Here is a 288,358-nt window from a genome sequence, read left to right on the forward strand (position 1 = left end):
GGGAAAAGTGTGGGGAAAAGTACTGGTAATTCCATGACTGCCACTTTTACCGCACCGTAAAACTACAGGTTTGTCGGTGGAGGTCACTGATTTACTTGATCAGCCAAGAGCTGGGGTAAATCAGGCTCCCAACTGCAAAAAGCGCAGGTATTACCAGAAATATTGGTGTGATAACACCGGCAATCCCCTGCATAGAGTCATATAGCACTCCCTGGAATGGGGATTTACTGCCCTTGATGCCACCTGTAATATCCTAGAAATTCCAGGTATCAGGCGGCGGAAACGGTAGGTCAGTTTGTTGGTATCCCACTGGAAGTACCAGCGGGATACTGGCAAACCTCTAATGTGGCCCATTGTATAAGAAAACTGGTGGTAAAAAAAAAGTGCAAATACATTGCTATGTGTTAAGCTAAATCTAATATAGTGCAGCCAAGGGATTTCCATTGAGCCATATTGATTTATAAGCTCTGTGATTATAAAGAGTAAAAATACTAAAAAGGTTTTAAAAAACCAACAGCAATGCTGTCCATGCACCCCCACACCATCCTTCACTGTCTCAATAGGTGCAGCATCAATGATGACTGGCTGAAAACACATGCACAGTTCAAAGCAGGCCCTACTAGTGACTTGTGTGGGTGCATAGGTACTGATGCAGGGACAGCAGATGAGGGTGTCTGATTGATTGATTGATTGATTGATTGATTGATTGATTGTTTATTTGTATAGAGCCTATACATAATGTGTTTCAAAGCGCTTCAAGGAGGGAGGGAACATGAGAGAATACAATTACATTCTTACAAGTCCTTGAAACAAATTAGAATGTGAGAAAATAACTATCATAATCAGCCTGACTACATTTCAAACAGTGCAAGTGCTTGGAAAAATTAGGGGGAAGTGGGGAGGGGAAATGAGATAAACCAGCAGTAACAATACTATGCCTGACAACAATTTTGATGTAGTGCATGAGTATACAGGAGGAGGGAAGGAGGGGAAACAGACAAGCTGCTGTCAAGGGTCACTGGACAGATGATAGGAGTAAGTGCTAAGGGACAAAAAAGGGGGGAGTGGAGGCAGAGTGTGCAGGTGTCTGCAATAGGCAAGCAGCTATGATTACTAGGCCTGGCGGCATTTGGGGTAGTGCCAGACTAGAACAAAACAGGGGAGGGAAAAAGAAGTGGAGAGGGCAGGTGGAAGGAGAGACATGCAGCAGGGATTACTATGCCTAACGGCAATTGGGAAGGCAAGAGGGGGTGGGAGGGGATACGGTGGGAGGGGGATAGGGGCAGGAGGGGGACCCAAAGGTACTCAATGGGGCAAGGGGGGACACAGGGGTAGTCACGGGGCATGAGGAGAACACAGAGGTACTCACAGGGCCAAGGGGGGACACAGGGGTACTTAAGGGAGCAAGTGGGGACACATGGGTCCTCAAGGGGGAAATGGGGACACAGGGGTCCTCATGGGGGCAAGGGGGGACACAGGAGTACTCACTATGGCAAGGGGGACACAGAGGTAATCACAGGGGCAAGGGGAGACACAGAGGTGCACACGGGGGCAAGGGGGACACACGGATACTCACAGGGGTGAGGGGGGACACAGAGGTACTCATGTGGGTGAGGGGGGCACCGAGGTACACAAAGGGGTGAGGGGGACACAGGGGTACTCACAGGGGTGAGAGGGGACACAGGGGTGCTCACAGGTGCAAAGGGGACACAGGGGTCCTAACTGGGATAAAGGGGGACAACGGAGGTGTACACGGGGTGGCAAAGGGGGGATGCAGGGCTACTCACGGTGGCAAGGGGGGACACAGAGGTACTCACAGTGGTAAGGGGGGACACAGGGGTACTCACAGGGGCAAGGGGGACACAGGGGTTCTCACGGAAGTAAGGGGGGAAACAGGGGTACTCACGGGTGCAAGGAAGGACACCAGAGTACTCACAGGGACAAGGGGTGACACAGGGGTACACAGGGGTACTCACAGTGGTGGCTAGTGGCATACCGTGGTGGACAGGGGTAGACAGGGCCTTGTTGCGGGACTTCAATGGTGTGTCCGGCTCCCTTCTTACTTCACTTTCGCTTGTCTGCTTACTTCACTTTCCCTGTATATACCCATATTTGTATGTGTTATTGTGTCTTTGTGTTTTGTCTGTAATAATGCAATTATATTATACGTGGTTTTTTTTAGCTACTTATTACGTATTTCACAGTACACAAAACTCTAATAAGAAAACAGTTACCATTTCATTATTCAACATATCAAAATTATGAATATTATACCTTCATGTATGCTGCACACAATGCCTATGTTTCTGCATGAGTACCTTAGTATATTGGATAGAACTTCATAATATAATGCAATTTATATCAACTCATCGCTTAATGCACTAATTAGCTCTTGAAATTTATTCCAATAATCTTTGACACTTTTTTCTCAATATTATAATAAGAATCCCTTGTACAGACATTGCATGAAAAGTAAATGCACATGTGATGTCATCAGTGATGTCATCAATGACATTTGTGATGTCCTCTTTGATGTCGTGGGTGTTAGTCTTAGCAGTGCACAGTGGTGGCGCCAGTTATGGTTGCTTAGCTTACCATAACTGGCGAATTTCAGGGGGTTTCGGTTTTACTTGGAACCGTAACGTCCCTTTAACAAAGTTTTTTCACTGAATTTCATAGCACAACTTAACCATAACGTCTCTTTAACAAAGTTTTTTCACTGAATATATATATATATATATATATATATATATATATATATATATATATATATATATATATATATATATATATATATATATATATTTTACATGGCCACAGTAGTGGCCATGTAGTTATGGTTAAGTTGCTGTTTCCATAGGAAGAGCACTTTTTGGGTGGCTTATAACTTCGCTCTCCCTGGACGGATCCTCACCAAACTTTGCAAAAAAAAGTATTTGGGTCACTCTGAATTGTTTTGCAAAGTTTGGTGAGGATTCGTCCAGGGGGGGCAAAGTTATAGGGGGGGGTCCCAAAACCTTTTTTCTTCCCCATAGACTGAATGGGAAAAAATGTTTGCTCGTGCCTACAACCCAAACCGCTGGATGGATTTCCACCAAATTTAGACCAGGAGCAGCGGCTTGGTCCCGAAAGCGTGCTTTTGCAAATTTGGTGAAAATCCGTCCAGTAGTTTTTTTTAAAATGACCAAAAAGTAGGTAAAAAAAAATTAGTGATATCTGTGTTCGGTTCGCGGACACACTTCCCTGTTCGCTACGCGGACAGTGTCCTGATTGGCCAATCGTCATGCGTGATGTTCGCGGACATGCATCGTGTTCGCTGATTGGACGGCGTGGAGCGTGAAGCGCGTCAGATTTTTCGGTAGCGCCCGCCATCTTGGATTCGCGGACGTCCGCGGACAGCGCGGTGAAACTTTGTTCAAAATGTGTATTTTGTAGAGTATGTTGGTGTGTAGGAGTGTTTGGGGAGGGTGGGAGTGTATGAGATAGGATGAAAGTTGTGTTTTTTATGTGTTCGATGTTCTTTTTGTGTTCGATTTGTTTGCGGACATCACAGGTGTTCTGAAATGTTCTAAATAAACTGACTAGGCGGTGTTCTAAGGACTAAATATGTGTCTGTTTTGTTCGCAAGCAAAGTGAAACTGTTCTAAGAACACTCGCCGTGTCCGGGGAGTGTTCGTAGGGGGTGTCCTGAGGACGCTGTCTTTATTGTTCTCTGTCAAGTTGAATGTGTTCTAAGAACACCCGCGGTGTCCTGAAATGTTCGCAAAAATAACCAAAATGGGGGTGTTCTGAAGACGTTTTTGAGAACACTCCCGGTGTCCTGAAATGTTCGTAGGGGGTGTCCTGAGGACGCTGTCCGTATTATTCTCTGTCAAGTTGAATGTGTTCTAAGAACACCCGCGGTGTCCTGAAATGTTCGCAAATAAACAAAATGGGGGTGTTCTGAAGACGCTTCTAAGAACACTCGCGGTGTCCGGGGAGTGTTCGTAGTGGGTGTCCTGAGGACGCTGTCCGTATTGTTCTCTGTCAAGTTGAATGTGTCCTAAGAACACTCGCGGTGTCCTGAAATGTTCGCAAATAAACAAAATGGGGGTGTTCTGAAGACGCTTCTAAGAACACTCGCGGTGTCCGGGGAGTGTTCATAGGGGGTGTCCTGAGGACGCTGTCTGTATTGTTCTCTGTCAAGTTGAATGTGTCCTAAGAACACTCGCGGTGTCCTGAAATGTTCGCAAATAAACAAGATGGTGGTGTTCTGAAGACGCTTCTAAGAACACTCGCGGTGTCCGGGGAGTGTTCGTAGGGGGTGTCCTGAGGACGCTGTCCATATTGTTCTCTGTCAAGTTGAATGTGTCCTAAGAACACTCGCGGTGTCCTGAAATGTTCGCAAATAAACAAGATGGTGGTGTTCTGAAGACGCTTCTAAGAACACTCCCGGTGTCCTGGAATGTTCGTAGGGGGTGTCCTGAGGACGCTGTCCGTATTGTTCTCTGTCAAGTTGAATGTGTCCTAAGAACACTCGCGGTGTCCTGAAATGTTCGCAAATAAACAAGATGGTGGTGTTCTGAAGAAGCTTCTAAGAACACTCCCGGTGTCCTGGAATGTTCGTAGGGGGTGTCCTGAGGACGCTGTCCGTATTGTTCTCTGTCAAGTTGAATGTGTCCTAAGAACACTGGCGGTGTCCTGAAATGTTCGCAAATAAACAAGATGGTGGTGTTCTGAAGACGCTTCTAAGAACACTCGCGGTTTCCGGGGAGTGTTCGTAGAGGGTGTCCTGAGGACGCTGTCCGTATTGTTCTCTGTGAAGTTGAATGTGTTCTAAGAACACCCGCGGTGTCCTGAAATGTTCGCAAAGAAACAAAATGGGGGTGTTCTGAAGACCTTTTTGAGAAAATTCCCGGTGTCCTGGAATGTTCGTAGGGGGTGTCCTTAGGACGCTGTCCGTATTGTTCGTTGTTAAGTTGAAAGTGTTCTAAGAACTATCGCATGGTTCTGAAATGTCCGTAGGGGGTGTCCTGAAAACGGTTCCGTATTGTTTGCTGGCAAGTTCAAAGTGTTCTAAGAACACTCACATTGTTCGCGGACATTAAAAGTTTCCCATAGATCATAGTTGAAATGTTTGACTCTATTGACTCTATGGATGTGATATGCTGCGGTGGTTGTTGCCAGGGCATAGAGTCTTGGGTGCATGGCCCCTTGGCATCCGCTGCCTTCAAGAGGCGCCGGGCCTTGTTCAGGGTCCTGGACCTGAAGTCCTCCCAGCGCTTCTTGACATGTTGTAAGTCGCGGACTGCCACCCCCTCCGCGTTGATGGCAGTCACGATGTCAGTCCAGATCCGAGTCCGTCCTTCCTTATCGGCGCGGGAACTTCCGAAGAGGGCATCATACTGCCCCAGGACTTGCTCCACCAGGACACCAACTTCCCTGGCACTGAAGCTGGTGCCCCTCTGCCTCTCTGGCCGGGGGTTGTCAGTGGTCTCAGATGGTGTTTGCCCCGACATGACAACCCCAGAGGCAGGAGTGGGTGGGCAACTGGGTCCTGGGGCTGGGCTGTGGAGCGATGGAATCCCAGTCGGGAGTCTTCGGTTCCAGCAGGGGTGGTCACAGCAATAGCACCCCTGGCTGATGTGCAGGCAGCAAATGGCAGGGCACGTGGGCAGCAGGCAGTCAGGCAGCAGCAGATGGCAGGTGGGAGCGTGCTCGGGGCTCTGGGGGGCAGTAGTTCGGCCTTCTGGGCAGGAGCGTGGTCTTCTGTGTGCTTAGGCGTGGCCAGCTTGATATGGAGTGATTTGGCACGTGAAAAATCTGCACGTCAGCGTGTAATTCGAGGAAAGGCCCTTAGCGCGTATGCACGGCAGCACGCATATGCGATTTCATTGGACCAAAGGCCCTTAGCGCGTGAGCGCGTCTGTGACGTGACGCGCGCGGGTGTTTCCCTCATTGCACGTGATGACAGAACACACGTGGATTTCCACCAATCGCGTGTGAAAGTTCCCGCGCACCCCAGAACACACGTACCCAGGCTAATCACTTGTGGAACTTCCCGCGCACCCCGAAACACACGTACCCAGGCCAATCGCGTGTATGCTCACTCCCCTCTGATCACACGCGATGACACTCGGACGTACAGTCTTACCACATATCCGAATACGGGAAACCCGCGCACGGCAAAAGACGTGCACAGGCGTCAACGCATCCGCCCACACGAAGGCAGGCGGAAGCGTCCCCGCGCACAGCATAAAAGTGCGCGCAAACAACAAACTCGTATATACAGCTACGATGAATGCCCCATTTGTCGCTGCACTGATCGTGGGACACCGCAGGAGGAGGAGAATAGCCAGGGCACGCATTTTCGCACCACGGACAAGCCTTTTTGGGATGCCTGACGACCAGGTCTATGGCAGGTATAGGTTTCCACCCCATATCATCCTTGACCTGGTCAGGGAGTGGGAAGATGACCTTACATCCCCCACCCTTTGCTCCCAAGCATTGAGCCCCTTGGAGAAGCTGCTCAATGTCCTGCATTTTTTGGCCACTGGGTCATTTCAGCGGACCACTGCCATAGTGGGGGGGTCTCACAGGCCACGCAGTCACGCTGCCTACACCAGGAACTGGCAATCATGACAGCGCGCCCCTCAGTCCGCAGGCACATATCCATGCCCAGAACACCCGCAGAAAGGCAGGCTGTTGTCCTGGATTTTTTCAGAGTGGCACACTTCCCCAAAGTGCTCGGTGCCATAGATTGCACCCATGTGGCCCTACGTCCACCTAGGGCCACTGAGCACATCTACCGAAACCGCAAGCACTGGCATTCCATCAATGTACAGGTGGTATGCGATGCAAAGGGAATCATCACCTCTGTCTATGCAAACTACCCTGGCTCCACCCATGACAGTTTCATATACAGAATGTCCTCCCTGAGCCGGGCCCTGGAAGCTGGGCAGCATGGCGACACATGGCTCCTAGGTCAGTACAAATGCCCTTGCACATGCATGCAAGTCACACACAGACAAATATCCAAACCCTAATAATCTCAACTATTATCACCTCCCCAGGGGACAGTGCCTACCCTCTGAGCAACCACATGATGACGCCAATCCGGAACCCCACCACACCACCCCAGGTAAGATACAACGCCGCCCATATTGCAACCAGGGGCATAGTGGAGCGCACATTCGGAGTGCTCAAGTCACGTTTCCGCTCCCTTGACCGCTCTGGTGGGCAACTACTCTATGCACCACCAGTAGTGTGCAGGATCATTGTGGCAGCATGTGTCCTGCACAATGTTGCAACACGGCAGGGCGTCCCGGTGGACATGGTGGTGCCCCCACATCCCCAACCACAGGCACAGGCGCTGCCCATGGGAGGGGACAGCGCACGTGGCGAGGAAGCCCAGACCCAGCTTGTGGCCACATTTTTCACCTAAACTCCCACTCCTGCGGAGTCCACACAGGCCTGGCACATACCAGGTGACAATCGATGATGACAAAGAGACAGTCAACTGTCACAACCCTACCACCCTGAGATAGTTGCCATGGAAGTGCCACATCGTCTGCATCCCTAGCTACTTAAACACAAGCTATCCTGTGTGACCAAAAGGCACACATGACATATGACATGATATGGCCCGTACACAAGTATTTCAAGGCGCGATGAGGCAGGGAGGGGGGAACAAGGGAAGACAGACAACGGTACTACTAGGCCAGGTGTCATTGAGATCGTGCAAGTGCAGGGGTAGGGGGAAGGGAAAAGTGCAAGGGGAAGGGTGGGGGGGAGTCCAGTACAGGGGAAGTAGCCCAAAAGAATAATACATAGGTTGGCTGGTGGCAACTGCAAAGGTAAGTGCAGACAAGTGCTGGGAAAGGAGGGCTGTAGGGATAGAGAGACAGTACTGCAGTGCAGGGGTTGCCAGGGAGGCAGTGCAAGTGGAGAGTGGCTGGGCCAGAGACCGAGGTCGGTGAGAGTGGCCCAGTTGCAGCTCCTGTGCAGTTCCAGTGAAGAATTCTGCAAGGAAGAGGCAGAGAGTAAGCAGAAGCAAAGAGGAAGGTCTTGAGGTGCTTCCAGAACTGGAGATGGTTCCCCTCAGGTTCAAGTCAGGCAGGAAGTCTGTTCCAGGGGGAGGGCCCTGCCGTGGAGAGAAATCTACCCCCAGCTAGTTGCTCTGAGAAGCGGATGACCCTGACATGCAAGGTGTGCATCACACACACCTGCAAAACAGGCCATGGCCATCACTGTCATGTCACTCAAACCCTCCCAAACCACAACATGACATGGCAAGCAATACCCATACACCAACACAGTAACGATAAGGTACACATTGCCATGTCCTAAATGTACAGTGGCATCAGACAATGATGCCTGACCCGGAATCAGATGAAATGACAGACCAACAAAATCTCCCACCCAAAATAAGTCATTTCCAAATGCATTACAACAGTCGTAGACGTAACATAACAATGAATGCCTGTCTACATGCACATTATGCATTGCAAAATCAACACTGCAGCTCATGTGTGCAGTGTCCTACTCCTGTAACACACTGCTCAGCGCACAGCACAGTGAACAGCCATTGTGTGTGATGCACACCCTGAGCATCACATCTAAGTGACAGACCACATCAAACATCAAATTAGGCATGTACTGGATCCATAATCGGTCACAGAACATGTGCTGCAGGGACACAGTGGGCACCAGAAGGCAAACAGTGTACACGTGGATATGCAAGGGTGGGAGTACATGTAGTGCATCAGAGTGCAAGTGTGTGGTTCTGCAAGGACATGCACTCCACATATGCATGTGCACTCAAGTGACCATCAGTGTTCCCTACACATCACATGTGAACATTCACCATGTGCACACCCCAGCATGTCAAACCACAACTATCCCCTCGCACCTGAAAGGAAAACACAACACATGAACAGGCATTGATCAGCAGAACACAACATGTACATAGGATACCACCATTACAATGTCAGGGTTCCCATCACACTGCAGGGTAAGGCAACTATCAACAACAACCCCCCCTCCCTCACAAATGACCATGACCCACTGAACAACTGCACCTGGGTCATGGAGCTTCCAACCCTCAATTCCACCTGGCCACAGGATCACCTTTACCCTTCGTCACCATCTCCCACCTTGTGTGTAAAAAGATGCCTGAACCCTCAGAATCCACACTCATTTCCAAAATCACAAAATCCAAGGCATAAAAACGAACCCGAACACCCTCCAGTAGATGACTTGACGTAGCAGTACCTCACAAAGGCCAAGTACTACCACAATGATGCAACAACCAAGGTAGCACAGTAAAACAATGTCACAACAGGATGTGAACCATGTGTGGTACATAACATAGGATGATGCATCATGAACGGATGTGTATTGTCACAGGTCCCGTGTACAGGCGCGGGAGTGTCACGGAACAACCACCCCCACCGTGTCCCGGGTGCCTGCAAGGTCAAACTCACACAGGCCCCTGAGACCCTGGTGGGGAAGGAGGTTCAGGGATATGCAGTCGGGACAGGTGTTGGCACACTGGATAACTGGAATGAGTGGCAGGAGAGGGGAGGAGCAATGACACATGAAAGTAGGGAATGCACGAAAATGTACTACCTGCATGAACACATACACAATCCAAACAAACTTGGACATCATTGTTATGGCCTTCTGTAGTCCAGGCTTAGGAGTGGTACGAACCAACCACCCCCTCTAGGGTTTTGGCGCCTGCAAGTTCGGGGCTTACACAGGCATCCGCAACCCCAGCGGGGAAAGAGTGTTAGGGAACGTTGCTTGGATAGGTACGGGAAGCAGGAACACCGGGTAGAGGGTACAGGGTTCAAAATTGCATAGGATTCCGGGTGATTAGGGGGAAAAAAACATACCAAATTGAATCACACATACATCCATGCATTAGTGCACCCCCCCAGCAAGCCTATGCAGAGCAGTTTGAAAGAAAAAAAACAAGACACTTAGCTCTGGTTTTGAGTGCTGGCCTCCTGCTGCGCACTCTCAGATCCGGTTACAGGAGCACTGCAATGCTGCAAAGAGAGCCACAGTCAACAACCAGTATGTGCCAATTACACAAAAACACACCACCAAACATGCCCCATAGCAACAAAGTACTCTACAAACAGACAATCTGGTGTAGATGCTTCGTACCCATATATATCAGTACCCCTGTGACGGGTCATACACAGTCAATGCAGTAAGTCAGCCGCCGGTGGGTGCGTGGCAAATGGAACACCAATGTGTCACAATTCACACAACATGCAATGTTCCTTGGGTAAGCAGACAGACCCATATAGCAAGCCATGACTTCAGTGCAAGTTGCGTACCACCATGACCGAAACAAAGTTGGCAGTGCATTTATCATAAAGTACATGGAAATGAAATGCACTGCACCTGCGTCCCGGACAACCCTACTATCAACAGCCATCAGTCCACAAACACATCTGAGCTGCATTGTGTGCTTCAACACCAATATTCGTCTAAGCTCACCCTCAGTGCTGTGACTAAGCCTGCATGTGCAACTCACCTGGTGCAAGCTTTGCTGTGTCGTGGCCCCCCTGCGATGCTCACCTTGCCTGGAGTTCCTTGGAACATGTCATCAGTTCTAGGATGTGGGTCTGCAATCACTGTGCCTCTGCTTGTGCACACATGTGCATGTGGGCACCAACAAACGGGTCCAGATTTCCGTCGTCCAATGGGCCATGTCTGCTGGCAAAGGTGCTCTGGAGGCTCATCCCCCTGCAGAAAGGGCATGAAACACATGATTAATGCTTCAAAGTCATCTGTGTGTGTCTCATCAGGCATCTCATTACTTGACCATGTCAGAGAGTCACATCACAAATCACACCATAAGTCCGTCTTTCACATCCAAAGTGTGGTACACTATCTACAGCATGAATTGCAACAAGCACGTGTACAGGAAAGATATGAAACATACTACACAATGCATAGCAATCAATGTACACATTATTCATGACACACCCCATCTAGCAAAAGCCGAACAGTGGACGATGACACCAAAATCATCCCCATTAGGGGTGTCAACACAAGTCACACAGCACCAGACATGCCACAGATATGACAGTCCAAAGCCCTTGTGTAATATTCTGTAATACCGAACCATCCTTGCGAGCCCATGGATAAGGGAGGCAGGAGTGGCATATGTGAGTCAAGGACCCCAAGCAGCAAACACATACACAAGACAACCATGAAGGGCCCAGCTGGAACAGACAGTGGATACCTTCAAAAGCCACAAAGCACCGCACCGTCACATGAAAGCACAATAGACTAGCAATTTTAAACTAAATCAACTATTAACTAATTGCACTAACAATGGAAAACCTACATTACCTATTTAAACTAACTATCAAACAGAAACTTAACTAACTAAACTAAAAGAAAAATCAAAAATGGCCACATACGACCCGGGGGGGAGGGGAGGCACCCAGGAGGGGGGAGGTACAGGGTGCTGCTCAACATCCACATGCGATGATGCTGAGCCTCAACATCCACATGCGATGATGCTGAGCCAAAAAAAAAACCTCCATGGGCTCAACGCCTGCACAGCCCGACCTATGTGGGAGATAGATGGTCGTCCGAGTCTGGCTCATCCTGGAAAGGAGGACGTGGCACAGTAGCCTGGCCACGCCTAGCCGCAGCTTGCCCCTCGTCGGCAGCAAGTCTGCCGGACGGGTGAGCCTGGTTCTGTGTGACGATGTGACATAGGTCTGCATGCAGAACCTCACGTGATACACGTGCTTCCTCTTGAAGGTAGCACGTGTAACACAGAGTTCCTCCTGCAAGGCCTGGCTGAACAACCGCTGCACCTCCCGGCAAGCCTGTAGCTCAGCCGAGATGGTACGCTCAAGCTGTGCAAACCTCTCCTCTGTCTGCTGCCTCTGGGACATCATAAGGACACCCAGAGTGGATCTGAGGGAAGCATACTCCTCCCTCAGGGCATCCATGTGCGCCTCTGCGTGAGCAGCAATTGCTTGACGCAGAGACGACATTTCAGCCTGGTGTGCCCTGTCTGAGGCCGCCATGCCCAGCCTGAGCGAGCGGGCCGTGGACCGTGCCGCCTGCTGCTGGAGAAGCACCTGCCTAGCAGGGGGGAGCACAGATCGGGCCACACGCTCCATGCTTTCAGCGATGTTCTCCATTGCTGCCCCCTGCCGTTCTGAATTGGCAGTCATGTCTTGCTCCCCCTCAGTATACAGCGGTTGCGCGCGGCGACCGCGTTGCCGGGCTTGACCCCTGCGGGACCCAAGGACCGGGGGTCCTCGCTGTGTTGGCACCGCCTGCGGCTGCACGACTACATGCCCCCGTCGACGTGATGTCCCAGGCACATCAGTGACTGGTGTGGAGGGTGACCCTGCGTCCCGATCCACCACGGGCGGAGGAACCAAGACTGTCTGATCCCTCAGTGCAGGTGTCACAGACAGAGGAGTGTCCACATCAGAATCACTCACCCCTGACACATGGACTTGATGCTCATCCAACTCAACATGGACGTCAGAGTCGTCATCAAGGCTGGACTCATAGGCAGCCAGAGACAAGATGGACTGCAGCACTTGGGGGTTTTCGTGGCCTACCACCCCACGACCCCCACTAGTGCCGGGTTGATGTGGTGTTACCAACCCTGTGTCTGGCATGACAACACCATCCTCCGCCTCCATTGAGTCATCACCTGAAAAATAGAGAGAAAAAAGGTCACTACACATGTCAGAAGCACACGACACACACACACACCGACAGCAAAGGCATCCGGCAGACATGTGACACACAACATATGACCTTGCATGCATGCTGGGTCTACTTTGAATAGCTATCTGTGATCAGACCTGTTGAAAGGTGGCAGTTTCCATGGAAGTGGGTCTATGCAGTGCAGAAAATGTGTACGCCACTCACTACCTACATGTACAAGCACTCCATGGTGTGTGCCAGGAAATGTGAAGGCAGTGCAATGTCAAATTCACACATCACGTGCATTGTGCATTCAATGTGTACCATGTCTAGAAGCCAAGCACCCCTCCACCCCAGTACCAAAGCAGGGATGCCTAGCATGGTATCAAAAGGCTGATCATACACCTGTGTATTGACAGGCAGTGTTGACTGGCATCAACAGCTTAATGTGATTCAAATTACAACACTGCAAATGATGCTGGAACAGTGGGCAGGACACATGATGAAAACTCCGGAGGCCGCCCACGTGTGAAGAAGACACAACAAGAGTTGGACAGAGTCATTGGCCATTGAACAGGCTGAGGCCTGTGAGCCACACAGATTGTCAGAGCCTAAACATGTGTGCAACGCAGGACTGAGCCACAGTTGACATGGGGAGGCCGATGAGATGGCAGGCAATGTATGTAACCAAGGACTCATATTACAGTGATCATCCAGTCAAGGACACATAGGGGCATGCGTGCAATGCACATGGAGCATGAATGGGCACTCATGTCCCTGCGGGACATCTGACCCATGCACAGTACAAGTGAGATACCCTGCATCGAGTACTAAGGCTGTACCACACGGCATATGTCTGGCAGTTTCTACGCTGGAAGTTAGCATCTACACAGGACACATGAACAAGAAACTACACATTGGCAAGATTGAAGAAGACCAGTGCAAAGGTGGAACTGGGGTGCAGAGTGGCGGAGGAGGGGCAAGGGAGCATGCCCACGTGGAGTCCCGCATGCAGGCAGAGGAGACATGCATGACGGAAGCATTGCATTACTTACACATCAGAACCATGTACACGTCACATGTAGCAGCAATCATGCACAACACATCCCACAAGTGAAACACACACGTCCTCAACAAACACGCATCAACACTCACTGGACTGGGCATCAAAGTCCAGCATCTCTCCCACTCCTTCGACCAATTCAGGTGGTATGAACTCTGCAACGAGAGCCTCATGCGGAGTGAGTTCTTCCTCCTCTGGTGCAGGCCCACCGCCAGTCACCAGAGTCAAGTTGTAATTTGAGGCACGCTTAGCCTTAGTGCTGCGCTTGATGTCATTCCAACGCTTTTTGCACTCCTGCGCCGTGCGCACCTCATGGCCGAATGAACTGACATGTTCCGCAACATGCTTCCAGTGGGTGTCACGTTGGGCAGCCGTAGTCTGACTATTGGCACCCACTAGCATGTCACGGCTGTGGCCCCGCACGTAGTCCACGAGGAAGTCCAGTTCCTGCTTACAGAAAGGCTTCTTCCTCGACGTGCAGGAGGTCGTGGCTGTGTGTGGGGTCCCAGCCTGTGCTGCAGGTGCAACCTTCCTCCTCTTGGACTGTGGCGCAGACCCTGGCTGGATAATGCCGCCCTGACCAGTATGGCCAGTGGGTTCGGTGGATTGAGCCAAGGGAGTGGCAGGTGGAGGGATGACCAAAGGCCTGACTTGTGTCAGTGGCAGCTGGGTGCCCACTAATGGACCCTGCGCAGCAACATCAGCTGTGGCAGGGTCATTGACCGCAACGGTCCTGGTTGGCAGACTCACAACCGGGGTGCTGTTGGGTGCATCTGCCCCTGCACTTGCCAACACCCGGCTGTTCGGGGCAGCAGATGACATGACTGCCCCAGGGACACGTGTCTTGGTCTGAGCAGCCCGGCCTGCCCCTATGGTTTCCCCCCTGGCCTGTTGGAGATCTACCAAGGGCTCTTCAAGTGCCAACGCAGCCTGCGCTGGCAGACCCTGAGCCTGGGTGGCGGTGTCCACAGCTGCACCTGCAGCTACCACTACCCTTGGGCCCGTGGCAGTCGATGGAACGGACTGCCGGGTCGTACGGGTGCCAGTGCCAGATGCAGGAGCTGCATCCCCCGGAACCACAGGGGGTGGTGGCATGGCTGCACCCACACTTGGCACAACATTGTGCTCAAGTGGCGCACCCCTGCCTCTTCCCCCTCTGTGGCTGCCCTGGACACCCTGGAGTCCCCCTACTCCCTGGTCACCACGGCCACATCCCCGACCACGCCCGCCACGAGGAGGACACCCAGCTGAGGCGCCCCTCACCTTTGGTGCCCTCCCAACCATGGCACAGATGTAGTAGTGCTGGCACAGATGGAGTGGTGCCAATGGGAGGTGTACACCACAATTGACCTGGGCAATTGGGGTGACGGGGGTGGGAAGCAAGATGTTAAAAGCCCCCCTGCACCTGCAAGGCTGTATGTGACCCCGGTGATGTGGTGACGGGTCACGCAACGCTCAGGCACCCCAAAACTGCAGTAAAACCGTGCACGCAACCCTGCAGCCTACGTGCGTGGATTCAACCTCCCGCAGTACGCGGTGGCACCCAGTAACACGAATAACGAGTACGCCTGGGACACGCAGGCTACTATGACATCGAAAATGGGTGCGATACACAGGGGCACCCGCAGTGGGAAAAAGAGAAAAAGAGCGTGTGCGACTCACCGTCTGACTAGCGCGATGCAGAAAAACACGCATAGCCAATACCCCTGCCAAAAGAAGAGATACGTCCTTGATAGCTGTGAAGTTGTGATGGCGCGTGAAACAACAGGAAGCAGCAACACACGTCGGTCTCCACGAAAGGCACGTACAGCGAACTGCTGAGCCCGCTCACCTTTAACCCGTGCTGAGGGAAACGCACGCGCGCATCACGTCACTTACGCGCATGGGCCCTTTCCTCGTATTACACGAGGACGTGCAGTTTTCCACGCGCGCTTACGCGCATGGGCCCTTTCCTCGTATTGCACATGGACGTGCAGTTTTTCACGTGCGCTTACGCGCATGGGCCCTTTCCTCATATTGCACGCGGACGTGCAGTTTTTCACGCGCGCTTACGCGCATGGGCCCTTTCCTCGTATTACACGCGGACGTGCAGTTTATCACGCACGCTGAAATGCCCATGCACGTCTGTACGCGTCACGTCACAGGGGCGCTTGCGCTTGAGGGGCCTTCTGTCCAATGAAAATGCATATGCGTGCAGACGCGCTTACGCGCTAAGGGCCTTTCCTCGAATTACACGCTGACGTGCAGATTTTTCACGTGCCAAATCACTCCGTATCAAGCTGGCCACGCGTAAGCACACGGAAGACCACGCTCCTGCCCAGAAGGCCGAACTACTGCCCCCCAGAGCCCCGAGCACGCTCCCACCTGCCATCTGCTGCTGCCTGACTGCCTGCTGCCCACGTGCCCTGCCATTTGCTGCCTGCACATCAGCCAGGGGTGCTGTTGCTGTGACCACCCCTGCTGGAACCGAAGACTCCCGACTGGGATTCCATCGCTCCACAGCCCAGCCCCAGGACCCAGTTGCCCACCCACTTCTGCCTCTGGGGTTGTCATGTCGGGGCAAACACCATCTGAGACCACTGACAACCCCCAGCCAGAGAGGCAGAGGGGCACCAGCTTCAGTGCCACCGAAATTGGTGTCCTGGTGGAGCAAGTCCTGGGGCAGTATGATGCCCTCTTCGGAAGTTCCCGCGCCGACAAGGAAGGATAGACTCGGATCTGGACTGACATCGTGACTGCCATCAACGCGGAGGGGGTGGCAGTCCGCGACTTACAACATGTCAAGAAGCGCTGGGAGGACTTCAGGTCCAGGACCTTGAACAAGGCCCGGCGCCTCTTGAAGGCAGCGGATGCCAAGGGGCACTGGGGCCACTTGTCGGAAGAACAGATGAGGGTCCTGGAACGCATATCCCCAGCGCTCCACATCCAGGTCCTTGAGAGGCAGACCCGTCTGGAGTCGAGCGGTAAGTGTACATGCATCCTGATTGTGAGCAGTGCGTGTGGTGATTTTTCAGTAGTGTGCAGGTTGCACATCTGTTTGTATGGGGTCGAGTATGGGTGGGGGTGTACAGGGCCGTGGGGCTAACACATGCGAGGGCTGGAATGTGTGAGACATGGATGGTGCTTGTGTGTGTAGGCTTGCATGCCAAATGCAGTTGTGTGGGCACACATGTTTGGATGAATGTGTATGTAAGTAGACATGTCCGTGATGTCACGCATGTATGTTGTTTTCGGCTGCATGTATCAGCACTGTGTACATGTGCATGTGTGTGTATTTGACAAGGGTGCAACAGTGATGCAACATGGATGCATGTGACAGCGGTATGTTGAAGCCTGATTGGCAGATGTGAAATGGTGCAGTGCAGGGCCAGGGACAGGAGGCAGCACAGGCCGCTGCGGAGGTGCCTGTGTGCAATCAAGTCCCTGATCCTGTCCCTGCATCATCTTGCACCAGCAGGGATGCCTACGTCCAGACCCGTTTTCAGGCAGGGGATGAGCTCACGTCAACTGGCCTTCCTCTGCCTGCGGACGTGGCTATCCGGGTCTGGGTTGAGCCTGACTGGTGTGGCGTTGCGTCAACGGGCCATGCGAGGTGACCTGCAGTCTTTTCATGAGGAGACTGCACGTCATCTCGAATGGCTCGTTGACCACGTCAGCCTGCTGGGACAGGTCACCCAGGCCGGATTCCTCCGTATGATGGGGCTTGCTACGACCCCCTCCTCAACTGGACCCCCTACGCGCCAGTCGTCCTCCATGCCATCTTCCCACCCATCAGTCACCTGGGTGCCCTTTGGAGCTGCCTCTGACGGTGCGGCCAGGCTGGTGGAGGAGGCATCCCTGCCACAGTCGGGAGTCGGACGTCCAGCAGGGGTGGCCACATCTACGACTGCACCCCAGCCGGCGGAGGATGTGCAGGCAGCAGGATGCAGTGCATGGGCAGAGGCACAGCAGCAGCAGCAACGTGGTGGGAGCCATGAAGGCTCCGGCCTTCAACATCGGAGGGGCAGGCATCGGCCGGTGGGCAGGAGGACCCAGGACAGAGAGTGTCTTCCGTGTGGCAGCGGTTGGGCCACGCCATAGATGCGGAGCGGCAGTGGGCGGAAGAGGCACGGCTCACAATGGTCAGGGCGGAGAACTCCATGCGGAGGGCCCTGAGGTGGGCCGAGTGCCTTGAGGCAATCCGCAGGGGTTTGGAGGGGGACACGGCGACGGCCCTGCGGACCCTCGGGGCCATGGAGGAGGACCACCTCTGGGACATTGAGCAGGAGTTCGATGATGCCCTGGCCCGGGACATCCACAAGTGAGCTGTCAAACTAGCCCGCTGCCCTTGTACATAGTTATGTAGGTAGTGTTAGGTTTCATTTTTGTTTTGATTTTATTTGGACCTTTCGGACATTGGCCACATTTTTGTATATAGTTCATTTTATTAGTTAGTGTAGTTCGATAGGTTTCCTTTCTTTTGTTGGGATAATGGACCCTGGCTTTTTCCCATGTACATAGTTCACTGTTGGATTGTATTTTTGTTTCACATTTTAACCATGGAGCAATGGCTTTCTTTTTTATTTCCCATTGGATTTTGTTTTGTGCACATTGACTTTGGACACCATTATTTTGGAATTTTATTTTTGGTTTTGCTTTTTTTCACGGACATGCTTCTTTTGATTTTTGTACATTCACATTTCTGTTTCTTTATTTTTGATTCTATTTATGTTTCCTTTAATACATATTTTTTTGGTGAACTTCAATGTGTGGTATCTCATTGATTTCATGCATTTCATGATATGGGTTTTGAGATTCACTGACACCCATTGGGTGTATGTGAGGGAGATGTGTTTGTTTTGGAATTTGCAATTGGTGTTCTGTGATGTAATTGCAATTTATGAGTGGGTGGATGCAATACTTGGGTGGGTGTTTTGCATTTGGAGGCTGAGCATAGGGACCAGGGATCTAGATTGTGATGACATGTTGGCTGGGGAACATGAGTTTCACATGGGTGGGGGCCTGCTGGCAGGTGCCCCACAGTGCTGGGAGGTGGGGGTGGTGGGAGACATGGGTGGGGGCCTGGTGGAGGCTGCCCCTGGTGGCTGGGGTGGTGGGAGACATGGGTGGGTGCCTGGTGGAGGGTGCCCCTGCACTGCTGGGGGGTGGGGGTGGTGGGAGACATGGGTGGGGGCCTGCTGGCAGGTGCCCCACAGTGCTGGGGGGTGGGGGGGAGGGAGACATGGGTGGGGGCCTGGTGGAGGGTGCCCCACAGGCTGGGGCACCCTCCACCAGGGCCCCACCCATGTCTCCCACCACCCCCACCCCCCCGCCACCAGGGGCAGCCTCCACCAGGCCCCCACCCATGTCTCCCACCACCCCCACAGTGCTGGGGGGTGGGGGTGGTAGGAGACATGGGTGGGGGCCTGGTGGAGGGTGCCCCTGGTGGCTGGGGGGTGGGGGTGGTGGGAGACATGGGTGGGGCCTGGTGGAGGCTGCCCCTGGTGGCTGGGGGTGGGGGTGCTGGGAGACATGGGTGGGGGCCTGCTGGCAGGTGCCCCACAGTGCTGGGGGGTGGGGGGTGGGAGACATGAGTTGCACATGGGTGGGGGCCTGCTGGCAGGTGCCCCACAGTGCTGGGGGGTGGGGGTGGTGGGAGACATGAGTTGCACATGGGTGGGGGCCTGCTGGCAGGTGCCCCACAGTGCTGGGGGGTGGGGGTGGTGGGAGACATGGGTGGGGGCCTGGTGGAGGGTGCCCCACAGTGCTGGGGGGTGGGGGTGGTGGGAGACATGAGTTGCACATGGGTGGGGGCCTGCTGGCAGGTGCCCCACAGTGCTGGGGGGTGGGGGTGGTGGAAGACATGGGTGGGGGCCTGGTGGAGGCTGCCCTGGTGGCTGGGGGGTGAGGGTGGTGGGAGACATGGGTTTGGGCCTGGTGGAGGGTGCCCCTGCACTGCTGGGGGGTGGGGGTGGTGGGAGACATGGGTGGGGGCCTGCTGGCAGGTGCCCCACAGTGCTGGGGGGTGTGGGTGGTGGGAGACATGGGTGGGGGCCTGGTGGAGGGTGCCCCTGGTGGCAGGGGGGTGGGGGTGGTGGGAGACATGGGTGGGGGCCTGGTTGAGGGTGCCCCTGCACTGCTGGGGGGTGGGGGTGGTGGGAGACATGGGTGGGGGCCTGCTGGCAGGTGCCCCACAGTGCTGAGGGGTGGGGGGGTGGGAGACATGTGTGGGGGCCTACTGGCAGGTGCCCCACAGTGCTGGGGGGTGGGGGGGTGGGAGACATGGGTGGGGGCCTGGTGGAGGGTGCCCCACAGTGCTGGGTGGTGGGGGTGGTGGGAGACATGGATGGGGGCCTGGTGGAGGGTGCCCCTGGTGGCTGGGGGATGGGGGTGGTGGGAGACATGGGTGTCGGCCTGGTGGAGGCTGCCCCTGGTGGCTGGGGGGTGGGGGTGCTGGGAGACATGGGTGGGGGCCTGGTGGAAGGTGCCCCTGCACTGCTGGGAGGTGGGGGTGGTGGGAGACATGGGTGGGGGCCTGCTGGCAGGTGCCCCACAGTGCTGGGGGTTGGGGGTGGGTGGGAGACATGGGTGGGGGCCTGCTGGCAGGTGCCCCACAGTGCTGGGGGGTGGGGGTGGTGGGAGACATGGGTGGGGGCCTACTGCCAGGTGCCCCACAGTGCTGGGGGGTGGGGGTGGTGGGAGATATGAGTTGGACATGGGTGGGGGCCTGCTGGCAGGTGCCCCACAGTGCTGGGGGTGGGGGTGGTGGGGAACATGAGTTGGACATGGGTGGGGGCCTGCTGGCAGGTGCCCCACAGTGCTGGGGGGTGGGGGGGTGGGAGACATGGGTGGGGGCCTGGTGGAGGGTGCCCCTGCACTGCTGGGGGGTGGGGGTGGTGGGAGACATGGGTGGGGGCCTGCTGGCAGGTGCCCCACAGTGCTGGGGGGTGGGGGTGGTGGGGAACATGAGTTGGACATGGGTGTGGGCCTGTTGGCAGGTGCCCCACAGTGCTGGGGGGTGGGGGTGGTGGGGAACATGAGTTGGACATGGGTTGGGGCCTGCTGGCAGGTGCCCCACAGTGCTGGGGGGTGGGGGTGGTGGGGAACATGAGTTGGACATGGGTGGGGGCCTGCTGGCAGGTGCCCCACAGTGCTGGGGGGTGGGGGTGGTGGGGAACATGAGTTGGACATGGGTGGGGGCCTGCTGGCAGGTGCCCCACAGTGCTGGGAGGGTGGGGAACATGAGTTGGACATGGGTGGGGGCCTGCTGGCAGGTGCCCCACAGTGCTGTGGGGTGGGAGTGGTGGGAGACATGGGTGGGGGCCTGGTGGAGGGTGCCCCAAAGTGCTGGGGGTGGGGGTGGTGGGAGACATGGGTGGGGGCCTGGTGGAGGGTGCCCCTGGTGGCTGGGGGGTGGGGGTGGTGGGAGACATGGGTGGGGGCCTGGTGGAGGCTGCCCCTGGTGGCTGGGGGGTGGGGGTGCTGGGAGACATGGGTGGGGGCCTGGTGGAGGGTGCCCCTGCACTGCTGGGGGGTGGGGGTGCTGGGAAACATAGGTGGGGGCCTGTTGGAGGCTGCCCCACAGTGCTGGGGGGTGGGGGTGGTGGGAGTCATATGTTCGACATGGGCGGGGGCCTGCCGGCAGGTGCCCCACAGTGCTGGGGGGTGGGGGGGTGGGAGACATGAGTTGGACATGGGTGAGGGCCTGCTGGCAGGTGCCCCACAGTGCTGGGGGGTGGGGGTGGTGGGAGACATGAGTTGCACATGGGTGGGGGCCTGCTGGCAGGTGCCCCACAGTGCTGGGGGGTGGGGGTGGTGGGAGACATGGGTGGGGGCCTGGTGGAGGCTGCCCCTGGTGGCTGGGGGGTGGGGGTGGTGGGAGACATGGGTGGGGGCCTGGTGGAGGGTGCCCCTGCACTGCTGGGGGGTGGGGGGGTGGGAGACATGGGTGGGGGCCTGCTGGCAGGTGCCCCACAGTGCTGGGGGGTGGGGGTGGTAGGAGACATGGGTGGGGGCCTGGTGGAGGGTGCCCCTGGTGGCTGGGGGGTGGGGGTGGTGGGAGACATGGGTGGGGGCCTGGTGGAGGGTGCCCCTGCACTGCTGGGGGGTGGGGGTGATGGGAGACATGGGTGGGGGCCTGCTGGCAGGTGCTCCACAGTGCTGGGGGTGGGGGGGTGGGAGACATGGGTGGGGGCCTGCTGGCAGGTGCCCCACAGTGCTGGGGGTTGGGGGGGTGGGAGACATGGGTGGGGGCCTGGTGGAGGGTGCCCCATGCTGGGGGTGGGGGGTGGTGGGAGACATGGGTGGGGGCCTGGTGGGGGTGCCCCTGGTGGCTGGGGGGTGGGGGGTGGTGGGAGACATGGGTGGGGGCCCTGGTGGAGGCTGCCCCTGGTGGCTGGGGGGTGGGGGTGCTGGGAGACATGGGTGGGGGCCTGGTGGAGGGTGCCCCTGCACTGCTGGGGGGTGGGGGGAGGTGGGAGACATGGGTGGGGGCCTGCTGGCAGGTGCCCCACAGTGCGGGCGGGTGGGGGGGTGGGAGACATGGGTGGGGGCCTGCTGGCAGGTGCCCCACAGTGCTGGGGGGTGGGGGTGGTGGGAGATATGAGTTGGACATGGGTGGGGGCCTGCTGGCAGGTGCTCCACAGTGCTAGGGGGTGGGGGTGGTGGGGAACATGAGTTGGACTTGGGTGGGGGCCTGCTGGCAGGTGCCCCACAGTGCTGGGGGGTGGAGGGGGTGGGAGACATGGGTGGGGGCCTGGTGGAGGGTGCCCCTGCACTGCTGGGGGGTGGGGGTGTGGCCGACATGGGTGGGGGCCTGCTGGCAGGTGCCCCACAGTGCTGGGGGGTGGGGGTGGTGGGGAACATGAGTTGGACATGGGTGTGGGCCTGCTGGCAGGTGCCCCACAGTGCTGGGGGGTGGGGGTGCTGGGGAACATGAGTTGGACATGGGTGGGGGCCTGCTGGCAGGTGCCCCACAGTGCTGGGGGGTGGAGGTGGTGGGGAACATGAGTTGGACATGGGTGGGGGCCTGCTGGCAGGTGTGCCACAGTGCTGGGGGGTGGGGGTGGTGGGGAACATGAGTTGGACATGGGTGGGGGCCTGTTGGCAGGTGCCCCACAGTGCTGGGGGTGGGGATGGTGGGAGACATGGGTGGGGGCCTGGTGGAGGGTGCCCCTGGTGGCTGGGGGGTGGGGGTGCTGGGAGACATGGGTGGGGGCCTGGTGGAGGCTGCCCCTGCACTGCTGGGGAGTGGGGGTGGTGGGAGACATGGGTGGGGGCCTGGTGGAGGCTGCCCCTGGTGGCTGGGGGGTGGGGGTGGTGGGAGACATGGGTTGGGGCCTGGTGGAGGCTGCCCCTGGTGGCTGGGGGGTGGGGGTGCTGGGAGACATGGGTGGGGCCTGGTGGAGGGTGCCTCTGCACTGCTGGGGGGTGGGGGAGCTGGGAGACATGGGTGGGGGCCTGGTGGAGGCTGCCCCACAGTGCTGGGGGGTAGGGGTGGTGGGAGACATGAGTTGGACATGGGTGGGGGCCTGCTGGCAGGTGCCCCACAGTGCTGGGGGGTGGGGGTGGTGGGAGACATAAGTTGGACATGGGTGGGGGCCTGCTGGCAGGTGCCCCACAGTGCTCGGGGGTGGGGGTGGTGGGAGACATGAGTTGCACATGGGTGGGGGCCTGCTGGCAGGTGCCCCACAGTGCTGGGGGGTGGAGGTGGTGGGGAACATGAGTTGGACATGGGTGGGGGCCTGCTGGCAGGTGTGCCACAGTGCTGGGGGGTGGGGGTGGTGGGGAACATGAGTTGGACATGGGTGGGGGCCTGTTGGCAGGTGCCCCACAGTGCTGGGGGTGGGGATGGTGGGAGACATGGGTGGGGGCCTGGTGGAGGGTGCCCCTGGTGGCTGGGGGGTGGGGGTGCTGGGAGACATGGGTGGGGGCCTGGTGGAGGCTGCCCCTGCACTGCTGGGGAGTGGGGGTGGTGGGAGACATGGGTGGGGGCCTGGTGGAGGCTGCCCCTGGTGGCTGGGGGGTGGGGGTGGTGGGAGACATGGGTTGGGGCCTGGTGGAGGCTGCCCCTGGTGGCTGGGGGGTGGGGGTGCTGGGAGACATGGGTGGGGCCTGGTGGAGGGTGCCTCTGCACTGCTGGGGGGTGGGGGAGCTGGGAGACATGGGTGGGGGCCTGGTGGAGGCTGCCCCACAGTGCTGGGGGGTAGGGGTGGTGGGAGACATGAGTTGGACATGGGTGGGGGCCTGCTGGCAGGTGCCCCACAGTGCTGGGGGGTGGGGGTGGTGGGAGACATAAGTTGGACATGGGTGGGGGCCTGCTGGCAGGTGCCCCACAGTGCTCGGGGGTGGGGGTGGTGGGAGACATGAGTTGCACATGGGTGGGGGCCTGCTGGCAGGTGCCCCACAGTGCTGGGGGGTGGGGGTGGTGGGAGACATGAGTTGGACATGGGTGGGGGCCTGCTGGCAGGTGCCCCCGAGCACGAGACATGGGTGGGGGCCTGGTGGAGGGTGCCCCACAGTGCTGGGGGGTGGGGGTGGTGGGAGACATCGGTGGGGGCCTGGTGGAGGGTGCCCCTGCACTGCTGGGGGGTGGGGGTGGTGGGAGACATGGGTGGGGGCCTGGTGGAGGGTGCCCCTGGTGGCTGGCGGTGCAGGGGGACATGCGTTGGTGGGCAGTAGTGCAAGTTGACATGTGGGTTGGCTGGAGGTCCTGGCCATGGTGGATGGTGTGCCTGCAGGACATGTGCAGGGTAGGCCCCTGTGGTGTGAGCCACCAGCAGGGGCCATGGAGGGTGTAGAGGGAACACCTGGGAGGACCAACACGTGCAATTCACGTGTGGTGCTCCCCGTGCACCCCTGTAATACACGTACCCTGATGGAATCGCGTGTGGAACTTCCCGCGCTGGGAGACATGGGTGGGGGCCTGGTGGAGGCTGCCCCACAGTGCTGGGGGGTAGGGGTGGTGGGAGACATGAGTTGGACATGGGTGGGGGCCTGCTGGCAGGTGCCCCACAGTGCTGGGGGGTGGGGGTGGTGGGAGACATAAGTTGGACATGGGTGGGGGCCTGCTGGCAGGTGCCCCACAGTGCTGGGGGGTGGGGGGGTGGGAGACATGAGTTGGACATGGGTGAGGGCCTGCTGGCAGGTGCCCCACAGTGCTGGGGGGTGGGGGTGGTGGGAGACATGAGTTGCACATGGGTGGGGGCCTGCTGGCAGGTGCCCCACAGTGCTGGGGGGTGGGGGTGGTGGGAGACATGGGTGGGGGCCTGGTGGAGGCTGCCCCTGGTGGCTGGGGGGTGGGGGTGGTGGGAGACATGGGTGGGGGCCTGGTGGAGGGTGCCCCTGCACTGCTGGGGGGTGGGGGGGTGGGAGACATGGGTGGGGGCCTGCTGGCAGGTGCCCCACAGTGCTGGGGGGTGGGGGTGGTAGGAGACATGGGTGGGGGCCTGGTGGAGGGTGCCCCTGGTGGCTGGGGGGTGGGGGTGGTGGGAGACATGGGTGGGGGCCTGGTGGAGGGTGCCCCTGCACTGCTGGGGGGTGGGGGTGATGGGAGACATGGGTGGGGGCCTGCTGGCAGGTGCTCCACAGTGCTGGGGGTGGGGGGGTGGGAGACATGGGTGGGGGCCTGCTGGCAGGTGCCCCACAGTGCTGGGGGTTGGGGGGGTGGGAGACATGGGTGGGGGCCTGGTGGAGGGTGCCCCAAAGTGCTGGGGGTGGGGGTGGTGGGAGACATGGGTGGGGGCCTGGTGGAGGGTGCCCCTGGTGGCTGGGGGGTGGGGGTGGTGGGAGACATGGGTGGGGGCCTGGTGGAGGCTGCCCCTGGTGGCTGGGGGGTGGGGGTGCTGGGAGACATGGGTGGGGCCTGGTGGAGGGTGCCTCTGCACTGCTGGGGGGTGGGGGAGCTGGGAGACATGGGTGGGGGCCTGGTGGAGGCTGCCCCTGGTGGCTGGGGGGTGGGGGTGGTGGGAGACATGGGTTGGGGCCTGGTGGAGGCTGCCCCTGGTGGCTGGGGGGTGGGGGTGCTGGGAGACATGGGTGGGGCCTGGTGGAGGGTGCCTCTGCACTGCTGGGGGGTGGGGGAGCTGGGAGACATGGGTGGGGGCCTGGTGGAGGCTGCCCCACAGTGCTGGGGGGTAGGGGTGGTGGGAGACATGAGTTGGACATGGGTGGGGGCCTGCTGGCAGGTGCCCCACAGTGCTGGGGGGTGGGGGTGGTGGGAGACATAAGTTGGACATGGGTGGGGGCCTGCTGGCAGGTGCCCCACAGTGCTCGGGGGTGGGGGTGGTGGGAGACATGAGTTGCACATGGGTGGGGGCCTGCTGGCAGGTGCCCCACAGTGCTGGGGGGTGGGGGTGGTGGGAGACATGAATTGGACATGGGTGGGGGCCTGCTGGCAGGTGCCCCCGAGCACGAGACATGGGTGGGGGCCTGGTGGAGGGTGCCCCACAGTGCTGGGGGGTGGGGGTGGTGGGAGACATCGGTGGGGGCCTGGTGGAGGGTGCCCCTGCACTGCTGGGGGGTGGGGGTGGTGGGAGACATGGGTGGGGGCCTGGTGGAGGGTGCCCCTGGTGGCTGGCGGTGCAGGGGGACATGCGTTGGTGGGCAGTAGTGCAAGTTGACATGTGGGTTGGCTGGAGGTCCTGGCCATGGTGGATGGTGTGCCTGCAGGACATGTGCAGGGTAGGCCCCTGTGGTGTGAGCCACCAGCAGGGGCCATGGAGGGTGTAGAGGGAACACCTGGGAGGACCAACACGTGCAATTCACGTGTGGTGCTCCCCGTGCACCCCTGTAATACACGTACCCTGATGGAATCGCGTGTGGAACTTCCCGCGCACCCCTGAAATGCGCGTGCCCTTCTCGCACAGGCCCAATCGCGTGTGGAACTTCCTGCGCACCCCTGAAATACACGTACCCTGATGGAATCGCGTGTGGAACTTCCCGCGCACCCGTGGAATACACATACCCTGCTGATGTCGCGTGTGAAACTTCCCCCGCACCACGAAATACACGTACCCTGATGAAATCGCGTGTGGAACTTCCCGCGCACCCCTGAGATACGCGTACCCTGCTCGCACTTGCCCAATCGCGTGTGGAAATTCCAGCGCACCCCTGAAATACACGTACCCTGCTGAAATCGCATGTGAAACTTGCCCCGCACCCCGAAATACACGTACCCTGCTGAAATCGCATGTGGCACTTCCCGCGCACCCCTTGAGATACGCGTACCCTGCGGAAATCGCGTGTGGAACTTCCCGCGCACCCCTGAAATACACGTACCCTGCTCGCACGGGGCCAATCGCGTAAGGTACTTCCCGCGCACCCCAGTGATACACGTAGCCCGCTTGCCGTGCTGGTACAGGGTTAGCGCAGCCCTTTGCGCTGGATTGGGTATATTGATGGCTTTTCCCTGCGCGAGAGGCGTTCTTGGGGGCGTAACTGGCGCTGCTGCAGGGTCGCTGCGCCACTGTGCGCCACGGCTGGTTTTGGTGGCTGGAATCCATGAATACACTGTGCGCGGAAATGGATTTTAGCGCACGCGGCTGGCGCAGGGATTCGCACGCGCACACTGTGCACCAGCCGCGTGCGCCACTTGTGCGCTGAATTCTATGAATTACCCTTTATATGTGTTGTCAAGATTGTTTGCTGTATTTCTGTGAAGTACTAACATTTGCAAACACAATGGGTCTGTACTGTGTAAGTAAATGTTGCCAACAATTGGTGGTAATTGAAATAGAATATTCATTGCTACATTTGCATAGCAACTTACACCAACTATATTTGAGAATTTAAATGGTCCAGGTAGTTCTTTATCTAACTGCTTTTTTTGGAGTTTGTCTTCCTTCTTTAAAGAAGTACCTGGTTTACTTTCTCTAATTGATTCTTTTTTGTTTGTGGTACTTGATGAAGTATTAGTTTCTTTTACTCTCTTTGGAGGATTTGCAGTGACGTCCTGTTGCATTTCTGTTTGATTTAGTTTTCTTTTACAACGTTTTAGTTTTTATGGAACAGAATATGTGTTTAGATGGGGAGTGTATAGTGAGCGAAGTCTATTATATTCTAAAATGCAAGGAATATCAGCGTTTACTTTACTTGCATCAAAGTTGATTAGAAATAGACCGTCAAGTGTACGTAAGCGTGATAGTGCTACCTAGCTCATGCCTTCTTTAAAGACTGTGTTACCAATATCTATCATTGCTTTGTCTAGGGTAAGACCTTGTGATTTATGAATCGTGACTGCATATGCAAGAGTTAGAGAAAATTGTTCTCTGTGTACATACATATCTTTGAAGAGAAGGAATCTAGCTGTTGAGCGTCCTATCCGTTTTACTTCTGAAAGTTTGTCAAAGAGTATATTGACAAACTGAATTTTGTTGTCACGTGGGTATGTTTGAAAGCCAACAACTGTACCCAGTGCTCCATTAACTAGTCCTTGGTCCACGTCAAGGTTACGTTTAAGCATTACTCTGCAATTTAAGGATAATTTTAACATCTTTTCTAAGCCTGCTGTGTTTGAGATTGATTTTTCTAAATTATTTAGTCTTGTTGTGGCTTGGTCACACATGTGTAATGTCATACAATGTACATCTAATTTGTCTGTGGCGCTAATTTCCATTATTGGTTGTATTTCTTTACTTAACATTATTTTATTGAATTTGAGACAGCTTGCAAGAGTTGGCATTAAGGCCATACAATTGACATTTTTGTGGGCTAATTTTTCCATAACATCTGTAGCACATGCATTATCGCCATAAAGTGCATTAATGTGCCGGGTTTTCAATGTTGCTTCTGCTTCTTTAGAAAGTATACCAACTCTCAAACATTTTAAAATGTTGGCATAAGTTAGATCTGCAGATTGGCGCATGTTTTCTGTTAATTCTCTGTATTGGAAATGTTGCCAAAGGTTGACATTTCCAATGCTGCCAACAGTTTTACGGCAGAGTTTGTGCCCTAATGTTTTAAAAATAGGTTCACCTTTTACTGGTGTTAATTGAAGCAGATCTCCAAAAACAATAATGTGTTTTCCTGCAAAGAGCTCTTCATAGTCTGTTTTGAGTACTTCTTGTAATCTGAGGTGAATCAAAGCAAGCATCAGGTTGGAGACCATGCTCACTTCATCTATTAGTAGCATTTTCATTTGTTTCAATACTCTGCGTAATTCCATTGCAGCTTCTGCAGAACGTTTGAAATAGTCTAATTAGTTCTGGTGTTCTACTGGTAATAGTAGTAATCGGTGTAATGTTACACCACCTATGTTGTAGGCAGCTAAACCTGTGGGGCAGTGACAACAGCTGACAGTTTGTTGTTTGTCAATTGTTGAAGGAACTTACTAATGATTTTGATTAGGAATGTTTTGCCAGAACCAGCTTCACCACTGACATACAGTAGTATAGGTTTATAATTATGGCAGGAACATTCTTTATTTTCATGTTTTACACCATGTGCAATTTGTTTTGTTACTTCTTGAAAAATGCTACTTTGGTCATTGTTTAGCTTTGATTGTAGTATAGTTAAGTCTTCCTTATCTTCATACTGACACATGGTGTTTTCTACTTCTATCATAGCTAATTCTGCCCCATTTGTTGTTCGTGGTTCTCCCAGTGGTTCTTGGCTTCCTGTTACAGAAGGTTGACTACTGTCAGGAGTATCCTTATCTAGTTGGGCTTGGAGTTCTTCTTCATGTTGCTGTTCATTGTGCAACATTGTTTTGTACTGTGTAAAGTTTACATCAGTTATAGTGCTTTCATTTGCTTTGAAAGCATCCTTATATGAGTTATAGTTATCTAGTAATTGTTCTTCTTTTCTCCATGGTTTGAAGAGTTGTAGCAGGGACATGTAATATACTTCTTTATGTTGAGGAGTCTTCAATGATAATTTGATATGATTAATTAAATTTGGTTTAGTGAGTTTAACTAAGCTGCCTTCACAGTCTGTCACTCTATATTTACCTTTTTTTCATCAGATTTCATATTATTTTTGTATGTGTAGTTTTGGGCTATTTGGTATAGACACATGTTTTCCAAAGTATTACTTCTGTTTGGGTAGTATGTGTCCAATAAATTGTTTTTTAAAATGTCTTGGCTGTTGGGATCATGTTTGGCTATTGTTTCTATATCTTCATATGATTTTAGAACTCTTTTTCTAGATTTAGCTGGACCAAGACTTAGCCATACTATATTTTCAGATCTACCATACAATGAAGTACCAGTTAAACGATCAGCTGCTTCATAAGATCCACATTCTCTATGGGTGAGCATTTTTATGCCCAAGCTGTATAATTTCTGAGATACTGTTTTATCTGATGACAGGTCATTCCAGAGGTCTTGGAGCTCTGTCTTTTCTGCTTTAGTTAAGTATGCTGTGACATATTGTGCAACTGCAGTAGAATTGTCTGCAATGTACTGCACATCTATGTTTGCATTCCATAAGTGGGCAATGATTGCATTATAATCATTGATATATTTTTCTTCTTCTTTTCTTTTTATGTAATATGAATTTTTAGGTGACTTACCTTTAACACTATGTCTAATCGGCATTTGGTGTAGTATTTGCCTTTGTTTTTGTATTTGCGACGACAATATTTTCCACATTTGTGTCTTTGAAATTATAAAATATGTGCACAAAGATCACTATTTGTGGCTTCTGATGGAATTTCACAAGTGACATATTTTTCAATAAACTGTAAAACAGTGGCATCACTGTCTTGACCAAATTTAGGAGCATCTTTAATCCATAAAAGCATGTGGATATGTGGTGCTCCTCTCGCTTGGTATTTTTTTCTCCAAAAGAAGTGTTGCACTTCTCCAAGGGGAGGTCAAGTTTTATTACAAATAAAATGTAGCATAGCAATGAAGCAATGGTGAAAATATCTTGAAACATTAACAGGATCCAAAGAACAAAGTTCTCCAGGTGTTAGAATATCTATGTTTGTTTTGTTTTTATTTGATATGCATAGGAAATCATGTAAATCTTCGCATGCATATTCTGCACAACTTAATGTAACAAACCAAGTGGGTGGGCCAAGGTTTCTGATCATACAACGTACATCTCCATGACGTTGAAACCAGTACTCTTTAGTACCACGCATATTTGCTAATAGATTTGTAATATTTGATTGTAAAACCTCATCCTTTTGTTGCACTTTCTCTAATAATTGTGTAGCTGTCATATTTTGAAAGTGTGATCCTGATTTTAATATGTGTGCAACTCCGTAACATAAAGTTGCTAGTTCACTTTCAAAGAGTAGGTGGAATATGTATTCCACATTTTGTCTAAATCTGGGATCTTCAGAATACATCCGTAAAGAGCGGTATTCTGAAGCTGATATTTGAATAGGTCTATCATCATACCTTCCTCCTTTGCCAGTAGGAAAGAGTAGAGGAAAAGCACGTGCTTCTATACTCTTTTCCCATATACTGATTGGCGATCCTTTTGTTTGACGCATTTGGTAAGTTTCCAGTACATCTTGTATGGTGTCATTACAGTGCAAAGGATGAATTGTATAATGGTCTAAAGTATTTGATAGTGTAGCAGGATCTAGTAGCTCAAATTGACCAGCTTCTTGTGTTCCTTGAATTATTTCAGTTGTATCTTTCAAGTTTTCTTCAATATTAATTTCTTTGTAATATTCATTATTCTCTTTAAGATATTGGAAGGCTTGTCTAACTTTATATAAATCTACCAGCTGTTGCCATATTTTTTTGTCTTTTGTAGGTACTCCATTTACTAATATAATTAAAGATTGCTGCTTTGGACGTTGCACTCCTAGAGTATGCACATTTTCTTTTAGATTTAATGGTAAATAAACTACTTTTCCACGAATGCATTTTACCAATTCAGAGGGAGGTAATTTTGCTGTTTTTGATTGAAGGCGTATTATTGCTTGAAATGGGTGTACTGTTTGAATTATGATGCTCTCATATAAATTAAGTTGTTGATGAGGTTTTGGTACTGGGTATAATTCCAAATTATTTGTGATAGAACGTGAAGGAGTTTGGTTGTTGTCAAGTTTTGTAGTGCAATAACTGCAAAGTATTAAGTGCTCAGTTATTTCATATTTGTTTTCTGCTACAGGGTAGAGAGCTAATTCAAACCATTTAGAATCTTCATTGTCTTCTATTTTGTATGATAGGTCCACAGTTTTTGTGTTACTTTTATAAAAAATTCTACGGCAACATACACATACATGGTATGGTACTTCAGCTGATGTACTTTTACATTTTAGTATTTCTTTTTTGTATGTGTTTAGCAAAAGGTTGCCATGTGTAGAATTGTTGCTTAATTGGTTTAAAGCTATTTCATTCTGTAAATGGCTTTCACTTCCAAAATATTTTTTCTGGATATAGTGAATTTCTTCAAGTAGGTCTTTTGCTGTCCCATGTAGAAGGATGTTATTTAACTTTGCTAGTGCTAAAACAGGACTTTTAGCCTAGTACAGTTTATAGACTAGATTTCTTATAGTTGAATGATGTGTTGATATCATTTTGATATAATGGAAGGTGGTTTTGCAATTAGTTCCAGAAATGCAGGCCAATGAATGTCCCTATAGTCCTGTGTACTTGCGCACTGGACAGGTATCTATATTTTGCAGTAATTTAATTTTGATTTTGTCTTTGCTTTTTACATATTTATTGAGGAATTGGCGTAAAGATTTGAAACATTGTTTGGGAATGTTACACATTGACGTGCATGGCCATTTGTACACTAGACGTTCTGATTCAGTTGAATGGAGGGGTAATTCTAAGTTTTCAGGGCATATTTTTGTAAGAAGTACTTCTTGTTCCATTATGGTATTATTCACTTTTTCATAACCTCGACCACTGCTATGTATGGCAATTGTATTAGTTTGCTTTTGGTTGTACGCTTCTTCATTAAAATATGGTTCTCTGCTTGTAGTGTGATTCCATTCACCTGCGCTGATACTTAAGAAGTTTTTTCTGTTGATATTTCGCATATTGAGAAGTCTTTTTTGTAATTTAGTTATTAGTTTTGTTAGTGGTTTCATTTTGTTTAACAGTAAAATAAATACATTTCTTTTGAGAAGAATTGCACTGTCCATCAATGCTTCTAAGATTAATTTCCTACGATAGGTTTTAAGCTTTGAACCTGATTTCTCTCCTGTTTTTATAAGATTTTGAAGGACTTTGTGACGGTATGTTTTGGCTAAAATACTTTTCTTGGTATGCTTACTTTGCACTATATTAAAATTTGAAGAAGTAGTTTTATCTGTACTGATAGCTGATTTTCTGTTAATTGTTTATTGGTTTGTTTTACATTTTGATAGAGGAAGCAAAGTTGTTGTACTTGAAACTTCTTGTGTTTCACTAAATGATTGTATTAGCTGTTTTGTTTCAACTTTTTTTACAAATTCTGCTAGAGATGGATGCTTATGTTGGACACCTTTATTTTAATTTGCTCTACTTTTGCGTTGCTTTCTACGGACTTGACTTTTGGTAGGCATTCTTTAGGGTCTGTTGAAAAAAATAAAGAAGATATGGGTTGGGGTGTTCTGGAATGTATGTGTGCTGTGTGCATGAGTGTTTGAGTAAGATGATAAAGATGTATGTAATGGTGTGTGATTGTGCATTGGGAACTAAAACTAGTAGGGATAGGTATTCTTGAATTTATGTGTTACTAAACTGGGGTTCAGATGACAAAAAAAAAGTAAGCTAGTGGTGTGGAAAAGTACAAATAGTAAATCTAATGTATACAATTAAAACAGTTGTTTGTTCTATAATATGAAAATTGTAGTGGTTCAGTTGGGTAATTTGTGTAATTTGTGTGTCCAAAAATGGAAATTTGTGGGCCATTCTGGCTGTAAATCGCTGTTTAACCGAAATAGCTCGTATTAATGTTATAGTATATTTGATTAATAATACAAATATTATGGTGATATTTTACTTACTTTTTTTTAAAATTAACAGGTAACTTCTTAGTTTTTATTTCTTCTTCGAATTCGGCTGCTTCTTTTCAGGAAACTGGTCTTCACTGCAATTGTAAAAGCTTCAAATTAGTAACTTTGTTTGTATATAGCACTGTTTTTAATTTAGATATTGATTTTTTTAATTGAAATCCTCAGTGCCTTCTGTAAAACCATTAAACTAATTTATTTACATAAGATACATTGAATCAGTTCAGTACATATGATATATTCTTAATGAACAAATTGTATTGAATGACTAACAGTAGCAAAAAAAAAATATCTTTACTATGTCTTGTGAAATTTATAATATATTAGTGAATACCACTATTTCTGTAAGTAAACTGTTCTAGGTAATAGCGCCTCAATGTCATGTCTAATTTAAAGTAATTAAGTAAATAAATAAATAAAAACAAAAAATATGAAATTGTATAAGTATTTTTATAAAGGTTTAAACATAGATTGTGTTTCCATGCGATTTTGTTTGCATATATGTAGTCTATATATTTCATTTTAAAAATGTTAGTTTAACATGATTTGAGTGTGTGTGTATAAAGAAAGTAAAAAGTATAAAGGTTTATAAGTGATAGTTGATTTTAGGAAATTGAAAAAAGTACAGTAAATTCATTTTACAGATTTTACAAGGTAAAAGTCTGTTTGAAAATGTGTTCATCTACTATACAGAAAATATGCATACCTGAAGTTTGTGTTCATGCATATGGATATGCATGGAGCTGCAAGTAGAAATCTTGAAGACTTGTACAGTATTTCTGGTAGATGCTGCTTGCCAATGATATGACACTTGTACTCAGAGAGATTCAGAGTACATTTGCAGTGCTGATCTATGATGATGCAGTTAGATGTAGAGGTCTTGAATGTGATTGGTGCATGGTCATGTGATTTTTGAGGTACATCCAATGAGGGAATGGCAGAGAGAGTGTAGTGGAAATGGTAGAAGGGCTGCTCATGTTACGATATGTCCGCGGACATGGCGGTAGTTCGCAGACATCGGGAGTTACATCCGGGGATTTTTGGGTTCAGAAGTCATGCAAATGAGAATAAGCACTGAAAGGGATTGGTCAGGAAAGTTTGGTGGGTGTGTTGTGCCAGGAGAGATTTTCTCAGATACTCTTTTTGCTGAGAGAACAAAAGATAGCTATGGCTGTGTGTTTCAGAAATCAGATTGTTTGGATTTTAGGAGATTCGTGGATACATTGGTTGAAGGTGCATGCAGAAAGCTGTGGAGTAGCTGTAGATCTTGGATTCCCACATGTGGAAGTACACTGGCATGGAGTACGTGGAATGAAGTGGTTGGACTTGCTACCTCTCTGTGCTACTTTGGAGACAGAGCAACATCCAGACATAATTGTAATTCATTGTGGAGGGAACAGTTTAGGACATGTGACTGGAATTTTTTTGCAATTTGCTATGACAGAATGACTTAGGAAGGTTATGGACATGTTTCCTAATTCTCAAGTGATATTTTCACAGATTGCGCAGAGACAAATGTGGCTTCGTTCTTCTTCATTTGGTCCACAAATGGAAAAAGCAAGGCGCAATGTTAATAAGGCTGTTTGTGGCTTTCTAAGAGATTTTGGCATGTCTTCTTTTCACAATAAAAATATTATGTTTTGTAGTACATACATTTTTCGCAGAGATGGAGTCCATCTTACTTATGCTGGCAATCAGATTTTTCTGAGAAATGCATTGCGACCTTTTTTGGAATTACAACAACGATTTTGAAGTAGATGTTAAGCATTTACAATTTTTGACTTACAAACACCACCCAAAGGCTCTTTTCAGAGCCAGCACTTCTTTCCAGAGAAAATTACAATGTTTGTTATGGAGTAGCAACCCAATTTTTTTAATGTTCACAAACTGTCCGCGGTCTTCTAAAAAATACAAAGAGCCCTGCTTCATTTATTTTCACTTCTATTTTTTAACTGGGAAAGGCGGCTCTGAAAAGAGCCTTATTTTTTTTTGATTTTTGTAATTTTGTATTTTTTTTGGTTTTTCAGACATGACACACTAGGAGAGGAGGGTAAATGAGGGTAAACGGGGGGACACCAACCACAGGGATAAGAAAGGGCGAGCTGAGAGAGGAAGATGTAGAGTGGGTTTTATTTGGGTAGTGAGCAGGTCTTCTCGTGCTCTGAAACGATAGTCTCAAAAGCACTCCGAAGTCGCTCCCCCGTGCAGAGTACTATGTCACAGTACATACATACAACTGTAACCTTTGAAAGGTAAGGGTCATCAGCATTCTGTATGGCCTGTGGGGCAGCTTGAGAAAGACGCTGTCCCACAGAGGTGGTCCTTGTGGTGACAGGATCAGAAACAGAGGATGAAGTAGAGGAAATCAACCTGCTACGTTCTTCGCAAGGTACAACCCTGCGAATAGCCCCAGAGTGAAGTGACCTCAGGTGTCGCTTCATAGTAGTGGTCCCAAAGCTGTACTTACCGTGCTTCCCGCTACTGAGTATCATTTTGCACTCATTGCAGGTTACACGGTTCGCACGAGCCTTAGGACCATTCCCATGAATGGTAAATAACCGCCACACCCAAGACTCACACCTAGTGCGGGTAGTAGGGATTTCCTCTACTTCATTCTCATCATCCTCTTCTTCCTCCTCCGCATCCTCACTCCTGTTCCCCTCTTCAGGCCCTTGGGGAGGTGGTGGTGGTGGAGGGGGTGGGGGTGGTGCTGAAGCAGGTGCAGCACCAAGTGGCAGTTCAGCAGCCAAGGATGCCATCTCGATGTTGGTGTAGTCTGCAGGTGGCAGCAAAAATCACTGTGTTCTGAAGAATAGACCGAAACACAATGGGAATAAGCTCTTGGCGTGGTCTTTTATAGGGGTGCTTGTGCGCGGTCGGCGGACAGATCGAACACAAAAAAAGGATCGGAAAGTTTCAAAAGGTATATAGAAACTCAAGATTGCTATGTGGGACTTGTGCCATGGTGACATTTTATTGAAAAATATTATGGATTAACTGAAAATGTACTTTTAAATTGTTCGGGGACACGAACAGTGTCCGCATTTCAGGACACACGATGAGCGTGGGCGCTGTTATATGATCCGTTTGCGAACCAGTCCGCGAAGGAAGCGCCTGTCCGCAGAACACCAAGTGCACAGAGATTGGTTAGCGCATGCGCATTGATGTCCTACGGACACTGTTCGGGTTCTGAAGTAATTAAAAGTGCGTCACACGTGAAACAAACATTTCAGGACACCGCGTGTGTTCTTAGAACAGTTTAAACTTGGTAGCGAACAGTAAGGACAGATATAGTGTTCTTCAGGACACGTGTAATTTAGTTTATGTACGAACATTTCAGGACACCAATTGTGTTCTTAGAACAGTTTCAATTGGGTAGCGAACACTACGAAAAGGTATAGTGTTCTTCAGGACACCTCCATTTTCATTTACGTACGAACATTTCAGGACACCAATAGCGTTCTTAGAACAGTTTGAACTTGCTAGCGAACAGTACCGGACAGGTATAGTGTTCTTTAGGACACTTTAATTTTTGTTTGTTTACGAACAATTCAGGACACCGCGTGTGTTCTTAGTACAGTTTCATGTTGCTAGCGAACACTACGAACAGTTGTACTGTTGTTCAGGACACATCATTTTCGTTTATTTACGAACATTTCAGGACACCAATTGTGTTCCTAGGACAGTTTTAAGTTGATAGCGAACATTACGGACAGATATCGTGTCCTTTAGAACACTTTAATTTTTGTTCTTTACGATCATTTCAAGACACCACGTGTGTTCTTAGAACAGTTTCAACTTGCTAGCGAACAGTACAAACAGATGTGGTGTTCTTCAGGACACCTCCATTTTCGTTTATGTACGAACATTTCAGAACACTCGCACTGTCCGCTGACAGTTTTATTGTTTTTTTTAAAAAAAAAACGGAAACGATTCACAATACAATATAAAAATTAAACTTTATTTAACATATATTAATAATTTATGACAGAGAAGGTGAGGCAGAAACAGAAACAAAAACAGGAGAATTTGGGGTTTCAACATGATTGGTATTAGGTGAAAAAGGGGTGGAAATCTCATCAAAACAGTTTTGGATTATGGAGAGGGTTTGGGGATAATTGACTGGGATATGGTGAGGAGGGACAAGTACATGTGGGGCAATGGTACAAGGTTTTTGGTTTGAAATGATTTTCTACAAAAGTTTTTAAATTATTAAAATTAGCCAACAATACATCCATTTTTTCTTCTATATTGTGAAGACTGTTATCCATAACAGGGTTTTCTGAAGTTTTTTCTATTCTGGTATGCTCTGTACAAAGAAATAATATACATGTTAAATGTATATAAAAAAAATAATAAATAAATGGTTTATATTATAAAGTGTTTACCATTAGTTTCACTATCTTGTGACATTTCTTCATGTGGGAAATTGTCCTCTAGCCATTCCAGAGTACTAGACATTTCTGTGAGAAAAAAAAAAAAGATAATATATTTTTTAATCTACTACAGAAAGTTTATAAATATATGAGTAAAATGAAGTACACTTACTATTTCTGGTAAGATAAGTCCTATGTATTCAGTGGGTCTGGTCTTGTTCTCAGTTCTGTTGTGTCTGTGAGGTAATTATGTTGGAAGCCAATTTATCTTCTTGTGGTATATTCCATTTCAGAACATATTGTATTTAAATGAATGGCTAGTGTGTTACATATATGGGTTACATTTCTTATGTATTACTATATATAATGTGTTTGTGTGCTGCTTTTTGAATTTGTTAAATGTTCCTATATTATGATATAACAATCAAACATACCCCACCACCCACCCCCACAGTTTTTAGGTAGTGGTACTGTTCTCCGAACATGTCCGCGAACATTAAATAAGTTCGCGGACATCAAGTTCATAACAAGAGATCTAGTCAGTTCCATATGACATGTATATAAAGTCAAAGTCATTATTGTTAAGTTGTGCTACTAAAAAACTATGAAATTCAGTGAAAAAACTGTGTTAAAGGGACGTTATGATTAAGTTGCGCTACTAAAAACCTATGAAATTCAGTGAATAAAACGTTGTTAAAGGGACGTTATGGTTAAGTTGCGCTACTAAAAACCTATGAAATTCAGTGAAAAAACTTTGTTAAAGGGACATTATGGTTCCAAGTAAAACCGAAAAACCCTTGAAATTCGCCAGTTATGGTAAGCTAAGCAACCATAACTCGCGCCACCACCGTGCACTGCTAAGACTAACACCCAGGCCATCAAAGATGACATCACAAATGAAACTTGGTGGAAAAATACTATTTAGAAGAGTGTGTTGGTGTGTAAGACTGTTTGGGGAGGGTGGGGGAGTAAGAGATGGGTTAAATGTATTTATTTAGGTGGTAGACTGCCCCTGTTGTGTTCGCTTTGACCGCGGACAACACGGATGTCATGAAATGTTCTAAATAAACGAAATGGGGGTTCTCCTGAGGACACTACGCCTGTACGTATGGTTCGTAGGCAAGTTGAAACTGTTCTAAGAACACGCGCAGTGTCCTGAAATGTTCAAAAATAAATTAAATGGGTGTGTCCTGAGGACGGTATGCCTGTCCGTTTTGTTCGCAGGCAAGTTGAAACTGTTCTAAGAACATATCATGTGTCCTGGGATGTTCGTCAATAAACAAAATGGGGGTGTCCTGAGGATGGTGGATGTTCATCAATAAACAAAATGGGGGTGTCCTTAGGACGGTATGCCTGTCCGTACTGTTCGCAAGCAAGTTGAAATTGTTCTAAGAACACATGAAGTGTCCTGGGATGTTTGTAAATAAACAAAATGGGGGTGTTCTGAGGACGCTACATCTGTCCGTATAGTTTGCAAGCAATCTGAAACTGTTCTACGAACACTCGCGGTGTCCTGCAATATTCGTAAATAAACTAAATGGGTGTGTCCTGAGGACGCTGTCTGTATTGTTCGCTGGCAAGTTGAAATTGTTCTAATAACACATCATGTGTCCTGGGATGTTTGTAAATAAACAAAATGGGGGTGTCATAAGTACGCTATATCTGTCCATACTGTTCGTAGGCAAGTTGAAATTGTTCTAAGAACACATCAAGTGTCCTGAGATGTTCGTAAATAAACAAAATGGGAGTGTTTTGAGGACGCTAGCCCTGTCCGAATTGTTCTCAAGCAAGCTGAAACTGTCCTAAGAACACACGCGGTGTCCCGAAATGTTCGAAAATAAACAAAATGGGTGTGTCCTGAGGATGGTATGGCTGTCCGTTTTGGGTATTATAATATACTTACTGTTTGGTTTAGTAACTGGAGTACGTGTATTTCTTGTTCATTTATGTGATAAAAGAAAAGATCATGTTAGTATTGGTATTTTGTAATGACTTATAACATTGAATAATCAACATTTTTTTTTAACCCTCATATTTAGTAGATTACAAACCAGTATACTGTGCAATTTGCTCAGTTTCTGTGTTTGTTGCTAAAATCATTGGGTCTGTGGGAGAAAAAAAAATCCATGTTGGATAAAAAAACCCTTTTTTTGTTATGCTACAGTCTGTTTGTTTGTTTTCAGTGTTCACATGTTGTTTCTGGCTAATGCTCTACATATTGGCTTGTTGCAGATTTTTGGAGCAGTTAGATACCTGTTGACATATTGTAACTGTGTATTTTTTGTTATAATGAAGTGGTATTGATTTATCTGTTTGGATATTGTAAAAGTTTGGGACAGTTAGATACCAGTTGGCATATTCTAACTGTCTTTCTTTTGTTATAATGTAGTGGTATTGATTTATCTGTTTGGTTATTGAAAATCTTGGGGCAGTTAGATACCAGTTGGCGTCTTATAACTGTTTATTGTTTGATATAATTTAGTAGTATTCATTTATCTGTTTAGTTGTTGTTGAATCTTGGGGCAGTTAGATACATGTTGGCATATTCTAACAGTCTATTTTTTGTTTTAATGAAGTGGTATTCATTTATCTGTTTAGTTGTTGTAGAATCTTGGGGCAGTTAGATACCTGTTGGCATATTCTAACTGTTTATAGTTTTTTATAATGAAGTGGTATTGATTTATCTGTTTGGTTATTGTAAAATCTTGGGGCAGTTAGATACCAGTTGGCGTATTCTAACTATCTATTTTTTATATAATTTAGTACTATTCATTTATCTGTTTAGTTGTTGTAGAATCTTGGGGCAGTTATATAGCTGTTGGCATATTGTTACAGTTTATAGTTTTTTAATAGAAGTTTAGTTAATGTTTAAGTACAGTTTAGTTAATACATTTTGGTTTTAAGAAGATTAAATAAGCGTTTGTGAAGATTTGCAGGTAATCTCTGCTTTAGAGTAATGGTACTATCATTACATTCGAACCATCCACATTTCTTTTTATATATGCAGTATAGTGACCTGCATTGGTTGTGGCTCCTGTGTGGTAGATTAGACCTATTGTTGTGAAGGTTTTATTGCCAAGTGATACTTGACCATGTGTGAATCCAGTCAGCTTGCAGTTGTTTTTGCTACCATCTGCATTGTAAAGTAGAAGCATTAGTATTACGTATTTACTATGTGTTTGTATTAGTACGGTGGAGCGATTATCCAAATTGCAGGTAGTATATAATGTACCATGGTTTGCATTTTGTACAAGTTGCTGAAATGGAACGGATTCACAATTAGGTATTGATACATACACAAAGCACTCATTGGGGATTTGTTCTTGTGTCACATTGCTGCAGAGAGTGCATGTATGTTTCCACATGTCTGAAATCTGGAAGATTTCATTTATATGTATGTTTTTGTTTTCCAGTACTTGTAGTATGTACATTAGAAATTCTTGTGGATCTTCCTGTGAGTTTATAGTGAATTTCACCATTCCAGCACAGTAGTCCAATTGTTGTCTTATTCCACCAACACTATACGTGTTGTCAGGATTGTTTGTTGCATTTCTATGAAGTACTAACATTTGAAAACACAATTGGTCTGTACTGTATAAGTAAATGTTGTCAACAATTGGTGGTCATTGAAATAGAATATTCATTGCTAAATTTGCGTAGCAACTTACACCAATTACATTTGAAAGTTTACATGGACCAGGTAGTTCTGTATCTGAGTGCTTTTTTTTTAGTTTGTCTTCCTTTTTTGAAGAAGTACCTGGTTTACTTTCCCTAATAGTTTCTTTTTTGTTTGTGGTACTTGATGAAGTATTTGTTTTTTTAATTCTCTTTGGAGGATTTGCAGTTACATCCTGTTGCATTTCTGTTTGATTTAGTTTTCTTTTAGAACATTTTACTTTTTGTGGAACAGGATATGTTTTTAGATGGGGTGTATAGTGAACAAAGTATATTGTATTCTAAAATGTAAGGAATATCAGCCTTTACTTTCCTTGTATCAAAGTTGATTATAAATAGGCCATCAAGTGTACGTAACCGTGATAGTGCTACGTAGCTCATGCTTTCTTTAAAGACTGTGTTACCAATGTCTATCAATGCTTTGTCTAGTGTAAGACCTTGTGATTTATGAATGGTGACTGTGTATGCAAGAGTTAGAGAAAATTGTTCTCTGCGTACATACATGTCTTTGAAGAGAAGGAATCGAGCTGTTGAGCGTCCTATCCTTTTCAATTCTGAAAGTTTGTCATAAAGAATATTGACAAACTGAATGTTGTTGTCACGTGGGTATGTTTGAAAGCCAACAACTGTACCCAGTGCTCCATTAACTAGTCCTGATCCACGTCAAGGTTACGTTTAAGCATTACTCTGCAATTTAAAGATAATTTTAATATTTTTTTCAATCCAGCTGTGTTGGAGATTGAATTTTTTTTAGTCTCATTGTGGCTTGTTCACACATGGGTAGAGTCATACCATGTATCTCTAGTTTGTCTGTGGTGCTAATTTCAATTATTGGTTGCATTTCTTTTTTTAACATTGTTTCATTGAATTTGAAACAGCTTGCAAGAGTTGGCATTAAGGCCATACAATTGACATTTTTGTGGGCTAATTGTTCCATAACATCCGTAGCACATGCATTATTGCCATAAAGTGCATGAATGTACCGGGTTTTCAATATTGCTTGTGCTTCTTGAGATAGTATACCAACTCTAATACTTTTTAAGATGTTGGCATAAGTGGTATATGCAGATTGGTGCATGTTTTCTGTTAATTCTCTGTATTGGAAACGTTGCCAAAGGTTGACGTTTCCAATGTTGCCAACAGTTTTACGGCAGAGTTTGTGTCCGAAGGTTTTAAAAATAGGCTCACCTTTCACTGGTGTCAATTGAAGAAGATCTCCGAAAACAATAATGTGTTTTCCTCCAAAGAGCTCTTCGTAGTTTGTTTTGAGTACTTCTTGTAATCTGAGGTGAATCAAATCCAACATTAGGTTAGAGACCATGCTCACTTCATCTATTAGTAGCATTTGCATTTGTTTTAATACTCTGTGTCGTTCCATTGCAGCTTCTGTAGAAAGTTTGTAATAGTCTGATTTATTTTGGTGTTCTACTGGCAGTAGTAGTAATCGGTGTAAAGTGACACCACCTATGTTGTAGGCAGCTAAACCTGTGGGGGCAGTAACAAGAGCTGACAGTTTGTTGTTTGTCAATTGTTGAAGGAATTTACTGATGATTTTGATTTAGAATGTTTTGCCATAACCAGCTTCACCACTGACGTACAGTAGTATAGGTTTGCAATTTTGGCAGGTGCATTCTTTGTTTTCATGTTGTACACCATGTGCAATTTCTTTTGTTACTTCTTGAAAAATGCTACATTGCTCATTGTTTAGTTGTGATTGTAGTATAGTTAAGTCTTCTTTATCTTCATACTGACAAATGGTGTTTTCTACTTCCGTCATAGCTAATTCTGCCTCATTTGTTATTAGTGGCTCTCCCAGTGGTTCTTGGCTTCCTGTTACAGAAGGTTGACTACTGTCAGGAGTGTCGTTATCTAGTTGGGCCTGGAGTTCTTCTTTGTGTTGCTGTTCATTGTGCAACATTGTTTTGTACTGTGTAAAGTTTACATCGGTTATAGTGCTTTCATTTGCTTTGAAAGCGTCTTCATAGGAGTCATAGTTATCTAGTATGTCTTCTTCTTTTCTCCATGGTTTAAAGAGTTCTAGCAGGGACATGTAATATAGTTCTTTATGTTGAGGAGTCTTTAATGACAATTTGATATGATTAATTAAATTTGGTTTGGTGGGTTTTACGAAGCTGCTTCACAATTTGACACTCTGTATTTACCTTTTTTATCATCAGGTTTATGTTATTTTTGTATGTGAAGTTTTGGGCTATGTGGTATAGACACATGGTTTCCAAAATAGTACTTCTGTTTGGGTAGTATGTGTCTAGTAAATTGTTTTTTAAAATGTCTTGGCTGTTGGGATCATGTTTGGCTATTGTTTCTCTATTGTCGTATGATTTTAGAACTCTTTTTCTAGATTTAGCAGGACCAAGACTTAGCCATACTATATTTTCAGATTTTCCATATACATCAGTACCGGGTTAAACAATCTGCATCTTAATAGCAGCCACATCCTCTATGAGAGAGCATTTTTATGCCTAAGCTGTACAATTTCTGAGACAGTGATTTGTCCGATAACAGGTCATCCCAGAGGTCTTGAAGCTCTGTTTTTTCTGCTTTGGTTAAGTAGGCTGTAACTTATCGTGCAACTGAGTGGAATTGTCTGCAATGTACTGCACATCTATGTTTGCTTTCCATAAGAGGGAATGATTGCATTGTAATCATTGATATATTTTGCTTCTTCTGTTCTTTTTATGTAATATGTGTTCTTAGGTGATTTACCTTTAATACTATGGGGGTCATTACGACCCAGGCGCTAATTGCGCCAACATTACCACCATTACACCATGGTGGATGGCGGATTTACCGCCCCATTCCAAGGTGAGTGGGGCGGTAAATCCCCATTTCCCATTTTCCATTCCCCATTCCCATTTTTGCCCCATAGGGCATAATGGGAGTGGGGAAGGCGCTAATTACGCCACCGTAAATTACGGTGGCGTAATTAGCATCATGGCAGGTTAGCGCCATGGATTTTAACGGCTGCTAAAAGCAGCCGTTAAAATCAGAATAGGCGTTAAGGGTTAACGGCAGCGTTAACCCTTAACGCCTGGGTCGTAATGAGACCCTATGTCTAACTGAAGACATGAAGTTGTTCATTTCACCTGTTTCTGTAACTGGTCAAGGGAAACTAAAGTGGCATTTGGTGTAGTATTTACCTTTGTTTTTGTATTTGCAACGACAATATTTCCCACATTTGTGTCTTTGAAATTGTACAATTTGTGCATGAAGATCACTATTTGTTGCTTCTGATGGAATTTCACAAGTGACATATTTTTCGATAAAGTGTAAAACATGAACAAGACTTAGCCATACTATATTTTCAGATTTTCCATACAAAGCAGTACCAGTTAAACGATCTGCTGCTTCCTAGGAGCCCAATTCTCTATGGGAGAACATTTTTATGCCCAAGCTGTATAATTTCTGAGACAGTGTTTTGTCTGATGACAGGTCATTCCAGAGGTCTTGGAGCTCTGTTTTTTCTGCTTTGGTTAAGTATGCTGTAACATATCGTGCAACTGCAGTGGAATTGTCTGCAATATACTGCACATCTATGTTTGCATTCCATAAGTGGACAATGATTGCATTGTAATCATTGATATATTTTTCTTCTTCTGTTCTTTTTATGTAATATGTATTTTTAGATGATTTACCTTTAACACTATGTCTAACTGAAGACATGAAGTTGTTTACTTGACCTGTTTTTGTAACCGGTCTAGGGAAACCAAAGCGGCATTTGGTGTAGTATTTCCCTTTGTTTTTGTATTTGCGACGACAATATTTGCCACATTTGTGTTTTTGAAATTGTATAATTTGTGCAGGAAGGTCACTATTTGTTGCTTCTGATGGAATTTCACAAGTGACATATTGTTCAATAAATTGTAACAAAGTGGCGTCATTGTCTTGACCAAATTTAGGAGCATCTTTAATCCATAAAAGCATGTGGATATGTGGTGCTCCTCTGGCTTGGTATTCTTTTCTCCAGAAGAAGTGTTGCACTTCTCCAAGGGGAGGAACAGTTTTATTACAAATAAAGTATAGCATAGCAATGAAGCGATGGTGAAAATATCTTGAAACATTAACAGGATCTAGAGAACAAAGTTCTCCAGGTTATAGTATATCTATGTTTGTTTTGTTTTTGTTTGATATGCGTAGGAAATCATGTAAATCTTCTGATGCATATTCTGCACAACTTAATGTAACAAACCAAGTGTTGGGCCAAGGTTTCTTATCATACAACGTATATCTCCATGACGTTGAAACCATTACTCTTTAGTACCACACATGTTTGCTAATAGATTTGTAATACTTGATTGTAAAACCTCATCTTTTTGTTGCACTTTTTGTAATAATTGTGTAGCTGACATATTTTGAAAGTGAGATCCTTATTTTAATGTGTGTGCAACTCCGTAACATAAAGTTGTTAGTTCACTTTCAAAGAGTAGGTGGAATATGTATTCCACATTTTGTCTAAATCTGGGATCTTCAGAATACATCCTTAACGAGCGGTATTCTGATGCTGTCATTTGAATAGGTCTATCATCGTATCTTCCTCCTTTGCCAGTAGGAAAGAGTAGAGGAAAAGCACCTGGTTCTATACTTTTTTCCCATATGCTGATTGGTGATCCTTTTGTTTGTCGCATTTGGTACGTTTCTAGTGCATCTTCTACAGTGTCATTAGAGTGCAATGGCTGAATTGTATATTGTTCTAAGGTATTTGGATACTGTAGCAAGATCTATAAGCTCAAATTGACCAGCTTCTGGTGACTCTTGAATTATTTCAGTGGTTTCCTTCAAGTTTTCTTCAATATTAATTTCTTTGTAGTATTCATTAATGTCTTTTAGATATTTCAAGGCTTGTCTAACTTTATGTAAATCTACCAGTTGTTGCCAAATTATTTTGTCTTTTGTATGTACACCATTTACTAAGATAATTAAAGATTGCTCCATTGGACATTGCACTCCCACGGTGTGCACATTTTGTTTTAGATCTAATGGTAAATACATGACTTTTCCACGAATACCTTTCACTAATTCAGAGGGAGATAATTTTGCTGTTTTTGGTTGAAGGCATATTATTGCTTGAAAGTGGTGCACTGTTTGAATTATGATGCTCTCATATAAATTGAGTTGTTGTAGGGGTTTTGGTAGTGGAAATAATTCCAAATTATTTGTAATAGCACGTGAAGGAGTTTGGTTGTCGTCAAGTTTTGTAGCGCAGTAACTGCAAAGTATTAAGGGGTCAGTTATTTCGTATTTGTTTTCTGCGATAAGGTAGAGAGCTAATTCAAACCATTTAGAATCTTCATTGTCTTCTATTTTGTATGTTAGGTAGTTTTTGTGTTACTTTTATAAAAAGTTCTGCGGCAACATACACACACATGGTTTGGTACTTCAGCAGATCTACTTTTAATTTTCTTTTTTGTATGTGTGTAGTAGAAGGTTGCCATGCATAGAATTGTTGCTAATTTGTTTTAAAGCTATTTCATTCTGTAAGTGGCTTTCACTTCCAAAATATTTTTTCTGGATATAGTCGATTTCATCAAGTAAGTCTTTTGTTGTACCATGTAGAAGAATGTTATGTAAATTGGCTAGTGCTGAAACAGGACTTTTAGCCTAGTACAGTTTATAGACTAGATTTCTTATAGTTGAATGATGTGTTGATATCATTTTGATATAATGGAAGGTGGTTTTGCAATTAGTTCCAGAAATGCAGGCCAATGAATGTCCCTATAGTCCTGTGTACTTGCGCACTGGACAGGTATCCATATTTTGCAGTAGTTTAATTTTGATTTTGTCTTTGCCTTTCACATATTGATTGAGGAATTGGTGTAAAGACTTGAAAGATTTTTTGGGAATGTTACACATTGACGTGCATGGCCATTTGAATACTAGACATTCTTATTCAGTTGAATGGAGAGGTAATTGTACATTTTCTGGTGATATTTTTGTAAGCAGTATTTCTTTTTCCATTATGGTATTACTAACTTTTTCATAACCTCGTCCACTGCTATGTATGACAATTGTATTTGTTTGCTTTTGTTTGTATGCTTCTTCATTAAAATATGGTTCTGTGCTTGTAGTGTGACTCCCCTCACCTCCACAGATATTTCAGAATTTATTTCTGTTGACATTTCTTTTATTGAGAAGTCTTTTTTGTATTTTAGTCATTAGTTTTGTTAGTGGTTTCATTTTGTTAAACACTAAAATAAATAACTTCCTTTTGAGAAGGATTGCACTGCCTATCAAAGCTTCTAAGATTAATTTCCTACGATAGGTTTTAAGGGTTGTGCCTGATTTCTCTCCTGTTATTATAAGATTTTGCAGGACTCTGTGACGGAACATTTTTGCTAAAATACTTTTTTTGGTATGCTTACTTAGCACTATATCAAGATTTATAGGAGCAGTTTTATCAGTAGTGGTAGCTGAATTTTTGTTAACTGTTTTCTGTTTTGTTTTACATTTTCATAGAGGAGGCAACGTTTCTGTACTTGAAGCTTGTTTTGCTTCTCTAAATTACTGTATTAGCTGTTCTGTATTAGCTGTTTTGTTAGAACTTTTTTTACAAATTCTGCTAGAGATGGATGCTTATTTTGGACACTTCTATTTTCATTTGCTCTACTTCTGCGTTGCTTTCTACGGACTTGATTTTTGGTAGGCATTATTTAGGGTCTGTTGACAAAAATAAAGAAGGTATGGGTTGGGGTGTTTTGCAATGTATGTCTGCTGTGTGCATGAGTGTCTGAGTATGATGATGAAGATGTATGTGATGGTTTGTGATTGTGCACTGGGCAACTACAAATAGTTGGGATGGGTATTCTTGAATTTATGTGCTACTAAACTGGGGTTCAGATGACAGTAGAAAGTAAGCTAGTGGTGTGGAGAAGTACACATAGTAAATCTAATGGTATACAATTAAAACAGTTGTTTGTTCAATAATATCAAAATTCTAGGGGCTGAGTTGGGTCATTTGTGCGCCGAAAAATGGGAATTTGTGCACCATTCTGCCTGTAAATCTCTGTTTAAGAAATGGGGATTTGTGGACAGAATGGTGCACAATCTCTATTTTTAGGCACAGAAATAGCATGAATTAACCTTACAGTGTGTTTGAGTAATAGTACAAATATTATGGTGGTATCTAATTTACTTTTTTCTGGAATGAGCAGGTTTCTTCTTAGGTGTTCTTTGTACTTCAAATTCGCTGCTTCTTTTAAGGAGAGTGGTCTTCACTGCAATTGTAAAGGAAACAAATTAGTAATGTTGTTTGTATATAGCACTGATTTTAATTTAGACATTGATTTTTATGTTTTTGTACAAGTATTGTTGTTTGATATTTGAACATAGTGTGTGCATGCAATTGTGTTTGAGTATGTTAACTCTTTACATTGTACTTAAAATATGTTAGTTCAACATGTTTTGCAAATGTGTGTGTAAAAAGAAATTAAATAGCAGATAGATTTGGAAGTGACAGTTGATTATAGGAGAAGGGAAAAATGACAGTAAGTTCATTTAATAGGTTATACAAGCTAAAAGTCAGTTAATTTGTTTATATGAATTTATAAGAATTGTACATGTACTATACGGAAAATATGTATACCTGTAGTTTGTGTTCATGCATATGGATATGCATGCAGCTGCAATTAGAAATCTTGGAGACTTGTACAGTAATTCTTGTAGAAGGTGCTTTCCAATGATATGATACTTGTACACAGAGAGATTAACAGTACATTTGAAGTGCTGATCTATGATGATGCAGTTAGATGTAGAGTTCTTGGATGTGATTTGTGGATGGTTGTGTGATTGCTTAGCTATATCCAATGAAGGAATGGCACAGAAAGTGAAATGGAAATAATAGAAGGACTGTCCATGTTACTATATGTCCGCGGACATGGCGGTTGTCCGCAGACTTCGCGTGTTACATCCAGGGATTTTGGGGTGGGGAGGCATGCAAATGAGAATGAGCAGAGCAATGGGTTGGTCAGTAAAGTTTAGTGGGTGTGTTATGCCAGGAGAGAGTTATTCAGATACTCTTTTTGCTGAGAGAAGGACAGATAGCTATGGCTGTGTGTTTCAGAAAACCGATTGTTTGGATTTTGGGAGACTCGTGGATACATTGGTTGAAGGTGCATGCAGAAAGCTGTGGAGTAGCTGTAGATCTTGGATTCCCACATGTGGAAGTGCACTGGCATGGAGTACGTGGAATGAAGTGGTTGGACTTGCTACTCTCTGTGCTACTTTGGAGACAGAGCAACATACAGACATAATTGTAATTCATTGTGGAGGGAACAGTTTAGGACATGTATCTGGAATTTCTTTGCAATTTGCAATGCAAGAAGGACTTGGGGAGGTCATGGACATGTTTCCAAATTCTCAAGTAATTTTTTCACGGATTGCGCAGAGACAAATGTGGCTTCGTTCTTCTTTATTTGGTCCACAAATGGAGAAAGCAAGGCGCAATGTCAATAAGGCTGTTTGTGCCTTTCTAAGAGATTTTGGCAAATCCTCTTTTCAGAATGAAAATATTATGTTTCATAGCACATACATTTTTCACAGAGATGGATTCCATCTTATTTATGCTGGCAATCAGATTTTTCTGAGAAATGTAAAAAAATGCATTGCCACCTTTTTTGGAATTACAGCATCCGTTTTGTAGTAGATGTTGAGCATTTCAAATTTTTCAAACACAAACAAACACCACCAAAAGGCTCTTTTCAGAGCCACCACTTCCTCCCAAACAAAACTGCAATGGTTATGATAGGGCAGCACCCCAAAATTTTAGATGTTCGCGGACTGTCCATGGAGTTCTAAAAAATACACAAGGCCCTGCTTCATTTATTTTCACTTCTATTTTTAAACTGTGAAAGCTGGCTCTGAAAAGAGCCCTTTTTTTATTTTTGTTGTTTTATATTTTTTTGTTTTTTTATACACGACACACTAGGAGAGGAGGGAAAAGGAGGGTAAGAGGGGGACACCAACCACGGGGATAAGAAAGTGCGGGTGGAGAGAGGAAGATGTAGAGTGGGTTTTACTTGGGTAGTGAGCAGATCTTCTCGTGCTCTGAGACCAGAGTCTCAAAATCACTTTGAAGTCTCTCCCCCCTGCAGAGTACTGCGTCGCAGTACATACGCACAACTGTGACCCTCGAAAGGTAAGGGTCATCAGCATTGCGTATGGCCTGCGAGGCAGCTTGAGGAATACGCTGTCCCACAGGAGTGTTCCTTGTGGTGACAGGATCAGAAACGGAGGATGTAGTAGAGGAAGTCAACCTACTACGCTCCTCGCAAGGTACAACCTTGCGAATGGCCCCAGTGAGGAATGACCTTAGGTGTCGCTTCATAGTAGTTGTCCCAAAGCTGTATGAACCAAGCCTCCCGCGACTGAGTACCATTTTGCACTCGTTGCAGGTGACTTGGTTCGCACGCGCCTTAGGTACATTACTACGAACGGTAAATAACCACCACACCCAAGACTCACGCCGAGATTTGTGATGTGATCTTTGATGTCCTGGGTGTTAGTCTTAGCAGTGCACGGTGGTGGCGCAAGTTATGGTTGCTTAGCTTACCATAACTGGTGAATTTCAGTTTTTTTTGGTTTTACTTGGAACCATAACGTCCCTTTAACCCTTTAACTGCCATGGGTATTTCCCCCCAGTGCCAGAGCCTTTTTTGGTGATTTCGGTATGTGGCCATTCAATGGCTTGTAACTTTTTTGTTACATGAGGTATCTCGGCCAAATTTGGCTCCTTTTTTTCTCTCATGTAGGCGGTTGTAACCCTACCCAGGAATCCTAGGTTACTGTAGGGGTGTGAGAGAAAATAAGCAAAAAGGGCAAACATTTTGGGTTTTTTAAAAAAATGCCAATAAAATGATGTACAAAGAAGCCTGTGGTTTATTCCATATAAGAACTAGGAACAAATGGTTTGCTGTGCTGAGGAGTTCCCCAATTTCCTGCCTTTCAAGAACAGGTTGAGTGGAAACGAAAAAAAAAATATTTTGATTTGGCTATCAACCGTTTTGTGAGAGGTAGGTGATTTTGGCCATTTTTGCCAATTGGACATGCATGGAAGGAATGGAAGAAAAGGGTAGGAAAGCCGAATTGGAGGACAGAAAGGCATATATTTCTGAAAAGTAGACAGAATTCCAAGTTTAGGAAGGGGTGACTTGCGTAGGTCAGGCAGCAACTAGGTAGGGGAAACTGCCATAGATTGGGGGAAAAGCAGGCAAATGACTGAAAAAAAAAGGTATGTGTTGGACATGGTTGGCTTGTTACAGCAATGGCTTCTATGAATTTTGAGAAACACAATGCTCTGCTACATTCCCCCGACTCTTGCAGCTAGGAGAGCACACATTTTTTGTAGTGTTTTACAAAACAAGCAATACCACAAGCCAAACACTGAGCCATGGTACACAGGAGTTTTACGCTCACGGCCTGAACAGACGCACTTAGCATGTGTAATTCGGAAAAATCAATGTGGTGAGGAACGGCAAGCATACATTTTTTGAAAGAGCACAGGCAGACCTTTTTAAGGGTAGGTGACTTGTGCAGGTTTCAAAAGAGCATGGTGCCTAAAGCAGCAACTAAATGTAGGTCACATTTGGGAAATGAAAGGATTGTGTGACAAAGGGCACCAGCAAATGGTTCAAAACGTTATGAAAACCACACAAACACAACACATGGCCTACCGTCCCACGTTCCCACAGGTATCCCGATGAAAACGGTACCTCACATGTGTGGGTGCACCTACCTGGCCTCCAAGGGGAAAGCCTAAAACACAAGTAACCCCAAGTCTGTTTTCAGACCGGAATTTGAGACGCTCTGCCGACCGGCACAACATACAGATATGGGCCTCGGGTGTCCAATCCACCAAGGAAAACAGGGAACCCCATGCATTTCTGAAAAGAGGACACCCATGGGAATCCGCAGAGGTATGATATGCCCAAATCGCCCCAGAATGTATTACCCAGACACCCCCGCAAATTCCGAAATGGGGGGAAAAAAACGTATTTTCCGCACATTTCGCTCGGCTCACCCATCGAAACACGCCCCCAACAACAAATGGCCTACCTTCCCGCGTCCGCACAAGTTTCCCGATGAGAACGGTACATCACATGTGTGGGTGCACATACCGGGGCGCAGAAAGAAAAGTGTAACCCACTGGTAACCCCAAGCCTTTCGCCACTGACCCTTTTGTTCATGTGGGCAACCTACAGATTTGGGTCTAGGGTGTCGAAGCCAGCAAGGAAAACAGGGAACCCCATGCATTTCCCAAAAGAGGAAATCCCTGGGAATCCAGAGAGGTCTGCCTAACACAAATTTCCCCAGTTTTTATTAGCCACAATCCCCGACAAAGTGTGATATTTGGTGGGGAAACAATACAATGTTCACTTTGTCTGGGGTTCTGGGTAATAAATTCTGGGCCGCTTCGCGCAAGTCAGACCTCTGTGCATTCCCACGGTGTCCTCTTTTGGGAAATGCATGGGGTTCCCCGTTTTCCTTGCTGGCTTCGACACCCTAAGCCCAAATCTGTAGGTTGCCCACATGAACAAATTGTGCTGTGGCGAAAGGCTTGGGGTTACCAGTGGGTTACCCTTTTCCTTTTGCGCCCCCGATAGGTGCACCCACACATGCAAGGTAGCTTTTTCGTCGGGACACCTGTGGGAACGCGCGAAGGTATGACATGTGCTGTTGGCGATGTGTTTCGGTGAGTGGACACAGGGAACTGTCTCTGAAATTGCCCAGAAATGCAGACAATTCTCTGACATTTCGCTCTGGCCACCCACCGAAACACACCGCCAACAACTCATGGCCTACCTCCCCGCGTCCCCACACGTGTCCCAATAAAAACGGTACCTCACATGTGTGGGTGCACCTACGGGGGGCACAAAAGTAAAAGGGTAACCCACTGGTAACCCCAAGCCTTTCGCCACTGACCATTTTGTTCATGTGGGCAACCTACAGATTTGGGCCTAGGGTGTCGAAGCCAGCAAGGTAAACAGGGAACCCCATGCATTTCCCAAAAGAGGACACCCGTGGGAATCCACAGAGGTCTGCCTTGCGCAAATTGCCCCAGTTTTTATTAGCCACAATCCCCGACAAAGTGTGATATTTGGTGGGGAAAAAACACAATGTTCACTTTGTCGGGGGTTCTGGGTAATAAATTCTAGGCCGCTTCGCGCAAGTCAGACCTCTGTGCATTCCCACGGGTGTCCTCTTTTGGGAAATGTATGGGGTTCCCTGTTTTCATTGTTGGCTTCGACACCCTAGGCCTAAATATGTAGGTTGCCCACATTAACAAAATGTGCTGTAGCGAAAGGCTTGGGGTTACAAGTGGGTTACCCTTTTCCGTTTGCACCCCCAGTAGGTGCACCCACAGATGTGAGGTACATTTTTTGTCGGGACACCTGTGGCAACGCGAGAAGGTATGACATCTGTTGTTGGCGACGTGTTTCGGTGAGTGGACACAGGGAAATGTCTCTGAAATTGGCTGGAAATGAAGAAAATTCTCAGACATTTCGCTCTGGCCACCCACCGAAACACACCGCCAACAACACATGGCCTACCTTCCCGCGTCCCCACACGTGTCCCGATGAAATGGTACCTCACATGTGTGGGGGCGCAAAAGGAAAAGGGTAACCCACTGGTAACCCCAAGCCTTTCGCCACGGACCATTTTGTTCATGTGGGAAACCTACAGATTTGGGCCTAGGGTGTCGAAGCCAGCAAGGAAAACAGGGAACCCCATGCATTTCCCAAAAGAGGACACCCGTGGGAATCCACAGAGGTCTGACTTGTGCGAAGCGGCCTAGAATGTATTACCCAGAACCCCATTATTTTTAAGAATACATCTCTGTATTCATTATTATTGTGTTCCATTTCAGTAAACCTCATTTATTTATACATTTTACTGTGGGTGTTGTTCATGCCTGTGTATAGTCCAAATATTTAATGACACAAGCAAGTTTCATGTAACGGTCTTATAAAATTAAAATAGATACTAATGTGCCAGGCCAACATTTTGAGGAAAACACATTTCTGAAAAACAAAACATTAACGAAAAACATGTTTGACCATTAAGTAACTACTCTGTGAAACAACACATATTTATGTATTATACTTACAGCCAATAAAATGGGTTTGTATATACAACATGCATACAAAGTCACACGATAAATACGTAAAACATTAAAACATTAAAAAAGGCAACATTTCTGCTTCACGTAATTTTACCTGCTACACTAATAAAATCCCTTGCGATAGATCTACTAAATTTCCATGCACACAGAGTACAATTTAACCATATGATATATAAAATTAACATCTTTGCCCTCTAACAACATGATCCACATCATTGTAACCTCATCACAATCTGTTTTCTTACAGTAGGCTTTCATGTGTGTATTCCTGCTGGCATTTATGCTAACTCAGTAACACATCGCATGTTCGCCAGAATCAATTATCATTTCGCCACAAAGTCGGCACAAGCGCTCTGACATTGGTATGCCCCCTTTTTTCCCTCTAATTCCAAGACCTGAGTTCTGTTACATTTAATCAAAAGGTACTGCCTAATTATAGCACTATTTGGAAAGGCATCAATGTATTTGGCACCTCACTTCGTTCCTGCAAATACTGAATAAATGGCTCACTATTAAACATTGATTCTAGATGTACAAAGTCAGCTTCGGACCGACAAACCTGAAGGTGTCACACTCACCAGTCCATGGAGATCTGTCATTCAGGTGGCCAGGACACGGCCATCGCTATTGGATCCAGTTCCTAGGGGTGGACCAGTGTGAAAGGATCACCTGGATGAGGGGTCTTCATCGAGTGGAAGTGGGATACTGACAGGCGAGACGCGGTACCCCTTTCCTTGTGACACTTTTTCCCCATCCAACCTGAAGCATATCTAGAAGCTCTACCCCCCACCGCCACCCCCTTTTGCAACACAAACACTTTCCGACACAATGACAAACAACAGACTTACACATGAGCCATTTACCTGACATGTCCCAACACAAGGATCAGCCATAGTGAGGCAATTGACAACAACTACACACACCTGATGGCCCTTTCCCTTCCCCACAGGGATAAAAGGCGGAGCACGATAGCACACTACAAGCAAGGCTGAATGCACGAGGAAGCAGCTATACCGGAAAGGCATTTCCAAAGGAGAAGAAAGATGGTGAGATCCGAATGGACAACAAGGAGGGAAGTGACATTGCTCTTTAAAACTCAGACCTGCAAAGTCTCCATAAAAGGAATTGTAAAACCGGGATATACAGCTGGTGTGCGACAGAGCAGAAGTTAATGGTGTACAGTGGCCTCCCGCACTGGTAGCCCAGACGGGGAGGCATGCTGGCTACTGAGGCACTGTCCTTTACTTCAGAGAAAAGAAACGCCAGGGAGTTCAACCCAGCTGTTGAGTCGGAGAGAGAGCTGATGATAAGCCAGGCTGTGTTTAGCTGAAGGTTGCAATCAGCAACATATTGTGAACGCAAGGACTTGTGAACAAAGGACTTGTTTGTGTTTAGACCTTTGGGAAGCCCAGTGAAGGGCCAGATGCAGAATGGTCATGTCGTGCAGGAGTGCACTTTCAAAGCACTCTGACTGGCCCCTTTTGTTGGAACTACAAGTACCAGGAGGCCCTAGGAGAGGCCAAAGTGAGGTGTCAGAGTGGTCCTACAAGGATCATGTCAAATCACTTGTACAAACGAAAGTCTCTGCCCTGTTGCCAAGAGAAAGCTAGATGAAGGGACTCCCACCCCCACTTTCTGACAAGATTGTGAATATTGTGAATAAGGCAAGTGTGAACCCTATAAGGGATGCATAAAGAAAGCTAGGAGAAGGGAAGACCAGCTTTCTGATGAGAGGTGTAAATAATGAACTCTGTTAGAAAATGATGAACTGTTTTCAAAATGGCTATGTGAACCCGACGGAGGGATGCCAAGGGGAAAGCTAAGAAGAGTGAATTCTGCATTGTTATAAGGCATGAGAAAGCTAGGGGAAGGGAAACTCCCTCTTTCTGATGCGATTGTGAACATTGCGTTAGAGCGGCTATGTGAACCCGACAGACGGATGCCAAGGGGAGAGCTAACAAGAGTGAATCCTGTGCTCTGATAAAGCAAGTTGAACATTGTGATGACAAGAGTAAACCTGGCCGAGGGATGTCCACAGTGAATGATTGCTGAACTGGCGATTGAAAGGCTGTAGTGAACCCGACAGAGGGAGGCCAACCCTGAGAAAAGGATCGAAGCCCGACAGAGGAGAATCCTAAGGCGAAAGGTAATTGCCCCACGTGAAAGATTTACAGAAGGAAATGTTTGTTTGTTTGAACACTTCAGGTCCTCTGAAGCAACAGACTTTGTTGAACATAGACTTGGCCACAGAAGCCCCTGATGTTTTCAAACTGAACTGTAACCGATTGCTAGCAAGGCCCAGGAGTGTGCTGTGCTCGGAAGTCCTGCCTTCTCCCGTGCTTGAAAACGTCAGGAAGGGAGACCCCAGCCATACCATCCTAAATTTTCATTTTTTTAACACTTCTTTCTTTTCTGGTGAACATTCCCCCCCACTATTTTTTGTAGCTTAGCGGTAAGGAATTGGAATAAGTTTTTTAGTACAGGCCGTTTTTATTTGACAATACGCAACTAGGACTGCCTTATTATAAGTTGATGGTCGTAGCTCGCTCCATTGTTAGATTTAGGTTTAGATTAGGCATTTTTCTCACCAATTCATACAATTTAATAAACAACCTTGAACTGTGATCACTTGTATATGTCTTTACTGTTGCCACCATGAGTTCCTTACAAGACCCATACAGGTGTGTTTTTTCTTCTACCCATCTTTTTAACCCATTACTTGTTGGTCTCTCAGTCTGGCATTCATATCCTACTTTCCAACTTTTATGTTTGGCCAACAAACTTCAAAGCGTGCCAAATCTCTTGTGATCGTGCAGTCTTCTATAGGCCTGAATCACCTCTACCAAAATATTGCCATTATCTAATGTTAATAGATTTTTCATAGATCAGGGTTAATTTGCTATTTATTACTGTGGATATCTTGAGATTAAATTGTAGGAGTACATATTCATTAGGAAGCGACTTTGGCATTCTAAGTAGTATGCACAGCATTTTACTTTCAAATTTGACTAGCTCTGCCATTAGATCTGTCCCCCATACTTCAAAACCATACAACAAGCAAGGTATACATTTAGTTGGATATAAAAGTATTATTGTTTTGATAGAACATCCACCCTGTCTACTGATAAACAGACTCAAGGATTGTGTTATTCACATACAATTGGCCTTATGTTTCTCCCACTGGGATATCCATTTGAGTTTGTTATCAATGAGCACACCTAGTCATTTGTAGCTGCCCACACTCCCAACTACTTTCTGATCGAGCCTCTAAACTAATTCTCGACTAATTTTGTTTGTTGTTTTCCCCCCTAAATGCACATATTTAGAGCACATGAAGGGAATAAAGCTGGGTAAAATGTCCAAAGAGTGAAAAGGCAAACATTTGTGAGAGTGGGACATAGAGCCAAACGTTACATTTTCTGTGAATACTGTTGGGACTTTTTTGTGGTTGCAATCCAGCCCTTCTGTGACTCCTAAAACATCTATAAGAGTTCACTCATTCTCCCACTGTTCCTCACAGCCTTCACGTTGCAGCATCCCAGACATATTCTATTTTAAGTACAATAGCAAGCACGATTTATGGATTCATTGGAAAAATCTGGCAAGACCTGGGTGATTTTGTGAATAATCAAACATGTTCTCCCTGGACTAGCAGGTATAACAGACTATGCCATACCAACTAATGATGCATCATAGTTTCCCGGGGTCAGGGGCACCTAAGAATGTTGTCTTTTGTCATGTCCTACAATTTTCAAATAAGGTTTGCATGTGTATTGTAAAATGATGTATAAAACATTTACAAAGTATTGTGAAAATATGTTTTCACCATGAGCACAGATCTAACATACATAAACAGGACAATGACATTTTCAAATGTCAGACTAACGTGCAATGTTCTGCTTTCTTCGAGGAAGATAATGAGTTTGGCAGCTTCACAGCTTTATCTGGTAGCACATCTTTGAAATAATCCAGTTGTTGATGAGACAAAACAAGCAAGTGTTTGTAATTTAACAAGCTTAAATAATAATAAAATGAGATAATATAGATAGAGGAGTAATGATTTAATTAGACCATCAATAGTGTTGATTTCAGAATGTTGCAAACATATTTCTTAACACGTGTTTTTCTGCGCAAAACAAACATGTGTTCCGCATGCAAATATTGTCATTAGTATTACAAAGGATATAGCTAGCCAGTTTGGGTTTAAATGTGTTCTTGGAAAAGAAATCAAATTGCATCAGATACAGGAAATCAATCTACCAGTTAGATATGATTCTAGCAGCTGAAAAATTATACACAGCCAATCAAATGGTTGGAAATGCGGGCAGAAACTGCAGGTGTCTGGCAACATTCTCTCTGCCTCCTTCAAGCCACCTCACCACCAGAATCCACATGACATCCTGCACCTCCCCACCCACTTCCCCCCACAAATGTTTCTGTTGCAGATGCTTCCTGCTTTTTCTGACGGACTGCCTCCCCTTCTGTGCCAGGTCGCCATAGAGAATAACAGCCCGATTCCTAGAGTGCTGCAAAGGCACTTTGCACAGAAAAAGTGCAATTTGCGGCACGCAACCTCATGTTGCCGATTTATGGATTGGACTTTGTGTGGGTCCTTCCCTACTTTGCGAGATGCTAAGCGCTTTGCGTGACACACTGTGCAAAGCGTGGGAAGGGCCAGTGCAAAGACACAAATGGCTGATCATGCATTTTTACCATTGCCTGCACGAAATGAGGAAGAACAAGGAATAATGCTGGTGTGTTGTGGGACATACCACGTAACAAAATAACACTCCCAGTCAAGCACAAACATAGCCCAATTCATGGATTACTAACTGCAACTTCCCAGAGCGAAACGGCACACGCTAACCTTGTGATCTCACTGCCGCGTGATACATGATGCAACATACAAAGTGCAAAGGGGATGTATATTAGCACGCAGTGCACACCATTTCAAAGTTGCACTGCTGTAGTGGCAGTGATCGTACATGTTCATGGAAGAAGGAGTAGGAGGAGGATGGTGAGGGACATGATTTTCCATCCTCCCACAATGCCTTTTGGGGTGCCAGATGACGAGGTGCATGCAAGGTACAGATTCCCACCCCATGTTATCATAGACCTTGTCAGGGAGTGGGAGGAAGAGCTTGCAACACCCACCATCTGCTCCCATGCACTAATACCCCTGGAGAAAGAGCGGAAAGCACTATATTGTTTTACTACAGGCTCATTCCAACACACCTCTGCCATTGTTGGGGGCATATCGCAGCCCACACAATCCCAGTGCTTACACAAGGAACAACACATGTGTCTAGGCACATATACAAGACATGCACACTGCAGCAAGGCAAAGAGTGTGCCAGGAGTTGTATGCCAGAGCACACTTCCCCCTTTATTGGGAGCTATTGATGGCATGCATGTTGCGCTACTTCACCCCGAGTGACCAAGCACATGTACTGCAACCACAAGCATTGGAATTCAATCAATGTACAGGTAATCTGAGATTCAATGCAAGGGCGCCATCATGTATGTGAATGCCATTTTCCCTGGAAGCAGACATGATAGCTTGCTTTACTGCAGGTCACCATTACACCGGGCCCTGGCATTGGGAACCTTTGCTATCATGCTCATGAAAGCAGTTACATGACACACAGAATAACAGACAATGTCAATCAATGCTAACAACAACCATTTCCACACTTGCAGGGGACAATGCCAACCTGCTCTCCCCATTCACGAATCTTGCCACCCGAGCTGAGGTAAGGTATAATGCAGCACACATAGCTACCAGAGGCATAGTGGAGTGCAAGATCATCATGATGGCATCTTGTGTCCTGCACAATGTTGCCACATGGCGTGGCATGCCAGTAGAGCTGCAGGAAGGACATAGCCCTCAGCCACAGAATCTACCCATCCCCTTGGCAGGTTAAATGCAGAGGGACAGGATGCACAAAAGCAACTTGTGCAAACTTAGTTCACATGAATAGAAGCCCATGTGGAGCACACAGAGTGAAGCCACATCGCTGGTGCCATTCAATGATGAAACAGGGCTAATAAACCTTGCCCATAACAGCACCCTGAGAATGTTTGTGTGGGAGAGGCAAACTGTTTGTGAGCCCATGGCTTTTAAATCAATTGCACAAACCACTGACACATTCATAGCAAGTGGAAACATCAGTATCCCTGTTGCTCACACAAAACCAGTCAACATAATTAATGAAACCTGTAATCACTTCCACATGCTCACTGCCAACAATTGTGCACACATACACCCAACAACCCACAGGAGAACACAAACAGAAAAACATAGCATATAATGTAAGGAGGAACAAACACTTGCAAGGACTGCTCTGGCCACCCTAGGGACACCTCTCACCTCAATATACAGGTGGAGTGGCTACTCCATTCCCTACCAACAATGCAGCTGATAAAAAATATCTACCTAGAAATAGTCATACAGACTGAGAAAAGTGCAAGTTCAGTTCAAGAATGATGCTCATCTCACTTCAACTATTTTGCCTTGAGAATCTGCTCCAGCTGTCCCCATGCATTCAGCAATGTAGGTCTTCAAACAAACTTGCACTGCTGTGGCGTGGCATGCAGGCATTCAGCATCCCTGTGTTCTTGCATAGCAACAACCATCTCTGCCAGCAGAATGCCTCAGAAGAAAGGAAAACACAAGGTCAGAGCAGGCAACACATCCCTGCACCAAATGAAACTCTACCATGGGCCCCCCTGAGTGCTATCCAACAGCTGCAAGTAATGAATCTCCATGTCTACCTGCTCATGACCTGCTCATTTCTGGCCAACACACTGAAAAACACTATTCATAGTGACAGCATCACCAGCGACAACACCACCACTGTGTGCCACCCTGAGCATCAAGCAACAGCTGCAAACAATGACTCACCATCCTCCCATCTTCATTTCTCCCCCGCACCCATGCAGCTTGATCTGCTCAACTCAGGCCAATGCACTGAAAAACACCCCACACAGTGACAGCATCACTGCTCACAACACCACCACTGTGTGCCGCCCTGAGTGGCATGCAACAACTGCGAGCAATGACTTGCCAGTGTCCCATCTGCATGTCTACCTCTGCACCCGTGTAGCTGGACCTGCCACCATCACACCAAAACAGATAAATACACCCCACACAGTGAACACATCCCTGCTGCCAATTTCACCATACTCTATGCTCCCCTGAGTGCAATGAACAAACCTACACAAAGTACACATCTGACTCCCATCAACAGCATTTCACCCTAAATCACCTTCTCAGCTGGCACAGACACGCAATGCGTGAAAGTAAACCAACTGGACAGCCTTCAGGTGTCCATATGGAACAAGGTAACTTGACAGCTGTGGTCTACCCAGTGGCACCAAAGGGTGGGTTATCACACCTGGCCATCCGGGGACCTGCCTTCAATGCCTTTGAGTTTTGCCCTCCAGAGTGGGCTGTGTCCTCTGTGAAGAACTCTGCAGAGTAACGCTGCTGAAACACTGTATCAGGAGCAGGTACACAATGGCTGGTTTAGCACCCCTGGATGGCCAGCGCACTGGATTGGACACCTATGCGCCATGCCATCTGGAAAGACCTGGGCATGACCTGTCAATCCTCCTTGCCTGCTTTCCTAGGCATCATTGCAGAATAAAATAAGTACTGTGTCAATGAATCCTGCTTTCAACTCTGAAACTTGACAACCATGGTATACCAAGCACTGCCCTCTGCATGCCTGGGATGTATCCCTGGCCCTGCAAAGCCTCAATGTGTTTAGCAGCTGCCTGCCCTGCCAAGGTACCCACAGCTACTGCTCTGCACCTTAAACCACCTGGGTGTTCACTCCTGGGGCCACACAGATGGGGCACTTCTGTTCCAGGGTCAGGTGCTGTGCCAGTTCATTGGAAGAGCTATCTTGTGTCCTGGCCTGAGCTCCATGATGGTTGGGTGTGCCATCGCCTCCCCATAGAACCTGCCTCGAATGTGGGTCGTCCGTTTGCCTGGTCATCAGCGACCTGGGGCTCCTTCTGGGTTCCTTGTGCCTCTCTGGAGGGAAATCCACAAATGCACCCAGAAGGTCCTGCTGTCCCTTGACCAGGGGTCAACATTGACCTTCCTTTACAGGACCATTGGAATGCATTGCACTTCCAGATGACTGGCCTCCTTTGGAAGTCCAGATGGCTGACAATTGAAAAATCCAATTTCAATGTGCTCCAGAAGGAGGCCGGACGCTCATGGTCAGAACTCCCCCTCTGCACCCAGGGTACACATGATACAAGAAAGTTCAATCAACTTCCTCTGGATTACTGTACACAGTGTGCCATGGAACTATCTGTGCCCCACTTGGTTCTTGCTGCCCCATATCTTCCTTTGTGGTGAAAACACCATGCCGATGGAGGCTACCAGCCTAACACCATCCATATGGTGTACTCCGAACTGAAGGACTGGCCCTGCCTGATTGGTGCTGTGGCATTGGTTTCTGCACACCACATTCCCTGCACATGCCCCATGTGCTGTTACTGAGGGAATCCTGGTCAGTTACTTCAACCACGCTTAACGAGATAGTCACATTCCCCGTCTACTCTATATGTTCTGTGGCCATAGTGAGTGAGCGGAAACTCAAGTGGCTGTGCTTGATCTGGGCCCTGTTGTGGTGTTGCCCCAGCATGGCACCTCTTGCGTTGTCAAGTGTGTGCTGTCCTGATCTGCAACAAACACTACCTGGGGAATGCTTGCCTGAGGGATCTGGTTGTGAGGCCTGTGCTCCACATCCATCACATTCTGGCAGCTGTGGAACACCACAGACAGTCACATGGGGCACAACAAGCTGTCCTTGGGTAAGGGAATGTGTGTTGGGGGTTTCTGGCCACCACCGCCAGGTGCATACTGTGAGTTTGCCTCACCTCGCCCCATGAGGAGTGAAACTGTGAGGCCAGTTGTCCCTAAAAACAAGTAACTGGAATGGTTCATGGATCCAGTGACAGTGCTGATCTGGGTCTGAGCTTAGGGGGACAAAGGCAACAGGGACCCTGTGGCAGGGACAGTTGCACACAGGGAGGTGCCCTGGGACAGTTGATATCCAAGGTGAGATTGAAGTGATGATGATCAATGTGTTATACAGATCACATATACAAATTGCAGCTAGCTCCATCTTTTCATAGATGCTGTCATGATCCCAAGCATGACCCCCAAGACAAAGACATGGTGTGTGGACAGAGACTGGATACTAAGCGTTGCTGGCTGGCACAAGTGCAAGTTGCAGTCTGTTCACACCAACAACTGCCACCTCCAAAAGGGCCCACCGAGCAGGATGTCATTTAGGAACCAAGATGGCCCCTGGCAATCCTTATCCGATCTATCCTTGCTGGTCTAGTGGTGCTGGGTGCAGCCCAAGGCTATATAAGCCCTGCCTTGGGCCACACCCAGTGCTTAGCAATTCCTCCAGCTGAAGACTGCAGGCAGCGTAACGCTTGCTGTCCACGGCAGACTCCATGTATTACACTGCTTTTTTCTGCAACACTGTGCAGCACCGTCGCTTACCTGATCCAGCTCCAGAAGCCACTCTCATCAGAATACTTACTGTGGGAGTCTCCAGTTCCACAGAAGGGCTTCCTTCCAGCGCTGTGGTTCGTTTCACCTAGGAGATTGGAAAAAAACAAGAAACAACACTTGGTAAGCTAGTATCTGCATCTGGAGCTTACCCAGCACGCCTCCCGCATTCCTGCTTACCTCCAAGCAAAGGACAGCAGCTCACGTCAGCTGATTCCAGTAACAGGGGTGTGCCTGTACACAAACCGAAAGCAACAAGCTCAATACAGCCTGAAAAGGAAAGGAAAACACGTTAGCAATGCGCAACAAAACAATCGGACATTAAACAAACTGCAAGCCAACATAAAAGGACACTTTACCAATGTGCATCACGCACCAGCAACGCTCCTAGGTCAGGACAATATTTGAGCAGAAGCAAGAGAGGACATTAATACTGCACGCATGGACATTACTGAATAATGCACACAGCAGAACACTTACTTTTTGGAATCCCGTGTGCCGCAGCTGGACTGGGCCTCCCCTCTCAGTGAAGTAACTGGGAGTCAGAAGTCAACCTGAAGTCCTGCCCATCACTTAAATACAAAGGTGAGCACATCCCCTGAATTGCCTACCAGTCAGCTTATCCTTGGGAAGGTTGGGGAGGTGGGGGAAGGCAGGAAACACAGTGGTTTACCATTTTTATTTAATATGCCCACCTGTAGACCCACTCAGAGGGCCCTGCACCAAATCACCACATCCAGGATCTCCAACCCACTCCCAACTGACCCGAATACTGGGCACTTAGTCTTTTCAGAAGAACAGTGGGAAGGGAGTGGTTTGGGTGAGCAGCATAGCACTGAGAGGCACACAGTTGGCGATCCGGAGCAGGCACTCTTGCAGGACACCAGAGGTAAGCGTTACAGATGTGTGAGTTGAGCAATTGACCAACAAGAGTCACAGAGAACCTACATCCATCCAGAGGTTGGCCAGAACCTGCTGGTGCAGGAAAATCTGGGGGAAGGCAGCACCAGCTGTCCTAACTGAATGGCGAGAAAGACACATGCCCTTTTCAGCATCCACACTTGATCGTCCAATAAGAACATTGTGTAACACAACAAACGTGTTCACGGTGCATTGACCTCTAGGTCTGCTTGATGGTCTCTGTGGGAACATCACGGGCATTCACATGGTGATAGTGGCCAGGGCTGGGAGAGGCATTTGTGTGCCTTGTGCAAGGCCTTGATGCCCCATCACAAGATACAGTGGAGCAACTGTAACATATGCATGTGGAACTGGACTCACCATGCTGCTGCCACTAGACTTGCCCCCCACTGATTCCCTGGTAAAGGATGGGAACTGAACACATTCCATTCACAGGAAATTGAAAGAATCCTGTGACATCGATTTAAAGTCACTACCTCCACAAATTGGGATTGGCAAATTAGCATGCCTGATGGCTTCCTTGGATGTGGTGGCTGTTTGTCAGGCTCACTCACTTGAACTGAAACTTGATTCATCCTTATTTGTGAGCATCATTGTAGGCACAGGAAGTTGACTTGCCAGACATCACTATGTATGTTTGCCGTCACAGGAAGGAACAAACTGACCAAGTGTAGCTACAGTCAATGAAGCGGCCATGATATGCCAAATTGTCCTAAATCTGTTTAATGCACGTATCCCAGAACGTCAGCATCCGCTGGCATTTATTTGCTGTACATCCACCATGGAAATCAACGTAAGTGAGACAGGCATCAAATGGGACATGACTAATTCAATGAGCCCTTTACATTGTCACTGTGCTAGCCATGTGTACAAGCATGTGTATGGCTCATTGAGATCATAATTAGTTATTCGCTCTTTCCCGGAGACCAGTCGAGATCAACCTGAGATCAATTGAGATGTATGTGACTGATAGAAGGTATTTAAAGTTTTGTAATGCCTGCAGTAAGAGACACATGTTAGAACATTTGACAGTTTCTGTGTAATAGCTTCTGTTCGATCATTTTGTTGGTCACTCATTAAACTGCAGCATAACAGTGCAAAAGTCATATATTTAAGCCCATTTTGTTTCATTCTTATGATTTATTTTTGTATATTTTATCATGAATTATGTGTTTTTATGTTTAATTGTAAGTATAGAATGCAAGAAATTCACAAGTTTAAAAACTGTTCTCGGGGTAGAGATAATTGATAATTGATTAACCAATAGTGACATAAGGTAAATTTAAGTGTCACCAGCCGCAGATATTTGGGCAGAGAGATGGGTAATCAGTTTTCCATTTATATTTTTGAATTTGACTGTCTTCCCAATCAAAAGCTGATCCCCCATAAACAAACAAAAAGGGAAAGAATCCAACGTGATAGTATTATGGCTCAATTATTGAGACAAGCGCATGCCAATAGCTGGATACTCACAGTAGCTGCACCTGCCTGAGCATAGTAATGCAGTGCCTTCCATTCGCTTCTCGCTGATCTGCATGCACTCAGGGACTTCTGTGGGACAGAAGAGAGCATGCAAAGATCCAACACTTGGGGGGTGGAAAGGTCAACCACACATGCACCAGCAGGCCAGCCTGCACTGAGGGTGGTGGTGGAAGTGGAGAGAATGGCCTCAGGGACAATTGAAAGTGGGAGGGGTCATGCCACGCACCCCCACCAGTATGGTGACAGGGTGGATTGGCATCCTACAGTATGGTTATTCTGAACTGCTGTACATATGTGCTCAGTGGCGAAGGCTGAACAGCATGGCTGAGAGTGCCCACACTGGGGCAAATAAAACCCAACACACTCCACTATGAACTGGCCAGCAGTGAGCTTCCAGGATGCTCAGCCTCTGCCCTGCCTGTAGGGGTAAGACATATTTGTAAGAAAGTGAACCCAAGGGGGCATACCCATTAAACAGTTTCAAAGTGTGTGGAATCCATTTCCTATAAACTGCAGCCATGAATGTGTGAGGCACAATAGAATCGGGAAGGATGTGTGGGTGCCTGCAAGCAGAGCCACTGTTCTGGACCAGGGATCAACCAACAGTGTTCGTTCCATGCACAGATGGACTGGGTACCCCCTATATCAACAACTGGAAGGTCACATCAAAAAGTGTGGACACCAGTGAATACACACAAATAGGAACTCAGGAACAGAGTAATCACTGGCAGTGAAGTAAACCAATTGCCACCAGAGTATGTTATGCACTGTGGACACAGGGGTTAGTCTATCCTGGGATGTAAGCACAAGGCGGTACATAGATGGTAGGCACACAAGTTGGGCACACCCGCTGGCAGATTGCCAGGTGCCTGTGCGATACCCTTGGATGCAGGGGAGGGAAAGGGACACCAAGGGAGGAGCGGATGTGTTGGGGAGTGAAAGTACAAGTGGGGGAGTTGATAGGAAGGATTAAAAAGGGCAAGAGGGACTGGGGAGAGCGGAGACAGAGTGAAAAATGAGCAGTTGGGGAGCATAGAGAGAGAATGGGAGTAGGGAGCAAAGAGGAGTTCTGCTGGTTTGGAGATGAGGGAAGAGAAGGGGGCTGTTAGAGTGGGTGAGGGTTGAGAGAATGTGGAAAGAGAGTTAGACAGAGACAGAAGTTGAGAAAAAGCAGGAGCAGAGAGGCTGTGAAGCACACTGATGGATAAATAGCATAGGTTGGGGGTGAAGGAAGACAATGGGGGAGAGGGTGAAGGGCAGACTGGGTTAGAAAGGCCACCTGCTAAAGGGGACTCCACAGCTTCACATCCCCCAATCCAACTCGCCACAGCATGTAACCCAGAAAGTGACTGAGGTCCCAAATCGCCATGCATACAAGGCTGTGGCAGCCTCACTCCAGACGCTGCCCCAACCACCTACCACCCATGTTGAACACAATAGTTCATGGACAGGTAATCACTCCCCAGCTTTTGCTTCTCCCTCCATCAGAGCCCACACCCAGGATGATCCATTCCAAGAAAGGGGGTGGGGATCATATGGTGCAGCCACAATACCTGCAGGGACAACAGATGAACAGAAGCTGTGGGGAGTGCAGTGACTCACAGAGCAAGATTTGAACAGCACATTTAAAAAGAAGTCATGCAATACATTGAAGATGAGAGAACATACAGAAAACCAACAGTAAACAACAAGTGACTTGTATGTGGAACACAGGTAAAGGCTGTCAGTGGTCCACATGTGCCAAGCAGTACACATCTCAATTGTCCTAGTGTGCCAAACCGTTTCTGTGTATTGCAGGGAGACATATGGGCAGGCTGCCCTGCCATCTGTGTGCAAGTGAGCTGATGTACATGTTTTGGCCTGGTACCCTGCTGGCCGAAACAAGCCAGACTCCTGAAAACACTGCCATGAGCCAGTAGGGTGCCCCCAGCAGGGCAGTCTGGGATGGGACACTGCATGGGGTATGGCCTTTGTCAGGCTTGGGGAAGGAAAGAGCCAGGATTTGAGTGCCTTACTGAAGAAAAGGTGGTCCACTACTTAGTGGATTCTGAGTGGGAGGGAGTTTCAGAGTGTGGGAGCCTTGACAGTGAAAGAGGTACCACAAGTCGAGTTGAATTGTGGGAAGGAATCACAAGGTGAGTGCAGAGCCTGATGTGAGGTTTCTGTAGTGTCATTTGCCTGTGAGCCATTGTTTGAGGTAGTCAAAGCACATCTCATGGAGGGCACAGCTGGTGTTGCAAATGGCCCTGAAGGTGTTGTGTTGGACAATACCCGGAGTACAGGAGTCATGTGTTCCCTGTGGGTGAGTGCAAGAATGAGGCAGGCTGCATTTTTATGGATCTGTTGTAGCTTTCTGAGTTGATAGCCATGGGCACCCAGATAAATGGAATAAGAGCAGTGTAGGCGGGAGAGGATGATTGTCATGATGCCTGCTCCCGAGGAGCCAGGTCAGGCCCAGCGTCACCGGAAGCAGACTTCATACTCACCAAGCAGGACCCAGCAAACCCCTATAGGGGCTCTTTGGACCTTGTCCTGGCGCCTTTGGCACCAGGCTCATCATGGCAGAACATATGGTAATGCTTGGGTGAACTCAACTGAGGCAGACCATACTGCATACTCACCCGAGGCAGACCATGCTGTCTGAAGCTCCAAGCCAACTAAGGCTGGGGAGGAACTATTTTCTTTCAGGAACTCTTTTCTTACTCGGGTGGGGCCAGTGGAAGAACACTCACCTGAAGCTCTTCCAAGGCTATTTAAACCACGCCCGGATGGCCACAAGTGCTTCGCGTTATTCTGCATCTGCAGCAGGACGCTCACCGAGTCGGCTCCTGCATCCTGGCTCCTGCCACGCCCACCAGCACCTGGAACACCTGCAAGGAGAGAAAGGCAAGCATTAGGACATTACCTACCTTCATCCAGCATCCGGATTCTTCACTCCGTCGATCCTGCAAAAGAAAGTCAAGGGTTAGAAACGCATCTCATCGCTCGCTGCAGCGCCGCTTCCACTTACCTTCACGTGGCGCTGTCTAGCTCTTCAGCCGTCATAGGCGACATCGGCCACATCCCAGCACCTACAGAAAAGAAAGACAATAGTTAGAAGCGCTCCGCTTCTCACGCTGCCGCGCCGCTTCCACTTACCTTCACGTGGCGCCAGCAACCTTTTCAGCGCCCATAGGCGACATCTGTCGCATTCAAGACCTACGGAGAAAAAGGACAAAACAAGGAGAGCAACGGACTAATTGCAATAGGACAGATTACTCACCTTAAGTCTTACCTGAATTTTGTTGGGACCTCAGTTCCCTTTTCGGGTCGGAGCGGCTTTTCTGGCTTTTCCATACCCCGGCCCCTATGGGGAAATAAGACACACTCATTAAGGTGTCGGAGCAAACCACTACGGCACACCTTCATTAAAAGTACTCAACTGAGCTTACCTCGGCGAATCCATTCCTCCACACGGATTCCTCACCTAGACCCTAAACAAAGGCCAAGGGACAAATAAGACTTGATCTTTTGAACTATATACTTAAGGCAGCATTTTGGTAAAGGCAAGCAGACATCGAACCCTCGCCAAATCCGAGATCCAGTGAAGTAACTGGAAATCTACGCGCCCCTGCGTCAGAAGCAGGATGGAGAGCTCGTCCATACAGAAATTAAGGTGAGAGTCTGCGGAAGGCACAGCTAGGGTTCGAGGAGGGTGAGAAGTGGAAAAAGGGGGAATCTCACACACAATCTAGCAGACAGTTAACTCCCTTTTCCCATCTACAGAAGGATTATTCTATGGGCCAGACAGTCGAGGTTTGGGGGTCCAGTCCAGTCCATCTTCAAAGCACTATGCTTTACCGTGGAAGAAGTTGTAGCAGTCCAGAACGGGTCGGCGCCTCCGTGGGAATCAGGTGAGCGTTACAGAACGCGAAGCCTACCAATAACTTCCTACCCAGGCGCCATGGAAACTTCAGAGACAGACCAGCTGGCCCAGCTATTAGGGGAATTACGGGCCGAAGTTCATTCTGCTCGCCAGGAGACGAATGCCCTCAGGAGGGAGTTAATTGTGTCAAAGGAACGAACTGATGATCTTGCCCGCCAGCTGTTGCAGAGTCAAGCTGGACAAACTCCTCTACCAATTTCAGGGGGTAGTTTCACCCCCGTGGCGTCAACTAATCCAGTGCAAATCAATCTACCTGGAAACGTGCCACTGGCCTCACCTGAACGTTTTGCTGGAGATCCCAAAAGATTCGCAGTATTTATGAATCAATGCCGATTGCATTTCCTCTGCAGACCTGGGGCCTTCCCGAATGACCAAACCAAGGTAGCCTTTGTACTTTCTTATCTCAGCGGCAGCGCAGCTGATTGGTCAATCCCATTGGTTACTCAAGACGACCCGATCCTTCAGAACTTTCAAGCCTTCCAGACAAGTATGGAAAGACTTTTTGCGAGGCATTCTCAGGGACAGGCCCTGAGCAACAAACTCCTATCTCTACGAGAGGGTAATCTGGACCTTTTAGCTTACATTGCGACCTTCAATAGGTTAGTTGTGGAAACAAGATGGCCCGAGGATAAGAGAATTACGCTATTCCATCGAGGTCTACGTGGAGAACTTAAAGATGTCTTGGCCCAGGTCGTAAATCCACCCCAGGACTGCTCGGACTATATTGACTTAGTGGTCCAACTGGATCACAGACTTCAAAACAGAAAAGCAGATCGGTCCAGGTTTGAAACCCGGGTTTTTGCCAAAGCCCAGGTTCACCCCAAGGGTGTCGATGCTACTGAACCTATGCAGATTGGAGTAGTCAAGGGACCTTTGACCCAAAGGGAGCGTGAAAGAAGACAGCAAATGCAATTGTGCCTCTACTGTGGAACTTCAGGACACTTCTTACGAGACTGCCCTGTAAAACCGCCCAAAAAGGCGGTAGGAGCCACGGATAAAGATCTTGTAGAATCTGAGCCGGGAAACGACCACGCCCGACAAGCGTAGAGGTCCGCTTGCCGAGCTTAAAAACCAACTCTTTGACCTCGCACTTCACCATGCCAATGGTCCTCGTAAATCCAAAGCAGCCTGAACGGTTGCATGCAATTAAGGCATACATCGATAGTGGGGCTATAGGAAACTACGTGGATCGTGAATTGGCTTCTAGGATGAACCTCCCTCTTTGCCCTAAAACCAATAAATATGTCATCACCACTGTGGATGGAACCGAAATCGCCTCTGGGCCGGTAACTCACTCCACCACGGAAGTGACATTGCTGGGTCAAGACGGGCATCGGGAGGCAATGGTGTTTGACGTAATCAAGGCTCCGCAATTTCAAGTAATTCTAGGAATCCCTTGGTTGGAAACACACAATCCTCAAATTGATTGGCGAGCAAAGAGGATAACCTTTCCAGAGTGTGTACAAACCTGCTATCCACGAAATACAAGCATTGGCCTAGCTACCGTAACTCCTGTCAGTTTGCAAATACCGCCAGAGTACCAAGAGTTTCAAGACGTCTTCCAAAAGGAACAGACCAATACTCTACCGCCCCACAGGTCATACGATTGCCAGATAGATCTACTACCCGGTGCAACACCCCCTTGCAGCAGGATCTATGCCCTTATTGAGCCCGAGAATCTTCATTTACGACAATATCTGGACCAGTACTTAGCCAATGCTTTTATTCGCCCGTCTAAGTCTCCTGCATCCTCGGCTTTATTCTTCGTACCAAAAAAAGAAGGCAATCTCAGAACTTGTATAGACTACCGCGCACTGAACCAGATAACTGTAAAAAACAGATACCCTTTGCCTTTGATCCCTGAACTCTTTGACCAAGTGAAAGATGCCTGCATATACACCAAGCTAGATCTCCGGGGGGCTTACCATCTAGTGCGAATCAAAGAAGGCGATGAATGGAAAACTGCCTTCCGCACTAAATATGGGTTGTTCGAGTACCAAGTTATGCCTTTTGGACTGTGCAATGCACCGGCTGCCTTCCAATATTTCATGAACGATGTCCTCAGGGAACTCATCGATGTTTGTGTTATCGTATACATCGATGACATTCTTGTATACTCCTCTTCAGAATCTGATCATCGAAACCATGTCAGGGCAGTCCTCGAGAAATTGCGTCAACACAAACTATTTGCTAAACTTGAAAAATGTGTTTTCCATGTCACGGAAGTCGAATTTCTAGGTTTTATCCTGACACCTAAAGGAGTCCACATGGACTCACGAAAAGTGGATGCTATCCTCAAATGGCCATCACCCAGCTCTGTAAAAGGTGTTCAAAGCATGCTTGGCTTTGCCAATTTTTATCGGAGGTTCATTCCGGAGTTTTCACGGGTGGTTCAACCCATCACTGCACTGTTAAAAAAAAATAAACGTTTTGAATGGTCTAAAGAAGCTGAGCAAGCCTTTCAAGAACTAAAAGCTAAATTTACTTCTGCACCCGTATTGAAACACACGCGCCCGGATCTCCCTTAAATCGTCGAAACCGACGCATCCAGTCTAGCTATGGGAGCTGTCCTTTCTCAAAGGGACCCAGAGACTAACCAACTGCATCCCGTTGCGTTCTGGTCCAGAAAATTCTCGGCTCCCGAGATTAACTACGCCATCACGGACAAAGAACTGTTAGCGATTAAATCTGCTTTTAAGGCCTGGTGACATTATCTCCTTGGCGCAAGACATACCATCACGGTGATCACCGACCATCGAATTTACAGTACTTGAAAACCGCCAAGGCTCAGTCATCTCGACAGCTCCGTTGGGCTCTGTTTTTTGCTGAATTTGATTTCATAATCACCTACCGTCCTGGCTGTAAGAATGGCAAAGCGGATGCTCTATTCCGAATTGGAATGGGGGACACAGTCACTAACTCAGAGCCTGTGCCGATAATTCCCGAACAGAGGATCTTAGGTATGACTTCTTCACAATCGCTAGAAAATATCCAAACTAGAGTTAAACAACTCCTGGACCCAACAGACTTGCAGGACAGGGTTCAAAAGGGATCTGATTTTACTATAGATAATGATTTACCTTATTTCCGAGGACGATTATTTCTTCCACACACGGATTTACAAAAGCTAGTTGTTTCTTGTTATCACGATACACTAATAGAGGGACACCCCGGCATTGCCAAAACTGAGGAAAAGGTGAAAAGACAATTCTGGTGGCCATCTTGGCGAAAAGATGTAAAATCATTTGTGATGTCCTGTGGTGTGTGCGCCCAAAATAAAGGCCAAAAGAAAAGACCAGCCGGTCTTCTTCAACCGTTAGACATTCCACAATCACCCTGGCACACCCTGTCATTGGATTTTATTACGGACTTACCCCCCTGTTCAGGATATAACACTATTCTTGTTATTGTGGATTTATTCTCCAAGATGGCACACTTCATTCCATTAAAAGGTTTACCTTCAGCTTCGGTTCTAGCTAAAGAATTCCTTAAAAATGTTGTCCGGTTACACGGATTTCCGTCTGTGCTGATTTCAGATCGAGGAAGCCAATTTATTTCCCACTTTTGGCGTAGATGTTGTCAATTGGCACAAATCGATGTAAGACTATCAACCAGTCATCACCCCCAGACCGATGGTCAAACAGAAAGAACGAACCAGACTCTCGAACAATATTTAGTTGTATGCTGCAACAATCTGAAAGTAACTGGAAAGACATTCTTTGAATAGCTGAATATGCATATAATAATTCTGTGCACTCTGGAACTGGGCAACGTCCTTTTTACACTTTACATGGGCTTCACCCTCGAACCTCTGACCTGGATCCACCTCATGATCTCGGAACACCCGCAGTGGACCAGCTGCATACCGCAATTACCAAAGCCTTCAAAGAAGCAACTGAACATTTACAACAAGCCATAAAAGATACAAGAAAAGTGCTGATCGGCATCGAAGTGAGGCACCTCAGTACCAGATTGGGGACCAAGTCTGGCTGGCTACCAGACACTTATCACTCAAAGGACCTTGAACTTTTAATCCCAAATACCTGGGACCATATTCCATTACGGCCATAATCAATCCTGTGGCCGTTAAACTGGATTTACCAGCTCATATGCAAATACATCCTGTTTTTCATGTGTCACTTTTTTTGCAACCTGTGCAACCTGGAACCAGACTAATCAAGCCTCCAGAACCCATTCAATTGGAGGGAGAACCTGAGTTTGAGGTGAAGAACATTTTAGATTCTAAAATGATAAGATCAAGGCTTTTCTATCTAATCGATTGGAAGGGTTACGGGCCTCAAGAGAGGTCATGGGAACCCCATGACCATGTACATGCTCCTCGGTTATTTAAAAAATTTCACCGGACCTTCCCAGCCAAACCAAAACCCCCGGGGAAAACAACCTTGGGAGGGGCCTTGGGGGGGAAGGCTGTCATGATGCCTGCTCCCGAGGAGCCAGGTCAGGCCCAACGTCCCCGGAAGCAGACTTCATACTCACCAAGCAGGACCCAGCAAACCCCTATAGGGGCTCATTGGACCTTGTCCTGGCGCCTTTGGCACCAGGCTCATAAGGGGCATCTGTCCTGGCGCCATAGGCTCCAGGCTCATCATGGCAGAACATATGGTAATGCTTGGGTGAACTCACCTGAGGCAGACCATGCTGCATACTCACCCGAGGCAGACCATGCTGTCTGAAGCTCCAAGCCAACTAAGGCTGGGGAGGTACTATTTTCTTTCAGGAACTCTTTTCTTACTCGGGTGGGGCCAGTGGAAGAACACTCACCTGAAGCTCTTCCAAGGCTATTTAAACCACGCCCAGATGGCCACAAGTGCTTCGCGTTATTCTGCATCTGCAGCAGGACGCTCACCGAGTCGGCTCCTGCATCCTGGCTCCTGCCACGCCCGCCAGCACCTGGAACACCTGCAAGGAGAGAAAGGCAAGCATTAGGACATTACCTACCTTCATTCAGCATCCGGATTCTTCACTCCGTCGATCCTGCAAAAGAAAGTCAAGGGTTAGAAACGCATCTCATCGCTCGCTGCAGCGCCGCTTCCACTTACCTTCACGTGGCGCTGTCTAGCTCTTCAGCGGTCATAGGCGACATCGGCCGTATCCCAGCACCTACGGAAAAGAAAGACAATAGTTAGAAGCGCTCCGCTTCTCACGCTGCCGCGCCACTTCCACTTACCTTCACGTGGCGCCGGCAACCTTTTCAGCGCCCATAGGCGACATCTGTCGCATTCAAGACCTACGGAGAAAAAGGACAAACAAGGTGAGCAACGAACTAATTGCAAAAGGACAGATTACTCACCTTAAGTCTTACCTGAATTTTGTTGGGACCTCAGTTCCCTTTTCGGGTCGGAGCGGCATTTCTGGCTTTTCCGTACCCCGGCCCCTATGGGGAAATAAGACACACTCATTAAGGTGTCAGAGCAAACCACTACGGCACACCTTCATTAAAAGTACTCACCTGAGCTTACCTCGGCGAATCCATTCCTCCACACGGATTCCTCACCTAGTCCCTAAACAAAGGCCAAGGGACAAATAAGACTTGATCTTTTGAACTATATACTTACGGCAGCATTTTGGTAAAGGCAAGCAGACATCGAACCCTCGCCAAATCCGAGATCCAGTGAAGTAACTGGAAAGCTATGCCCACCTGCATCAGAAGCAGGATGGAGAGCTCGTCCATACAGAAATTAAGGTGAGAGTCTGCGGAAGGCACAGCTAGGGTTCGAGGAGGGTGAGAAGGGGAAAAAGGGGGAATCTCACACACAATCTAACAGACAGTTTACTCCCTTTTCCCATCTACAGAAGGATTATTCTACGGGCCAGACAGATGAGGTTTGGGGGTCCAGTCCAGTCCATCGTCCAAGCACTACGCTTTACCAGGGAAGAAGTTGTAGCAGTCCAGAACGGGTCAGCGCCTCTGTGGGAATCAGGTGAGCGTTACAATGATTGCCAAAATTGCTGTGACTCTGTCTGGGTAGGATAGTCAAGGGAAGGATCATCTAAGGATGTGGAGATGAAGATGATGGGAATTACAAGCAGCGTTCATGTGGTGATAGAGTGTTCTGTCCTAATCCATGGTGCATCCCAGGTTTTTTACTGAGCTGGATGCTATGGGAGTGTGGTCTAGGGAACAGTGCCAGGTTTGTGGGATGGTGGAAGAGTGCTGTATTACTACAAATAATGATTCTGATTCAACCAGGATTTCACAGGAGGTGTTTAGTTGCAAGGCAGTGTCTGTGTGGCCCCAGCTGAGGTCACGATGGGGAGCAGCTGAGTTCTCTGGGATCTTGGAAAGGATGTGGGTGTAATCTGTGTAGCAGTATAGTTTATATGAGTGGATAAGGGTGGGGAGCAGGCTCAGGCACATGTTGAAGAGTATGGTGGATAGGAAGTCAACTTCCTGTGACCCTGTTGAGAACAGGGTGGGGGAAGAGAGGAGAAGGGTGATACGAAGAAGATTTGTGAACAGTCAGTGAGCTAAGAGGTGAGCAATCTAAATGCACAATCTATGATGCCTAGAGAGTGAAGTCGGTCGATGAGGATGCTGTTGTTGATAGTGTCAAAGACTGTCATTGGCTCAAGGAGGATAAGTCAATGAGTCTGCTGTCCTTTGTGGAAGTGCAATCAGAAACACATAAACATGCATGGATGATCAAGAGGACATGCACACACACAGACATGTGGCCCAACTCACAACTTCAGTGACTGTCACCATCACAAAATCGCAAGACCATGCAAGACAATGCAAACCCTATGTGTGCCACTGCATGCCAATATTGGGTTTTTAACGTCAACAGCCATGAACATGATGGACAGTGCTCAACCTTACCTGCTGGCAGTGCTGTTCTGCTGTGATTCCCTCACCATCTCCACCTAACAGTATGCCTCAGCATTGGGGATGGAGGGCCAGTGTCGGTTCTAGGGTGGGAAAAGAGTGCTGTGTGTACCTCTCAGGGAGTGCAGGTATTGTATGAGGCAAGATACCTGTAACGACATAGAACATTGGAATGGACCAGCAAAAGCAGCCATTCACGCAGACTGCTCATGTGTACATCAATGTAGAGTGTAATCTGTACCTGTATATGCAAGGCAGTTGCATTCAAGTTAACCATGTCAGTTGACTCCAAAGCACATGGCTGCATGTCCAGTCATCCACTCAAGAAGTCCTCGAAAGCATATCGCTCCAGGTAAAAAGAAATAACAATAAATCAAAGAAAACGTGTCCATCTTGGGCAGGGGTTACAAAACACATGTCTACACTGCGGGGGGGGCACTAGGGGTGAGGGAGGGATGTGTCCACATATGTATACTGAAAAGATTCATGTCATGATGCCTACCCCCGTGGACCCAGACCAAGTCCAGCAACCCCGGAAGCAGGCATCAAGTTACCCCAAGCAAGCCCAATAACCCCTGCTAAAGGGCTATTTGGGTGCAGTCCTGGTGCTTATGGCACCAGGCTCATATGAAGAGTCAGTCCTGGCGCCATAGGCTCATAGATTAAAACTTACCTGATGCAGACCATGTTGCAAACTTACCTGATGCAGAACATGCTGCAAGAGCTCCAAGCCAAAAGAGGCTTGGAAGGGATTATTTTACCTAGGGACTATTTTTTTACTCGGGTGGGGCTGGGGAGGAATACTTACTTGGGACTACTTTGGGGGCTATTTAAACCACGCCCGAAGTGCAGCACACGCTTTGCGTTATTCTGCATTCAGCAGCGTAACGCTCACTGTGCCTGCAAGTCTGCATCCAGTTTTCTGCCACGCCCGCCTCGAGTTTGGAGCTCCTAGAAAAAGGGAGAAAGAAGGAGAAAAGGTTAGAACAAGAGCAATACCTTTGATCCTTACCTGAATTCCCGATCCATCGCGCCTTCGAGCTGGAAGAAAGAAGTTATTTTATGCGTGTCGCCTAGCCTGTTGCAGCGCAGCGCTGAACTCACCGGCCTTCGCAGCATCTTCACATTCCACTGCATCCTCCTGCTGTTCCCGCCGCACTCCAGCACCTAAGGAGATGACAATAACAGCAAGGTGAGCCAAGGTAATACACAGAGGAATACCCCCCATAGACTTACCTGATTTTACCACCAGGGGTACTATTCCTCTTCACGGGTCGGCGCAGCTCCCACTGCATCCTAGCCGCACCCCGGCCCCTAAGGGGAAACAAAAGGACAGCAAGGTGAAACAAAGGGACTAACAAGGGAACCCTCCGCACCACAAAAGACTTACCTGATTTTACCACCGGAGGCAGTATTCCCCGAGACTTCATACTTTCTCTCAGCGCCTGAATAAGGGAGAAAGCAACAGGTTACATATGGACATTATTTTATCAAACTGTGTTGGATAATACAAATCCTTACCAGAATATTACTGGTTGCCACGAAGAACTCTTTAATAGGGTCAAGCTGCAACCTTCAAGGAATCGGACAAGAGTGAAAGTCAGGCATTTGAACTCTTACGATATACATACTTACGGCGTCTTGCTGGGAATATCGGAGTCAATATTGTTCTGGAACTCACCAATTCCTTCGAGCAAGTGAAGCAACTGGTTATCTACGCGCCCCTGCGCTCAATGCGGGATGGAGAGCTCATCTTTTCAAACCTTCAGGTGAGACTATAAGACGGGACAGCAAAGGTGATCAGTGGGAGAACAGCGGGGTGGGGAGATTTACGCTCAACTCCAAGGGTGGTTAATTCCCTTTCTCCATTTGCAGAAGAATATTCCTACGGGACAAGCAAACGAAGCTAGGTGGGCCAGTCCAGTCCGTCATCTCGGCCCTACCCGTCACATTGGTGGAGACCGCAGCTGTCCAGTCCAGATCGATGCCTCTGTGGGAGCCAGGTGAGCGTAATAATTCAACAGAAAAACATAAAACTCATACCCTCTTGATGGGCTCATGGACATCAGAGCACAGGTGGTTGAGGTTGCATGGGTGGTCTGGGACTGGTATCCTATGGTGGTTCATCAGGTGGTGGTAGGATTGGTGGCAGAGCACCCTGTCCATGCAGTGCCAAAGCCTTGTCTGCATTGGCTTGTGAGACTGATGCATGCATGAGTAACCCAATGGCAGATATGTCACAATGGACTTCCTCCCGAGTGGCCACAGAGTCTGCATGTGCGCTCACTTGTGATGCATCAGACTGCTCTGCTGTCAGAGAGTGTGCCTCAATGCGCCCCTCTCCTGGTGGAGGTGGCCCCTTGTAGCCAAAGTTCATCATGCATTGAAGCCCTCAAGCTCTGTATCTCACAGCAATGGGAGTCTCGAGACACCAGCATCGCCTGCTGCAGGCTTTTTCTCTGTGTTCCAAAATATCAATACAGGGAACCCTGCAGGGATGCCAGATCAGCCTTCTAGCTTTTGATGTTGCCCTAGTTAGTGGAAGAGCCTTGAGGACTGCATATAAGCATGCAATGTCCTTGTCAGGCTGCCCATCAACCACTGCTGATGGCCCTGAGAGGCCAGGTGCTATGCATCCCATTCAGCTGGTGAGAAGATGTTCTCAGCCTGGCTAAGGATGTCCCCGGCCATCTCCTGCATGACCTCACCATGTCTGATGGTCACACACAGCATCTGCTGCTCCCATTCCGACTGTCTGTCATGCTCATGTATTCTACATTTGTGGGGCTGAAAGCAGTGGGATTCCAGGGTCCAGTCTTGCTGCAGTGGGAACCCTGTCCTTGGCTGCAGGTTTGCAATCCTTCCTTGGACATCAGCCCGAGCTGCTGATTCCAACACTGGTGAAGGGGATCTTGCAGCCGTAACCATGGTAGGTATGGGGCTTCCGACTGACCCGACCTGTGACTCCTTGCTCACCTCCTCGGACTCAGCAGCCCCATCTGGACTGTCCATTGGAGCACCCCCCATGTCCCTCAGTGTGTTCCACATGTGATGCATGGATTTGAAGAGTATGAAGAGTCCAAAGAGTCAACAACACTACTGAGGATTGTCTCCAGCAGCTGGGGATTCTCATGGTGCACAACACCCCAGTCTGCAATGGTGGTCTGTCATGCAACCGCCTCCTCTTACTCCTCTGCCACTTCATCTGCTGCATCATCACCTGTACAACAACAGACAACAACCCATTTCTGAGGCACGAGTCCCTGGCAGAACAGGTATATGTGCATTACAATGCACACAGACACAAAATGGCTGGACACACATACATCACATATTGTGACTGAGCTCACTGTGACCTGTATGGCACAGATGAATGGCATTCAGTGACATGTAGAATCATGTCTGGTCATGTCAGGTAGTGCAACATGGCATGTTTTGTGGGATCAAGTGCACACACTGACACACTGAGATGATTGGCAGTAATTCACATCAGTGAAATGATGGAGGTCTGTGCATCATCAGAGAGCCCACTCTCTACTCCAAATTTGTATTGTTGCAACTATGGAACTGTGACCTGTACATCTGTGAAACCAATATGTAATGCAGGCATATGTGTTGCCATGATCTCCCCAGCCACCATTGCAACATAGCCCCACACAAGATATGCCGTTAGTCATAATCACATGCCCCGCAACCATGTGTTAGGAGACTGCAACATGGAATTGAGCATGGCACGCTTGCAGGGCCACTGCTCCATTGACACCTCAAATGTGAAACTACTACACTGAAACAACTATTGGCCATCAACATCTTGTCCCATCTGGAAGAAGGCCTCATGTGTCTATGCTCAGACATTGATGATTATCAATGTCCACCTTCAGCCAGGGCCAGTGAATGGATGATGGTCACATCATGCACACATTGCTGTGAATCTACATGAGTCACGATTACCTCCCAGAATAGACAATACACATACATGACTCTGTGAATGTGTACAATGATGTGTGTGTTGCATGCCATTGCCACACATGCATGCAATGGCACAGCAGTGAACTGCAGCCAACTGTACTCCAACAAATATAAGAGCATGTCATGCAAAATTGTCAAAACATACGATACACACAAATGCTGCTCACCAGTTGTGTCAACATAGGCGTTCATGCCTCCCATGCCTTGCACCTGCTCATTGCTGATCAGTCCAGATGTGACCTATTTGAATGGAGTCAGCTCTTCCTTCTCTGGTGGCCTGGGCAGAGGCCAGGTTGACACTGGACATATCCTTAGACCTTTGAAGGAGGTCATCCATCCACTTATGAGATATGTGACCTCCTGCCACATCCTCATTCACTGTGCAGGAGTATGAGTGCTGCCAGCCAAGTGCTAGAGGTCCCACCCGTGGTCCAGCACATGTGCAGTGGTTGTAAGCTCCTCATTGGTGAAGCGCTTCTTCCTCGTTGGCCCCTTCTCCTTCACCTTTGCCTGATCACGTGATCATGTGGTGAGGCCTCTTCCTGCTCTGCAGAGTATGCCCTATTGGACGTAGTTGCGCTTGGTGGTGTTTGGTCATGTGTAGGCCTCCAACCATGTGCTGGGTCACCTGTGGGATGAGGCTCACCACATCCTCCTCCTAGGGCTGAGGTGCATGTCCCTTCACCATGTCCCTGTCCCTGTCATCTCCCTGATGGTGCCTTCTCACTCATGGTGCAGGCAAACTGAAGAGCATCCCCAAAAACAGATCACACCACAAAAACACCCAAAAATACAGACTATGTGATGACAATGTCAATGAGAGGCCGTGCAAGGCTCCAAGGGACCTCAAAGACAAAAAATGCAGAACACAATGCGTAGAGACACCCCAAACAAAAAAATACATATGCAATACCCTACAGGCACCCCAAAGCCAAAAAAATGCAGCACGCGATGCATAAAAGCACACCAAACAAAAATAATATGTACACATACTATATAGGCACCCCAAATCCCATAAATGTGGTACAAGATGCGCAGATGCACCACACACACATAAAATACATATACAATACCGTATAGGGAGCCCAAAACCACATAGTGTGGTTAGCGATGCACAGAGGCACACCAAACAAAGAAATGTGTATGAGAAAGGCATTAGAACAAAAACATCTCCCCAACCTTGTGCACCCAGTTCAGTTGATGTTATCAAAGAACTCTTAAACTCTGGTCATTGTATTTAGATATTTATTAATTCAAGGTTTGCTGTGTCTTCTCATTGACACTTGTGTGTCAGTGACATTGTGCCAACATTAACTCACTGGTGCACGTTCAATAGTTTTGCCAAAAGGCGCCTTTATCTCTGCTAGACCCATGATTTCCAATCTGAAAATATCCTAATTTACAAATAGTAAAACATGTCTTAGTTTAATTCACAATCCACTTGTAAGAGAACATCCGAAAGAAGAAAGAGAAAACATCCATTACGTCAAATGTAAGTAATTGGTGTATATATAGTATGTATTAACTTGGCCACTGGGGTTATAACCACCCATACTAGCAGTACTGGTGCATCCCATCTTGAAAAAAACATGCCAGTGGGATAGAATAATGATACCACCACACCGTGCAACCTCAGTTTCTACAAACCCCTCAGGTTCACTGTGTGCCAATACAATTAATAAACACCATAGAGTTGTAGATCCTTCTACTTCTCCTTTAAGTTATTCTAGATTGAATACATTGTTGGTTATATTACCTCTCAGTATCAATTGAGGTCAGTATAAGTACAAGACTTTGGTCATAATAGTCCATCACTTAAATATCTGGGACTTGCTTCCGGTATTGTCATGACCTGCAGAGCTGTGAAATTAAATATATGTGTCAGAGTATCCATTAAGTGTAACCAACACCTGTTAACTGTTACTTAATTAAAAGGGTATCTAGATCTGATAACCCTGTCAAAACACCAGTCTGGTTTATCAGCAAACTATTTAAATTCACCACCTATTTGGGATATAGATATTAGTGCTATATTTAAATATCATAATTAAAGTTACTGATGTAACAGACAACTGATGTGAAGAACCTCGCCTATAAGTGGGTTGCGTAGTCACACTGCCCTTCTGATGAAAATGCTAATTATTTCATTGTTGCACCTACAAGACAAATATACCTGACGGCTAGGATTGCCCTATATAATCTTGACTTTGTGGCTGAAAGACCCTAATATTATTTTGCCCGGCTCCTTACAAGAAAAATGTGATCCCTTTTATTTTAGATTGATGTCGGCATTAATCGTGTGTGCATGTTGCAGCCACTTTGACATCTTTATTTACTACGGGTAGGTCATCTCCACGTTGGCGTGATGATGTCATGAATCCGTGATGCTATTGAGTTACAATCATCATTATCAACTTGCATTGTTTAATGTGGAAACAACCGTCGTTGACAGTACAATGATCATAGCTGTGCGAGTATTGGAAAGCAGGCCCATTACCTATCCATTGTTCATTTATTTAAATATCGTCTGGCCTAAACTTGATACGTTTTTATCAATCACTGTTTTTCAAGAATAGGTCCTAATGAATATTGATAACTCCAAAGTAGGGAAGACTTCATTACATTGCAATAATGATTATCGACTCAAATTGTATTAAGTACAAATCACCAGTATGCATATTTTACTGACTGAGCTAAATTTGATTCAAGTATGTATCAAGCAATATTTTTCAAAAGTGAGTCTTTAAAAAATATTGGTGACTCCTAAGCATGAAAAGAAGGTTAGCCTGTAATTCATAGTGACCACATGTTTTCATTATGTAAAATTAACACATGTTGTGAAAGCAAAGGTAGGTTGCGCACTAGGTTGTGACTCAACTTGCGCTTCAGTCTGGGTTTCCTTGGGTTTGTGCAGTTTAAGTTGAGCTGTGTGGTTGCCGGTTGTTGAGGTTTTCCCCAAACCTCGTGTTTTATCTAATGTTTGTTTCTGCCCGGTTACCTTGTGCTTGAGATCATTCAAGAGTCTTGATATTATGGTTCATATTGTTTTGTTTGATCTTTAATATTAGTATTACTGTGGTCAGCCGACACGTGTTTCGGCACCTCCGGGTCTTTATCAATGCTAGTATTCTTTTGCATGTTCCTGTGGATGCAGATTTCAGGGGCTCCGTTTCCTATCGTTACCCATGGATAGGCCCTCGGTAGGGTCAGTCTGGTCATTCGAATTGGGTGATCTCCTTTCGAAGTTCTGTCTTGATAAAGCCCCGGAGGGGTCAAAACACGTATTAGCTGGCCATGAAAGTGTTGTAAAAAAGATGTTTGGAAAGTAGATCATATGATGGATATTAGCCAGACTGAAGTTAAATTGGGAATGTTTACCCAACAATTTGCAGTGTGTATTTGCATCTCAGCATCATAGCACCATTACAATGTGGCAATATACCCTTAAATCTAGATTTGCCTGTTGCCAATACGAAATAGTGTGTGTTCCGAATTCTTCATTTTATAGGAGTCACATGATGGAGTATGGAATGTCGATCTCACATTCTAAGGATATTAAGGTTGGATGTGTGGGTTATTCCATACATTATAACATAATTATGCAAATGATCTGAATTTAGGAAACTGGTGTGCACAGCGTAGAGTGAGTCATCACAGCCTCCCACTTAACCTAGCATCATATCAATTCATGAATCTTTCAGGTACTTTGATCTTGGTGTCTGTTGCCCCTTGAAAAGGGAGGAAAAGACAAGGTTATACAAATAGACAGCCCAAATACCATCATAGGTAGGGCAAAGGGTTTCAGTTAAATACAACCAGCAATTCTTCTCTTCAGGCCTGGGCCAAAGTCAATGGTTCAGAGTCTTTTGTATAGGATAGCACAGTTCTGGTATATAGCGGTTAAGTCTTTGCCAAAGATTTTTAAAGGATTTGGCTAGGCGAAAAGTTTGACGAATGTTAAGGCAAGGACAAGCCTTCGAAGTTGAGAAAAGTTTCACGGACTTTCTCGATGGCCGAAAATATTTCCGGACCGCGTTTGCACAGTACCTTTTTAAATGAAGAAAGCTGTAGCTGAGGCAGTTGTTCCTGGCAGTTCGAGCAGATCTCGCTGTTCCTATGCTTCAGTCGTGGGGACAAGAAGGAGGACATCGGGAGGTTCCTTCACTGCCCAGAGAAGAGGCCAAAAGCTGTAGCAAGACGTCGGTTTAAGGTTTGAGTGCCTTAAAGTCCCCCCGGTTTCCTTCCCTCTGGCAATCCGTTTTTCAACAGCACTCTGAAGAAAATTCAACCAGAATAGGACTGTGTCCAGGTGGCTTACGAGTTGGTTGTTCCCACCAAACTCAAGGGAAGAAGTTAACCTTGAAGGGCTTCTCTGTCGTCGAAGTTTCAGGCAATTTGGACCTGCAGCAGGGCTTCAGCGGATGTCCAGGAGTTGCAGCAGTCCTCTTCCTTCCTCTCCTCTTCAGTTCTTTCGTTCCAGTGGTCGACTCTGCTTTCCAAGTTCCAGTGACCCACTTTTAAACAGTTTTCCTCCATTCATTCAGCCTTGCCGTCAATCACACAGCAGGGTGGCTGTCCTTGCCGGACAGTCAGCCAACCAATCACACAAGAGTGCATTCAGATCTCCTTGGAGACTAAGCACAGGAAGTTTCGAGCACCTCCCTCCCATCCTGTCCACCCCAGACACTCTGGCACCAGAGGAGGGCTTCAGCACAGAAGCCCACCAAAGGGCACAAACAAAGGGACCAAACCTGGTTTGGCGTGCAGAGTTACACTTTTCCTTAAAGAAATGACGAAAAAAGACGACCAGAGTCTGTTCTTACAATTAGGTCTGGGGCGCCATATTGAAAAACATGGCTACCCCTGATTTTGAGCTACCGTTGTTAACGGTCGCGAAAAATCACGGTAGTTGATCTAAACCACTGCCACCAGCCATTTAAAATAGGAAAAGGTAACATTTGACTGTTACATGAGTGTTTAGACTCTGGGGAAGCTATACAACCCCTACAGCACTCTATAGTAAGATAGGGTGTGCTGGGTCAGTACATTTAAAGAGACTAGTAAAGTCAATTTAACTTTATATGTCCTGAGAGATGGTAATCATTCTTAGGGAAGATATTTAAACCTTTGAGGATTCTGAAAAGACACCCCTGTGTCACTGCACTGAAAGTGCTGTGTGACACATAGAAAAAGATGATGCCACTGGAGTTGTTTTAAAACTCCATAACCAAAGAACACAAAAGTAAAACACACACCAAATACATGGAAGAGTGGGGGTAAAGATGCTCACACTCTTCCCAGGTAAAAATCCAGCAAAGTTGCGGGGGATCTCAAAAGGTATGGGAAATTAGCACATTTGGAGAATTCTCTTTAACAGGGACTACAACCAAAAGGTTATAGCTAGCCCCGAATCCCGCCAGTCTCGACATTAGGTTAGCCCCTGATCTTTTCCAGACCTAGCAACACCCCTGTGTAAAGGTGATCTTTTTTCAGAAACCATAGACATATTAAGATGATCTCTGATTCTGAGTTCACATATCATTGATCCCACATACAATTTATTACATATACAAACAATTATGTATATGAAGAGTTTTGTCTTGCTATTAATCAAATCCAAGAGTAAAATTAAACTCTCCTGGAGACTCGCGCCATATCAGGTAGTTTGTAAAATTGTTTAATAGGCACAGTTAAACAATTGCCTTTCGTAAAGTCAAATTGTTATTTCATCACAATTGCCCAATTGCCCTTTATGATGACACGTGTTTCGGCTAAATTAGCCTTTCTCAAATCAGGGCAAGCACATTTTCTTAGAAGCATGTACTAAAATTACATACATGTTGATCAAAACACAGGTTTAACAATGCCAATTATTCAAATGCAAGCGTGTCCAGAAATGATTTCATCATTAAGTTGTGATAAATATGCATATTGTGATAATAATCATGTTGCCAAGCATTAACAATCGACAGAAAACAGGGTTGGGGGTCAGGGGATGATTGTTAAGGAAGCGGAAAGAGACATAAAGTAAAGTAGGAGAGATAATAGGCAAAAATAGGATTAGTCTACAGTCTTGTGATGCATTGGAGCTTAGTCAACTAGATGCACGCCAAGCCGCCTTAGTATTGCGAAACTTACCGTCCAACATTCGGTGCCAAATATTATTCTGTTCTAAATTTCTTGTGTTAAATCCCTGTATCTGCTTATTATCTCTCCTAGTTTATTTTATGTGCCAGGTGGGTCATAGATTTTAACTACCAGCATGTTCTTATGTACCCCCCTCCCTGGGGACAGATACTTCTACAGCCAATATGTTGCCTCCCGGCTGACCCTGGTAAAACATTTTTGATTGAGGCTATTTTTAGCTCCAATCAATAGGCCACCAGCAGGCCACCCACACTCACCCTTTTTGCTTGGGTCTGGAATATTACATACCCGTCTAACTCCAACTCAAAGGTGGCCCATGTCTGCTGAAGAGCAAACTTTTTGTAAGTGAGTCCAGAGACCCACCCTGGCAAAGCCAATGTTTAAAATCTCTGGCATTCCAGCTTAGAATAATGTTATTTCACTCTGCAGTCTCTTTTGGGGAATCATTCTCATTAGTCATTCCCATCCTTGGTCTCTATTGTACTTTACTGATGCCTGTGAGCTCTTTTGAATAGATGTAGGTTTTTTTGCGGCAACTCGAGAACAGCTGAACTCAGAGCAACCCGTAGGCCTCTCCTCTATGAGCAGCTGAACATCCAATAGATAACCCAGATGAACCAGGGAAGACTGATGCTGTCGTATGAGTGCCTCTGTCTCAGGTAGGCAACAGTGTATCTACGTTGTTTTTTGCAGTAGGTTACGCAGGGGATCAATGAAGTCAAAGTCTGCCGAGTTCAAAATCCTTAGTGAAGGAATGTTACTGAACAGTTCCATGAGTGTGGAACGATTTAATTTGCAGCAGACTTTGGATGTATCCTATGGGATTATGGTACGTTTTTTCTCATCCAAGGTAGCAATTGGAACTTTCCTGGGACATTTGTCTTGGCCCAGGTCTTGTGAGTCTGAATGTGATATATTAACTTCCTTGTGCCCGTTATTTGGGGGTGGGTCGATGTTTACATTGTTAGATGAAATTTGCTCCTCTTGCCAAGTTTGTTCTTTTTCAGGTGCCTCCACTACAAGCCAACTTGTTAAGCTTCCTACAGTCCGTGCAGACCTTCTCTTGCATCCTGCTACTCTCTTTCATTGTTACTTTGACGTGAAGGTTTTACCAGGCCGCAATGTGGACTGTGGCTAAGATTAGGTATTTATCTCATTTTAATTGGTTAATAATTTCCAAAGCCTGCATTGTGTCTCTCACATAGGATGGTAATGTAGCCCCTTTGGGTCTCAAAATCACATCTATGAAGATTGATATATTTTCTGTAAGCCATTCCATCCCACTAACAATTGGGCGTACCTCTGGCAAAATTTCATAGGCCTTGTTTCTCCTAAAGAGGAAGTAGATGGTCAATATTTTGGGGTGTTCTGAAATGAGAAAGGCTGTTTCCTCATCTGTTAGGAGTTATGTTTGGTACCATCTGACTATGAGGTAGCTATATTCTGTGATTGTACTCATCACAAATGCCTGACTGGCCTTTGTGTAACAATTAGGTAGGGATAAATGTTATATTCCCATGGTAATATAATCCTGTTTGTCTAGAATGACAACATTGCCCCCCTTGTCTGCTTCCTTGATTACAATATCTTCATATGTTTGGAGTCTCAGGAGTGCCTTATATTCTTCATGGTTCAGATTATAGAATCTTTTGTTTCTCTTTTTGTGTTTGGTATCTATTAATGTGTGCATGTCTTTAGTTACTGCATGATGGAAGGTGTCAAAGAAGTTACTGGGGGTCATTCTGAGTTGGGCGGTAAGGGTTACCGGGCACCGGTAAGGAGACCGGTGCCGGTAAACCCTTACCACCCAATTCCGAGGTCCCTTAGCAGGAACTGCAAAGAACTTGTGGTCTGACCACACGTCCTTTAGGGTCCCGCTAAGGGACCAGGGCGATAATTACGGGCCTGCTATTCACAGGCCCGTAATTAGCGCCTTCCCCATTCCCATTGAGCCCTATGTGGGCTCAAATGGGAATGGGGAATGGTTAGTTGAATGGGGACTTACCGGGTCCGCACAGGTCGGAATGTCCCAGTAAGTCCCCATTCAACCAGACCGGACATGGACCCAGTATTGGAGGCATCCATGGTGCTAATAGCACCATGGCTACCTCCGATCTCGGAATGAGACCCACTCTGTTGTAGAGGCGGAATAAAAGTAGATGTTGGTTTGCGATTGGTATCCATTATGACAGTACTTTCAATTCCTAGTTCTTGTATGACCTGCTGGGTTGTCATCTGGATTTCCACTTCTAGACCATTAGCAGTTGTTTATTATAAATATCTCTTATCGTGAGTTCCCCCATTTCCAGATGGAATCTGGAGTTAGTTCGTCTACAGCTGGTATTTTGAAATGTTTCTTCAATTTAAGTTTCCTCATGAATGTATATGTATACATTTGTATATTAGTCATGTCACAGTCTATGGTTGGTGCAAAGGAAAGGCTTTTTTGAGGACTAGTATCTCCTGTTCATCAACATTTCTTTTAGACAGATTCTTGACTAAGTTCACCTCCTGTCCAGCCTGGTGAATTGCCTCTCTTCTGTGGAATCTGATCTTTTTCTCATCATTCCTGTTCTCCCTTCTTCTACTCCTATTGTGTCTTCCCTTCCCTCTCTTTCCTGAATAGTGCTTCTTTGTATTTCCATATCTGTGTTATAAGTGCCGCCCCCAAAAATTGTGGTAAACGTAAACTGAAGGCAACAGCTTGTGAAGCACCCCCAAAAACGTGTCAGCGATAGCAAATCCTCCATCTCCCCTTTGTATGCACAACTGGTAATGCACATCACACCTCTCAAATATTCCTGTCACTGTTGTGTCCTGCGTAAAGCTCCTTACTCTGTTATCCACACTGCCTCATGATTGGATGCGACACAACCTTGCCTCTGTTAAGCTTTCTTTTCTTCCTCCTGCCCTATATTGCCTCTCACCTCACCATCTGCTGCTTTCTGGTTGAGTGTAAGATCCTGTTGCCCACCAGTACTGTTTTGGAGTGCCAGCTCTTTCATAATTGCCTGTTCTCCTGTGTCTGCCCTGTGACCACATCATCTGGCATCTTAGGACTTCCACCTCTCTGTCCCACCACAGCTCCACAGCACATTGCCAGGACCCAGATAGCCCACACCTGCCTCAGGATTTGCCAAGTCTGCACCATCATCCTCCTCAGCATCAAGTGATGTCACCAGATCTGGGTATTGATTATGGCTGCCATCAACGCAGAGGTTGTGGCAGTGCATTCCCTGAAGACCATCAGAAAGTGCTGGGAGGACCTCAAGACCTGAAGCAATACAAAGGCAGTGGCAGTCCTCGAGGTACGTCCCACCATGGAGGTGCACTGTGTGGGCTGCCACAGCACGTCATCGGTCCAGCTTCAGGTCCTCGAGAGTTTCTACCCGGCACTCCAAACCCAGATCTGTGAGTGGCAAGGACGTCTGGAATATGCTGTTGAGTACCCAGGTGGTGCATTGTATGTGTTTTGTGCATGGGCATGGATGATTACAGGTGCTCCCTTCTGTATACAGCATGTGTGTTGCAGTGATCCACAATGGCATGCAGCCTTCTGCTAACACTGGCCATATGTTATGGCACACATCTGTTGATTGTACATGCACTGGTATGGGCACTGTTGGTTGTTGGTTGTTGGTGGCTTGGTGCACTCGTGCACATGCAAAGTGAGTTGATGAGGACAAGTGCTCTGACAGTACCGATGCCAGATTACAATGTAGTAGCCATGTGAGGGACATGTATGCAGCACACCTCTATGGGATGCACATTTGCAAGTGAAGCTATCCACACCCATCAGCTGAGTGTGATACATGTGTATGGATGTCTGTAAATGGCATGTTGGTGCATTGACCTCTCTGGGACGGGGATGTGATCTGTCAGCCCCCTGCATGTGAAGCCAGAGTTGACATGTGATCATGCCATATTTTTGTTGTGCTGGGGACAACCGCATAAGAGCTTGTAACCCAGCAATGTGTGCTTGTACGTGTTGCATGCTTACAGGTCAAGCTATCAGGGATGCATGTTGCTGCATGTAATTGGGTGCACAGGTGCCCAAGCAAGTGTTGTGACACCTCTCCACCCACTCGTATGGCCATGCTGTGCATAGTCAAATCATGACTGGCTTGCAGGATCCTGCATACAACTGGGTGTCTTGACACCAATGTGTTCCAAGCAGTACCTCAGATCAACTATGCTTTTATGCATTCAGGGGTTGACCACCCTACCAAAGGACTCACTGCCCACCCCTGCTCTGCTTCCCGGGGCCCTGCTGCAGGGGATTGGGCTTTGCCAGGGGGCCTGGTCCATGGTCTGCATGTGCCCATCGATCCTTCAGAATGCCCGGTCATGTGATGGTGGACCTAGGTATGCCGGGTAGGCCCAGAGGGCAGGCTGACCACGGATGTACAGATGGACTACAATGTTGTTTGTACTCCTGTTGTGCATATGAAGATGCATGACAATTTTTGACAGTCATCCTCTTCTGTCACCCATGGAACACCGTTTACAAGTCGGCATAGTGGCCTTACTCTGCCCTACTGTTGACAGTGTGTAACAGTCCTGTCCTCCCTCCACTTTGTACTCAATGACACCCCCAGGTTCAGCACATCCCCAGGACGGACAAGGGCCATAAACCACACAATGTGCACACAGAGCTTTGCCTGCTGGTGTCACTCTTCAGAGAGTGCAAGCACATTTGCAGCCAAGCAGGGTTCCTGGCTTTCAAAGGACCCTCAGTGACTTGCACCGTAACAGCAGGGCAGGCTGACTGTCTGGCTCCCTGCATTTCACATGTTGATTTTGTGCACTTGGTTTATCCCGGTTTGGACTGTTTCACCAGCCATGGCCATTGAGACAGGCATTTACATGCCACCATCATAGATACGGTGTTGACTTAAGGGCATGCACACTCTGGCAGTGCACTCTTACATGGGTGTCTCTCCCCTCCAAGGGTACAGAGGCAGAGCAGGTCAGCAGTTCCCCATTGCTCATATGAGAGTACAAGGATGGTGGGCTGACCACAGGGCTGGGCAAAACACAGTGGGTGTGGGCCCACATGAGCCTTGCCCATGCACTTTTCTACAGGGCTCAGTTTCCAAATGCAGTCCAGGGCAATGACATTTCCGTGGGTGCCAGCCCACCCTTCCCCACACCACTGGTATGTGCATAGGCAATATCTGCACCATTCTTGCAAGATTATTGCCTGGGCCCAGGCTTGTCCTACTACCCATCCAGCTGGTCCATTAGTGCATGTGTGACCAACAGGGACCACCACCCTGCAGTTTTGGGCCCTCCACTGACAGTGAGGACATAAGGACTGGCTGAGGGCATGATGCTCATCCCAGTGCACACACCTATGCTCCTGTCACCTGTCTACATACTCATATCAAAGGTGGCGGACTGCTACATTAGGGCATGCTGTTTGAGAAGAGCATTGTTGCATGCCCATAAGTCCCTCAGTCACATCGAGTGATGTGGGAAGTCCAAAGTGCCCAGTGCCATTTCCTCAACAGGCAGTGGACATGAGGCATGTGCCATTGTGTGTACATCTTCCCAGCAGCGCTCAGTGAGCACACATGATTTTGATGTAACTCAACCCACAAAATGTGTTATTTCACAAGCAGCCCACAGCACAGTGTTGGTGGATGAAGGCCACACCCTGGTTGGGGCCCTTATGGCTAACACTGCCTCATGGCCAGACATCCATCGGTTCCTTCAGCCAGTACCTTCCGCCAAGTCCAACTGCCTATGTGGCAGCGCCAGGCACCAGGGGTGGACTGGGAACTAAAAGAGGCCCTGGAAATAATTACTGGGGACCAAAAGACGCCCTGGAAATAAAGTTCAAAGTGGCCCTAAATGACACATTTTCAGTAAGCCCAATGATTTTCCAATGAGAACATTTGGAAATACCACACAAAAGAGGCCCAGGGTGCAGAGGCCCACCGGGAAATCTCCAGAGTTCCCTATAGGCCAGTCCACCCCTGCCAGGAACTCAAGATGGCCTGAGTCAAAGCTGGCCCAGATCTGTCCCTCATTGGTCTGGATCCGTGCTCCATGGACCCCACTTGGGGCATGCATTGCAGTCTGTGGTTGGTGTATTCCTGTGTGACAGACATGTGGCATGTGAGCTTGAGAGGCTCCTCTGTGCTGGTACCATGGGTGACTCCTCGTGGCCGTCCTCTTTTGTAGCTTTTCCCACGCTGCCTGTCTATGTGAGCAAACAAGGTGATTATACAAGGCATGCACTGGTGTTTGTGAGAAATGTGCCCAGCTGCACTTCCCATATCCCTTGCTGCAGGTTACACTTGTGTCACTTTGTCATTGGTATAGCTCCATGTCATGATTTCTTGAAATATGTGTGTGGCCACACGACAATGTGCTAGGTTGACATGTGTGTCATGATTGTGAGTCATCATTCTCCCGACACTCATGTGTCAGTATTCATGCGGATTGCATGAGTGTGTTTGTTTGTGTGGGGTAGTTGGTGGTTGAACCGTACTGACCTAATTGTACAGTTTATATTGTATATGCCACACATGCATTGTCACTGTTGACTGACATCAATGTTCTTTGTCCGCGTTTCCACAGTTTCTGCACCTAACAAAGAGGGCCAAAGCAGTGCTGTGGGGCAGAGGAGCAGGGACCGGGCCTCCAGACCCAAGCGCAGACTCCAGCCCATGTCAACATTACCATCTCCACTTCTGAGAGCAAATTGGCTGGTGGGAGAGCCAGTACCATTGGGCGAGGCTGCTAACAGTAAGGCCCAGGAGGGGATTGTGGTGGGGGACACCTCAGCAGCTATGGGACAGGGTGCTGAGACATACAGGCCATCAAGGGCAGAAGACTCTCTGGAATCATCATGGATAATGGAGGTGGAGGATGAGGCCATTGCAGCCCAGACGATGGGGTCAGGTAGAGATCTCATGGAGGGTGTTCAGGCTGCAGCCCTGGCTCAGAGACATGAGGATGTGCAGTACACCGCGGAGGGTTCTTCACAACCGCCTTTCCCTGGGCCATCTGCTGCCTCAGTGACCACCTTCCTGGATGCCTCCAACCAGACTGATGCCCCGCTTGCGGCCATGTGTCCTTCTGAGTTTGTGTGCTCCCCTGCTGCCTGCGCTCACGAGGCAGACCACATCGATTTGTGATGCTGTTCAAACTTCTCGTCAGGAGCTTGTACAGCATCACATGAAATGTGCCTCTTCCTGGATCAACTGGCAACCACACTGCTCTAGGGTGGCTTCTCTGGGCTGTCCGATCCAATGGCCACCTCCTCCACTTCCTCCTCTGTGTTCCAGCAGTCTTCCAGGGAGCCTTCAGTGCCACATAGCACCACAGCCTCCTTTGCACCAGTTCCTCCACCACCGCCCAGTCTGGTTGTGCCTGTGTCCCTGCCCAAGGTGGAAGTCCCAAGAACCCCAAATGAGGTGGTCACTGTGCCTGCCCAGGCACCTACACATGAACAGGCAGTGGAGGGACAGCTGGCACTTCAGGGCAATGCAGGTGCCATACACCTCCGACGAATGTCATCTGGTCAGAGGGCGTACCTCTGGAGCTTGCCCTCCGCCTGTCAGCAGCAGATGGTGACTGTAAGGAGGCAGATTTTCAAGGCACTTGGCACACATGCGGCAGGAGGAACAGAGGGGAGCCGTACAGGCCATGTGCTCTGTGTTTGGTCACTACCGGAGGCAGCTGATAGCGAAGAGGCAACAAGCAAGGGTGGCTGCAGTGAGGGTGGCCAGGGCTGAAGTGGAGCAAAGGTGGGCGAGGAGGTGGGCTGCCATCCTGGGGGATGCTTGCAGGCTGGCAGAGGCACATGGTAGTGGCCCTGCAAGCCCTCCAGGCAACAACAGAGGCCGGCCTACAGGCAGAGGACCTGGATTGTGACTCAGCCAGCATCAAGGCAATGTCAGCGATTGGAGAGGAGTAGCCTTCTGCCAATGGATATAGTTACTTAGAATTAGGTTTCATTTTGGACTTTTTCTTATTGTTTATCCCTGGACAGTTTTAGCCTTCCCATCATTTTATTTTACATAGGTCATTTTGTTTACAACATTTAATTCTGTAAATTCCAAGCTTCTTGCAGTTTGTTTGTCTATGTGCACATTTACTTTTTTCATGTTCTCCCAGTTCTTATGTTCTGTGTCAGTCATGTGGATTGGGGCCTCACTGTGTGTCATGTTGGTACTGTGACTTTTGTTAGGGGATGTTTGCATATGCTACACAGGTGTGGTAGTTGTGGCATCCATGCACGATGACCATGGGTGAGGATTTGTAGGTGTGGGCAGGTGATGTCATTTTGGATTCTCATTTTATGAAGCTTAGTCATGCACATGTGTTGGTTGCCTACATGCTTTGCAATACAAGACTATTGTTGAATTGTGTACATGCTGTGGATGTGTTTGTGAGATTTGTATGCTGTGACTGAGTCCGTACTCCATGGCTTGATGCAGCCCTACAGTTAAGGGGTGCATTGGCCACTTTCACTCCCTAAAAATTGGCGAATACTCCCAAAAAATAAAAGTAGGGCGTAAAAATACTCCCAACAAAAAATGGGAAAATGACATTTAGAATAACTTGACTCCCAACTTAAAAAAATAGGGTGCAAAATACTCCCACTTCCAAATTTTATCTGGAACACTGGCTGGATGTGTTCTTGTGTGTTTGTTCCATTCTTTGGATTGACTTGGACATGTGCACATGTGTTTCACGAGTAGCAGTGGGGCCATCAGATGGCTGTAGTGGAACAGGGGCACTGCATACTTGTGGTCAGTGTGTTGGTGGAGTGACATTTTCTGTGTGTGTGTAATGGTGGCCAATCATGGTGATCTGTGAGATGGTTGATGATGCTGTTTGGTGTGTATGCTTGGGGATGTGTGCTCACTCATTCATGTGTATTTCAAAATGTTCAAAACATTTTACATGCTTGGTGTATGTGATGACAGCTCATTCACCTCTGTTCGTTTGCTACTGTGGGTTGATGTTTTTATACATTGAGTTCCTTCTGGCTCTACTGATGTTCAGATATTCCTTTGGCACTTGCTTGTCACTGCGTGAGTACCCACGCTTCATTCACTGGTATGGGCGTTTGGCATTGTGGGTGTTGAGTGAGATATGGCCTCTCTGTAGATGTGTGGGCTAAACATATCACATGGGCACTAGATGGTAGATTGCTGTGTCACTCCCACATTATGGATACCCACTCACACCCATCTGCAATCACCCAGTACCTGCTCTCATATCATGCATCACAATCACGTCTGCCACTGCAATGCAGCTGAGTCCCGTTGATTGATGGTTCAGTCTAGCAGCACACATTTTCTATCTCCTTGAGTCACACACTCTCCGATGGGCTTCACATAACCCAAACACAGACATGTTCTGGTTTGGTCACTGTCATGGACTTTGCCACCCCTACCTGCCTACTTTAGCACAGGTTGAATGCATTCAGGCATTCTTTGTGATTAGGTCCAATCTTTAATTCCTTGGACGTCTGTCCTACAAGGGCATTCGCTTACAGTGCTTTGGGGCCATTGCAGTGGGACAAAGGCACTATGACATATGCCACATTGCATTACATTACCATGGCACATGTACATGGAGCAGTCACAGCGTAGGTGGGGCAACAATGTGTTGTCCTGTTGATGTGCAGCAGAGTGCGATCTCCCAGGGAGTACTGGAGCAATGGAAGATGCTTCAGTCCCGGAATCAACAGCAGTGATCCCAGCTGATCGTGTTGGAGGAAGATATTTGGTGGGTATTCTACATGATGAAGGCAGGCCAGTTAACTTCCGGTAAAGTTGTAGATCCACATTAGATTGGTAGGGGTGCAGAATAGCAGGGGCTGTCTGGGGATTGGGGTGGAGCTAATTAGGGGCAATGGGAGGTGTGAGGACTTGAGGGGGCTGCTTGGGTGTTGGGACGGAGGTGAGTGGGAGTATTGGGAGGTGTGAGGCTAGCAGGGGGATGCCTAGGGGTCGGGAGGAGGTGAGTGTGGGTGGTGGGAGTAGTGCGAACAAGAAGGGATCTGCCAGGGGTGATGGGTGAAGGAGGGTGGGGGTGGTGGGAGTAGTGCTGACTAGCAGGGGGATGCCAGGGGACTGGGCAAAGGTGAGTGGGGGTGGTGGGGGTAGGCTAGACTAGCAGGGGCTACTTGTGGGTGGGGCGCAGGTGAGTGGGGATGGTTGGTGTAGTGCAGACTAGCAGGGGGCTGCCTAAAGTTAGTGGCAATGTATTTCAGTAGCCAAAGGCAAATCAAGATCTGATATCCCGATTTATAAATGTTGTATGTCATTTAGTAGCTGGTGCATATGTTCAGATACCCTCTATTCTCAGTTAAAAGTGCTTTTGTTTTGGCTTGGTAAAGTAAAGTAGTCTTGTAAAGCTCCCTTATGATGTTTTTAGCAACCTCTCGTCACATGGTTCTGGAATAAAGGCGGAGCAGGGGTTAGTGGAGTCGGGGAGAAAGAGGCAGGTGTGAAATTTGAGATACTGATTGGTGTGACCTGGTTGCTTAGGCAACGAGTTCAAACAACAGCAGTGCAGACGCGCTGCTCTCACTCCAAACTTACAGGGGACACAGCAAATAGTAAAGAGCCAGTAAGAGCTAGGTGCCGAGGCAGCTCTTTGTTAAAAAGTGTGAGGAGACTCATTGAAAGCAGTATATTTGTATAAAACAAATGGCAAGGAATTATGAGTTTTCCTAACACACCGCTGATTGTTTGCAGCAATGGTCCAGACAACCAATTCCAGTGCAACATCACGCTAAGAAAGAAGTGCTGTATAATTCAGGTAGTAGCGAAAGAGACCTGATCACGAAGTACAAATTTAGTTTGGTTACCAGCCACCATGACGTAGTCTTTGCATATAAGTGAGAGGTTGGCAACAAAGGTAAGGTTAGAGTGTTGCATTTCTTTCTAGATTACAAGCAGCAAGACAATAATGGAGGCTTAACTACATAATAAGAAGGGAAAGATAGCATTTGAGAAACAAGTAAGTTTTGATATCGAACCTTAATGAGTCACAACCAGATGTGTAATTGGTATTGAGACTGATATGTAACTGTTTATAGGTGTAGTTGCCATCCGTGTTCAATATTGGCAGACAATATGAAGAAAATAAAAGTAAGCACAGGGGAAGAGTTGAATAGCCCAACAGGTTAATACAAAGCAGCTGCTAACCCATGTTTTATATGATTGGTCCAGAGAGAGTCACGGGAAGCAACAAGCAAGAAGCTGGATGTTGAACTATTTTGCAAGGCTCACCGAGAAAGCCAAGGCAAGTCAAACATTGAACTAAATTAAGTTGACTTGTCAGTTGGTAGAAATATGCAAGGTTAACACATACCCTTAGCAGGTATAAGTAAAAGAGGACACACCACCCAGAATCTTGTAAAGGGGTACAGACATAAGGTTGTATGGCTCCTAGCAGCATAGAGGTCAGAATCTCTTGCCACAGAATAGAGACAAGATATCGGTAATGTTTCACCCCAGTAGAGAGCAAAGTACAAAAGGGTTTAGTAAGGTTTAGAGTCCCTGAAGAAGTTCTAAAGATTTATCTCAATTGCAAAGAAACAAAACATGTTGGGCATATGATGGGCAGATAGATCTAAAAAGCGAATCTATTGAATAATTGCATGTTTTGCTCAGTGGGCAAGTGTGTTTCACAGTTGTTAATATACAACACAGTGTCACTTCAGCACATTGCACTTTAGATTGGTTTTATTATATGTGTTTTATTATTATACATATATATGTATAATTGTCTCAGTTTTATGAAACTAAACCTTCAAGCCAAACCAAAGGGTGAATGTATAGATGTTTTTATGGATTGATTATTACATTTGTCTAATGAAAAAGAATTCTAAAATTAATGTAATTGGTTTACTCTTCCTATACTAGCGGTCCCGGTAGGTTTCAATTTGTGATGAGTCTTACGTACCAGGGATAACCTGCCTGCTTCTATAACAAAGCCCCTGGAATCTCCCACAGTTTTAGAAAGTGTACATCAGAAGTGCCCGGATACTCTGTGTAGATATGATTATACGTGGTTTGTGGCGGTAGCATTAGTAAATCAATTTTGAATAATACATCTGAAAGGATATCTACCAATCAGAAACAAATTAAAACAGAACGAGTTGTCCCAGTATTTCTGCATTTTCATTTTTTGGTTTAAATTACAGTGCAGAAGAGAGATCATCCTCTAGACTCTACACCTGGCAAAGTTCACTGCAGCCTATAATTGAGATGTGTTATGCCAAGTCCTGGCAGAAAATGAGGGTGTGCACATTTCTGAGGAAACTCCATATTTTGCCTTCACAGTTTTGAAGCAACGGTTTAGGATAATGTGTACCTGAAGTTTTAATTATTTACAATCATAAGTCAGAGACAGTCTTACCTTAAATAGTTATTCTATAAAGACTATTATTGCATAACACTTCCATGTTTGGCAACTACTATGTGAAAATTGTATCCCTTCCACTGAACCTACACATTTGCGAACGTTCTCTTCTTGCTCCTAACCAATATCCTGTTTGCAATGATCGCAGTGTAGGCACCATGACACTGCAGCTGCTAGATGCTGCCCATTGCATACAAATACTGGAATACGCCCACTTGTTCCTGATATTGAACCTCTCATCTGCATTTGACATATCAGCTGTGATGCTCCGTTTGACATCTTTCCTTTCTAGATGCTTGTTTTTTTATATGTAAAAGTGAGCTGGAAAGCTTTGCTTGGTCTTCAGGGACTTGGAAATGTAATCTGATTACCTGTACTAGTCAGTCTGTACATGAGTCCATTGGGGGGACTCGAAAATAAAGTTCCTTCAATGGTTTTTCATTTGATATAGTGCTAACATTGTTCTGGGCATATTACGACATTGTGGCATGCTGCAACTCTAGGGAAAAGGTAAGGCTTAGCCAGTTGCAATAAACAGTGGGAGCACTAGTTCGCCTCAGGCTCTGTGCCATGTGCTGTACTCTTGACAACCTTTCCACAATGTCCTTTTCTTTGTGGTGCTCCATCGCTGGTGTGAAGTATGAGGACTTTCTAATAATCATCTGTAGATACCACTCCTTCCCATACCCCTTCCCTGTGGCGCAGCTGCCACCTTGCACTGAAAGAGGACGGATGTTGAATGTGTGCTTAAGGAACTACATCACAATTATTAGGAAGCACCAGATCTGAAATCTACTGAAAGAATCCTATCCCAAGGATCTAAGTAGGTCCCAAATATGCTGGCGGCTGAGGAGACACAAGTACCTTTTTGGAAGGACTCCTCCATGTGTGTCCATGTGCTTCTCTGCACAATTGACACTTAGCTATAATGGCTTCGGTCACATGTTTCAGACATTGTACCTCTGATGAATGGCTTCAAGTTGAAGATACGCAGGCATTTCTGAAAACTATTCACAAAACTGAGTTTTATTGTTCTCTGAGTGGTGCTTTGGTGTAGAGAATGTGCAACTGGTGGCACAAGAAAGAATGATGTGAAAAGGAAAAAAAAGGGTAAAAGAAAAGGATGTCTTCAAACAATTTGGCATCAAAAGCTAGTAATACACTAAATGTGCATTTAAAAGGCATTTAGCTATTAGCGGCATGGCTACCCCCTTACCGGGTACCAGTTCTGGGTTCCCTGAATGGGAAAGTACCGGGCCATTCCAACCTTGGAGGGCCCGGTATTTCCCCATTCAGGGAACCTGGACCCGGTACATCCCCATTCCCATTTGAGCCCCCATAGGGCTCAATGGGAATGGAGAGCATGCTAACAACGGGCAACGTTAACAATGGGCCCATTGTTAGCATGCTGGTGTGCTCGCGGGACCCGCTAAGGCCGCCTGGTAAAACCAGGTGTCCTTACCGGGTGCCACGAGCAAACCTCGTAATGCAGTGGTAGGGGTTTAACGGGGAGGCAGCTCTACCGGCCCCGTTTAACTGCTACCGCCAACCTTGTAATGACCCCCATTGTATGAATACAAATGTTGGAACAAAGCTTTTCTGATCTACTTTAACCATTGCATGCTTGATATTGTCTAAGCATTTGCCCACAAAACGTATAGAAGGTTTTCTGGTCCAAACTGAAATGTAAGTTTACATTTATTGGAGGTCATTACGACCCAGGCGGTAAGTACACCAACTTTACCACTATGGTGTAAACTACGTTTACACCATGGTGGATGGCGGATTTACCGCCCCATTCCAAGGTGAGTGGGGCGGTAAATCCCTATTTCCCATTTACCCTTCCCCATTCCCATTTTTGCCCCATAGGGCATAATGGGAGTGGGGAAGGCGCTAATTACGGCACCGTAAATTACGGTGCCGTAATTAGCACCAAGGCGGTTTAGCGCCATGGATTTTAACGCCTGCTAAAAGTAGCCGTTAAAATTGGAATCAGGCGTTAAGGGTTAACGACGGCGTTAACCCTTAATGCCTGCGTCGTAATGACCTCCATTGTATGCACTTTAATATAGTTGCTGTTTTGTTGGATCCTCTATACAGTGATTTATGTTTTCCAGAATTACAATAGGGAGATAAAACAAAAGATGTCTGTTTTATGGTAGTTATTTCATAACTTAGGATACCCCTGGGTCAGGTGCGCTATATAAGTAAAATAAACAAACAAATTAACATTTCTATCTGTTACTATCCATGTACCATTGTAGTCATTTGTAGCTGTATTTATCCACATTTTTCTATCCTCTTTAAAAATAAATAAGTTGCAACAAGTGCTTGCTTGCATCTATTTAAAGTAAAAATCATAGAGCTGGATTCTTGCACTGCATTATTCCAACACATTTCACTAGTTGCAATGCCTGTGTATTCAGTGAAGGACATCACAAGATGGCATTATTCAGTATATCTTTAATAGACACTCCAACAGCAAATCACAATAAATAAAAGTAGAAACCACAATGCAGTTTAGCCACAAATCAGTGCAGAACAGTTTGAATCTTTCTCAATCCGAGTACAAGGGGAAAATGGGCTCAGGCAACCCCACTTACATGGACACAAAACGAAGATGAAATAGCAAGCCAATGAAAAAAAACCCTTAGATCAAGGAACCAAAAATGCATATAAAAGACAGGCTGTTTCCAAATAGAATAGCCAGCTGAACCAGTTTATTGAAACAACAAAATGCCGGGCGGGGAGGCGTGGAGTCCAGACACACTCCAAGTACAAGGACAAACACATTGAGGTATAAGTGAGACCAGGCACTCCCAAATATAAGAAAACAAATATATATATTTTTTTAAATACAATGGGCCTCATTACAAGGCCAGTGGTAACACTGCCAGTGCTACCGGCGGGTTGCCGCCGGACTTGCAATATTTACCGGCATGTGGCTTGCCGGTAACACTGGAGGATTAAAACGCCGGCGCTCCGGGAAGTCCCATAGGACTCAAAAGCAATGGAGACCAGGGAAGCACTGGCCTGTTAATAACGGTGCAGGTGCTTCCGTGAAACTCTGCGGGCGGGTGTTGTTCCGCCCGTCTGGCCTGACCCTGGTGGGTGGGATGGCACTCGCCCGCAGAGTCATACTGTGCCGTTCCGGTAACAACAGTGCCTGTAGGCTTACCGGCACCATTGCTACCAAGCCGAACAGTCGTAAAGCAGCCCAATAGGAAATATAGGAACTAAATAAATATAAGCATTGAGTTTTAGAATAAATCAGCCACCTCAATATTCTCCTAGTGTAGTGCAGACATGCACTGGCAAACCACATTTACAGTGCCAAGGAGGATGTAACACAAAAAGGCACTTAACCGAGGTGCAGCTCTGCTCAATAGCCTTATAATGGTAATGGCTACAACCCAAGAGAAGGAAGCAGAGCAACATGCTGCAAATTAATCAAACCAGGTTGGAAGGGAGGAGTCAAGGCAAACTCAAAGTACAAGGAAAGAAAAAATAAGTTGAAAACAGGACCGGGCAATACCAAATACAAGGAAATCAATACAAGTAAAACAAAAAATGATGATACATTGAAATAATTAGCCACATTGTCAAACTGAATAAGGAAAAACAAATTAAAAATGACAATAAAGCAGCTGGCTGCAGACTTCCATTGTGCACAGTAAAGTGATACAATAGGAAGAAAATGGAGTCGGGCAACCTCCACGTACAAGGAGACCAATAAGTGAATCCAGTTAGAGCATTTGCAGACACTCATTCAATGGACAGTTAGAGGGTAGATCAGACACCTTAAGGTATAAACTACATTAATTCTCAATTGACCACCATCTTAGAATGGCAACTGCTGCAAGCCAAAAGTAGGAAAACAGGGCATAATAAAACACACAGGAAGTAGGAGGAGCAGTTCATGAAAAAGACAAGTCTTAGGAAACAAACATTGCCAAAGAACTGGGTTTGCCTATCTATTACATGGCCACGGTAGTGGCCATGTAGTTATGGTTAAGTTGCTGTTTCCATAGGAAGAACGCTTTTTGGGTGGCTTATAACTTCGCTCCCCCTGGACGAATCCTCACCGAACCTTGCTAAAAATGAATATGGCCCAATTCTGAATTGTTTTACAAAGTTTGGTGATGTTTGGTGCTGGGGCAAAAAAGTTATCGGGGGGGTCCCAAAACGTCTTTTTTTCCCATAGACTGAATGGGGGAAAAACTTTGGCCAGAAAGGGTGCTTTTGTAAAGTTGGTGCCCTTCCATGCAATACCTTTCTTTAAAAAATAGCTGCCAGAACATTAATGATATCTATTTCCGCTTCACGGTCACACTTCCCTGTTCGCTTCGTGTAGGAGGTTTCAATTGGCTAATCCGTGGCTGCTGCATGCAAACAAGTTGCGCTTTCACCGATTGGTTCTGCCACAGTGTGCAGAGCATCTCATTCTTTCGATACGCCCGCCATGTTCATTTCGTTTTGTGTTGTACGAAGACATCGGCGCAAACAAAATCTTTTGGGACACTGTGTCGAAAGGTGAGTTTTATTCACATGTGGCAGTAGCAAGTCAAACAGTAGGTTATTCTTGTTGCCACAGTCATACCGTAAAGTGGAACTTGGTAATCAATGTGCAACAAGGTCTTACAGCGTCTATGTAACAGGACATAAACAACAGTCCTGCGGTCAGACTGCTGACCTACCGTTTCCATTCTGAGGCAGCCACCTGCACTGTTTCGTAAACAAAGTGCTTCTGCTCGTGTATGGGAGTAACGTTTCTCATGAATGCCTGATCATATGTTGTTGCAAAAAAGAGCGTGTATTTCCATTCTGAGTGAAGGTCACTATGTTTCATTTTTGCAGTACACACTCCGTATGGCCGCTGATGTCTCAAAAACCATGAAGGTCCGTTGTTTTTTGACCTTGCGGTACAGAGAAGCAACAGAAAGAATGCAGGACGTCACAGTTTGAGCCACATACCCTTTGATAATGTTATCCTTCTAAAACCTTTGCACGACACATGAAATATCAATTGCCGAAGAAGGTTTCCAGCAAACAACCTACTCTCTGCCTGTAGCGGATGCAATGGAGCCTGTACACATAATGTAAGTTTCTTTTTGACGCCTGTACTGCAAACTGCCTTTACCTTGTTAATTTCCCACAAAAGATCCTGTGCTCTTACTAATGAAATACAAGGTTTCTGTGCCGCTCCAATTTTTGTTCCCATTATGCAGATTGCACATTCTCGCCGTTTGAAAAATGGCTCGCCCTTTCCAACCTATCATTTTTATGTACTTCAAATGTTATTTTTTACAACTTTGATTTCTGCAGAGGTCACCTACTGCTACCTTTTGTATTTTCCCTTTGTCGCTTAGCTACTACCATACAACAATTTTTATATTACTATTGGCATACCTCCCTTATGCAGATTGCATATTGGCACTGTCTGTAGGATGTCACTACATTTCCTTCCATTGAAATAGGACATTTCAGTGCCATTGCATTTTTTTTACCCATTATGCAGATTGCACATTGTCACCCTTGGTATGTTCGTTCTACAATTCCCCATCGAACATTACTATTTAGTACAAATGTTATGTGTTGCACCTTTCCTTTTTGCAAAGGTTTCGTATTGATATATTTTTTTTCCTTTCTCCTTCAGCTATTTCCTTCCCTATTGTCATTGTCACGGCTTCCAATGTCCCAGTGATGGTTTTTTTAACCGTCAAATGCAACTTTTCGTTACCGGTTGTCTGTCCATTATTGAATGGGATGACCGCATTGGACCTCTATGCTCGTACGCAGCTGTCGCAATAAGAAGTAACATTCCATCCTTTCTGGTGTCGTAGATCACAGTGATTGACTTTGTCCTGCAAATTAATGTGTGAGGAAATGACTACTGTGCCAACAACGCACAGTTTCCGTCTGGGTAAACAACACGTGCCCAGTAACATTAACATTTTTAATAACCTATCATCCTTTCTGATGCAGTACATCACAGCGATTCATTTCGTAATGCCAATGAATGTGAGAGGAAAAGAACTACAGTGCCGACAACGCATTCTTTCTGTGTTCCAAACCAACAACGACTCCATCACCATTACCAATTTCATTGTCCAGCACAGACACAAACTTTCAATTTCTATGCAAATGAGAATAAAGAGACCATTTCGCACAGTTTATTATGAAAAAAAACTACGATACTAATTCTTACATGTTAGTGTTTTTTTTTTTTTAATGTGCTCTTCTACTTCAAAATGTGTCATGCTACCTTGTAGATCCCAGCATATTCATTACACATTTCCATACGCTGGCACGGTACACTACCGCGAACGGTATTGCATACCACTTGGTTTGGGTATGCAACGGTCAGACCCATCTAATATGCTTTTGTGCCGTCACGCCAATTTCTGTTACCCAGATACCCCAATGACCAAGATTAGTTCAGGCTTCACACGCTATGTTGTCACATTTGCTATCTTTCTAAAAGAGGAACAATTAGATAAGGTGCACTACAAATGTTTGCTGTACAAAAATGTTTGTAAAATAATACATGCTTACACCCTCCCACTGGACACATATTCAAACCTTTCGACCTGTGACACTTAAAAAATTATGTGTCTAAAGGTCAGTGGTAATGGTCTTCTTTCACTATTTCTGACGTAATTGCACTTCACTTCAAAAACCTTGTTAGTATTTTGTCCAGACGTAAGAAGCCTACTGCTTTGCCTTCTCTACACACATTTTTATACACAATATGTACTGCCAGCTATAATGGTAAGCGAAAAAGCGTTTCTATGCAACACCCGCCTTCCCTTTCCATGGTGGCCATCTTGGAAAAGGATTTGTTTTCTTCAATGATATTTGTGATGTCATCTTTTATATCCTGGGTGTAAGTGTTAGCAATGCACGTAGATGGTGCGAGTTATGGTTGCTTAGCTTACCATAACGGGCGAATATCAGGGGTTTTTCGCTTTTACTTGTAACCATACCGTCCTTTTAACGTTTTTTTTACTGAATTGCATAGGTCTGTATTAGTGCAACTTAACCATAACGTCCCTTAAACAAAGTTTTTTTGTAGTGTCTATATATATAAAAGTTAAATTTGTGGATTTGTGGGTTTGTGGCAAAGCGTTTGTTCCCTATACAATTCCACAGTGTTTCACCAATCTGTCCTAAATTTTACACAGTCACCTGGTAGGACCATCTGGATATTATTGGCTACATGCCATCTGGACACCCTCCCCCTTTCCCCAGATTACATCAAAAGTGAACATTTGGGTGTGGGTTTGTGGGTTTGAGCCTTGGTTAATGTTCCCTGAACAATTCAACACTGTTTCACTAATTTGCACCATATTTTTCCCAGTCACCTGTTAGGACCCTCAGGAGATTACTGAATGCATGACATTTGGACACCCCAGCTTTTTCCCTGGATTTCAGCAAAAGTCTATGGGTTTGTTTCTTTGTGGCTTTGCATATGTGCTCTATATAATTCCATGCCGTTTCACCAATCTGCACCAAATATTGCACAATCACCTGTTAGGACCCTCCGGACAATAATGGCTTCATGACATATGAACATCCCACCCCTTTCCCTAGATTTCAGCAAAAGTCAAAATGTGTTTGTGGGTTTGTGGTTTGGCAAAGTGTTGTTCCTTACACAATTTCATACTGTTTCGCCAATCTGCATAAAATGTTGCACAGTTACTTGTACCTATGAGGGAATGAAAGCCCACACAAAGCTGGGCATATCAGCTAGTTTCAAATACAAGTAAAAAATGCATGCTAAATAACAGATACGAAATTCAATTACATTAACTAGAAAAACAAGCCAATAAAAGAAATGCCTACTGAAAACATAGGAACTGAAAACATTGAAAGTTGGGAAGAATACAAATAATTGAGCTGCATTGTTGAGTGCACAGCAGAGCACAAAAAATACATATGAGGAAGTCACAGAAGCATGATAACAGAATAAAGCACTAAGTGAACCATGAGAATTCTCAGCAACCCTCCATCTTAGTATGGAAAAGGATGTTGCCAAAGAGAAAAAGTGAATCATACATGTTGGGGAGTAAGGAGTCCAGACAACATGGCATCTTCTCCTTTATGATTGGAGGACCTGCAACACCTCAAGGTTTTCATGACAAATGGGCAAGTCAACCAGCACAAGGTCTATGGTATCAGAGGCTCCTACAAAATAACCTGTGCTAAAGGTCAAAAATGTCAGACGACAACTACGGAAGCATAATAAGCAAGTAGACACAAGTTAATAGCAGATAAGTAACTACATGCTGAACCTGTAGCCCCTTTAAGCGAGGTAGCGCTCTATGGGATAGATTGGGATGCAGATTTTACTCTTGCACCAATAATAAGATCGACTCAGGAAGTTGGCAAAACATAACTGCTTTAATTGCAATTGTCTAAAATAGGGAGCACAACGGATGTCAACACACATTCCAACTCACTCTCATAGCATTTCATAAAAAATGTCATTTATATAGTAAAAACTTGTTATCATTGACCTCATATTACGTGGCAAAATAAGAAAACCTATGTGAGATTGTGGTTGTTCTACAGGGAACACATAGGTATGCATTATATGGGGGATAAGATTGTGATTGGGTCTCTAAGGTCAAGTGGACATCTCTGCCCACCCCTAGTGCAAGTCATCTTCGCTGTCATGAAATACACGTCTCATTGGCTTTAAATTATAGGGCTGTTTAGAATGTGGTCCTCTATGATTGGTTGGCACAATTGTACCCTTCTGGAATATTCCACTCGCTAGCAGCACGGAAGCTGGTACCCTAGGTGCTGGAGGGCTGGACTTGACCATGCCTCCCCACCAATTAGCCCAACATCCATCTTCACTCATGCTGTCTGCCATTTGAACTAGTCTTTGAACTTGGCCTTGCAAAGTATCACTGCGCCTGAGAATAGTAGGGCGTGTGAGCATGGTCTTATCTACAAGTCTCTGTGTGGCTTGCCCAAAGCCTATTTTCATCTTGACCATGTGAAAGGAGACCATGTTTTGAGCTCCTTCTTCGCATTTAACACTACTAATGTCAGGGTGCAGGCCCTGGGACTATGTGTAAAGAGGCCTGCTGTGGGCCTCAGTAGAGACCAACAACAAACAACAAGAGAAAGAAAACCACAAAGAAAGGAATCCAGCCTTACACAAGGCTTTTATGCCCTTTCTGCAGGAAAAGGAGCCTGCATACTACCTTTCCCAGCAACCAAAGGGTATCAGCACGAGGGGCCACGCCCCAGACAACCTTCCTCCAGGCTCCTCGCCTATCTAGGCTAAGTAGCGCCAGCACTGGGGAGCCCAAGAAAGCGCAGGGAAGCTGCGTGCAATGCAGCAAGGCAGCATTGAGGAGTGAATGCGCAGAATGATTACAACGCGGCCAGGGGCACAAGCAGGGGGCATCGCCCACATTCTCGAGTCCCCCCTGCTCCAGAGAAGCTAAGTTGGCTATGCCACAGCGTTCATAGCAACCAACCAATATTGCGCGGGGGCATTCCAGGGCATTTCAACTTCTTGAGCAGTGTATGTGTTTTGCATATATAATTAGCCATGCATACTTCACGGAGAAGCTGCGACAGGCATTGGGCGGCTCGCAAGGAAGCCGCAACCAGCCACGTGTGACAGACAACACACTATGATTCCCTACAACCACGTGTGGTAGTTAACACGGGGCACACCCATTGAAGCAGAGCCACGTGCGCCCATATTTCCGCATGAACAGTGTTCAGCCAGTTACAGCTGCATGCAAACTAATACAGAGACAGCCGGAAGGGAGTGGGCTTGCATGGGGAGGTGTCACTAATCAGCTGCATGAGCATTGCCTTGTGTGTGTGAAAAAACACGCGCAGTATAATAACTCACGCTCTCTTTGCAGCATTGAACTGCTCCTGACACCAGACCTGAGAGTGCGCAGGCAGGAGGCCAGGACTCACCCCAGAAATCAGTCTCTCTTTGGCTTTTAAGCCTGGTTGTGCTATGTGTATTATGTGCATGTAAATCATGATTCACAGACTGAGTGTGTATTATTAATTGTCTTGCTCATCCTGTGTCCCCTTACCTATCCACCTCCCCTCTCCTTACCCTCTTCCCGGTTACCCTCAGTACCAGTTCCTGTCCAACCAACGATTCCTTAACCCTCTTTCCCCGCCGGGGTCTCGGAGGCCTGTGTAAGCTTTGCCTTGCAGGCACCAAGACCGTGGAGGGGGTGGTTGGTTCGTGCCACTCCTGCGCCTGGAGACCGGAGCTGTGACAGAAGCACACGCCCAAGTGTAGCAGGCGCCGAGTGGTACGGCCACCCATGGAGGAACTTACTAGAGTCTTACATGATCTACAGGCTGAGCTCACTGCCACTTGGCAAGATTTTGCAGTTTTAGCAACCCAAGTGCATAGTTTGGCTACACAGGCATCCCCCCGGAGAGGCTTCTGTACCCACTCCTGTTCAGGTACAAGTAACGCCAGTACCCGTAGTGCCATTAGCCCCACCTGAAAGGTATGCGGGCGACCACCAGAAATTCCAAACTTTCCTAACCCAATGCAAACTTCACTTCCTTACCAAACCAGCGGCTTTTAAAACCCCCCAAGCTAGAACAGCTTTTGTAATCTTTTACCTCACTGGGGATGCAGCAGCATGGGCAAACCCCTTGGTACACAGGGATGATGGGGTGTTGTACGACTGGGAGGAATTCCAGTCAGAATTTGGAAAAATCTTCAATCGTAGAGCGGCAGCCATGTGCAAGGACAGAGAACTGCTGAGTTTATGACAAGGCAACAAAGAGTTAGTGACGTATGTCACGCAGTTCAATTGGCTGGTAGCAGAAGCCGAGTGGCCTCGCGAGAAGAGGATGTCCTTATTCTATCAAGGGTTACGTGAAGACCAGAAGGACCTTATAGCCCAAGTAGACCCTCAACCACGGGACTGCCCCACGATGATTGATCTAGCGTTATGGTTGGATCATCGACAGGCAGAATGTTGTGGGGACAAAAAACATGTGGACTCACCGCCGATAGCCAGGCTGGATTGGTTTGGCACCTCCTGTCCCGCTGGCCCTGCTGATAAATAGACCGGTGATGAGCCCATGCAGATTGGGCTCGTTCGAGATCCACTCACTAGAGATGAAAGGTAGCGCCGACATAAGGAAGGGCTCTGCTCATACTGTAGTACCAAAGGTCACTTCATGAAGGAGTGCCCTACAAAGCCAAAGCCACAGGGAAACACCTCTGCTTGGCAGTAGTAGGGGTAGTACGGTTGAACCAGATGGCAGAAGTTACCCCAGCTATTGATTTCATTAACTATGCTCCACTTGTTATGTTGTCCCGGCTGTTAGGTGTTCTTGGTCAGAGGTTATTGTTACTCTACTCTTGGATTCTGGGGCTACGGGTAACTTTATAGATATTGCATTCGTCACCAAGGTGGGAGTACCCTTGTGTAGGAAAACAACTCCAGAATCTGTGAGGGCAGTTGATGGCACGGTACTATGTTCTGGACCCATCACACAGAGCACACAAGTTTTAATGTTGCACTGCCAGCAGAGGCACCAGGAAGACATCCAGTTTGACGTGATAGCTGCACTACAATTTGGTATCATCTTAGGTCTCCCCTGATTATATAAACACAACCCTCATGTGGTATGGTCACAAGGCAAGGTGTTTTTGTCTTCCAAGAACTGCCTTGCACACTGTGCGACGCCTAAGCAAGAGCCAGTATTTGAGCCTTGTGTCACCACAGTGGAACCCCTAGATCTGAGTGCTCTGCCCCCAGAGTATAACGAGTATAAGGATGTATTCAAGAAACAAGCCGCAGAGACTCTTCCACCTCACCGACCATTCGATTGTCGAATTGACCTGGAGCCTGGTGCAGTATTGCCCTGTAGCAGGGTGTATGCCCTCACTGAGGCTGAGACTGTACATCTTAAAGAATATATAGACAACAATCGCGGAGTGGGTTTATGAGACACTCTAATTCCCCTGTCTCATTGCCTCTCTTCTTTATACCAAAGAAGACCAGAGATTTAAGAACGTGTATTGATTACAACCGAATTACGATCAAAAATCAGTACCCTCTACCCTTGATGCTGGTATTATTGGATCAGGTACATGATGCAGCTATCTATATGAAATTAGATCTCCGAGGGTCATACCATCTGGTATGATTACGAGCCGGAGACAAAGGGAAAACGGTGTTCAGAACCAAATTTGGTCTGTACGAGTACCAGGTCATGCCGTTTGGCCTATGCAATGCTCCAGCTGCCTTTCAGCACTTCCTAGATGAAGTGTTGCGTGTGTATCTAGATATCTTCGTGGTCGTGCATATTCACGATATCTTGATCTACTCCCAGAATATGCACGACCATGTGAAACACATTAAGGCAGTACGCCAACGGCTACGAGAGCACAGTTTATTCGCCAAATTAGAGAAATGTGAATTTCACTGCACTACAGTAGAATTCTTTGGGTACTTCTTGACCCCTTGTCGAGTACAAATGGACCATCAAAAAGTGCAGGCAATCCTGGACTGGCCGGCACCCATATCTCTGAAGGAAGTGCAATCCTTTCTAGGTTTTGCAAATTTCTACCGGCAGTTTATCAGAAACTTCTCAGAACTAGTGACGCCTATCAGGTCTTTACTCAAAAAAGGGAAAACATACCTATGGAATGAATCCGCAGACCAAGGCTTTCATGAGCCAAAGCAAGCCTTCACGTCTGCCCTGGTGTTGAAACATCCTGACCTCACTGTGCCTTTTGTGGTGGAAACATACACCTCCAGTTATGCCCTTGGGGCAGTGCTTTCACAACGGGATCCAAAAACCGGATTACTCCGCCCGGTAGCCTATCACTCGTGAAAACTGCTTCTGGCAGAGACTCACTACACCATAGCCGATCGGGAATTACTAGCAGTAAAAGCAGCTTTCGAGGAGAGAAGGCATTACCTCCTGGGGGCCCGTCATACCGTGACCGTAATAACGGATCACCGGAATTTACAGTTCATCAAGACGGCCAAGACCCTCAGTCCTCGCCAATTATGTTGGGCGTTATTCTTCACCGATTATGATTTCCTCATTACTTATCGGCCAGGAACCGATAACAAGCAGGCAGACATCTTATCTCGGTATCCTGATTCTGAAGTCAAATAACTCATGGAAGCTCGGTCGATTGTATCCTCAACACAAGTAATAGGTGTAGTAGGGCGACCTAACATATTCGAGGATGTACTGAAGGCTATGTCAGTGCAGGATTTGCAAGACTGGTGTTCCAGAGGGTCGCAACACTCCTTAGTGAATGGTCTTCCATATTATGCTCAGGCCTTGTACTTACCCACAGCTGCACTTTAAATGGAAGTCATGCAGTTGTGTCATGATGCTTCCACCACCGGTCACCCTGGGATAGCAAAAACCCAGCAGAATGTGGCTCGACATTTTTGGTGGCATACCTTTCTCCTTGATGTGAGAAGGTATGTATCTTAGTGCAACGTTTGTGGGAGACAAAAATCCAGCCATCAAAAACCAGCGGGATTGTTACAGCCTTTGCCTACTCCTCCTACCCCTTGGCACACCATCACCATGGACTTAATCGTGGACTTACCACCAGTGTAAAAGTTCACTTCCATTCTGGTCGTGGTTTACTCACTCACGAAAATGGGACCATTCACAGTATCTGCAGTAGTTAATCCAGTGGCAGTGAGGCTGACCTTATCCCAACAAATGAAGATCCATCCCACTTTCTATGTGTCTTTACTCAAGCTTGCGCCACCCACTATCGGTATGACAAACTGCTGACGATATTGGTCCAAGACCTCCCAGAATATGAGGTGAAAGCGATTCTAAATTCCCAGCAATGAAAAAATGGCCTTTACTATTTTATAGACTGGGTTGGATAGGGTCCTGAGGACCGGTCATGGGAACCTGCACAAAATGTACACACATCTAGGTTAATTAAAGCATTTCATTGTGACTACCCAAAAAAGCCCAAACTCAAGTGCTTCTATGTGGGGGGAGTAGTGTCAGGGTGCATGCCCTGGGACTATGTGTAAAGAGGCCTGCTGTGGGCCTCAGACAGAAACCAACAACAAACAACAAGAGAAAGAAACCCACAAAGAAAGGAATCCAGCCTTACAAGAGACATTTGTGTCCTTTCTGCAGGAAAAGGAGCCTGCAGACGACCTTTCCCAGCAACTACGGGCAAAGAACTACAAAACTCCACCCACGTTGGGTGGAGCATGCGAGAGCAAAAGCACAGGGCTTGTGCTCAGACATCCACCCGAACCAGATGTGTTCTCCGGAGCTCCGAGAAAGGGGAGCAGCACGAGGGGCCACACCCCAGACAATCTTCCTCCAGGCCCCTTGCCTATCTAAGCTAAGTAGCGCCAGTGCTGGGGAGCCCAAGAATGTGCAGTGAAGCTGGCATGCAATGCAGCAAGTCAGCATTGAGGAGCATAAGCGCAGAAGGCTTACAACGCTGCCAAGGCGCACGCAGGGGGCATCGCCCAAAATCTCAAGTCCCCCCTGCTGCAGAGAAGCTAAGTTGACTACGCTGCCGCGTTCATAGCAACCAACCAATATCGTGTGAAGGGCATTACAGGGCATTTCAACTCCTAGAGCAGTGCATGTGTTTTGCATATTTAATAAGCCACACATACTTCACTGAGAAGCCGCGACCAGCATTGGGCGGCTCGCAAGGAAGCTGTAACCAGCCACATGCGGCAGACAATGCACTACGATTCCTTACAACCATGTGTCGTAGTCAACACAGGGCACACCCATTACAGCAGAGCCACATGCGGCCATATTTCTGAATGAACAGTGTTTAGCCAGTTAGGGCTGGATGCAAATTAATACGGAGACAGCCGGAAACCAGTGGGCTTACATGGGGAGGTGTCACTAATCAGCTGCATGAGCATTGCTTGTGTGTGTGAAGAAACACGTGCAGTATAATAACTCATACTCTCTTTGCAGCATTGAACTGCTCCTGACACCGGACCTGAGAGTGCGCAGACATGAGGTCAGCACTCACCACAGAGATAAGTCTATCTTTGGCTTTTAAGCCTGGTTGTGCTATGTGTATTATGTGCATGTAATGCATGATTCTCAGAATGAGTGTGTGCTATTGTTAATTGTCTTGCTTATCCTGTGTCCCCTTACCTATACACCTCCCCTCTCCTTAACCTCTTCCCGGCTACCCTCAGTACCATTTCCTGTCCAACCAACGATTCCCTAACCCTCTTTCCCCGCCGGGGTCTCGGAGGCCTGTGTAAGCTTTGCCTTGCAGGCGCTCAGACCGCAGAGGGGGTGGTTGGTTCGTGCCATTCCTGCACCTGGAGACCAGAGCTGTGACAATTAAATTAATAAAACCTGGCACTTCTAGTGTTTTTCCATTACACCTCAACAGGAGGTCGCCTTGTTTCTCAGGTTCATTGTATCTTCTTGAATAGATAACCAGTTTCTTGGTTGCCCCAACTCTTGACACTGGGCCAGACAACCTTTCTTCTGTTGTCAGCTGTTTTCTTCTACTGTGCCACACTTTCAGCTCTTCTGTTCAAGGGGTCCTAGTTTACTAAAACAAGTCGTGGAACATCCAGATTCTATACACATATATATAATGGCAGCACCGCCTGCAGTCTATTCACTACGTAGAGCCAGCCTTCATGATTAGTCTACTTGCGTTTCAGCATCTTCAGTGTTCTTTGCATGTGCAATCTTCATTCCGCTAATGAAATATTTCTCAATTCTTTTTTTTTTTTTCAATATAACATTTTATTTGCAATTTAACATTACAAGGGACATCAGACATTGCATAAGATTTTGCTACAAATTCTCGCAAGCTGAGTTCACGTTTTAGCTAATTGCCTATCTGTGTGGGCGGGCTTTGGGCATTGGGTTCTAGTTTTGTTCGGTCCCTAATGTTGTAGGGTGGGGAAGGGAGTTCTGTTGCTGTGATGCTTCTGAGTTCTTATTTAACCCAACCAGCGGGTGAGAGGGGGTCTGCGGGATAGAGTTGGAAATTGTTCTGCGAAGTCCATGAATGGGGCCCATGTGTTCTGGAAGTTGCGCGGGTTCCCTGCTCGTAGGGCGGTGATCTTTTCTGCGACTGCTGTGTCCCAGCATTAAGGTCTATATACTCTCTTCACTGGCATCTCTTCTGGTGCATCATTTCTGCTTCATGTGACATCACCAGTCTTCTCTTTCATTCATCTTCACACTTCTTCCAGAACCTCCTTTAAAAGACTTTCATTTCTCCATGGGTACATCATATAGTGCTTTCTCAATGGATACCTTGTTTCAAGGTTTCTTTGCGGTATAGGGACCATTATTGGCATTGTGTATGTCACAATTTCCGGTTTCCAACATATAGGCAAAATGGGGGCGTGACTTCTGGTAGAGGCACTTGGCTCCTCCTCTACAATGTTGTCAAAGGAGTGTGGGCCTTTTACACACATGGTGGCCCTCATTACAAGTGTGCTGGTCCTTCAAAAGACCTGGTAAAATTGCTGATAATTCAGGCACCAGCAATTTTTCTCGACCGACAAACTACAGATTTGCTGGTGGGGTTCACTCATTTAGCAAAAAGCTGGAAGTAAATCAGGTAAATCAGTCCCCCACTGGCAAAAACAGCTGGTATTTATGGCAGAAACGGTTGGTCAGTTTGGTGGTATCCTGCCAGAATAACTGGCGGGATAAAAGCAAACTTATAATGACCCTATGTCTTGGGACCAAAGGAAAAAAAAACGTAATTATGAAAATATTAAAAAGGCAAAGCAGAATGAAAAGTCATAAGTTGTCCAAAGATATGTAGTTATGGATGGCTATTCTGGAAATGTATGCATGTATCATTTTTAAGACTCTGAGGCTCTGTGTTCTTTGTGGCATGATGAGATTAGATACTGTTTAATGCCAGCCTGATTTACCCATACAATGATCTGATCAGTGCTACTCCATTTTGACTTAAATTAAATACTTTTACAGTATGGAATCTCTTGCCATACAAATGGATTATCCTGGCTCAACCTATAACGAATGAACTGCAAGTCAATCTTCTGGTAGCATTGCCCATTGTAGACTTCCTCGTCAATGATTAAAATGAATTCTTGCTTACAGTGCTGGCATTTGAATAGGCACCTTAATGTGCCAAATCAGTTAGTTGGAACACCATACAAGTTTTAGGAAAGTATTGACTTGGCCTTGGGAGTTTGCATCTGAGAATGTTGCTATTGTCTGGATTTGCCATGCTTGGAAATGACGGAAACCTGCTATTTAAAGTGGTGCTTATACCTTGTTCCTCTTAATCAATTGATGTGGCTGATAAACATACTTTTTCTTAATTATAAGCCCCTTTTGTTTGCAAATAGCTGGGTTTGTTCGGAGGGAATTATTTCTTAGTCCATAGTTTCAATATCCTAACCTTTGCTTTGTCTCTGCAGACTCTGAGCTTTAGAAGTCTGGTCCATGGTAGACATTCAGTCTGTAGTAATAAACGTATTGATATGATATGATATGGCATTTATAACGCACCTATACATAAGTGTTTCAAGGCGCGACAAGGCAAGGGAGGGGGACAAAGAGAAGACAGACAATGATCTTACTAGGCCAGGTGTCATTCAGATCACGCAAGTGCATGGGAAGGGGGGAAGGGAAAGTGCGAGGGGCAAGGGAGAGGGGAAAGTGCAGTACATGGGATAGTAGAATAATAAGATAAATAAATAAAGGGCCAACTGTTAGCAAGTGCAGACAAAGTGCTGGGAGGGGGACTTTAGGGATACAGAGACCGTCCCGAGGTGCAGGGGTTGCCAGGGAGGCAGTGCCGGGGCAAATGGCTGGGCCTGGGCCCAAGATCAGTGAGAGTGGCCCGGTAACCAGTGCAGTTTCAATCAGGAATTTAGCAGGAGAGAGGGGGAGTGAAAGCAGAAGCAAAGAGGAGGGGTTTGAGGTGCTTCCGAACTGGAGATGGTTCTCTTCAAGTTTCAGGGAAGCAGGAAGGCTGTTCCAGACGGAGGCCCCAGCCGCAGAGAGAGATCTACCCCCAACTCGTTGCTTGGAGAAGCAGCTGACCCTGAGGAAGTTGGAGGCGGATTAGCAAAGAGCTCGAGAAGGAAGATATTTAGGAAGAGAGAGTTGAAGGTATTTCGGCCCCAGAGCCAGTGAAGAGATTTAAGTCCTGGAGAGATACGGTCCGTGGGCTTGAGGCCAAGGACAAGTCTCGCTGTCCTGTTCTGGATAAGTTGCAGCGGCGGGGAGTAGAGGCAGGCAGATTTAGATAGAGGTTGTTACAATAGTCCAGCCTAGAGAGAACCAGGGCTCTGGAGACAGTGGGCTTCTGGGGGAAGGAGAAGAAAGGAAGAATACTTCACTGTGCTTAGAGAGGCTCAGCTTCACCTCACTGATGATGCCCACAAGGCTGAAACATGTGTATGGGGTTGCTGTTGGTACTCTTGTTCAGAGAGGAATTGTCATAGCTTTTCAGTGCTGGACTGCCAATGTGGGAGGGACAAAGACTGATATGCAAATGGGTATTTCCCATCTGTGAAAGGTACAGTGAGCAAAAAGCAGATGGCTGCAAACTCTCAATGTTGTTAACAACCACTGAACAGGTTATCATACCTTGTTCTTCTGAGAGAGGGGTGCCTGCTACCTTTGTTGAATACCTCTGAGGAAGTGCAGCTAGTAGTTCTTAGAGACATCAGTAATGTGAGGAGAGGAGAGTGTGGAGTCGAAGATGACCCCAAGGTTTTTTGCCTTGCAGGTGGGAGCAGGTAGAGGGCCAAGAGAGGCCGGCCAGAAAGCTGCAGGGAAGGAGGAAGTGGGTGTACCGATGAGTAGAATCTCAGTCTTACTGGCATTAACGCAAGGTCATTGGTGACACACCACTTCTGGATAGCAGACAGTCAGAGATGAGTGAAGGAGAGGAGGAGGCCTGGGGTAGCATGAAAATGAGCTGGGTATCATCCGCGTAGCACTGAAAGTTGGGGCTGAGAGCGGCGATGCGGTGGGCAAGGAGTGCCAGGTATTGGTTGAACAGTCAGGTTGAGAGGTTAGATCCCTGGGGGACACCACAGGTAGGGAAAAAGATGTCAAAGAGGGAGGATCCAAGTTGGACCTGGGAGGGTCGATTGGAGAGGTAAGAAGTCAGCCACACCAGAGCCTGACCAGTGATACCCAGGTTATCACAGAGATGGTTGAGCAGGATGGCATGGTTGACAGTGTCAAAGGCAGAAGAGAGATGAAGCAAGATGAGAACGCACAGAGTGTTAGCGTCAACGTTGGAGAGCAGGTCTTCACGGATGTCCAGGAGAGCAGTTTCCATGCTTCTGGCAGCTCTGAGGCCAGACTGATGGCCATGAAGACAACCAACAGATTCAGTGTGGAGATTAAGCTGGGAGATGGCCAGTTTCTCCAGGAGCTTGCCCAGGAAGGGAGTGATGGAGATTGGGCGATAGTTAGTCTGGCAGGAAGGGTCGGAAGATGGTTTCTAAAGAAGAGGATGCACAAGGGAGTGCTTAAGTGGGGATGGGAAGACTCCAGTGGCGAAGGAGTGATTGCAGAAGTCAGACAGGGCAGGAGCCAGGGAGTCGATGTGGTCCTTGTTGGTTTGGAGGAACAGCGGTTAACCAGTTTCGACGAGACTTTCATAGATCGGACTGTCTAGAAACCTTGTCAGCAGAGAAAAGCGGAAAGGCAGAGAAGGAGGGAGTGGGGGGGGTTTCTGCAGAAGGGCCAGAGGAAGAGCAGATAATATGGGGAGGGAGGCGGTAGGAGGAGAGTGAGAACAGGATGTCCTGAGTTTTTTAAATGAAGTGAGAAGCCAGTGGCGCACAGAGGGCCTGGGAAGGGACAGGAGAGAAAGAGACTGCAGCAGGATTGACCAGTTCCTTGGAGAGTTCAGCCGAGTTGTTAGATGCGCAGAGATGTGGGCTTGGATGTGAGCTCTCTTCTTGGTGAGGATGGAGAGCCAGTATTGTCTTTGCATCAGGCGGCAGGCCAGTTTGTCAGAGGATGAACTTGAAGCATGCCATTTCCTCTCAGCCACCCTACACTTGTGTTTTAGGGAAACGAGATCCGAGTCATACTAGGAATTACACTTGGCTTTGGGCTTCAGGCGGATTCTCATGACAGGGGCAAGGATATCAAGAGTATCAGATATAGAAGAGTTGAGCATGGAGAGGGCTGTGTCAGGGTGAGAGTCAGCCAAAGGGGGAGGAGGGAGGGAGAAGGTGGCATCGAAAGCCTCAACTAACACGCGCTTCATGGGTCGGATGACCGAGAAGGTGGGTGGCAGTGATGGAGGGCTTGGCCTGAGGGGTAGGGAGGGTGAAGTGGGAGGATAGGAGAAATTGGTCACTCCAGGAGAGAGGAGTGGAGAGAGGGGCAGAGAGTGGAAGGTCTGAGGAGATCAGAGCATCGAGAGTGTGCCCTGCAGAATGAGTCGGGCCAGAGGTGAGCATGGTGAGTGAGAGAGAGTTGCAGATGTCACAAAAGTGTCCAGAGGGGGGACAGGAGGCATCCAGGTGGATGTTGAAATCTCCAAGAAGGAGGAGTTGAATGGTAGAGGCAAGGAGTGAGGAGGAGAGATCCTCCCACTCATAGAGGAAGGGAGAAATCTGATCAGGTGGCCGATAGATAGTAGCCACAGTAAGGGAATGGCTAGGGGAGAGAGAGAGCCTGCAGATGAGGCATTCAAAAGAGGAGTAGGCATGCATAGGAGTGACAGAGGCAGGAATCCACTCGGGGAAGATAAGGGCTATACCCCCACCGAAGCGGTTGGGCCTGGGCGCGGAAAGGATCTTGTAGCTGTCGGGTAGGAGCGTGTCAAAGCCCGTGACAGAGCTGTCCATGAACCATGTCTCAGTAAGACCGAGGACATCGAGATCAAGTTCTTCGAGAAGACAGCAGATGTCGGAGGAATGCTTGACAGCGGAGCGAGAGTTACGAGTGGTAATGTGGCGAAGGTTTCCCTCCTTGAAGGACTTTAAGGGGGGTACAGATCAGAGGTACGCCCTGCAGAGGTGTAGATGGAGCCAGAGAGGGGGCAGAGAGGGAGGGGGAAGGCAAGGTAGCCAAGGAAAAGGGAGGGGAACAGCAGGAGAAGAGAGGAAGTTGATTAGGCACGGGAAGCATCTATCAAAAAGGTGCAGGTTGGCTTGGGGGCCTTGGACCAGGACGGTCCCATTAGATTAAACATTAATGATGACTTTGGAAGAGAGGAAGGAGACCAGGAGGGCGTCACAATGGGTGCCACCATTAATGGGAGAAGAGGCGAAAGGTGAGATCACAGAGACCATATGAAGGAGTCTAAAAGGCCCTCAAAGATTCCTTACTGTTCATCGTTGAAGATGGAGTTCACAGGTCTGTTTGTAGCCATTTTTTTAAATGTTCAGTCTTCTAAGCAAACAGTGCCTATGTGAGGGTGCTCCTTTCTACAAATGTTATTCAAAAATTGACATGTTGTATTAACAGGTTACTCCTTGAGATATCTAGTTTTAAGTTGCAACATTAGCTGCAAAACTAGTTAGCACATGGAATGCAACTGAACAATAGTGACAATCAACTTCCCTTTTATTACTTAGCTATAATGCAATGCCTATCCTTTCAGGGAAGAAAGCTAATGATGATGAGACACACTCTTTTGCTGTGTGGGTTTTGTGATTTTGAAAGGAGTGTGTATTTATGCTCCTATGTATGTGTTGTCCTCTGTTCTTAAACCGAACCTCTCACTTCATTGATCACTAGGATTGAAAAAGCTGAAAAAGCTGATCTGTCCCATAGCACCTTGCCATGTGAATGATGTTATACACTTGGTCGCAGAGGACAGCCTTGCCATCGGTCTCCAGTCTGCCTCCTTGGTAGCTAAGCAGGTGTGCACCCTTGTTTGCACTACCAACCAAATATCAAGCACCAACTGGATACCTATTTATATTTTCAAGAGGTGAAACAACATCTGGTTTGACCAATAATAAATTACAAATCTCGAGTTTGAAATCCTTGTTAGTATTCATTGATGGATACATTAATGAACCTAAAATCATGCCTCCAAACTCTGGATATAGGACCCCACTTCAGAAATAATTTGGTCCCATGCTTGAGAGCAGAATCCAACATCTGTATTTGAAGCGGTATCTGCTGGCTTTACACCAGTATTCAGTATGTAAACGTTTCCAAATTCATTAGAAGCAACCATGATTTTTTAATCACTTGTCAGTTAATGTTTTCTATATACCTATTTCCACCCATATTACCTACCAGTGTTTCGTATTCATTTTTTGTCATGTAGCCTCATGAAGTATTGAAATATACAGTAATGTAGGTTAGTTTTGCAGAGAGCAATTCTGAAATTTGGTGGGCCTTGTGCACCTAATTCTGGAATTAAAGTGGAAGGGAGTGAGTGCTCGCAGGGTAGGAGCAGGGGTAAATACAGAAGTGTTGATTATTGTAGGCCATAAGCACTTGAGCCATGTGTGCTATATGTATATATTGGACATTTGTAAGGCACCTATACAACAAATGTTGTTTCTAGGTGCAACAAGACAAAAAAGGGAGGGGGCAAGGGAGAAAGATACAATAAGGGTCCTGCTAGGCCTTGTAACATTCGGATCATGCAAGTGCAGAACAAGAAGTGTGAGTGGGGTGGGGGATGCCAATCTGCGCAAAAAGAAGTTTTCAGGTGGGAGGGGAAAAGGGAGAAGGGGAAAAGTGCAAGTGATAAGGGGAAGCTACAGGGCAAGTGACAAGGAATGCTGATAAGTGCAGGGAACTGGGCAGGAGGGGGCATGGGACCCTGTAATACTCAGAGGGAACCAGGCAGAAGAAGGTGTGTTGGAAGAAAGTGTTAGCAGGGAAGGAGAGAGTGAAGGAGGAGGACAAAAGGAGGGTTTTGAGAAACTTCCAGAAATTAAGGAGATCCGGCTCAAGCCTGAGAGGGGCAGGGAGACCATTCCAGAGGGAGGATCCTGTGGAGGAGATACATCTACTCCCCAGTCCTTCCTTAAAGAAGCATCTGATTCACAGAGAGTTGGACCTAGCAGAACAAAGAGCTCTAGCAGGGAGGTATTTAGGGAGAGAAAAGTGGATGTAGCGAGGTCCGAGGACCCAGAAAGCCTTGTGGATGATGCAGAGGGTCTTGAATGTGATCCTAGCAACAACCGGAAGCCAGTGGAGAGAAATTAATGCTGGAGATCTGCAGTCCCTGGGTTTAGGCCAAGAATAAGTCTTGCCCCCCTATTCAGATTAGTTGAAGGGGACGGAAGGAGGATGAAGGAAGGTTGAGGAAGAGGTTGTTACTGTAGTCAAACCTAGACAGGACCAGAGTGTGGAAACAGAGAAATAATATGAGGCCGGGAAGCCCAAAAAGAAACACACCAACACAGGTTACAAAGAACATACAAGTGCTTTATTTAAAAGCTACAACAGTTACCAAAGTCAATTGACAAACGGATAGCTATTAGGCTCTCAGAGTAACATAACGAACTTCAACGAGGGTTCGATACGTTAGTGAGAGAGACCGCACATTGAAATACTTGGGTCTTTTATACAATTTGTCCAGCCCTTGGCCAACCCTCTCATGGGTTAACCATTCTGTGAGCCGGGCCTATGGGTTTCTTGCCAGGTCAATCCTTTAATGTATGCATTTTGATTGGTTTCACTGATATAGTTGTACATTTACATATAGGTCAATGGTAGGACAAGGTCTCAGTTCGCGACCCCGACAAGTGGCCTGCAGACATATTAATTATTCATGTGTACGGAGGTCACAACGGCCAGAATCTTACTCAGAATGCCATTCGGCCTCCATTTTGATGTTCAGGGTGACTTCCATATAACAAGATAACTTAAAATGGCGGCTTAATCCAAGATGGCGACTTACATTACTTTCTCTAAGGTCAAGACCTTGCCGTGGAGTTTGTTCGCATAGATGTTTAGACAACTTGGCGTAGGCCAATATACATACAATTGTTGCGATAGGATGCATAATATTGTTTCAATTCCGACAAGAGCTCTGCAGACATTCAGTATCTAGGGGAAGTGACGAAAAAAGGAGAACACCTCTGAGGAGGTGGAGCTAATGGTGGGCCTTCCTGGCAAAGAATGCGATGTGAACCGAGAAGGAGAGAGAGGAATCAACGATGACACCAGGGTATTTTTTGTCTCACAAGAGGGTGAGTGGAGAGGACTATAGAGGGTGTCCAGAGGGAGGGAGGGAAGGTGCGAGCTTGGGTCCCAATGTAAAAGATATCAGTCTTGCTAGCATTAAGGCAGAGATCATTGGCCGCACACCAAACAGTGAGGGATGAGAGAAAATGACGAGGAAGAGGTAGAAAGGGAGATAAGCTTGAAGGAGAGCTGTGTGTTGTCTGCATAACACTGGAAGCGAGACGAGAAGGAAGAGAAGGAAGGGATCAAGTGAGCCAAGGAAGCAAGGTAGAAGTTGAATGGCCACGGTTGGAGAATAGAACCTTGCGAGACTCTGCAGGTGGAGAGTGTGACAGGGGAGAGAAAAGGGCCCAGTTAAACCTGGGAGGACTGGTTGGAGAGGAAGGAGGTCAACCAGTCCAGTGCCATGCCGGTGATGCCCAGGGTGTCACAAAGCTGATTAATCAGGGTGGCATGATTGACCATGTTGAAGGCAGATAAAAGATCCAGGAGGATAAGAACGGAAGCAGAGTTAGAGTCAAGATTAGAGAGCAAGTCATCACGTTGTTCAGTTGAGCAGTTTCCGTGCCTATGGAATCTCTGAAGCCTGACTGGTGTTTGTGGAGACAGCTGACAGAATCGGTGTGTTGAGTCATTTCGGAGATGGCAAGCTTCTCCAGGAGTTTGCCTGGGAAGGGAGTAATGGAGATAGGGCGATAGTTTGATGGGCAGGATGGGTCAGAATAGGGCTTTTTAAGGAAGGGATGCACGAAGGAGGGCTCGGGGAGTTGAGGGAAGGAGCTGGTTGCAAAGGAGTGGCTACAGAAATCATCCTGGGAAGACTTAAGGGAGAATATGCTGTCCTTGATAGTTCTAGAGGATCAGGAGAGCACCTATTTGGAGGAGACTTTTCATAGAGAGGACTAGTCTAGAGACCTTATGCAGTGCTAAGGAAGAGAAGGCGGAGCGAATTAGGGAAGGGAAATGGGGACTCAAGGGAGGAATGACAGCTGGGGAGGGAAAAGGGGGGTGGTGGAGAGTGAGGACAGAATATCATGGGTTTTGGAAAGGAAGTGGGAGGCCAGAGCGGTATAGAGGGTCAGAGATGGTAGGGGATATGTGAAGACTGCTAAAGGATGGCGAGTTCCTTGCAGATTTTAAACAGTTTGCCAGAGTTGTTAGAGGCCCCAGAGATGCAGGCTTGGATGTGATCCCTCTTCTTCAAGTGAATGGAGAGTCTGTAATGCCTTTGGAGCAGTCGACGGGCCAGTTTGCCAGAGGATGCGTCTGAAACCCACCACTTCCGCTCAGGCGCTCTACACTTGCATTTCAGAGAGGGTAGGTCAGAGTCATACCAAGTGTTGCGCTTGGAAGCAGGCTTCATTCAGATCCTCATGACAGGGGCAGGGATATCCAACGTGTTGGTAAAAACAGAAGTGCTGATTAGTGCAGGCCAGAAGCACTTGAGCCATGTCTGCTATATTATTGTACATGGTGTGTGGTGCAGACAATTGGGTGTATATTTTGAATTTGGAGATGAAATCCCATGACCGATTAGCAGTCGATGCTAGGACACAGGGAGAGACATTGGTCTGGGAGGAGGAGTGGGTATGTAATCGAGCTAAAGATATTGCAGGCTATTCAGGGAGCTGTAAGTGCCTCCAGGGTAATTAATGTGGTGGTGGTGCGTATGCCTGCAGCATGAGTGGGAGTATGAGTGTAGTTTGGATGTGATAGTATATTGAAAGGGTAGTTTTTATTGTTGAGGCTAGAAGGAGAGATAGTTAGAGAATTAGAGAAAAAACTTGAGTCCTTTGTTTGGACTACAAAGTCTTACACTGAAGTAGTTGAGTTCCAATCTGCTGGCTAGGTTGAAATCGAAGGTCCTGAAGTGTTGATATTAGGCGCAATGCAGAGTTGTTGCTCTTCTTGGTTTCATTTTATTATGATACTTTGGGACCTCTGAAAATGTGTTTCTGTAGAGATTGCAGCGATTTTCAGTGGGTGCAACAACATATTGACAATATTGACATGGTTTTAGCTGCTGGATTGAAAGGATGAGTCAGTCTGAAAATTGTGCTTCTGTGGCTGAGTAAATGAGCCTCCATGGAACTTATTGATATTAAGACCGACTTGGTGAATGTACTTGGTGGAAGCAGTGTGTAGGCTGCACCATGCAAACACATGGTTTTATAGATTGAATATGGACACACATTGGGTGAGTACAGAGATGGCGAGTCAAGCGATTAGTAAAGGGGTGAAAGGCTTTAATGATATTATGTAGAACATGTTACCTTTTGTGGGAGCCCGACCAGCAGAGTTCTGTCAGAAAACCTTAAAACTAAGTTGTATGAATACAGAAATATATGTCTGAAAGGTACACTTCACCAATCATGAGATACCTTGTATCTTAGCTTTCATATAGGTATCATCCAACTGAATGTGAAGGTGTTCAGGTGACAATAGAAGGGCCTTTCTGAATGCTAGTGTTCTTCTGACTCTAAGATAATAGAAATGCATGTCCACTGTCTTCCTTCTTAGACCAAAACATGGTAGGCTTCAAGCCACATGGATAAAACCCTTACTGGATGCACCTGCCATTCTCAGTTTCATCTGTGTTAGTGTGGGCAAGGGCCACTAAAGGCATGTTGGGGATGTTGCTGTGGCCTACTTCCAATAGAAGCCTGGAAATTAGGACTAGGAATAATGTGAAGCAGAAACCCATCAGAACTTGTACAATTGGGAAGAACTAAGAACTGGTAATACCAAGTGTTGCCTTGAATCGCTTGTGAACAGGCGCATTATAAATGACATATCATATCATATCATAACCAAATATGCTGATAAAATAGCTCAGGAGATTGCATGCTTGCTGCTGAGGTCTGTGTGATATACAGGTTGCAGGTTTGAATCCGGGCATGGCCAACATAGCCTTTCATCCTTCTTAGGTCCATAAATGGGTGCCATCTTTGTTAGGGTGAACATTGCAGTCAAATGTTCTATGCAGAACACCTTGGTTCAAGTGCAATAAATAAATCATTATCATTATGACAGAAGACATTTTGACTGACTCTCTTCAGGTTTGAAGCGTGTTGAGGCATGCAGTTTTTGTATGGTCTTTATTTTGACAGTGGAACTATTGAAAGTGTGAAGCTTTTAAATGCAATTAGAGTTGTGTGTCTTTTATTACAAATAATTGTGAAATGACAAAAGCTGCTAACATAAAAATGACGTATGTTCCTTCATGAGAGCCTTGATCTGATCTGTATTGTGGATTGGCTAGACTGACCTGGAAGGGTTTATGTTTGATTCTATATAACAAATTTACATTTTGAATAAACACCTCAGCATTATTTATCTATTTTCTGAAGTGTATTTCATAGAGTTGAGCCTCTTACTGCAAATACTACTTTCATTGACTTCAATTTGAACTGAGGTTGTGAAAGTAATAAAACAGAAGAATAGACTCACTAAGAAATCTCCCATGTGCATGTCTCTCTGAAAAATACCCTATTTCCCTATCCTCCCTACCTCCGACCTGTCAGCCTAATATATCACCTCAATGGAGTCCAATGTGCATTTAAAAGCTGGAAATCTAGGTTTACAATTGTAAAGGAAATTAAATTTGCAATGAATGGGCAAAAAAACCTTCATAGAAGTACGCACCTTATCTCCATGCCAGGGAGAGCCACAACACCCTCTACTTCAAGCCATGTTGTCACTACAAAGCCCATCACTTTGTTGAGGGTTCTCCCCATATCCCCTATCAGAGGCATGAACCAGGCTGAGAGTCAGTCTGCCAGGTGTGCCAGGAACTTGATGATTCCAAGAAGGGGGATTGGGTAAAGGGGCTCAGTATGTTGCTGGAAGTTGCCACATTCCCTTTAGATGGTTCATGTTTAGCATGGAATTAAGGGAGGCTGGAAAGGTTCAGGCAAAGTCGTGGTCTCTAACACCCGGTCCCAAAGCATGTCACACATCAGAAAAACCATGGAAACAGCATCTACATGCTTCAGCACTGGCATCCAGTGCATGGGTGTATCTGGGTGGAACCCCACTTTAAATTAAGGGGGCCTTTAGATCCTCAGCATGTTATAATAATTAAAATATCCACACTTTTGGTGTAAGGCAATATAAATATAAACATCAAGATGTGTAGATGTAAAATCTTTCATATGTTAAAATAAAATATAAAAGTCAATAGTCTCTGTGCTTCTGATTTGGAAAAATAAAGTCCATGTCCACTGCAAGCCTTGTGATCCTAGTGAAAACCCAGGAAGGTGAGTTGTAGCAGCGCCTTCTCCATCTGCCACTTTTACGTTCTATGTCAGTCTCTCTGTATGAGCACCTACGTAGAAGTGACCCTCTTGGGCCTGGGATCCCCATTGCCTCCAGTTCTGCACCTGGTTGGAATAAATAAAATAATCTGAGATTAAAGACTGGTCAGCTCTTTCTTGACCCTCCTTCTTGTGGTTGATGCTGGTCCATGCAGACTTCCCACCCTTGTTTCTTCATATATAAAATAAAAGAAGTACTTTGCATCAACCACTCTGTAGAAAAATACAAAATAAGTCTTCCCTGGCCTGTTGGCTTTCACACGTAGGGTCTTGAAAGAGCAGGGATTGTGTGAAAATGTAGAGGACAGTGGTGCTTAATTTGGAACTGTATTACAGTGGGTTTTCTATAATTTACCCTCACAGTGTTCAAACTGTAATACATTACCTTTGTTTTGTTTGGGAGTACTGTGGACCTCGTGACCTTGGTGAAAACCTGGGGAGGTGAGTTTCTTCACCCCTTTGCCCCATCTGCTGGTTCCAAGTGCAATATCATTCTTCCTGCATCAGTGACCCCACAATCACTTAGTAGTAGCCACCTTGTGCCTGGGTTCCCCAATTGCAGCACAATCATCTTCTTCTTGCCGCTCCTATTTGCTGTTGATTTTAGGCCATGAAGCCTTCCCACCCATGCTCATTTATGGGTAAAATAAAAGAAATACCTATTGTTCCACTAGTGCCACTTAATTTTGATTGGTGTTCTGGTTTGCCACAGGCCCTTTGCATCAGCTGCCAGAAGAAAAGAAATACAAAATACCAGGGAAAACCTTCCCAAGGCTATTTTATTCCATGTGTATCGTCTAGAAAACGTGCAGAGCATGAGCAAGTAAAACATCTTAATATGTGACATGAACATGTATTGAGCAATAGTACTTAATGTGTAACTGTGATTCGGTGGAGTTTCTGTAAATGTACCCTCACAGTGTTCTAACTGTGATACATTATCTGTGTTTTTTGTGGGGAGTATAACGTCTTTATATATGAAATGAAAACATAAAAGGCAATGGTGCTTAAGTGGAACTGAGTTAGGGTGGGTTTCCTTTAAATGCACCCTTGCAGTGTTCTAACTGTAATACATTACCTGTGTTTTATGTGGAAGTAACAAGTCAATTTATATGTGGACTGAAAATGTAAAGGGTAATATGATTAATTTGGTATGAATTAGCATGGGTTTTCTGTAAGCGTGCCCTGAAAGTTTTCTAACTATAATGCATTGCCCGTGTTTTTTTATGTAGGCATTGCTTCCTGTGAGAAAACCAAAATGTAATAAAGCCCCTATTTAAAAAATGACTCACCTAATTGACCACATCACCAATTGGCTTGATAGAGTTCGAACAGGTGAACTTTACATGAGTTAAACTGTCTGAAAAGTATGTCATCCCTTTGGGGGTAGTACATATAGTCCTAAACGTCCTATTCAGCATACAACAAGGCCTGTTCTGCGCATTAATCCCACATTTTGCTCACTGCTCATGGATGTTGTTCCGAGCCAGACCAGGAAGGTGTCTCATCAACAGAGCATGTCTATTTTCTGTCCTCTCATGGAGTGCTCATCTGCAACAACGACCTCATTAGTTGCAGAAATGATGAGTTTTTCCAAGAAAATTGCATTTTGTTGTCACCCACTGGCGATGCAGTTTTGTTTGCTCGTCTACAGGATGTAGTGAATAGTTTACTGTACTAATATGAGCACAAGAAAACACAAAAGCTAATAAAAACCAAAAAAGTGTTTCCATTAAACACAGGCTCTTTTAAGAGTTGCCCCTTACCAGGAAGTCCCCCTACCCTGGTTGCAAGTTTTTCCCCCACGCCCGCACGCAGCACGAAAGCCACATTCAGGGATTTTGCTGGTGGCAGCCATGAAAAAATGGAACTGTGGAGATTGTCCAATCAGATGCTATCAATATAGCTCTTGTACTTTCAACTAGTAAGGGTGTAGCACATTTGGTCAACATTGTTTCATATGTTTTATTGCCATGTATTTGGGTTAATGTCATATGTGTTGACCTGTGCCTGCAAAATACCCTCCTTTAGTAGAACTGATATATATATTTATATATATATATATATATATATATATATATATACATATATATATATATATACATATATAAATATATATACATATATATATATATATATATATTGCACCTCCCGCGGTAGCGGCCGTGTAGTTATGGTTAAGCTTCTAAACTCATGGGAAGAGCATTTTTTTGGCGGCTTACAACTTCGCTCCCCCGGGACGAATCTTCACCAAACTTTGCAGAAAAAAGTGTATGTCTGACTCTGAATTGTTTCGCCAAGTTGGGTGAGGTTTCGTGCGGTGGGGTAAAGTTATAGGGGGGGTCCCAAACATTTTTTTCTCCATAGACTGAATGGGGAAAAACTTTGCGCATGGCTACAGGCCGAATGGATGGATGGATTTTCACCAAATTTGTGGCAGGAGCGGGGCCTTGGGTCAGAAAGCATGCTTTTGTGTGTTTGGTGGAAATCCGACCAGTATTTGTGTTGCAAAGAATTGAAATGCTTGTCCCAAAAATGTAGTGATATCTGGGATATCCGTGGGCAGACGTGTCATTGGCTCGCGGTACGGCGTGCTGTCAGAGAAGTTTGGATGCGGCCGGTGGTTGGCTGGAGGGAAGCATGGAGTGCGTCAACATTTTTATTGAAAGACGCCATGGTGTATTGCAGGGATGTCATTTGGGGGTCGCCAGAGGTCGCAACTGCGACCTCTGAGGTCTCCCTTGTGACCTCTGTGGTCACCCTTGCGACCTCTAGAAAAAAATAGAAAAAAAGAGAATTATTATTCTTTTTTTTTCTTTGTAATGTAAGCTCACGCGCTGTGGCCAGCACCATGTGGTTCTTTGTTTCTTTATTTCTGGATTGGCTGGCTTTCTTGTTAAGGACTCTTAAAAAAAGAAGAAAAAGAACAAAAGGAGTGACACAAGTCTAACATTTTCAGCACTGACCCTAAATAAGAAAGATTAGGAATACCAAATAATGTGTCTTTCTGGAATTCTATACAATAATTGCTAGACTCATTAAAGGTTTATTTCCGACACACTTCAGGGAGTGAGTCACTGATTTAGTCTGTTCTTAAACGCCTCAACTCAGCCTTTAATCCTTCTGAGGTTGATAAATGAGTACCAACACAGGTTGGGTGATATTGGGTGTATATTTTTTCTATATAAAGCGCTTAAGCTTAAGTGCTATATAATAACACATCATTATCATTTAGTCGTGGACGTCTGCTTGCATTCACAGTAATTTGGTAATATGGGCCTATATGCACTGACCTTAACGATACATATGGCGATCCATTCTTGTATGAAATTTACATCACATTATAGCGATATCGTAACCATATTTTTTGTAGTGTACAATGCTATGTGATAGCACTTCCTGTTTTGTCAACGGGTGAAAGGTCGCGTTCCATCGCATCCCACGATATCACTTCGGGGTGGGGTCAATGACATCACTTCCTGTGATGTCACCATGGGTCAAGGGTCGTGTGATGTCACTTCCGCTACCCCTGGCATTTTGGTGAAATGATGTCCCTGGTGTATTGGAGGACACTGCAGCGGCAGAAGGCTCTGTAAAATGTACCGTACGGAATATGTTGGCAGCAATAAGGGAGGGAATGGTGGGGGAGTGAGAAGTGGTTGATGTGATATATGTAGGCGAGTACTTTGTGTGATGATTGGAGGCAGCTGTCGTAATGGCCCCATAGCTTCTGCAACAAGCTGATTGCAGCAACCTCTTTTTGTGGTGAGTGGTGACAGTTAAATCGCAGGATGGGACTGTATTGCACATGACATAGGTTGGGTGGGAGTGCAGGCGGCTGTGCGCTGCGGATGGAATCCGGTAGTTGGACACATGGTGGTATGCATGGGTGAATGAAGGTGCAGCGTGTCTGTAGTAGTAGTAGGCTATTGGGTGCGGGCTGAAGGCCGTGGGCCATAGGGTGTAGGGCATGCATTGAAGAGCATAGGGCTCAACATACCCACCGCAGGAATGCATGTTTGGCTCTGCATTCATTAAAGGGTGGTGCTTGCATAGTGTGGTGTGTGCAGATTGGTTACAGTGGGGCCAGTGTTGCAAACAGAATGTGGGTAGGTTAGCAGTGGCACAATACTTTCTGAATGGAAGTGGGGAAGACAATAGTATGTGAATCAAAGGGTGTAGGGATGCCAGAGACAGTGTAATGTTTATAGAGTATGGTAACTGTTGCGTGTAACGCTGTGCATGTCCATTGCAGTGTGGAGGTTGGTTAGGAGTGCTGGTGCCAGTGGTGCGTATGTGCACAGTGGTAGTTGGTGACATGCTGACAATTCATGGTTGCATTACAGTGCGGGGAATGTGTGCAAGGAGCCTACTGGACCAATGCAGGTTTCATAGTGCTTGAGGCACAGGGTGGTAATCTTTGGAGAATGTGAGTGGCGCACATTGTCGATGTGCTACAGCACCACAAGTGAGTTGCAAAGCGTGTATTGTGCATTCTATGGTTGTGGTGATAGTTGCAACATGCTACCGTATTTGTTGTGCTGCTGGAGATGGTGAAGTGAGAAGTTGTGTAGTGTGGCCACAAGGTGCAGTGTGTGTGTAATGTGAGTATGGAAGTGGGTATTGTTGAAGTAGGCCCAATGTTGTGAAGCTGTTGTGCAGAGGTTGCCAGTGAAACAATACTTTGTGAATGGCAGTGCTAAGGGGTGGTGGAGGCTGTGGTATGCTTGTGGATTCTGGTAATTGCGACCTATTTTCGTGTATGGGTGTTTTGTGGTGTGGAAGAGTTGGGGTGAAGTGCCGCTGCCTACGTATGTTACATTTTTGCATAATGTTAGCTGCCCACATGGGCGTTATGTTAACTGTTGCAATTTGTTGCTGCATAGCGCCATGGCGGTGTACAGGTTGGGTAGGAGTGCTGGTGGCAGTGGTGTGTATGTGGACTGTTGTAGTTGCTGACATGGTGACATGCATGGTGGCATTACGTTGCTGTGGGTGTGTTCAAGGCCTAGACTATTGGGTGCATGGCTGAAGGCCGTAGGCCGTAGGCCATGCACTCAAGAGCCTCGGCCTTGAGACACCCACGGCAGTAATTCATTTTTTATTGTGCATGGGTTAGAGGGTGGTGACATGTAATGGCTGTGGAGCACATTTAAGTCATTATAGGCCATTGTTGCAAAAACAATGTGGGTAGATTGGCAGTGGCACAATACTTTGTGAATGGAAGTGAGTACGCCCATAGTATGTGATTGAAAGTGCACAGGGAGGCAGGAGACAGTGTTTTGTTTGTACATTATGGTAACTGTTGCAATTTGTTGCTGCATAGCTCCATGGCGGTGTGCTGTGGTTGGAGATGCTGCAGTGAAAAGTCACCCAGTGTGGGCACTGGGTGTAGTGTTTGCATACTGTCAGAATGGTAGAGGGTATGGTTGAAGTGCAGCTTATATGTGGTTGGTTATTCTGCTGTGTGCAGATTTATTGAAGTAGGCCCAATGTTGTGCAGCTGTTGTGCATAGGTTGCCAGTGACACAATACGTTGTGAATATCAGTGTGTAGGGGTGGTGCAGGCTGGGCTATGTTTGTGGATTCTGCTAAGTGAGACACATTTTTGTGAATGGGTGTTTTATGGTGTGGGGGAGTTGGATAGAAGAGCTTCTACGCATATTACGTTTGTGCATAATGTTAGGTGCCCACATGGTCGCTTGCTTAGATGTATAGTGTTGTGGAGGGTGTGGAAAGGGCCGCAATGTTGTGTGCATGGCCAAAGGTGTGCTGGTTGCGTCTTAGGATCTTTGTGGATGCTGCAAATATGCATTATTTAGCAGAAGTTTCTGGTGGAGGGGCTTTGCAATCAAACGGAACGTGTACTGAGAGTGTTTAACGGTAAATATGGAATAGTGTATAGAAATGACAGTGTGCAATGCAGAGGTTTTGTATGAGATTGCTGCATGTGTGTTTGAAAAGTTGACAGCACCCAATGGGTGAGTGCTGCAAAAAGTGACCATGTACTGGGCCGTGGCCCTTATTGTAGATAAGAAAGCGCATGTGCACATCCTGCTATTATGAGCAGGGTGGAAAGGCGAAGGGAATTGTGGAAAATAGGCCAATATGAGTTTAGGGCGTGGTTGACAGGAAGAAGCGGTGCCATTTCATCCCAATACTGTGTTGTTAGGGTGGTTGAGATGGAGAGATGCACCATGTTTATCTTTGGTGATACCTTTGTGCAGCATCTGAGGATGTGTTGTGTGCAAAGAGGCGTTGCTGGTAATTTCAGGTTGGAAGGAGTGCACACTTTCTGGGCCTGTTAGGGTGACTGCAGTTTCGGCAGGATGGTTTGCCTATGCTGATATGTGGCGTCCGTCATGAACGTTCACTTTGTCATGCTGCACTATGGAAGTCTGCATTTGGGTTACATGTCGCATGGACGAGTAATCTGTCACCTGAAGAGGTTGCTGGCCACAGTGATGCATATTTTTCCAACTGCCATGGTCATTTTCTCATGCATAACGCCAAGAGGGGTATGGGTCCATGACAGTGTCATTTTTCCCCAGCCAGAGGTCGGAAGGTGTGCTATAAACAGAATTATCTGTGAGTTTATGCAGACTGCTGGCATGTTCTCCACCCACTAGTAGATCATGAGGTCACAAAATATGCAATGGTACCATAGAAATGGCATTTATTTGAGCACCATTGGCAATGCCGTTTTCTTTTACACTGTGCAAGAAGCATTGATCAGAATGTAGTAAAAATGTGAGGAGAGGCAAACAGAAACGCATATAAAGAGAAAATAGAAAAAAACGTGCTTGCACCCTCGTAAAAAAAAAACGAAAAAAAAACGTTATACATGTACGCTGGAAGACTGCATCCCCTACCGAGTTTGATATTGTTGGTATTGTTTACCCCCCGCCAACTCACTATCACGAAAAAAGGTAGTGGATTATGCCGTACTTTCAGGATTACATGTGCCACATCCTGGGCGGTTATGTGGATGTATGCGGATGGAGAAATTGTGCATACTTTCATTGTACTTTGTAGTTGACGTGCTTTGGAATGGTACGACATTTGTACTGTAAATGTGTAACAGCACATTTCAAGTGTTGTACAGGAGTGACAGTGTTCGATGATGGCTGCTTCCATGTGATTGGTGGATGCGTGTGCACCTATTTACGCGCAACCCAATGAAGTAGAGCTGCAGAGAAGATATTGCAAAAGGAAGAAGGACTGGTCCAGCTCTACAGGGGTGCGGCCCTCACGCTACTTTGGGACGTGCACGTGCCAAAATCTGCCCTTTGCACCACCTTGCCCAATTGTCATGGTAGTGTGGGGATTAGCCAATCAGGTAGTGTGGTTGTGGTTAACAGGAAGGGGAGGTGAAATTGTTGTACATCGTACTCTGTGTACTGAGGGTGGCTGACATGGCAAAACACATTGTGTTGACTGTAGGTGAGCCCTTTGTCATAGATCTGCACAACTATGCCCTGCAAAGACACTTTGATGGCAATTTTGGTTTGGAAGAAGTGGACGCATTGTGGAACGCTGTGTATGAGTGCAATTTTGGCAATATGCACGCACTTTGCAAAGATCTCACCAGTTTTCCAGTAGTAGATGTTATCACCATCCATTACGGCGGCATGCATATGGGTTACCTGGCTTGCTTAGATTTGTTAATAGACTGAGGAGATTGCTGGGTGTTGTGAGGATGGTCCCCCCCATGCCAAGGTGCTTTTCTCATCCATAATACCACGAAGAGTATGGCCCACTGCTCATGGATGTTGTTCCGAGCCAGACCAGGAAGGTGTCTCATCAACAGAGCATGTCTACTTTTTTGTCCTCTCATGGAGTGCTCATCTGCAACAACGACCTCATTAGTTGCAGAAATGCTGAGTTTTTCCAAGAAAATTGCATTTTGTTGTCACCCATTGGCGATGCAGTTTTGTTTGCTCGTCTACAGGATGTAGTGAATAGCTTACTGTACTAATATGAGCACAAGAAAACACAAAAGCTAATAAAAACCAAAAAGTGTTTCCATTAAACACAGGCTCTTTTAAGAGTTGCCCCTTACCAGGAAGTCCCCCTACCCTGGTTGCAAGTTTTTCCCCCACGCCCGCACGCAGCACGAAAGCCACATCCAGGGATTTTGCTGGTGGCAGCCACGAAAAAATGGAACTGTGGAGATTGTCCAATCAGATGCTTAGGGTGTGCGGCAATAGGAAGAGGGACTCCTGCTTCACTCGGTCCCAGCCCTCAACGTACTTGGGGACCCGCACGTGCCACACTCAGGGTTTCTCACCATGCTGGCCTATGGAAATGGGACTGTAGCGATTGTCCTATCAGGTGGTGTTCGGTGTGCGTCACAGGAAAGCGCGCCAATCGGAAGAAGGACTCCTCCTGCTTTACTGGGGCACGACCCTTGAGGTACTTGGAGAAAGGCATGTGCCACATTCTGCGCTTCACGGCATGCTGGCCAATGGAAATGGGACTATGGCCTTTGGCCAATCAGGTGCTCAGGGAGTATGTCACAGGAAACAGCACCAATAGGGAGAAGGAGTCCTCTGGGTTCTTCCGGGGCACGGTGTTAGGGAGAATTCTCTGTTTAGGCTAAATTTCCTAACCTAGTGAGTACCCCAGCAGCTTTGCTGGATTTCTGGAGTTTGTTTTTTTCATCCTGCCAAGAGTGAGACTCTTTTCCTCCCACTCTTGGACATTAATGTGGTTGATTCCTTTGAATGTCAATGTGTTCTATGGGCTATGGGGTCTTTTACTCCATAGGGCCTCATGTGTTTTGCTATGTGTGTTACACCGCACCCTCCGTGCTGTAACACTGGGGTGTCCTAGAGGATCCCCACCATAGACTCCATACCCTGGGACTGACTACTGTCTCCCAGGGCACGTAAAGTCACCATTGGCTTTACTAGACCTAAATCTACTAACAGAACTAGTACAAACCATCCTATTGTGGACATACTGGTAGGGGTAAATCGATTACCCCTGGGTCTGTTGTTCGAGGGGGCACTGTCCCGTCCCCCCTCATAGAGTTTTGGCTGGTGGCAGTGGATACTACTTTTTATATTCGACCGCGAATATATTCCTATGGGATTCTTCCCATTGTTGGAGGCTAATACTTTTTCACATTAGTCTCTAACATACCGCCGGGTTATTTGTCTTAAATAAATCCACTGGTTGGTATTTTCTGCCAGAACTCGGTTTTTAAAATGGCGTCTGTGTTCGCCTCTGTAACTCCGAACCAAAGGTTGAGCCCTTTGTTCCACTTTTGGCGGGCTTCTGCACAGAAGCCCTCCAGAATGGTGCCATTCTGTCTGGATACCACAGGGGGTGCGGGAGGGGGTTTAGGCACCCTGGACTGAGTTGCCTTGCCAACTCAAGTCGCACTCTGGTGTGATTGGCCCAAGTGGTGAGCCGCCCCGCTCACCACTTAGCGTGTTTGATTGACAGCTAGGCTGAATGAATGGGGGTTTTTCTGCATAAAAGCAGGGCTTTTGGGACTGGATCTTCAGAAGTCGCCACAGGACCTAAGAATCAGACGAGGGTAAAGCTGAGCCGACCTGCAATGACGACACCTCTGGTGGAGCCCTGCTGAACCGACTCACCACTTCCGAACGACAGAGGAGATCTCCCTGCTGGAGAGTCTTCTTCCCCTGACTGGTGGGAACAACCAGTCCCTTTGCTTTTTTCTTCGCTTCCAGGACGTCTAGTGGTCGAATTGCCCGTGCTGAGCACCCCGGCAACCAGATAGCCACTAACCACTGTACCGCGACCAAAAGGTGGTGCCTTGTGACGGAGCACTCCGCGGCTAGTCTCTTCCCTGGTGGTGCAACGATCTTCAACTTTTCTTCGACAACGAGATCCTCTCATCTTCTGGCAAAGCCCCGACTTGCATCCACCACCAGGAACAACTGCCCCCGCCGGAGCTGTCTCTTCACTTACAAGGTACTGTGTCCACCAGGCTTCCCTTGTGACGGTTAGCGTGAGGTGTCTTAAATCCTTACCTTTCCACTGGGTCGCCTCCAGACCTTCTTAACTTTCGTTCTAAAACTGGTCCAACCTTTCTGTGACATTTTGCTACAAAGACTTGAAGTGCATTTCCACTGTGATACTTTTGGGACATACAGCCTTGCCTCTCTCCGAGTGGGCCTGGCCTCTGAACTTTATGATTTACAGTAGACCCTGCCTTGCTTGCCTTGCATTTGCTTCATAAAAGTGTTGGTACCGAGTTGATTCCATACCCTGCCTCTTCTCTCCCTGTCTAACGAATATTAGAGTGCCATCTAGGTTAAAGCATTCACCTATGTCTGCAAATAAGTGGTGCAGTTGAACCTAGACTTGTCGAAATATTGGTAGGGGATTGATATACTTATAGTAATTGTGATTGAAGTTGTTTGCCGTATTAGTGCCAGTGTGTTTTTCGTAGATGCGTTTTTAAATAAATAATTATATATCTTTACACCCAAGCTCTGATCAGTGTCTGCTTGTTCTACTTTGTAAATTGCCCTATCTTGTATACTCTAAATACGGCCTAACTCACCTTGAGAGAAGTCTGACTGCTCAGCCACAGCTACCAGGTAAATCTGGGTGATGCAGACTGCTACCAATTGGGTTTACTGCTAACTCCTGTAGACTTAAACTTTTTGCAGTGGTCCCAGAAGGAACTGCACAGGTTTCTGCCTAACACACGGCCCTCGCGGTTATTGGGGAAAGGCACGTAGCACATTTTGCGCTTCTTACCATGGTGGAAAATGGAAATGAGACTATGGCCTTTGGCCAATCAGGTGCTCTGGGTGTGCGTCCCAGGAAAGAGCGGCATTCACTTTTTCAATTACTTTGTGTACTGCAGCTGTCAAACATGGCAAGACGCGCCATGGGTAATGGCAGTATGGAAGATCTGTACATGTATGCCCTCCAAGAAGACTTGTCTGGCCATTTTGGTTTGGAGGCAGCGGACGCTTTGTGGTTGCATGTCCTACAGCCTACGGCCTTCGGCTATGCACCCAAGACTCTAGGCCCTGGCCACAACCACCGCAGCATATCACATCCATAGATCACACCCATAGAATCAAACATCTATCCAATATTTGCAAATCTACAGTTTGTGTACTGTTTGATTTGTATAGTTTGAATGTGAAGTTTTGGCTACGTCATGTCATTAAGATTGTAGAGTTTGGTAACAAGTACTGCAGTATAACATATCCATGGAAGTAAAGATTTTGTTTTGTAGTGTATGGTTAGATGTTTACTTCAATGGTTGTTTTATGGAGCAGTATTTATGAGTTGTATTATAATATACTTACTGTTTGATTTTTTTGTGATTGGATATATTTTTTTCATTACTTGGGTAACTGGAGCAGATATTCTTTTTCAATTTCTGTGATAAAAGAAAATATCAGATTAGTATAGTTAGTTTATAAAAACTTATTACATTGCATAATAGACATTTCTGCTTTATTTCAACACTTATATTTAGTAGTTTACAAACCACTGTACTGTGCAATTTGCTCAGTTTCTGTGTTTGTTTCTTAAATCATTGGGTCTGGGGGAAAAAAAGAAATCCATATTGGATTAAAAATAACTTTTTTTGTTATGGTACAGTACATTTCTTTCTTTGTTTTCAGTGTTTACTTGTTGTTTCTGGTTAATGTTCTATCTGTTGGCTTGTTGCATATTGTTAGATACCTGTTGTCGAATTGTAACTGGTTATAGTGTTTAATTTATATTCTCAAATTGCTAATCTATCTGTTGGGTTGTTGCAGATTCTTGGGGCAGTTAGATACCTGTTGGTGTATTCTAACTGTTTATTTCTTCTTATAATTTAGTGGTATTGATTTATCTGTTTGGTTGTTGCAGAATCTTGGGGCAGTTAGATACCTGTTGGTGTATTCTAACTGTTAATTTCTTCTTATAATTTAGTGGTATTGATTTATCTGTTTGGTTGTTGCAGAATCTTGGGGCAGTTAGATACCTGTTGGAGTATTCTAACTGTTTATAGTTTTCTAATTGAAGTTTTGTTAATGTTTATGTACAGATTAGTTCTTACATTTTGGTTTTAAGAACATTAAATACGCGTTTATAAGATTTGCTGGTAATCTCTGCGTTAGAGTAATGGTACTATCATTACATTCGAACCATCCACAATTCTTTATTATATATGCACTGTAGTGACCTGCATTGGTGGTGGCTCCTGCGTGGTAGATTATTCCTATTGTTGTGAAGGTTTTCTTACCCAGTGATACTTGACCATGGGTGAATCCAGCTTGCAGTTGTTTTTGGTACCATCTGCATTGTAACGTAGAAGCATTAATATTACGTATTTACTATGCGTTTGTATTTGTAAAGTGGAGTGATTATCTGAATAGCAGGCAGTACATAATCTGCCATGGTTTGCATTTTGCATTTTGTACAAGTTGCTGAAATAGAGCGGATTCACAGTTAGGTATGGATACATGCACGAAGCGTGCCATATTGTTGCAGAGAGTGCATGTATGTTTCCACATGTATGAAATCTGGAAGATTTCATTTATAGGTATGTTTTTGTTTTCCAGTACTTGTAGTAAGTACATTAGAAATTTGTGTGGATCTACTTGTGAGTTTATAGTGAATTTCACCATTCCAGCACAGTAGTCCAATTCTTGTCTTAACTCAATGAACACTGTGTGTGTTGTCAGGATTGTTGCTTTCATTTCTATGAAGGACTAACATTTGCAAAAACAATTGGTCTGTATTGTATAAGTAAATGTTGTCAACAATTGGTGGCAATTGAAATAGAATATTTATTGCTACATTTGCATAGCAAATTCCAACAGTTATATTTGAAAATTTGAATGGACCAGATAGTTCTGTGTCCAAGTCATTTCTTCGGAGTGTGTGTTGCTTCTTTGAAGAAGTACCTGAGTTACTTTGAGTAGTAGATTCTTCTCTGGTTGTAGTAATTGATGAAGTATTAGCTTCTTTTACTCTTTTTGGAGGATTTGCAGTGAGATCCTGTTGCATTTCTGTTTGAAGTAGTTTTCTTTTACAACGTTTTGCTTTTTGTGGATCAGGATAGGTTTTTAGATGGGGGATGTATAGTGAACGTAGTCTATTGTATTCTAAAATGCAAGGAATATCAGCGTTTACTTTACTTGCATCAAAGTTGATTAGAAAAAGACTGTCAAGTGTACGTAAGCGTGACAGTGCTACATAGCTCATGCCTTCTTCAAAGACTGTGCTCCCAATATCTATTAATGCTTTATCTAGGGTAAGACCTTGTGATTTGTGAATGCGTATGCTAGCGTTAGAGAAAATTGTTCTCTGCGTACATACATGTCTTTGAAAAGAAGGAATCGAGCTGTTGAGTGTCCTATCCTTTTTGCTTCTGATAGTTTGTCAAAGAGAATATTGACAAACTGAATGTTGTTGTCACTTGGGTATGTTTGAAAGCCAACAACTGTACCAAGTGCTCCATTAACTAGTCCTTGCTCAACGTCAAGGTTACGTTTAAGCATTACTCTACAGTTTAAAGATAATTTTAGTATTTTCTCCCAACCAACTGTGTTGGATACAGAGTTTTCTAAGGTATGTAGTCTTGGCGTGGCTTGTAGACACATGGTTATTGTCATACCATGTACGTCCAGTTTGTCTGTGGAGCAAATTTCAATTATTGGTTGCATTTATTTTTTCAACATTGTTTCATTAAATTTGAAACAGCTTGCAAGAGTTGGCATCAAGGACACACAATTGACATTTTTATGTGCTAATTGTTCCTTGACATCAGTAGCACATGAGGTATGGCAATAGAGGTCATGGATGTGCCGGGTTTTTAATATTGCTTGTGCTTCTTGAGAGAGAGGGGCACACCAACTGTAATACTTTTTAAGATATTGGCATAGGAGAGGTCTGCAGACTGGCACATGTTTTATGTTAATTCTCTGTATTGGAAATGTTGCCAAAGGTTGACATTTCCTATGCTGCCAACAGTTTTATGGCAGAGATGGTGTCCTAAGTTTGTAAAAATATGTTCACCTTTCACCGGTGTCAATTGAAGAAAAACTCCAAAAACTATAATGTGTTTTCCTCCAAAGAGCTCTTCGTAGTTTGTTTTGAGTATCTCTTGTAATCCGAGGTGAATCAAAGCCAACATTAGGTTGGAGACCATGCTCACTTCATCTATTAATAGCATTTTCATTTGTTTTAACACTCTGCGTAGTTCCATTGCAGCTTCTGTAGAAAGTTTGTAATATTCTAATTTGTTTTGGTGTTCTACTGGAAGGAGTAGTAATCGGTGTAAAGTGACATCACCTATGTTGTAGGCAGCTAAACCTGCGGGGGCAGTTACAACAGCTGAAAGTTTGTTGTTTGTTAATTGTTGAAGGAACTTGCTGATGATTTTGATTAAGAATGGTTTGCCTGAACCAGCTTGACCACTGACGTATAGTAGTATAGGTTTGTAATTTTGGCAGGTACATTCTTTATTTTCATGTTGTACACCATGTGCAATGTCTTTTGTTACTTCTTGAAAAATGCTACGCTGCTCATTGTTCAGTTTTGATTGCAGTACAGTTAAGTCTTCTGTATCTTCTTCAGAGTTAGAGATGGTGTTTTCCACTTCTGTCATAGCCAATTCTGCCTCATTTGCTACTAGTGGCTGTCCAAGTTGTTCCTGGCTTCCTGTTAAAGAAGGTTGACTACCGTCAGGAGTGTCCTTAACTAGTTGGGCCTGGAGTTCTTCTTCGTGTTGCTGTTCATTGTGCAACATTGGTTTGTACTGTGTAAAGTTTACATGGGTTATAGTGCTTTCATTTGCTTAGCAAGTGTCTTCATAGGAGTCATAGTTATCTAGTAGCTCTTCTTCTTGTATCCATGGTTTAAAGAGTTGTAGCAGGGACATGTAATATAGCTATTTATGTTGAGCAGTTTTTAGTGACAATTTGATATGATTAATTAAACTTGGTTTAGTAAGTTTTACTAAGCTGGCTTCACAATTTGCCACTCTGCATCTACCTTTTTTTCATCGGGTTTTATATTATTTTTCTATGTGAAGTTTTTGGCTATGTGGTATAGACACATGGTTTCCAAAGTGGTACTTCTGTTTGGGAAGTATGTGTCTAGTAAATTGTTTTTCAAAATGTCTTGGCTGTTAGGATCATTTTTGGCTATTGTTTCTAAGTTGTCATATGATTCGAGAACTCTTTTTCTAGATTTAGCAGGACCAAGACTTAGCCATACTATATTTTCAGATTTTCCATATACATCAGTACCGGGTTAAACAATCTGCATCTTAATAGCAGCCACATCCTCTATGAGAGAGAATTTTTATGCCTAAGCTGTACAATTTCTGAGACAGTGATTTGTCCGATAATAGGTCATCCCAGAGGTCTTGAAGCTCTGTTTTTTCTGCTTTGGTTAAGTAGGCTGTAACTTATCGTGCAACTGAGTGGAATTGTCTGCAATGTACTGCACATCTATGTTTGCTTTCCATAAGAGGGAATGATTGCATTGTAATCATTGACATATTTTGCTTCTTCTGTTCTTTTTATGTAATATGTGTTCTTAGGTGATTTACCTTTAATACTATGGGGGTCATTACGACCCAGGCGCTAATTGTGCCAACATTACCACCATGGTGTAAACTATGTTTACACCATCGTGGATGGGGGATTTACCGCCCCATTCCAAGGTGAGTGGGGCAGTAAATCCCCATTTCCCATTTTCCCTTCCCCATTCCCATTTTTGCCCCATAGGGCATAATGGGAGTGGGGAAGGCGCTAATTACGCCACCGTAAATTACGGTGGCATAATTATCATCATGGCAGGTTAACGCCATGGATTTTAACGGCTGCTAAAAGCAGCCGTTAAAATCAGAATAGGCGTTAAGGGTTAACGACGGCGTTAACCCTTAACGCCTGGGTCGTAATGAGGCCCTATGTCTAACTGAAGACATGAAGTTGTTCACTTCACCTGTTTCTGTAACTGGTCAAGGGAAACTAAAGTGGCATTTGGTGTAGTATTTACCTTTGTTTTTGTATTTGCAACGACAATATTTCCCACATTTGTGCCTTTGAAATTGTACAATTTGTGCATGAAGATCACTATTTGTTGCTTCTGATATAATTTCACAAGTGACATATTTTTCGATAAAGTGTAAAACAGTGGCATCACTGTCTTGACCAAATTTAGGAGCACCTTTAATCCATAAAAGCATGTGGATATGTGGTGCTCCTCTGGCTTGGTATTCTTTTCTGCAAAACAAGTGTTGCACTTCTCCGAGGGGAGGAACAGTTTTATTACAAATAAAGTGTAGCATAGCAATGAAGCGATGGTGGAAATATCTTGAAACATTAACAGGATCTAGAGATCAAAGTTCTCCAGGTGCTAGTATATCTATGTTTGTTTTGTTTTTGTTTGATATGCATAGGAAATCATGTAAATCTTCCCATGCATATTCTCTTAATGTAACAAACCAAGTGGGTGGGCCAAGGTTTCTTATCATAAAACGTACAATTCTGTGATGTCAGAACAAGTACTCTTTTGTACCACATATGTTTGCTAACAGATATGTAATGCTTGATTGTAAAATCTCATCTTTTTCTTGCATTCTTTATAGTAATTGTGTAGCTGACATATTTTGAAAGTTGGTACCCGATTTCAATGTGTGTGCAACTCTGTAACATAGAGTTGCTAGTTCACTTTCAAAGAATAGGTAGAATATGTATTCCACATTTTGTCTAAATCTGGGATCTACAGAATACATTCGTGACGAGCGGTATTCTGAAGCTGTTAACTGAATGGGTCTATCATCGTACCTTCCTCCTTTACCTGAGATAAAGAGTAGAGGAAAACTACGTGCTTCCATACTTTTTTCCCATATGCTGATTGGTGATCCTTTGGTTTGTCGCATTTGGTACGTTTCTAGTGCATCATCTATGGTGTCTTTAGAGTGTAATGGATGAATTGCATAATGGTCTAAAATATTGGGTACTGTAGCAGGATCTAGAACTTCAAATTGACCAGTTCTGGTGACTCTTAAATTATTTCAGTGGTTTCCCTCACATGTTCTTCAATATTCATTTCTGTGTAGTATTCTTTATTGTCTTTTAGATATTGCAAGGCTTATCTAACTTTATGTAAGTCTACGAGTTGTTGCCAATTTTTTTTTGTCTTTTGTAGTTACACCATTTACTAAGACAAATAAAGATTGCTCGATTGGACGTTGCACTCCCAGAGTGTGCACATTTTCTTTCAGATCTAATGGTAAATAAACTAATTTGCCCCAAATGCCTTTCACTAATTCAGAGGGAGGTAATTTTGCTGTTTTTGGTTGAAATGGGTGCACTGTTTGAATCCTGATGCTCTCATATAAATTGAGTTGTTGCAGGGGTTTTGGTAGTGGGAATAATTCCAAGTTATTTGTGATAGCACGTGAAGGACTTTGGTTGTTGTCAATTTTTGTAGTGCAGTAAGTGGAAAATATTAAGGGGTCAGTTATTTCGTATTTTTTTTTGCTATAAGGTAGAGAGCTAATTCAAACCATTTGGAATCTTCATTGTCTTTTATTTTTTATGTTACGTCTACAGTTTTTGTGTTACTTTTATAAAAACTTCTGCGGCAACACACACACACATGGTTTGGTACTTCAATGTAAATTTTAGTATTTCTTTTTTGTATGTGTGTAGTGGAAGGTTTCCATCTGTACAATTGTTGCAAGTCTGTTGTAAAGCTATTGCTTTTTGTAAGTGGCTTTTACTTCCAAAACATTTTCTCTGGATATGCTCTATTTCTACAACTAGGTCTTTGGCTGTACCATGTAGAAGATTGTTATTTAAATTGGCTAGTGCTAAAGGAGGAGTTTTAGCATAGTACAGTTTATAGACTAGATTTCTTATAGTTGCATGATGTGTTGATATCATTTTGATATGATGGAAGGTGCTTTTGCAAATAGGTCCTGAAATGCAGGCTAATGAATTTCCTTTTAGTCCTGTGTATTTGCGCACTGGACAGGTATTTATATTTTGTAGTAGTTTCATTTTGATTTTGTCTTTGCCTTTCACATACTGATTGAGGAACTGGCGTAAAGATTTGAAAGATTTTTTGCCAATGTTACACATTTACGTCCACGGCCATTTGTATACTGGACGTTCTGGTTCAGTCGAATGGAGAGGTGATACTGAGTTTTCTGGGGATATTTATGTAAGCAGTATTTCTTGTTCCATTATGTTATTATTACGTTTTTCATACCCTTGTCCACTGCTATGTATGGCAATTGTGTTTGTTTGCTTTTGTTTGTATGCTTCTTCATTGAAATATGGTTCTGTGCTCGTGGTGTGACTCCATTCACCTCCACAGATATTTAAGAAGTTATTTTTGTTGACATTCCGTTTATTGAGAAGTCTTTTTTGTAATTTAGTAGTTAGTTTTGTTAGTGGTTTCATTCTGTTTAACACTAAAATAAATAACCACCTTTTGAGAAGGATTGCACTGTCTATGAGAGATTCTAAGATTAATTTTCTACGATAGGATTTAAGTGGTGTGCATGATTTCTCTCCTGTTTTTATAAGATTCTGAAGGACTCTGTGGCGGAACATTTTTTCCTGAAATATTTTTTTTGGTATGGTTACTTGCCACTACATCAAGATTTATAGGAGCAGTGTTAGCAGTAGTGGTAGCTGAATTCTTGTTAATCACTTTCTGTTTCGTTTTACATTTTGAAAGAGGAGGAAAATTCTTGTACTGGAAGCTTGTTTTGTTTCGCTTAGTTACTCTATTAGATCTGTTGTTTGAACTTTTGGTACAAATTCTTCTAGAGATGGATGCTTATTTTGGACACTTTTATTTTCATTTTCTCTACTTCTTTGTTGCTTTCTACGGACTTGCTTTTTGGTAGGTATTCTTTGGGGTCTGTTGAAAAAAAAGTAGGTATGGGTTGGGCTGTTCTGCAATGTATGTGTGCTGTGTGCAAGAGTGTCTGAGTATGATATTAAGGATGTATGTGGTGGTGTGTCATTGTGCATTGGACAGCTACAACTAGTTGGGGAGCCTATTCTTGTATTTGTGTGTTAGTATCCTGGGTTTCAGATGACAGTAGAAAGTAAGCTAGTGCTGAGGAGAAGCACTAATAGTAAATCTAATGGTATAGAATTAAAACCGTTCTTTGCTCTGTAATACTAACATTCTAGGGGCTGAGTTATATCATTTGTGCGCCGAAAAACAAGGATTTGTGCACCATTCTGCCTGCAAATCCCTGTTTAACAAATGCGGGTTTGTGGGCAGAATGGTGCATACATCTATGTTTTTTGGTGCCCAAATTCCATGAATCAACCCCACAGTGTGTTTGAGTAACAGTAAGACTATTATGGTAGTATTGTACTTACTTTTTTTGTTTGGAATGAGCAGGTTTCTTCTGAGTTGTTGTTTGTACTTCAGATGCTGCTGCTTTTCAGGAGAATGGTCTTCACTGCAATTGTAAAAGAAAGAAGTTAGTAATTCTGTGTGTTTATAGCACTTATGTTAATTTAGATGCTGATTTGAAAGTTTGTGTAGTAGTATTCTTGTTTGATAACTGAGCATAGTGTGTGCATGCAGTTTCCTTTGACTATGAGCAGCCTTTATATTTTACTTACAATATGTTAGTTCAACATGCTTTGAAAATGAGTAGAATACTAAGTATATGAAACTCACTTGGTTTCTTAGGGCTGTGTTATTGCATGTTAGGAGATAGAAGAAATAATGATGTACTTGTTTTGCAATTTTTGTAAGGTAAATGGCAGAAACTGTATAGAAAAGCATAGAATGTATGAGTTTGTGAAGGTGTGGACAATAAAGCAGAAAGATGTGATGTACAGGGAGTGGTGTTATTTCAGCTGTGAGCTTTTCAATTATAGTGTATATCTGTGTGAGTGTATAAAGATGCATGAACATATCCTGGCTGTGTGTAATTTTATAATACACTACTTAAAGTTGTTCTACAATTATACTGTTATTTCTCCCATCTTTTAATATTATTAATATTATAATGTTTTAGCTAGTTGTGTGAGTAAAAAAAAATTTAGATAGACAGTTGTGGAAGTGACAGTTGATTATAGCAGATGGGAAAAATAATAGTAAGATCATTTTATAGGTTATACAGGTTAAGTGACAGTTACTCTGTTTATATGCATTTATAAAAGTTGTACATGTACTCTCCATAAAATATGCATACCTGTGGTTTGTATTCATGCATGTGGATATGCATGCAGCTGCAAGTAGAAATCTTGGAGACCTGTCCAGTAGTTTCTGTAGTAAGTGCTTTCCAATGATATGAGACTTGTACTCAGAGTGATCAACAGTACATTTGAAGTGCTGAACTCTGATGAGTGAGTTAGATGTAGAGGTCTTGGAAATGATTGGTGGATGGTTGTCTGACTGCTTAGCAGTATCCAATGAGGGAATGGCACAAAAGGTGAAGTGGAAAGGGTAGAAGAGCTGTCTAAGAGTTACAAGGTCTACGGACACCGCGGCTGTCCACGGACAGGGCGTGCCACATCCAGTGTTTTTCAGCAATTCCAGCATGGAAAGGGGACTGTAGAGATTAGCCAATCAGGTGTTGAGGTTGTGGATTTGTGTTGAAAGAGGCTGTGTGTAGTGAAGATGGCAGAGGTGGAGAAAGTCAGGGTGTTGGTGCTTGGAGATATGTTTGTCCATGGTTTACAGCAGTATGCTCAAAGCAAGCATGTGGCGCACAATTTTGATGTTAAAGGGTGGAGGTGGTGTGGAGCACTGTGCCTGATTGCAATGTGCAGGGAATTGTACACATTTGTGAAGATGTGGGCAGGATGAACAGTCCCCATGTGGTAGTTTTGCACTGTGGTGCTTTCCATTTAGGCTATGTCAGTGCCCCTACTTTGTTGGCAGATTTGGAACACTTGGTTCAAGCAGTAATGAAGACCCTTCCAAATGCCAAACTTATTTTTTCTGGATTAGTACCTAGGGCAATATGGGACAATAGTACTGTTTTTGTCATCAGAAAAACATTGCTAGGTGTGCAATCAACCGAGGCATGTGTGCTTTCATGCTTAGAGCTGGTATGTTCATCTGTAATGATGAGAATATTGATTCCAGTAATGCTGTTTATTTTAAAGAAGATGGCATTTCTTTATCTTTTATGGGAAATGCCATGCTGTTCTGGAATGTAAGAGTTGCTTTGGAGAATGTCATGTGAATATTTTAGGAGTAAAATTAGAAAAAAAATAAAACGAGAACAAAATAACAGGTGTCTGTCAAGCATCTGCAAAAAAACCCCTCAAAAAACAGCTCTTTTCAGAGCCAACCTCAAAGGAGAAATGAGGCACACGATTTAAATTTACATTCACCATGCTCAAATTTTCGATATGTCCGCAGACATGGCGGTGGTCCGCAGACACCGCGTATTACATATGAGGATTTTGGGGTGGAGAGGCATGCAAATGAGAAAGAGTAGAGCAAGAGATTGGTCAATAAAGTTTACTGGGTGTGTTGTGTAAGGAGAGAGTTTGTCAGAAAGTATTTTTCCCAAGAGAAGAACAGATAGCTATGGCTGTGTGTTTTAGAAAACAGATTATCTGGATTTTGGGAGACTCATGGATACATTGGTTGGAGGTGCGTGCAGAACGCTGTGAAGTAGCTGCATATCTTGGATTCCTTCATGTGGAAGTGCACTGGCATGCAGTACGTGGAATTAAGTGGCTGGACTTGGTACCTCTCTGTGATAGTTTGGAGACACAGCATCATCCAGACATAATTATAATTCATTGTGGAGGGAACAGTTTAGGACATGTGTCTGGAATTTCTTTGCAATTTTCAATGAAAGAAGGACTTGGGAAGGTCATGGACATGTTTCCATATTCTCAAGTAATTCTCAAGTAATTTTTTCTCGTATTGCGCAAATGTGGCTGCATTTCTTCATTTGGTCCACAAATGGAGAAAGCGAGGCACAATGTCAATAAGGCTGTTTGTGCCTTTTTAAGAGATGTTGGCATGTACTCTTTTCACAATGAAAATATTATGTTTCGTAGCACATACATTTTTCGCAGAGATGGAGTCCATCTTACTTATGCTGGCAATCAGATTATTCTGAGAAATGCACAAAATGCATTGCAACCTTTTTTGGAATTACAGCCATCCATTTTTCAGTAGGTGCTAATCATTTGAAGTTTTTCAAACACAAACAAACACCACCAAAAGGCTCTTTTCAGAGCCACCACTTCCTCCCAGAGAAAAGTGCAATGGTTTTGCTAGGGCAGCACCCTAAAATTTAAGATGTTCACCAACTGTCCGCGGACTTCTAAAATATGCACAGGGCCCTGCTCCATTTGTTTGCCACTTCTATTTTCAAACTGTGAAAGGTGGCTCTGAAAAGAGCCTTTTTTTCGGGGGGGGTTTGTTGTTTTATATATATATTTCTTTTTACACACGACACACTAGGAGAGGAGGGGAAAGGAGGGTAGGGAAGGGACACCAAATCATGGGGATAAGAAAGGGCAGGTGGAGAGAGGAAGATGTAGGGTGAGCCTTATTTATGTAGGTAGCAGACCGTCTCATGCTCCGTGACCGCAGCCTCGAAAGCACTCCGAAGACTCTCCCCCCTGCAGATTACTGTGTCGCAATACCTTACCTACACAATATTGTGACCCTCGAAAGGTAAGGGTCAATAGCATCATGGATGGCCTTTGAGGCAGCTGGATGGGATGCGCTTTCCCACAGGAGTGTCTCTTATGGCGACAGGAACGGAAACAGAGGATGTTGTAGAGGAACTCAACCTACTAAGTTTATCACAAGGTACAACCTTGCGAATGGCCCCACCGTGGAGCAACCTTAGGTGTCGCTTCACGGATGTCGTACCAAAGATTTACGAACCCGGCCTCCCATGACTCAGCACCATTTTGCGCTGGTTACAGGTGAACTTGTTCGCACATGCTTTTGGTACCTCACCATGAATTGTAAACAACCGCCACACCCAAGACTCACGGCGAGTGCTGCTAGTAGGGACTTCCACTACCCCACCTCTTCATCCTCCTCCTCTACATCCTCAGGCCTGTTCCCCTCTGCAGGCCCTTGGGGAGGTGTTGGTGGTGTAGGGGTTGGGGATGGTGCTGAGGCACTAGTAGCACCAGCTGGAGCAGCAGCAAGCATAGATGCCATCAGGTCTGATGGGAAGCAGCAAGAGCAGCAAAATCAGGAAGATTAGCAAAAGCTAATATAGACAATGCTGTCTGGTAGCCAGAAGCACAATGAGGATGAGCTCTGGAGTTTGGCCTTTTATAGAGTTGCAGGGGTGCGCTCTGCATACAGATCGAACACCCCAAAAAGGCTCAATAAGTTCCAAAACGTATGTAGAAAGCCAGAGTCATTGTCTGGGACATGTGCAATGGTGAATGTTTTACTGTAAAATACTTTGGATTGTCTAAAAAAGTACTTTTTAAATGTTCGGGAACCCGGACAGTGTCCGCAAATCTGCTCTGCGTGGGTGCGGTCACATGATGACGTTGCGAACATGTCAGCGAATGGGACGGGTGTCTGCAGGACACCGAATGCATAGGAACGGTCCTGCGCATGCGCGCGGGTGTTCTACAGACAGTGTTCAGGTCCTCCAACTAATTAAATGTGCGACACACGTGAGATGGACAGTTACGGACAGGGGCGATGTTCGTAGGACATATGGGTGTGGTTCGCATGTGTGTAGATGTTCTATAGACAGTAGGGACAGGTATAGTCTCCTTAGGACACCTCCATTTGGGTTAATTGCAGACATTCCAGACACTGAGTGTGTTCTAAGAACAGTTCCATGTTGCTTGCGGACAGTACGGACAGGTATAGTGTCCTTAGGACACCTCCATTTTGGCTAATTGCAAACATTCTGGACACTGAATGTGTTCTAAGAACAGTTCAGTCTTGCTTGCGGACAGTATGGACAGGTATAGTGTCCTTAGGACACCTCCATTTTGGTTAATTATGGACATTCTGGACACCGAATGTGTTCTAAGAACAGTTCCATCTTGCTTGCAGACAGTACGGACAGGCATAGTGTCCTTAGGAAACCTCCATTTTGGTTAATTGCGGACATTCTGGACACCTGGTGTGTTCTAAGAACAGTTTCATCTTGCCTGCGGACAGTACGGACAGGTATAGTGTACTCAGGACACCCCCATTTTGGTTAATTGCGGACACCCTAACTGCCTTTTAAAGAAAAATAAGACACAAAGGAATGAAGTAACAACACATATAATATTTTAATATTATATACAAATATAATATTTATGAAAGAGAGGGGGAAGCAGAAACTGACACAAATACAGGGGAATTAGGGGTTTGGAGAGGATCGATGTGAGGCGATAAAGGGATGGAAGTCATGAAAGTGGTGAGGGTTTGTGGATAGTTGACTGGTACATGGAGAGGGGGAACAGGTGCATGTGGGACAATGATATTACATTTTTTCTTGTATGCGGACCTCTATAAAATGTTTCAAAAGATTGACATTTTCCATAAGCATATCTATGTTTTGTTCCATGCGCTGTAGAGTATTTTCTAATGTCTCTTTTGCTGTATAATTGTCAATGTCTGTATGGTCTGTTAAAAATATATATATATTAAGTACACATAAAGTAATGATTATTAAATTGCTTATATAGAAAAGTGTCTACCATTAGTATCACTGTCTTCAGACAGTTCCTCACGTGGGAAATGTTCTTCAAGCCATTCCAAAGTACTGGACATTTCTGTGTAAAAAAAATATATTACTTTAATGTACCTAATACCGAAAGTTTAGAAATATATAAGAACAATGAAGTTTGCTTACTAGTTTCTGGTAAGTTGTGTTCTTACTGTTGTGTAGGTCTGCTGTGGCTCCTAGCTGTGCAGTTTCTGTGAGGTAATTATGTTGGAATCATATCTTTTTTGTTTTGGTATATTCAATTTTAGTACATATGGTATTTAAATGGCTGGTTGATATGTCACTTATATAGGTTGCACTTCTTATTTATTGTTACATATAATGTGTTTATGTGCTGCTTTTTGAACTTGTTCAGTGTTTATATGGCATGATAGAACATGAGTTTTTGGGTAGTGTTGATGTTATCCGCGTCCATCCGCGGACATTCGCACAGTCCGCGGACATCAAAATCAGTAGCAGGGGGTTCAGCATGTTCTATGTTAGATGTATATAAGGTAAGGGAATCCTAGTAAAAATCTATCAAATTCACACTATATATATGTATATTCTGTAAAAAAACTTTGATAAAGGGACGTTATGGTTAAGTTGTGTTACCAAAAACCTATGAAATTCAGTAAAGAAACGTTGTTAAAGGGACGTTTTGGTTAAGTTGCGCTACTAAAATCCTATGAAATTCACTAAAAAAATCTTTGTTAAAGGGACTTTATGCTTCCAAGTAAAACCAAAAGCCCCCTGAAATTCGCAAGTTATGGTAAACTAAGCAACCATAACTCGCGCCACCACCGTGCATTGCTAAGACTAACATCCAAGACATCAAAGATGACATCACAAATGTCATCACTCAGTGTTCTAAGTAATACATTACTTGTGCTTTATGTAGAAATAAACGGTCTTTAAATGTGAAACTTTGGATGTGGCCCATCATCAGGACCCTTCCATGAGGTAAATGGGATGCCATTTCTTTTGGGACAGTACATAAGAAGCAGCCTACAGGCTGCAGATTAAAATGTAACATTGTGAAATATGAAGAAAGAGATTAGGGGAATTCAATCTGTAAAGGTCGGCTGTCTACGGGAGTCCTGTTCAGCTTCTAACAAGGTCTGTTCTGGCCTTTAAACAGTGTTTCCCTACAGGAAGATGGAGGGATGGGAGGTACCCCTCTGCTCAAGGAAGACACCTTATTTGTGAATTCTCCCGGGGACAAGAGCAAGATTGCCTTCAACAGTGTTTTTGAGGTCATCCTTCCAGCACTCCAGATTTGGAAAAATAAGATGTTAGCCCAAGACCATGGCCAATACAGACCAAGTGGATGAAGAGGAAAAAAGAGAGATTGCCAACCAAGGTGTTTCTTGCACTCTTCCTGCCAGATTGATTGATTTTAAAAAAAAGTGTTTTCAGGCCAAGTCCCGGGCCACCCCGGCCCCATGATCATCGTGAAAACCTGGGAAGGTGAGTTGCTTCTCCCCGTTGCCACATCTGCCAGTTCTTAGTGCAACATCATTCTTTCTGTATCAGTGATCCCAAACTCACATAGCAGTGCTCACTGTGTGCCTTGGTTCCCCAATTGTCTCTGGATTAGTGCCAGGTTGGATTAGAATAATCTGATACTGCGGCACAATCACCTGCTTCTTGTCCCTACTTGCTGTATATTCCAATCTACATAGCCTTCCTACACATGTTAATTTTTGGGTGACATCTTAATTCTGATTGGTGTTCTGCTTTGTCGGAAGCCCTTTGCATCAGTTACCATGTAGAACAAAAATGCAATATACCAGGGAAAATATTCCTGTGGCTATTGCTTTCATGTGTATTGTTCAGAAAGAGTAGGGAGCACGATGAAGTAAAAAATATGTATATGGGAAATGAAAATGTAACGGGCAATGGGGTTCAATTTAGAAGTATATTAGAGTGGGTCTTCTGTAAATGTACCCTCAAAGTGTTCTAACTGTAACACATTATCTGTTTTTAATTTAAGAATAGGTTCCTGTGGGGGAAAAACATGTAAACAAAGGCACCCTTTTAAAAATGACTCAATTACAATACCGACAGCTTCAATAAATTACTTTACTTTGGATGTGGTCCACATGTCCCGGGAGGATAGCTCAGCGGCAACGCGTGTGCCTTGGAAGCAAGACGACACAAAGCAACACAGGTTCGATCCCCGCGTCAGCGCTTAGAAACCTCTGAGTGTTTAAGAGCATTATAAATACGCAACTAAGACACACACAAAAAAAAAAAAATTCGCAACTAAAAAACCAAACAAATTCTGTAACAGCGCCTTGACGCCCACGGGCTGTGTGAGCGCTTTAAAAATGTAAAATAAATAAAATGTGGTCAATGGGATGTCATCCCTCTGGGGACATATGGAGCAGCCTTTTGGCTGCAAATTTCAGGGCTGATTCAAGGAATTTGTGCGCCGAAAAACGGGGATTTGTGCGCCATTCTGCCCACAAATCCCCATTTGTTAAACAGAAATTTGCGGGCAGAATGGAGCACAAATCCCCGTTTTCGAGGCACAAATTCGATGAATCCGCCCCTAAATCTTAACCCTGTGAAATGTCAAGAGAGAGATTAGGGGAATATAATCTGTCAAGGTCTGCAATCTACGGGAGTCCTGTTCAGCTTCTTACAAGGATTTGAGGTGCCCCTCTTGTGCCCCTCTTCGCAAGGGAGAAACCCTCTCTATGACCTCTCCAAGGGATGAGAACGAGATTACCTTCCGAGGTGTTTCTTGTGTTCACCCTTTCAGAAATCCAGATTTCAAAACAACAAGATGTTAACCCAAACCAGGTCTAACACAGGCCATGTGACCCTGGTTAAAATCAGGAATGTGAGTTGCTTCACCCATTTGCCCCAAATGATGCTTCTTTGTGCATCAGGTCTTACCGCATCAGCGTTCCTGTGCCTAGATAGAAGTGCTCACCTTGTACCTGTGCTCCCCAGCACTAGGCTGGAATAAATAAGTACATCAGAGACTGAAGGAAGTAATCTGCTTCCTGCCTTTGCTGCCTCTCCTGCTTGCTGTTGATTGACGTCTGTGCAGACTTCACATCATGGTTTCCTGTTTTGCCTCAAACTCTCTGTGCAAGCCTCCCTTTAGAGAATGAACACTAGGGAAGCCTTCTGAGCTACTGGCTTTAATTTGTATCATACCGGAAACATGCAGAATATGTAGAAGTAAACAATGTTTAGATGAAATTTAAATGCAAAGGGCATTCCTGCTTAGTGTGGAACTGTTGTAGAGTAGGATTTCTGTAAATGTACTCACACAGTGTTCAAATTGTAATACATTACCTCTGTTGTTGCAGGAGTAAACGTCTTTATATGTGAAATGAAAATGTAAAGGGCAAACACTGGTTTGAAAGTCTTAATTTTCATAATGACTCACATACCTTATGGACCATTTCACAAAATGGCTTGAGTTTGGATGTGTATCACCAGGGTGACCTAACATGAAGTCCAAAGGGGCTGCCTATCCTCCGGGAACAGTACATCTGGTAATCTCGCTGCTGATAAAAAAAACTTGCCAAATGTGCCGGTAGAGCTGAAGGTATTTTTTTCTGTCAAAGACTGCTGTGCCTATGAGTCCTGAACTGCTGACAACAAGGCATGTTCTGGTTCCTTAACCCACATTCTGCCCCTCAGGGTGCTGAAGGGATTGTAGTTGCCCCTCCGGCGCTCTTATTCAGAAGGGAACCTGCATAGTGTCCTCTGCAGCGAATAAAGAGGAAAAGAGGGGGATTGTGTTTCAAGGTGTTTTTCTCGTGCTCTTACATCAAGCACTTGTGTTTAGAAATCAAAAACAGGTTTCTAGCGGAACTTAAGGGCCACTGCGAACATCATGATCCTGGTGAAAACCTAGGTAGGTGAGTTGAAGCACTGATTTCCCTCATCCTCTCCTTCTTAATGCAACTACCACCTTTCTGCATAGGTTTCTTTCAGGCACAAGAAGTGCCTAACTTGTGCCTTTATTCTCCTACGACATCCGGCCTCTACCAGGTTCAAATGAGTACATTTGAGACTGGAACATGACTTTTGCTTCTTCTGCTTGCTGTTGATTCCAATTCATGCACCCATAGTCCTTTGTAGGTAAAGTAAGCAAAGTAACTGCTGTGCTGTAGGTACGCTTGAGTTTGTGTGTTTACTTTTTGGCCACAAGCCCTCTGCACCAGTCACCTTGTAAAAAAACAACAGGATTTTTGCCTGACTATTAGCTTCTGTGATTATGGTCTAGGCAGTGCCTGCGTGTGTGGAAGCTCTGGGTTCTCCAGTAGACTTTGTCATTCCGGGGATATCTAGGGAAACTGCCTTAAAATAGGGGGGGGGGGAAAGAACAGTCCCCATGGAGATTCCTTGCTCCTGACTAATGCCTGGATCTTCTATTAAAAATAAAAAATCATTGTCATCCGGGGCAGACTAACTGGAGTTGAGAGCTCATGGGAGCAGGTGGAGCCCATGGTTTGTCCTAATTACCATAGGAAAGCATTAAAGTCCTGAGAGTAAACTAGCTATTGCAAGCCCCAATTTGACACTCAGTGATTATGAGTTAATGGATCTTAGTGGCGCATTCCTGAAAATATAGTTTCACTGCCAAGAAAACCTGCATGCTAGCTACAGCAAGACAGAAGGTGAAAGCTCACAGTTCCAGTCACTTGCACACACAGCATGGATTCAGGGAGTCCAAATTCAGTGTTTCCCCAATCTATGACACCACCAGCAAATGGCCACTAAAGGACACCATTTTATCCCAAAACAATAAGAATTATCCCCATAACAAGGGAGATGCACCAAGAGGGATGTATACTTGGGGCAGTATATGTTTTATTTAGTTTTCTTTATAGCTTTTTTTATAATGCGCCTAATACCGAACCTGAGTTTGGTTTCTAAGCGCAGATCCGGGATTCAAACGTCTATTGCTCTGCGTGGTCTTGCTGCCAAGACCAACGGGTTGCCCGTGTTATCCTCTGTTCACATTGACCCTTCTTTGCACTGACCCTGCTTATGCCAGGAGTCTCTGGGATAACGCCATCCTTAATTTCAGCCTCATTAAATCGTTATTAAAGTTAAAGATCATTCACCTTTCACATATATAACACAACATTTGGAGAAAACTGAAACTGATCTGGCACTATGTAAGTCTCATTTTTATGATCAAAGACACAAAGTATGCACATGCTGGGCACTTTGAATGGGATTGTGTGGTGTGTAAGGGTGCAGAAGGAGAGCGACGACACACAGGGGGCACATTTGTTTGGGCTGAAGACTTTTATTTAGGCAACAATGAAATGAAAAGGGGCTGGGGAAAGGCCTGGCTGAACCTAACCACTGAGAGGGTTTTCCCCTTCCCACCGAACTAAAACTAAGAATGGTCAAAAGTCCAACATAAAAATCCACCATCTAGTCACACCTATCTCGGTTCCTTACAAGTAAGAAAGAAACAAAAGGTGTATAGGGTTTTTGTCTCCTTTAGTTAACAGTTCCAATGTTAAACAAACAGAAAGTTCCAAACAGTGTTAAAACAAAAGTTTCAAAAAAGGGCAATTTCTTCCTGGGTCCTCCTCATAAGAGTTTCAGGGTGTCAACAAACTAAGTTCCCAAAATATGTTAGAGTTCAACTGGCTTGCATAGTCAAGGGGGGGGGGGTCTTTCCTTCCCCTAGAATATTTACAAACAGTTCAAATAAATACTTGGCACAGTTCTACAAATGTGTAGGAGTCTATGGTTTTCCCATCCCCTAGAATGTTTAACTACACTTCGAAAGAAGACTTCACAAAAAAAAAAAAGAATGTTACCTTGTGGACACCCAGGGTGATACCTTTCCCTTGGTGTATTCCAGCAGCAGCTTCACAAGGGGTTGTATTGTTGCTTGTTTATTCACACACACACTGGGTTCTCCCTTACCTTAGTGTTTTCCTCTGCATCAGTCTTACACTTTCTATCTCCCAGATCATTCTCCACTGGGTTGGGGTATTTTGCCCTGGGTTTTCTCTTTCTCAGTTTCTTTGGTTCTAGTTGCCCAGGCCTTACTGGGATAGTTTTGGGTCCCAGGCCCTTAGTTAAATATGGTCCAGTCTTCCCCGCATAGGCTCCCATTCAACACCAAGGTGCTGCCTCCCTTGCCCTGGTTACCATAGGCAAAAAATGTTCAAAAAATCAGGAGGTTGTTTTGTCGCTGTTGATGTTTCAAAACTCAGTACCAGGGTACAGCCTCCCTTTCCCTGGATACAAGATACACAAATGTTCACAAGGTCAAGAGGTAGTTCATCTTCTCCTGGCCTTTTCGCATTTTCCACAGGACCAGGGGGAATGATTCCCTAGATGATCAAGAGGATGACTCCCTTCTGTTGATGTCACCATGCATATGACAGTTCAAACAAAAATGGGTGTGAGTCTCAGACTCAGAATCTTCTTGCCTGGTATACTCTTATAATAATAATAATAATAACAGGTTATTTATAACGTGTTATCTAAGTGCGGATCCGGGGATCGAACCTGTGTTGCTCAATGTCGTCTTGATTCCAAGGCAAGCGCGTTGTCCCTGAACTATCCTCCCGGCCCAATATGCTATACTCTCCCTCCAGGACATTGGTTGCTCTTTTACATACACTTGGGTGCAGGTAGCTATACTTTCCTGCCAGGACTTTACCAAGATTCAAAGTCGCATACAATTTTTATATATTGCCTCTGCGGCTTTCTGTACTTGGCTTTTTGTAACAGTTTGCTTTCTCATGTACTGTCACAAAGAAGATATCTCCGTTTCTGGGTGGTGGATTCGGTTTCCGACTCAGCTTCTCAACCCCTGTGGTCCCTCATGTAGCGCTCCGGTGCCCCAACTCCCTTTGATGGGCTCACCCCCTTCTCATGGCAGGTCTCTCACTGTCTTCGTTTGGCTACGTTGCATCAGTTTGTACTGGGGTAGCATTTCTCCTGCTTCCCAGTCCACTCAGTCTGCAGGACGGCTCCATCCTTCCTTGCCCCTCGACCCCCACACAGCAGAACCCTTTCCGCAGTGCCTCTTGTCGGGACGCTTTCTCCCTGTGCCTTTGTGCTCCATTGAGTTGTTTTGAATGTCCCGGCACCAATAGGATTGGTACAACAACTAGAGCACATCGATTGGTACCTCCAGGTATCCTTCATCACTCTGGCCCTCTTCCTCGTCCCAGTACTTGGAGTCAGAATCAAAGGGGGAAATTTAGGCATTGTCCTATTTGTCATACAGGGGTGTTCTTTTTCATCAAGACAATAGGATATGGAGGATTTGGGAGTTGGTCGTAGGTGTCAGCCTCGGATGGGTAAGGGGGATTCTTGGTCGTAAGCGGAGAAGGAGGACATGGAGGTGAAACTGAATGGAGATGCCATGTCTCATCTGGCGAATATTTCCCACTCCCATGAAGGTTGTCTGCCCTCATGTGATCCCCCTCATACACCCCAGGGGTGAGGATCAGGTAGTGGCTGCCTCACCCTGGCCACATGAGGGTATATTTTCCCCAGGAAAGTAGTGACGACATTGACAGATTTGTCACAGGTGTTACCATCTTTAATTGAATACTGTGCAATTCCAATGCACCAAACTAAAAGCTTATGCAACAGTTAGGATCTACTTTAGAAATTATGTATGTGCCTTTTAAAAAAACAGAAATAATATTGAGCCAGTTCAAAACACAGGCATGCATTTTCCAAATGATAACATTCGGATTTTGTTCCATAGGGAATTCTTTTAATCTCAACAATGAGGAGTGGGATGGGGCCCAGCCCTAAAGATAAAGGGTGTATCAGCCACTTTTACTTGCTGGAGTTAGGCAAAAAATCCCCCAAAAATAAAAATGGGGAGTAAAAATACCCCCAACATAAAATAGTTAAAAAAACATTTAGAATTGTGTGCCCCTACTTTCGCCCTCACAGCTCCATGGATACATTTGGACAAGTAGTGCATGTAGTACGACAGGAATAAAACACTATTAGAACGGCCCGATCGGAAGAAGAAAACCTGTTATTTTTAATGTGCATGAATAACGAGTTGCAATCAAATACTTATTAAAAAACAGATGTTTTTCAGTTAAAACATATGTACTTGTTTATAAAATACTCTCATTGGGAACTGGGCTTATATTTTTACTCCCTAAAAAATCATGTTACGCCCAACTTTAAAACATAGGGAGTAAAATCTTTGTATTCCAAATCTTAACTGGAGCACTGATGGGCCCCATTTGGAAACAACACATTATTAACATCTGAAAAATGCTTAAGTCATAAAAACAATTATACATTATAGGACTTCAAATTTAGAATCACATCCAGACCTTTGATAAATCTTAAGAGACATTTTATTACAAAACACATTGAACCAAATTTTGTCTGTGTTTTAGAGCCTTGTTGCAGATAATGGGGCTGCATACCACATCTAATTTAAATATCTAAGCTGCTACATACCCATGGCAATGAACCCACATCTGATTCCCAAAACAATGATAAAAGACAAAACTCGATACAATGAGTTTGAAAGGAAATATAGACCTTGGGGTTATGTAATATCTCCTGCATGTTCCCTGTACCGAGCTGTCTTCTCTCCCTGTGGGACTACACAGTTTAGCCACTAAATTTACAAGAGGTAGACCAATATATATAGTATTGCCAAGGTATTTTATAATAAGGGCCCATTGCTCATGGTGTCATGTGTCACCAAACAATCAGCAGGTATGATGCACCAACCCCTAATTATGAAACCTGCAAATACAAGAGAAGAGCTGTACACAAAGTGGGGGTGAAGGCACCAACATCATGCATTACCCAGGGGGGATATGAACAGATAGAAAGATGTAGGAGCATGAGATGTGGAAGAAGTCGAGTAACATGACTTCCCCAAACACTCTTCTTGGGGCCTCTGGAAAGCGGGGTGTTCAACCTGGATTAAAAGTCCTCCTTTTGGCTATTATTTCTTTGGATCCTTTCTGACACCCTCCATATGCATGCTGACAAATCTGAGATAATCTGCTTTGGCATCCTGACTCTGTCCCAGTTTGCCCCCCTCACCCTGCCCCCCTCTGAACATCTGTCCACAAAGCTTAAAACCTCTGCATTATCCTGGATGACCAGGTCTCTATCCCACAAACAAAACTCACATCCCTAGAGACCCATTTCAACTTCATGTTCTGAATTAGACACTTTCTGAAAGTAGTAGAAGGAACAGAGTTGAGCCAACCCCTTGCTATGTCTCAGCTACATTACTTCAACACATGGGCCTCCACATGGGCCTCACACATCAATGGCAACTGGTTCAAAATAAATCTGCTAGAATAATCTTCTACAATAAATCTCAGGATTCTAATTCCCCTGCTTTTTAAGCCCTCTTCTAGCACCCGAATGATGAATTAATCCACATCACATCACTGTGCACAATCCACAAGCTCAAATCATCCTCCATCTAGCATCAACATACATGCTCCAAATAGGCACCTTTGCTCGGGATAACCTCCTAAGCTGCCAGTGCTACAAATGAAATACATTTGGCAAAAGGTAAATTGGAATTCTCTATCACTGGACTTAAAATGTTGATTTTCTATCCCAGATGTAAAAAGAATCATGAGGCCTTTCTCTTCATTCTGGTCTTTAGCACTTAATGTTCCTTGAATTGCCCCTTCTAAATGTGCGCTCCTCCCAATCCTTATGTGTTAATATTGTGACAATGTCTCCCAAGGCTATCAGCGATTAATGCAACTTGCCTTACTCCTGCACTTTATACTACCTATTGTCAATAGAAGGTTAACTGCCCATTGTGACCTTCACACTGGTAAGCCCTCAGCAATCACCCATGTCTCTTTGTTGTGGTTACCCATATTTGCTGCACTAGCATTCACAGAACTGGGAAGACACCTAAATCAATTCTGCACCTTTCTGGGTTTTTTTTTAATTCTGATTTTGTTGATTACGAAGGTTCATGACTTGACCAGTGACTATGCAATTGTCTACCTTCCATTCAAAGTTCACACTATCCAAAAAGATGAAATTAAATGAAATAAGAGACAACATAAACCTGTATCAGTTCTAAAGAATTGATTAGTTGTGTGTACTTGTCCAATCAACGCTAGCACTCATGTAACCATGTGATAGACTCCCAGGCTGAACATGAACCAAGTCGCACTCCCTAGTTTGTACATGCAGGATCTTTGTATTTCCTTGTTCTCGCCAAAATATCAGTAAACATACACTATTGACTTTTCAGCTGCACCTCCAACCTTGGGGGGATGTGGCATTGCAATGCTTTAATGGAGTTCATTGGATATGTTACCATGAAAAGCATAACTACCTAGGTTTGAATAACAAAATCCCTCCTGATTCTCGATGTGGAAAAAATACAATTGTTCTCCACTCAGGTAAATGCCAAAAAAGCATTTACAAAGCCAACAGTTTTGGATTATGCAAAGGTATCAAAGAGGACATTGTTCCTCAATATGAGCATGGTGGTGTGGTCAAAAACAGTGCTATTGCAGCGGCAACAGAGTTACTACTGCATTACCACACCACCAACCTATGGGTTTGGGGGTAAGGTGGAGGAAAAACCTGCAGCAGAATGCTACAGTTAATTCCTCTGTTTTACCACCAACAAATGGACTAATAGGCGGAATTACTGGGGGCGGTAAATCTGCCGAAATCCCGGTGGAGTCCATGGACTCCAATAAATGCGGACTAACACTGCTTACCACCACTTGTAATCCGGTTGTAATTCCGTCTGACCAAGTGGAGGTAACGGTAAATCCGTTTGGTGGTTTTGCTGCCAAAATACAACCAAACTTTAAGCCTCGTAGGTATTTTACCACAGGCCCATACACTTCAGTGGACCACTTATAATTTGTAAGTCCCTGTTTATGATAATGGACATACATAGTACATTTAATTTAAAGACATAAGCTACTTCAGCATAAGGAAATGGTCCCATATCTGATTCCCAAAACATTGCTAAAAGCATTGCAGAAAAAGACAGGCTGGATTAGGGGCAAATTAAAGGATAGGTAGAATTTAAAGTAATTACCAGCTCATTCCTGTTTTCTCTACCTAGATGTCTTGTCTCATATAAATAATTAATGTTGAGCAGTGCTGTATGCAAAGAGGGTGAGGGTAGCCGCTGTCTGGGGAATACAAGCACAAAGGAAGGTGCAGCAGCATACGATGTGGACTCGTGTTGGGGGCCTCTGGCACATGGGGACAGATGGAATTGGTGGCTCTGCCCAAACTGGGTGACATGTTCTCCATTTGATTGCTAATTGTTTTGTTCCTCTTTCTTTCTGTATGTCATTTAAGATTGAACAAACGTCAGTTTCTGCAGGGATGCTGACAACACTGAGATGATATGTTTTGGCAGCCTAACTAAGCGCTAACCCGGTGGTCTCCCACTCTGTATACACCTCAAAAGACAAATCCTACCCTAAAAGCTAAAGAAAACGTCTGTACTATCCTAGATGGCCAAGCCTCCTTCATCCCACAAACTAAATTCAAAACCCAACAGAACCATTTCCAACTTCATGTCCTGAGGAAAATAAGACAGTTTCTTAAAATGCCTCAAAAAATCAAGTTGATCTAAACACTTGTCATGTCTCAGATAATTTCCTTCAACACATGGGCCTCAACAAGGGTCTCCTACATCAATGGCAAATGCTTAAAAATAGAGCTGCTATATTGATCTCCTAAAACATTAAGAACCTTTTTCCTCTGCTTCAAAGTCCTCTTATGAGACCTGATTGAAAGAGAAAACTACCTCAAATCATTGTGCATCATCTACAACCTGCTATTATCAGCAGGCCACTCTTACCTCCTTGCTATCATTGAACATAATAACAGAAGCACCTTTGCTCGGAACAAGCTGTTAACCTGCCAGTTTGCCAAAATCGGACAATCTGGGGCAGGGAAAAATTGGAATGCGGTATCAATGGACATTTGACTGGAATCTTCCTTTCCTACATTTAAAATTAACTTGCAATCCTGTCTCTTTCACGCTCATTTAACACTTAATGTATATTGCCTTGCCTCTTCTGTATGTACACTCTCCCTAGTTCTTGTGTTGATACTGTGCAAATGTAGCCCAAGGTCCTTAGGCATTAATTTAACTAGCATTATTCCTTCATTTTTCACTATCTCTCAACAATGGAATGTTATTTGACCATTGTGACCTTGACCCTTTCATGCCAATAGTAATCTCCTATGTCTTGTTGTGTGGTTACACAAATGCACTAGCATTAGTAGTAGGAGAATTAGAATTCCACCTAACTAATCTTGCCTACACTGTTCAGGGTTTTGTTATTCTCATGTTACCTATGAAGGAACATGCATTGGACTGTGACACTGCAATTGTCTACCTTTCCTGCTCTTCCTTTTCCCCATCTCTTTTCATAAGCACAGTAAAAAGAACTTAATTGAATGTTCACACTATACACATCTACCAAATACTCTAAACCTATATCACTTCCAAAAGAATTCATACGTTGGGTGCTTTTGTCCAAATAATGCTGGCACTCAGGAAACAATATAACAGATTTCCAGGCTGTCCCTGAACCAAGCAGCACTCTCTGGGTTTTACATGAAAAATATTTGTATTATTGTTTTTTTTCTCCCCGACATCGACATCAAATAGAAATTTGTCACAACTCAGAGGTATTTTCCCACTGTCAAACAAAATCCAGTTGACCATTTTCTGTTAGTTTAAAAACATTGTGGATAATGGGGCAGCACAGACAATCTGATATATACATCTAAGATCTGTCCGCATAAGGAAATGGGCACACATCTTATTCTAAAACACATTTTTAGAAGCATTGAGGGAAAGGTCATATTTGATTAGGTGAATTATAAATGAAATGTAGACTTCTGGTTACTTACCAGCATTGTCCTATCCTCATTACCCTGCTACCTTCCCTGCCCTGCTTAGGGCTTCAAATATCATCCACTACATGTACAGGAAGTTGACCAGCATATACAGATGAGCCAATGTATTTGATCATGAAGGTTTCTGTACGGACTTTGTTTGCTACAGTGTAGGGAATTTGTTAATTGGTCACTTGTTTATTGGTATGATCTTATTTGTTAGCTTTGGATAAAGAAATGTCAGACATAGCACTATACTAAGCACACTAGGTTTTCATATCGACTATACTTTATACAACAGAATTCACCAAATAACATAAAATGACCTGGCCACGCAAGAATAAACCACACACGGCTTCCACAATTATGCCCTCAGGCACTTTAACTTCATTTAGCAAAACAGAATAAAAACAATGCCGGGAAAAAAACGTCAACATTGCATCTCGTTGAACACATACAAGAAACAGGAAGAATGATCTAGACACAGCTTTGTCAACAATGCAGTTTTCATAACTTATCAGAGCATTTATGTTCGCAGTCCAATGGCATAGACTTCCTTAACATCCCCCCACCAAGAGAAGAATTTCTCTTTTGCATCCAGAAAGACTAGCTTCTCTTTTAGCAAACTTGGCAGACCACATGTATTTTTATACGCAACCTTGAAAATATGACTGATAAACATGTGCAGTGCTGCAAACTTCCCCTTTCCAACATGGGACTATTTGCATAACAAATGGGTTCTGTCCTTTTGTGCCTAATTTGACACCTCACTAAATAGAATATATTTATTTTTATTGTGTGACCTATATACACCAAGAGTTTAGGACCATGTTGATTGCACAGCCAGATCCTCTCTCATTTCACAGCCTCCTCTCGCTCTCAATCAGCTGCCTTTGGGATTACATCCAGCTCTCATCCAGCCCTTGATTCCCTCCTCTGGAATGCAGCCTGGCCCAGCACAGCTCGGTCAGCACCCATTCTGATCTACTTGAGTTTTCTTTTTCTCCTTTCTCTCTTCCCTTTCTTCTTTCCCCTTCTTTGGCCAACCCATTTCTCTCCTCTTTAGCCAGCTTCTAAGCTCATCTCCTTTCACCTCTCCTATCCGTATATTTTCATCAAAATTCATATTGTTTCACCACCCATTTCATGTATTCTGTCGTGATGTCATGGATGATTACTCTAGTCAATCACCGCCCTTTAGCCAACACCCCCAGTAACTTTCCAAACTTTTCTAGCTTTTTCTAAAATGACCTTTGTACAGCTCTTCTGTTCAATATTTCACTGAGCCCAGATGGCATGTGCAACATGACATCCTTTACTTCCTGACTTGTACCAGCTTGAATAATGAAATCATTCTTTCAAACGCACATTCTGCCACCTCATTGTGCTCTGAATTTAACATCTACAAAGCAAACTGCTGTTCAGCTTTCATTTTTCATATGTATTTTCCTAGGCCCATATTGCAGTACGAATTCATGCACTTACAGCCCCCATTCCAATTACCAATGTCAGAAGGATTATAATTTGTTTTTGTGAGTGGTGTTAGTAGCTAGAAATGCTAAAGTTGTTAACACACTACACTATGCTATGCTACTATGCTATGCTCTAGATCAACCCCCTCTTTAGTTTACCCTCGATGCCACACATTAGCATTAAACCACATACCTCATGCACCAACATTAACATTCTGCATTGAAATTGGTAAATGGTTGACATTTGTGCACTAATTACTCCCAACAGTTCACAGCTCATGACACCATGTGCCACCAAACAATCAGTAGGGCTATTGCCCCTCACCAAATTATGAAACCTGCAAATGCAAGGTTAGAGCTGACTGCAGAGGTGGTGAAGCCAGCAACAGGTGGAATTACTGAGGGGCAATATATCCAGATAGGTAGATGCAGCAGCATACAAAAAGGAGGTGGCCTAGTAACATGATTCTCCTAAACTCTACTTGGTGGGTGTCTGACAAGTGAAGACAGATTTGGTTGCCCGCTCCTCTCAAACCGGATGAAATGTCCTCTCTCTAGATGCTAATTCTTCAGCTCCTTTTTCGACATTCAATTCAAGATTGAGCGAATTACAACCTCTGCAGGGATGCCTGCAACACTGAGATTATATGTTTTGGCATGCCAACTCTGCCTCATTCAGCTGGCCTCCCATAGTTCCAATCCTCTTTAATCTGAAACCCTCTGCATTATCCTGGATGACTAGGCCACTTTCATCCTGAAACTAAACTCACATTTGTATAAACATTCACATAAACACATTTCCAACTTCATATTTTCAAGAAAATGAGACCATTTGTGAAAATGTTCCAGAAAATAGAGTTGACCAAAGCCATTGTCATTTCTCAGCAAGATTACTTCATTACATGGACCTCAACAAGGGCCTCCCACATCTATGACAACTGCTTCACAATAAAGATGCTAGGATGACCTTCTGCCAAAATCTCAAGACTCAATTTCCCTTGATTTTAGAGCCCTCGTTTGGCTCAATTGAGAAATAAATCCACCTCAAAACACTATGCATCATCCACAGCATCCTCTTATCCCCAGGCCCCACACTAACATCAAACATGCTCACCTTTGCACAGCACAATCTGCTAACCTGCCAGTGCTACTTCAGTAAGACATTTGTGGGAGGAACAAATTAGAGTGCTAGTATAACTAGACTTTGGGTTGGAACAGTCCTTTCCCAAATCTAAAACACACCTTCAAACCAAATCTGTCTCTTCTTCCAGGCCTTTAACAATGAATGCACCTTGTCTTGCCACTTCTGAATTTGCGCTCTTCTCAATCCTTATGTGCTGACACTGTGACAATTTTGGGCCTCGATACAAGTCTGGCGGTCCGTAAATAAGGGTACCGGTAGCAATGTGCCGGCACCCTTTCCGGACCATCAGACTCCGAGAATACCTGGAAGGGCCAGTACTCCAATCAGGTCTAACCTGCCGGGAGCACCGGCCCCTGCAGGCATGGTTTCCGCAGAAGCACCATTAGCAACGGTGCCGGTGCATCCGTGGCCCCATTTCCGTGGGGTCCTATAGGACTCCACGGAAATAGGGACTTACAGTTCCCACACCCTGACATCCTGGGCCACCGGGACTTATAATATCCCTGTGGCACTGTGATATCAGGCGGCGGAAACAGTGTTATGGTGGTCGGCGGCAACCCGCCGGTAGCACCAGCGGGTTACCGCAACCTCATAATGACACCCATAAGGCCTTCAGAAAAAAACTTTCCATCTTTCCTTGTTCACCACTAACCTAGCAACAATAGAACATTATCAGCCCATCGTGCCCTTGATGCTGTTGGGCCCTAAACAACAGCCAAAGTCCCTTTGTGTGGTTACCCACATACCCTTCCAATAGCATTAGGAGAAGTAGGATGCCATCTAACTAATCAGGTCTGCAACTTTCTAGGTTTTGTCAAATGCATTTTGTTAGCTATGAATGTACATGCCTTGGACAGTGACTATACAATGTCTGACTTTAATGCTTTCCACTACCCTTTTCCCTTTCCTTCAGCACTGTAAAGGGCTTGCTGCATAGTCCATACTATAAAACAATACTAATTTGAGATAAAAATAAACCTGTATCTATTCCCAAAGAATAGGTAGATTGTACCATTTGTGTACAGGTAATGCTGGCATAGATTCGCAGGGTCTTCATGAATCGAGTTGCACTCCCTGGGTGTTTCATGCTGTATCTGTGCGTTACCTTTTTTTCTCTCCCCAAAACCAGAAGACCTACACTTTTCAGTATTTAGTAGTAGCTCCAAACGTTTGCATTGGAGCTATTTAACTGGACTCACTGGATTGTGATAATGGCAATCATAACTGCTATGTTTGACTATCCAAAACACTATGGGCCTCATTACGAGCATGGTGGTAATGAAAAAAGGAAGGCGGAATGGTATTACCGGCATCGTTATCGTGTCTGGGTCATTACGAGCCGGCAACCCGCCAATACCGCCACCGCCCGTACCATGCCCCTTCTTCCCGGCATGGGCGCGTACATGCGCCCCTTTTGGGTGGAAATACCGGTATGCCGGCAATAGGGGGACATCACAAGTTACACAGGCATGCACTTACCGGCATCCCGAAGGCGGTAATTAGGGCCTGCATGACGGCAGCAATACAGGCATCGCGGACCACCCGTAAATAGCAACCTGCAGTGTAGCTAACTGCCACAGGTGCACACAATCACCACAGGTGGAGTCAATGGAGCATGTCCCAGTACAAAAGGAGTACACCCACACACAACACCCCTTCATACACCAAAATGATACCACTAACTGTTGCAATCATGGGGCTGGAGGACATGCCTGTACTGCTACAACTACAGCAACAACAGCAACAACAACTACAGCTACAACAAAAGGCAGCACAGAATAGACGCAGGAGAAGGAGGGCGAGACAGGCCCAGCAAGTTCCACCAGTGCACCCAGTGGTACCACGTAGGCAGCTACCAATCCCTCGCATCAGACCCAGTCCATTCAATCTAACCCCTGAGCAGATCCACACCTTGTACCGGTTGGACCGGGACACCATCAACACCATAGTGGACATGATATACGAGAACATCGTCAGCCTCATAGAAATATGCACTGCCATCCCCTTGCTACTAAAGGTGGTGTCTGTGCTCCACTTCCTGGACACAGGCACCTACCAGCACACAGTGGGCCAGCTGCATGGTATATCACAACCACTCGTTTCATCCATGCTGAGCCAAGTGCTGGATGCCCGCCTGAAGCATGCTAGCACCCACATATCCCTATCATGGACTGCCCAGGAGCTTGCCGACACTAAAGTAGGCTTCCATGCACCGGCAGGCATGCCCAATTGCAATGGTGCCATCGACTGCACCCATGTCGAATTGTTTGTCCCTCATGCAATAGAGGGACCGTTACACGGAGTGACATGCTGGACGACGTGCCTGGCTGCTTGGTAAGTTGCCTGACTGGGCCCTGGCAGTGCATCGGGGTGGTGAGGTGGGCGGATGCATACTCCACCTAGGTGGGATTGGGCGGTGAGTGGACAATGCACTCAGAGCTAAACACTGTTGTCCTGAACATCCTGACCTGAACATGACACGTCAATTGCATACATAACAAAAATGCCGTACATCAATGACAACATGCAAGACGCACAAGCAGGCCACCACGGGTATGTCACGCGATGAATGACTGAACATGATTACAACGGTGCCAATGACACTAGTGTGATTTGGTACAGAGTAGCATACACTCAATTATGGGTGGCAAGACATTGTTCTGCATCCACAGTACATCCGCATCAGCATGCAAGAGAACACCCTGCATTATCTGTACAACGCAATCCACATTAGCAGACCAAAGTGCAGTACACAATGCATCAAATTAACCTGTGCACATACATACAGGTACATGTGCGTGTCAACACCAAATAGCTGCAGCCATGGCTGTGAATCCTAAAAGTGTCAGCTCAGATTGACTCACACATACCTCTTTGTGATCCCATGCATGTGATGGAGGCTATCCCTTGAAGTCGTGGCTACTTACCCCTGTGCGGAACACACATAACAGGCACGAGGAGGAGTACAATCAGGTACATACCCGTACCCGTGTTGTGATTGAGCAGACCTTTGGCCTGTTGAAGGCACGGTTCCGCTGCCTAAGCAGGTCTGGTGGAGCACTCCTTTATGGCCCTGAGAAGGTGGCAAAGATCACCGTGCTCTGTGTAATGCTGCACAACATGTGCATCCGTAGAAATGTACCACGGCCACCTGACATTGACATGCATGCACCGGGTGAGGATGATGAGGATGATGATGGAGGAGAAGCAGCACCCCTGCCAGTATGTGATGCACAAGATGGCCGTGCTGTACGCCAATCACTGATTGACGATTACTTCTGAACCACAGGGACGTTGAAGGTTAAGTGTCAGTGCTAAAATGAGCACTGGAACCGTGTGGACATGGACACAGGGTGTGTGGGGAGTTGGGCACTGTGCGCTGTCGTGAATTGAATGGACAGACACGAGATGAACAATGTCCAGGCATTAAATGATTTTGAACACAACAGGTGTATTAAGATTATATACAGAAAAGTGCTTCCCACTCCACCACTCAGACGCACCCCTTTCCCCCAAAACACCAAAATACCCCATACCCACCAAACACCCCATACCCCCCCAAACACCCCATAGTCCCGATACATGCCTCATACCCATCAAGGAACACCCCCTTAATCCCCTCTACAGCACCGACACCAGCTCCCTCCTCACCCATTGTCACCCCACACTATTTTCATTTTTTTTTTGTGTTGGGGGCAGAATTTTGGCCTGCCTAGCACTGCACTTTGTCATCCGCACAGGGCTGGAGGGAGCGGAGCTTCTAGGTGTGGACGATGGGGTGGATGCGGATGGTATTTGCACCGCTGGTGCAGGTTGTTGGCGCTGCATGTATTGGAGCATACTGGTTAGGACCTGTGTGACGACCCCCAAATTGTCACGGATTATGACTGCACTAGAATTAATGGCTGCAATGGTCCCAGCATTGGCCTCACGGATCTCCCGGCGTGTTTCCTCGCCGTCAGCCACATATTGGCGCACCAGCTCGATCGTCGAGTCCTGCCGGGCCTCTACCCTTGACAGGCGTACCTCAATGTCAGTGGGGGCTGTGGAGGTAGAGGGTGCTGCGGCTGGGTGGGCCAATGCTGGGCTGGCCTCTGGGATGGTTGTGAGTTCTGGACTGTGCAGCTGAACTGCAGAATCCTGCATGGGGATGGACAGTGTGCCCTGAGTGGTATGTTGGGTGGTGGACGGGGGGCTTGGGGTGTGTGGACATTCCACATGGATTGTTCCATCAAGGTCTGCATACTCCTCCACTTCCACATCCACATCCACATCTCTGAGTGGGGCTGTGGCTGCTGCCACACCCACTGAACTTGTGGCAGCGGACTGGGTGCCATCAGCCTCCCCTTCAGCTGTTGTTGGCAGCTCAGTAGTCATGTCTGCTGCTGTGGTTTCCTCGTGTGCCTGCCTGGCCTGTGCACATGCCCTGGGTTGCACAGTGGGCCATGGTGCTGCCCCAGAGGTGGAATGGCCAGTGCCCTGTGGTCTGGCCCTGGATGTAGATGGCCTTGGGGCAGGGTCCTGACTTCCACCTTCTGCATCAGTGCCTGTGGGTGAAGGGCATCAGTGATGGTGTTACATGCAAGATGCATGAGTTGGTGCTGCACAGTATATCATTTCTCATGCATTGAAATCTTATGGGTGTGTCACACAGGGTATTTTCAAGGGGGTGGGCATATTGGCATGAGCTGTGGCATCTCCATTCGGCACTGATGTGTACCAGGTGGCATGCCATTGTATTGAGGTTTTTGTGATGTATGACATGCTAATGGTCCCTGTGTGTTGGGTGTCTGTTGGTAGTGGGATTGGCGCACATCATGCATTTCATTGTGGCATGGTTTGGGCCTCCCTCTGGACATGCATCTGTATATCTGTGTATGATGAGCCATGCAATGGCTTGGCTCACTTTCACATCAGTTGTACTATGTCATGCTATGGCCTACTGGGGTTTGCTGCGTCACTCACCTCCATCTCCAGATGTCGTGGCGCCCGTATCCATTTCACTGAAGCCCTCTATTGCCTCCATTTGGATTGTCATGCTGCAGGTTTCCTCCCAGCGCGTCAACTTCACTGATGAGTGGGCAACCCCGCCTGCGGCCATGGCCTCCCTTCCATTGCTGGCAAGGATGTTCCAGACCCTGAGACGGAGGTCGTCCCACATTTTTTTACAGTCTTTGAATGTGCGGGGGTGGTGCCGACCGCTGACACCTTGTGTGCGGCCTCCTCCCAGATTTACTTCTTCCTCAGCTGGACCTCCCTTTTGAGGTTATTAGCAAAAACCTCTTCTGCATTGGCTGCGAGGGTGTCCGCCAGCAGCGCTTCTTGCACAGGCGGGGGGTGGTTTTGCAGGTAGCCTTTGATATGCTGGGTGGTATGGCACTGCTCTCTCCTCTGTATCACTGCCGGAATGGGAGGATGGCAATGGATTGTCTTTTTAATGATGGCTGCCGGCGCATTTCCCTTTCCGACGCAATGACGTTACTTCCGGGTCCGGTATTCTGAGCCCGGTATTATCATGATGTTATTACCGGGTCGTTATTAAGGGGTTGCTCCTTGGCAGAGGCGGTATCGGCGGGTCCTGTGATGCCGCTCTCCGGGGCTTGGAGGGCCTTTAGTGGCATGGCGGTATGGCCATTACTGGCATGGGGGTTCGCACGTGCTCGTACACTCGTAATCAGCCGCTATTAGCGGCACCAAGGGAGCACGGACCCACTACTTCCTCCATGCCGGTAATGACTTTATTTTTAGTGGGATTCTCGTAATGAGGCCCATGAATTATTGTCAATGGCACAACCCCCAGCCTGCCACTCTTGCCTCTCACAGACAACAAACAATTACACAATTAAATAGCTTTGGCTAAGGCAAAGTCTTCAATTATGGCTTTGTCAGGCATCAGAGGCATGTTTCCATAAGCAAACAAACTCCAAACTGTCAGTTCTAAAACCTTGATGTGAGTAATGGATCTGTGTACTACATCTAATTTAAACATCTATGCTCCTTCAGCATATAGAAATGGGTCTACATCTGATTCTAAAAACATTGGTAAATACATTTCAGGAAAAGACAGACTGGAGATGGGGAATATGAAAGGAAATGTAGGACTTGGCGTTACTTACCAATTCGTTCCTATATTCATTACCCTGATGTCTTCTCTGTCTGTCTAATTTATGCTGCTGCAGGCTTCAAATATCACCAACTGAATATACTTGATGTTGACCACAAATAAAGAAGCCAATGCATTTGATCATAAAGGGTTCACAGCTCATGGAATCATGTGCCACTAAACAATCAGCAGTGCTAATGACCCACATCCATTTATGAAACTGAAAATAAAGAGCTGTACGCAGCAGGAGCAAAGGCAGTATCAGCTTGCATTAACCAGGGGGAACATGAACAGGAAGATATATGCAGCAGCGTGCAATGTGGAAGATGCTAAGTGACATTATTCGCTCAAACACTCTTCTTGGGGGGCTGAGGCAAGAAAGTCAAAATTGAGTGAGGATTTAGCTCCCAATTCTTTGGATCCTTTCTCTTCCTGTGTGTAATTAATTCACAATTGGGCAAGTGACAACCACCTCTGCAGGAATGCTTACAAAACCCAAATAATCTTGTAGCACATGGTCCACTCAGAACCCGACTAGTAGGAGCTGCATGCTTGTCCCCTAAGGGAAAACCTAGAAATAACGACACAGATACCAGGGTTAATAAAAGTACTTTATGACATTTTGTGTGCTTGTTTCTTTTTCTGTGTATGTGTGTGTCTTTCTAAAGTGGACTAGTCCATCCAGCCCACCAGAAAGAAAAAAAGGAGAAAAAAGAAACAGAACTCCCCTGTGCAAGAATGGGCTGGGCCAGGGAGGAAAGAATCCAAAAGAGAAAGAAAGAAGAAGACACAGGAAAAGGGAGAAGAAATTAAAAAGAAACTAGATGGGGAGAAGAGAGAGAATAACCCCCTGAGAGGTCGCTGCTGTGTTTGGAAACTCCCCCGCAGAGTATCTGTGGTGCCGGGCTTCGTAGCAGGAACCACGGCAGCTGTTGACCTGAACAGGGGCAGATCGGACAGGCCCAGAAAAGTAAAGGTAGCCCAAAAAAAGATGCAGGTGGCCCCCAAGGCAAAGGGGCCACACTGAAGCTTACAAGGTGGATGGATCCCCAGGCATGCAGGGGGCTGCCCAGGACCAGTTCATTGAGTACTTACAGCCACAGAAGGGGACAGCACTAGATCCACCAGAGACAGCAGAAAAAGGTTTATTGTGACATTATGTAATACATGTGTTTGTATGTAGGATGTCATTCTAGGTCTTTATGTGTATTAATGTATATATTTAATAATGTGATATATGATATGTAGTGTGAGTGGGGCAGTGTAACATTGGGAAAAGGGCTAGAGGAATGTTAAAGAGGTGGAAGGTGTTAAATAGGCAAATAAAGGTAGAGGGGAGGTACCCTGTTATGAGGATGTGAGCAGACACAGGAGCCTGACTGAGGCTACCTAAGGAGATGGGACCACCCACAGAGGCCATCTTCTGGCTCGCACTTCATCTGGGTGGCACCTTGTGTTAGGGAAGGGGTCTGTTGCCTCAGACTCACAATATGGGTCCCCAAGATCCCATCAAGGAAGGGTGGGATGACATAGCAGATTCCCATTTAGTTGGTACTCATGCCAGGGGAACATCGGGAAGGAGATACGAAAAGAAATGATGGGCCTTATTACAAGCATGGCAGTAAATTGTAACATTGGCGGTAATTCTGTTACCGCCAACTGTACCACTACACCGAATTCGGACTTCCCCAAAAATGGCGGTAATTCCTCCAGCAGAATTAACTCCAGCAGTAGTTCCTCCAATAATTAGCAGAATTAGCACCGGGGCTAATTCCGCCAACGGAATTACCTCCAAAAAAAGAAAACCAACATCCTTGGAAATACATCCAAACATTGTAAGAAATTCCACCAAAAACTCAGCACAGTTACCTCCAGCAAAAAGATGGAGGTAAATGCATACAGCTGTTACAAATTCAGGCACAGGTGCACCAGAACCACTCAGGCGGAGTATAAAAGGGCAACACCTACCCCAAACACACATCCAAGCAAGCAACATGCAGCCACAAGCAGACATTGATTATGGGCTCCACAACCTGCTACTCTACATCCAGCTACAGCAGAATGATAGACCACAGCAGGGAAGTAGACAGGCCCCACACAGGCGCAAGAGATGTATGCTGTGGAGGACACCCATACCACATTTCCGCCCATCCCCATAGACAATGACGGGCAGCCAACTAGTGACCCTATACCGATTGGACCACCGCATCATCACCAAACTACTTACCCTGATACAGGGAGAACTGCAGAGTGCCATTGCCATCAGAATTGCCAACCCCCCGGCTGAACCTTGTGGCAGTCCTACACTTCTTTAGCTAGTGTGGATTCCAACACACAGTTGGGACACTGCATGGGATGTCACAGCCCACTGAACCCAAGGGGCAGGGCCAAGTCCTGGAGGCGCTCATCTGCACATCTCCATGCCCACCACCCAGGCACAGGTGTATGCAGTAAAGGCACATTTTTATAACATTGCCCATTTATCCAATACCTTAGCGCCATTGGATTGCACATAAGTGGCATTGGTAGCCCCCCACACATCAGAACCGGAAAAGGAAACAAAACCATTCCATGAATATGCAAATGACCTGAAATGTCGACCTCACAACCAGTCACTGCTGTGTCTGATACCCTGGGCCACAAATGACTTGATGATACTGGGGAAACAGCACCTTACATGCGTAAATGGAGAGGCATAGAGGACAGCACACCTGGTTTATGGGTAAGTAGCACTCAGACCTGACTGCCAAAATCACTGACACACACCTGGGGTTAATACGTATTAGTAAAGCAGTAGCAATGTGAAACAACTACAAGTCCCATGATGCAACAACATAAATGCACAGAACAGGCTCAGAACACTGACTGACCCACCCCAGGACACAGACTTTCACCATTTGACGACACAGGGCATCCTGCCATGCAATGCAGCAGAACGCATTCAGGGCAACGTACAACCATTGAAAGCAGAGCCATGGACTCCCACAACGTGAATGATTGCAAATGAACCATGTAGCCAAGGCCCCATCAACCTCGATGCACAAAAGGTGCACCATCCACAGCCAATGAGTCATGCACATAGGGTAGACAAGTCAGGACCATTGACTTGCTCCCCGAACCATACACCGCCATGTCTCACACAGTCCATTAGTGTTTTGCATGTAACGCTGGATACCCGCAGTTGCAATGGCTGATGACTCCTGCGAAAAATCCTGCTACACCACAGGAGATAGCTTACAATGACGTGCATTGGGTGACCAGGTCATACATCGAGCAGATATTTGGACTGCTGAAATCAAGGTTCAGGTGTCTTCACCAAACAGGCGATGCACTCATGTACAGCTGCAAGAAAGTTGGCAACATTGTAGTAGTATGCACAATGCTGCACAACTTGTGCATTCGTAGGAACATAGAAATGCCTTCAGATGAGGACTACAACCCCCCATAACTCAGATGAGGAAGATAATGAAGGTGTGAACAGGGCACCACAGGACATACGTGGGGTATAAGGGAAGGACAAATGGTTCGCATGCAGCCCATACATGCACTGAGTGCACAAGTCCCAATTGCATTGAATTAAATCTTAAAAGATTATCTGGATTCAGTAGTGTTTATTCTTGTCAACAAGGAATGCCCAGCCCCAACACAAACTCCTCTCCCCAATGCCTGCACCCCAACACCTACTCCCGACCTCCAGCCCCACCCCTAGCCCGAACACCATCTCCCAACCCCCACCACCAACACCAACTCCCATCCCCCAACCCCAGCCACAACACCAACTGCCACCCCCGACCTCCAGCCCCAACACCAAATCCCACTACCACTTCCTCTTGTCCCCTTTGTTCTTGGACTGGGAAGCATGAGATGGGAGGCACTGCAAATGCCTGGGTGGTGGGTCTGCCATTGACCGCTCAGTATGGGTGCCAGACACAGAACTCCCCTGAACACTGCCCTGGAGTTGTTCCCTTGTGAGGATGATGGCTTGGGCCATGATCTAATTGGAGGCTGACAGCTGTTTGGCCAGCCCCCTCACCCTCTGGCAAGGATTTGGCTAGCATTAGTGTTCACTGTGCTCCTAAACAGTTGTTCCATGGCCCGGGTCATCCGTCTTGCTGACCCCTGAATCTCATCCCACATTGCCTGTGAATTTGCTAATTTTTCTAGTTCAGTTGCTCACATCTGTGCCTGCCCCTGCTAGATGCAGTTCAGTCAGTCCCAGATGGCCTGCATTGTGGGGGCTGCAACAGGTTCCAGGAATTGTGCATGGCCATGTACTACATCGCATGCTGGAAGATGGATCATTGGATCAGCCTGTTCATCTGAGGACATGTCCTGTTGGTACTACAGTGCATGGCAGAATGAGTGTGTAGAAGGAGCTGTGTGTAGTTGCGAGAGACTGCTGTAAGGAACTCATGGTGGCAACAGTAAAGACAGACACACGTGATTACAGTTGAAGGGTGTTTATTAGACTGTATAAATAGGTGAGAAAAATGGCTAAATCTTACTGCTAAGTTATGATATGATATGATATGATATGGCATTTATAACATGCCTATAAACAAGTGTTTCAAGGGTTGAGTAAAACCTAGGTGGCCGTGTCCTGGTCACCTAGATGACAGATCCCCAGGGACTAACTGGTGAGACACCTTCAGGTAAAAAAATAGTGTGGGATAGAATAGAAAGAAGTGTTCACAAATGATGTGTCAGGATGTTATGGCCGGGATCTCCGGTCCCCACGATTTTTAGCATGGGACAAGGAGGAACTCTTGAGCACAGCACACTCCTGGGCTTCTCCAGCACCAAGCTACAGTTCCTTTCACAATATCATGACCTTGGGTGGTCAAATCTATTTTCCTGGCAAAAATCTCTTGCCTGTGATGGCCGGATGTGTCAAAATAACAAAACAAAAGTTCCTTTCAGTAATCTCCACGTCAGGTGATTTCTCTTCAACCTTGGATCCCTCTCAACCAGGCTCCGATCCTTCTTGCAGCGTTGGCCTCCCTCAGTCGGGTTCACTATGGCTTTTCATTCAAAATCAGCAACTTGTAACATTTAAGAATATCAATGTCTTTTTAAACAATCATTCACTGTGGACCTCCCTAAGCCGGGTTCATGTTTGTCGACACAATGATTGCGGGTTTATCACTGTTTACCCCTATTCGTAGGCATCCCTGAGTCAGGGTCAAACTTGCCAGCTACACAGTTCACCTTGCTTTATCACAATGCAGGATTCACTTTCTTTTAGCTTGTCTCTTGGTTACGGGTCAAAGACTTTTGATTGTACAAGGATGTTTTACTCAACACTTGTATGACCACTTTGACCTCTTACATCAGCTCTCCCAGGGCCTTCTGCCATGTGTAGTTTTACCAAAAAGGGCACAAATCAGAGTCTTTCGAGTAAGCACCCATGTGGTGCCGGACCACTCTGTAGCTGGTCTCTCATTAGGCTTTTTAAAAGTTCTGTAACACAGAAGGTCTTTGTTCTTCAATTCATATCATATTGCCATTTGCATCCTTCGCTCAACACAGTTCGGTCTTCTATTGGTTCTCCCTCCTACTCACCGGCTGTGCTGAACTCCTTGGCACTTCTTGTCTCTGCAGTCAAGGATGGTACCACGGTAGCATTATCAGTGTGGGAGGACTCTGTGCACCATTGACATCCTTTACACCACACGCTAGCTGTGATTCCTGGTCTGGTAATTCCTTTCATGGAGGCTTCGCAGGTCTGCATCAAAAAGGGCAAGGGCTCTTCTCTCCTTGTTGTCCTTTCCAGTCTCAGCGCTTTTCTCCTCCTCTTGAACCGCTGTCCTAGAAAAGCCACCTCCTCGTGCATTTTGCCTTGCTTCCAGTTTGCTCTCATGCGCCAGCTTTTATCCCTGTGTGGAAGGGAAAGGGCCATCAGGTGTGTGTAGTTATTGTCAGAAAAGGGGTGTGGGTAGAACTTCTGAATATCCTACACGCTAGGATGGGGAAAAGGTGTTATAAGGAAGGGGGTACCGTGTCTCACGCATCAGTGTCCCACTTCCACTCCCCGAGGATCCCTCATCAAGATGATCCACCCGCAATGGTCCACCCCCAGGAACTGGATCCAATAGATATGGCCGTGTCCTGGCCACCTAAATGACAGATCCCCGGGACTAACTGGTGAGACACCTTCAGGTTTCTCACACTGCGCAGGAGTAAGGGCTCAGGGGAGAAATGGCAGACAGGTGAATGAGCATGGCCTGATGGTGTGGGAGTTGACTCTGCACTTCTGCTGCGGCAGCCATGGGCTGTTCATTTTGCAGGCTGTCTTTGTTACGCTCACCTGGTTCCCACGGGGGGGTCGACCGGAACTGGGCCGCTGTTGTTTCCACCAGCGTGACGTGTAGCGCTGAGATGACTGACTGGACTGGCCCGCTCAGCCTAGTTTGTCTGGCTCGCAGGAATATTCTTCTGCAAAGGAGAAGGGGAATTAACCACCCGTGGAATTGAATGTCAACCCACCTTCCCCACTCCCGTTGTCTTCCCACAGATCACTCTTGATGTCCCCTCCTTAGTCTCACCTGATGGTTTGGAAGGATGAGCTCTCCATCCTGCGTCGACCGCAGGGGCGCGTTGATGACCAGTTACTTCACTGGCGTAGAGGAATTGGTGAGTTCCAGTATTGACTCTAAAGTCCAATTGTTCATAAGAGTTCAAATGTCTGATCTTCACTCTGTCCGATTCCTTGCAGGTTGCCGATTAATCCACTCGAAGATTTCCAAATGGCAATTGGTAAGATTCAGGTAAGTCGATTGTGGTTTTCCCCTTAGGGGCCGGGGTACGGCGATGAAGCAGAGTTGACTGCGCCGATGCGAGATGAGGTGAGACCCCCGTGGTAAATCAGGTAAGTTTTGTGGGGGGTAACTTGTATTGTCTTTGCTTTCTCCCCTTAGGGGCTGGGGTACGGCGATGAAGCAGAGTTGACTGCGCCGACCCGAGATGAGGTGAGTACCCCCCGTGGTAAATCAGGTAAGTTCTTGGTGGTAGCTTGTATAGCCTTAGAGATTCCCCCTGCTCACCTTGCTGTCTTTGTCTCCTTAGGTGTCGGAGGGCGGCCGCGAGATGAAGAGAGCGTGATGGAATGCTGAAGTACCGCCAAGCAGGTGAGTTCAGCGCGGCGCCATAGGAATGCGAAGCGATGCTTCAAAGACTTCTGTCTTTCAGCTCTGTGGCGAAATGGATCAGGATTCAGGTAAGGATTAAAGTTAAAACTCCTGTTCTAACCTTTATCCTTCTTTTCTTCTTGTTTCAGGAGTCCCAGGACTAAAGCGGGCGTGGCTGAAGACTGGAGCTGCTGAAAACACGGTGAGCTTACGCTGCAGCAAGCAGAATAACGCGAAGCACGTGTGGCTGTCCGGGCGTGGTTTAAATAGCCTTGGAAGAAGTTCCAGGTAAGTATTCTTCCACAGCCCCACCCAAGTAACAAAATAGTCCCTTCAGTAAAATAGTCCCTCCTAAGCCTCATTTGGCTTGAGTCTTCATGCAGCATGGTCTGCCTCAGGTGAGTATGCAGCATGGTCTGCTTCAGGTAAGTTATCAATAATGAGCCTGGTGCCCATGGCGCCAGGACTGCACCCAAACAGCCCCTAACTGGGGCTTTTGGGCATGCTCCAAGTGACATGATGCCTGCTTCCGGGGCTGCTGGGCCTGGTCTGGTCTTCCGGGGGCAGGCATCATGACAGCACTCCCCCCCAAGGCCCCTCCTAAAGTCGTTCTCCCCCTTGGCCGTGGTTTGTCTGGAAATTCCCAATGGAACCTCTTCACTAAACGAGGTGCATGCACGTGGTCACTAGGTTCCCAAGACCTTTCCTGCGGACCATAACCTTTCCAGTCAATTAGGTAAAAGAGTTTTGATCTCACTCTTTTTGAGTCCAAAACATTCTTGACTTCGAACTCGGGCTCCCCGTCTATGAGGATAGGTTCAGGTGGAGTGGTTAGCCTAGTTCCTGGTTGCACTGGCTTCAAAAGAGACACGTGGAAGACGGGATGGATTCGCATATGAGCAGGTAGGTCCAACTTGACGGCCACTGGGTTAATAATTGCCTTGACAGAAAAAGGTCCCAAATACCTGGGGTTAAAGGTCCGAGTCCCCTTGAGTGGTAAGTGCTTAGTGGCTAACCATACTTGGTCCCCTATTTGGTATTGAGGAGCTTCACTTCTGTGCAGATCCGCATCCTTTTTGTATTTTTCCTTAGCCTTTTGCAAATGGATGGTTGCTTCTTTAAAGGCTTGTGTAATAACAGCGTGGAGATGGTCCACTGCGGGCATCTCTAAATGCTGGGGTGAGTCCAAATCCGAGGTTCGAGGATGGTGCCCATAAATGGTAAAAAAAGGACTTTATCCAGTTCCTGAGTGTACGGAATTATTGTACGCATACTCTGCGATCCACAGAATGTCTTTCCAATTCCCCTCAGACTGATGTAGCATACAACGGAGGTACTGTTCAAGAGTCTGGTTGGTCCTCTCTGTTTTACCGTCGGTCTGAGGGTGGTGACTGGTCGAAAGCCTAACATCAATTTGTGCCAGTTGGCAGCATTTCCTCCAAAAATGTGAAATGAATAGACTGCCCCGATCTGAAATTAACACTGAAGGAAAGCCATGCAGGCGGACAACATTTTCAAGGAATTCCTTGGCCAGGATTGAAGCTGAAGGTATCCCTTTTAAAGGAATGAAGTGTGCCATTTTAGAAAAAAGATCTACAATATCTAGAATGGTATTGTAACCTTGGTACGGGGGTAAATCCGTGATAAAGTCTAATGACAAGGTATGCCAAGGGGTAGGTGGTATGTCTAATGGTTGCAATAATCCAGCAGGTTTTTTCTTTTGCCCTTTATTTTGTGCGCAAATGCCACAAGACATGACAAATGACTTGACATCCTTTCGCCAGGTGGGCCACCAAAATTGCTTCCTAATTTTAGCTTCGGTTTTTGCAATACCCGGATGCCCTTCTATTAAGGTGTCATGGTAATGGGAAATGACAAGTTCCTGTAGTTCTTTTTGCGGTAAAAATAGCCGGCCTTGGTAATAAGGTAAATCATCGATGACAGAGTACTCTGGACCTTTCTTTGCCCAGTCCTGTAGGGCAACGGAATCAAAGAGTTGGTGGATCTTGTTTTGAATGTCCTCCAGTGTCTGTATGGATGTCAGGCCAAGGATTCTCTGTTCCGGAATTATGGGTACGGGTTCTAAAGTTATTTGTGCTTCTCCCATTCCAATCCGGGACAAGGCGTCTGCTTTACCATTCTTACAACCTGGTCGATAGGTTATTACAAAATCAAACTCGGCGAAGAACAATGCCCAACGGAGTTGGCGCAAAGATTGGGCTTTGGCTGTCTTTAGGTATTGTAAGTTGCGGTCATCGGTGATGACCGTGATGGTATGTCTGGCACCCAGTAGATAGTGCCGCCAAGCCTTGAAAGCGGACTTGATGGCCAGCAGCTCCTTGTCGGTTATGGCATAGTTTAATTCGGGGGCTGAACATTTTCTTGACCAAAACACCACTGGGTGAAGCTGGTTAGTTTCGGGATCCTTTTGGGAAAGGACTGCTCCCATGGCTGAACTGGATGCATCTGTTTCCACTATGTAGGGAAGCTCGGGGCGCGGGTGTCTTAATATGGGAGCAGATGTGAATTTAGCTTTTAACTCTTGGAAGGCGTTCTCGGCTTCCTCTGTCCACACAAAGCGTTTGTTTTTTCGCAATAGCGTTGTAATGGGATGTACAATGTGCGAGAAGTCCGGGATAAACCTGCGGTAGAAATTCACAAAGCCAAGCATGCTTTGAACTCCTTTGATTGAACTTGGCGAAGGCCAATTAAGAATGGCATCCACTTTTCGTGTATCCATCCGGATTCCTCTCGGGGTCAGAATAAATCCAAGGAATTCCACTTCCGTAGTGTGGAAGATGCACTTTTCGAGTTTAGCATATAATTTATGCTGGCGTAAATTCTCTAGGACTGCTCGGACGTGTTTTACATGCTCAGATTCTGATAAAGAGTATACTAAGATGTCGTCAATGTAAACGACCACACAAACGTCGATAAGCTCTCGGAGGACATCGTTCAGGAAGAACTGGAAGGCTGCTGGTGCATTGCATAGTCCGAAGGGCATCACCTGGTACTCAAATAGTCTGTACTTGGTGCGAAAAGCAGTCTTCCATTCATCACCCTCTTTGACACGTAACAGATGATATGCCCCCCGAAGGTCTAGTTTCGTGTATATACAAGCGTCCTTCACCTGGTCTAGTAGTTCTGGGATCAAAGGCAGTGGGTATCGATTCTTGATGGTTATCTGATTCAGTGCGCGGTAGTCTATACATGTTCTAAGGTCGCCTTCCTTTTTCGTTACGAAGAACAAAGCTGAAGATGCAGGGGACTTGGACGGGCGAATGAAGCCATTAGCAAGGTACTGGTCTAGGTACTGTCGCAAATGGAGATTTTCAGGTTCCGTAAGGGCATAGATTCTGCTGCAAGGTGGTTGTGCTCCAGGTACAAGATCTATTTGACAATCATACGATCTGTGAGGTGGTAAGGTGTTTGCCTGTTCCTTTTGGAAGACATCCTGAAAGTCTTGGTATTCAACAGGTAATTGTATGGCTACTGGAATTACTGGGGCTAGGACTGAGTTTTGAGTTTTCCTTGGGTAGCAGGTGTGAGCACATTCTGGGAAGGTTAGTCTCTTCTCTCGCCAATCAATACAGGGATTATGTTTTTCCAACCAAGGTATCCCCAGTGTCAGCTGAAACTGTGGGGCCTTGATTAAGTCAAACACCATAGCCTCTCGATGCCCATCTTGACTCAGCAATGTCATCTCTGCAGTGGAATGAGTTACGGGTCCAGAGGCAATTTACGTTCCATCTACAGTTGTGACAACATCGGCCGTGGTCTTGCGGGTGAGAGATAGATTCATCCTGGTAGCCAATTCCCAGTCCAAGTAATTTCCTATGGCTCCACTATCTACGTACGCCTTTACCGCGTGCATGCGTGATGGCTGCTCTGGATCTACAAGGACCATGGGTATGGTGAAATGCGAGGTCAGAGTGTCCTTCTTTAAGCTCGGCAAGCGGACCTCTACGCTTGCCGGGCGTGGTCGTTTCCCGAGTCAGATTTCACATGGTTTTCGTCTGCTGCTCCTATAACTTTCTTGGGTGGTTTTACAGGGCAGTTCCGAAGAAAATGACCAGTAGTTCCGCAATATAAACATAATTGCAGTTGCTGTCTTCTATCTCTTTCCTTCTGGGTTAAGGGTCCTTTAACCCCCCCGATTTGCATAGGTTCTGAGACATCTACTCCCTTGGAGCTTACGTGGGTTTTAACCAACACCCTGTTCTCAAACTTGGTTCGGTCAGCCTTCCTGGTTTGAAGTCTGTGATCGAGTTGGACCACTAGATCTATATATTCAGCACAGTCTTGAGGCGGGTTCACGATTTGGGCCAAAACATCTTTGAGTTCTCCCCGAAGTCCTCGATGGAATAATGTGATTCGCTTGGCTTCAGGCCATTCGGTTTCCACTACTAATCTTTTGAAAGTTGCAATGTAAGATAAAAGATCCTGGTTACCTTGCCGTAGGGATAAAAGTTTGTTGTCCAAAGCCTGTCCTCGGGAGTGTCGAGCGAATAGTGTTTCCATGCTTGTTCGAAAACCCTGGAAATCTCGAAGAATCGGGTCATCCTGGTTAACTAGTGGAATGGACCAATCCGCCGCCCTGACGCTGAGATATGACAGTACAAAGGCTACCTTGGCCTGATCGTTTGGGAAAGCTCCAAGTCTACATAAAAAGTGCAAGCGGCATTGATTCATGAATGTTGCAAACCCTTTTGGGTCTCCGGCAAAGCGTTCAGGCGGAGCCAAAGGAACGGCTACAGGTAAATTTATCTACACTGGGTTACTTGATGGTAGAGGAGCTGGACTTGCCCCAAGTCCTGGTAGAGGTGTTTGTCCAGTCTGGCTCTGTAATAGTTGTCTGGCCAACTCATCAGTTCGTTCTTTTGACACTATCAGTTCCCTCCTGAGGGCATTGGTTTCTTGGCGGGCGGAATGCACTTCGGCCCCTAATTCCCCTAATAATTGGGCCAAGTGATCAGTTTCCAAGGTCTCCATGACGCCCAGGTCGGTATTTGTGGGTAGGTTGCGCGTTCTGTTACGCTACCTGGTTCCCACGGGGGCGTCGACCGGAACTGGGCCGCTGTTGTTTCCACCAGCGTGACGTGTAGCGCCGAGATGACTGACTGGACCGGCCCGCTCAGCCTAGTTTGTCTGGCTTACAGGAATATTCTTCTGCAAAGGAGAAGGGGAATTAACCATTAACCACCCGTGGAATTGAATGTCAACCCACCTTCCCCACTCCCGTTGTCTTCCCACAGATCACTCTTGATGTCCCCTCCTTAGTCTCACCTGATGGTTTGGAAGGATGAGCTCTCCATCCTGCGTCGACCGCAGGGGCGCGTTGATGACCAGTTACTTCACTGGCGTAGAGGAATTGGTGAGTTCCAGTATTGACTCTAAAGTCCAATTGTTCATATCATCTGTCCGATTCCTTGCAGGTTGCCGATTAATCCACTCGAAGATTTCCAAATGGCAATTGGTAAGATTCAGGTAAGTCTATTGTGGTTTTCCCCTTAGGGGCCGGGGTACGGCGATGAAGCAGAGTTGACTGCGCCGACCCGAGATGAGGTGAGACCCCCGTGGTAAATCAGGTAAGTTTTGTGGGGGGTAACTTGTATTGTCTTTGCTTTCTCCCCTTAGGGGCCGGGGTACGGCGATGAAGTAGAGTTGACTGCGCTGACCCGAGATGAGGTGAGTACCCCCCGTGGTAAATCAGGTAAATCCTTGGGGGTAGCTTGTATAGCCTTAGAGAGTCCCCCTGCTCACTTTGCTGTCTTTGTCTCCTTAGGTGTCGGAGGGCGGCCGCGAGATGGAGAGAGCGTGATGGAATGCTGAAGTACCGCCAAGCAGGTGAGTTTAGCGCGGCGCCGTAGGAATGCAAAGCGATGCTTCAAAGACTTCTGTCTTTCAGCTCCGTGGCGAAATGGATCAGGATTCAGGTAAGGATTAAAGTTAAAACTCCTGTTCTAACCTTTATCCTTCTTTTCTTCTTGTTTCAGGAGTCCCAGGACTGAAGCGGGCGTGGCTGAAGACTGGAGCTGCTGAAAACAAGGTGAGCTTACGCTGCAGCAAGCAGAATAACGCGAAGCACGTGTGGCTGTCCGGGCGTGGTTTAAATAGCCTTGGAAGAAGTTCCTCGTAAGTATTCTTCCACAGCCCCACCCAAGTAACAAAATAGTCCCTTCAGTAAAATAGTCCCTCCTAAGCCTCATTTGGCTTGAGTCTTCATGCAGCATGGTCTGCCTCAGGTGAGTATGCAGCATGGTCTGCTTCAGGTAAGTTATCAATAATGAGCCTGGCGCCCATGGCGCCAGGACTGACTTTATCTTTATGAGCCTGGCGCCATAGGCGCCAGGACTGCACCCAAACAGCCCCTAACTGGGGCTTTTGGGCATGCTCCAAGTGGCATGATGCCTGCTTCCGGGGCTGCTGGGCCTGGTCTGGTCTTCCGGGGGCAGGCATCATGACAGCCATACACATGCATGCCCATGTGTGCATCTGCAGACTCCACAGCTGTGGTGGTTTCCCCTGTTGTCGGTGTAGCTGCATGCACATTTGTGGCCTGTTGAGGCCTGTGTCCTTTGCCTGCAGTGGATGTAGCTGTAGATATCACAATTGCAGGGGGCCTTTTCTTTGGTGGCATGGTGCCACTCCATGCCCTATCCTGTCCAGTTGGCCTGGGGACACCTAATGGTACTGGTATGGTGGACGGTTTGAGTTTATTGGATGGCTCCTGGGTGTCTTGAGTGCCTGTTGGGAGACATTGATATTTGAATGAATACATTGCTTTAGTTGTGCATGACATGTCAACATTCACTATCACTTGTGCTTTGCCCTCACAGTGTATTGCGCCAGCAGGGGGTGATGACTCATTTGGCTGGCAGTGTTGAGGTGGCAGGAGAGGTATCAAGGCATCATGATACATCTCTTTGCTTCTGCCTTCGCCCCCCCTCTCCCCTGCTGATCTGCTCTCTTGGCACCTTGCACTGGGACACCCTCTGTCTCTGGTCCTAGGTTCCTGTTCATCCTGCCACCCTACCGCACTGCCTCCGGGCCACCCCTTGCACTGGGGTTTGTATCTGTACCAATACAGCCCCCCTTTTTTCCCCTCTTGCACTTATCAGAACCACCTGATCTTCTGCCTCAAACCTAGCACTTGCCACTTGGCTGCACTACCACTTTGTGCTGATTTTTTATTTATTTATTTTTGTTATGATTATTTATCCTGTTTCTCCTTTGCTCTGCACTTTCCACTTTCTCCCTCCCCTCCATGCACTTTTCCCCTCCCCCTGCCCCATGAACTTGCACGTTCTCAATGTCACTGGGCCTAGTAAGATCGTTGTTTTGTTCTTCCCTGTTCCCCTCCCTTGCTTTGTCGCGCTCTGAAACACCTGTGCATGAGCGCGATATAAATAAAATATCATATCATATATCATATCATCCATGTGGTTGGTGTGGGGTAACTTCTCCGCTTTCTATGACTGATCCTCGCTGCCAGGGGCTCGGCGGCCCCCTTCTTGCCTGCAACTGGATCTGCGGAGCTCACGCTCTGTCAGGGTAAGCCCTGTTATCTGATGTGTGCCTTGCGCCTGCAGCACAAATTTCGCTAATTTTGCCCTTTTAAAAAAAAAGAAAGAAGCAAATTGTGAATTGTTTGCTGATAGGCGGTGGATTGCCAGAAGAAGCAATCTTATTTTCATTTTGTACCCAGCTTGTGGGTTTTGCCATTTGCAGCTATTTGGCCACACTAATTGCCAGCCCTTCCAAGATGGCTGCATCTTTCTTTCTCTCCTACTAAGGATCCTTGCCTGGCCTGACTCTGACCCCCATTGGTTCCCTGTGCCTTGATAGCCGTATCAAAGCAACCGGGATGTCGGGAGCCGGTGCCATCTACTAAAGCCCACGACAAAGGTGCCTGTCAGCTCCCTGTCCCCATCTGGTATGCGTCCCACCACCCTCCTGGTCGCCTGTGATGATGTCTGTACTCCGACACCCACTGGTCGCCTGTGATGCTGTCTGTACTCCAACCCTCCCTGGTTGCCTGTGATGCTGTGTGTACTCTCACCCGCACCCCCGGTCACCTGTGATGCTGTGTGTACTCCCACCCCTCCTTGGTCACCTGTGTTGTTGTGTGTGCCCCCACCTTGCACATTGTTTGACTGGCGCATGTGTGTGCTGCTTCCGCCATGCAATAGGGGGTAGGCACCATGTATTTGCCCATTTATAGACTTTTGAATTTGTGTTCTGCTGCCGCCCTGCAACATGGGGTAGGCACCATGTATTTGCCCATTGATTTACTTTTGCATTTGTGTGCTGCTGCCGCCCTGCAACATGGGGTAGGCACCATGTATTTGCACATTGTTTGACTTTCGCATCTGTGTGCCGCTGCCGCCCTGCAATATGGGGCAGGCACCATGCATTTGCCCGTTGTTTGACCTTCACATTTGTGTGTTGCTGCTGCCCTGCAACATGGGTTAGGCACCATGTATTACCCATTGCTGGACTTTCACATCTGTGTGCTGCTGGCAACCTGCAACATGGGGTAGGCACCATGATTTGCCCATTGCTGGACTTTCGCATCCGTGTGCTGCTGCCGCCCTTCAACATGGGGTAGGCACCATGTATTTGCCCACTGATATGACTTTGCATCTGTTTGTTGCTGCCACCCTGTAACATGGGGTAGGCACTATGTATTTGCCCATTGCTGGACTTGCGCATCTGTGTGCTGCTGCTGCCCTGCAACATGGGGTAGGCACCATGTATTTGCCCGTTGCTGGTCTTTGCTTCTGTGTGCTGCTGCCGCCCTGCAACATGGGGTAGGCACCATGTATTTGCCCACTGATATGACTTTGCATCTGTTTGTTGCTGCCACCCTGTAACATGGGGTAGGCACTATGTATTTGCCCATTGCTGGACTTGCGCATCTGTGTGCTGCTGCTGCCCTGCAACATGGGGGAGGCACCATGTATTTGCCCGTTGCTGGTCTTTGCTTCTGTGTGCTGCTGCCGCCCTGCAACATGGGGTAGGCACCATGTATTTGCCCACTGATTTGACATTGAATCTGTGTGCTGCTGCCACCTGGCAACGTGGAGTCAGGCCCAATGGATGTGATCACCATGTACTTCTTTTTTGCACTTGGCCTATGATGTATTTCCTTTTGCACGTTCCGCGATATAATTCACCTCTTAAACGTCCTTTTCTATAACCTGAAGCACTTAATGTAACCTTATTCTTAAGTTAAAAGTGCCTATATACTCTGGGTTTTGTGCGCTACATAAGTGTCAAATAAAATAAAAAGTAACCTGCCTGTTCACTTAGTCCAGACCAGGGCCTGCTTATCCCACTGGGTACCAGTGTACATGGACATTGGCAGCTGTTGATGTAATATATGAATTTGGGCTTCCTGAGCTCATATTGGGGACCCTGCTTTTCCCTTTGCTCCTGACAATATTTTGATGGTAAGTGGGTTTGGATGGCACTCCTGTGTCCTGATATCCAATGGATTGTGATTCCCAAAATGGCTGCCACTTTGCTCCCTTTTATAGCACTGATGTTAATCCGTTGGCGCAATTTCCATTGGCTAAATTTCCATCGGCAGCAACTCCATCATCTTGTACTGCAGTAATGGTAATTCTGCTGATTTGTGGTGGAAATTCCACCACATCTACAGTTTTTGGCAGTAATTCTGCTGGGGGAATTGCTGTTACCGCCAATTTTGTGTGGGCATGCCTTCCATATTTATATATAGCAGTAATTCCACTGCAGGGCACAGTAATGACCACAGAATTACCACTCATTCCCGGACTATCTCGCAATGAGGCCTTATGTGCTTTTTTAAATAAAGAATGATCCCCATTGGTATCCCTATAAAATTCACACAGGTCCTTGTGTACAGGTAATTAAATAAGAACTCAGCATTTCGCACATCTCCTGTTAACAGCGATTTTAATTTACAGACGCAGCACCCCTCCCTAACCATCTGGCCAGGGGGTGGGGTGATGGTTTCCACCTGGACTGGCCCTGCTCCGTGGAAGGGAAGGGAACACCCTTGCACAGACTTGGACTGTAATATAGGGGCAACCATCTGTTTTGTCATCCTGACCCTGCTCCTTATGCTTGCCTCCCACCCTGGCCAACCCTTTCAACTTCTACCCTCAAGTCTGAAGAACCCCTGCATTACGCTGGAAGACACAGTCTCCTTCATCCCACAACACAACTCAAATTCCAACAGAACGATTTGCCACTTGATGTCCTCAAGAAATGTAGAAACTCTCAGAGAATGCCCCAGAAAATCAAATTCACCCAAGCCGTTGTCAGTTCTCTGCTACATTCCAGCAATGCATGGGACTCAACAGTGGCCTCTCAGTTCAATAGCAAATGCTTCAAAATAAAGCTGCACAAATGATCTTGCACTTTAAAGTCCTCTTCAGACACCTGATTGAAAAGGGATCTTCCACAAAGCACACTACATCATCCAAAAGACCCTATTATTATCAGGCCACATTTATGTCCACAATAGCGCATCAACCATACTCACAGAGGCACCTTTGCTTAGAAAATCCTGATAACCTGCCAGTTAATGTGGGGAAAGGACACATTAGAATGCTGTATCACTGAACTTCAGACTAGAACTGCCCATGTTGAAGGTACAGCTAGGAGGAAGGCTTCCTGAATGATGTGTGTAGGATGTATGTGGTATTCTAACGCTGTGTAATAGCTGCTATTTGACAGCCTTTATTCTGCAGCCTTCCACTCCAACAATTGCAGTAAATGGAAGTTGTTTCACTGCTTTACAATGTATTATTTTATTGGTGTTTCTTGTTTAGCTGTTATTAGCCTGCGAACCAGAGCCATGTTCAGCGTTGTATGTTTTCCTCAAGCCAGAACAAAATAGTATCTTAAGTAGTTGTACAATGCACTGAATGGATTTTCCAAAAGAACATTAGGGTTCAGTAAGCTACAGGATGACCCTTTCCTGTGAGCCCTCACTTTTCCCTTTGACATATCTCAAGGGCAGCAGGTGGCAAACTCTCATAGCCCCTATGCAATCTCTCACTGCCCCATACTTTTGGTTTTCCGTGGTATCATGGATAAACAGGAATGTCCATGCATATACATGGTCATACCTTTGCATCTCTGAATTTAGTCCATGGTCTGTCCAAGTAAAATGACATTTTGTGGATTAAAATATGTTGAATTATTTCAAATCCCCAAATATCAATAAAAGCAATTGGTTAATAATATTGTGGTCATCACTAAATTCTTAAGATTTGGCTCGCATACTGAGGAGTCATTGAATATTGGAAACTGTTGCTACAATATTTGATTGATCCTTGACCAGGATCCACATTACTGAGACTGTACTGTTGCTTTACCATATATATAGAGAGAGTGTGCACTTGATCACACATATTGATCTTTTGTCAAGTATAAGCACATTCATATAAAGGCAGACACATTTCACCACTTCTAAGCATTGTCATACTTCTTTGTGTTCAAAGTGCATCAACCATATCCATAATCATATCCTGTCTGTAATCTATGGGAAGGGATACTTGGTCGTACTCTTTGTTTCAAGCAAAACAGTAACTACAGTTTAAGATTTCGGAGAAATATACGTTCCCCCACAGAAGTGTGAATAAGTATTCATTCTTGGCAGGAGAATTGTCATATATTTTAAAAATAACAATTTTGTCAATGCAATCCCTCAAAGGATTTCCGTTCTCTATCAAATGCATTCTTGCACACAGTGAATCATTTATACCCAACAATGACCTAGCAGGACAGGGAGCAAATATGAAGTGGCAATGGTGCAGTTTGGGATGAATTTGAATGACCATGAGAGGCAGAAGAAGGTGAGGATCAGTAGGCATAGGGAAGTGAACCAGGAACTCGAGGAATACAGAAAAATGGGATGGAGAAGCAACTTGGAAAAAGAGAGGGAGATAGCATGGCTTCCACACAAGTGCCTGAGTGCATTCAAGGCACCGGCCAAAATTAAACAAACCAAGTGAGATATGGAAACAAAAATCAGTAGAGGTAGACAGTCCAAATACCAGCATGAGTCAAATAAATCCAGACCAGGCAAATCATTTGTTCAATCCGGAGGAGAGGCAGATGTCAGCAAAAGGGAGCATTCAGCAAGGACGTTGGAAGGTTCAGGAATGTGCATTTTACAGCTACAGAACAGGAAAGCTACTAAAATGGTTTGGAAGGATTAAGCAACAGGGCAAATCAAGGAGCATAGAAGATCCTAAATGGCGAATTCTAAGAAAGCTAGGAAGAGCAACATTGAGGAGGAAATCCAAAATGTGCTTAAAGTTCCCCATCAGGCTAATGCTTAAACATTCTGGATCTTCCTTCAAAGCATTGCCTGAAGCATCCATTTTCACCCTGGCAATAATCTTGCCCATTGCTTTCAGGTCAACTTTGGAAACTTGTCGGCATTCTGTGGGGTCACTCCAGAGGGATCCTGTATTCAATCCAGTTAACATGTTTTTCACATGCCGCACCCACCCACAGTTAGCATCACCGTCCAACTTCAAAAAGTCCCTAAGTGCATCTCTATAGGGGAACAGACCAGGAGCGGACCAGAGTCATACCCAGTACAGTACTGGTTTTAAGGCAATCTGTGCGGCTACAGGCCATATTTCAAGGTCCAGGTGTACCAATGAGGTTGGGCATTTTTTGGTAATGTCTTAAAAAAATATTCTCAAGTGAGGAGCAACCTTTTGTGGGAGTATAACCCCATATGTCAGTGCCATGCAATACAGCTGGTAGGGTGTGCTTGCCAAAAAAAACTCTATAGTTGATGAGATTGCCCCACTTCCATGGCTCTGGAAAAAAGAAGAAATACCCCCACTGTATTTGGATAGGTTAAACTTAGCTTTCAACGATTGGTCAACCCATACTCCTGCTTCACTAAATCTAATCCCCAAATAATCGAAGTACCTAACTTGCTCTTCCGATTCTCGACCTTCTATCTCAACTCTCAACTTGCAGGACTTAGTAAATGGTGGCTTGAAAACAATTCCCTTTGTTTGGTGACATTTACTTCGAATCCAAGATCCTTGCATTTCCCCCAAAAAATGTCAAGCACTAGTTTGAGACCTTTTGGAGATGTTGCAAGTATTGCTACATCTTCAGCAAAAAATAAGGTAGGCCACCTGGTAGATTCAATTCTAGGTACAACCAAAGCACCTAGCTCCAAAGCTTCTACTAATTCCTGGATGTAAAGTAAAAAAAGGAGCAGGCCAGGACGCTTTCTTGGTGGACCCCCTTATTAACCTCAAAGGGTTTAGTTTGTTCCCCTCCTGCCTCAAAGTGAACTCACACTGAAGTTTTGTCATGAAGCAATTTACTTGCTTCTACTAAAGGTTGTGGAACGGTTCTCTTCTCTAAGACCTGCCACAAGGTTTTCCTGGGCAATGAGTCGAATGCTGTTTTGAGGTCGAAAAAATAATGTATAGCTTCATTTGAAGTCACTTTGTGTTTTTTTGAATACGTGAAAACCATAAAAACAATGGTTGACAGTTCCCCTGTCCACTTTAAACTCCGCCTGTGCATTACTAATATGCCAGAGTCATCCACCCACCCCTGCAGTTTAGTTGGCAAAACTTTAGGGAAGGTTTTTCAAATACAGTCCAGTAAGGATATAGGGCGGTAGTTCTCGGGCCACTCCTTACCTCCCTTTTTGTATACTGGGACTATTGTATCCTCTCTCCAGGTGCTAGGGACTCTTTTTTTGGTTTTTTCAAAACCTAGGAATAGCAATGAGTGATAGTGATTCACAAACACCTAAAAGCATGTTTTGTAAGTCAATCACATAAAGTTTTCCCCACTTTACCCGAGTTTCCCCACACCCTGCTTTGGTATAGTGTCACTTACAGTCCAGAATTTTGTCACTCATTGTTATGACCGCCACAAACGGAAATGTTCTGTGCAGTAGATAAGTACAAAGTATATACCGAACTTGCCATGACACAAACAATGCTAAGAATATAACAGGATATTATTAAATGGTGGCAGTGTTTCACACATCTCATGATGATTCAATGTATTTGAAGTCGGTCCATGCCACATCTACAGCGGTACGATCTCCATGAAGGGCAGCGGTCAGACTGTCCATTCGGTATAAATTTCTTGCTACATTGATCCATTCAGATTTTTTTTGGAAGAGTATGGACTCTTTTTGCACGAATAGTTGCGTTAAAAACTCTGGACAACACTGGGATCCAAATTCATGGTTTGTCTCAATAAAATTCTAACATATCAGATCAGGTCCTGCAGCTTTACCCAATTTCTGGGAGCGCAAGACCTCCCCTTCCTCCTCATTTGAAATAAACAATACCCCTTCTGGAGGAATGGTTAGTGGTTCTTTACTTCCTACCAACTCCACCTCCTAACCCCCATCTCAGTATAGATTAAAAAAGTGGCTCCACCAGGCAGTACCCGGTATGTAGCATTGCAGCGACTGCTTGCCAATTTCCAAAATCTAGGCATATCTCTTTGCTCCATAGCCTCGAACAGATATTTCCAGTACCTTTTTTCATGTGCTCTTTTTTCAGATAAGAGTTGTTTGCACTTTAATATTTGTACTTGTAAAATGCCCTTGTCTATCGGACTAACAGACCTGACATGGAAAACAATCTCTCTTTTCGTCAATGAGCACTCTGCATCATACCAGGGGTTATTTTGCACCAGCCTCAATTTACCATTTCCCCGGTGGACAGTCAAGAATGGCAATAAGGTACTCCCCATAGTCTCAAATTCTGCAACAATAGCCCCATCAAGAAGGTTGCGAGCACAAATGGTGCCCAGATTGCACACAATAGCCTAATAGCCCTCATCTTTTACATCCCTTTCAATCCAATCCGCCCATTTTAGAGATTTTCTAACATGTTCCTCCACAATTCTATTTTGACTAGCCCTCCTTGCTGACCCTCCCCAAGGCTCACCACTGTTCATGTCACAAATAAGAAATAGGGGCTTATGGTCACTTTCATTCCTATCAATGAGTGTCCTCACTCCACTCACCCCCTATCACCTCACACAACTCATCACCAACCACACACAGACAGGTGGCAACACCCTGGACCTTTTGATTACAAGCAGAATTCAGATCTCTGTGGAAAATCGAATCTGGTTGTCGTGGTCAGACTTTCTAGCTGATGCATGCCCACCTGTAGTTGCATCCAACTACATCACCACCCTCACTCCCCTCTGGCTCAATATCCCGTCTCTCACATGGTACTATGCCCTCTGCTCTCAAAACTAGACAAATCTCACCCCTGCTTAAGAATGTCACTATCCTGACATACCTTGCTAGAAATATGGAAAGGTTTGTCACTACTCAACTGCAACTGCACATCATCACAAAAAATTACTCAACCCCTTCTAATCTGGCGTTTTAACTGGACACAGCACTAAAGCCACACTTATTTATTTATGTATTTATTTATTTGTAGAGCACACCTTCCCCAACAGGGGGCATCATGCCGCTACCTGTGTAAAACAGAAGGAGCAAAGAGAAAGAGAAAGAACCGGTAGAATAGCAGAGTCTTTAAAGAGCAACACAAATGGAGATGATCCTGAGGCGCAAGCACATCCACGGTCAGTGCATTCCATAGCGTGCAAGCCGCTACCAAAAAGGCACAGCCACCATATCTGGAACGATAAAAGTGCAGGATCTGAAAGAGCAGTAAAGAAGCAGAATGAAGAGCGTGAGCGGTAACATATGGGGGACATCTTTCCTTTAAGCACTCTGGGTCAGTACCGTAGAAAGCCTGATGCACAATGCGCAGTGCCTTGAATTCTACCAATTTCACTATAGGGAGCCAATGCAGTGGCATCCTCAATTATCTCCACAACATCACTGACAATGGCCACTCGGCACTACTCATGCTCCTCAACTTCTCCGTGGCTTTCTAAACCATTGACCGTGCCTTTCTACTTAACACCCTATCCCACAAGCAGAGACTCTCAGGTAGCATCCCCGACTGGTGCACCTCCTTCCTTACTGACAGTGCAAACTTTGTCTCCATGTCCACTTTTCAATCTGACTCCATCCTGGGCGAGTATGGAGTCCCACAAGGCTCCTCCCTGTCACCACTCCTCTTCAACCTGTGTGTTGAATCCCTTGTACAATCTTTCTATCATATCCTCAAAACATTTTGTAACTTCTGTTTCACCAACAAACTTGTTTACCTGGGCCTGTGCTGAACAGAAATTCTAATAAAAATTAAAATAAAATAAAGGGCTCTCTGGGTTGGAAATAAGGTGTGTTCAGGCAGGAATTTATGCAGAATAGTCAATGTTTTAGAATATGTTGTGAATATGACAGGTTCTCCTCAAATACCTTTTATTTTCCTTCTTGAAGTTCTACAACATCAAGCCAGGATTTTAGAGGATTCTGAGGCAGTGATTTGGCATCAAGTTGGTGGACTGGGAGACTGGATTCAACACATGGTGCGTTTCACAAGCAGCAATGGCACATGGCACAAATCAGCTTCGGCTGGTGATTACGGGTTTGCTGGCAACCCACCAGGGATTCTGGTAGGTCACCAGCAAACCCACCTTACCATTACTGGCACCCGATATCCCGGTATCACCAGGATATTATGCGTGCTGCAATGACGTTAAGTTATTCCTTGGAGTCCCGGAGTACTCCTTGCAGTAGGTTTGCCACAATCACCGGCACTAGTAGTACCGGTGCCAGTGATTGCAGCAATTATTTGCCAGTAGGGGCCTGAATAGGGGCAATTATTTGCCAGCAGCCCAGGCCTGACAAAAGTTCACTTCCCCTGCCAGCAAACTCAGAGTGTGCTGGTACAGTAAAAATGCTGTAGCCGGTATTACCAGCATTTTTTCCAGCATTTTCGCCAGACCGGCATACTCGTAATGAGGCCCATTGTATGTGTAATAGTTGAATGCATGAATAGAAGTTCACAGCTGTTCCTTGAGTTCTGTGTTGCAGGGAGGCCCATTCTATGCTATCCTGGCCGGCACCTATGGGGTCTCTTTCACCTACAGTGCAGGATCCTGGTTCCAGGACCAACCCCGCCACACACACACACACTTTTCCTTCTGGATGGTTGTGGTCTGAGCTCACCTTTCCTATTCAATGCCTTCTGTCTTCACCTCTATGGCAGAAGAACATTGAATTAGACTTGTTCTTTAGAGAGTCCAGAGATGAAAAAAGGAAAGTATGTCCTCTCCTTATAAAGGCAAAATGTCACAGGGGATTGGTCCAACGCAGTTCTGCTGAAAGGGGTTCAATCCAGGCTGTTGTAACAAATGTTCTTTGCCTTCATACAACACACCCAGAGCATCTTGTCTTCAGGAAATGGGGGAGTAAGAATAGGAAGAGATAGATATCCAGAACAGAAACCAAGATAATGTAACCCCTCTGTCAGGCCACCTTTACCTCCTGGCTACTGTAATTCAGGCCACTTCCCAAACCTGCTGACTTCAAAGGGACTCCAAAGGGCAGCACCCTGGTTTAGTGTTGCTTTGATATGTCAGTGCTGACTTTGAAACACTGATCCCTTAAAGTACAACATTATTTGGTTTTGTATCAGTGGTGCAGAATATTAAAACGCTACCTGTGGTTGCAGGAACTTTGTGTTCTAGCAACTGTCAGAAATGCACATGTGACCTTTGCAGCTGTCCTCTGCTTCTCCAGTGCTGGGGCTGAAGGTATCTGTAGACTCATCAAAGGCACATTTTTGCAATATAATTTTAGCTGGGACCATTTATGAAAGACAGGAATGATTAGAAGACATGCCTTTCACCATTAGAAGTACCCAATTCATTTGATATCATTAAAGAAATTTGTGATTTTACACCCTTGCAGAGAGCTATCCGACAAAGTGGGAAGTCTCAGGGGTCCGAGCCATACAGACTCCAGGGATCTGAAAGGAGATGGTTGTTTCTCCTGCCCCCAGAGCCTTTTTCTTCTTTGTGTCTCATCCCTGACAATGAGACTTTGTCAGAGGACCAAAAAGTAGACAACCATGCCAGCTCTCTCTCTTTGAAAGTAAATGGAAGATCAAATACCTGGACGCACAGGCACAGAATTCTCAATGGAAGCGTGAATAACATATCTACATGGACTAGCACATAGCTCTCAACTTTTCGAGTCCAAGGGGCGGGTACATCATTTCATTTTGTGCAGGCGAAAGTCCATTGAAGTCAATGGACAGATGAGGAGCTTGGTGGGTGAGTGAATGCTTTCACTGGTGGGTTATAGTTGCATAGCTCTCAACATTTCACAAGTGCTTGAGGGTGAGAGCCCATGTTGAACACAGGAAGTGACATCAAAGGAAGTCACATTGAGATAAGATATGTTCACAATCACAATGTTATTTCATAGTTTAATATTAGCTAATTAGGATGTTCGAATAGGCCCTTTTGCATGCAGCCACTGTACCAGGTACTGCCCAGAGATGTAAAAGTTATTACAAACACAGTCATTCTATACAGTTTACTTTGTTACCAAAGCGTATCTGCTTAAACGTAAACTTACAATTCATCCTCAGGCCAAAAGTGCTGCAATGTTTTTGCATATTCAGACTCATTACAAGAAAGTATTGTTGGCAGGAAATTGGGAATAACAAGCTTGCAAGCTAAGTGAACTAGTGTAATCTTATACATCTGTGGCATGTGTAGGGGCAAGCTTCTGACTGTGAAAGTTAACTTATTGGCTACGTTATCTGCGCTACTTCCCATTCACTTTACTGTCATTTACTGCTGCAGTACATGAAACATTAAAGCACCCAATCAATACCCTAGTGGTGTGGTGGGGGTACAGGCTATTTGTCCATGTTTTTAAAGTACAATGTTTGGCAACCAAGAATGCCAGAATGATGCTTTTAGGGATCGACATTTTATAGATATCTCCCACCAGATAGTTTAGCAGGGTTGAGTGGCAGTGAAGTTTATTATGAACTTCTAGGCACCAAATTCTGCAAAGCTCATAAAATGTGTGGGTGTGAGGGGCCGGTAGACCCAAACCCGATTTTCCATAGTACAAATTTGGACCACGTGCCTCCAATGGTGGCGAGTGCCCTCGTTGCCCTTATGTGATGTCAGCATTGGCTGGCACTTGCATAGATGGGACTGTTGCACAGGGCACGGGGCATCCATTTTGTGCCCCCTTGACTTCATCTTGGTAACCAGGCCTCACTGCAATAATACGAAAAGGCTTCTCTCTCTTTTGCAGCGCCACGCACACGGCGCACATGGCCCCCACCTTTTCTCTCACTGTGTCTGGAAAACTATGCAGCCCCATTCTCACGTTGAAGCCAGAGGTAATTGCAACAAAAAACAAATGTAACAACTCACTCTTCCTCTGAGATCACTGCCCCGCGTGTGAACCGACTTGAGCCAAGCGTTGTGGCTCATTGGTCTCCACAAATCTGTCCATGCCCCCTCACCCTCGCTATTGGAAAATTACTGCCAATGTAACCCTGTTTCCCTGCAAGGTATTCTCTTGATGTGCCAAATATGTGATTCCCGCCACGGTGCCCACCCAGCGGGCCCCCAACTAACATTTAGACCCCTATAGCAGTATATTGTCTTTCACTACTAACAAACGCCAAAGTGCCTAGATTCTTTACGAGTGCAGACCCTCACTTCAATCAATGTTATCATGATGGTCAAAACCCTTAACTTGATGCCCCGTATAAGCCACAGTTATTAATGATGTAACTGCATGAATTAAGTTTATAGGTTTACAATGATTTGTTCAAAAGAGTTGCAATGATCATTATTTAGTGCATGCTTCACAAAGATGTATTATGTTATATTAGTTAGTGGCCACCCCGCTCCACGGCAACCCGGCAACATGACCTTCACCCCTCCTGGACACTGACAACCGGACCACGTGATGTTCACCCTCCCGCCAAAGGAGCAACCATTCCGGATGAAACAGTGCTGCCACAACTGCATAGTGCTATAATGACTGTCCAATCCTGAGCTGACTTAGTACCCTATGTTAATTGCGTCACCTATGATGATTTTTCTCTTTAAAATATGATGTAAGTGTGATATTTGTCAGAGCGCTCTCGGGCAGCAGAGTTCTTTGAATGCCAATTGCATAAATATTTTTTGAACTCTCGCAACCTGTTCTCTTAGCCTTATTCTCCATCAGTGGTGTGTCTCTTATTCTTTTCCACGTCTAAGACGGGGAGGGCTCTTACATTTGCTGACCCCTGTGATGTGATTTGGGACAGGTGCCTTGAGGCCTGTGCAGTGTGGCGAGATCTGGGACACCCCCCAGCAAAACCATCACCTCCGTGGTCGACCAGCCTGTGCGCACAACGAGAAGGGGCCAAGGGTTCCCGGTTAACGAATACCCAACTATAAAAGCTTCTCGCCGAGGCGGTGAATGGCTGGGTTGGGGTGCCGACCAGATTGTGGATAGACGTTGAACGGTGACTCTCGGATCACCCGACTGAACATGTGAGTACCGGTTTGCGAAGGTAAGGGAAGAAGGAGAACATGTTACAGAGGGCAAAAAAGGTAGTTAGACTCTGTGCGAATGATACTGAGGCTTTTCTGATCTATCCTTTATATGGCCATTAGGTTTTGTGGGGATAAAGAAGTAAGAGAAGAGTGAGGAAGCCTAGCTCGAACGGGGTAGAAGGCGGTGCCGCGTAGCATTGTCTCGTCCAGTGCAGATAAATAAGTGAAGATAAAGAGTAAATAATAGGAGTCTCGTATATGCAGTAGACTCGATGTAGTAATTTAGAATATTCTTTTTTTTGTGTAAAAAAGATCCTTGGCAAGGTAGTGAGGGGAAGTAAGAGGTGGAGAGTACATGAGGAAACTAGAACAGGGGGTGACAAACCAAACTAATTAGAAAAAGGGGAGTAAAAGCGCACAGGTAGTATATGCTATATGTTTTTACGTTTTATTTTTTCATGTATGTCAAAGCCTCATATGTTGATCTATTGATAAATGTTTATGTACATATAAGTTGGAGAAGATAACTAAGGTTGATTAAGAAAATTGAAAATGCAATGTATGAGAAAAAGTGTTAAGTAATGGTAAATGACGAATGTCCATAATTGAAATAATTAACAGTTTTAGTAAACAGTGAACCGGGGAAGAGGTTGTTGAGAAAATGTTGGTACCAAAAGGTAAGAAGAAGATTGCATAAGAAATCGAGGTGAGAAGAGTGTCAACCAAGTGCCTATGTGACTCTACGCAGGGAATGGTATCACCATGGGGGTAACAACACCATTAGCGTACATCTGCCAACACCTCCCATTGTATAGTGAAAAGATACAGAAGTATCATGATCAGTGGGTCGCAGAAATAAAGGGAGATAGTGTAACACCCATATGGCCAGAGGGAAGTTCTTTCGATAAAAGGGTGCTGGATCTGGTATCTACACATTTTCTGGCGAGATATAAGGGAAAACAGTTACAGAACAGGAGGGAAGTATTAGATTTGTGAAGGATGTTCGAGGAAATAACACCCACAGGTGAGGTAAGTACACCACAACTGAGAATGATACAACTAAAATATACCCATTGATGACAAGGCCCACGGTAGGATAAAGCGAGCCCCAGTATGTGACCATGTGCACCACCCCGGCCACCCAGCAGAGGCAGCAGCCACTGCCCCACCCCCGTATGACAGAGGGGGGCTCTACAGCCTCACTAGTGCCCCACCAGTGAATCTAGCATGACTAACTGGGGATTTAGACAGACAGCTTGCACACGCGCAGATAGCAATAACGCGATTAAGGGCGCTATGCTACCGGGGCCAGTTGCTACCAGGGGGCGGGGGAAGTGCCACCATTGGCAGCGGCAAACCTCATGCCCCCTCCGAGTGTCGCACGGGACTCGGCACCAGTGACGCCAGCACCGTCACAATCGGCGCCCTCACAATCGGCACCAATACCAAAAGGGCAAGAACAGGAGTGGCAATCGGAAGAGTTCCTGTTCCATTTAAATGGTAAGCCCGTCAGAATAATACGCCCGAAACCCCCAATAGCCAGCGTGGGGAAAGACAAGAAGAAGAAAGGGAGCAAGAGGAAGACGTAGAAGAGGTGTGGAGCGATCTTGATGAATATGAAGAAGGGGTAGTGGCGGTGGGATCCCCACGGCCCTTTCATTTCGATGACCTAGATGAAAGGTCGCCACCAAGATGGCAGGGCAGGTTAAGACAGCGAGTGGGAAACATGCTAGTGAGTAAGACAAAGAAGGGGACGGTAAGTAGACCAGGAAGAAAGCACAAATTACAAATGCCATTGATACACAAAGGGGCCGGAAGGCTGCACTACATTCTGTGGGCCCAAATGGACAAGAACAATTTGTTGAAACTTCTCCCCCCACTCTCAGGCGGGGCGGGGAAATGGATACACGCATTCGAGAAGAACACCGCAGGAGTCCCATTAGCAATAGGGGACATAGAAAGTTTGTTGGTGTCTGCTGTTGGTGATCAAGCAGACGCAGTGTGGGTGAAGGCGGGGTTCCCGGGAGTGACCATGAGTTGTGACCGCCACGATGGCTTGCCATTCAATAACGTTAGAGCGCAATTATGGGATGTGTTGCAGCGGATGTTTCGAGACATTCCAGATTTACACTTAGTGATGCAGTGCACGATAGGAGAGGAGGAGGAGCCAATGCAATTCATCCTCCGGGTGCAAGACCTGTGGAGAAGGGAAACGGGTACAGCGTGGGATCAATCCATCACCCTGTTTTATTTTATGATTAAAAAGGGGCTTTCGAAGGAGGTACAGAAGCGTTGGATAAAATAGCTGGGATACAAACCAAGGGCTGGCCTGAGATTCAAAGCATAATTGTACACCACTGTTGGAGAATCAAAGAAAGAGAAAAAGAGGTTGGCAGATGAAGCAAAATGAGTACAGAATAAGTTAGTGAAGGTCGCAGAGCTGAACACAACCACATCAACTGATAAAAGCAGTGAAGGGGATGATGGAACAGGAAATGCACCAGTCAGAATGGCCGCAACATGGGCTGCAGGAGGACAAGAACAGTGGGGCAGAGAAGAACAATACAGAGAGCCCCAATGGCAAGGCGGACCAACAAGAGGACGAGGTGGGTACAGAGGGCCACGAGGCGGATTCGGAGGAATGGGAAACAGAGGATTTGGTGGGCCTGAGATGAGAGGAGGACCACAAGGGTCATGTTGGAATTGTGGAATGGGGACACTATTCATAAGACTGTAGAATGCAACCCATGGGTTTCTTTCAAGGGCAGCACCCTATGGGAAATGAGCAGCAATACGGACATCCACACCCAGGTAGCTCCTATGGGTTACCTATAGGAGGGGATGCGCAAAATGATCAATATTATAATGAACCCCAAATGCAACAAAGACAGCCACCCCCACAACTGCAGCCACAACAGAGGGGAGCACAACATCTTATGGCCAGACAAAATACAGTAGGGAACGCGACCATAACATTTTTGCAACATCAGCTAATGGTGCACCCGCACCTTTTTGCGGCACTGCGGTGGTTGGAGATAACGTTTTCTCGGTGCCAGGAACTGAGACTTATGCAGATTTGGACAGCCCACAGAGAGAACTTGCGTGTCCAGTCCTATCCACTACCCTACGTGCAGAAGACAAACCACTAGTGTGAGCAGAGATAGGAAACAAGAAGTTTATCTTTATGGTAGACTCAGGAGCGGAAAAATCATGTCTCATGGAAGGGCGGTTTCCGCTCTCGGGAAGAAATTTGGAAACACAGGGGTTCTCTGGGGCTATTTTAAAAGTTCCTTACACAAAAGATCTTGACATAACACTGGGGGGAAAAACAGTACCGTATCACGAAGACGCGCCAATCAATTTGCTAGGAAGAGATTTGTTGAGTAAGTTAAATATGACTATCTCTTTTACTGAGTGGGGAATAGTGTGTTCAACCCCAGGAGTATGCCCTGTATGAGCAATGCTAATGATCAGTACAATGACAAACGAAGTTGCAGTAAGAGGGGTGCCCATTTACATGGATATGTTCATTTATGGCATCAGAGTGTTAGCTCGGGTAGTGCCAGAGATAACAAGAAAGGAATGGAGGGTACCCTCTGACTTTATCTTTCATCCAATTGTAAATACAGACATTGTGCCAGGAACCATTTTATCTATTGATCTAGAGGGGGTACAGGTCTGAAGCAAACGTAACACAGTGATAGGACTGGACACACAAGGATGCGAATGGAGAACGGTACTATGCATAGACCCAAACATAATGTTGCACAATTTAACTGATGAAGAGCTCTTCACTGACAATGAGAGTGATGGAGAAATAATAATGGAAATAAGTATACCATGTGACTTCAAGATTCAATATAGGGAGATACACAACCCACTCGTGGCTAGTGTTAATGTGCCACCCACAACATTTGGGGAAGACATGGAAAGAGTACTGCCTGAGATTTGGAAAACAGGACCCTATGATGTAGGATTATTGCATAAAGTAACACCCGTTAAGATAAAATTGAAGCCACGTGCCATACCCCCAAGGGTTAAGCAGTACCCACTATCAAAAGAAGCAGAGGAGGGGATCCGAGAAACAATAAGTGCTCTATTAAAACAGGGAATAATAGTTCCATCCAACTTCCCGTGTAATACAGTGATTTGTCCGATCAAAAAAGCAAAAGGTGGGGTGTGGAGAATGATACAAGATCTCCGCCCACTCAATGATGTCATTCAGAAGGAGTTCCCATTGGTGCCTAACCCAGCATCAATACTGTGCAGCATACCCAAAGAGGACATGTGTTCTACGGTGGTAGACCTGAAAGATGCCTTCTTTTCCATACCACTCGACCCAAGCTCCCAGTACCTCACGGCATTCACGCTAGGGGAAACAGATACGAACATTGCAGGTTAATGCAGGGATATTGTGAAAGCCCCAGCATTTTCAATAGGATCTTACACAAAAACCTTGGAAATATTGATTTAGAGAGTACAATAATACAGTATGTAGATGATTTGATGCTCATCTGCAGCAGAAGCGAGGTACAGAGTAGAGAAGACTCTGTAACGCCGCTGAATTTGCTAGCGACAAAAGAATATAAGGTATATAGAGGAACATTTCAATACGGCCTAGCCAAGGTTCTGTACCTAGAGCAACTAATATCCAAAGATGGCAAAAGAATACTTCCTGAGAGAGCAGCTGCTATACGCCACATGATAATACCGAAAACAGTCAAAGACATGGAAAAGTTTCTCAGCATCTGTAATTACTGCCGTGCATGGATACTTGATTATGCAGCATACACATGCCCATTGCTAAAAGCGCTAAAAGAGTCACAAAAGAATAATGGCCCAATAAAATTGACAAATGAAATGATGATACAATACTTCAAGTTACAAGACTTGGTTGCATACGCGCCAGTTCTCGCAAACCCAGATTATGACAGGGAATTCTATTTATTTTCACACTGCAACGGTACACTAATGACTGCAGTATTAACACAGAAAATATCACTAGGCCACAAGCCATTGGCCTACTACAGTGGAACGCTGGACACGGTAATGCAAGGCCACTTTGCATGCGAACAAGCTCTCGCTGCAGCGGCCTTCGCCATTGAAAAAAGCACCACAATCATAATCGGTTGTTCGGTGACACTGTATGCATAGCATTCACTCTTTGCCATTTTAGAAAGATCCAAATCAACACTGACAACACAGAGAGCGACAGCGTATGAAATAATAATTTCCAGCCCAAATGTGCATGTGGTCAGATGCAAAACAGTAAACCCAGCCACGTTCATTACAGAACCATGCACTGTAGAAGACATGCAGGAGCATGACTGTGCCACTTACGAGGGAGAGGAAGATGATATCCCAAGTGAGAATGCATTACAGGAGGGGGAAATATACTTCATAGATGGGTCAGCATGTATAGATGCTGAAACAGAGGAAAAACATGTGGAGATGGCAGTGGTAAGAATGGAAGAAGACGATTATGAAACGATTGTCCAAAAACGCCTCCCTTCTCATTATTCTGCACAAGCGGCAGAACAGGGGCATTAATTGAAGCACTGCACACAGCAAAAGGATGTGCAGTAACAATCTATTCAGATTTAGCATAGGCCACAACAACAGTACATTCAGGATTATCGGGATGGAGAGGGTTTTGAAGGGCAGATGGGTCGCCAGTTCATCATGCTACACTACTAAATGAATTAATAGAAGCACTAGCGGAACCATCAATAGTGGCAGTGGTGAAATGCCAAGCCCATACTAACAACACAGATGCAATCTCATTGGGAAACGCGGCAGCAGATGCAGCAGCGAAAGACGCCTCGTATTTCAATGTGCCAACAATTGAATGCATCGTCACAACACCCACCACACAGCCATTAGAAGAAGGGTATAGCAACACACCAATAACACAAATAATAGAATTGCAGAAGAGGGCACCAATAGAAGAGCAAGAGTTATGGGCCAAACGAGGGTGCAAGCATTCACTGACAGATCTAATATGGAGACAGGAAGTGACTGGGAAGGTAGTAATGCCAGTGGAGCTATTGGAAGTAGCATTGCAGCAGCTGCATTTCCCGGCCCATGTAGCAAAACAACGCATCGCAGCAGACATACAAGAGCACTGGTTTGTTCCCAACCTGCAGGAACATCTGTCCAAATTGACAATAGAATGCACCACATGCCAAACATACAGCTCAGGGATGACCCTAAGAACATTGTGAGGCACTCTAACCCATCCTGTGGGGCCCTTCAGAGATATCCACATTGATTATGCGGACATGGGGGAGAGATGTAATGGGGCAAGGTATTTGATTGTAGTGGTGTGCCCCTTCTCAAGGTGGGTAGAGGCAGGACGATGTCCCCACCTGGATGCGAAATGTGCGGTGCAGTTTTTGGTGCGGGAGGTGTTCTCAAGATGGGGAATTTGCAATGTAATAAGATCAGACAACGGCATACACTGTGTGAATGACCTCTTCAAGGAAGTGACATCACTCCTGGGGGTTAAGCACAAACAGTGTTCTATTAACCATCCAATGGCTAACGGATGGTGGAACAGATCAACGGCCTGATCAAAAGTAAATTGTTAAAATTGTTCAACACACTCAAGAAGAACTGGGTGTATTGCCTGCCCCTAGCACTGTTCCAACTCAGAACGCAGCCAAGCAAAGACCACCATTTAAGCCCCCATGAAATTGTGATGGACAGGCGTATTCATACACCACACTCCCCAATAAGACAAGCATCAGATGCGCACCAGACTGCCACAGTGGTGGGGGAAGAATTTAAGGAATACCTTACCCAGTTGACACACGCAGTACGTAGCATAGCGTGACAAATTGCACCACCTTTTACTGAAAATGCTGCGACAGACACTGCAATGCTGGCCCCAGACAGTCCCGGTGACAAAGTATATGTGAGAAGTTTTGTTCGGCGGTGGAACTCGCCGAGATTTCATGGACCTTATGAGGTCGTTTATTGCACACCCACTCCAGTGAAAATTAAGGAACTGAAATATTGGGTGCATCTCTCAGATGTGAGAAAGGCATGCAATAGTGCACTCCCTCAGTGTGAGCAAATAAGCAACACTGAAATAGTAAATGAAGTGGAAAAGTAATCGCAAAAAGAGTAAAAACAAACAATGATTATGAATGTGCTTGCATGAATCTCTCTCCTGTGTCATGCACTCTCCATCAAAGTAAATAAAGGGTCAAAAAAATTGTGTAAATAAAGAAATGATACAAGTAGACCAGTATAAGTAAAACATACAATGTGTAGAAAAGTGTTATATTAAAAGATTTATAGTAACACTTAAGAAGATAGTAAGGAGAATATCACAAACAGTAATGAACTATGCAATGTAAATAATTGATGTATGCTCATCACTTAACCATTTTATATCACCCCTCCAGGTGACACAATGGTCGAAAGGAGCGCGCTCACCGACAATGGCCTTATGTTAGTCAGTGATAGGATAGCCAATAAATACAGCAATGTCCAGTGTGCTTTGAAGTATTCGGCAGTTTTGTTGTCCGTAATGTTATTCTTCATTGCCTGGTACTATACCATCCTAGGTATTGCCTATGATATGATAAAAGGAGGGAGCGGGGCACAGCTAATGCGAGAAGGGTCGGTATTAATATGGACATGGGTAAAAACAATGTGTAGAGAAAACTATTCTGCTAATGACGATGATGATAATACAACCTACACTATGATGCATTTTAATGACACAACAACAGCCCCCCTTCCAATTGCTGCTAAAACCTTGTATAATGACAATGAAACCAATGAATATGATGGTGACTATTTTTGGCCAAATTAACTCAACCAAATTAATGTTAATGCACAGACAACCAGAGAACCTACCTCACTTCATATTGCTGCTACTCATGAAACACCAGAACCACTACCATAACACACAATGAATAATGTTAAGGACACCGCATGGGCTGGGGTGTTCCCAATACACTATCGGGAGGCTAGAAGTTATTGCAAAGGGTAAAGAAGGAGAGGGAAAAGGGGGGCGGGTAGGAAAAGATATGACATATTCCATGGCTTGGGATTAGATGAAATAGAGGACCCCCGCCAACCCGACCAGTCAAATAAATCGTACTCGGACATGAGTGTCACACCAAAACAAGCTACGAATGAGAGCAACTATATTTGCTCACTCGTTCCACATGCATCAGGGACGCCCAAAATACTGGTGCCACAAGAAGTGCCTTTGTCAGACGCCCAATGTTTAATTCATCTCGTATTGTGTAGAATTCGGAGCACTTTCCAGGCACACATAGTTACAATAGAGATGCTACAGAATGAGAGAACATGCACAAGCAGATGCCAAAGTGAAATCTGCGTAAAAGAACCGTTCTTCGTCATAAAAGGAACAAGATTCACAGAAAACAAATGGCATGACGAAACAATCATGTGCAAAGCTGAAGCACTCAGAGGACTCACTGAAGAGAACTTCCAATGGGTAAAAGAAACGGGTGCCCCCGTCTGGTCCCACCACATTGCCAAACTAACGTGGGTCACTGCACTAGAAAACCAATAAAGACGCAAAAAGAAATACTGCATGAACTATGCTTTCACAGAGAAGGAAAAATGCCCAAGGGTGCCAACAAGCAATGCAATAAGACAATAATAATTCCAGACATGTCGAGAGGCACAACGGCCCTCATGGACATGTATTGGGTCTGTGGCAAACAAGCATACCTGCATCTCCCGGCGTCATGGAAGGGCACTTGCACCCTAGCCACCCTACATTTGGCCCTGATGGTAATCCCAGAAAGCCACATCCAAGGTGGAAAAGGAGAATCGGCTGGCACATCAGCAGCAAGAGAATCGGCTGGCATATGGGCAGCAGGGCAATCGGCTGACGTATCGGCAGTGCCCCAACCAGTGGTAACAGAGCCTCCTGCATACAAACTGTTGTCAGAAAATGACTTAAAAAACCAACTGTCTCGCAAAAGGAGATCATCCAATTACATCTCCACTGAATCATCTGCTCTTCTTGCTGAGATCCCGCCGAAGTATACACTCTTCAACTCCGCAGAGACATTCTTTGCTTCGCTCCTAACGCCAGGACTGCAGGCCCGAACCAACGCCAAGTGGTTACAGATAGTCCTCTGGGAGCTGATCCAACTCGTCAACGACACTGAAGAAGGGTTCAATGTGATAAAAGTGGAGCTCCGTGCTTTGTGCCTAATGACAAAGCAGAACCGGTACGTCTTCGATCTCCTCACGGCGATGGACGGCAGTGTTTGCCAAAAAATCAGGAGCACATGTTGTACATTTGTGCCATCTGAAGATGCAGATAATGGAACACTTTCCCATGTGATCTCAGAAGTACACAACCTCGGAGAAAGGATGTCGAAAGAAGGGGGAGTAGAACAAAGCACCTGGTTTGACAACATGTTCAGCTGGATACCGTCCTGGTTCAACACCATGATGAAAATGTTTGTTCCTACCATCATCTTCATAATGCTATTTTTCTGTGTGTGCCAATTAGGTATCCGATGTTGTGCAAATCTATGCCTAGTTCAACTATGATGATGGAAACAATGGGCCGACAGGCAACGGTAACAACTATGATAGATGCGCAAATGCAAACTGGGGAACCTAACCCGCCAACCTAACCTGACAGCGGTATACTTCCAGAATGTGGACAGTGTTGACAATCTGTATCACACCACCATAAAGGAACCAAGAGAGCTGCACTGGTACAATGAAGTGTGAGTGGACCTGGATGGGGATGGAGGGATATAAATGACATGTACTCCTGATGAATATGCAAGGAAAGGGCACAGTCTGAAGAGTGAATGTAGGGCATGGATGCCCATAAAAGGTACACCAGCCTGGGATGAAGCAACAGCTGAAGCTGAGTATTATCGAACAGAGAACAAAAGAACTAATAGTTTGTTACTTTAGATGTAACGAAAGGGGGAATGTGTGGGAGTGAAGGACCAGGTGGCGCCCGCCTTTCCATAGTACAAACTTGAACCGCGTGCCTCCAATAGTGGGGAGTGCCCCCGTTGCCCTTATGTGATTCCAGCATCGGCTGGCAGTTGCGTAGATGGGACTGTTGCACAGGGCACGGGGCATCCATTTTGTGCCCCCTTGACTCCATCTTGGTAACCAGGTCTCACTGCGATAATACGAAAAGGCTTCTCTCCCTTTTGCAGCTCCACGCACATAGCGCGCATGGCCCCCACCTTTTCTCTCACTGTGTCTGGAAAACTCTTCAGCCCCATTATCACGCTGAAGCAAGAGCTAATTGCAACAAAGAACAAATTTAACATCTCACTCTTCCTCTGAGATCACTACCCCGCGTGTGAACCGGCTTGAGCCAAGCGCTGTTGCTCATCCGTCTCCACAAATCTGTCCATGCCCCCTCACCCTCGTTATTGGAAAATGACTGCCAATGTAACCCTGTGTCCCCTCAAGGTATTCTCTTGATGTGCCAGATATGTGATCCCACCACGGTGCCCACCTGGCGGGCCCCCAACAAACATTTAGACGCCTGTAGCAGTATATTGTCTTTCACTACTAACAAACGCCAACGTGCCTAGATTCTTTACGAGTGCAGACCCTCGCTTCAATCAATGTTATCATAATGGAGTAAACCCTTAACCTGATGCCCCGTATAAGCCACAGTTATTAATGATGTAAATGCATGAATGAAGTTTATAGGTTTACAATGATTTGTCTAAAAAGAGTTGCAATTATCATTATTGAGTGCATGCTTCACAAAGATGTATTATGTTAGCTTAGTTAGTGGCCACCCCACTTCACGGCAACCTGACATTCACCCCTCCTGGACACTGACAACCGGACCACGTGATGTTCACCCTCCCGCCAAAGGAGCAACCAATCTGGATGAAACGGTGCCGCCACATCTATATAGTGCTATAATCACTGTCCAATCTTGAGCTGACTTAGAACCCTATGTTAATTGTGTCACCTATGACGATTTGACTCTTTATAATATGATGTAAGTGAGATATTTGTCAGAGCGCTCTTGGGCAGCAGAGTTATTTGGATGCCAATTACATAAATATTTTTTTGAATTCTCGCAAACTGTTCTCTTAGCCTTATTCCCTGTGAGTGGTGTGTCTCATTTATTCTTTTCCATGTCTAAGACGGGGAGGGCTCTTACACATGCCAAGCCTGAAACCTGCATCTCTTACTCAACATCGATGGCAAACAACGGTACACATGTTTTTCAAGAGCACAACAGCATTAATTGTTAGGGCACTTTGAATTGACTGGCATTTCGAATTACGTGGTACAACTTTTGTGAGGAACATACATTTTTCCATTGTTCATCCCGTAAACCCATAGTCCAGATCAGAACACCTGTCTCAATCACAGTTGAGAGTACAACTGTATAGTACATTATAAAACCCCTGCACCTGACTGACCCACAGCAATGCGCTCAACAAGGAGGAAAGAAAAGATGTCCTTTTCTGCTCCTCACACCTACCATCATGGTCTGCAGAAATAAACTCTTCTGGAGTGACACGACTGTCACTGTCTGTTAAATTGCTGAAGAGATCGCGCAATAACGTGAGGCCGGGAAAAACAAAAGTGATAGTGATGTGATCAGCATGCACAGGCCGGTGCGGCACCCAATCAGTAACTATTTGTGCAAACATAATTTCTTTCCAAAGATGACCCCCAGGAGCCTCTTTAAGACTTATATTTTGACCATGGCCGCAATGTTAGAACGTGTTCTAGGCGGGTAAAACAAAGGAGCCGCGTGTGGGCGGGTGAGGGGATACTTTTGGAGGGTCACACCTGCCAGAAGCGGGTGTGTTGAGAGCTATGTAGTTGCAAAAAGCATGTGAGTTGAGAGGTATACCATACGTGCCAACCCTCATTGTTCCTAAAATAATTGTACCCCTAATGCAATCCAATGCAAATCCAATGCAAAATCTCCCTCCCAGGTTCTCCACAATGCTCGCATGTAGTGTATACTAACATTGACTCTGTTCTATACTGTTGTTACAGCAGGCACACTTTTGTTGGGGATTAAAAGTCACCAACGGTTAGGGTTAGGTACTCTTAGTTTCACTTCTAAAATGGTTGCCATACTGCATTTCACATACTGAAGAGTGTAATTATGTTTGTTTACTCTAGTGTTTGTAATGTATAAGTCCAGGAAATACTGCAACAATTAAAATCTCCCAAGTCAAACCTTTTGGCTTTGTTAATACTTGATTCTTGTGTGATTGGAATTATACATATTGGCATACGTTCCCCAATTCAGTTACAATGTCAAGAACATTGTTAGGGCAGTCATGTACAAAATGCATTAGTGTGTGTGGTGTCGTCACAGCCCTCATGTCACGTGGCAAGGGACACAGGGACACGGGAAGGGGAGGGGCGGGTATCGGGAAGTGGAACTAGTTGGCGTTGGGAGTTAATTGAATAAAGACATGTTGAACCCTCTCTCTGCCTCTGCCTCCTTATGTGGTACTTGGGCAGTGGGAGGCCTGAACAGAGATAGAAGGGATCCACCTCAGCATTTCACATTGGCAACGAGGTGTATGCGAACAGATACGCTCGTGAACCCTGGGCTCGTGGCTTGTAATGAAAGGACACCACTCGAGCTGCGGTGCACTCCATACGACATTTGGGTGGGAAGGACGCCCCCAGCAAAGGTGAGAGGAGATGTGGTCATAGCCGAACAAGTTCAAAGCTGCAAGAGCATGGCTGCTTTAAGAGAAGAGCCTCTGACAGTTGTTCAAGTAAAGGGGTCCCTTATCACAGCTGAAGGTGACAGGAAGACAACAACGAGAAACTCCTCACACTTTAGACGAATGCCTGGGGTCATGCCCGTTGCCGACCACGCCTCATCAGATCCAGCTGTCGAGTGGGATTTACCTTATGAAGGGGATGGAGAAGACTCCAGTGCAGAAACAACACCCTAGACCCGACAGGACTGTGAAGAACGACAGGACCAGCGACTGCAAAGAGTGCGAAAGAAACCTCACAGACTGATTGAGGAAATGAACTAAAGTGGCACTTCATGTTTAGTGCCGGGGTGTGGGTTGTGTCGTCACAGCCCTCATGTCACATGGGAAGGGACACAGGGACACAGGAAGGGGAGGGGCGGGTATCGGGAAGGGGAACCCAGTTGGAGTTGGGAGTTAATTGAATAAAGACGTGTTAAACCCTCTCTCTTCCCCGCCTCCTTATGTGGTACCTGGGCGGCGGGAGGCCTGAACAGAGATAGAAGGGATCCACCTCACCACTTCACAGTGTTTCACGTGTTGCTGGATTGTTGGCACCATTTCTACAATTAAATGCGCATGCCTCTGTGTCTTGTCCTTCTGCTATTAATTCCAAGTGAGGGGAGTTGGAAACTGAGCAAGTCAAACACACAACTTCCAGGGAGACTAGCGTGGATGCTGGACAGAAATACATGAAGTACCATGCACAGAATACAATCAGAAATTCCCCGCTGACCCCTTCCAGTTTTCCTGTGTACAGTGACACAGGCGGCGTGTCATTTTACTGGCTGAGGTTTAGCGGGAAAAACACACTCGTGTTGTCCCTGGTTTCAAAATATAACTGTAGCCTGCTTCGGAGGCTTGATTTTCAAAGAGGACAACAGATGAGGGAAACAGGTCCTGCTAACGGCTTTAAAGATGTGTCCAGTTTCTGAAAGGATTCCCAAACTCTTTGCGTTCGGGGAAGAGGCCTATCTGATTTATGAGCCAGCGGATCTGACTGGAGGGATCCGAACGTGTGCCTGCTTTCCAGTTTTTTTATTTTTTTTTATATCATCTCGATTATTAATGACATGCTCCATTGCTTATCCAGTACAGTTTTTTTTATTTCCTATCCGTAACTTGTAGTTCTTGATCTCCCCTTTAAAAACCTAGCACTACCAGTCCCAGAAGGCAAAGTTAAAAATAGGACTGGTCTATCATCTCCCAATGGAATAGGGTAGTGTGGCATGTATGTATCAAACACATATGAACCATAGGAGAATACATAGTTAGCCCTCTCACATTCAGAGAAAGGCATGCTATGGAGGCATTGTTTCTGCACAAAGAATTCAGCAGTGGACTCTGCATTGCATATCGTGCGGAGATGCAGAGATAAGCCCATTCCACTGTTATGAGGTAAACAGCTTATATTTTTACCTCAAAGTCTATTTATCCGTCATGAGTGATTAACCTTTCAGTTGTGTATGCTCATATTTCAATTCAAATTAACAAAGTGCAACAGCAGGTTAGAATCGTTGATGAAAGGAAAGCCCAAAGCCAGAACATATTGGTCCCAGTGGCGTGGCGGTATCAGGTAATAATATCGCCACATATAGGGTCGCCGTAAATAATATCGCCGGGAAAATGCTGTGGCGATATTATTTGGGTGACCATATATATGGGGACAGGGGCAAAAAAAAAAAAAAGTATGGGGGTTGCGGGGGTGTTTCCCGCATGTTCCATGCAATAATGTCGCCACAAAAAACTGCCATTTTTCAGCGATATATTTGCATGGCGAGATTTTTGTGGCGACATTATTACATGGAACCCTAGCGGCATGGGATTATCTGGTAACTCTTTTCAAATTGTTGAAAATAGTTCCATTGACTTGTGTAATGTTAAATTGCCAAGAGTAGATTATGTCTGCATGTGTTATGTGTACAGATCACTAATGTATCCAACACCAGCTCCTTTTGGTAATGCCCCACTCTCCCAAATAATATATGTTGCGATTCCAATGCTAAATTATATCATACCTTTTACCACAATCTCTGTGCAGTATTTCTATTAGAGCATTCGATGTGCACACTACTCTCAGGTTGCTCATCTGTCCCAGAATTGACACACTACATATGCTAAAACACCCAATGCTCTGTACCCTTGTGCCCAGCACACTCTCTTGGCTGCAACAGTGTTACGTCCTGCACAAGGTAGCCAATGAAAATGAAGTTCATACTTGCATTGTGAGATCCTTTTTATTTGGCCAGTGGCCACTCTAATCCGCCAAAATGCAGTTGTGACGTTGTAAGTTTTAATTGGCCATGTCTCTATGGTGCTCCATTTCAAGTATTGGGTCCCCTTATTCTCATCCCATTTCAAACTAAAAGAAGCACATCTGCGGTTCCTCGGACCCTTTCACTAAACTTCAATAAATTAAATGGGTACGCTCATACGACGAGCCCCTTCTATCTCCACAGGAGGGTATACGATAGCCATCAGAGTGCAATTCAACTCTATTTTATTTGCTACCCACGAGCGTCCATTTCAATGATGCAGGAGACCTGCCACGCCCACCCTCTCACCTCTTATGTAATATGCTACTCGCACCTCTTTTGCTGGACTTAGAGGATGGGGGAGCACAGAATTTCCAGGTTTACCCCTGGTAAGTAAGCAGCCCTATTAATTCTGAGCTTGGCTGGTTCCCTCTGGCAAAACCTGCAGGTCGTTGGCTGGGCAGCGGTGGCAAGGCATGACAGCGTGCTGTGTAATCACTTCAGCAGAGACTCATCAGGGAGAGTCTGCTTTCCTGTTCCCTCTCAAAGCTCAGTGTCTGGCCAAGCAGGATACATACAGACCATACCAGGACTGGGTGCACTGATCTGGCAGAGTATGCGCACCCATCCGGGCCTGACCTCAGGTTGCATGTGTAAAGCTAGTGAATTGGGGGATTTAAGTATGTGATTTCCTCACGGTTGCTAGCATACTCACCTTCTTCACACGTGCCTACAAAATAAGTGGTACATTTGAAGCCTTCTTCTGGTGATTACATCTCTTCCCCCTTGAGCATCTTGGTGGAGGAAGAGAAGTTCTTGGAGACCCCAATGGAAGAAAAGATAGCAACAAGCTGTAAGAGCTAGGCTAAGACACACTATATAGAGGCTCTCCCTCCCCTCATTTTCCTCTTACTCTGTAGAGTCTTCCACTCTACTTAAAGGAAGAAGACAGGACCCAAAAATGAAGAACATTGATGCGAAATCTGTGAGTAAGATGATGCAAAAGTATTAGGTAAAATGACCGTTTAATTTTTTCTGAAAGGAAAAAAGACTGGTTGAGAAAGACCGCCCTGTGAGCGCACAGAGCAGTCTTTCTAAATCGAACTGTCAGCCCCTGCACAGCACACGAGGGTGCACAGGGTCTGACAGCCACAGAGAGACAGCGAGGACGAGCTGCAGGGGTCAGAGGTAAGTGTTATGTGTAGTGTGTGTTTGTGTGTGTATGTGTGCGTGTGAGAAAACACGTGTGCATACAGAGGGAGGGAAGGGGGATGGTAGGGAGCAAAGGGGAGGGCTTCCTTATTATGCAGCCTTGCTGTATCCTCTGCTATGCCCCCCTCCCAGAAGCAGCTGTGTGAGTGTGGCCCTACTGGCTAGAGAGATGATGGACTACTTTGCTGGAGCTACAGAGGAGCACTCTTTTTTTCATCCGTGCTCCATGTATTCTTCATACAGAAGTCTCTCCTTGTAAGAATTCTACTAGACAACACAACAACAGTATCTTGCCTGAACCATCAAGGGGACATTGAATAGCCCCCCCCAGCTTTCTGTCCTACTCATACTGGGCAACTAGGAGGAGAGGAACTAGTCTCTGAAAGCTGCTCACGTCAGGGCATTTGGGCAATCGAGAGCACTGTGGCAGATACTCCGATCAGGAAGTTCTTTTCATCACAGAGATCTCAATAAACCTTCCAGCACTGCAGTTGATTCTCCAGTGCTTCATCCGTCAAGATCTGGATACGTTTGCCTCCCATCTCAACCACAGTCTTCCCCGGTTTTGCTCTAGGATTCCAAACAGGGAGCCTGGATGGTTGATGCACTCTTCATTCCCTGGCCTCCTTCTCTCCATTACGTGTTTCCTCCAAACCCCCATCAAGCTCTTTCTTCCCCTCTATACATGACAGTTTAGGCTTTGTAGAAGGTTTCAACTTTTCACACCTATGATGGGCCTGGAGTACCCTTTGCAAACCAGTTTTGCTGGAATAACCACCTTCCTCTTGATTGTGTTTGCTCAAATATAGCAAGCTTTCCTCATGATGGCTTTTATTTGGTTCTCTGTTGCCTCCCAGAGACCTCAGTGGGTGGCCATTTATACTGACTAGCTCATTGAGTCGATCTCTGTGAAGCAGACATCCCTCCAGAGGATGTGAAATGTTGCTGTGTCTCGCCCCAGGATGAAATCCCTTGCTCCTTTTTGGGACCTACCTCTGGTTCTCTGGAGATAGTTGAACTAGCAGTCTCTTAGTTCTCCCTATCTCCCTGGAAACAGCCACCATCTGAGATCCAGCCTTCCATCCTAAGGAGGTTTCCACTTTTCACCTATCCCAGGAAAAGGTGCTTTCTACAGATTGTCTTCAGTAGTTCAGGGAGCAATTATCATCCTTGAATGTGAGGGAGTTAATCTTTGCCTATCTGGAAAGAACAACTCCCTTCAGGTCCTGAAACAGACTCTATGTAAATTTTTCAGGCCCCTCTATGGCTTACTCCCTTTCAGCTTACTGGGGCATTCTGCCAGTGGAATTACCACATCTTGGTGGAGGGAAAGGGGGCATCCTTTTTCAAAATATGCAGCGCCACCTGGTCTTTTCCCCAAAACATTTGCACATCACTATTTTCATTATATGCCTGGTCAGCTGGATCATGGGTTACCCTCATCAGTTCCTCACTTTATCCTTCTGTGAAGACCATGTTACATTCTATGTGCATTGGAAGTACGCAGGGTGAGCAGTACTGCGGCTGTACCTCTTCTTTTTTTATGGGTCTTCTCTCTCCTCTTGTATGGGAATCTTCATTTAGTTTGGACTGTGACGAGGAAGTGAGGAACTCAGGGTAATGGGAATTGGCCAATTAGATTGAAAATATTTTACTGGATTACCTACTTGACCGAATTTAGGCTGTACGAAATGATCGTACAACCAAAGATTTGGTCAACTAGGCCATACGGTTCCATTATAGCAAACAAGGGGAACAGGGGACAGGGGTTGTGGGGGTGTCCCCCGCTCCCACTGCTCACTACAATGGGAACAGGGGTTGCAGGGGTGTCCCCCGCTTCCAGGCTATTGGAAGCGGGGACTTAAAAAAAAGAAGAAAAAAAAGAGAAATGGACCATGCAGCGTCTGTTCTGACTTGCGTTGCAGGGACAGAACTGATGCCACAGGGTCAGAATGAAAGCAGATGCTGAAAGGTAAGTGGGGGAAGGTGGGGATGTATTGGGGGGCATAAGGGGGCATGGATTTGTTGATTTTGGCCGCAGCCGAATTGGGTTTGCGGCGAAATTGACTATGGTCAATTCCGCCGCTAACAATTATGCCACGGTCAAATCATACTAATCTGGGTAATGCTTGGATTACTTACCAGTAATCTTCATTACACCTAGCCCTTCTTATCTTGTAATAGTCATAATATCACTCCTCTCCCTTTCTGGGTGATAGAGTGCATAGGTATTACTCAGGATGATTGGAACTCTGGCGGATGCCTTATACCTTCTTGAGGGATGGGCAGGAGGAGGGGAGGTAGGGGTGAGCAAGGAAGTTCAATATTTTGACATTCAGTCAAAGGGTCTGGGGGAAGGCAGACAGCCATACTTTTCTTAGGACTGTGGCATGGAAGTGAAGGAATAGGTGTAATGAGAATTATTTGTAAGAATCTATGCATCATTTCCTATCTACATCTGTCCAGCAAATCAATTCCAGTCAGAGAATGGCTGATATCTCCCTGCGCTGCAAGTGTCAAGATGCTGTCAAATTGTACTTGAACAAATGCTTGTTTACATAGCCATCATCTGACAGGTGAACATTGAACATTTGATGGTAGGAGATCCCTGAAATACCACAGCTCTTCTCTTTACTGTACCAAGCAATATAACATGGCAATCTAAGCCATAAAGCCAAATGTTATGTTAGAATGTATAAATGCTGGTGTGGCTTGGACGCCGAAGAAGATGGCCGTCTAGAGGGGAAGCTCCACCTCACAAATACATACATATGCATTAAGTGTTCCCATATACCATTTTACTTACCTTATTTACTCCACGTTCCTGACTGTCTCGCTGGACTTCACAGCACCGCGTCCGTTTGGAAGCACTGTTGGACTCCTGAAGCCGCGTTGCGTCGCGTCTTGGAGCTCTGTCGTCAGCTCCAAAGCACACCGCCCCTCATGAGGAGAGGGGCGGCGCCGCGCTTCACGTGACGGGCCGGCTTTGGGCCTGGAGTCACGGGCTCCATTGCCAGCAAAGCGCCATCTGTAGCGCGGTGAGGAAACTGCACCAAAAAAAAAAAGAAAACAGGCAATAATTTAGGATTTTCTTCACAAAAGAAAGGGTGAATCAAGATAAATTAACAGTACAAAAGCAAAATATAGAACATGTTGAGAGGAGAAGGGGGTGCTAAATAAAGGAGCTGAATAAAAGTACAGGAAAGGAAGGAAATAAAGGGGAAGAGAGAAGTGTAAAGATAATTGCAGGGGACTACTGGATCTATGGACAGAGGAGAGAAGAAGTAAAAATTAAATGGAGACAGGAAGGATTATAAAACAATACAGTTGGCACATATTCTTGAATACTAAGATAACCAAGCTGCATATACACCATCTCCTCTCAAGTCTCATCATAGAAATCAACGGATTTCGTATAATAACTCCCCTCTGCTAAAAACTGTTAATGTGTATCATTTAATTAACTTATCTATGGCATAGACCTCCTCTCTCTGGTATAGTGCACACGCACAAATTATACTGCCTGAATTGCACCTCCCAGCCTCTTCACCTTACTACGGATAACTTTAGCAGCCTTTATATTAACACACCAGCTTCCCTGCATTATTTGGTTGCTCTCCTCCCTATAATAAACTGCATTGACTGTGGTCATCTGGACTCTACTACCCTCTTATCAACTCTTATTACGACCTCGATCATACTTTGATCGGTAGCTGGAGTGAACAAGAAGGTTCTACACCACGTTACATGAATAAATGCTATAACTATTCTCCTTACCTTCCATAGTATGCGGCTTATTATTTTCTGTCTGTTTGTTTGATCTCTTATTATTAGAGTCAGACAGCATACATAATATGGACTTAATAATTGCAAACTATGGTATGTCATAGCACAAGAAAAATAAGAATCCACTAAACTTCGGCAAGTTGAGAAGTCACCCCAATCCATAACAACAAAGCGAAGCAATAATAATAATTTAAAAAAACTGCTCCGTACTCAAAGATCTGAAAACTAGAATTATTATGGACTCCAATAAAGCAAATAAAAAAAAAAGCATCCACCGCAAAAGAATCCACATCATCTTCAACAAATCTTAAAAGACCTAAAAGTGACTCACCGCCTCCACTTGGTACATCTGATCCCGCCATTGAAACCATCCTTGCGGAAATTAGAGCACTTAAACCTTTCATTGAGACTACAAATATTAAACTACAACAGCTGGAAGACAGATGGATAAGTGTTGATAACAGATTTGAGGAAGTTGAGAGAAGAGTTGGCATAGTAGAAGATTTATCCCCTAGACTGGTACAACCAGAAAAATCCATCAAAGAGCTCCAGAGGCATAATGAGGATTTAGAAAATTGCAATAGGCTCATGCCTACCAGAGGTCTGCGAAGGAACAGAAACCATTGTCTTTCTACAAAAATTCCTACCTGTAATTCTACATCTGCCCTTGGATACAACATTTCACATACAGCGAGCCCATAGAATTGGACAACATACGGTCTCTACCACCTCTCGCCCGTTACCCAGAACACTTATATTTTACCTCCTCGAATACTCTCAGCTTCAACTCATCGTATTTGTATTTGTATTTGTTTATTACTTGTATCGGGCGCCAAACCCAGTGGTAACTAGGCGCTTGAGAATATAGGTTACAGGTTGTAGCAGGTATGCAGGTTATACAAATAAATAACAGAAGGAGTGACCCTAGTTACAGTTAGGTCCATTATGAGATATAGTGACCCTGGTTACAGTTGGGTCGATTACAAGATACACAGGTGATAATGCTGTGGTGGACGCTGGTTGCAATGGGATCTGTAAGTGAGGTGGCCGGTCTCTACTGAGAAGGGTTGTTGTTTAGCCATGTTTTTATGCCAGCTTTGAAGGTAAGGAAAGATGGTTCCTGTTTGAGGGTGGTGGGGATGGCGTTCCAGTGTTTGGCTGCTTGAACCGGGAAGCTGGCGCCGCCTTCTGATTTTAGGTTGTATCTTGGGATCATTAGGTTTGAAGAGTTTGAAGATCTGGTGATGTGGGTGGGTTGGTGGAGGCAGAGTTTATCTGCAAGATATTTTTGGGCGGAATTGGTGTAGCATTTGTGCGTGATGGCTAGGGGACGAAGGCTAATTCTGTCCCGGATGGGCAGCCAGTTGGCGTTTTGTCTGTGTGTGGTGATGTGGCAGGATCTCAGGAGTCTAAGTGCTGCTCGTAGTGAGTTGTTCTGGAGCACCTGGAGTTTGTTGAGGTTGTGTACCGAGGTGCCGAGGAATAGTGTGTTACAGTAGTCAATTTTGGAGATGGCGAGTGCTCTGGCTAGTGTTAAGCAGCTAATTGTGAATAGTAAAGATTTGCAACTATATATTAGTTTGTTTATGTAGCCTGTGGAGGATGCAATGCTGTTGACCCCGTTTTCTGAGGGAGATGGTTGAATCGAGGTAAACCCCCAGGGTTTTTATCTCTTTGGAGACGCTAATTGTGTTGTTGTCGATGATGAATGATGAGTAACTGCGGTCGACTTTGCACAGGCGTGCCTGAGAGCCTACGATCATCAGCTCTGTCTTGTCGTCATTGAGACAAAGACCGTTGTCAGCCATCCAGGCTTGGATTTCGAGGTAGATACTGTTGAGTAAATTGGAATCATGGTCATAGCAGCCAGTGAGGTGGATGAGGACTTGGGTGTCATCAGCGTAGTTAGTATAGATGACACCCAAGTTGTCAAGGCGGTCGGAGAGGAGCTTCGTAAAGATATTGTATAAAGTGGGTGACACGCAGGAGCCTTGCGGGACGCCACACAGAATTGGAGTTGGGTCTGCGGAGGCTGAGGGTAAAAAGACTCTGGTAGTGCGGTCTGCTAGGAAGGATTTGATCCAATCAGATGCATTTAGGGAAATAGCTGTGGCAGTGGAGAGGTGTTTGCCCAGGATCTGGTGGTCGACGCGGTCAAAGGCTGCAGATAGGTCTAGTAATAGGAGGACTGCAACTTTGCCTTTATCCTTTGCCTCGTCCATTTGAATTTTTAGGTCTAGGACAGCAGTCTCAGTCCCATGTCTAGGTCTAAATCCGGATTGTCTAAGGCCGAGAAGGTTATTCTCATCTAAGTGTTTCTGGATTTGCAAGTATGCCACCCGGTCCAGGATCTTTAGGAGAAAGGGGACCATGGTGATAGGCCTATAGTTAGTGGGAATGTTCGGGTCCAGGTTGGCTTTCTTTAGTAGTGGCATGACCCAGGCTTCCTTGAGATTTTGGGGTACCTGATTGGAGGCGAATGAGGAATTGATCACAGTGGTTATGAAGGGGGCTAGGATTTTAGCTCCATCCTTAATGATGGTGGCTGGGCAGACATCACCTTGGCAATGCGAGGGTTTTAGGCTTTTAATAATGTTTTTGACTTCCTTAGGTGTTACTTGGGAGAAGGAGAAAGGTGGACAAGGGGGGTTTGTTCTGTCGTAGTTTAGGTTGGCAGATTGGTGGTCCTTTTGAAGGGTAGACTTTTTAGCTTTGATTTTGTTTTGGAGGAGGGTGATTTTGTCTGCTAGAGCTTGCTGTATTTTGGTACACCATTCTGCATTTTTGATACAGTCTTGGGTGGGTGGTGCTGGAGACTCTAGCTCTTGTAGGATGCTAAATAATTCTTTGGTTCTGGAGCTGGCGATTTGGATTCTAGTATCGTAGGAATGTTTTTTGGCTGACAGGATGGCTGTTTTGTAAGCCGTGGATGCTAGCGTGAACGCTGTTCTATTAGCAGTAGCGGTCGATTTTCGTCACATGGTTTCGGCGGCTCTTTTTAAGGTTCTGAGGTTTGTCAACTCGGGAGTAAACTATTTGTTAAGGTGTGCTTGGGGCTTAGGTTTCCTGAGTTTGGGAGGTGCGACAATGTCTAAGGCTGACTTGAGGGTGTTGGTATAGAGGTCAACTAGGTATGTTGGGTTGAGGTTGTTAACTTTTGTCTCACCAAGAATATTTTTGATGAGAGGTTGAAGGCTTTCTATGGAGATATTTTGACAGTTTCTAGTGATGGAGGTTCTATGTTGGCTTTTGTGGGGGGTGGTCCAAGGATGGAAAACTGGATGAGGTGGTGGTCAGACCATGTCACAGGGTCGTTTTGGGTGATGGTGATAGCACAGTTAAGGTCAGCGATCCAGTCCAGGGTTCTGCCTTTGGAATGTGTTGGAGTGGAAATTCTATGTGCAGAACTAAGGTTAGATTTAGAGTTGGCCAAAGATAGGGCATGTGAGTCGTTGGGGTCATGGAGGCCGAGGTTTAGGTCTCCTAGGAGGATAGTTTTTGATGCGAGTTTGGTATGTGTGGAGAGGAGATCAAGAATGTCGGTCTCGAAAGTGGATGACGGGCCGGGGGGCCGGTAGACAAGATGCATGAGTATTGTGGTGGTTGTCGTCAATGAAAGTTTCACAGATAGGAGTTCTGCAGAGTGGAAGTTGATTTGGGGTATGGCTCTAAGTGCTAGGTGGGATTTGGCGATGAAGGCCACTCCCCCACCTTTGTTGGATGTTCTATCGGCTCTGATGATGATATAGCCTTCTGGTAGAGCTAAGGAGAGAGCAGGGCCTGCTGCCTGGTGAATCCAGGTTTCGGTTACTGCTAGGAAGTCCAAACTGTTGAGGGTGATAATGTCCGAGATCTCTGGGGCGTGTGCCACGAGGGACAGAGCGTTGATAAGGGCTCCTTTGATGTTAGAGGGTGCTAGCGGGGGATTAATGATTTTAGTGTTCGTATCGGGAGGAGGGTGAAAGGAGGGGCTGGGTATATTTTTAGGCTATCTACAAGGAACGAAATCCCTCATCTGGCACAGAAACAAGCTATTCATTTCCCAAGATGTGGCCAGAAGTACAACCCAATGTAGAAAAGCTTTCCTATCCTTTCACCCTGTCCTAAAGCAGCTCATCATCCCTTATGCACTATATCATCCATGTTCCTTTAAAATAACACATGATGGTTGTACTGCCATGTTTGAAGATCCACCAGACCTTAGATCCTTTATTCAATCCGTTAAAAGCGATGGCATGGACACTTCCTCTCCTGCAAATGCCTCAACTTCGCCTATCACTTGCGAACTTGACCTCATAATATGCTTAGACTCATCGTTCTTTTGTTCGTTCTGTTATTCTCCTGTATACTAAACACTTAATGCAATCAGTACCTAATTACTATAATAGTTGAGGTGGGCACCCTTGCAGCGTCCTTCTTCCACTGTGGTTGTTCTTTTTCCTTTTGACGACCCAGTTGGTGTTACCTACCCCCGTTACATTCTTTTTCACTGATCCTTCTCCCATGTCATGTTTCATTTCAGTAGTCACTCTTGTCTCCTTGCTCACATTTTCTCAGTTCATGATCAAACCCCCTGCTCCCATCCCAGATCCAATGTATTTTCCTTTTGTGTCATTGTTTCGGTATATTTGTTTCAAATCAGACTATTTTGGTTCAGATTTCAATATTCTGCTACAAGTATAGAATGCATGCCTATCGTTATGTTTATGTTTAAATGATTTTTAAGTGTATTACATGGAATATCAAAGGATGTAAGAATCCCATTAAGAGATGTAACATTTTATCTCACCTAAATAAATGTAAACCTTTGGTTGCATGTATACAAGAAACTCACTTATCCAACAAAGAGACATTGAAGCTAAAATCCCTTTGGGTCAAGGAGATAATTTCTAGTCCTGCAATATCCAAAAAGAATGGAGTCGCCATATTAAAAAGTAAAAAGCTACCCTTCTAAATTCTTGACCAACATGCTGACACCAATGGAAGATCGGTTTGGGTTAAACTTTTGATTAATTCAATACATGTATCTATCTTAAACATTTATGGTCCTACATTACCAGATCCAACCTTTTGGACATCTATCAAACAAATGATACGCTAAAACAACTTTACTAACTTAATGATGTGTGGGGACGTTAATCAGTTCCTTCATCCATTCCTGGACCGAAAATCCAGCTGTGCGTTTAAAACAAACAAAACTCACAAATCCTTTGTAGACTGTCTCGCTAAAACAGGATTCATTGACACTTGGAGACTATCTCACCCCACACAACTAGACTATACCTTCCATTCACCCCCTCATAATACACTATCACGCCTAGATTATATATTTGCAATCAAAGCCCTCTCTGGTTCCATTGTAGATTCTAAAATCTTTAATATTATCATCTCAGATCATGCTCCTGTTATGACAACCTTCTCTCTTTCAGATGTAAACAAATCCACCAATAGATGGAAATTTAATAATTTCCTTCTACAAGACCCTCAGTTCATTCAATCAGTACAATAATTTATCCAACAAAATTTTACAAATAATCAGGACTGTGACACTTCAGTTGTAAATAATTGGGATGCATTTAAAGCAGCTCTAAGAGGTCATATCATGCCCTCTCAGGTTAAAAAAATAATAATAATTAAGAAAACATAATTTAGACAACCTTTATTCCCAACTTACCCAAGCTGAACAATGCTACTATCTAGACTCTAGCTCGACCAATTTACGGCAAGTCATTGTGCTCCGTTTCAAAATCAATAAAGAACTTACATAACTTGCAGCTGGGACAACACTTAAATATAAAACAAAAATATATCAAACATCAAACAAAGCTGGCAAAATGCTTGCCTCCTATCTAATTACTAATAAAGAAAAGTTCCATATTTCCCATATCAAAGATACCTACAGCATTTCTCATCATAGCTCAAAAGATATTCTTGATTGTTTTAGGAAGTTCTATGCTGAGTTATACACCACAGAATGTCCTATTCCTAACAAAAACATTGAAACCTTTCTTAACAATATAAGCAGAACATCATATCCTCACATAGACCTGTCCCACCTTGATAATGGCATTACATCTATTGAGATTATTAAAGCGATTAATGGTTTGGGTAAAGGAAAGGCACCAGGTCCTGATGGATTATCCACTGAATTCTATATCAACCTATCTAACTCTCTAGCCCCAAAACTTAAAACACTATTCTCATATTTTATATCTCAAAAATCATCTTCTGGCTCTGGCACTACTAATTATATTCCTCAAACCAAATAAAAACCCTACAATTCCTAGTAACTACCGACCCATCTCCCTCATTAACATTGAAAGCAACATTTTTGCGAAAATATTAGCTAATAGAATCGAATCCTCACTCCCTGCTCTCTATTAAATATCTGGGTATTAGATGTGCCCTTACGATCCAAGACACTATTTAACTTAATACTAAAATCTTATTAGACACCCTTAAGGACTTAAAACCTAAATGGACCCCCCTTTACCTATCTTGGTGGGGACGCCGAGATACAATTAAAATTATGCTCTCCCCTATTGTACTATACTATTCACAGCTGCTTTCCGTTCCTCTATCTCTCTCTTTTTCTAAATCTATATATTCTATTTTACTAAACTTTCTATGGGGTGTAGGAAAAAGTAAAATAATTGCCTTATCTAAACTAAAAGCACCTTATGAAAAGGGAGGGGTTAGATTCCCTGACTTCAAGCCATAACACTCAGCTTTTCTCCTAAATCAATCCCGCCATTGGTTTGCAGATCCTGACATCTCAGATACTCCTACGTGGTGCACTTTAGAAAAAAAACTCAGTTTATCTTTACAACGTCACAGACATCATTTACATATTTATACATACATCCATGAATATTTTAGATCCCATTAAAGCATCAGTCTCAGCCCTGCTCACCTTTCTTTTCCCTAATACCAAAACTCCCAATAAACTCCTCTCCCCTTCAATATGGCATAACAAAAATATTGTGATTAATAACAAGGTCTTGAACCGCAGATCATGGATAAAAAAAGGAATCAGATTCATTCAACAAATTATACATGGTCCCTCCATTCTATCTCTTCAGCAAATATAATCCAAATAAGCCATTCCTAAGGCAGACTTTCAGTTCTACAACAAGTTAATTAACTCCTGTCTAGACGACTTAATAACTTTTCTAGATGCCTTCAGACTACTACAGCATACCATGATCAATGATGTGACAGCCTCAAAATGTTATAATATGCTCACCTCTACATCTGAAGTTTGCTCTATTCGTCTTAAATGGAAACAAGATCTGGGTTGCACATTTGATGATCACATTTGGTTCAGTCTGTTCTCTAAAATTAAAAATGTATCTGTCTCAGCAAATACAACACAACATTATTTTTCTTTATTCACATAGCATGTATTACTCCTGCTAAGTTAGCAAAGTCCAAACCAAACCTTGATGCTAAATGCTGGACATGTGGTCTGACCCCTGCTTCATTTAAGCATATGTTTTTTGAATGTTCATTTACTTTTAAGTTTTGGCAAAACATTTGGATGTTCATTAAGCTCATATTTTCCGTCAATATTCAACTGTCCTATCTGAAGGTCTTTCTAAGTAGTATCACTTTAACAACTAATATATCCCCAGACTCAGCCACACTCTATGATTTACTGATTTGCACAGCCTTAAAATGTAGTACAAATAACTGGAAGGATTTTCAATCTCTCTCCACCAGAGGATGTTTGTAATATTCATAAAATGGAATTGTGTATGGCAAAAGATTTGAATGCAATCCCCAAATTCAATGCTAAATGGTTCTTTTTCATCCGCTATCTTAACTATTTCAGTGTAACTGCACATGGTACCTGAACCAACATACCCATTTTGAATCTATCAGATATCTACCTTTAATCTCATTCATATGCTTGTCATATACTATTATTATAACTGCAATAACAGTATGAACAAATATAACATTATACCCACCTTCCCCCTTACTCTACTCCCATTTGTTTCCTGTATGTTTGCTGTTTGTCTACATGCTTCTATCCCCATCTTTCTTTTTTTTTCCTTCCAATTCCCCCTAATTTATCTTCGTTGCAGACTGGGTATAACAATTCATCTTTCATCTTCTATTGCTTCCATAACCTATGCTCGAAGAACTTTGTAAAATACCACATACTGTTTAATTAATGTTTTAAGCATTATTAACTTCTTCACATATTATTATGGTTATTCTGTGTTTATCTTTAGCAATTAGTTCCTCTAGTTGTTTGTAACTTGCGAACACATGTATCATTATTGTTTCTTAAAAATAAAAAAAAGCAATTAAAATAAAAAAAAAGAATTTATAAATGCTATAGTCTGATTCTTTGTTCACCAGGTAATACAAAAGCTCACAATACACAATACACAGCTATGACCTGGCCTATCCTTACAGGCTGGGCTGCTACCATTTGTGGCAGTGCCTGACTGATGTGAATATGGCTGGGGCCCTTTTGAGCAGACAGGCTAAGAAATGGCAGTATGGAAGGTTGCTCAGAGCAGTGCCAGTTGTTCAGATTTGTTCAAAACCTTCCACCCATCACTTTTTTGGTTGGAGTTTGTCTCCCTTTGTGAAAGAGGGTATGTCCAGACATGTTTCCCTTGCTTGCTGTGCCATAGGGAACCAAGCTGCACCTCACCTAGGAGACCTGAAGTCTGGGGTTGCTTGTTTCCATGCACTGTGGACCTGACCTAGTGGTTTGGGCTGGGCTGCTACCATTGGTGGCAGCACCTGACCGATTTGCACATGGCTGGGCCGTTTTGAAACGAGGGGCTAAAAGACGGTGGTGTATGAGGTTGCCCAGAGCAGTGCCAATGGGGCAGACCTTCCACCCATCACTTTTTTGGTTGTAGGCTTGAACTCTGCCAGTTCAGTGAGGCAAGAACCCCAAGGCATGCCTTCTCTGGCTATACCTCCAAACTCTGAAACCTCCTCACTATCAACACCAGACTTGCCCTCTCTTTTATACATTTCAGGAAGGAACTTAAGACCCTCCTCTTCAAGGAATAGCTAACACCTAGGCACACACACCGTCCACTCCCTCCTTAACCGAACACTGGGTGCTCTGCTCCCCTTGTTTCCTCTCCATATTACTTGTAGATCCCTTGGTGCGTAATTGCTCACCTTCCACTGCCCTTGTATCACTGCTTCCTTCACTGTATCCTTTCACCTATGACTTGTAAAGCGCTCTTGCTTCCAGGCATTAGGTATGTGCTCAATAAATACAATAATAATAATAATAATAATAATAATAATAATAATAATAATAATAATAATAATAATAATAATAATAATAATAATAAGCGATTATGCAATTTCTTTGGACTAACAGCATTATGGAATTCACCTTTGTCCCTTGGATCCCTGGAACCTCAGTACCTTTGTTTTTCACAAAACTGCTATGCCAGTTGCAGTGTTATTGTGCAGTCAGCGGGTGAGGAGGATCATCTACCTCAATGACATGATTGTATTTGTTTGTGGCACATTCAGATTTTAGCATCAGATTTGAGCTTCCTCCGCAACTGCGATAAATCTGGAAAAACTAGTTTGGCTTCTCTGCAGCTGCACAACCTAAAATGAAAGCAAGCAAAAAGGATATCAACTTGGTTCTGTGAAGGGATGCCCCTGTCCTGAGGGAACTGGAGAGGATATTAAACTTCTTGTCCTCTTCCATTCAAGCCATATTTCCCAGTCCTCTTCACTGCATGGTTCTCCAAAGACTGAAGCTCTGGCATGTGACTGGCAGACCCTCATATGATGAGCTAGTCTCCCTCAGTCACATGACCCATACAGAGCTCCTTTGAGGGTTACATGACATGGAGGCTTGGAATGGCCAGACAATCGTTGGCTCTTTCCTGGACTTCATGTTGGTCAAATGCCAGCAGGACTGAGTGGGGCACATATGTGGAATCTCTCTACTCCTGGAACCTTGCCCTGGGAGGAACCTGACAACCTGATTTACGCATACACTGTTAGAAGCTGTTGTCCGGTTCTTTCACCATCAGATCTCTTTTGAGAGGCTGTGTGGATTGCTGCATGCTCGTTCGGACGGACAATGTTTCAGCCAATTTAGAAGAACAGTCAACTACCCAAAATGTCTGTTATTATTGCTTGACCAAAGGATTTCTGAGCATGCAAATTATCTTTCATGCTATTTGAACATTGTTTCCGATTTGTACTCCAGGCATCTGAGAGATCCCAGTGACAAGCATCTGTGGATGGATATTTGTGAAACCCTTTAAAACTTTGGGGTGCCTTTGAGACAAACATGTTTGTGTCCTGCATGAATTTCCAAGTGATTAAGGTTTACACTTGTAGGTCACATCTATCATCAGAGGGTACAGATCACTTTTTACAAATGTGGGATCCCTCATAGACTGTGCTCCCATGACCCCAAGCCCTGATAGCAGGAACGCTGTTGCTGATGGGAAAGGGGACTCTGGGCTTAGTGATAGTGGATCAATGTTGGGCTTTGAAAATCTGGTTTCTGGATCTTCTCAACATTTTCACAGGCTTATGTGGTTTGGTTTCCGCCTCTTCTGTATCTTCTGGTATCTGAAAGGGAGCGCTCATCATCTGATCCTCTTAGAGACACTCCTAGCCTGGAAGATTTCAGGGTGCACTGGCATTTTGTCATGCCTTTCAAATCCAAATGCTGAGCTCGTCATGGGCTGCAGGGTTCCAGCTGTCACAAAAAGCTAGAAGCCTGGACATTGTAGACTTGCTGGTGGGGGGAGAAGGAATCTATATCATGACTACATGGCCCGTAACTGCACTGATGAAAATGTTTACGCCAATTACAGCACGTGCAATGTTCAGATAGAACACTTATCCCCAATAATCCAACATCCACCCCACTTACGTTTACTGCGGTGAACTTGTGTGTGTGCCGCTGACTCCCTTGTAACCCTGCAGCGTCAGTTCCTCCCACTTACGTGGGGCGGTGCTGACGCTGCAGGGTCCTTTTTTAAAATATTTTGTATTTTTTTTCACCTGTTCCCCCGCTTACCGTAATGGTAAGCAGGGGACACCCTTGCAACCCCCGACTCCCATTACTGCGACCAAGGAGATCGGGGGACACCCCCACAATCCCTGCTCCACTTGGGAGCAGTAATGGGAGTGGGCATACTCTAAAATGCTGACAGTGCAGTAAAAGCGCAATCCGCATTTTAGAGTCGCTGTTTAAGTATGTTTCCGTGGAGAAGCATTCCACTCCTGTTTCCAACCCCTTTAGGACAGAATTTCCTAGTCTCCATGTCAGGTGAAAGAGTGGCCTTCTGTTCTCTTAGCATCTACTGATTGTTTTGAGTCAGTCACAATGTATTAGGCAAACATCCTTTTGTATGTCATATTCTCAAGGAATGCTTTCTCTTCATCTTCCATCCTTTCCCTATTCTCCTCTATGGGTTCATGGGTACAATGCATTTTGAGCATTCCACAAATAATTCAAACCTTTCTTTAAAGGATTTGTCAAGAATGGGGGCCATGCTTTTATGTCTCGTGTTCTGTAAGAGGGTCTGTTAATGTTTTTGATGTTTCTCACTCTTTATGGTGGGACATTTCACAGCATTTTACACTAGTGGGTTTGGGGTGGGTAGAGGAATGGGTTTGGTACAATTTGGGTTGTGGAAAGAAGAAGGGGGAGGACTGGAGATTTGGGGCTGATCCCCCATGAAATAAAAATGTTGTTAATGTTAGGTGAAATCTCTCTGAGACATCTGTGGGTGATCCATATTTCTCCTCAGAAGGTGTTTTTTTCATGATTTCCAGAAGCACCAACGCTGACACCAGGATAGTATCTCAGCCAGCCTTTCTTTCTGTGTGGTGCATTGTCTGTACGCATATAAGCAAGCAATTGATACAACACTAGAAACAGTTTCAAGTATTAGCTCTGCATTTTCAAATGGCACTTCATAAGATCTTTAAGGCTCCATTGCTGACTAAAGCTCACTGGGTGGGTGTAATGATGGGTCAGGGTGGTATTGATAGCTCCTGTTATGGTGTAAATTTAGCTGGGGTTGAAATAACTATCAGGAATTTCAGTGTAGGCAACAATCTGAAAGATATTTTAGTGGCACCAAGACTGGTAGCAAAGTCGCTGGGAAATTCAGCTTTTCAATACTGATGAATAGGCTTCAAATAATCATAATACTCAAACTTCCTGTCTTGCCATAAAATGCAGATTGTCTCTTCTAAGTAGTAGGAGGGAGTTCTGATTCTATTGAAAACACAGAGGTATGTTTTTATCCCTGCAGAGGCTAACCTCTGAAAACTATATGTTGATGTTTGCCCTAGATGTAGTTGTTGTCTTTGTACCACACGTTGTACCCTCTCTGATCACGTTTTCTGTTTGCAGCCCTTTACTCAAAGATCTCTAGAAACCCTGTTGGCACGGGCGAACATCTAGTGGCTGCTCTGTGCTTTACCCTGTGTGATGTGGTAATGTGGTTCAGAATAGTTATTTTGGCTTGGTTCTAATTGGTCCTTCCCTGTTTGGTGCCCTCTATGGAAGTGAGAACATTAACATGTGTAAGGAGCTGTAGGGAGAGACGTTGCTAGGGGGGCTGAGGTGGTTATAGCCCGGGTCTTTTTCCCATGTTACGGCCAAGCATAGACACACACGGAGCGTACATGCAACCTGAGAACCTTAATGACCTCGCAAACACGTTGTTTTTCTGAAGCAGAGCCTGTCATATGCATACTTGCACATTTCCAGCTGAAAGACCTTGCAACGCACCAGTTACCTTGCAAATCTATAAAAGTTAAAGTGAGCAACATAAAGCACCCTTTTAAAGATTTGTGTATATACATGCAAAAGATTAACCTTGCTGTATGTCACTAATGAAACGTTCTCAACATCATCGGAGCCGGGAGTTTGTGACAATAAATCGCCATATCTCTCTGGGTGTACTATTATTTACTTTATTGCGTGTCTTAAATCACTGAAAGTATAGTGGGGCTAAATAGATTTTTCAGGATAGCATTATCTTGCATTCTGGGACTTATACTTTACCATTCAGGATGTGAAAATGAAAGCCACAAATATATTCTTTTGGCTTAACGTGTTGCTATAAGGATTTGCGTGTTGTCACGTGGCTTTATTATGCAATTTGTGTATTTTGTAAGCTCCAAAAGGCAGTATTATTGTAGGCCTTGAAATCCAGAATGTACAATCTGCGTTTATAAGGGAGATGAGCCTGTAACTCTGGGGAAGTTCAGGATCTTTACCGGGTTTGGGGAATACTATGAGCATGGCTTCCAGAAATGATCCCCGAGCCCCACCGTCTTGGATGAATTGAGAATAAAATTCATTAAGTTTAGGTACTAAAATCTCTTTAAAGTGTGCATAGAAATCACTGGAATATCGGTCGAGTCTAGGAGCTTTACCTTTTTGGAGGTCCTTGATGGCTTCATGAATTTCGCTAATGGACATGGGAGCATTAAGCGACTGAAGGTTGGCTAATGGATATGTAGAGTGAGGTGTATCATGAAAAAAATATCGAATGTGCTCGTTATTAGGAGATGTATCGGAGTTACATAGTTTCTTATTGAAATCAGAGAAGACTTTGATAATTTCTTTATCCGAGAATCTTTTATAACCTATGCAATCTTTAAAGGCTACAATTATGGCTTTCCCTTTTTTAAGTTTCAGGTATGAAGCTAGGGACTTAATCTATTAAAAAGTTGGTAGATTTTAGCTTTGTATTTTAAAAGGTTTTCACAGGGGTATTGGGTTACAGTTTTATTGTGTTGAATTCTAAGTTTAATGATGGAATTTAAGATTATTTCAAAGTTGGTGCGTGAGTATTGAGATTCTAGGCTCTTAAGTTCTTTCAGAATGTTCTCTGACTCCTGTTTGAACAACTTTGTTTTATTTGCTACAAAGGAAATAATGTGTTCCCCCAAAGGACTGCTTTGTAGCAGTCCCAGTTGTTATTTACGGAAGTGTCTTGGCTTAAGATTTCAAAGAAGTAGTTATCGTGCTGTTGGGTTATGAAGGCAGTAAATGCGTCGTCTTTGAGGAGGGCTGAGTTGAATCTCCATCTGTTAGAGTTTCTAAACTTTTAAAGAGAAGATAAGTGAATATGAACAGGTGCATGATCTGATAATGTTATACAGTCAATTTTGGTGTCCAACATGCCACCTGCAAGGTGTTTAGATATAAATGTATAGTCTAATCTAGATAGAGTTTTGGAAGGGCTAGAGAAGAACGAGAATTCAGAGACGGAGAATGAGTAATACGCCAGGTGTCTATAAGGCCTAATTCTGAAATAAATTTGGTGAATTGCATATGGGATCTGTTAAGTTTATAGCAAACATTGCATTTCCTATCCAAGAATAGCCCATAATCTCATTGCAGTCACCACAAATAATGGGATTCTTATGAATAGAGAGAAAGATGTGATTTTTAAGTTGCACCCAAAAGGAGGGATCTGGCAATGTAGGTCCATAGATGTTGAAGACGGAATATTCAGTGGAGTCAACTAAGAGTTTTACCATTACCCATCTGCCTACATCATTGGCATAGGGACCCGGCTACACCCTGCAGCTGGCCCCATGCTCATGCTAGCGGTCCCGGAAGGTTATTCCATACTGAGACAAGACAGACTAAAATCTAGAGGAGGTGGTATCGCCATCATCCACAAATGTAGCATCGCCATGAGATTAACCATTCCTATTGCTGTCCTCTCATGTGAACTACTATCTGTTAAAGTCCCTCTCACCAATGCCCAGACACTTAATATCCACCTGATTTACCTCCTGGAACCTTCGAGGATGACATAAACGTGATTCTGTCTAGTAACCTCAAAAGTTCCACATTAGTACTTGTACTTGGAGACCTTAACATCGGTTTCAATGACCCATCAGACCAGCTCGCCCTTACTACACTCAATACCCTCTCAGAAATAGGCTTTACTCAAAGAAGTAACGCACCCACCCATAATAAAGGTAGAATACTTGATTGGGGGGCAGATTACAACTGTCAAGCTAATATCCTCTCTATCTCATCGCTAACTAGGACAGACCACCATCTTGTGTCTTTCCTGCTTTCTACCAACAGACCCCTACCACCACCAGCCATCAGAGCCCCACCCTCGCTAACCAGAAATAAAACGAGTATCACTGTGGATAGGCTTATCCCGGCTTTACTGCCCACCCTAAACTCGCTCCCAGATAACACGGATCCTGAGATCCTGGTCAAAGAATACAATAAAATTATGACCACCTGCTTGGACTCGATCACTTCACTCAAACTCAGACCAAGTAAATTGAAAACTCACCTGAATAAATGGTTTATGCCTTTTCTAACAAATTTAAGGCAACAAAAAAGAAGGACAAAACTACCCTCAGCAGCTAACGAACTCAAACTCACCAAACACTCATCCCTCTATAAAAAGGAAATATGTCTAGCAAAACGCATATCCTTCGATACGCATATATCCCAAGCCAAATCTAATACAAAATAACTATTCTCCATTCTCAAAGAATCAGAGATCCCCATAGCACCTCTTGACTCATGCAGCAAAGATAAATAATGGTGCTTAGAGATCCAAAATGCACTAGCTAACAAAATATTCACCCTACCAAACAGAATTTCTAGTAAAAGAGTTTTATTAAACATTGCTGCCCAATCCAAAACAACTGAGAGCATTACCACCAACGAACCCACCCGATTTAACTTCACCAAAGTTTCTACTCTCGAAGTGGAAAGAATTATCTTGTCCCTGAAACCGTCTAATTGCCAGGGTGATCTTTGCCCCGCACAGCTTATCAAGGATGCAGCCTGAGACCTCTCTCCTTTTATCACAAAGCTAATCAATGCATCCTTTTCCTCTGGAACTATCCCCTCCAACCTTAAACAATCTTGGGTTCTCCCTCGCTTAAAAAACCTACTCTTGACCCATCGACACCTACCAATTACAGGTCTATAACGACAGTACCCTTTCTTCTAAAAATCTTGGATAAGGTGGCTTATGTACAAATCCAAAAACACCTGGAAGCGCATCACCTACTAGGAGCTAGACAATCAGGCTTCCGCCCTCAGCACGGAACAGAGACAGCTCTTATCGACTTTAAGACTCAAGTTGACACGCTTAGAGACAATGGCAAAGCGGCCCTACTCCTCCTCCTTGAACTCTCGGCCGCATTTGACTTGGTTGATCATACTATTCTCTGTAACCACCTTAACACAGGGGAACACTTTTCTGACAATGCAATTAACTGGATTAGATCCTTCCTAAGGGTCTTCTCTCCCACAGCAGCTGCAGACCCCATACCGATCACCTGTGGCGTGCCTCAGGGCTCTTGTGTCTCGCCTACATTGTACAACATTTTTACCAAGCCCCTTTTCGATGATCTGGATCATCTCGGTATCACCTACACTAACTATGTAGACGATACCCAGATCCTCCTCCCACTTTCTGGGGATTATGAACTGGATTTGGCCTTGGTGAACAGAGTGTATGCCTGAATGATGATAAAACTGAACTTATCATTCTGGGCACCACACATAGCCTAAAAAACCTAGGACCTGATTACTCCTCATTCATAATTGATGGCAACAGCATCAAAGTTGGACACGAGGTAAATACACTAGGTTTTTATCTTGACTCAAATCTCACATTTGCCAAAAAAGTTAACTCGCTAGCGTCCTCCACGGCCTACACGTGTAAACTTATCCGCACAGCTAAGCCATTTCTGTCTGACACTAGCTGCACTACCTTAGCCAGAGCCCTCATCCTGTCTCGCCTGTACTATTGTAATTCTCTTTATCTGGGGGCAACCAAAGGCACCACTAGAAAAATCCAAACTCTTCAAAACAATGCTCTTAGAGTGGCATTCGGCATCTCCAGAAGGGACCACATTTTCGAGAGGAGCCGACAGTATAACTGGCTTCCAACTCATGATAAAATCATACTAAAAACTTTGTCACTTACCCTCAAATCCCTTAATAATACTGCGCCCACCTACCTGGTCAATGGATTCCACAGACAGATATCCGCAAGACCTTCCAGATCTGCTTATAAAGATTGCCTCTCTATTCCTAAGTTCAAGTCGCTCTACAATTGGTAGTAATAGTTTACCAGTGAAAGCAGCTAAATTGTGGAACTCCCTACCTCCCACATTGAGAATTGACCTACCCTACCAAAACTTCAGGACCAACTCCATCCTGTGGCTGAAAGCGAATGCCCATTAATATAGCAAGTAGCTAGAATCCACTGCCCAGAACCTCTACTACCCCTCACCCAGACGTATACCTGCTTCCTTTACCTTACCTTCACCTCTACCTGTATATACTATGGTTGCAAGGAAGCTGTATGTATCATTTGCATTCTTGCACTTGCACTAGCCACCTGTAAATAGGTTTCATCTGTATATACCCTGTACTGTATTTAATAATTGTCTGTACATTTTATGTTGTTGTAACTAAGCTTCGCATATACGTGTAACTGCTGAGCCCTGTTACCTGAAGGTATGTCACTCATTATAAATAATAAACAAATAAACAAACAAACAAACAAACAAACAAACAAACAAACAAACAAAATTGGGTCATCTCCCTCAATACCTTCTGGCAATCCGATAATTCACAAGTTGTTCCTCCTGTTGCAATTTTCCAAATTTTCAACATGCTTCTGCAGGGATTTAACAGTATTCTCAAGCACTTGAACTCTACCTGTGACATCCTCAGCATTACTAACTCTGCTCAAATTCAGTGTTTCTTGCTTCAAAAGCAGACCATTTGTCATCAATTGTTTGTAATTTAGCGTTGATTGCTTCCACAAAGGGTTTCAGAGCTTTTATTTCCATAAGAATGGCTTGCATGGTAGGATCATGAGTGTCTTCTATAGGCCTCAGCGATTCACTGTTCTGTCTCTTGTTTGATGGAGAAATGGGTATTTCTTTAACTTGGCTTTTCTTTAATGCCATATTGAGGTATTTAATATAACGTTATGCCTTTGATTAATTGTACATTTGTACTCCTCTTGCCTTTTGATGCTATTCTCTCGCAAGCAGGTATCTCTCTTACAGATAGGTTACCTCTCTTAATCCTGACAAATACTCAACAAAGGAACGATGGCACCACTTTTAAACAACTAAACACGTAGTATTCAATTCTAAATGCAGCCTTGGTGAGTGCGCCAAGTTGTAAGAAAAGGTTGCCAGCCAATGTTCAGCCATAAGTTCTTGAAAGCGTTTAACCTCTATATTTTAAATTAGTAGCTGTGATTTTATGTGAAATTATTATATTTAATCAATTACATTTTAAATTATTAAAGATACCTTTGTATCAGGTGAGTTTTCAACTCTCATATCTGCCCTGGTGACTGCGCAGAGTTGTACAAAAAAGTAGCCAGCTAATGTTCACCAATATGTTCTTGAAGGCATTTGACTACTATATATTAGATTGGCCACTGTGCATTTATGTGAGCTAATTATATTTCACCAATTGCGTATTCAGTTGCTGTAGATACCTTTATAACTGGTGAAAAGAGAAGGTTGCAGAGCTACATGTAAGAGCCGGGCCTGTGTTGTGAGAGAAAGAGCCTCCCACTCTTTCACTGTGCCTTGTCCGCCACGCAAACCCAAAAAGCTGACTGGGACGTCAGCACCGGAGTCATGGGACGTTGCAGCTTTTAGGCCCGGCACATGCAGGACTTCTGGCATGGCCACAGTGAGGCAAACAGGATACTCCACGAACCACCAGGGATATTAATATGGTAGCAGAAGCATTCTACCTTAGAGTATTATATGCCAGGAAGGAATAATATATGTGATAAAATTATGACAGAGCGGGAGTGCACGGATTAAGCGGCCCTCTCGCACAGCGCTTAGCCACGCCCCATTCATTGGACTACATTTTACTTGCACCATTTTCACATAGTACATGTAGTTCCACTAAATAAGGACATTCGAGTTACTGGGAATTTCGCAGAATAATTGCACACGGGCATAGGAATCAAGGACTGTCGAGCACATTTTAGAGGTAATGGCAATGGAGAGTGTACCTTTGATAATGGCACTTAACCGTTTAGTCTAGTTTCCAACACTGCACAACTTCACACCCCTTTTTCTTCTCTAAACAGTGTCGGTACCACACATCATAAATGATCGCCTAGGTGTTGTAGGATATTTTGTCTTATTGGGGTAAATTTGGTTGGCAGTATTTTCTTACCGTCAAAATATGAGCGGTAGTTTGGTGGAAAGTTAACCTTGCATTTAGATTGGGTTTGGCCTCATATTATTTTAGTGACCATACCTTGTTATCTTGTATTGGGGAATCTTGTGATATATTGTTTGTGGTATTTAGTGGTGAGCATAGTTTTCTTCCCTATATTATAACCCTATCATAAAACCAAAACCTTCCTTTCTATTAGAGTACCTCCCAGTGGTCTATTGAGAGCCTTAGGCCTATGCACATAATGGAAACACTACAATTTTATTCAGAGTGCCACCTACAGGGTGTGGCCGGGATCACTGGCTTATTTACCTCTTGTGATCTATGTCTTAAAGTATTACTGGCTCATGGACGTCCAGTAATATATATATGCCATCTCAGATTACCCCCCATCATCATGCAATGAAGACACACACAATATCACTGAATATTATTAGCTTCTTTTGGATTGTTGTTTCATCTGCAGTGGTAAATTGACAAATGCACTACTGAACAAAATGAATCTCCCCTGTATATTCAGATAAATTCATAGATGCAAAAATGACACTAAACCATTTGTGTTCATGAATGCTTATTATTTGGAACCTTAATCACATATTAACAAATCTTACCATGGATACATTGCATCATCATCTGAAATACAAAAAGAGAGAGAGAAAACAGAACAAACAAGCCTTTTAAAACATGGTTAATTTGTCCCCATTCTGAACATGGCGAACAAATACATGTAGTGACTTCCCTGCCTTTCTACACTGTTCTAAAGCTCAGCCATTCATGCAGCATTTTACAGTATACTCACTTGTACTTATCGCCTTACCAAAAGTGTTTCTTTGAAGTCCCCCACACGACCTTGTTTCACTCACCTCACAAAGACAGGCCCAGTTAGCATTAACAGCTCCTGTATTCTTGTGTGTCTGGGAAGCACGGCGAGAAACTCTCAAGCCAGCGCTCTGTGGCACCTTGGACTTCTGTCTTCACAGCCCAGTCTCCACCAACTAACTCCCCTCCGCAGTTTTTGCCATTAGCAAAACTCGGATCATTTCCATTTTGACGTGGAATCTTCAGACACTTTCCTCCAATAAGGTTAAAAGCATGTTTTCAGCACCATCCTTCACTTTTATAACAATGGGATCCTTGCTCACTGAGCAACTGTTTCAATTGTATTTCCTGCCGCCTCTTCACCTTTGCTTTCTGCAAACTAAAACAGAAAGAGAGAAAATAAAATGCCAGTGTGCATTTGAAAACGAATTATAGCAGTGCTACCAAAATATGTATTTTCACCTCATTTTGCACATGAGACTACATTATAATGTTAGGGAGTTATAATTAGTGTTTAGTAAATGTTAATTAAGTTAGTCAGTTATATGATTAATGTAGTCTCATATATATGGCATCACAGAAAAAAAATGGGTGCACTTTATTCTCTGCAGTTTCAAACTGGGCTTGGCTGTGTTATAAATTCTGTACCTTGCATGCCACCAGCAACATAATTCACATGTTATACTGGCAACACAAAAATAACTATATGTGTGTGCCATATTACTGCTGGCAACAACAATGCCACTGCATTTGCAATAAAAAGTATGTAAAGGCTATATATTTTCTTACAGTGTGTCTCGCTGTTATTTGTCCAGGTTTTACATTTGTACTTTAAACTATTGACAAGAGTACCATTTTTGATAGCATACTTTACCTTGAAGACGTTACAGTAATAGCCTAAAAATAAACAAACATACACAATAATTGATTAGAACAACATGTACATGTATTATTTTGAAATACATCTCTCATACTGTTGTCTTCTGGACATCTCTAAACTCAAATCATACACACATTTAATTCATACCTTTTAATTCAAAAATACACTTGGACTAATCTAGGACAGAAGAACTCTGCATATAAATTGTCTCATTGTCTTTCATATGCATATGTTTCATTTAATTTTCAAAGCTTTATTCAGATGTGTCCTTTAGCACAACACAGCACACAATCACAGTCACAATGGATCAAATCACCTTCAAATATCCTGAAAAAAAATACAATAAAACCACAGACAATAATTCCAAGGCAGATAAAGCCGCACTCATTGTGGAAAAGTAAAGGAAATTAAACAAGCATCTTTAAAATGTAACTTAGTCCTTGAGAGGAGAGCAAAGCTTGTAGCCTCGAAGGTGCAGTTAATTGAACTACATGGGGGCGGGCGCAGCTTGCAGCTTCAAGAATAGCCTGTGGTTGAGGTAAATCTATGCCCAACAACTTTCTTCGTAGAAGTCAGGCATGATGAACATACCTGGCAGAAGCAAATAACACTTTCCACTCCATCATATTAATGATGAACTGCATTGATCCCTCGTGCTTCTCAACCCTATGCCAAGTAAAAATGGTAATAGATGCCTACGCCGAAACTCCATTAAAGGATGGCATAACAATGTAAAGTGGATCAGGGATTGATCAGCTTGTTTGCAGATTGAGCAATGAGCAGTATTCTGAGCAGACCAATCAAGTGTGTACCTGGCAGTTTGCAGTAGACTCAGTCTAAAGCAGACATATAAAGAATGCTCATAAGGTGGGTGTATGCTATCCAGAAAGGGCCTACTACTCCACAGCGATCTTGGCAAGAGGAATACATGGCCTTTTTTCAGGAGGAAGTGCCTTTGGAACTGCAAGCTCCTAAAGGTATTATGTTTGGGAATCATCTTGAGCTCTGCCTTAAGAGAAGGTCGACACTCATTGGAATTTTGCCAAAAGTGTCTAAGGCCTAGCCCACACAGCATCTTTTTCACATGGAGTGCACAGCCCTGGCTTTTTGCACTTTCAAATTGCATCTTTGTATGGGGCCAGGTTTGCGGAAGGCAAACTTGCACCCAATACAGGGCTGGCTTGAGGGCAACTAAGTCAGCAGAGACAGCATTTGCAATTCTAAATTTGTCAATGTGGATGAGGCATTCTTAGGCAGGAACAGCAACTTCTTTAAGAAGATGTTTTCAATGGGGGACAACAGTGTTGTGTTTGCAAAGCCCCAGATCTTTGCACCAAAAAAGTGCTGCAGGGAGAGCTTGCTTATCAAATAATGCTAGAGCTGTGGAAACTGCCCACTACCATGTCTTGAAAAAAAGGCCCGAATGGCCCTGCTATACTTAGTTAGGCTTACCTTAGATTTAAGGAGTTGGTTAGTCCACCCCCCCACCTCATTGAATCCAATCCCTACGTAGTCAAAATTACCTACTTGGTCCATTGTATGGCCATTTACCTCAATTTTCTCCTGGCAAGGCTTAGAGAAGAGGGGCTTAAAGACCCTAACTTTGGTCTTAGAGCTGTTAAGCTCAACTCCAAGCTCCTTATATTTTGCCGAGAAGATATTAAAGGCCACTTTCAGCCCGGCTAGAGTAGTGGTAAGAATGGGTGCATCATTCGCATGAAATAGGGTGGGCCATTTCTTTGATCACATTTTTGGGGCATCCAGGCACCTGCTCTAGAGCATCCACAATTTCTTGAATATATAACAGGAAAAGGAGCAGGGCCAAGACACATCCCTGGCGCACCCCCTTCACTATGTCAAAGCGATCAGTCAGGTCCCCTCCCAGACCATATCGCACAGAGGCCTGGTTGTGCACATGTAGCAATTTAATAGCATCAAGCACCTCAATTTGGACTTTTTCTCTTCTCTTCAGAATTTGCCATAATAGTGCTCTTGGCACAGAGTCGAACGCTGTTTTCAGGTCCAGAAAGATGACGTACACTTTCATTTTAAGTAATAGTGTGTGTTTTTGGATTAATAAAGAGAATAAAAAACAGTGATCCACTGTGCCCCCACCAGTTTGGCGCCTGGCTTGGGCATTGCTAATAGGACCTATGTCATACAAATGGAATGTGTGGTGTGCCTGGGTGAGGATTCTGCATCATGCACATTTCATACCACATGGAAAGCATTCATGCTCCGTTTGTTCATAGATTCCCATTAGCATTTGATGTCAATAATTTTGCATCCCCATTGATTCAGCAAATGTTGCATTTTGCATCACATTTCATTAAGAATCCTCTCGTACATGCTCAAATGTCATACATGAACCTTTATTTGCATCTTGTAAACATGCAAGTCATTCCCTTTTCAGATGTTTTGTGCATCACGCCCCAGACTTTACAGTATGTGGTCATTTACATAAAGGCACGACAGAGGAAAATATGCTGTGTTTGCTTAAACTCTGCACACATATTACTTGTTCACTAACCCATTCAGATGCATTCATGGTGGGATTTCAGAAATGTCCTAGCATTGCGTGCCCCTCCATCAAACCTCATATACATAATTCATGCCTGTAAAATAACTCAGCAGATTAAACACTTGTTGTTGTGATCTGCGGACCATCTGCAGGACACAGGTTCAAATCCCGGCAAGACCAACTCAGCCTTTCATCCTCTTAGGTCGCTAAATTAGTTCCAATTTCGATTGCGTAATAATAATAATGTATGTAATTATGTCCTATGTAAAGCGGTATATAACAACTAATTATTATTATCTGATTAATGCAGATTGTTTTTATAGCTGCAATCCATTCAAGGTAGGCAGTATATGTGAAAGTCAAATGCACAGCACAGCTACTGTCTTTTGGGAGCAACAACACAGTTGCACTGCCAATTGCAAATCTCATTGGCTCTTCACTCCCAAAAATAAGGAATTACTTTAACAGCTTGAATAATTGTCAAAGGTAGTATTAAGATAGTTATGCCCATGCAAAGAAGCTCCGTTATTCAGGGGTGTTCTGCCCTTGGGATTGCCCTTCCTGGGTTGAACAAGCCGAGTGGCATTAACTGATACATGCACAAGGAACAGAGGTTTTTAGTTTAATATCATGGAATATAGTTGGCTTATCCAGACTAGTGGAGGATGAGGACTGGTGCTCCTATATTCGTACCTTTAATGTAATAGCTCTACAGGAGACATGGGTACTGGAGTATGTTCCTCTGTAGGGGTTCAATTGTTCCACGTTCCTGCAGTCAAAGGGCCCAGAGAAAGGTCAAGTGGGGGTTTGTTGGTGTGAGTGGATGCCAGTCTGGAATGGAAGGCAGAAACCCGGCCAACAGGTATGCAGGATTTGCAATTCTTGTTTATAGAAATGAAGGAGGGTGATGTTTTTCAGCTTTTTAATATTTGCAATAGGCCATCAGCTGCCGAGGGTTTGGGGACACTTATCTGTGTTAATAATATTCTTAACACTGAGTACATGAACCAAGAAAAGAAGAAATTAACTCTTTTGGTAGGTGATCTCAACCTCCAAATTGAACCTCTGGAACTATTAGAGGGTATTTGGGAGGACAAGGATTTAGTCTGATGATCCCGGATTTGAAAACAGTCCCTCCTTCGAAAAACCTGCCGGAATGCCACAGAATCTGCTTTTATTTTATTTAATTTAAATTTGCGAGCATGCAATGGGTGTTTCCCAAAGGACCAGCCTGGGAAGACAACCGTTAATGGACACAACAGGTCCTCACTAATAGATCATATTTTTATTGTGGGTACAGAGTGGTTAAGGGTGGAGGATTTTGAAATCCAGTGTAGACTGGAAAGTGATCTCCACCAGTTGACTGCATGTTTTTCTGGTAAAGGAGGGGGGGACCTTTCTGTACTGTGAACCCATGTATAACCAAAGGTTGTCAGTAGACGGGCATGCTCGTAAATCACTCAGATGGGAGAAGGTGTTGAATCACGATGCCACACCTGTAATTTATAACTCAATACTTTCAAATATTGAGACGATCTGTGTCTCCGTGGCCAATGATGTTGTCCTTTGGAGAATTGAAAACCAACATGCTCCCAAACATCTCGGCACCAAAGACAGAGATTAGGGAGGGAGCACCTGCTGTAAATATTTGGTATGAGGATGAGTGTCGGGAGACCAAAGAGAGAATTGTGGCATGTGCAGAAAACCAACGTGCTCCCATACATTTCAGCACCAAGAGAGAGATTAAGGAGAGAGAACTTGCTGTAAATAGTTGGTATGATGCTGAGTGTCGGGAGGCCAAAAAGAGAATTGTGGCATGTGCAGGAGCTGATAGACAAGCAAGAGCTTTGTCAGTTAAGTTCCTACTATAAAAAGGTCTTACTGGTTAAAACAAAAGAGTATCTGCAAGGCAAATGGAGAGTCCTGCTTGAGGTTCTTGAGTCGAAGAACAATACGCAGTTCTGGCAATTGGTAACAGCCGGGGAACTGAAGGGGGAGCGGATCATTAATTGTTGTATTAGCGCAGACTATTTGTCCCAGCACTTTGCAAACTTATATGGTAGTTTGGACGCTATGGATTCTTTTACCCCAATTTGCATCCATGATGATGCCTCTTTAACTGTTGATCATTTACACATCAAATTAGAGGATGCAGTATGTGTCATTAGATCACTTAAGGGTAGCAAAGCTGCAGGGCCTTACCTGATCGCTGGTGACATGTTTAGCGATGAGATGGTTGTTTGGGCCCCTGCATTGTGTAGGATGTTTAAAATAAGGCAGGGTATAGGTCCTGATTCGTGGTGCAGGGCTAAGATAATTCCCATGTACAAGAAAGGTGGTAGGAGTCTCCCGGCGAACTACCGCCCTATATCTCTTTTGGAGCTTTTTTTATTTTTTTATTTATTTATACAGATTATATGGTTTCCATATTTGAAACCTTTAACCCAATCATGTCCAATTTTCCATAGTTTGTCTCCAAGTTAGTGTGCGTTGTCCGACTTGCCGTGCTTTGTCTAGCCTTTCTGGGCCTGTTAATGTTTTTCAAGTTTCGTCGCGCTTTTGGACCCCTCTAGTTTCTTAAGTATTAAAATCACTATTCTTATGAGCGCTAAGGTCATTTTCGTGTTTTCTCCTTCAACTAGAGTCCTCCACCACTCTTCAACGTTCCTTGTCATGAAGCTTCTAAGGACATCCCCCAAGCACTGCTCACCGTCTTCCCTTAGTCCGATACACTGTAGTGTAAGATGCTTCAGAGATTCTTTCTCTCCTTTTATCTTACACATTCTACAGCTTTCATGAATGTTCAATCTGAACCTCAGAAAAAGGTCTCGGAAGTACCAATTCAGGAATAAGGTCAGATAACTCGGGATCCGATTCAGTTTTCGTGGTTGTTTCCAAAAATCTTCATAGCCTTTGTATTTACATTTGTTTTCTTGGGTTTCTATCCAGTCTGCCATGTATAGTTTTTTTTTGGGTTTTGTCTGGATTAATCCATAAGTCGTCCTCTGACTCGTTGAGGTTCGCTAGGATCGCTCGGCACGTCTTTTGCCACTCTATTAAGATTGTGTCGGATTGTTCTTTTAAGGCTTTGTTCAGCACACTAAATCCTCCGGTTGTGTTTTCCTCAAGACATTTTCGGTAGAAGCTTAACATTTTCCATACCGCTATGGTTTTGAGTGAGGTTAGTGCCAGCTCTCTCCTTATTTGCTGTATTGGAACCTATTTGGGCAACTGTACTACTTTCCGCCAAAACAGGCCCTCCAGAGTAGACCATGTTTGAGGCGATAATGGCATTGGTGATTCAGCACCATATGTTAATATGGGCACAACTTTCATCCTGTAAAAGGTTACCAGAGGTAGTAAGGTAAATCTGCAGTATCTTTTAAGCAGTATTTTCCCTTGGGCAGCTAGGTTATTTAATTTTCTTTTTAGCCCCACTATTCTTGGCACATTGTTTTTTGTGTTGTCTATGCAGGCTCCCAAATATGTGAACGCCTCCACTTCCAAGATTTTTTTGTTTTTCAGTGACCATCCTGATTTTTTAGGTCTGTTTTTTCTACCTCCTGGACATAGCTTCAGAATTCTTGATTTTTCTGGGTTTATTACCAGGTTGTTTGCGTCCACATATGATTGTAATGTTGTGAGCTGTCTTTGCAAACCGATTTGGGTTTGATCCATCAGGACAATATCGTCTGCATATAGCAGTCTCCCTTTCTGGGATCATTTGTTCTTCAATGTTCTGTTCTAATCTAACCTTTTTCATGTTATTTATTAACTGATCTATTATACTTGGTTGTTCTTTTGGTATTGTCAAGTTTTTGATAAATGCCCGACATTTACTGCTGCTTGGAGTTTTTGATGGCAGTTGGTTTATTTGTTTTTTGGTAGTGACACTGTTCTTTTGGTGCCCACCTTGTTTGTTTTCTGCTGTCCCGTTTTTCTTCATTTTTGTTTGACTTTCTTGTTTTTTATCTCCTGTGTTTGTATCTCTTATTTTAAAATTCTCACAGACGTTCCTATTTTTCTTTTCTTTCTCCAGACACGTATCCATGTTGTTAGGGTCCTCTAGACCTATTGTAGTTGTTTGTCTGGTTGTGGCCCCCTGCGTCTGTCTTTTGTTGTTTTGCCCTTCGCTGGCGGTTCCGTTTAGGGGTCTTTCTCCTGCCACGATCAGGGATGGTTTCACTGGCTCTTTTGCTGGTCCTGAGACGGTAGATTGGCCCTTTAATTCTTCCCCCAAAAAACCCTTGCTGGTAGTTTCCTCAATTGGTGGGGTTCTATCTTCATTTTGTTTTACCTCCACCAGTTCTTCACTGTGAGCAGCTCGAGATCTCGTTGCGGTCTCACTTTGGGTTTCTCTATTTTCTTCTGGTCTTGCCAAAGTTACCGGTGGCTTCTCTCCTTTATTTTCTTGCTCATTTGATCCAGCGTTATTTTGATTTTCTGATACTGCAGTTGCACCTTGGGCAGTCCCCGTACTAGGTTCTTTGCTTGTGGAATCTTTTCCTCTTGGGTTTGACCTCCCTAATTTTCTCTCTTTTAATATGGGTTCAATTATATCATGCAGTAGTTGGGTAACGTTTGCTGTACTGTTGTCCAAGTTATTTTGGATTGCTGAGATGAAACCTTCCACAAATATTGTTTTGGTGTGAACCATTGCAAGTATTGTAGAGTGAGCTCTTAAGGTGTCTGCAATGTCCTCATACAGTTTCATGAAAGGGGCTAGGATTCCTGACAGTGTCGAGACCATTAGGAAGTTTTCTTCCGCTGTTCTACCCGGTTTCACCGGGTGGTCGCTTTCCACTTGGTTTGAGGGCGTGGTCTGCGCCGTTTGGTCTTGGTTAGCGACTTTGCCGGTCATTTCTATCTCCTTGTCAGGATGTACAGTTCCTGTGATCTTTCCTCTTATGGCGTTCTCTATGTCCATTGACGTCTCCAGCAGAACTGCATCTGGTATTTCGACTCCCGTCGTTCTCTTTGTTTGGTGGGAACTGCCCGATCTTCCACAGCCAAAACTGAAGCTTGATGTCGGCCAAGCTTTAGTTGAAGATAATGGTTTTCCTCCATATATGGTGTTTGGAGTTTTAGGGCCTCCAGTGATTAGGTTTACTGGCACTGGTCCTGCCGTAAAAGGTCTCCATGTAACGGTACTGACAGCTCCTTCCTTTTGGTTGTTCGGGTATTTAGTTCTTTTGACTGTGTATCTAGCTGGGGGGCTAATCTGAATCCTTAGTTTTGCCCCTTCGCGACCTTGAGTCTTTGCCGGCTCCTCCCACAGCCCTTCGTCCTCTGCCATGGAATTAGATTTTTTTCTTTTCAGGACGTTCGATTTATAAAGCTCCCATTTGTTAGCAGCATCAGTTTGTCTGCCTTGCTAGGTTCCGTCGCTTGACTTTCATTGTTACCTGTCCTCACCTCCTTTGGGCTTTCCCAATGCTCAATGGTTGGAGCGTCCGTCGATATTGGGTTCGGTGAGCTGACCAGGTTTTGTGTTTGGTCTTCTGTTTTCTTATGTGCAATTGTTTGCTGTGCCTGTTTTGGCAGGTGCTGTACATCTGTCTGTAGACTGCCTGCTACAATTTCTATTTCATCCATGGCTGGCTCCATGTCTCTGGGTATTTCCCCTCTGTTCTGTGCCTCCAGCCGATTGTCTATATATTGAGCTGTGTTTGCTCCAATTTTTACTTGTATATTAATAGGGCACAGGGTTTGGTTGACTTCTGGATCCTGGGCCACCGTCTGTAACTCTGCCTCTGCTGCCCAGGAGGAAGTAGAGCAGGTTAAATCTGTGTCCCCTTCAGTTCCCTCCTCCCCTCTGTTCTGTTCTTGATCTCTCCTTAGGAGCATCTTTTCTTTGTACCACTTTTGTTGATCAAGATGACTCTAGCAGATAAGTCTTACCTTTTCTCTTCTGAAGTACTTTGGCAACGATAGTGTCTGGCACTTCGCTCACCGCCCGCCACCTGACACCGGACACTCTGACACACTCCGCTACGCTCCGCTTAGCTTCCTGTTTTTGAAAGCAAGCGGGCGTAGGGAGGTGGAGCGTCAGTGCTGGCAGAACGCGAAAGCAGACTCCTTTGTCTGCTGGCTGAAAGCAGACTCCACGTAGTTCGTAATTTGCAGTAGCAGTTTCCCGTGACTTTGGGCAAAATCCAAATCTCTTCTCACAGTCTATGCGGCCACACCGGACACTCTGACACACTTCTTTTGGTAAAATCATTCTTGCATATCTCCAGGACTGGGACGATAGATGTGTAATCATTAGCGACCTTTAAGCGGGTTTTATAAAGAACAGAGGCACTTTGGAACAATATTTTATTCTTTATTTACTGGTACAGAAATATACTGTTTCAAAGGGAATGTCATTGTATGCTGCCTTTCTTGATCTTCACACTGCCTTTGATTCTGTTTTGAGGGAAACACTTTGGAACCTTCTGATTTTACGTAAAGCCCCATTGGAGTTGGCTGGGATAATTAAGTTATTTTATTCCTAAAATAGTGCATCTGTCCACTATGGTATGGGGGACAAGGGTGAGGAAACAAGTGCATTTGGGATTTCAAAGGGGGTAAGACAGGGTTGTGCCCTGGCACCTCTTCTGTTTGATTTGTACCTCCAAGAAATAATTGATGCAACAACGCCGCATGGTCTGGAAAAGGCTATGAAAATCTTTGCATCCAAGTGCAAAGACTTGCGATTGAGCTTGAATATAGAAAAATCTAAGGTTCTTGTTTTCAAACCGTGATTTGCTAAATCTAGGCAACTTGTGTTAAAGGTAGATGAAGTACAGCTCAACCAAGATAAGCAAATCGATTATCTTGGAGTAAGATTCCAGGAAACTGAAAGTTGGGCTGCCCAAGTGGCCCGTCCTGCTGCTACCTTACAAAAATATTGTGGGTCAATTAAGGCCTTCAATGGTAGTCATGGGCATAGTGCAATCTCCCCTGCCTTGGACATCTATGAAAAGCAGGCACTTCCAGCGGCACTGTATGGGGTGGACATTTGGGGTCACACCCACATTGCCAAACTTTACATCAATGAGCAAAAATTCCTGAAAAAACCGACTCTGCTCCCAATCTGCGCTCCCTCTGCTTTGGTTTTATTGGAACTAGATATCATGCCTGTTGGTGTGCAGGCTGGTTTTAGGCCAGTCCTTTTTTGGATAAGATTATGGAAACAGGCCTTGTGCCATTTTATGCCCTTAGATGGTGGGAAATCAATAGAGCCTCTCTGCCATGTAAAAAAAAAAGTCTCTCCACATCCTGGGAGGCAATAGTATATAGTATGCCCCACAGAATATGTGTAGTGGCACAAAGCTGGTAATTGAGGCACAGGCAGGACTGAGAGCGCGTTACTAACTGAAGGCGGATGCGCTGAGGTTAAAAATGGGCCCTGGTTATATCGAATGTCGTATGCCCGGGAGTAAGGATTATTTGGATATGATTTATCCGGCATTTGAAAAATCTTTGTACCTGCGCCTGAGAATAGGTATTCTTCCAGTAGCTGTTTTCAGACAATCTTGGAAAGGAAGGAAGAAAGATCTGTGCCCCATGTGTGGATTAGCAAAAGAGACTCTATCACATTTCTTGTTGTTTTGTGTAAATACGATGCATCTTAGATACAAATACCTGATTCCATTGATAAAGGAGGCAGGGATAAGAGACACTTGTGCAGTGATCCAGTTCCTAAGACTGAATCTTTATCCGACTGTAGTCTTTGTCATTGCTTGTTTTGTTCACATGTCATGGCTGCTAAGAAGTATATTGATCAACTAATCACTGTCTAATCTTAATTGAAAGTAATTGTTAATTTGATGTTTGATGTTTTGAGAAATTCTTTTTAAACATGCCTTTTATGTTTCTTCTCCCTTTTTTCTTTCTTATCGAATGAATTATGATGTGATTTTAAAATGTATGTATTCACTTGAAGGTATGGAAAACCGAATAAAAGTCTGAAAAAGAAAGTATGTGCAATGCGACTTTACCGTCTTCTTTTCACACATCCCTTCAGCATTACAAGGTGGTTTTGGATGGTACCAGTCCATCGGAAATTGCAAGAAGCAAGACCTTGAGCACCAACTACAATGGCTTTACCAGTGTCCCTAGTTTGGTGGTATTACAGACTGAAGGTTCAGCATGATTCAAAGTTGTGGGGGATTATTCCCCAATTTCGTGCCTAATTAGGGAAATGTAGTATTACCAATTGAGGTAATAGTGAAAGGGTATTATTATATGTGGTAAGTCTTTTGTGTATTGGAAATGTCTTGACATACGACCATTTTAATCATGGTGGTTATTTATATGTGTTTTTTCTATAAAATAAACCAGTGTTTGACATAATATATAAGTCACATGTCGATTGCATCTGGGGGAATACTGCTTCTCATATCCTCAAGAAAATACTTTGGGCCTCATTACGACCCAGGCGGTAAGTTACCGCCTGGGTCGTACCTTTACCACCATGGAGTAAACTATGTTTACGCCATGGTGGTTGGCGGACTTACCGCCCCATTCCTAGGTGAGTGGGGCGGTAAGTCCCCATTAACCCATTTACCCTTCCCCATTCCCATTTTTGCCCCATAGGGCATAATGGGAGTGGGGAAGGCGTTAATTACGCCACCGTAAATTACGGTGGCGTAATTAACAACAAGGTCCCTTAGCGTCATGGATTTTAACACCTGCTAAAAGCAGGTGTTAAAACCTCCATGGCGCTAAGGGACCTCGGAATCAGGCGGTAAGGGTCGGCGCTGTTTACGCCACCGTAAACCCCTTACCGCCTGGGTCCTAATGAGGCCCTTTGTCTAGGAAGGTGCCAGAGGAGGTAATGATGGGATTCCTTAGTGGAAATCTTCCCAGTCACAGTCCTTCTAGTTTCTCACACACCCACCCAGAAAGAAAGAGCAAAGGTCATTTCCAGTTTATAAACATGCAGGATGTGCTTGGGGTGGGTCCAACCTTTACAAGAGCTCGGATGAAAAATATATGTATTATATGAGTGTTGTGTAAAATAACTTACAATATAGTACAAAGGCAATATACTTTTTTGGTATGCGATCTCACGCGCATACATAAGGACTAGAATAGAGGAGGAAGATGTAATGTATATTCGGACCTGGGGAAGGACGTTAAGCCAATTAGGTGGCTGGTAATGCAGGCGAGAATGCACAATTTACCACCTGCATTTTCCAGCCGGCCGAGGACCTTCTCTGGGTGACGTCACCTTAATTGTGGGGAGGCAACAGGAAGACTCTCCCTGTTCAGACCCTCCAGCTTATAGCGATTTTGCGATCCCACAAAATACTGCGAAAAAAGGCAGTTTTTGCAAAAAAAAACAAAAATTGCAGTTTTTGATAAAATGTATAAAAATAAAAAAACACTCAAGGGCCCAGTTTCTCATCTTTTTTTTTGGTACTCAAGAAATTAAATGCGCAAGCACATCTCATCACTTGAGCAAAAAAAAAAAAAAAAGAGCAGTCCAATCCACAAAGGACATCTGAATGGACGCTTCTTATATGCGCCCATTCAGATGTCCTTTTTCACCCCTTTGCGCAAATCAGGGGGCGTTTCTGCGCATTTATAAGTGCATCCCAAATTGACACGCAAGGTGTGCTTTTAAATGTGCAGCAATTGTAGGCCACCCTATGCGCCCACTTTAAATACGTGCATAAGGGGTGCCACTGCTTTACAGGGTCTTTACTGGCCCTACCGACTCATGCCAAACTTTTTTTTTTAAAACATTTTTAAGTGTGACAGCTGCTGTCTCACTTATATTTCTGTTCCCAAATGGAATAGAAATGTGTTTTTATGGGTTGCATTTTACAGTGGCAGGATCCTAAAGGGACAGTCACAGTGAAATGCACGGGGAGCCTGTAGACCATTGTTGGGAGAGCGCTGCCAACACAAACGTATTCAAGGCTGCTGGCCAGTGCATCATTTGCGATACAGCTCAGCTCAGTGGAAATGCGCAGGTCACCATTGAGATTAAGGTGGCCTGCTCATTTCCAAAAATGGGTTATCTAAAAACAGCACACACTCTGCTCTATTTTTAGATGCCCCATTTTTTTAGGTCAAAATCTACAGTTTTCTTAAAAAATTGAAAAATTATCACAATATGTGAGAGAAAGAAGTGAGAGGGTGAGTGATGGGTGAGCTGTGGCCTGGTAGGCAAGAAAGCAAAGGGAGATCAGAGGGAGAGCAGTGGGTCAGAGGGGGAAGCGGTGGACAAGAGAGCAGAGCGGATGCAGTGGGGCGGTGGGCCAGAAATCAGAGAGAGAGCGGAGGTACAGAAAGTGAAAGGAACGTGGGCTCAGGGGTAGTAGTGGCCAAAACCACAGAGGGGTTGGCCAGAAAGTAAACTGCAGATTGCGAGAAAAGATGAGGGAAGAGTGCGATAGAATGGGAGAAAGGATGAAAGATGCAGAAGTAGCATGCAAGAATGAAGGACTGTACACTGCGGAAGGAATTGGGGAGTGTAGAGTGTGAGTTGGGAGTATGATTTGGAGTTTGGTAGGGACTAGAGAGCGCAAATTGTGACTTGGCAGTGTGACAGAGCATGTGAGTATGTGTATGACTGAGCGTGAGGTTCAAAAATACAAGTTGTGATGGGGAATTGATGAGACGTGTGAGGTGTGTTGGGTGAGAGGTGTGTGGTTTTTTTTGCGGAATTGGGGAACATAGAAGGGGACATTTTCAGCATTACAACTGATAATGATCAATAACGTTGATAATATTAAATAAGCATGCACATTAAACCAAAAAATGTAGCCAAAACAAACACTGTTCTGCCAAGCCAGAGACATCTAGGACTCTTACTATTTGATACAAAATATACAAATGTTGACACCCTTGCTCTCTTGTAGCCTTGCACACGGCCTCTTTCCTGCAATGTACCAATCTTGCACCCTCCAGTCAATAAAAATTGTCCTGCAAAAATGCCGCCATAAAGGTTTGTGCTGCAAAATTTGCCATTTCATGCTGCAAAATCCTGGAGGGTCTGCGGCTGTTGCCTCACCACACACCCACTCTCCCCCACCTCACTGAGACATCCCACACCCTTCCTCCAACATTCTTTTACCTACTGGACCAGAGCTTAGTGTTCCGATCCTGGTGCTCCCTCCTGTCCTCTGTGTACATCATGGAAATAGAAAAGAGACTAACTCCTGCTTCTATTTACTATGGCGGGACATACTGTTTTTTTTTTTTTGCATTCATGGGAGATTGGTTTGCGCAATACATGCGGAACTCGGTCCTCCCATGAAATAAAAAATATATATTTATCTACACCCCAGACGGAGCCCCAGGTTGCAAATAGCAATTACACCCTTGTCAGGGGGTGTACGTGGCCAGTAGCAGCTGACAGCCCTCATTGAGGCCCGACAGCTGGAGCCGTTACTGGCCATGTATGCCCCCTGATGTGGGAGTGATAGCCATAGTAATACAATCCTGAACGTTTGGAACTCAGACCTACTGCAAAGGATTAGCGCTAAGTCACAAGTTTAGTGGTATCACAGACCAAGGGTTCCGCATGATTCAAGGTTGTGAGGGACCCTTGGTTAGTCCCCAACTGTGTGTCTAATTAGGGAAATGTGGTATTACCAAATGAGGTAATACTATAAGGGTAATACTATATGGGGTTAGTCTTTTGTGTGGATGAAATCTCTTCCACACAAAACAAAGCAATGTTGGAGTTTAATTTATGAAACTCGTAATTTCGCAGCACAGTAAAACATGCAGGAGCTAATTTTGCTCAGTAGCGAACCGTGAATGAAAGTTGTAAAAGCCATGCGTAAGGCTTTTACACCTTTCATGCATGCCACGCCAAATTGTCGTCCATTTGTATGGCGGACAGGAGGGGTGGAATGCAACTTGCATTTCCATCCACTCCCTTCCTCTCCGCCATAGAAATGCACAGCATTTACGCTGGTATACATTTTCATGCTGTCATAAATACTAAGGATCCCTATGGAGCCCATAGGGATTGATTGTACATGCTGCCTCCCATGCTCGCCTGGCCGCCTGTACAATTAAACACTACCTACCAGGCGTCCATGGTCGGCAGCGTTTAACAGTAATTGTAAATGCTGCCTGCCATGCATAGTAGGCCGTGTTTACTCGTTTGGATGGCGGAGGACAAATGTGCAGGTCAAAAGGCGGCGCACTGTGTACACCGCCTTTTGCCCTACACATTTGTACTCCGCCATGCAAATGACCAAAATTTGGTGGCCAGGAGCTACCTGTATGTCTACAGGTAACGGCACGCTGCCATCAATTACCGGCCAGGAGCAAAATGAGCCCCACAGTATTTTTACATACCACGTTTAGCTAACTGCCAGACTTGTAATTTTTTTTGTTATCTTGTGAGTCCAGGATGTCACCCGCATTCGCGTGACGGTAGGTCAGCATGGAAGTAATAATTCTAAAATGCAACACTTTTCTTATTGCAAGCCAGGGGCTGCACAAGTTCAGAATGATCTCCAGAGTCAAGTCTGGACTTCTGACTTGAGGCTCTAACGAGAATCCAGACAGTCTTGCACAGCCCCATTTCGCAATCTTAACAGTACAGTAGTTTTTATTCACATCCATGCTTAAACTCTAATGACACCGGTTGCTATGAGACTTCAGTACGCACATTTTAATAAAAACTCGACTTGATGGTTTTCTGCGATGGGGTGTGTGCTGAATTAAACATAAGGCTGATAAATCTGTTGACTGCATCTCAGCCTGCGGCATCTCTGGCCAATGTTGGGTTTGGGTAAATAGTACTATTTCATTTTCCTTAAGACTCATCCTCGGCTTTCAATCATCCCCGCGTTTATCATGAATATAGAAATATCGGCATGGCTGGCCCTTTTGAATAACAAGGCCTTCCTCATGTTTCCAACGAAAATCAGCTTCACAAAATGGAAAACATATTTGTGATGCCATTTTAAAAACAGTGTTAACAAAAGCTAATCCAGCCAGCTTTTTAGTATCGCAGCAGTTACATATTATATAACAACTTTCACGATACAGTGTATGATCAAAACAACATCTTGTTTTGTTACTTTAATACCCTGGTATTTCATTTGAAAGATGATGTAATTTCGAGGCTTGCTAGGTTAGATCGTTATTTATGCCTAATATGACATCACGTGTTTTATTTTAATAATGTTTTCTTCCCCAAACTAAAATATATATCCTCAACGCCAGTACCATAGTGCCAAGAATGTCATCAAATGGCAGAAGTTGTTCTATAAAAGAAAATAGTGTGTTATATTACAGTACAAATAGGTTCTTTACAAACATACGTCTAGATAATATTCCACCCAAATCTGGTTTCCTGTTAATAAAGTGAATGTCTAATAATTATATAATGTTGCGTTTTAAATACCGGGATTCTTGCAAAATGTCCCAGTTTCTAACCACTTCAAACTTTTATCATAAAAGACATAACCATTGCTCATCATTGCAGGACAATTATCCAACTTGATATATGGACATGGGAGATGATGGGTGGGGAAAAGTAATTATCCAAAAGGATAATGACTGATCCTGTGGTCTATATACCATAAGAGCATTATTCTGAATTAATCATGAGAGGATTACAGGGCGCTGAGAGCTGAACGTCAAGGCACTGTGTCCCTGCACACAGCCTTCCATGGGCCATCGCCACCCACTGCAGCTATTAATGAAGTGGAGGGAATGAGTAAAACCAGATATGGAGGACTGTGATCGGCCGTAACCACCCTACAGCAGAATCTGTAACCTTTGGCTCCACAGAGGTTTTAAACTACAACTCCCATCAGCCGAGGGTGACCAGACACTCTGTTTTTTACAGGACTGTTCTCGAATTAGATCCTCTGTCCCCAGTCCTGAGATTTTGTTTTTGTTTAAAAACCCTTTCCCTGTGTTGTGAACGGAGGTAAACCACTGGCAGAATCCCAGCTTCACTCCAGGGGAAAAGTGACAACAATTGAAAACCAAATAATCGTCGTAATGGTTTCAAAATTGTACAGTATCACTTAAGCCAGTTCTGTGCCACCCTGGGTAAGGCTGAAACCCTCAACCTTTCAGCTATCAGTCATATGCATGAACTAATTGTGCCACAGAGACTGGTTGGGAAATACATATGTATCAAGGCCTGTAATATCAGTCAGTGCAAAAGCTCATTTGTAATTAACATGCTTGCATTCACAGTCAACACACACAATTTATAAGCAGGAGCAGTGCTCGACATCTTTTGGGATCCCACTCAGGGTGAAGGATTGTTTCGAGTGAGAGGGCTGCTGTACTTTTACATTTGTAGCCGTTCTCATTTTTTTGTTCTGAACATCTGTCACCTTACATCAGCCCTCGCCAACAACGACAACTGTGAGGGTTCATGGGTGTCTTATTCCAAAATATCTGGAGATCTGTAGGATGCAGACCGCTGTCCTGCAGGAATGCTGCACGCAGCTTCTTTTCCATCTGGAGGCCAGCGGTGAGAGTGACTTCCAACGTGCTTCCGCTTTGAATCTTGGCCAGTTACATCTTGTCGCAGCTGCTAGGAGCCTAGAGGGAGGCTTATATCCTGGATCCCCTTGTTCCCTCCTTCCTCCCTCCCCGCACCTATCTCCTGATTGGGTATCAGGCTGTTATTGTGTTGGTGTAGGGCTTTCTTGAAAATCCACTGCGCAGCTTCTTTTCCATCTGGAGACGGCCGGCGGTGAGGGTGACTTCCATCGTGCTCTCACTTTGATTCTCATAAATTCTTGTTACAGCTGCTTCGCAGCCTGAGGGAGGCGTGTTTCCAGGTTCCTCTTGTTCCCTCCAACCTCCCTCCGCGCCCCTTTCTCCTGATTGGGCATCGTCCCATTCTTGTGTTAGTGTAGTGTTTTCTTAAAAAGGCACCAAGCAGCTTCTTTTCCATCTGGAGGCCGACAGTGAGGGTGACTTCCATAGTGCTCCCGCTTTGAATCAGATAAGTTCTTGTCCTGTAATATCTTGACACAACCGCTACGTGGCCTGAGGGAGGCTTGTTTCCTGGTTCTCTCCTTCCTCCCGCCCCACTCCTGTCTACTGATTGGGCACATGGCCCTATTTACGTGCACCCAGCAGGGCCATGTCACTGCCCATTGCAGCCCCATTAGGCTGAAGGTCCAGAGGCAAAGGACAACTCCCACAGTTGCAGCTCCAGAAGGTGTTTGCTGGTATTCGCAGAAAGAGCAAGCAATGCAGCTGTCAACCAGCAGCGACTGACAAGGTAAGAAAGGTGCAGACAGGGGGAACAGCCATTACTACTCCCTATTTAATTGCAACTCCTATCTTATTATTTTTACTATCTAATTCAGCTGTATGTTATCCTTATCTGGCATTGGTTAATTATCATAATTAACCTGTGGGGTCGTCCCTCCTTTTTTCTAGGAAAGTCAAATCTGTGTGTTGTTGCATTTGCTGCTGTGTTTAAAAATTAGGCTTCTTCCCTCTTCCTAGGAAAGTCAAACCTGTGTTTAAAATGTAGGATTTTTCCCTCTTCTAGGACAATTAAATCTATGTGTTTGTTCATCTGCTCAGTCTTAAATAATTAGATGTCTTCCCTCTTTTCTAGGAAAGTCAAATCTGTGTGTTCTTGCATTGCTGCTGTATTTATAAATGAGGTTTTATCCGTCTTCCCTCTAGCTAGTGTCTTCCCCCTGTCCTGATAACTCGCTTCTAGGTGTCGTGCTTTGGCTAGTTGATGTTACCTGGGCCTTCTCCCTCCATTGACACTTAACTCTAGTGTGTCATTCCTGTGGTTGTGGTTGGTTTCGTGCTCTGCAGTTTCTCCCTCTCTCCCTCTCCCCCCTTCCTCCTCTCTGAAATCTCCCTCGTTGGTGCTCCCTATCTCACTTATCTTCTCCAATTGCTATTCTATCACCTATCCTTTCCCTCTGACAAAGTCTGGAAGGAAAATGTTCAAGAAGGATCTCCTGGTCTCCAATCCAGACACCTTTGCCAATGCTTCTTTCAGGCAGACTCTTACCGACATCCTCTTTGTTGTTCCTTCGCCTGACCTATGGATTCCCCTTATGGTCTCTGTGCTCTCCTCTTTCCCCTCCTCTCCCATTAATGGTGGCACTCGCTGGGTGGTACTCTTGGCATCCTTCCTGTCCTCTAGGGTCATCATTAATGTCTACCTAAATGATACCATCTTGGCCCAAGGCTCTCAGCCCAACCTCTTCCTTCTTGATAGAAGTCTTCTTTCTCTCATCAACTTCCTTCCCTCTCCTGCCTCTCCTCCTTTTGACACCCCTCTGGCAAAACTCTTGCACCTCCGACGGGTGTACCACACTCCTGTACCCCTGTCAAAAAACCTTAAAAAGTGGCAAACTGCTCCACTTAGCTACCCTCAACTCTCGTTCTGTCATTAAACTCTCCTCTGACATCTTCCACCTATTTGAAGACATCAACCTAGACATTCTCCCTCTCACCGAGATGTGGTTCAATGCCAGCTCTGTCACAAGTTTTAACACTCTCTTCCTTGAGGGGTATACAATCCTCTAAATCCTGGTCTAACTCGGCTGGGGCGGAGACGCTCTGATCTTCCCTGAGTGGGTCCCTGCTACTATCATAACCACTCCTGTTTCAAATGCCTTGTCTGCAGGCTTGGTGTCTCTGCCGGCCTCTCTCTGACTCTGGCCACCATCTAAAGCTCCATGCCCAAGTCTCCCACTTCCTCTCTGAATGGGTTGACATCACCTCTTCTCTCCTTGCCTCGTCCACCAAGCTTCTCCTCCTCTGAGACTTCAATATCCACCCTTGACTCCCCTGATGTGGGCTCTGGGCTCTTCCGCAACATCTGTGACTCTCTTTCCCTCTCCATTCTTCCCTATGGTCCAACACACTCAGCTGGACACACCTTGGATGCTCTCATCTCTTGAGACATCCCCATCTCCAACCCTCACATTACTCCTCCCTCTTGGACTGACCATGCTCTCCTCTCCTCTAAACTGGACTTCCTGGGTCCAATGGCTATGCCCCCCGCCCGCACTGCCAGCCTTCTCCTCCATCATTCAACCTATAGAGGGAGTGTCAGTTGCTGCTTTTGCCACCACCTTCACCCACCCCACCCCTACTCCTACCACTGACACTCACTCTGACACAGGCCTTACTAACCTTCCACTCTCCATCTCCAAATCTCTGGACATCCTTGCCCCTGTCATGAGGATCCACATGTAACTTGCCTCCAAGTGCAATTCCTGTAATGACCCCAACCTTGCCATTCTGAAATGCAAGTGCAGAGCGGCTGAGCAGAAGTGGAAGGCATCAAGCACATCCTCTGACAAACTGGCCAGCCACTTGCTCCAAAGCAATACAGACTCTCCATCCGCTCAAAAAAGAGGGCCTATATCAAAGCCCTGATCTCTGCAAACACTTACACGGTTGAACTTTTCAAACTCTACAAGGAACTATTGCAGTGTCCACTTCTTCTCTGCCTTCCCTGGCACGCGGCACTACTCTGGCCTCTCACTTCATTTCTAAAACTCAGGACATCTTGGGCTCACTCTCCTCTTCTCCCCACCCTTCTTCCTCACCCACTCTAAGGCCTCCCTTGGCCCCCCTCACTACTCCCCGCCTATGCTCTTCTTTTTCTCCCATAACACCTGATGAGGTTTCTAGACAAGTCTGCTTTATGGAGCTCAACAAGCTGCTGGGCAAGGTCACCATTGCCCAGGGCGGTGTCCTGCCCAACATCCAGGCCGTGCTGTTGCCCAAGAAGACCGAGGGCCACAAGGCAGGGGGCAAAGCCAGCAAGTAACAAGCCCAAGGTACACACTCTCCCAAAAAAAAAAAAAAACACAAAGCAATACAGACTCTCCATCCGCTCGAAAAAGAGGGCCTATATCAAAGCCCTCATCTCTGCAAACACTTACACGGTTGAACTTTTCAAACTCTCCAAGGAACTCGTCAACGCTATTGCAGTGTCCACTTCTTCTCTGCCTTCCCTGGCACGCGGCACTTCTCTGGCCTCTCACTTCATTTCTAAAACTCAGGACATCTTGGGCTCACTCTCCTCTTCTCCCCACCCTTCTTCCTCACCCACTCTAAGGCCTCCCTTGGCCCCCCTCACTACTCCCCGCCTATGCTCTTCTTTTTCTCCCATAACACCTGATGGGGTTTCTAGACAAGTCTGCTTTATGTAAGACTCATCCAAACAAGTGTTCCACTGCTCCTCCAGAACTATCAAGGATAATATTGTCTCCCTTGCTTCAGACTTGGCTGATTTCTGCCATCACTCCTTTGCCACTGGATCCTTCCCCTCACCCCGTAAGCACTCCCTTTTGGAACCTCTCCTTAAAAAGACTTCTGCCGACCCTTCCTGTCTGGCAAACTACTGCTCTATCTCCATTACCCCTTTCCTGGGCAAACTCTTGGAGAAGCTGGCTATCTCCCAGCTTATCCACCATATTGAATCTATTGGTTGTCTCCACAACCATCAGTCTGGCTTCAGAGCTGCCAGAGGCATGGAAACTTATCTCCTGAACACCTGTGAAGACCCTCTCTCGAATCTCGATTCCAGCTCTGCTTCCGTTCTCATTCTTCTTAACCTTTCCTCTGCCTTTGATACAGTCAATCATGCCACACTGATAAATTGGCTCTGTGATACCCTTGGCTTCACGGACCTGGCTCTGGACTGGTTGACCTCCTTCCTCTCGGACCGACCTTCCCTGGTTCAACCAGGCCTTTTTCTCTACAACATCTCAGTTTCCACTTGCAGGGTCCCTCTGAGCTCTATCCTCTCGCCTTGGTTTTTGAACATCTAGCTGGCTACTCTAGCCCACTTGATCTCCAACTTCTCTCCTAACTTCCAGTGTTATCCGGATGACACACCGCTCTTCTTCAAGCTTCCCTCCTCTGCCTCTGCCTCTTCCCTTCTCATTCCCGACTGTCTATCTGTTATTCAGGTATGGTGCTCTGCTAACAATCTCTGCCCTAATTCCAGACTACTGGATTGGTCTTTGTAAACTAGTGGAAGAAATACAAGATTGATAACAGCCCTAACCTACTAAACAAAACATCTAGCTCCCTGCTAAGTAATTGAGCTTAACAGAGGAAATTAAGTGCCCCTGTTTCCACACACAGCAATGTGACCTAGCCATTCAATCTAGACCCTGCTGGCAAATATCCACCATAGATGTATATGCAAGAATGAATTAATCATTTGTTGTTTAGCACTGTTTGATGATAGGTTATCAGCTATCCCTAATTGATATTTTGCACAATTTGTATTGCACAATACTTCTATTTATGTTGAGCTTTTATGCATATAATTTGTTTTATGTCTAAAGAAAATAAATGTTTAAAAAAAGAATTATGGAGTCACAGGGCCTCATTACGACCCAGGCGGTAAGTTACCGCCTGGGCCGTGACTTTACCAACATGGCGTAAACTACGTTTACGCCTTGGTGGTTGGCGGACTTACCGCCCCATTCCGACCTTGGCGGGGCGGTAAGTCCCCAATCCCCATTTACCCTTCCCCATTCCCATTTTTGCCCCATAGGGCATAATGGGAGTGGGGAAGGCGTTAATTACGCCACCGTAAATTACGGTGGCGTAATTAACTCCATGGTCCCTTAGCGCCATGGATTTTAACACCTGCTAAAAGCAGGTGTTAAAAGCGCCATGGCGCTAAGGGACCTCGTACTCAGGCGGTAAGGGTCGGCGCTGTTAACGCTGCCGTAAACCCCTTACCGCCTGGGTCGTAATGAGGCCCACAGTAATTGGACTTGTGAAACTTGTAATCCCTCAGTGATTAATAGAAACAGATAATGAATAATACAGGGCAATGAAAAAAAAAACCCTTACTAAATAAACCAAAGACAATTTTCTGTTGTGTATATTGAATGGTTTAATTGCCATCCGAAAGCGATGTAAATTAGGTACACCACGCAAGCATGATGAAATGATGGAGAAAAAATGATCTCTGAAAATGATCTATTAGGAAGCCCCCCCTTGTTAATATAGTATTGCTTTGCCCTAAAGTCCTAATAGTTTAGGGCACCGTCATGTTAACAATGTTAATTCCAATAAGACAGACATCCTTCTCATTGGGACAACTGCTCCCTCTTCACTCCCATCTTCTGGCCACCCTCCATGGGTCCCCAGCCCTCACCCTCCTGCGAGACAAAAAACCTTGGTGTCATTTTTGACTGCTCTCTCTCCTTCTCTCCTCACATCACAGACTTTGCAAGAAGACGCACTTTCAGCTGTAAATCCTCATAGGCAATCTCACTTTCCACACCTTCCCCCAGAAACTCATTGGCCCTCATTACGGGTCCGGCAGAAACCGTGCTGGTAAAACCGGCAGATAGCCACCGGACCCGTAATGATTTGCCACCACCTGACTTGCCGGAATCACAGGGGGATTACGACCCTGGCGTTCTGCGAAGTCAGGCAACGGTAAATGATAATCCCCATTACATCAATGGGAATGGAGATCACGGAAGCACTGGCACTGCGTGCAACAGTGCTGGTGCTTCCGTGTATATCTGCGGCCAGGTGCCGTTCCACCCAACAGGTCTGCCCTGGCAGGCGGTACGGCACCCAGCCACAGACTCATAGTTTGCCGGTCTGGTAACAAAGGTGCCAGTAAGATTACCAGCACCATTGTTTCCAGACCGGCAAGCTTGTAATGAGTGCCTATGTCTCCAGAGCTCTGGTCCTCTCCAGACTGGACTACTGCAACAGCCTCTGCCTCAAGCCCAGGGACCAAATCTTTCCATCCGTAAACTCTCTCTCCTGGCTCCCACTTGTTGCAAGGATCAAGTTCAAGATCCTCTGCATCATCCACAAGGCTTTCTGGGGCCTGGGACTCCTCTACTTCCAACTCTCTCTCCCTAAATACCTCCCTACTAGAGCCCTTCGGTCATCTAGCTTTAATCATCTGCAGATCAGACGCTCCTCCCAGCAGAAATTAGGGGTAGATCTCTCTCCTCCGCAGGTGCCTCCCTCTGGAATGGCATCCCTGCCCCTCTAAGACTTCAGCCAGATCTCCTTAAGTTCCGGATGATTCTCAATTCCTTCCATATATCTACTTCCTCCCCATTCCTCCCCCCCTTCTAATGACCTGTCTGCTTCTTGACTGTATGCCTGGTCTCTCTGGATCCCCCCTCTCAACCTGCACTTGCCTTTCTTTGCCCCTCCCCCGCACTTGCCTGACTGGGCCTGCATCCTTGTAGCCCTTCCAGCCCCTTACCACGCACTTAGCTGGTGGACCTTTATTCCCCTGCACTCTCCGTTTTCCCCCGTCTCTGTCCACCTGGCCTCCCCTGTCTATCGTTTTTCCTCACAGACCCTCCGCCCTGACAGGCAACCACCCCCCTCTCACTGGCCTGCACTTCTCTTACTGAACTTGGACGTTCAGAATGTCACATGGCCTAGTAGGATAGTTCTTGGTATATCCTCCCTGTTCCCCCACTGTCTTGTTGTGCTTTGAAACACATTGTGTATTGGCTCATTATAAATACCTAATAAATAAAATAAAGAGCAGGTTAGCACATATCCAACATCTTTGACAGATATCTTGTCATGCTCATCATGGGTTGTATTCTGGTTGCAGAAAGTGTTGTCCAACAATGTTGCATTTTCTCCAAGTACTAGAATTCCTCCCTTTTTTGAGTTGCCATTGAATAGACACACACTAGCAGGCATAGGTGGTGTAGACCACCTTCCCACCAGGAATTCATGTAAAAGTCCAACAAGATTTTGAGTTACACACAACAAACATCCACCCAAGAATAACTGGAGGGTCAGGCCTGTCTCTGCTTGCTCAAGCAATATGATCTAAGGCTTGTGATTCATGCTTCATGAGCATTGTGGAAGCCTCTATCAGTATGGGGCTACAAATCATCCTATACTAACACCATGGGCATTTAAAAAGTAACTTAATGGTAATTATCTAATGACTATGTGTGCATTAGGCTCTAAATCACCTCACTAATATGGCCAAATGAGACAATAAATGGCTCACAGAATATCAGCAACAATCTTAATTGCTGTGCTATTAAGGGACTAACTTGTTCCATTGCTTTGTCAGGCAATGATAATATGTATTTATTTATTTATGGAATTTGAAGAGCGCAACGTAAGCCTGAAGGCATCTTGGTGTTAAAAGACACAATTGGGGGGTAGTAAGAACCAATCAATTAGAGCAAGTGCATTTTAAGAGTTTTTTTTCTGAAGAGAAGATGGTTCTCCATTATTTGAAGAGAAGGTGGCAGGGAATTCCATCATTTGGTGGTAGCTATAGCAAAACCCGACACCGAATCCATGTGTATCAAGCCTACGGGACAACAACTAAACTCAGCTTGGATGACCATAACGCATGGGCGGGAAAGTAGCAAACAAATTTCTGATGAAGATAACCTGCACCTTTGCCATAAAAAGCGCGGTGAACCAGGCAGTTAGATTTAAAGGAAATATGCTCATTAACCGGGAGCCAGTTAAGGCAGCGAAGAATGGGGGTAACATGGCAATAGTGGGAGGCAGAGGAGCTGCCATGGCAGCCGAATTTTGAAGGACCTGGAGATGGAGAATTAAGTAAGCCATTTGGCCCAAATAGGAAAGCTTGCAAATAAGCCAAGTAAGACAATGCCAAGGTAGCGACCACTGAGGCCCTAAACTGCTCTGGGATAAAAGGGAAGACCTTCCTCAAAATGTTTAACTGCTAGTGATCATGTTGATATAAGGCCCAATCTGTTTACCAATAGAAAAAGTGGCTGATATCTTGACACCAAGATCCTTATCCACAGTGATTGGGACAGGAAGCTGACCAAGAGTGGGAGGCCAAAAACAAGGGATCCAAAGAGCAGTGGCAGAGGGAGGGCCAACCCCCAAAACCTCAGTATTATTACTGTTTATAAAATAAGCCAATTACACCTCATTCAATCACCCATGGCAGCCAAGCATGTCCTAAAGTAAGAAGCCATTTCCTCAGAAGAAAGATTGAGGTACTCAAAGGGCCTCATTACACGGTAGGCGATAAGGGTTTACCGTTACCGGTAAGGGCACCGGTACTTGTAAACCCTTACCGCCTTACTACTTGGTCCCTTTGCGGGTCCTCCCTTAACGCCTGGTTTTTCCAGGCGTTAAGGACGGGACCCGCAAAGGGACCTTGGTGCTAATTACGGTACCGCAATTTGCGGTACCGTAATTAGCTCCTTCCCCATTCCCATTATGCCCTATGGGGGCAAAAATGGGAATGGGGAAGTGCCTTGGTGAATGGGGAATTACCGCCCCCGCTCACCTTGGAGTAGGGCGGTAATTCCGCCATCCACCAAGACGGACACAGTAAAATACCGGCTGCAACCATGGCGCTAATAGCGCCATGGTTACCGCCTACCGTGTAATGTGGCCCAAAGATTTAAGTGTCATCAGCATAGGAATAGCAAAGAAAGCAGTGGGTGGAGCTGAGTTCGGCCACAGGCTGAAGATAGATGTTAAACAAAATAGGTGCAATGGCAGACACTTAGGGGACACCACAGGTAAGAGGGGTAGGAGCGGAAGGAAAAGGGGGGAGGGAGAGAGACTTGATCCATTCAAAGAGAAATTAGTCAAACCAGTTCAACACTGTAACAGCAATGACTGCTGAGGAAAGGCATTTCAAAAGAACTATATGGTTGACCGTATCCATGGTGGCAGAAAGATCAAGTAAAACAAGTGCTCCCATGCTGCCATGATCTTGGAGGCATCAGAGGTCATCCATAACGGCCACAAGCACTCCCTCAGTTCTGTGCCCAGAATGAAAGCCAGATTGAGAGACATCAAATAATGAGGAGCTATGCAGAAAAGAGCTGAAATACGGTACCACCAGAGATTCCAGAAGTTTAGCCAGAAAAGGGAGGAGTGAAATAGGATGGAAATTAGCCAAAATGGAGGGAGCTAACAAAGGCTTTTTCAGGAGAGGAATGACCAGCGCATGTTTAAGACTGGCTGGAATAGTGCCTGTGCTGAGTGAGTAATTCATGCCTGAGTGACAACTGGTACAATAGAAGGCATAATCTCCTTCAGCACATGATGACATGAAGTGGAATAGTATCACCAGGAGAAGCAGATCTAAGCTTGAGGGTAGCTGTAAGAATGTTCTGATCTGAAAAAATAGGGAAATAGGACCACTGATTTCCCAACTCCAGCTCAGGTGGAGAACCAGAGGGCGACATCATATGCACACCAGAAGGGGCTATATTTTTCCAAATGGTGTCACTCTTTTCTACAGAATATGATGCAAGCAGCTCCAACTCACATAAAAGGGAATACTCTAGACTGGGTGGGGAGTGGCAACATTTTTTGGACGGAAATTATAACCGCACTGTGCATTTAGTTGGATCACTTCTCTATTGTATGTCAATTACAACTTCTGCTGCCACTCAAAAAACAACATGAACACCTGTGTAAGGTCCAAAGTAGAAATTACCGGACCATTACAGTGACTGATTTAGCAGACTGCATGAGTGCATTGATGAATAAAACAGATTACTTAGACAATTCAGACACTCTTATAACCAATTATAATAAAGACATAACGTCTATGTTAGATAGGCTTGCCCCTTTGAAAGCTAGAAATATTAGAGATGTTCCTAATGGTTTTCGCCAGACTTAGTGCAATTAAAACCAGCAAGAGGCAGGCAGAGCATGCTTGGCTGAAAGACAGAACATCTGGAAGCAAAGCAGCATGGAAAGTCAAGGAAAAAGAGTATCAAGACAAGATCACTGAAGCAAAATGTAGCTATTACAATGATCAGATAAATCAGGTGGGAAACCAAATGAAAGAACTTTTCAAACTTTTTAGATCGTGGGAAAAACCCAAAGTTCTTAGCCATACCATTAAACCCACTAAGGACGATTGTATACGGGTTAAAAAATCATTTTCGGACAAACTTCAGTGTGCTCAAAATAAGATTGAGGAAAGGTTGGACAGGCAGAAATATATCCCCACCATTGTTAAATGTGGTGGTGGGCAAGGAAGTCAGAAGGAGGATAGTGCAATGAATAATCTGTAAAACCAAAGCCAGAGATTATCTATCGATGGGTTTGGATTCTTCATGATGACCACTGCAGAAATACAAAATATACTCAAAATGATGCATCCCACAAACTGTCCAGGAGAACTTCTTCCGTCCAAGATAATCTTAGATTACAAATAAATCTTTGCTCTACCTTTAGGTAGATATGTTAACGCCTCTTTGAAATCTTGTATCATCCCGCCAGCTATAAAAGATGTGGCGTCGACCCCACTTTAAAAAAAAATTGGGTCTGGATCCAAATGATGCAGCAAACCTACATCCTATCACAAACACACTGTTCCTTCTGAAGCTAGTTGATAAGTAGCAACCATAGAGCTTCAATCTCATATGGCAACGGTTGGGATCTTGCATAAGAAGCAGTCGGGTTTCCAATGCTTTCATGGCACGGAAAGTACCTTAATAGATCTTCAGACTGTAGAATAATTTAGCGTGTTTTGGAGTGCAGGGCCACTGCATAGGATCATAGTATTGCTGTAATGTGGTACAGCAAGCCATGTGTTGCCAGGGTAACATATGGACAGGTATATTAAGACAGGATATTTATGTTAAAGCACACCATTTTTCTCAATACTTAGTTTAAAAGCACACCATTTTTTTTTCTCACCTGAAATGCCTCAATTACAGGAGAAACATTATATACTGAATTAATTAACTTGATTAACAAATACTAACACGATTTTAACTCCTTAACATTATAATGTGTTCTCCATGTACAAAATGAGGCAGGCTGAGATTCATTTTAAACGTGTGTTCAGATTTTTTTTTTCTCTCTCTTTGCTCTGTTCACGGTCTTTGCAGGAAGCAAAATTCGAATAGCAGGAAATCAGTTAGATACAGTTGCTTACTGTAAAAGTGAGCCATTGTTGAGGAAGGAGGGTAGACTATTGTATATTTTGATTGGTGACACGTCACCTTAGGGGCTGTAACAGATGTTTCTTGAAGCAGCTCGGGGAGAAGGAGAGAGAGAAGACATTTTGCGGAGTTGCAGTGAGGTTGCCTTCGTTCTGCTGTTGTGAGGAGCTGGACCACTGACCTTCAGAGACTGGGGTTTCCTAGTCACTTGGCACCGGCTTGAGAACTTCAGATTGCAGATTGAACTGCATGTTCTCGCTGGGTGCTTTAAAGAAAGAAACAAAAAAAGAGTCCTGGGTCACTGCTGAAAGACGACAAGCCAGGAGACTTTGCATGCTGAAAAGCTACAAATAGCTGGTAAATATACAAATGGAGTGAGATTGCTGTGACTGCCGGACGAATCATCTACTATTAGACAGGCAGTGTAGCGATGGGGAATTCTCCTGTGTTTAAATGCCACTTTATAATGTTGCCATCTAAATGACTGTTATTTTTATTGTTGCAAAGGTAAAATGAAATGCCTTGTATTTTTGCACTTGTTTCGCTTCTGTTTATTCTAGAAAAGACTGCCTTGCAAAGCTGGTAATGTATTGTTTTGAAATGAAACTGTTGTAAATCACAGCCTGTGTAAAGGTTTTTTTTTTGCTTCTGTCTTTCTCTGGTGCATTTAGCCCATATCACATAATAAAAGGGGCGGTTATTAGGTAATATATGTGCCAAACTTCCTATGCAGATGAAGTAATGTTATGAGCAATTATAAATAGCTGTGTGCATGGTTCCACTTCTCAGTGGAATATAATGCAATAGTCTGCTGAGCGTATATGAATCAGCAGAGAGAGGCCTATGGAAACACAGTCTCACTAATGTAAATAAATTAGTGATAATACCACATGTTATTGTGAATACTCCATGGAAACATAGTCTCACTAATGTAAATAAATTAGTGATAACAGCCATAGGCAGCACTCTATGTGAAAATTGTGATATCCATAAAATGTAGGCCCACAGTCTCTCTAGTGATCACACGAACAGACCAAGCAAGAAGAAGGGGATTTTGTATATTGGGGACCACAAGTAGAACAGAAAATCATGCTCATCACTATACCACAACGAAATGTATACCAACCAAATGTATCTGTGTACTGAAATAATGCATAGCCACTATACCATTATAATACCAAACCCAATCTAAATGCAAGGCGTGATTATTGCTAAATTATTTTTGTTTTTGGCGGTAAGAAAATACCGCTGGGCCCTAAATCTACACAAAATACCCTACATATTTATGGTGCGTTGCAGGCCGGGAAAGTGATCATAGAGCACCTACTGGGCGTGGCAAGTGTGTCTCACACTGCCATCTGTACATTAAAGGGAACCCATTTCATAATAACAGTGTGTCACTAAAAACAAATTTCAGAATGTCTCAAATGGAAGCCACATTCCCAGAGTTAGTGCAATACTTAGAGGCAAAATTATTTGCACATGGGACCTGGTCATCGAATAGTACCTCAGAATGGCATGACCGCATTCATGGTGAGGTGCAGAAAGAAAAACTAGACAATATTTTTGCAGAAGGCAGCATAATTCAGGTATGCCTTCTAAGGTTATTAAATGCAGCTGATAAACATGCACAGAAAGATTGTTTGATACGGCTATGTGCCAAGATTTGGTTTATTAACAGGTTAAATACTGACTTAGATGGGGCAAGTAAGAAAGAGGAAATGTTAAGAGCAGAATTAGAAGGATGTCAGAAAGATATGCAGTTAAAGTGCAGAGATTTTGATATTCAATTGTCCAAAAGCAAGAAACAGTTTGAATACAGTGAACAAGAATTGGTACACTTAAAAGACTTGGTGGACCACATTAGACAAGATAAAGATGAGATGGTTTCAGAAATGCAAGTTTTACAAAAAGAACATTTTGAAAAAGAAAGTGATCTCCAAAATGCAGAACAAGAAATGGTTAAAATGCTTCAAGAAAGGGACAAGAGAAATAAAGAATTTGATGAATGCCAAATGCAAATGTGCGACATGCAGGAGGTAATTAATAAAATGAGTGATGAAAACAACTATTTGTAAAACAAAGCAGACAGGCTCCTTAAAAAGTGTAAGGACTTGGAACCGCAAATGTGCATTCCAGGTCCCAGGAGAGGCGGCAGGGCACCACATTCAATGGAGTTTTAGGTGAATTCTATTTCTACCCAAAGAGCTAGTGCCCCAGTGAATGGGCCGGTGAATGAACTTGGTTGCAGCGCCCTTTGGGGATTTGATACTCCCATTGGGTGCCGCCACCAATCCCATATACCTGGAAGCAGGGTTGAGTCACCAAGTAGTGCAATTCCATGCATTGCAACAAGTAGCCCCATAAAGATAATGAAACCTATTAAAGCCCTGATCAAACGATTTAAAAAGGGAGGGGAATGCTGCATAGAGGATCACTTAGAAGCGGTTCATGATATTTTTAAAGCCCTCCAGATACCTAAGGAACAGTACAGGCAGTATTTTCATTTAACTTTAGATGCTCCGACGGCCAGTATCATAAGAGGATTGAATGAACAGCAGAATATGACATGGGTAGAGTTTGAAAAAGAGATTAGGTGTCATTGCAGGAGGCAAAGAAAGTCACTTACGCAATCACTGCTGGGCCTAATACATCCCCTCGCCAGTTTTTACAAGACTTAAAAAGAACTTTTTCTCGCTTTGATGTATTTTTTTACCCCAATTCCAATGAGTTTAAAACTGCCTACTTCTATGGGCTACAGAAAGACATCATATCCCAATTAGTCCGTGAATTTGACCTTGACAAGTCCCTTGAATGGATTGTGCACCAAAGCACAAAACTGTATGAGGTACTCTATTGTCAGGGTAGAGAAAGTGATAAAATGAAAGATACTAGACCTAAATCTAAAGAACCCTCAGCAACAGTGATGGAAATCAGGTCAGCCAAAATGTCTCTTGAGTCTGCTCAAAGTCCAAGTAAAAATAATTTGGCCCCTGAACAAAGGGGTAATCAACAAAAGTCATCACACCCTGCACCAATGTAATCACATGATCCTAGTAATAGGGAGAGCTACATCAGCCCCAGGTACTTAGGAGAAAGCCCCCCGGCAGGCTATCGACCTGATATGTCAGGTATGAACAATAACCAGAGACAAAATCAGGATCAAAGAAATGATGGTCCTTATCAGACATTGGGGACACAAAGCATATTTGATCCCAATACCATGATATATGGTAATCAGGATAGACCCCGATATGTGGATCGATTTGCTGATAATGGGAATCAACATAGAGGCCAGTACCCACAACATAAGAGACAGGACATGAGGCAGAGCATAAACTACACTCCACGTCAGTACAATCATTCCCCACCAGGGGACTACAACCAAAGGATGGGTGCACCCCGCTCCCCTCCACAAATGAATCAAGAGTTCAGGAAACATCCAAATAGAAACCATTCCCCTGAGAGGTATCAGAATAGATCCAATCAGGGAGAAAACAACCAATATCGATCTAGGCCTCAGAGAGAGGATTCTAGAGAAATGGAAAGATTCCATTGTCTCGAAGCCCAAGTGAAAATGTTAGCTGAGCAAATAGGAAAGCTCTGTACAGCACAAAAACAGTCATCAAAGGAGGGGGCAGAAGGCCATAGCAATGACCGGTGGGCTTCTGAAAAGTGACTAAGTACTTATGATACCTGCAGTGCCAAAAAGACAGATTGCTCTGATGTAATTTTGCATAATGACTCTGAGATGCACAATGATTTAAAAGTGAAAATACCAGTAAATGAACATGTAACAGAAAATGCAAATACTTCTAAAAGAGAGGTACGGTTTAACCTAGAACTAAATTGCCAAGTGGTCTTGTTACACATGTTCAGTTGGAGGGTTGTAATATGGTCTCTGATGATACCTGGATGGATGGGCGAACAGTGGCCACACTCCAAAATACCTCTGAACATGGATAAATGAATAAAGTCTCTCACACAGAAATGGGCAAAAAGGAGGGAAACATGTCTTTCCATTTACCAATGTGCTTAGCCAAAAGTGAAAAAGGCCTGAGAAAGGTGAGCCCTGAAATCTGTAAGAATTCACATTTCTTATGTGTGTTAGAGGAAGTTGAAGACAGGAATTATGCTCCCATCACTGTAGAAGAAAAATGCAATACATTTGCAATGAATGACACTGGCGCACATGCCACAATTATGTCTAAAGAATTGGTAAAGTGTATCAATGAAGGGAGATCCCAGCAGAATCAGGTCACAGTGAAGGAAAGTCAAGGTCCAGTGCATAATTTTAATGGGGAGGAGGTGCCTATTATAGGCGTCACCGAGGTTGACATAAAGATAGGTAAATACAGAATGAAACAGGAGGTGTTGGTCACATCCATTTGTGAAATTCCATTGTTGATGGGAACAGATTGCCTGAAAAGATTATCTCCTCTCGTAGATGGGGTGAATGGAGTACTGTGGTCCTTAACCAAAAAACCATTGAGACCTAAAAAACTAAAATCACAAAACAGCAATATAAATGAATGTCACACCGTTGCCAAAACAAATGATGCAGTGGAGGTATATCTCCAGAATAGTTGCATACCTAGCGTCACTGTTATATTAATGTGTCAAGCTAAAATGCAGAGTGAAGATGAGAAACAATCTGTACAGATATACTTGAACACAAGGAAAAGATGGCAAACTGCCATAGATGAGCACACATTACACTTTTATTTAAAAGAGAAAACATGCAAACAGAATATTGCTCCTAAAGCAGATTCAGAAAAACATATCACCACTCTTGCTGAAATACACATGGAAGATGAGCAACCATGGGTTCACATTGGTATCAATGACTATTCTAAAACAATAAAAGCCACTTTAGCACTTGAACAGGAAAGGAGTTTCATTAATGAGAAATTGTTGCAAAAAATAATGTAGAGGGAGGAGATCCCAAAATTTAGAATATAAAAACCAATATGTCTCTGGTTTGGACAGTCCATATTTTGAAAACCGAATTGCAGGAAAATGAATGCTAAAAATTAGCATTAGGCAGAAAACAATTTACCATAATGTATGGATAGTGAGTGGAAAACAGAATTATTTTTACATGGGCAATGATATAATGCACAGAATGTGCATGTGTTAGATTTCCTTAATCAAAAGATATGGTCACGCCTCGGTGGGCCGGCCCCTGAATTTGAAGACAAAAGAAGGGCTTATCATTGCATACAGCTGGTCCCATATGCAATTGAATTACAACTGAGGAAGGATACTATTATCCCTGCATTCACCAAACAGGTTGCAATAACACTGAAATGCAAAAATGGACAGCAGTGGAAAGATTCTGATGCATTTGTCTGCTTGAATAAATCCATAAAACAGCAAGGCCTGGATTATGAATACATTCCATTGGTAGATATTGGTGAAGGGTCTGAAAAAATTATGGTGAATAATAAAGGTTGTCAAGATATTCATTTAGAGGAAAACTCCCCATTAGGAATGGCCATACAAAAATCACATTACACAGCAGATCTAAATAACATGGTGATTGGAAATATCCCTGAAAAGTATGTGGATGCCAAGGGTGAATTGCCACAATACCTTGATTCTCAGCCCATTTAGAATTCATTCTGTGTACCCTTATGATTCAAGTGAGACAGTGTGCTGTCATCAAGAGGATTGCATAACATTTAACTTAAATGAAAATGAAATAGAAAATCAGCCCATTGAAGTGGAAGCTGATATACCAAAACATTTAAAAGTGGTGGCTTTAGAGAGAGACACAGCCACACAGTTAGAGGAAAGCACTGGGATTCCCCTACGAGAACATTTTCCAGAATTCTCCAAAATGGTAGAGGAGCAGATTTTATCAGCGGGTGCATGTGACAACGATGAGGATAGAGATGAACTGAGGAAGATATTTATGGAGTTTAAAGATGTATTTGCAAAAGATGCTTATGATTGCGGTCTAACTGATTTACATGTGGCAACGCTACCGGAAGGGTGTAGCAGAAGCCCAGTATTTGTGCACCAGTATAGATTAGCATTGGCATGTTTAGAATCATTGGCAGAGATTATTAAAAATTTGGAGTCACGGGGAATCATCAGGCGCATTCATAGCACATCCAACACACCTATTTTAGGTGTGTTAAAGCCAAATGGTCAATGGCGGCTATGTGCAGATTTGAGGGAGTTAAATAAAAGAGTGCCAGTATCCAGATGGCCACTGCCATTCATTGATCAGGGCCTAGCTCAGGTACATGGTTCAAAATTGTTTACCACGTTATATCTCACCTCTGGATATTGGTGCGTGCCATTGGCAGAGGAGACACAGAATTTATTTTCATTTTCATTTGATAAGACTCACTGCATGGGTTAGAGTTCCATTTGGGTATGTCAATAGTGGGAGTGAATTTGTAATATTTTTGAGAAAGGCCATGCCTGATGCAGCGGAAAGAGGTACCATAGTTTATGTGGATGATGTGCTGATAAAAAATGAAAGCTTGAAAAACCATTTTGATGAAATAAGACATGTTCTTGGCCAATTGCAGAAAGCAGGCGCCAAAGTATCTTTACAAAAGGCACAATGGTGTAAGAAAAAGGTGAATTTTCTAGGCCATGAAGTGACCGAACATGGATTAAACCCACAAAAGAATAAAGTGGAGGCTATACAAAAACTAAAAGACCCTATAAATGTGAAAGGGGTAAAAAGTTTATTAGGAATGACGGGCTATAACAGGAAGTTCATTGAACATTATGCTGAAATTACTCAACCATTAACTAAGCTGTTAAAGCTGAATACACCCCGGAAATGGGAAAAAGAGCAGTCTGAGACAGTGGCTAAATTAAAGGAATGTCTTATAAAGGCACCATGTTTGGCATACCCCATAAAGGATAGGGATTTCTTTGTAGAAATAGGTTTCTCTGAACAGTGTATGTCAGCAGTGCTATCACAAATACATGGTTTGAATCACAAAACCATTGCCTATGCAAGTAAGGCGTTTTCCTAAGTTGAAATTAAATTCAGTGAATGTGAAAAGGCCCTTTTGACCACTGTGTGGGCGCTACAGCATTTCCGCCCTGTTGTTCAGGGAGAAAAGGTTATTATTGAGACCAATCATCAACCATTGCAGTTTTTAGAGAGTAAAAGAATCAGGTCAGGTAACCTAGCACAGTCCAGAATCACTTAATGGACGCTAGCATTACAAGGTTTTCCTGTAGAAGTGAGATATGGCCAAAATAAAAAAACCCAGTTGCTCAGGGTTTAGCAGATCTACATGACTGTGTAGCTGAAAATGTATCAAATGAAATAGAAGTGGAATCTAGTTTACAGGATTTTGGACAATCACCACACAAATCTTTTGATGAAAAGTCATGCAAGGATTTGCCAACTGTATATGTTGATGGTTGTGCTTTTCACATTGAAAATGACAGTAAAAAACAATTAGTGTCAGGAATAGGAAATGTCTGGTTGAAATGTGAAGGTGTCTGCAGTATAGGGATAAGAATTGGAGCTAGGAGCAGTCAAGTAGCGGAATTGGCAGCCATTTATAAAGCAATTGCTACTGCAGTTGATAATACATTTAGTGAAATTGTCCTGGTGAGTGATTCTGACTATGCACGAAATAGCTTTGTGGAATATTTACCTGGCTGGAAAGCGAGAGGCATGATTACATACAACAAAAAGCCACTTAAACATGGAAAAATGATACAAGCCATAGACAAATTGGTGTCAGAAAATGATTTAACAATATACTAGAGGAAAATGCGTGGGCATTTAAAAACTCCAGGAGAGGATAAGGAGGGGAATGATAAGGCCGATCACCTGGCTAAAAATTGGGGCTGTGATGGGAATGGGAGAATTGCTACCTATTGAACATTTACTTGGTGAAATACAAATTGATGCAGTAACACGTTCTAAAGCACCAAAGGAGGTAGATCAACCAGTAGTACAATCGAGTTATGATACACCAGATCAAGATCTGATTGAAGCACAAAAGGATGATCAGATTTTGGGAATCTATTATAATCATTTGATACATCCTGAACAAAACCCTTTAACAGAAAACGATTGTATAGGAAAAGAAGAGTTGAGGGTGCTATTAAAGAATAAAAAACGAATTAGACTATAGGATGCACTCATGATCAGAGAGTCCATAACAGGACAGATACAGTGGGTGTTACCCCTTTCATTCAGAGGGTTAATGCTACACCATGCACATGATGCAATAACTGCAGGCCACAGAGGTTCACAAAAAACGTTGGAAATACTAAAAGATTATGCTTACTGGTCACATATGTCCCAAGATGTGGAATTATATACTAGAGGATGTCTAGTATGTGCCCAATTTAAAACTGTTTCACCAATGCATAGAGCTCCATTAATGAAAAGAGGCTTAACTCTTCCATGGTCAGATTTGCAAATAGACTATGGAGGGCCTGTAAAGAGGGCGAGCAGGGGGAACCGTTATATTTTGAGTTTGGTGTGTTTGATGTCGAAATGGATTGAGTGTATTCCTGCACCAGATTGTAGTGCGCAAACAGCAGCTACATTACTGGTGAATCATGTGTTTTCAAGGTTTTGATTGCCACAAAGAATAGAATCAAACAGAGGAATGAGTAAGGTATGGCAAATTCTGGGTGTGAAAAGGAAATTACATATTGCATTTCGAGCTGCTTCTTCTGGTTCTGGTGGAGTTGAATGCTGCAATAGGTCTGTTGTGGACATATTAAAGAAATTTGTGGCAGAAGCAGGTTCCAGCTGGGATTTACGTTTACCTTTGGTTTTAATGGCAATCAGATCAACTCCTGCCAAAGCAACAAGTGTTAGCCCCCATGAGGTTTTGACAGGTAGGAAAATGGTGTTACCACAACACCTACGATACAGAGCACATGAGCAGACACTTGTGAGCGCATCCACAGTTCATGAATACATTGATGAACTGAGGAGGCATTTACAACATGGATTTGCTTTTGTACAGCGAAATCTAGAAAGAGCTGCTGACAGTGCAAAGTCATATTATGATAAAAAGATATCAGTGAAAGAATATTGTGTGGGCGATCAGGTGTATAAATTTAATTTTGGAAAAGGTAAACAGACAAATTCCAAATTTCTAGCAGCCTGGCAGGGGCCATTTCAGATTATAGATAAGGTCTCTCCTCTGGATGCGCAAAAATACACAAAATACCCTACAAGACCCAGAAGCTGTCCATGTTGGAGAAGAGCAGATCGGGGCTTCTGGTCTTACTTGATTTATTGGCAGCTTTCGATCTGCTTGATCATAAAATTCTGCTGGACAGACTGGCCTCTGGAGGGTCGTAAATCAAGGGTTTATTGGGATGATATCTCATCTGAAGTAGAAACTATCAACTGTGGAGTCCCCCAGGGGGGCATGGTTGTCCCCTCTGCTTTTCAATATATACAATGTCCCCTTGTGTATGGAACTGGAAATATTGGGTCTCTTTTTTACAAATTACGCTGATGACTTCCAGTTGTCTGTAGAGATCAGTGGAAACCACACAGTGGATGAGGAAAGGTTAACCCTTTCTATCAGATTATAAAAGACTGGATGTTGACCAACTGGTTATTCTTAAATGCCACAAAGACAATGTTAATAATATATGGGTCGCAACATGCTAGAGATAGCTTGGACCAGGCTTTTGATAGCTATGAGGTTTAGGGCAGCCGGTTAACAGTGTGAGTCTAGAAAATACCCTACTATAGCATAGATGCTATATTATGTTGGCCGAAAACCAATTGCATCATATGCCCAGCATCGCCAATTACAGAATCGTCAGCATAACCATAGAGTGTCCATTTTAATTGCTGCAGTATCCACCATTTGCTTTCTCTTGCTTTTCTGTTCAAACGCTATGCAGAAATGTATTTAATTTCGTTCTGCTATTGCACAAAGCAAGGCCACAAGTTACATGTTGAGAGACCAGCCGAGACAGAAATGCCCAAGCAGTAGAGAAATACATTGTTTTCCTTACTCACAAGACCTTGAAGGCGATTTAATCACCAAGCCAGGTGCCAGCTGGTCTCGCTGAAGCTGTAGAACAGACCGTTAAAGGCATGAATTATACTCTCCTTACGGCCCCCTCTTTGGTCTTCTTAGATCAGACCGACCCTTAGTTCACAAATTGAAACTAGAAGATAGCATGCGTTGGAATGTGTTTCTCCTACGAACATGGGGGCCGATTCATGGAACAAACGTGCGCTGAAAATTCCAGCGCAAGCAGGCGCATGGAGGCGCAAACGATGAGAAAGCAAGCGCACACGCATGCGTGCGATTCAAGGAAGGTGCTGCGCTACTTTCCCACTGGTTGTGCACCAAATCTGTCCATGGCGCACGCTGGTGGACACGTCTCCAAACAGCGTGCGCTAAGCGCACAGCGAAAGTGCACATAGCGCAGCGCACACAACAAAAGTAGGCGGAACAGGGGGCGTAACACGCGGAATGGGGAATAACGTGTGAAAAAGAAGGCGTAACGGGGGAAGTACTGCTGGGAAGTACATGGAACGCCCACACGCACGCGAACCACACGTATTCATGGAATCGAATAGGGCAAACCCGCGCACGGGCAAAGACACGCACAGGCCTAAACACATCCGCCACACAAAGGCAGGCGGTAGCGTCCCTGCGCATTACAAAATTGTGCACAAATAAAAAGCACATATATACTGAGTGGGGTACATGTATTTCAGGGGTGCACGGGAAGTTTCACACGCGATTGGCCTGGGTACGTGTATTTCAGGGGTGCGCAGGAAGTTTCACACGCGATTGGCCTGGGTACGTGTATTCCTGGGGTTCGCGGGAAGGTTTACACGCGATTTCAGCAGGGTACGTGTATTTCAGGGGTGCGCATGAAGTTTCACACGCGATGTCAGCAGGGTACGTGTATTTCAGGGGTGCCCGGGAAGTTTCACATGCGATTGGCCTGGGTGCGTGTATTTCAGGGGTGCGCGGGAAGTTTCACACGTGATTGGCCTGGGTACGTGTATTCCTGGGGTTCGCGGGAAGTTTTACACGCAATTTCAGCAGGGTACGTGTATTTCAGGGGTGCGCAGGAAGTTTCACACGCGATTGGCCTGGGTACGTGTATTTCAGGGATGCGCGGGAAGTTTCACACGTGATTGGCCTGGGTACCTGTATTCCTGGGGTTCGCGGGACGTTTTACACGCAATTTAAGCAGGGTACGTGTATTTCAGTGGTGCGCGTGAAGTTTCACACGCGATTTCAGCAGGGTACGTGTATTTCAGGGTTGCGCGGTAACTTTTATATGCGAAAGGGCAACGCCCGTGCCAATACGTCACAGACGCGCTGACGCGCTAAGGGCCTTTGGTCCAATGAAATCGCGTTCGTGTGCTGACGTGCTTACGCGCTAAGGGCCTTTCCCCGAATTGCACCCTGACGTGCAATTTTTTCACGTACCAAATCACTCCGTATCAAGCTGGCCATGCGAAAACACACAGAAGACCACGCTCCTGCCCTGAAGGCCATTTTCCTGCCCCCCCAGAGCCCCGAGCACGCTCCCACCTGCCATCTCCTGCTGCCTGACTGCCTGCTGCCCATGTGTCCTGCTATTTGGTGCCTGCACATCAGCCATCTGCAGGGGTCCAGTTGCTGTGTCCACCCCTGCTGGAACAGAAGACTCCTGACTGGGATACCATCGCTCCACAGCCCAGCCCCAGGACCCAGTTGCCCACCCACGCCTGCCTCAAGGGTCGCCATGTCGGGGCAAACACCCTCTGAGACCACTGGCGACCCCCAGCCAGAGGGGCAGAGGGCCACCAGCTTCAGTCAGAAGGAAGTTGGTGTCCTAGTGGAGCATGTCCTGGGGCATTATGATGCCCTCTTCGGAAAACATCACGCGCCAACAAGGAAGGATGGGATAGGATCTGGGACGACTTTGTGGTTGCCATCAACGAAGAGGGGGTGGCAACCCGCAACATCAAGCACGTCAAGAAGCGCTGGGAGTACTTGAGGTCCATGACCCTCATAAAGGCCCAGCGCCTCGTGGAGGGAGGCCGGGGCAGCATGAGTACCATCCAGATGATGGTCCTGGAACGCGTAGGCCCAGCGCTCCACGGCCAGATCCTTCAGAGGCAGACCCGTCTGGAGTTGGGCGGTAAGTGGCCAAGCATTGCTGTGTGAGACAGGGCATGTTGCAGGGTGCTGGTTGTCTGATACTTGCCTGTGTGTGTGAAATAGGCCATGTACGTATGTGTGTGTGCAGGGACATCATGGTCATGCATGTGAGACCAGTAATGTGTGAACCACATGGTAGGTGCATGTGTTACAATGCAACATGCGGAGCAGCATGCGGAATGCACACATGAATGCATGCCTGTCTCTGTTATTGGTCATGGATGGGGTGTGAGAGATGGGTGCTACGGTCATGGACATGTATGGTGTCCATGTCTGTGTGTCTGACTTGCGTGTCTGTGACTTGTAAATGCCATGGATGCATGACACATGTCTGTGACAATGTTCAGATTCACTGATGCAGCCTGCTCTACTCATCCTTGTATCCACTGTGTCTGGGGTGTACGAGGCCAGATGGATGAAACTACGGTGAAGTGTGTGCATGTGATAGGCATGACCCATGATGCATGTGAGTTTCAAACCAGCATTGTATGTTTCAAGAGTCCCTTGGAAATGTATGCTAATGTTCATTGCATTCGCCATGCCTGTTACTGCATGTGTTTTGCCTCCACTGACCCATGTGTTGTGGAGGGACATGATGGAAGTGATGTTGGACAGTGCCACTCATCTGCTATTGCTTCCTGTCTAGGGGACCAATGTACAGTACCCTGATGCTTGTGTTCTATGTCTCCCTCTACACAGCGGCAAGTGATGAAAAGGGCAGAGACGGCGCTGCGGCGCTGTGGAGCCCCCACTGGCCGGCGACGCAAGGCCCAGTCACCCTCCCAGAATTTACCATCGTCCGGGTGTGAGGGGACTGGTGCTGCGTCTGCCACTACGGCTGCAGCGGAAGGGGTGGGTGAGCCCCCACAGGGGCTTGCAACAGCGGAAGACGGTGTGGAGCCATCCAGGTTGGTGGTTTCCACAGAGGAGGAGGAGGCCGCTACTGAGCTGCACATGGGGCCTGTTGGGGGTGGTACCACTGGTGCAAGTGGTGCAGTCCAGGGGCAGGAGGCAGCACAGGTCGCCATGGAGGGGCCTGTGCATGTCACTGTCCCTGACACTGTGACTGCACCACCATGCACCAGCAGGGATGCCCCATCCCAGACCCGTCCGCAGGTAGGGGGGATGCCCATGTCATCTGACACTCCTCTACCTGTGGACGAGGGGACCCCTGGCCTTATGGAGAAGGTCCAGATTGGTGTCGCGTTGCGCTCGCGTGACATTCGTGATGACGTGCATGCTTCCGGGGGGGAGCACGCACGTCATCACGAAGAGCAGCGTGCCAACGTGGCCCAGTTGGGAGTGTCCATGGTCGGGGGTTTTGTACATGTGTCGGCCATTCTGGCGGCCCTCTCCTCCTCTGTGGAGACTATGCGTCAGTCGTTCTCTGTTAGGGAGAATTCTCTGTTTAGGCTGAATTTCCTAACCTAGTGAGTCCCCCAGCAGCTTTGCTGGATTTCTGGAGTTTGTTTTTTTCCATCCTGCCAAGAGTGAGACTCTTTTCCTCCCACTCTTGGACATGAATGTGTGTAATTCCTTTGAATGTCAATGTGTTCTATGGGCTATGGGGTCTTTTACCCCATAGGGTCTCATATGTTTTTCTATGTGTGTTACACTGCACCCTCCGTGCCGTAACACTGGGGCGTCCTAGAGGATCCCCACCATAGACTCCATACCCTGGGACTGACTACTGCCTCCCAGGGCATGTAAAGTCACCATTGCCTTTACTAGACCTAAATTTACTAACAGAACTAGTACAAACCATCCTATTGTGGACGTACTAGTAGGGGTAATTCAATTACCCCTGGGTCTGTTATTCGAGGGGGCACTGTCCCGTACCCCCTCGTCGAGTTTTGGCTGGTGGCAGTGGAAACTACTTGTTATATTCGACCCCGAATATAACGCTATGGGATTCTTCCCATTGTTGGAGGTTAATACTTTTTCTCGTTAATCTCTAACATACCACCGGTTTATTTATCTTAAATAAATCTATCGGTTGGTATTTTCTGCCAGAACTCGGTTTTTAAAATGGCGTCTGTGTTCGTCTCTGTGACTCCTAAACCAAAGGTTGAGCCCTTTGTTCCACTTTTGGCAGGCTTCTGCACAGAGGCCCTCCAAAGTGGTGCCATTCTGTCTGGGTACCACAGGGGGTGTGGGAGGGGGTTTAGGCACCCTGGACTGAGTTGTCTTGCCAACTCAAGTCGCACTCTGATGTGATTGGCCCAAGTGGTGAGCCACCCCGCTCACCACTTAGCGTGTTTTGATTGACAGCTAGGCTGAATGAATGGGGGTTTTCTGCATAAAAGCAGGGCTTTTGGGACTGGATCTTGAGAAGTCGCCACAGGACCTACGAATCCGACGAGGGTAAAGCTGAGCCGACCTGCAACGACGACACCTCCGGTGGAGCCCTGCTGAACCGACTCACCACTTCCCGACGACAGAGGAGATCTCCCCACCGGAGAGTCTCTTCCCCTGACTGGTGGGAACAACCAGTCCCCTTTGCTTTTTCTTCGTTCCAGGACGTAGTGGTCGAATTGCCCGTGCAGAGCACCCCAGCAACCGGATAGCCACTAACCCCTGTACCGCGACCAAAAGGTGGTGCCTTGTGACGGAGCACTCAGCGGCTGGTCTCTTCCCTGGTGGTGCAACGATCTTCAACTTTCCTTCGACGACGAGATAATCTCTTCTCTTGGCAAAGGCCCGACTTGCATCCACCTCCAGGAACAACTGCCCTGCCGGAACTGTCTCTCCACATACAAGGTACCGTGTCCGCCTGGCTTCCCTGGTGTCGGTTGGCGTGAGGTGTCTTAATCCTCGCCTCTCCATTGGGTCGCCTCCAAGCCTTCTTAACTTTCTGTTCTGAACTGGCCCAACCTTTCTGTGACAATTTGCGCCAAAGATTCGAAGTGCATTTCCACTGTGATACTTTTTGGAACATTTCGCCTTGCCTCTCTCCGAGTGGGCCTGGCCTCTGAACTTTTCGATCTACAGTAGACCCTGCCTTACTTGCCTTGCATTTGTTGGTAAAAGTGTTGGTACCGAGTTGATTTCATACCCTGTCTTTTCTCTCCCGTCCTAACGAATACTAAAGTGCCATCTAGGTTAAAGCATTCACCTCTGTCTGCAAATAAGCGGTGCCGTTGAACCTAGACTTGTCGAACTATTTTTTAAGGGAATTGATTTACTTATAGTAATTGTGATTGAAGTTGTTTACCGTATTAGTGCCAGAGTGTTTTCCATAGATGTGTTGTTATAAATAAATACCTATATATCTTTACACCGAAGCTCTGTTCCGTGTTTGCTTGTTCTACTGTGTAGATTGCCCTATTTTGTATACTCCACATACTGCCTAACTCTTCTTGAGGGAAGTCTGACTGCTCAGCCACAGCTACCAAGTGAATCTGTGTGGTACAGACTGCTACCAAGTGGGTTTAATGCCAAACACCTGTAGTCCTAAATCTTTTGCAGTGGTCCCAGAGGGAACTGCACAGGTTTCCGCCTAACATTCTCCATGCCGTCTTCCAGCCCAGATGCCACCAGGGCCCCCTTTGGACCTTCCCTGACCAACGCAGCCAGCTCGGTGGGGATCCCATCCCTGCCACAGTCGGGAGTCGGAGGTCCACCAGGGGTGGACACCACAGCAACTGGACCCCAGCAGATGGAGGATGTGCTGGCATCATCGGGCAGGGCACGTGCACAACGGCGTCGGTGGATTCCATCAGCCTGGATGCCGTCGTGCAGGCAGAGGCAGTTGCGTGGGAGGCAGTGGCAGGCTCAACGTGGGAGGCATCATGGCTCGGGGCCATCTACATCAGAGGGGCAGGCATCGGCCGGAGGGCAGGAGGACCCTGGAATGGGAGTGTCTTCCGTGTGGCAGCGGTTGGGCCAGCAGATAGGTGCGGAGCGGCGGAGGGCAGAGGAGGCACGGCTCACAATGGTCAGGGCGGAGAACTCCATGCGCAGGGCACTGAGGCGGGCTGAGTGCCTCAAGGGAATTCGCAGGGAGTTGGAGGTGGAGATGGCGTTATGCCTGCGAGACCTCGGGGCCAGAGAACAGGCCCGCCTCCAAGACATTGAACAGGAGTTCGATGATGCCCTGGCCAATGACATCAACAAGTGAGCCGTTGGACTTGCCCGCTGCCATTGTATATAGTTCATTAGTGTTAAGTTTCATTTCTTTTTTCTTTCATTTGGGGCGCATGGACTATGCCCCACATTTTTGTATATAGTTAGTATTTAGGTAGGTTTCATTGTAGGTTTCATTTATGTCGTTGGGCTCATGGACCCTGGATTTGCTATTTGTACATAGTTTTACAGTGGATTTTTCTCCTTCATCTTTTTTTTCTTCACCATGGAGCAATGGATATTACGCTTTTCTTTCACTTTGGATTTGCTTTGTTGGACGGTGACTTTGGACACATTTTCATTTGGATTAATTTGGATTCTCATTTTATTTGTTTATCACTTGTTGGGACATGCTGCATTTTGATTATTATTGACATTATTGTGTGTTTTGATTTAATTCCCTTCATTTTGACTTGAATACATTTTTGTTTCTTA

The sequence above is a fragment of the Ambystoma mexicanum genome, chromosome 14, assembly GCF_040938575.1.
Source record: "Ambystoma mexicanum isolate Mex_15411 chromosome 14, UKY_AmexF1_1, whole genome shotgun sequence".
NCBI lineage: Eukaryota > Metazoa > Chordata > Amphibia > Caudata > Ambystomatidae > Ambystoma > Ambystoma mexicanum.